Source organism: Salvia hispanica, chromosome 5 (genome assembly GCF_029641045.1).
Source record: "Salvia hispanica isolate PSC_SH4W2 chromosome 5, Shi_PSC_v1, whole genome shotgun sequence".
Taxonomy (NCBI): Eukaryota; Viridiplantae; Streptophyta; class Magnoliopsida; order Lamiales; family Lamiaceae; genus Salvia; species Salvia hispanica.
This window is the reverse complement of record NC_142696.1, coordinates 43,767,426-44,013,299: the sequence shown is the minus strand read 5'-3', so window position 1 is coordinate 44,013,299 and position 245,874 is coordinate 43,767,426. Positions and strand designations below refer to the sequence as shown.

The following is a 245,874-nucleotide window of genomic DNA, read 5'->3' as shown; positions in this document are numbered from 1 at the left end:
TACGAAAACTCAATAAAAAAATTTTCAAATTTCGACATCAGAACATATGCAAGTGAGATGTAGTTAGAATCCTTATAAAATTATCTGCATTTAAACTTTTGATATATGTTGTGTGGAAAAATAATTTAAATTGAGATAGTTATATGCATTTAAACTTTTGAGATATTTTAAAAAAGTTAGTTATATCTTCTTTATTGTTAATTGAAATAAATATGACATTTTTTTGTTGCATATCAATTTTAGAAATATTTGAATTATAATAAAATAAATTATTAATGAAAAACAACATTCACGTAGACATATAAAAAGTAATTTTATTAATATTATAATTATCCACTAATAGAGATAGAAATTACGTACAAAACTAAATGAGCTTCATTTCATTGCAATATAGTGACCCTATACACTAAAAACCAAACCCTTAAAACCTAAATCCTAAATCCTTAACTTTAAAATATACTCACCATGACCAACAAATGAGCCAAATATAAATAAAATTCTCCCTCCGTTCTAATTCTATCAGTTCAATTTTACTTTGTTGATCACTTATTCTATTTTGAGGGTTTTAGATCTGTATTCGATATCTTATACTGGATCGGCCTACTTGATAACTCTTACTAATAGTAGAAGTTTTTTTTACCTGAATATTGACTGTAAATCTGTTTATATGTTTATATCAAGAAAGTCCTTTACAATAAGGTCATGTGAACGGAAAAAAAAATCTTGTTTGCATTCATCTAAGCATTAAAATAAAAAGGTTTTTAAATCAAATAACACAAATGCTATTGAAATATCAAACATTAAATATTAGAAGTGATAGTAAATTTATTTGAAAGATTTCTTCAGTTAGATCACTTGTATAATTATTTATTTTGGAAATTATGAAAGAAAACCGTTGGAATTGAGAAGGTCATGCCGTTTAAATGTAAAAAGAAATCTGTGTGAATTAATTTTACATTTCATATGCTACTAAATTAGGGATTTTCAGCTTTTGGCTTGTCATTTTAATCAAATACTAATAATATTGTTATGTAACTGAAGAAATCTTTTAAATAAATTTCCTATCACTTCAAATATTTAACGTTTGATATTTCAATAGCATTTGATTTTAAAACCTTTTCATTTTAAAAATTTTAATCCTAAACCCTGAAACGTATATCTAAACAACTGGAAATACATTTTTGACTTTCCTCACTCACTAAGATATAGTAGTATTTTATAGCAATTATATGCACGACCTAATGTATTTCCTTCAAAATTATATTATGAAATTATTATGCGTAAAAGTCAGAATATAATTATTTTGAAGGAATTCATTCATTAAATATAACCTAAAAATATTGATTAAAATATTTTTGATATCTAATGCAAAAACTACAAACACAACAATATATAATAAAAAACACGTATACTTCAATAGTGAAACAACGTTAATAAGAAATATGGGTCTCATTTTATTTTTTTGGTACTAACTTCACATTATCGATTAATTAATTGAAATGGAAAATGATATCATTGTACAAAATCTAAAATCTAAAATTAAGAAAATGTATAAGAATTTTAAAGAAAAACATAAAACCGAATCTATTTGAGATTTAAATAACGCAAATACAATATTTTGACTATAATACTTTTGGATCTCTATTACAACTTTAAAAATTAAAATATTCAAAATATCAATACAGAATAATAAATCACAAATTATAACGTTAAATGCATAAAATATCTATGGCCATAAAAGTAATAATCATATATGAGTATGAAAACAATTTGAGTGATTAATTACTAAAATATTACTATAGATTTTAGAGGAATATTTGTATTAGCTAATACCAACATATTGGAAGACCATGATATTGATAGTAGTAGAAGCTCTTCACATAACCATCTCTAACACTAATCTCATGCTACTTCCTCCTTAACTACCGTTGCAAAAGAACTATAGTCAGCTGCCGAGTACTCGGTTCTTAAAAATCTATCTACTCTTTATTATAAATCCCCATTGCTAAAGCTCCTCTTCTTGTGGATTCCATCTTTTCAACCCTTCAAAGATTTTATTTTGGCATGCTTATCGTTATCGCAGTGGATATTCATCTGTCGACAACCACATTGTATGGGATGCTACACGTTTGAGGCAGCAACACCATCACATGATAACGCCCACCGACAACACTCGTTTTTCCTCCATGGCCATGCGTCCATGATACTTTTGGTTTATGGGTTGGTATTTATAGAAAAAATTGGTGGCGTTTGGAATTCTTCCCTTTTGGTATTCTTCTTTGGACGATCCCTTTGACATTCTTCTCTGAAATGAATCTTAGTGAGCCTAATGTAATTGACTTATTGATGGTAAACGTTGAAGGGCTGCTAATACGTTGGTGGCGTTTGGCATTCTTCCCTTTTGGAATAAAAATAAAAATCGTAACTGCTAAATTTTATTTTATTGAAATTTTTAATAAATAAGTAGGAACGTTCATCCACATATAATCCTAGTACATGTACCAATAAACCATTAATATATTTTGGGTGCCTATACAAAAAAATTAAGGACAACTAAAACCCATAATCAAAAACTAAAAAATAAAAAAGGAATGAAAAAAAATAATAGCACCCACCACTACAACAAAGGCATGAACTCAATGCTTATTCATGTATTGCATATACAATTATAGCTTGAAGCTTAAATGGTTATTCCATAAACACCCCTAAAACTCTAATGGTTATTCCATAAATACCCCCAAAACTCCCCTTTTATATATGTATAGATATAAAATATACGAAAGAGTAATGGAGTATAAAATATTAAAAAAATTAATATATAAATTTAATTACTTAACTAAAAATAAGTTACAGTAAATTTTAAGATACATATTTTATAAACTCCCATAAATTAGAAATCATAAAAACTCATGTTTAAAAAATACAATAATAAAAAAGACTAATAACAACAAAATAAAGAAATCAAAGAAGAACCAATATTGAATAACAGTATTATAGTCCATGTTTAAGCGTGTACTACTACATGGAGTAATACACACTAATACATAGATGTTGCCTAATTATTGAATAACATTATTATACTACATGTCTGAGCATGGAAAAATCCAATCTTAAATCTAAATCTAAATCGAAACCTAAATACAATAAAAGCCCAAACAAAAGGCAAACTGATAGTATTTCATTAAACCCTATACAAAATTAGGCCTCCGCTTCTCTCTATCTCTCCCAAATCCGCAGAAATCACTTCACCCGCCACAACCACCGCCCTGCCTCGCTGTGGCTGCTTCACCGCTCCCCTGCTTCACCAAAGCCGGCCCCGGCTCTTTGGAGTACCACTTTCTTCATATCCTCAAGATTCAATTTTATGATAGCTATTGTAAATGCTATAGCAGTATTTATAATTGTTAAACTTCTTTAGTAAGCTATTGTCTTTCTATTGGATTGGACAACCATTTCGTCCAATAATGATGTTTTGATTCTCAACATAATTTTTTGGGAAGATAATAAGAGTCCTCTATATACTATCCTTGATGCTTTTCCATTACTTTTCACCAACATGCCTCGGATATAGAAAACTGAGCATTTCATGTGTTCCACTTCAGTAAAATCATTTGTTTTATTAATAATTTGTAATTTAATATTTTTCGCCCAATAGATGCTTTTCCCGCTTAAATGCATCATAGTGACAGTTTGGTGAATTTTCCTGCGACGGCTACTTTAGATAGTTATAGATAATAGTTGATTATTAGTAGTACTAATACTATTCGCGGCCTTTAATTTTTTTTTAGAATATTTCAAATCTCAGTTTTAAGATGAAACGAAATTCACACTCCAACTTCAAAATAATCGTTCTTGGCAATAAGCTATCACTGACTAAAATAATTGTATATTGGATCAATAACTAAATAAATAAGACAAATATTATCACTAACATGAAGAGTGTGTATTATCTCTTTTATTGTAAAGATTCACAATTTTTTTCCCAGTGAAAACGAAATCTATCGAATGAAGGTTTTAAAAGGGAAGGTAAATTTGTTAAAATGGAAAAAAACATTTGTTAAATTTGTGAAATTTGTTAAAGATCAATTATGAATGCATTTTAAAATGGAAAAAAACACAAATATACTTAAAACGAACATCGAGATAGATATACTCGAAAGGTGGAATAATTCGATAAAGAACCTATATTGCTCTCTCCAATTCAATATAATTGTACTATTAAAAAGATCTACCAACAATAACCTATTTAGAAAAGATAAAGAAAGTATCAATTGGAAATGTTTGATGAAGTTGTTATATTATTCATCTCTTTAGCTTCCGTGCCCTTTGCAACCGATGAGTTCTCTTCCCCTTTTAAAATGAAGGTTGTAGTATGAAGATCTTATGAACCATTCCACAAAATTCCTTGCTCATGCAAGAAAATGTGAGTCATCTATTTTTATTTGCAAATTTTAAATTAAGCATTTTAATATATTTATATCCGTCATAAGTATTACCCCTATATTAAATCATTAAATAATTCAAGATTCAATGCAATTATAATCTAACATAATATTTTTATATTTTGTATAATATATTCTACTGAATACCCAATTAGCCACTGGCCCAATTGACGTTCCAAGAAAAATGAAATTGATGAAAAACAGGCAAACAGCACAATATAGAGTTTGGGGTGAGAGTTTGCAGAAGCGAAAAATGAAGAGATTCTTCAAACCAGTTGAGAAAGACGGCTCTTGCAAGAAGGCAGCTCTCTCCCCTCTCTCTTCTTCACCCGCAAAAAATTCCGAGAAACCTACAGAAAATGCTGCTGCTTCTACCGTTAACGAGGAGAATGACCAAACTTCAAAGAAAGAGCCTTCGAAATTCGTGACATGGAACGCAAACAGTCTTCTGCTAAGAATCAAGAACAACTGGACAGACTTCTCCAAATTCGTCCAAAATCTCGACCCGGACGTGATTGCTATACAAGTAATCGGAACAATGTTGCTGTGAATTTTCAAAATTGCCGTGTGGCAATGTGATTTCTGGGTCGTCTTGTGCATTACACTGGGATTCTCCATTACTGTTGTTTTTCAGTTTTTAATTTTGTTTAGTTCTGGAAGAAGGGTTTAAATATTTTACATGATCATTAAATTCCTGGTGTTCACCTTGATCAATTTATGCTTAGACCTATATAAATTGGTACTCTTGTTGAGATATAAGCAATTTTAAACATGTCTACTTGCTTGGGGTATTGAGGAATGCCACTTTCTCGTATCAAAATACCATCTTCCTGCTTTTTATTCCAGCAGAAAGGTTGCACATAACCAATTTTATACAAAAACTAGGCATGTTCTATTTGTAAGTATTGTTGATACCGTTTTTGGATCATCTGCACTCTTTCATATGCTGCTGCTTTTTTTTTCTATCCATCATAGTACTTGTCTTCTTTCATTCTGCTGATGTATCATGCTCTGCTCTTCAGTTTTCTTTTGATGTTTTGTGCCTATCTAGCTGAATCTTTAGATGTGGATTTATCTGACTTAACTATGTTTATAGGAAGTAAGGATGCCTGCAGCGGGTTCTAAAGGTGCGCCCAGAAATCCGAGAGAATTAAAAGATGATACTAGCGCCTCACGCGAGGAGAAGCTGGTAAGTTGCAAATTCCGTTTCCAACTTGTTGTCTACAGGTTCAATATGCGGGTCTTTTTGAGAAAGAAAACAAAAGGAAAAAAATTACTGACAGTAGTATTCAGTCTTAATGTAGTGTTGATTCAGTAGTTACTTCATCTCTCAAAATGCAATTAAGTACTGAAGTCAAAGCCATCAGCACACCATAAATTTGCAGACATTTGGAATTTGTGCTGATTAATAATACCGGCAATTGAGTTTATGGACTAATTCTTAATTGGTTGAGCTCTGCAGGTTGTGACGCGTGCACTGTCAAGTGCACCATTCAGAGACTATAACGTGTGGTGGTCTCTTTCGGATACAAAATATGCCGGAACTGCATTATTCATAAAAAAGTGTTTCAACCCCAAAAAAGTGTCTTTCTCACTTGATCAAGCAGGTTTGTGACTACTTGATATTTATTCTTACGCAGTTGCGGTTCTCTGTGATGTGTGTGTGTTTCACTATTATGTACTATTCCCTCCGTCCCCTAAATTAGAAACTCTTCCTTTTTGGTCCGTCCCCTAAAAATATAAACTTTCTATTTAACGAAATTTCTTTCTCTCCAGTAAGGTGGGACCCGTTCTCCACTCACACACTTTTCTTTCTATCTCTCTCATACTTTACCAATTTTGGATTAAAATCTGTGCTGTTTCATAAGTTCCTATTTTTAGGGGACGGAGGGAGTGCTAGATTTCATACCAATCCAAATATATTGAAGATGTTGTATTAGGACAACTGATAGGTGTTTCTAATTGTGAAAAGCAAATTGAATACGATGGACATAATTAACTTCAAGCACAATGACCTGAAGTAACTATCAAAAAAATAGTAACTCCTTCAGTCAACATACTTTCTTCTTATGCTTTTGTAGTTATAAAAGTAAATAGTTGATGCTAACCTTGTTGTATGACAAGAGAAGCTGAATAGCGGATCAATGTGATTCTACTTGCTTTTCATGGTTGGTTGGTAAATTTTTCATATCAGGCAATGATATGCTACTAAATATCTTCATATTTGCTAATTGTTGTGTGATGTAGTTGTTTCAGATTGAGTTCTAAGGAATCACATATCTTTTCGTTTCCATTGTCATCTTTTATTTCCTTAATTTGAAAAAGTTCTTTAGGGTTTGGAACAAAGGAATGGTCCAGGATTTTGCTTCTGGGACCTAGTTTGTTTTGTTATATAAGCAGTAGGGTTGGAGTTATTTAGAATAATCACAAGATTTATCTTTTTAGTCTGCAGATTTTCTGCTTTGGTAGGCTTCGGCCAAAGGAACTTCTCTTAGAGAGGCCATCGACTAACTTTTCTCCACAGGCGTAAGCCTGAGAACCTTGCTCCTTGCTGCTTCACTTCTCAATTACAGTTTATGTTCTAATTTTGCTCCTACTTAATATTTTCTTTTTTCACGAACATCCTTAACTCCACCACTAGCTCTTAGATTTTACTTGATTCGATAGTATACTCACATATGCATAACATATGAAGCATATTGCATTTTATCCTATAGCAGAGTATCCAGGCATATGGAAGTGAATTAATTCCAACTAATGTATCTTCCAGCTTAAAAGTTTATGTTTTCTATTAATTTTTATTTGGTAAAGGACAGGGGCCATCTCCCGTGTCTGTAGTCTGTGTCTACATTAGTTGTATTCAATAGCTGCAAAATCATGCCAAAATTTGGAACGATGAACTAAAACTTCTGAAATTTGTTGGAACAAGGTGTAATGAGTGAAAAGGTAGTTTATAAGGCCAATGTTTGACTAATGTATCATGCTATAATGTATACTTTTGTGTATATGTAAACAAGATGGATGATTCTCAAAGGAAAAAAGTACTGATTTTTTCAGTTTGTGTATAATTTTAACAATCACATGTGAAGGCTATTTAATATATGAAAGAGCAGGGGGAACAACAGTACCAAATATGAGGCGTGAATGCATAAATTGATTCTAAATTGATTGGAGGAAAGAGAAAGGTGACATGGAGACCTCCATGAAATAAGAATGACCGTATTTGGCCATTTGTTGGTAGGTGAAGGATTCTCCTGAAACAGTTTAGTTTAACATAGCTGAATAGTAATTATTTGGAAGTGGACACTTCAATTTGGATAAATTTTAGTGGGTATTTTCTGTATTAGATGGAGATATCAAGATCTGAAAAATCATATGGACATGCTTGAGATTGTCTTTTGAAATGCTGCAGCCTATATTTTGGATGAGATTTTTAGAAAGTTACAAATATTATCGTTTTAGGTTCAAAACACGAACCTGATGGCCGGGTCATTTTGGCTGAATTTGAATCTTTCCGTCTATTGAATACATATGTTCCGAACAATGGATGGAAAGAGGAGGAATCCTCATTTCAGAGGAGAAGAAAGTGGGATAAGAGGATGTTAGAGTTTGTTACCAGAACTTCTGATAAGCCCCTAATTTGGTGTGGCGATCTAAATGTCAGGTGCTTTTCCTAATTCTTAGTATTTGATTTACATAAGTAACCTCTTATTTCACAATCCTTCAACGATATATGGTTGTTTGGCTGGAATTATGGTTCCCCCCCGTTCCCCAGGTTTTCAAGATTCACAGTTTTTTTCTCACTTATTTGCAGTAATAAGATGTATTTTTTGAACTTTTAGTAAAATATTTATTTCATATTATCTTAATCAACCTGAATTATACACTGTCCTATCAAAATTAACCACCTTCCATTTAATATGGTACTCTGTCCCATGAAATAGATCACTTGGTATACTGCTCTTTTCACATAAGTTGAAGTTTAAAAGTTTGTTTTCCATTTAAATCGAAACCTTTAAATGGATTTGCATATACGACAGACGTTTAAAATGCTGTCCTCATGTAACCAACCTTTGAATTTTTTGCAATTAAAGCTTGCCCTATAATCTTCTGAGCACTGAAGTCTCAAGCTCCTGCAGTAAGCCCTTGATTCAAGAAATCAAATGCTAGGCTTTGACAGAGTCAATGAGGGGAACCTTATGACATAAGGCTTGACATCCAATATTTATTGACTGCGAATAAAGCAGTTCCCAGTAGTTTCCATCGGACTGGATGGCGAGACTCATCACTCAAAGAAAGTAAACGGGAGGAAGTCAAAGCCCGACCTATGATTTCTCGAATCAAGGGTTTGGACAACTGGAATTTTTAAGTTTAGATCTTTAAAAATTTGGGCAAGTTTTAATTACAAAAAGTGAAACGACTGTATAAATTGAATGTTCCCTTAGCTATGTATTTCAGCGTGCCTCAAATTTTAGTGATAAACATTAATGTAAAGTAATGGACTTCCATACTGGAGTATATTACGTGAAAACTGCAATTTAAGTGACATGAAGTTCAGTTGATGTTGTTCAGCTCTTACGTTCATAGATTTGATACCCTTCTTCTAATACGTTGTCACTATTCTACTGTGCAGTCATCAAGATATAGATGTAAGCCATCCTGAATTCTTTGCTGCAGCAAAGCTCAATGGTTATGTTCCACCCAACAAAGAGGTGATGCATTATAGAAGCTAAATTGGTGCCTATGGTGTCTAGTATTGGAACAAGAGTCAGTAAGTCTTGTGAAGGAAACAATAAAAGTAGCCATGTTGAGAAACTGTCTCAGCATAAATGGCTGCAATTTATATAATTAAGTTGATTATCTTGCAAACATACTATACAGCGAAAAGTTAAGGATGAAGATCTAAGTAAAACATATATTTACAATGCAGGATTGTGGCCAACCTGGATTCACATTGTCCGAGAGGATGCGTTTTGGTTCCATTCTAAAAGAGTACGTATCTTGATATGCTTATATTAGATATCTAAGCACATCAAGAAATGATACCTGTCTAAATATTAGTACTAGTATATATATTTTTTTTACCTTTTTATGTTTTCAGAGCATCTGTGCTTCTTGAATATAAGAAACCCAGTGATCCAACTTTTGTGTACACAGGGGAGCTCTGGTTGATGCATATAGACATCTACACAAGGATACAGATGCAGAACCTGGGTTCTCCTGGTCAGGGAACCCCATCGGAAAGTAAGAACTAATTGTTTATTTAATGTTGTATCCTGCCAGAAACTATAGACATGCAACTCATATGAAGATTAAGTTGGGTTGATGAGATTGATGGTTGATAAGTCCAGTCTGTATTGGAGCTCATTCGGACCAACTAAAAACTTTTGCAGATACCGTGGGAAAAGAATGAGAATCGACTACTTTGTTGTTTCAGAGAAATGGAAGGAGAGAATTGTCACTTGTGAATCACACGGGCATGGTATCGAAATGGAAGGTATATCACACTAGATATCTTGTTAGTTCACAACGAACACATCCTATTTTTCTTGAGCGATGTCTGAGTTGGTGTATTTAAATTGTTCAGGTTTCTATGGTAGCGACCATTGCCCGGTGTCCCTGGAGGTATGTGAAGTGATCCATACTTCTAACTGAGTTCATCATCATTATTCATTCATCCAATTTCAGATTCTATATTTTGTGTATTGATTGTTGAGTAGAAGCTGAGGTGACATTCTCAAACTGTTGGTAACGTATTAATGTGCACAAAACTAAATGCTTATTTGTCATCTCAAATTTGATTTAGGGGTGACTTTATTTTATGACAAACCCAATGTTAATTTGGCTTTCTCCGATGATTATTATCGATAGGGCAAAATATAACGTTTTTGTCTTCCAATTTAAATGCTATCCCCATCAAAAGATTCAAAACATATACTCCTACAATTTTCAGTTTCTTTTACGTTATAGTAAAACTTTCCAATGGGTTAGGACTTAGGAGTGAGAATACTTGAAATTGGTAGATCAGATTTCGGAATAGGCAAATTCGTCACTTAAATCTATCAGCAATCCAAAACATCAAAATACGTATGATGTGCTGGCCCATAAATTCCCAATACACAAAACCCCTGATAAGTCAATCAACTAGCCCAACAACTCTTGATGAACGAACCAGAAGCAAATCCCAACCCAACAATGTTGTCTATGTTAAAAAGGTTACTACCTTCATCCATCAAAATTTGTTGCACTTTGACTTGATACGGATTTTAATAAATATAATGGAAAGTGAGTTGAAAAAGTTAGTGGATTGTGAGTTCTACTACCAAAAATGATAAAAGTGAAATGAGACAAGTTTTTGGGAGCGGACGAAATTGAAAAAATGATAACTCATATATGAATAATAAAGAAACTAATATTATCATAGACTGAGCATATGATAATAACTCATATATGAATAATAAAGAAACTAATATTATCATAGACTGAGCATATGATAATAACTCATATATGAATAATATACTACTACTAATAAGTCATGATAACCTAGCAATACAAGATAAGTAAAATATTTGAATGTTCTCCTATTTTATTTATACTATTAAAATTTTATTTTTCGGTTATTTATTAAAATATTTGAATTTTCTCCTATTTTATTTATACTAATACTAATATTAAAATTTTATTTTTCGGTTGTATTGTATTAATTTGTTTTCGTCAAATTCGGAATATTTGGGAAACAGATCTGTTAATTTGTTTTTATCTATTTACACACCTAGAAATTAGAATAAGTTATTAATTTAAAAAACCAGAAACGCCGCCTTAATTCACCTACCATCCTTCTTCTTCTCCTTTTCTCTATTCCTCCGCCGGCTGAACCCTAGCAGTTTCTGAATTTCTGCGGCGGCGTATCTGGTACGCATGTCGCCGCCTCTTTTTAAATGCACCAGCATTCAAATTCAAATTAATCACTCTTCCGATATTTTTCCTGTTTACATAATCTGGATTTTGATGCTTCCAATTTGCATTTTTTAAGTTTAGGGTTACTGCCCCCTGTTGATCCCACTTTTATATTTTCAGTTGTAAGCAGAATCGGCAATGGCGCATTCTCTACTTCAGCCAACTAGATTGCATTCCTCTTCAACCAGCTCTAGGCAGTTTACTCGGTCTAATGAGAGTAAAAGATCGTCGGCGACTATGTTGTGTTGCTCGCGATCCGCTCCTATGAGACTGAGCAGTTTCTCAGGATTGCGGCGAGCTAATTCCGTTGACGCCATGCTGCACCAAGGCCAGCACACGTTCCTATCGAAGGTGGCAGCTGCAACCACCGTCAATAGACGAGGGAGGAGTTCGCGGATGACTCCGCGAGCCATGTTTGAGCGCTTTACGGAGAAGGCAATCAAGGTCATTATGCTGTCACAGGAGGAGGCGAGGCGTCTGGGACATAATTTCGTTGGAACGGAGCAGATATTGTTGGGGCTCATTGGTGAGGGCACTGGACTTGCTGCAAAGACTCTTAAGGCCATTGGGATACACTTGAAAGATGCCCGTATTGAGGTGGAGAAGATAATTGGCCGGGGAAGTGGATTTGTTGCTGTGGAGATACCATTTACCCCTCGCGCTAAGCGTGTGCTGGAACTCTCGCTTGAGGAAGCCCGTCAGCTTGGTAACTAGTCTTGCAAAGTTTGCTTTTTTCTTTCTCTAAGTTTTTAGATAGGAGTATTATTCAACGACTTACTGCCAAGTGTAATTTCTGGGTTTTTAGCCAGTTTGTGATAATGGTCAGTTAAGTTGTCCTGTTTTGCTTAGCTTTGACTTCTTATAGTGAAAATGGCTCAATTTGCTACCAATTGTTTGACAGTGACTAATGTGAAGACAGATTCTATTTTGTTTTCGATGTTATTTATTTATGTTTTTGGTTCAGGACACAATTATATTGCACCAGAGCACCTGCTACTGGCATTGCTTCGTGAGGGTGAAGGTGTTTCTGCACGTGTCCTAGAGGCTTTAGGTGCTGACATCAGTAATATTCGAACTCAGGCAAGTATTGGGATGTCCTTCCTAACGTCTGGTTATTTTATCATTTTATGATTACCTTGAAATTGAAGGATTTTGCATTTGGTAAAATAGGTCATTAGAATGATAGGTGAGAATCAAGATCCTGCTACTGTTGGGGGAGGAGATAGAAGCTCTGGCAGCAATATGCCCACTCTTGAGGAGTATGGTACCAATTTAACCAAGCTTGCAGAAGAGGTAAGTTTTCTTGATTTTTCATTAATGAGATTGGACCTGTATGGAGGTATAATTGAAGTTACTTTTGTCTTTCTAGGGTAAATTAGACCCAGTTTCTGGAAGGCAGGAACAAATCGAACGCGTCGTCCAGATTTTGGGAAGGCGCACAAAAAATAATCCTTGCCTTATTGGAGAACCTGGTGTTGGGAAAACAGCTATTGCTGAGGGTCTTGCTCAAAGAATAGCAAATGGAGATGTTCCCGAGACTATCGAGGGGAAAAAGGTTACACCTACACTTACTATGTCTATCATAAGAAATTGCCGCAAAGCTTTACATTATTTTAATCGTTGAATAATATTGTCTTTGACTCTTTGATGAACGATAAACCCCCAGCACATCAAGCAGCATCTGCCTTGACATCTATGTAATCAATTATATTCTCAGTTGCTTTAGTTATGAAACTGATGTCCACTTCTGGAAGAATATTTGATTATTCACGGAACTATGATCAGATTCAGAATACATTTTCCAAATTACAAATTCCCTTTCCTTTTTATTCCTCGTATTTTCTTGTTGATGTAATGATTTCTCACATATCAGGTGATAACATTGGATATGGGTCTCCTTGTTGCTGGGACAAAATATCGTGGTGAATTTGAAGAAAGATTAAAGAAGTTGATGGAGGAGATTAGGAAAAGTGATGACATTCTACTTTTCATTGATGAAGTACACACTTTGATTGGAGCAGGAGCTGCTGAAGGGGCTATTGATGCTGCAAACATCTTGAAGCCCGCATTAGCTCGAGGTGAACTACAGGTAAGCTTCAGAAGAATAGCATGTAAAAAATGATGCATGAGCATTTTAGACTTTTTGAGGTTGTTAGTTTCAATGTTCAATATACTCTTCTTTATGAGCATAGACTTCAATAATCTTTTCCCCAAACTAACTTGGCTCATTCTTGTCCGCAGATGATGCATTTCGATTTTTTGTATTAGTGGTTAGACAATTTTTGTGGTAGGCAATCTCTGTGTCATGTATATAGGATAAAGAAAAAAATTTACTGATCCGTGGCAGGTGAAAGAGCTTGTAAATCTTTAATCTTCACCTGGCTGATATAATCTATAAATCCTGGAGTGTTTGCATACTGCTGAGATTTCTACTTGTATACTGGGACAGGGTGATTTTCATTTTGACTTTAACATGAAGGTTTTCTGAATGATATACAATTCTAACAACTTTGCCTCTATTATCTGTAGATTTGGTTAGTTATAGTTATTTCATTTGTGGACATCTTGATTGTGCTTACTATATCATATCTGTGTACTTAATCATGTAATTGCAGTGCATTGGGGCTACTACACTCGATGAATACCGAAAGCACATTGAGAAGGATCCTGCACTAGAAAGAAGGTTTCAACCTGTTAGGGTTCCTGAACCTACTGTAGATGAGGCCATTGAAATTCTTAAAGGGCTCCGGGAGCGGTATGAAATACACCACAAGCTTCACTACACAGATGAAGCTTTAGTTGCTGCAGCACAATTGTCCCATCAGTATATCAGGTATAATTAGTAGTAAGACATTTCTCTATCATAATGATTAATATGTACTTGAAGGACCAATCGACCTGGGACAATTGTTTCCATTTCTTCTCAATCATCAAGAAGAAGAAACTGGTTATATCAGTTGTATGTTGTTGTATTTGTTAGTATCTTCTTTGTGGACATTATGGATGTAAAAATGAAAGGAAATTTGTGCACACACCAAATAAACTGAATATCGGCTTGCATGTTGCAGTGACCGATTTCTGCCTGATAAAGCTATTGATTTGATTGATGAAGCTGGGTCCCGGGTCCGACTCCAACATGCACAGGTAAGGAATGCCCTGGCCTCATAGCTAACTCAACTTTCTTCCTTATGGTTATGATGATACTTATACATTTTTCAGCTTCCTGAAGATGCAAAGGAACTAGAAAAGTTCATCAGGGGGGTAACAAAGGAAAAGAATGAAGCTATTCGAAGTCAAGATTTTGAGAAGGTAAGTTGTGCACATAATATTTAATTGTCCTATATAATTAAGATGTCAAATCCGGAATATGTATTCCTACTAATTTAAATGCGGGTTGGAACTGAGATACTGAGCTTTTTGTAAGCCGTTATTTATTTTATAGGCTGGAGAGCTACGTGATAGAGAAATGGATCTTAGGGCAAAAATGTCCGTTCTTGTTGAAAAGAACAAGGAGATGACCAAGGCAGAAACTGAGGCTGGGGAAGGAGGCCCTGTTGTTACTGAAGTTGACATTCAGCATATCGTTTCTGCTTGGACAGGTATCCCAGTTGAGAAGGTCTCAATCGATGAATCTGGACGTCTCCTCAAGATGGAGGAGACACTCCACACAAGGGTCATCGGGCAGGACGAGGCTGTCAAAGCCATTAGTCGTGCTATTCGCCGTGCCCGGGTTGGGTTGAAAAATCCCAACCGTCCTATTGCTAGCTTCATATTTTCTGGTCCTACTGGTGTGGGGAAATCTGAACTAGCTAAAGCCCTGGCTACCTATTATTTTGGATCTGAGGAAGCCATGATCCGACTTGATATGAGTGAGTTCATGGAGAGGCACACTGTTTCAAAGCTCATTGGTTCACCTCCTGGATATGTTGGTTACACTGAAGGTGGGCAGCTAACCGAGGCTGTTCGCCGTCGTCCTTACACAGTTGTGCTTTTTGATGAGATTGAGAAAGCCCATCCTGATGTTTTCAACATGATGCTTCAAATTCTTGAAGATGGTAGGTTGACCGACAGTAAAGGTAGAACAGTAGATTTCAAAAATACTCTTCTGATCATGACGTCAAATATTGGAAGTAATGTAATAGAGAAGGGAGGCCGTCGTATTGGTTTTGATCTGGATTACAATGAGAAGGACAGCAGTTACAACCGGATCAAGAGCCTAGTGACTGAGGAGCTTAAACAATATTTCAGGCCAGAATTTTTGAATAGATTGGATGAGATGATTGTATTCCGACAGCTCACCAAGCTTGAAGTGAAGCAGATATCTGATATTATGCTGAAGGAGGTGTTCAAGAGACTGGAAGTCAGGGATATTGAGCTTAATGTGACCGAGAGGTTTAGAGATAGGGTGGTTGATGAAGGATATGATCCAAGCTACGGAGCTAGACCACTCAGACGAGCTATAATGAGATTATTAGAGGATAGCATGGCAGAGAAAATGCTTGCACGTGAGATCAAAGAAGGTGATTCAGTTATTGTTGATGTTGATTCTGATGGCAAAGTCGTAGTTCTGAATGGTAGCAGCGGCGTTGCTCCAGAACCATCTCCTGAACCAGTGGTATTCTAGATTGCACTGCTTGTTTGATTACCTGCTGATACGTTTCTTCTGCACATTGCTTGTCATTTGGAAGATATCAACCCAGGCCATCAGTTAGAAGATGATTTATATGGAGTTTAGTGCGTGTTGTAGTTTTTTTTCTTGGGAGGTAAGTTCTACATAGAATAGATAGCAAGGGTATTTAATTGTCAATGAGAAGGATAATAAAACATGGTGCCCCTGTTTCTCTCTCTCTGGAATGTCTTGTTGGGGGCAATGGAGATGGAAATGGGATTATTTACATTGATGTGGGGATTTTGAACAAAATAAATGATCAATTTGATTTTTGTTCAGTCTTACTTATTTTGTTATTGTCATTTAAAAGTTCGGATCCAGAATTTCCCCCTACTTGGAAAAATCCTCGTATCTAAAATTTTAGTAGCATGCAGATATCGACAATATTCATAAATCCTAGTAAGTGAATATTTATAAAATCAACACATTTTAATTTGTTTTAGACAAGTCCCTATTCGGTGAACGCGACCAAGATGGAGACAGTGGCTGAAGCTGTTGATGCCGGTGGCGGCACAATTGAAGTGTTGGAGTTTCAAGGCTGAAACTCTAATTTTGAATTTTAGAAATTATTTTAATCTTCTTATAAAATAAAAAATATTAATAGTAATTAAGTACTAGTGTTTAATTGATAGTGTAAGTGCTAGGTGTTTTAAGTCGGTCATAGTTCAAAATCTCTTCGACTGTCAAAATTTAAAAACTCCCTAAATCTTTGGCAAAGAATGGACCAATTCATAGTGTATAGTGATCCAAAACTAACAAACATAAACTTGGACCAAAATTGTAAAATATTGCTTCCTTCGTCCACGAGTACGTGTAATAAGTTAACAGAAAAAAAATTAAACATCATGACATTTTTCATAAATTCAAAGTGAAGTACATTTCAGAAACAACGCCACCTGGTCTTGAGCACAATATTGTGCATAATTTGTGGCAGGGACTGATATCAACATTTGCCAACCCAACCCAACCCAACTACGAATGAAGGATCAGAGTCCTCAGAGAACAAGTCTGTATTTGATCTTACTCAGAATTCACAAGCAGAACATTCGAAGTAGAACAAATGATACATGAGCTGCTCAACTCAGAACCCTATCATTCAGAACCAGACTTGTCAAGACTGGACTTGGTCAGAAGTCATGGCTTCACGACCTGTGTTCACTCGATTAGTCTTGGGTAGCATTAGCAGGCATGTATTAGTAGTCTACATAGTGACTTTGTATTGCACACTCAATATGAAATGAAAGAAAGCACAGCACACCAAAGTTCTTTCTTGAATAAGTGCCGAGATAAATAAAAGAAACAATGTATGTAAACCTTGTTTATTCTTCGGTCATTGAGGGAGATTGTCTTTGGGTTGGGCTGACACTTCCACCTCGACTTATCTTGAGTGCATCGAGTGCCTTCTGTATCTCCATTGTCATGGCACTGTCGACACTGCCTGATGATAGTTTCTTGTGCACCTTCTGTAAATGAAGTTTCAAAGAGCTGCTACTCAGTCCAGCGTTCTTCCCACAGATCGGACACACCTTCATCATCGGTCTGCGATGTTGCCATTCCATTGAGACTTTTCCGTGCAACTTTTGGTCCAAGTCCAACAGAATCCTCGCAAACCCATCATTAGGCTGGGCTCTGCGATGAGCTCGTTTCAGCGCATTCCACGCTTGTGATAGAGTAAAGTTTCTGCAATAGACAAAACTTCAAGTTGAATTTCATAGGGAAGGACAGGATAAATATTACATTTCCAAGCAATGGAATGCCAAAGATGGCATAGTTCATTGCTGAATGAACTATCTTCTTTGTTTTCTGAATTACAGATGCTACTGTGAACTTACTTTCTGAGCATCAGATAAGCGAGAATCAGTGTTGCGCTCCTACTCTTCCCTTCAAAGCAATGAACCAACACTTTACCACCCATTTTCTCAACATGATTGATGAAATCATGAGCTTCTTGGAAAATATCACTGATGTTAGCATTTTCATGATCACATATCTGGGGACAGAGATGAGTCAGGATCAAGAAACTCTAACTGAGACAACTCGACAAAGATACGATAAAGGTTTTTTTAATAAAAAGGATAAAGTAATCAATAAACTGAGATTTAACTTGATTACTCCTTTAGTTTCTGAACACAAGCTACATGATTAAATGAAGATGTTCTTGTTCAAGAGGGTATTATTGTCCAGCATTTGATAATTTTCTTAGTGGAAGAGCAAAATCCTGGATCATATAAGAGTTATATGTATGAAAAATCAAGAAAAAATGTGTAGGCACTACTTACTGAAAAGTTTTTGTATTCAAATAAATCAGGAAACTGAGAATCTGCCTGTCCAATTTCATTCGAGCACAGACATAAAATATGTGTAATCCCCAAAAGCTGCAGAGTGTACACAGATCTAGCAGCGAGTGCCCCACCGATAAACAGACTGCCTGATATTGGTGATGGTTTTTCCGTGTTTGCTGCTTCAGATATTAATCCTATTCTCTCAAGAATGTGCTCGAGCCTGACCTGATAATTAAAAACCCTAGATTACTTCCAAGGAAAGACGAAGAGTGTTATCAATATCAATCATGCACTAGCTCTTCAAATCACACCTTTAGCTCATAAGCATCAACCATATAATTGCTATCACTGCCTTCAAAGAACCCGGTAGTGAAATTATTCTCCTGGCACAGTTTAATTGCATCATTCTTAAGCATGTCAGTCCACTGTTCTAATTCTTTGTTTAGTTCTGCATCCATCTGAAAGAGAATAGCAAAGAACCAATAATGAAATAGATGCAAAAAGTATACCCAACATGAAGTATGCAGCTCCTAAAAAGTTCTATCAAGAATTTTGGATACAGAAACTACAACTGCATTACGGCAATGAATCTTCCAACATATTGCCACTTCTAGTTGATACCAGAGAATATGTTATGGAAAGGAAATAATCAGCTTATAGATGAATGACAAACTAAAAACATTTGAGAGCATAGATGATAATTAAATGTCTTCAGCCACAAAAGACTAAAAAACAACAATAGCTCATTTAGATAATATTTTTGTACTCCATTTACTACACATGTTGCACACCTTTGCAAATTTGTGGAAGTCACGAAGCTTTGACGTCAATCGCAAGCTACGTAAGGGCTCTCCACTCCCCCTGCCTGACTTTCCATGCCAATTGTCGCGTGATATTGGAGAACAGCTATCTAAACTTTCTCTAAATCCGCTAGATGGCTGTCTCGGCCCTACTCTCTGTGATTCTGACTCATTTACATCTGAAGTGTTATCACTGGAGCCCCGATCCCTGCTAGGTGAAGGTAGAAAGTGGGCATGAGACGGTGATTCAGGAACCACCAGATCCTCTTTGTCAAGATCACCGCAAGTAGATTTATTTACAATATTGAGAAAAATTCTCAAAAGACCATCTAGTTTCTGGTGAAGAGTAAGAAGGAAAATATGAAATCCCTGCAAGTCCCTGAGTGCTGCTCGAAATCCACTTCTGAATGATTGTACAACTGAGGTCATTTCATATTCCCGTATATCAGTCGTTACATCAGCATTTTCTGGCGATGTCCCCAGTTTTCCACTGGTTATTTCATTCAACAGCTGTGATGCGTACTCCGAACTGTTTATGAGGAGCTCAACTAGCTTAGGGTAATTTGCTTGGTCATTTGTACGTTTTCCAGCTGGTGGTCTTCGAGGTACCCCAGAGTCTATTGCCAGAATATGAAGATCATTACATCCTGACTCATTCAAAGAAAGACTCTTTACACTCATATTGCTAGATTTTGGAGATTCTAGAATATCAGAAACATCAGAACTCTGCGATACCAATGCAGGTTGCGGAGGGCTTAGTCTACTACTGTCTATGGAAGTTGCTCTTCTTTCCTTTTGAAGTGCCCGAATAACTTTTGGTCTATATCTATTGATTGCTGAATCGAAAGCCAACTCTAGCGCATCCATATTTGCGCCAGCAGCTTTTTCAGCCCACAGCAAATTTGCTGTGTTTCCACGCCACCTGAGATGGCGACAAGGAAGGCGATCTTCATTTCTAATAACAAGGTCTAACATCAAAATCCTGCCAAGCGCTGATCCAGTCTTTTCTGCAACTTCTCGTGACTCAAAAGCATTTGAGGTTTCCAATAACGGAGATCCATGGACATAACTGCAACGTCATCACAAATGGTATATGCTAAGTATCATCAAAGATCCATGCTCTCTCATTTATGCATCGGCTACTATAAAGTGGTGTATTACCAGAAAACTGTGTGAGATTTATACTCACATGCAGTATCTTACAGAAAATACTTTTTAAATAAGATTTTGATTTCTAAGTCATCATTCTCCCTAGAAATCTTTTACTGCAGAAAGCATTTATATAAATAACATTTGTATCACCCAATAACAGTTGCATTAAATGCAGAAACCCTGTGCTCTGAAATAGGGTCACCAATATGCCAGTTTTAATAAGAAGCAGAGCTTATAAATAACTAGATGCACCATAGCAATTGACATTTCTAAACGTACTTCATCACCAGAAGGCAGCGACTAAGCTCAAGAGCTTCCAGAAGTTCTGAACAAGTCATTTCACCAATTTCATCCCCTTCTGCAACGGCAGAATCTTTTGCTTTTTCTGCAGCTTCCTTTATTTGCTGCCATTCAGGGCTGGCATTATGAATGACCCTAGCCTGCATTTGTACAGTGTCTGACAAGTATAAATTTTTGTTTCACATGTAGGATTAAGGAGTAATGGAAGCAAGGAGGTACTTGTGGAGTTTTGACACCTAGCCACTTAGCAAATTCATAGCCAAGTCTCTCCGATTGGGTAGCCATCCTTGATGATGCAAATTTTATGACTGCCGCAGCTTCCTTGGGAGAAGACTCATCATGTTCTGGTTGGTTAAATAGCGCGAAAAAAACAACTCCGCCAGAATTAACGGTGACCTGACCCAACGAAATAGCAGAATAATCATTAGAAAGGCAATGAAAACGTAAAATAGTTATATGAAAAGATAACACATTGAAAGTTACAAAGCTATAATTTACATAAAGTAATAGATCTTCTAGCAGTAAATCATAAGTTTTGATAGTGTTTGTTCCTATATTTAATTGACATATAGAGAGTAAAAAAAAAGAAAGTACTATTAAAATGGGATACCTATAGGTATTGGTTATCTTATGGATACTAAATCATCAAGGACAAGGAATGCTACTCCATGTTATACAACAAAAATACATACTGTGTGGATTTCCTGGCATAATTTATTTACAGAAATGGAGAACAAACTGCACACTGAGCCAACAGTAAGATGTAAAATGAAATTCCTGAGATACAACTACACCAAAAGCATTTATAGAAACATCAGATACAAATACAATAACCACCAAAAAGAGCAATCAGTTTATGTTTTTTCTTGACAAAGACAAACCTCCAGTGGTCTGGTCATTTCATCCTCAGACTGCTCTGTACTGCTGCTATGCTCCGTATGGTGAAGCGAAGAAAGTGTGTTCCAGGAGAAGGAGCTTGAATCAATGTCTAACATGTCAGATTTACCAAGTCTGTCCCACAAGCTGATTTCTGTGGCTTGCTCAGGTGGGGATGTTTTTAAATCAACGTTATATTCTTCTAAACTGAAAGAAAACCATTCACAATAATTGTTTAAAAAAAGCAATTATCATTAACCATGCATAAAATGAATTATAAGTGTAGTCTTATTATTATTTGGAAACATTCAAAGAGTGGAAAATCTTGTGAATAGTACTCCCTCCGTCCCGCAATAAACAGTCTTATTTTGCCATTTCGGTTCGTCCCACAATAAGAATCATGTTTCACTTTTACCATAAATGGTAAGTAGGCCCCATATTCCACGAACTTATTCCACTCACATTTTATTATAAAACTCATACATACAAGTCGGACTCATATTCCACTAACTTACTCAACACACTTTTCTTTACATTTCTTAAAACCCGTGCCATAACTAAATAGGACTCCTATTGCGGGACGGAGGGAGTATTTGATGTCAACAAGTATTTTGACAATAATTTATATTTTAGCATTGTTTGGGTCAAACATGTTGCTCCATCGTTCACAGAAGATGCAGATTTCCAACAGCACTCTTCTACATAGGCTAGCTTGGTTATCTCAACTCATTACCATGATAACCACTTTTTTATACTTCATCCTAGGTGAAGATATATATAATGAGATTACAGAGGATACAGAAATTGACCAACAACAGTTTCAAGATTTATATCTTATCCAAAACAACAACTATTTATACCTAAAATAAGTTGGTGCACATCCGTCGAAAATTCCAGTCACCAGGATCCATCCTTTACATTCAGTGAATCCTAGATATATCAAGAGAATAGGAAGCCAACAGATGGATATACCGTGAACAAATGAGAACAGCTACATAAAAGCACAAGGCTGACAACTTGAAGAAAGAGCCTATCATTAGAAAGATTGCATGCGCACACGCTGGATTCAAAAATCAAATTTAATTTAAACTAGCAAACAATCATACTAGTTGATAGTAGTATTCTATTTGCAAGTACACTTGCTAGCGAGTGATTGCACTTGAACAAACAATTTTCCAGCAGTCATATATCCATCAACAAAATCAAACACAGCAGCATCGTGACAAACCTTAAGGGCATGCTCTCAGTGTGATGAGGCCGGTGAGGAAACCCTGAGGCCCGATACTTACTGCTGCGCTTGCGAACAAGCTCAAGCCATTGTGCAAACCTATAAGCAGGACCTGCTGTAATATCCCCTAACATATACAGTACCTGCATATCGAAACATTTCATTTCAAGCCGAAACCATCGTACCAATTTTCACGGAATGAAATGGTATTAAAGTAACAGAGAACAAAAAGAGACAACTAAACAGAGAGCAAGCGAGCCAGAGAGAGGGAGAGAGATTTACCCTTGAAGTGACAGTAAGGGGCAAGGGGGTTTCAGGCTCGGTGCCTGCCAGATCAATCTCTCTGTCTTCCTCCTCTTTCTGCATATACATATATATATATATCAATGTGAATCGAGGTCCACATATACCGCTGAAACAAAATCCCTTTCCATACAAATTGCCCTAAAATTTATTGAATTTGAGGTACAAAGGCAGTGATTTCCAGATCCAAGCAGTGATTAATAGATAAAAAGCATATATGTAAATTATTATAATCTGTGTATGTAACAACTTGATTGTTTATACAGAATGCATATTGATAAATCAATGTAGCAAGCTTTTCGGGTAGTGTGTGTAATGATTTGAATGGTGAAAAGTGACGTGGAGAAAAAGGTGTAGGGAGAGAGAGAGGGAATACATGATAATTGAATCGTGTTTCGTCCTTTTGATCATCAGCGGCCATTCCATCTCTCTCCTTTGGTGGTGAGGAATTGGAGTGAGAAGCCATGAGAAATTTGGGTTTTCAAAATTAGTGGATCTAGCGGCTATTTTTGGCTAGTCGGCGTTGACGGTGAAGACTCGGACACTGATGGCAGCAGTTATTTTATAGTACTAGATTCCGGCAGGCGGCGATGGTGGGCGGTTACTTATACTCCACTTCACAGTTCACACTACTTTTTCTGGATTTATTATGATCGAAATAGAAAACTCAAATTCCAAAAAATATCTAAAAAGGGAGGATTGCTCTGCAGAACGCTCAAAACGATAGCAAAGCTTGAGCGACCGTTTTTGTCATCATTTTTTTAATCGGTTCTGAACAATGAAAATTTGATCATTTTGGTCCTAAACTAACTGTTCCGTTAAAAATTAACGGTCAACATCCGATTTTGATCAAATTATATTTTTTACTCCCTAATTATAAAATAATTCTAATTGAATGTACAGTTATCTGGATTTGTTTGGTGAAGGAAGGAGGAGATCAAAGAGGGGATTTCAATTGAGAAATTTGAATACTGATTCCAACAAAAATGACGAGACAATTTAGGCTGCCCCCGGCGTCGTCGCGGCAGCCGCTGCTTGACAGCGACTTCTCATCGTGCGGCGGAATGAGGCGGAGGAGGGTGGAGATGGCCGGGTGGAGCAACGACGGATTGCGCGACGGTGGACTGCTGCTGCCCATGCGGGAAACTGGAGAGATATTGGGAGGGTTTGGAGAGGCATTTTTTGATTGATAAAGATTGGTATCGATCAATTGGGTCGTTGAAGCTCCTAGCTGCACAAGTGTTGATTTTTCGATTCCGGATAACCATCTCAAATCTGCAGATCTCCAGATTGGGAGAAATTGACAAGAACAAATAATTCACCGCTGTTTACCGAGGATTCGACGATTTAAATGGGCTTAATTTAGAAGATGACGACGACGGTGACTACTTCTTCCAGCTTGGCAGCTCCGAAAGCAGCAGGAGCGTCTCCACCGCCTTCGATTCGTCGCCGTACGAGAACGCAGAGGTGATTGAGCTTGAGTAAGAGATGCTGAATAAATTCTTCGAGGCTGGTTTCTGGCGAACTTAGTCAGAAAAGGGAAACCTCCGACCTCTAATTTTGAAAGAATATTTATAAAATAATTAGAAAATTAATTAGGGAGTAAAAAATCAGAATTAAAAGTTTAATTTGGTCAAAATCGGGATTAAATCCGTTGACCGTTAGTTTTTAACGGAAATGTTGACGGAAGACCAAAATGATCAAATTTCCATATGTTCAGGACCAAAATATCCAAAAGATAATGTTTAGGACAACAAAACGTAAAATGATCATATGTTCAGGACCAATTTTGGCCTTTACTCTTTTTTTTTTCTTTTGATATTTCAGTTTTAAATAATTTCTAAATTCCTTTTATAACGTGTAATTATATACTATAGTACTTCTTTACGAAAGAATTCAGAAAAAGGGATTGAATACGCTAACCTTTCGAAATGAGAGATTAATTTCGCTGACCTTTTGTAATATGGGTCCGAGGCATGCGAATTTTTCAAAATAAGGGATTTTCGAATTTTTATGCATTTTCTCTTCTTTTTAATGATTATTTCATTCCTAACATTTATAAGTTGACCAAATTACCCACATAAAATTTAACCCCAATTCTTTAATTCTTCTACCCATCGTTAAAACTGTTCTAAAATTCTGAAAACAAAAATAAATACACTTACGGACACATGGATAATCTACTTCCATTTCTTTGTTTCTATTCAGATTAGATTTTTTTTTTCAGAAAAGTTGGAAAATTTATCCTAAATGGAATGAACTGCTGCTATTAGATTTTGATTAAAGAAATTATGTGTTAGAAAAACGTATTGCAGGAGAAGGAAAAGTAAATCCTACAAAATTAAAATATGAGAGAGAGTGTCTGTGAGCAGATGCAAACAAACAAAAGTGCTGCATCAAATATAATTGCGAACATATAAAAGTATCATATACGCGGTGGAGGAGAAGGAGGAGGAAGGTGGAGGCGCCGAAGGGAGGAGAGGAGGAGGGTGGGCAGAAGATTTTGTTTTCTAAAGTGTGAATCCTTTTTTTGTTTTCAGAATTTTTATTTTGTTTTCATATGGAGTATTCAGAAGCGTAGAGTAGTATTTTGGATTTTTGGTCGAAGAATTAATGAATTGAGATTTAAATAAGGTGGATAATTATGTCAATTCATAAATATGATGAGTGAAATAATATGAAAAATGATAAGAAAAAGAGGAAAAAATCAAAAATCCTTTATTCCGAAAAATCCGCATGCCTTGATCCCATATTTTGAAAGGTCAGCGAAATTAATCCTAAATTTCGAAAGGTAAGCGAAATTAATCATTTTTTCCGAAATTTCTCCTTCTTCACATATCATGATTCTCTAACAATATCGAGCCAAAATTCCATCTGCACAGCTATTTTTATCTAAGACAATATCATCTACCCAATTATCTCATTCTAGCGTTTTTTTCTCCAAATTGAGATTTCACAACCTTTTTTCTCAAAAATCAAATTCCACTACACATCTCATCTTGTAATTTCTCACTTCTCTTTTTCCTCTAGCATTATACTATAATTTATATTTCAGTGTTTACCGAGTTCTTATCTGTGTGTAGGTTGGGTCATAACAAATAAAACGGAGAAGTGAATCAAGTGATAGTAGATGGCGTTTCACATGTTTATATGTTGACAGTATAATTTTAGTATGTCTGAATAATTTTTTTCTATTTTATGTTGTCCCTAAGAAAAGAATCTTTTTTAATTAGAAAAAGGACAAAAAATATAGGCAATGTGCAGAAAATGTGTGTTTTATATAAAACCTGATTAGAATTTTGCTAGTATATATAGAGCGCGGTCTGAATTCTTTAATTTACTGATACTTTAAGTTATATGTTATCCAAGACATTGGTTTCATTATTAACACCATCTTCAAGTGATTATTCCAAAGGCTAATTCGTTTGAAGTACTGTATTTCCTTCACATATAGTAAGTCTGAAATCAAAGGAATGTTTCAAATGCCATGTCGTATCGTATGCATACCAAACACGTTCATCATTCTTCCCCCTTCTAATTCCTTCTTTGTCATGAGTTTAAGATGAAAAATCAGAATTCAAGACAAGGTCTTCCTACTCCAAGGAAAGTCGGTTTGTATCCCAGGGAAAAAAATGCTATTTCACTTTGATTTTCTTCATTTATATTCACAATGATTCATAAAGAATGCTAGTTCACTTTACGAGCGTAAATATTTCATTGGAATAATCAAATTTTGAAATGACAACGTAGAACTTCACAGCCATATCAACTGAGAACGAATAATAGATGTCGAAGGTGATGCTGACGATGGGGTAAACTTCCCGTATTACCTATTCCATTCTTCATTTTTTATATCCTCCGCTAAATAATAGCCATAATTTTTTATGATAATTATTTGTGCAAAGAATTCACAAAGTCTAGCTCCTTTAAGTTGGAAATCAATAACATTCAAATACAACGCTTTCGGCCTCATTCTCAATTCAACCAATGAAATTCTATATGATACAAATGGCTTTACAACTTCTCAACTTAAAAACCTTTGGTTTTAAATTCCTAAGGCCAACACAAACTACCAATATATGTATACGAAAATCTGTAGATACACAAAAAAAGTAAAAAAAAGAAAACAAATGTATTTTGGGAGAACATACACATCTAATAGCATACCGATTAGGCATCTGATTCATGAGGATGACTGCCATTGGCTAACGAAGGTTGTCCAATTTCCTTCCTAGATGCCTCCCACAGTTGCTGTTCAATTCCCAACTTCCTCAGCTCTATTAGACCTCTTTCAACTGTGGTTCCACAAATATTAAATCCGTAAACATATTACACTGATAATGTGACCTTGCACAATTAATTGCAGACTGTTTTACTTCATCAAACTTAAGGAAGAAAGGACATGGATAGCAGTCATTGAAAAAAGCTTTTCATAAAAATGAGCATTTTCCTTTTGCAATAGAGCTTCAGAGAACATGATCGATATATGTAAAAACTTGACATTATATAGGTACAATTATGAAGATGCATTGCAAGAGTTTAAGGAAAAAAGTTGAGGGCAAAATGACAATATTTTCCAAATCATAACTGGAAGGTTGTAAATTTACTAGCAAGGTTTAATGGCAGATATATGTACAAGGGGTTTTTTTCAAGATGCAGCATTAAAGGTACAAGGGTGAAGATGTGAATGAGGCCCTTCAGATAATTTTTTTTTTAATGAAATATAATATATCTACCATTTCAGTTAAAAAAAAACTACTTATATACAGAGGAAAAATCACTTTGGGTGAAAGAAATTTTTAACAGATAAACAACATAACGATAAAGACAGACATGGAAGCTGCCTGTCACGGTCCTCTATATGTAATCTAATCTTATGACATACTATGGCATAAAAGTAGATCACAAAATGGTAAACTACACTAACAAGCAAGGAAAAACATGATAGAAGATTAAACTATGATTACCGTCAACAGCATCATGTGACGTTGGGGTTTTCCCACTCCGACTTATCCATAACTGAAGTCTCTCTTCCGCAATATCTTCCTCAACATCATGCACTTTTGCCCTTCTCCAGAAATATGTAAGCCAAGCCTATAAACAGACAACAATGTTAGACAAGACACACAAACTGATACCGTGTATTATTCGATGTTTTTATTATTAGTTATCTCTTATTTCCTTTACTACTCCTATTTAGTTATGCAGGGCTAAGTAATTTAGGGTTAAAATAAAGAATAGATCAGGCTTTCGTGAGGGTTTTAAGTCTTTAAATAGTTATTAGTGAGTTAAGGTTAGGATCATTGTGGGTATTATTCCAAAACAACATCCATTCTAGGCCTCACTGCGTGGAGTTTGGGACAGCATCTTCGAGTAGGGTCTCGCAAAAGGAGGTTTTGCTCTGTTTTCCCTTTTGATTATTTATGAATCTTTATGTTCTTTGTCCTTTATTTATCTCTATCACCTTTACTCTAACGCACACACGCACACATTTAAATATAATATATATATATATATATACATAGAGAGGGAGAGAGAGAGATGTGTTAACTAATGTGATTGTGCATGTATGAATTCAAAAATGTGGTTGAACACAAAAATACATATATGGATCAGAAAGTGCATAAATGCATTACTATACATAAGCATACATCGTATTAATAAAAGATGTATGATTATGTATAATGCATTGTTTTATACAGAAAAATGCATGGGTACTTCAGTACTCTCGGAGGATTGGGATTTGGGATCTACCTGATCCTATCCCTACATATATAGGAAAGGGATCAAGTGAGGATGCTATATCTAGGTGAGTATTGAGAATCATTTTCAGCCCTTTGGTGACAAAGATCTATGGTGCATGCAAATATGCAATGCAGCACCCCTTGGTTTGAATCCTGGAGGGGTGAAAATTGAAAACATTATAATTATTTATTTTATTCATCTCAGTGTTCATTGATTTTATGTACTACTAGTTCGTTATTCTCATTTATCATGAAAAATCCAATTTTCACTAGATCCCTACCCTACACACACAGAGCAAACCATTGCCATATTACCTCTATTTATAGCATCCATAGAACTAAAAAATCCTCTATCATTGTCATTTTACATACATGTACCCATTATGCATAACCAAAATAGAACAAACCCATTCATTGTCGACTCTCCCACAACTTACCCATTAATTATATACTAATATTTACTTTGTACTTCCCAGGAGTCCCTAACATTGTGATCAATCCCCCCACCACCCACCCCAATTAGTCATCAAACGTTTTCTCCGACAGTCCTCTCTGCCCAACCAGAAACTACAAACTGACCACATAGCATAGTCCCACAAGGCCAAAGAATGTTAGATCAGTACCAGTTACTTGAGATGCTATTTTTAACAGCCAAGGAACAATGAATGAGAGTGGGGAACATGGCAAATTCTAGTAGCAAATTGCAAAACTACTTAAGAAAATACGAGGGACTGTAGAGGAAGTTAGAAAATTGTGCATTAAAGATTACAACTTTCTTATCCTATATTCAACTCTATCCTCATGAAAAAAGTTATTCCTCCACATACAGATTATTCCAGTTTCCTCAAGCAGTAACAGTAACAAATAAAATGAGAGAGAACAAAATAACAGACCTCTTTGAAAAGAACATCATCGCATTCCTCTTCACTCAACTCTGGAGAAAAATATGTAGGCATTTAGATTTTGGGTAAATAATAATTTAAATGTGAAGGAAAATAACATGTCAGATGAAATCTACAAAATATGCTGGCGAAAAGCAAAAAAAAAAAAAGAGTATAACTTAATGTCAACTTCACTTTGCATCAAGTATATCTAAACAGTAGCAGAAAGAGAATAACTCTTAAGTGCAAAAAATAATTAGCTGGAATAATTTACATGTCTAATCACTTGGAAACAAAAGGCAGACATCACATTAGATCAAGACCTTGTCCAAGAATGAAATAAGTTAACAGAAGTACGATAGTCCTATAAATCATAGCAAGGTGGATACAACAAGCAAGTTTCTTACCGAATGCTTCCATGTACTTGGGATCACCAGATGATTTAGGATCTGTAATGTGGCAGAGAAAAGACTGTGTTACAACTTACAAGCAAACTATAATAATAGCTAACCCACAAAATTGCATGAATGAGTTGCAAAAATATATGTAACTTTCTGCAGACTACATGCATGACAGTTATGGGCTAGAGGGAGACTAAAATTCTGGGCAATACCTGAGAGAGATTGGCGAACTAAGGCTGATTGTCTTTTCTGTGCCATCATCAGCACAACAGCATCCTCAACCTTCAAATAAGACGAATGAATGAGGAATGGAGCAACCCAAATAGTGAGATCCTCACCACAGACAGCATTTGAGAGACAATATATACAGAACAATAAAATGAACAGTATAAGGAAGATACTTAAACCAAATTCATGAGAATAAAAAAATAAAAAATTAGAGAACCTTTAACGAGGCTAATTCCCTTAGACCCATCTCAACAGAAAGCATGCTCTCTATATTTCCTTCCCCAGTTAGATCATTCAAATCTCGAGCAAGTTTGCTTCGATCTGAATCATCCCCACCTGCTCAAATGTCAACAAATGGAAGCTTGCTTAGTTGCAGATGACAAGACCACATGAAACTCCAGACTAACAATTATAACATGGAGTATTGAGTATTATCATGTAGAAGCCCAACCATCCCAGGAATCCTCTTTCGCCTTCTGTCCAGCTGATATAACAACCTCAAAGGGCAGTGGAGCTAGAGATGACCAGTGCTCATGCTTGGAAACAGCTATATCTGCACATATACCTGTAGTGGAAAGAAGTAAAGAAAGAAAGCTTAAGGTCAATCAGCTCTTTTATAATGACAAATATGAAACCAATACAATAATGAAATGCTTTCCAGATGCAATATTGACCTCTAAAAATACTATGTGGTTATTATAACCACATAAAAGAGAAATTTGTACACCCTCGTCCATAGAAAATAGTCATTTGTGGACGGCACGAGTTTTAATGCACAATTAGAGAAGTGGGAGAGAGATAGAGAAAAGGTGGATAAAGTAGGAGGGAGAGAGAGAGAGAAATAAAAAACGTGTTGAGAAAGTTTCCATGGACGAAAAAAAGTGGGAAAATTGCACTATTTTCTGTAATTGGAGTATCATTATGTAGTTCCTAGGCCGGATCTGGATAATGTAACATGCAACATCTAGCTTGTAGCATTATAATTTGTCATCCCCTCCCTCCCCTGCACCCATGGAACAAATGATAATTCAGTAATATTACCATAATTTGAAGCTAAACCCCAATAACGAGCAAGCCAACATCTCTTCAGAACAACTTCTTCCTGGAAACAAACACCCAAAAGCAAAATATTGTAAGTTAGGACTCATTAAGACAGTTTCTGAGATTTTCATTAATTCTAAATTAATTGAAAGGACAACCATCTCCTCATGTGTCAAAATCATCCTTTGTGTCATTGTTTTGAGAGCATTTGCTTCAGATTCAGCTTCATGGAGCTGTTCTACAACAGTGGCAGTCTCCTCTTTCACGTTCTGATCAAGTATTTATAATGAACATTATCAGAATGCAAACTTGTGAAAAGTAGAAGGCCAAAGAAACACATAACTACATAAGTACCTCAAGTTCGGCACGGAGACCTGCAAGCTCTCCATCCCTTGCGTCTTTTGTCTGTTTTGCTGCTTTCAAAGCAGCCTGCGGTGAAATCATAATGAGAAAGCCATTTGGTTTACCATATCAGTATAAATAAATTGACTTATAATATAGATTTTTGTATGTACACATACCTCTCTTTTTTGAAGAGCTGCTTCCTTCCTGAAAGTGATTAACTCATCAGGAGCAACGCTAAATAGCTTGAGATACAGCTACATAATAGAAACTTACCGGCTTAATAGTTTAGCTTCCAAGGATACACCTTCCCCCAGGGAAGCTACCTAAAAGTTTCGTTCAGAAAGTCAAAATAAATACTGAAAACATGGATTTGAGATGAAGACTAGCATAAGAACCCGGTATAATGACCAAAACTGGTGCCCCCAGAAATGGGCACATTACTCATCGAACAAAAACAGTAAATTACAAAAATGACCTGAAATAAAGAGTTGAACTAAACAGCTATGGATTACTGCATCCAAATAACAAGACTGGTTTAATAGTTTCAGTATTTAAAATCCAGACTCAATGAAATTGGAACCAGGAGGCATTCAATAAGGGCAAGGAGCAGGGTTATTTTCATCTCTATGTTCTGACATACCAAACACCAATACTGAGTTTAAAGCTATGTCTTCGGAAAAGGGATTTAGAGTGTAACACTAACCTGTTTCTCTAACTCTCTGGCTCTAGCCTCTGCTTCTTCACGCTTTTCATCCGCGTGACGAAGCTGTTGAAAGAATTAGCCATAATGCCAGACAGGAGAAATTGTTAGTAAACCTCCTTTCAATATCTCTTTCGCTATTCATGTTTTCTTTTTGCTTTTCTTTATATAATTTACTTCCATATATAGGAGAAGCTAGAAAAACTCACCTTATCTAAGATTACTTCATTCTCCTCTTGCAACATATCAAGCTGCACATCGAATTTATGTAAGTTAACCATATAGTATACCATATTACCATGGGACTTTTGCAGTTAATATACAGTACAACCACTGACCAGAAAGCTTAACGGTGTGCAGCAGATAAATTGGGTTTACTTTATAACAAATCAGCAATCTTAGTATTACAGAAGTAGGCAGATATAATGAAAGACGTACTTCATCACGAAGTGCAGAAGCCTCTAGCTGATTTTCAGAACCTTTCAGGTCACGGCCTATATCAGGTACAAATCTGCATTGTTAGCCACCAAAGAAGAATCATTCAACTATCAGCCATTCAACAAGAACATTACCCCAAAAAAATCGTGACAAGAGAAAAAAGTAATCAGCTAAAACATAATGCTGAGAAAGCATGGATAGAAAGAGAAAAAAAAGGTTTGAAATGTATAGCATCAGGGAAAAGAACTATCGGAACTATCTGTCCTGGTAACAATGAGACATTCGGGCTGCAGCTTGCTTAGCTCTCGCTCTCTAATAGAAACTTAACTTAGTTAGTTGAAAGAGCTACATACAAGAATTCAGGGTGGGTAGGCAACAGGTTAAAGGATATAAAAAAAGTATTGGGACTCTCTTAGCTATCTATGGATGAAAACATAAATACATGTAATGATGAATTGATATATCTAAGGGATCAGTACCAGCACTAACTCCAATTTAGTAGAACCAAACCAAGGATCAAATGCAACAATTGGACCTAAAGGAGTAATAAAAGAAAATATATTATGCTCTGAAACAATTAAAAAATTGTTTCACCTGCTTTGTCGTTCCACCACTTTAAAATCACACTGACAACAAAAATCAGAACTTCAAACTAAAAATAAGTAAGTCAAAAACCAGCTGACAAGATTTTTCTCCCAACTCATTTGATAAAGTTTCATTGTTTCTCATTTTAATAAAGAAATACTAAAATACAGCACCAATTATCATCTAGGTTGGTATTCTGATGCAAATTCAACATTCAAAAACTTTGGCAAAATGTTCTCATAGGCCTCAATAAGAATTAAATTATGGACATGCATGAAATTCAACAAAAAAGGGAAAACAGATATAAATGCAATAACCTTTAAACCACCAACTTTTTGTTTTTAGACGAAAAAAGGGCAGTGCACAAAAATTTAATGTGGCATAACTCAGTAATTAGATATACATAACTTCTCACGTCATTGTTCTGCATCAGCAGCATTAGTTATCAGGTTAAATTATTGCATTTAGTAACAACATAAAAAGTCTGATGATATACAGAAATCTCGTAAAAGGAATAGCTTACCTCTTTTCTCTTAACCTGCTACTAGGGGGTTCAATTGGAGGTATGGCAACTGGAGTTTTCAAAGAGGATCTACTTGGTGGTGCCACTGTATTTGTTCCTGTACGGACAGACATTGAAGATCTTCCAGCTGATGTCGAACGAACAGGAGGATTGATGTCCATAAAATTCCGACCTAACTACAGACAAGACCATCCAAATTTTAATATATCCATGAGTGAGAACAATATAGTGCCCCTTAACCACTGTCAAACCCCACCCACTTTCATTTAACTGAACATGCTGACCTAAATGTACAAATACTACAAGTGCTATTACAGGAAATTCAACCTCCAAAGATACCACAGTATTGCAGATTGTATTTGAGATATATAACAGCAATGTTAGAACAATAAATGAATAAATAACTGTTGCCCAAGTACAATTGTACAAAAAGTGCTGACTGAAGTCCACCCTCACTGTTGGATCAAAACTGCAACAAGATTCATATTGGCCCTAGGTCACAAAGTTCAACAAGTCAAAAGCTATAGCTGAGTAGTATAATTGATTAGCTGCATGTTGTCATCCAATCCAGCCCCATTATGTGCAAAAGTAGTTGTTTCATTGTCCCGCTATTTTCCATCAAGAGAGGGAAAGAAGAAAAGGAAAATGTGGGTATGCAAGAAAGTTCTGATTAAATATAGGAAAATGCATTAATAGATCCTTATACTTTCATATTTTTATAATTGGGTCCTAAAACTCTGGTTTGTCATTTCTAATATGGAGGGACTGAGCTCTCAAACATCATTTACTCAAATTGACTCCCCATACTTTGACTTCCTCAGATGACCACCCATAAATGTGACCCAATTATACCACCATTACAATATTTAAGAACCGGGTTCAAACAAACTTATTTCAAGGACCAAACTATAACACAATCAAATTTAAGAAGTAAATTGAAGCAAATGAAAGTCCAAGGGCCCAATTATAAAATGCATGAAGGTCCAAGGACCCAGTTATGTTTTGCTTCTATGATTTTTCCAAGGAAATTCTTTGAGCAACTATGCTCCAACACACTTCTGGGAAAAAAAAAAGTTAAATACAGGAAATATAGAGGTTCAATGAACATGACTGAACTCTAGCCAAGCAAAGGACTGTCTAGAACACAATCTTCTAGAACTTTTTTGCCTCCAATATATGAAAACGTTGATATTTAAATAATTTGATTGGTTTCCATCACAAATGGTATTCTGAATAGCTTGGCTGGCTTCATTAAATTTACATCCACCATTTCCAAGAGAATCAATTAACATAAATCATGGTAAAGTCTGGTCCCTGCTGGTTTCGCGATTATCCATATAATCACCCTAATCTAAATCTACTATTTCTTCTCCAAATTACAGATAATCCCGTGATCATTAGAAAAGGCAGGTCTGATTTTATCAAGCCACTTCCAGTGAACGACAACTCAACTAATCCCTATGCCATAGCGATGTGTAGCAGAAATTAAACGACTCCAAATTGCTCCAACTAGATACAGCATAACACAATTTAAGCTTAGCAGAGAAAGCGCAATGTCTCACGTTAAAACATAGGAACCAATTTCAATTTTAGATCGAGATGGACAGAGAGTATTACAATTAACAAATCAACCAAGTGCTAAAAATTAATTAAACCCAAATTAACTCAAAGGACTTAGCACTGTGAAAGAGAGATCCAATCTCACCGAAGGCGACGGAGATCTATTAGGCCTGGTAAGCGAAATTCCGGAGAAGCCGCCGCCATTACTCCCACTGTCACTCCGATTAACACCAATATTACTGGAAGCCGACATCGGCGCCGGTGGAGCAGCAAAGCGGAAGCCGAGGTCATCGTCTTCATCATCATCGTCGTCATTGGGGGTCTTGGACGCCATGACGAGCGCCAGGCGCTGCGCCGCGGCCTTTGCGGCGACGTTCTGAGTCCGCTTGATGGTGGACATCCCGGCGGCGGAAGGGGGGAGCCTGGAGCGGGGGTGAGCCGGAGAGCCGACAGGCGAGGAGGAACCGGTGCTGCTGGATCCGCCGCTCCACTGGCGGGCGTAGACCGGACTCTCGGTCCTCTTCCGATTCATTACAAATTCGGACTGTATGTATAGGTGCGTGTTTTGTGGGGGCAGCTAGATTTGAGGGGAAATGGAATTTATGCTGAAGAATGAAGATGGCAAAGGCGAGGAGAAATAGGAACGGGATTTGGAGAAATTGGGTGGAAATTTGATGTACTGTATACCGACTTCAATGATCGCCAGAAATCTAAATATATTCGCATAAAAATGATTAAATGTTCTACTATTGTCGAATTTCTTAGTTCTGGGCAACACGAGTGTTCGAATCCCGGCAACGGCGATTTCATAATTATTTGTGTTTTTTCATTTTACCAAAGACTTTATCTTTCAATTTACATTTCCTTTGTTTTTTCAAAAATCAAATTGAATGGGTGATTCATATGTAAGTGATAGCATCAATACTCAATACTCAATACTCAGTTGGGCCGAGGATGATCCCCCACCAATTTCGTAATTAGTGTAGTACTAGTATTATATACATCTACAAAATTATAATTTGAAATTGTAGTGCAGTTGACATTATTGTAGTATTAAAGGCAAATAGGTGTTTAGTTTGATCGCAGCATCATTATATATTTATATCCAAGTGTCACTATATTTTATATCTTAGTGTACACTTACATAGTCTGTTATATTCTTATTATTTCTTTTGAATTTATACCATAACTTTATGTTTATTTCTCCACTTCAGTTTATTATCTCTTATCTTATGTCTTTTTAATTTACACCATAATTTATGTCTAATTGTCCCTATTCAACAATCACTTTATTTTACTGTTAGTGCTATATTGGCTTTCGGCAATATCAACATAATCATCAACAGTATTTTGGGCCCAAATATTAAATTCATAGTTTCACCTCTATGATAGTTAGTAGTGTATAAACCTCAAAATAATAGTACCACTATAATGCATTAGTAGTAAACTAGTAGTACTAGTGATAATCCATTTAATTATAACTAGGATTGTACGAAATTTAAAGGGTTGACCTCCGTCCCCCAAATTTTAACACAGTTTACTATTTCGGTCCGTCCCTAAAAATTTGACACATTTCACTTTTTACCAAAAATTCTAATGATGCTTGAAGTTGTCAAAAAGGACTTGTAACAAAGAAATCATAGGCTCCCGAATATTCTAAAAAACATGATAGGGAGCACCCTAAAGCCAATTTCGAAGTGAAGAAGTGGTATCATTATTTATAGCGTAGGAAGTTTGTTATCCTTACTGATCATCAGAGCTTGTGATCGGATTACACACGTAGAAGGCTTGGCGATGTTTCTCGTATTTTTCGTGCCCCGAGTCGATCGATTGACCGGCTCTCGCCGTTCCACATCCGACCAGGACATATCGCCGGCCCAATATGGACTTGATAAATTTGTATTATCCATAACAATGCCCTTTGCGAATAGAAGTCTACTGAAACCTTGCCCGTGCAATATCTCGATGGGAGTCTTTGCAAAATTTTCAGCAATTGAATTCAAAAAAGCTGGAAGGGCTTTATCGTCGTCCCCAAGATCAAACTGAAATTCACTCTCATCAAATCGTATATAGCCCATATAGGGCGAGCATCAAACCATGTCAACCATATAGGGCATATAGTGGGCGTCGTATAGCCCATATAGGGCGAAAGTCATATAATATATCGTATAGTCCTTGTAGGACAATGTCACGTTTCGTATATACCCAATGTAGGTGTCCAAGCACGGGGCAATAGCACATGTATCAACAAATAGAATTTGTATTACAATCACGATGATAATTATTTACACAAATATTTTTAAATTTTTTTTTAATTATTTAAAATTTTTTGTCAACTACATATACAATTCATGTCAACTACACATCAAATGTCAACAACACCTACTGATAAGTCAAAGCAACGTATGATCGAATAACGTGTGTCCTAAATTATTACAAAGATTAGGAAATATTAAATCTCCAAGACTTCGTCTTACATTAGATAGAAATAAAGACGTGTCTATTATTAAGATCCTTTCAATGTTATACCACACTAGTGTCACTAGTCATTCTCAAGGTAAAGATGACTTTCGGACGAACACTGCAACCTTTCGCGATAGGTAGCCAAAGCCTATCTAGATTGAATTTCACAACGGGCGGCGCCGCGGCAAACAGCTTCGCCGTCCAGTACGATCCGAGATCCGTCCCCATTTTCCTCGTCGAATTCGACATCTCCACCGCGGCGCTTGTGAAGGAGATGTCGGTGGGGATGCTGAGGATCGCGTTGGAGTGCGAGAAGCCTCCGCCGACGGTAGCATCGCGGCTGCGGAGATCGGCGTCGCGGCTGTTCGGGGAGCCAGTGAAGATGTACTGCAACGGGAGGAATGAGGTTTGTGAGTCTTCGAAGTGGCAACCTCAGTGATGGGCCCAATGGTGGTTTCTTATTATCTGTAGTTGAGCTCTTCTCTGCTTGGTTTGATGTTAGATTCGCTAGTGAGGCTAAAGCTCTGTTTTCCTGTTTTATCCTTGTTTTCCTTTCCTCAGCTAATTGAGTCTCGAGATCTCGAACCTGTTTTGGGGCTAGTGAGGCCAAACCTCGTCTTGCTCAACCAGGTAGCATTCCCCATCGACGTCGGCACAGCTTGAGCCGAGCTACGGGAGCACGGCCACATACCGAACCGACAGTCGTTCGCACGAAGCGTAGAACGCTTATTTGTGAAGCTCGGAGGCCGTCGGCCTCGTACCCACATCATGCACCGTACCCGAGAGATCGAGCATAACGCTGCGGGTCATCAACCCGAACGCCAGTGATGGCGAACGCGGTGCGACATGCTGCGTGCGCGATTTGGACCCGCAGTCTTACCCGGCCATTTCTGAACAGTGGACTTCATCTTGTCAATCAGGTCCCCGCAGTCTGACATGTCGAGTCACTTTGAATTGAGAGGGATCCCGAGGTATTTGATTGGGAGGGACCCCTCTAGAAAGCCAAAAATGTCGAGTAGGGCCTCCTTGTTGACTCAGAGCGTGATGTTTTTGTTCATAGAATAATTTTCATAATAATACCTCATTATTTAGACGGCCCAACATTTTGAAAATGTTGAAGTTGGTTAAATGGTAACGGAAAAAAAATATCAATGTGGTAGTGGACCTCATATTCCACAAACTCATTCATACTCACATTTTATTATAAAACTAATACTTTAAAAGTAGGACCCACACCCCACCAACTTTTTCAACTCACTTTCCATTACATTTCTTAAACCCGTGCCAGGTCAAAATGTGTCAAAATTTTGGGGGACGGAGGTAGTAATTTTTTTGGCTGATTTTACAATTAAATTTGAAACATTACAATAATAATGAATAATTCGAATTTGGGTAGAATATGAAACAAAAGTTCGATGTAAGGAGACCTCTAATTTGGTTTCTGAAAAGATGTCACGCTAACAACAAGTATACACATATGGGCAGAATATGTAACAAAAATGCTAACGAGATTGTCGTTTTTGCATGAAATTAAAAAGATGTAACACGCCAACAATAAGTATGCACATATATATTTAATTTTTTAAAAAAATTGTCTATACATGCCATCCTTGTTGGCGTGTCTAAAGTATTATTTTTTGTAATATAAAGACGCCAACCTTGTTGACGTCTTAATAAAATTTTAAAATATTCTCATTTATTTTATTATGCCAAATAATGATTTTTAAAGACGCCAACAAGAATTGCGGTTTTCAACGGGATAAAAAAGTTAATCTTAATTTCCTACTTTATATATAGAATTAATATACTATATTCTTTGGATGATTTTAGAATTACATGAAATACTACATTAATATTTATTAAAGATAAATTAATTCAAATTTATTTTATTGCAAAGAAATTTTAAATATAACTAGAAATTATATAAAAAAAGCTAATATAAAAATTTGAATAAATATAATTAAAATTATGATAAAATTAGAAAATAAATATTGTTCATATTTGTTCATGGACTGAGCTAGGTTAGTGGTGGGTTTTTTATGGTCTCGGGTATGGATTGGCCCTAGATTTGATAAATAGCCCAATAGAAGTTCATTTCAACCTATGAGCCTAGCCAAGACTCGCTTCGTTTCACTGATGAGTCGAGGTTGGGTTGACATGACCCAGTTGACAACTCCATCGTTCTAAAGTCATTGTAATGCTTCATCGCCTAATGGAACTCAATTTTCATGTAGGGCATAGTGGAATCGGACTCCGATTGGAGGTCCCTCTGCCCCGTTCAACCTGATTATGGTCGGCGCCTTGATCTCAGCCATGCATAAAATCCAAACTCTCCAAATATTCATGTGATTGTATTATGATTTGGTGCATAATCGCACGCACTCTGCAGTGAAAGTACGTCTGAACGAATCAGAGAGATAAAGAAAACTGTGATAATTTCGGCTTTGGGTTAAATCTTTTTAGTCAGAAAAGAGCATGATATATCTAAAATAGATAGTCAATTTCGTGTTAATTGGAAACATGATCTCACCTTCCAAGATCTAAAGAAGTTATCATGTCAAAAGTTAAAGTAACCTATAATTGTTCGAACATTCCATATCAAATCAACAACATATTTAATAGCATGGATGTGCAAGCAAAAGATTCACAGGAATGACATGGTCAATTGGCTACTCTTTTTATTTTTTACTTGAACTTGCACTCTAAACGTTTACTGGACTCCGAGTGTTCACAAAAAAATACGTGTATCTAATTATACCCCTTAAAATATTGTAATATCTTTACACTTCTGTTCGACGCCATACGAATTTTGACACATATATAATATGTCATTATCTTATTGTCATACCCAACAATGGTTAGACCATAATATAGCTCAGGATACTCGAATCGAGCTCTCCAAATATCCTGACTATGCCATTATGCAAACTCGCATGGAACAAAAAGTGCACTGGTTATAGGCTGGTTATGTTGCGCATGTTCATCTTACCCATCGGTGAATAGAGGTCTACAGCCACCTATATGGATTTTTTCATTATTTGCAATTTGACGTTTAACAACTAAATATTTAGAAGAATCCAGATAACCCACCCATGGATAAATCTCTACTGGAGATAGACCATTCTCAATGACATATGAAAATGCTATCGGATAATTACATGGAAACCCAACATCTGGGACTATGTATCGACCCAACTCAAGACTTTTACGTTTGCTATAATGGTGTATAAAATCCATAAACTCCTGTGGAGAACCAAGGGATGATCATCTTATACGAGCAACTTCATCGCCATACATTGTCGCAGTAACAACATGTGTGTGTTTCCATGATCTCGCACATTGAGAATGCAATGAGGCTTTTGCAGAATGACCAGGACCAGGTCCATAATGGCCTTCGTTGTTAGCCACATAACGACCTGAATTCGGTGTTGGGCCAGAATGACCCGGAGATTTGGGTCGGACCCTATTGATTTTATTTTTCCTATTTTATCTTCCCTACTTTATTTTGTCTTTCGATTTTTCTATGATTGATAATTGATTCTATAGATTTACAGTTATAAATGACACATTAAAGAATTTGGATTTGGGTAATTGGTCGGAGAAATCATGAACTATTACCGAAATTTGATATTTTCCATAGCCTTTAAAGTTGGTCGGATAAATCACGAACTTTCACAACCGTGCAAATTTCCCACAATGATTATTTTCGGTCATGGCTATTGACGTGAATTAATTAATAATGTGTGGCAACATATGTATCAATTCTAAAATAGGTGTATAATAATAAATCTCATGTGAGCTTATTAAAATCCATGTTATTTAGCCTTTAATTTCCAAGTAATTATCGCTATGGGAAATTTGCACAGTTGTTAAAGTTAATTTATTCAACCAACTTTAAAGGTTATGGAAAATACCAAATTTCACCAAGAGTTTATAAATTTCGGACCAACTACCCTTTGGATTTTATAAATATTAATGACCTTCTAGAGCACATAACTAAATATAAGTTGGAATTTGAATGAATAACAAAGTATGGACACATTACAATCAGTTTTAATCTAAAAGTTTATATTTGTTGACATAACTTTTAAAATGTTGATTCTATCCATTCGCGAAATGAATAAGACCATTCTTTTCTCTAAAGTTTTAATGAGTTCTTTTTATCTTTCTCACAATTTTTATCACGTTGTTCTTATTACTTATACAAACCGATTATTGATTGGTTATACGACATATGCTAATAATATTGAATTGCTTAGATGGTAGATTGATAAGACCTTCACTCATTCATTGTAATAAGTTAGAACGAAGGAATACAAAAAAAATAATGGTAAAGATAATAATGAATTTATAATTCAGTTACCGTTGTTGGCTCTCACACTGTCACACAAGTGCCTAACTTTCGTTTACTCATTGACAATGGATACAAGCGGTAAAGAGTTAAGAACTATTTAAGTACACAAACATCAAACAGAAAATTTAGTTTTATTTGTACTCCTAAATAACAATTTGTGTTTTTATGTCACTCACAGAGTTTTAGAGAATTATTCAATGTTATAAATTTATATTTATTGCTATTGGATGTTAGAGACCTCCATGTTTAACATGGTTTGTTATTTTCTCGCAAACACCTTTAAAAGTGAATTGTTACTGTTTCTAAATTGTGCATTTTTACTTTTTTTTTTTTATTTGACACCTACTATTATTATCTTCTTTTAATTTACAGTCACTTGTTGTGTGCTTAACGATATTGGTTTCTGTTGGACAAAGTTTGTTTACCATGTACACTCCAAGTTCCTAGAAGATAGTATAATGTTAGGAACTAAGAGAATTATAAAAATCATAAAGTTTTATAAATCAATGTTAGTGTTTTGTGTTAATATAGATACATAGTTCATTTAGCCATTTGTGTTGATATAAATTCATAGATTCATAATCTTGTTTATATGTACTTAAAAAAAATAATTTTTTCGTATTTCACAATAATCTTAAAATTTAGGTTTGGATAAAGATGAAAACTATCATGACTTTGTCGCTACTTAAAAGACTCATAGTCAATATTCTTGTATCAAGAGTTAATTATTAAGAAAGACAGCTGAACATGCATCAAACACAAAAATAACTTTAGTTAATTTTAAAATTAATATTCATAAAATCTGAACTACAGTTGTTTGACCTTATTATACTGGAAGACTTTAAAGATTGGATTCAATCAATTGTAGAATTAGTGTCAGAAAAATCTTTGTTGCTGAACTGACAAGTTTGGAATCTCGTTCATGAATTTCTTGTAATTATCTACACATATAGCTTAATATAGAACTTTATTGGTTGTTGATATTGCTTTAAGTCGGATTATCGCAATGGACTTTTGTAGAATTACCCAAGATCAGTTCTTCAATGACCCACATTCGTTGTCTGATAGTAATGACTCGAATTAGGTGTTGGGCCAGAATGACCCGAAGATTTGGGTCGGACTTTATTGATTTTTTTATTGTTTGTTGTTCGGCCATAATGACTCGGAGATTTGGTTCGGACCGTATTGATGTTTTAATTATTTGCAATTTGACTTCCTTTTATCTCAACAATACTATTCCAGTCATATATATCTTCTCTCTAACGAGATCTTCTCTCCTCCTCCCAAATGGCGATTTGGAATTTCGATGAGGAGCTTCGTAGAATAATAGGTAGAATGATGATGGAGAAGTTGCATCTTCTCAATCGGCATCAAGAACAAGCATGTTGTGCTTTCTTTTTAATAGCGACACTGAATAAGTAGAGTCTAGATCTGGAGAATGACATTAGGACAATGAACGTCGCCTGGAAGACATTCGCTAGAGTTTGAGGTCAAGGTCTCAGTTGCATATACATGGTCCTAATCAGGTTGATTTTCTTGAACGTCTAGTATCTTCCTATACCTGTATTGTAATCAGGTCAAGGTCTCAGTTACACATGCGGGGTCCTAAGGTTCATGTACGAATATTGTTGGTGTCGAGAAATGGCATGCATTAAAATAGTGGTGCATTCACAACGTGAAACTTATGGAATGCTTTATTTTGTGTGTTAAAATAAAAGCAAGGTAAGTGGGTGCAATTTTTCCCAATAGTACTTTCCTAAAGTTGACGACTTCACAATATAAAGAAAAAAAAACGACATAGGAAATTAATAATGTAATTCGAAAACGGTGTGAAATTACATTGAAGAATGGTTTAGTATGCGTTCATAGTATGAAAAATCTCTAAAATAAAATACAAATGGATTACTAATGCAAAATAGCAATTAAATTCAAAATTGAAAATAATTAAAATTATTACTACTAATTAAAGTGATCACATTAAGTTTATCAAAATTAATATGAAAACTATCTTTAAAACTAAATAATAGATATTTGATCTACAAATAAAAGGTCAAGATCATTTAGCTCGAGTATAATACAATGGGAAAAAAATTAATTAGGATATTTATCTCAGTTAACAATAAATTAGTTATGACTATATTTTAAAAAAATATATCTCAAAACTTTAAATGCATATAACTATCTCAATTTAATTATTTTTTCACACAACATATATCAAATTAAAGTTAATTTTATAGGGATTCTAACCAAATCTCACTTGCATATGTTTCGATGTCAAAATTTTTTAAAAAAATATTGAATTTTTGTATTTTTCAAAAAAACAGTTTAATATCAACACATCTATCATAATATGCCAACATAATACGTATAAAATGTCGATGCATAATTGTGTTGGCATACTCAATGCATCTTATTGATATGTTTATTATACTATATTCACAGTTTGATCCAAAACCCAAGTTTGATAGTTCTTATCTTTTTAAATTTAAATAGTAATAAAATGAAATTATACATGGCAAATTACAGACCACTAGATATCTAAAAATCTTATGGTCTCTAATTCGTTGTAGTTAGCAATTTAGGGAGAGTTAGCAATTAATCACAACTCCATGGATGCAAATTGTATAAAATATTACATACTCCATATGGGATATAATCAATTGATAATTATTTGCTACTTGATAACTGATTGCTATGTCAATACACATGTTATAAATGTCAACACAAAGATATTCGTGTCAACAAACTGCAGTTGACATACACATGTCTTGTATTGACATCTATATTTATATGTCAACATGAAGACATTTGTATATCAACAAAATTTAGTTAACATACAAGACTCTTCATGATAACATATAAAACATGCGTATTGACATAATTATAAGTTATCAATTTAAGATAGTTAGCAACTTAACAAGATACTCCTCCATATTGTATATAGAAAGTCTAAAAATGTTACTATCATATTTTGGTATTTTAGACGCATAATATTATGAAACTTTAAATAATATTCCACGGACTTTGAATTTAATATATAATGTTACAAATTTAAATAGTTGTTTAATATTTTCCACCAACGACAAAATCCTACTACATTAAAATAAGACGGAAAACCATATCTTGCTTTTGGTACTTTGTAATTGCTTCATTATCATTTTTCAGTTGTAACCATATTTTATGCGATGTAATAACAAAATTATAACCGAAAATTGATGCTAGTAAATAAAATTAAATAACTATTTAAATTCGTTATATTATATGTCAAATTCAACGTTCGTGGTAAAAAATAAATTTTTAAAAATTTTCGTAATATTAGGTGACGATATCCGTTTTCTAAATAAAGTAAATGTTATATTAGGAGCGATTAGGTTGAGTGTTAATTGATTTCATTTATCAAATAAATATTGATTGAACATATTATTTACTGTCATAATGCCATTTTAACCATTTTAATATGCCTTCACTGATGAATTTTTTCTCTCCAATTTTTTCTCAATATAGAATAATTGTAAAATAAACACGATATTTGATGGAGTAGTAACAATTTAGGAGTGGTTCTCGATAGATTAAGTTTTAGTTAAAAATAAAAATCCCTCATTTTAAAGTTTACTAGTATCTCCCCCGTGCTATGCACGGTATAATGCAATTTTTTAAAATATACATATCATATCTATATAATAATAATAATACATAGTAAAAGATTATTTATTCAAATTTATACATAGTGTTGATTGAAATTTATTGAATATCTAATAAAAAAACTGCAAGTCTAGAAAATGTAATGAAGTAATAACCGTGCAAATAGCAAAAGGAACCAAAAATATCAAGTTTGGTGAGCAAGGTTTTGTAATGATTATAAGGGGGTATCAATCTTTCTCCCTTTGTTAAGAACAAAATATCAAATTTTAGTTTTGTTGCTATTCAAAAATACAAAAAAATGTACTCATATTACAACAAAATTTACGATGAGTCAGACGAATACCAACTCACGAAGCGTGTCAATTTTTGCTGTTTGAAAGTAACGAAAAATAAATAAAAATAAAGGTGTATCAATAATAAGTTACTAAATGTCATATTTATAGTCTAGAAAATAACTAAGCTCTTCAAAAACCTTCAACGTTCTCAATAAAAAAAAACTTAATTAGCCAATTAGTTCAGTATCCAATTAACTAAAAGAATAAATCTAATCAGTTAAAGACTTCGACTAATCATAATAATAATTCGAATATCGAAAAAGCCTAAACCTTCTTTCTTCCTTCTTCCATCATCCTTGTAAACTCCATAAAAAGATACAAATTCAAATCTTAAATTTGTAAACCCTCTACTACCATGCAAAAAATATAGATACTCGTCAACCAACTAACCGAGCAACTATAGACAGCTCGAATATGACTGCCCTAATGGTGAAATTACATAAAATAACACAAAAAAACCCTTAGATCTATGGCTCCATCGCTGCCACATATATGAAATAGTCGATTGCCATCCACATCGATGTGTCCTCTGCACCAATAAGGTCCGTGAGGCTCATGTTGATATTCTTCCTGTAATTTCCTCGAACACCAATAAAGTCCAAAAAAAATGCAAATATGAATAACAATGAAAGAACATGTATTTATAGAAAACTAAAAGTTAACATTTCATGTTCCACAATTCATAAACAAAAGACCTTTTAGTTTCCACCATCTTCAACATAATTATAGTATTTACATATGAAACGTTTACTAAAATTTAATATTTGTAGGTGAAATACTTAGAGAAGAAATGCTAATTAAAGGTTACGTAAGGTGGTTTTTGAACGTGGAAAGCAAAACGCTTAGAATATACGCCACCAATTTAAATCATGGACTATTAATAAAAAGCTAATTTAATTAATAAATAACTTTTTTATTAACCTGACATTGAAAATAAAGTTTAATGTCATTTGTTACAAATTATATCAATAATAAATGTCTATTCTTTTTATTTCAAATCATAAACTATTTATAAAAATTAATTTTAAATAATAAATAAATATATTATTCGAATGGCATTCATGTAAATATCACCGAGCTTCATTTCATTACAATATAGTGATCCTATACACTAAAAACCCAAACCTTGAAACCTAAATTCTAAACCCTTGACTTTAAAATATACTCATCATGACCAACAAATGAGCCAAATATCAATAAAATTCTCCGCCCGCCCTGGTTCAATTTTACTTTGTTGATCACTTATTTTATTTTGGGAGTTTTTAGATCTGTATTCGATACCTTACACTGCGTTGGCCTACTTGATAACCCTTACTGATAGTAGAGATTTTTTTTAACCTTAATCTTGACTGTAAATTTGTTTATATACTCATATCAAGAAAGAGTGGTTTTAATTAAAAAAACGTGATGACATTCTTTTTCTTTCCTAAACTCCAATTTTATATAACTCATAAAAATCTATATGAATATCATTGTAAATATTGAAATTTATAAAATAATTTAGGTTCATGTATTTGATTGGATTAAAAAATAATAATTATTGTTATTATTATTGTGCATTAAATTAACATTACCACATACTTAAACATTGGAATTCAGTACATAATATAATAAAACAGAAAACGCACTAACTGCGCTACAACCCATTTGTAGCATCTGTTTTTTCTTTAAAATATGCAAAATCTATAAATGATTTTTCTTTAAAATATGCAAAATCTATAAATGACTATTATTAATAACATGATAATTATTTAAATTAATTTTTAACTGAAAATTTAATATCACTATTTGATTTAATTATTTAAATAATAATATCTATTTTAAAAGAACATTTTCTCAATACCCCAAAACTTCCCTTATTTTCCTAAATGCCCTTAAAATTCTCCTTTTATATATTGTATAAATTTTTCAGCTAAAATGGCATTTGCGTAAATATCTCTAAAACTCCCCTTTTATATATGTACAAAGGAAAGGAGAGAAAGTTAAATAATCTTTCTTATGAATTTGATCCCTAACTCGTAAGTGTTGATTTTGTTTCTTTGCCGTTGCAAATTAAGTGCTGCCTCCGTTACAGAGTGATTTTAAGGTGAGTGGATTTATAACTTTGTTTATGTGCATAATGCTATTCACATATATTCTACTCCATAACATCAAATGCACTAATCGATGATGTGTGTGAGCCGAGGTCTCAACTATTGACTACACAGACTCCAAACTCGAGAAGATGAAGCGTCTAGTCTCTCTAGCGCCACCGTAAAACTGCCCTACCCCGCCGCTGTATTCCTTTGCTGATGGCTCAAACTAGTTCACATGCCGCCGCCACCATCAATAGCGGCGTGTTCCGCCGCTTATTTTGCCCCCTTTCAAATTACGCTACTCCTTGACGTCCATTGCGAATTTATTTCAGGCGAGGCGACTTTTGTTTAGAGGTATATGGTTTTTAATTAGATGCACCAACGTGTAGCCAAGCCCTAGTGAAGATTTTCCATTGTTATTGTTGCTATTTAATTCACGATTGAGAAGATTGCCGTTTATCCTGAGTGTAACCTTGTCACTGTTTTCTACAATGCAGATAATATTTCTTATTATACGTCGAGGGAGCAAACAATTGCCTTCAGCAACTATTAACGAGCAAAAGGATGTAATTGCTCGCAAAATGGCAGCTCTTCTGGACTTGATACGTCATAGTCTGACTGACAATTGATTTTAAGTAAGAATTTAACGAAATCTTGTAGTATATGAGTACACATGGAAAATGTATTTGGTCAATTAATTCCAGAGAAAGGCTTTTAGTGTCGGATGGTGTGCGAAATTCTCTAGATATGGCATGAAACTCTCAAAGCTGCGTTTTTTCTTTTCAATTTCTAGTTTAAATACATCAAAATCACGAAATGCCAGATGCTGACTCCATAGAAACAAGGAAAAGTTTTCCATCTTGGGAATTTTTTAGTTATATTTATGTATATTCACATTTCTGTCGTGCTTTGTTGTGAGGCGGCGCTGCCTTACAGTTCATAATGTTTTTAGATCAATATAGACCTTGTCTGGTTTAAGATACAATAATCTATATATTTGCTTTCTCACAGATAATCTGCAGTGATCCTATGGATCAGCTGAAGATAGTTGTCCAATGTTGTGATACTGAAAATGAACTCACAAAAAAGAATCAGAAGGGACTTGTGTCACATGCTTGAGAATACTGTTTGGTCATGCATTTTCTCATCTCCTGGCTGAAATGGTATCACTTTACAGAATTTTTATTTGTCTGACCGTGTTGTTAATATAAAACTGAATCTGTTGTCTCTATGGATTTAGGAAAGACGGAATAAGGTAGACTGCATTGTAAGATATTGGAATATTGCTAAGTAGATCTGGACTCTTGATTTTTTTTTTAAAAAGTATACAGTACGATTTGGTGCCCTCAAATTATATGCTTATCTTAATTTGATGTTCCGCCAAAATATTTGTTAAAGATGCTAGATAGGGACGGGACCATAATAGGAAATGGAAACTTAACTGGGGGTTGGATTCCTACGAAATTTCCAGTCTAAGCATAAGGTACAGCAAGCAGAAGATATACTGGACCAAGAAAATGCTTGAAAATTTAAATTTTTGCTTATAAGTATGACACTATGTTCAGTTCTACCCAAGCCAGGTTCAGAACACATACATGTAAAAAAGAGAGAGACAATAGCACTTAAGGGTAAATTGGATCAGCTTGGTATGAGTATGAAGTTGTTTAAAATAAAGGGGAAAAGTGAAATACATGAAGACACAAATTACTGGAATTGTATTAAATACACTATCTATGTTAATTGAATTAATAAGGAAAAAGTTTGAATGTATGGAGTAGTTTGGAAAGTAATCTGAGGACAATAATGATATGAAGAAAATTTTGTTTTGAAATAGGAAATGAAAAATGAGAGCAAGTAAAAACAAACAATGCTGACAAATTAGCATGGTAGAAAATTAATGCAATCACAAAGGAGTAACAACAAGTAATATCTGGTTACTGCAATCACATAAATATTTTTGAGAATACCTTATACTATCAAATTCCAGATGTATACCAATTGCTGAACACTTCGTTACAGCTAAAAATGAGTTATAGCACTCTCAGCATTGTACAATAAATATTTTTGACATTGCTCAATTGTAAAATCTTCTCACTGGATATTACTCACCAAAGTAAATATATCAATTCAAACAAATGGTTGAGTTTCTCTCTCTTATTTATGGCATTTTTCCACAAAAAAAATTTCAACAACTTTTGTTAATGATGCTGATGCATAAGATTCTTGCTGTGCTGTCGATGCATGCTTTTCATTTTGCACAATTCAACATCTTGATTCACTTCTGTCCCTTATAAAGCAATCCTTCCCCACTCTGCATTTTGGTCACTTTTCTTGAATTTTCTACTTCTAAGAGATAGCTGTTTCATTCTCTCAGCAAAAACATGAGTGGTTCTGGTGCCTCAGATGCATCAATTGTTGAGGATTTGAAGAAATCCCTCATGGAGTATGGGAGTGAGCTTGTTAAACCCTATGATTGTACAGAAGTGCTTACTGAAAGACTTGATGTAAGCTTTAATTTCCCTCTATCAGAGTTTTTTTCTGTTCATCTGTTCTTGAATTGAAGCAAATAAAAAAAGTATACATTCATCATAAGATGCTTAATTCTGCATCTAAATCTATTTGTTCATTTTGTTTTTTGAAAACGATATCATTCTTACATCTAGGCTAACAATCATTTCCTGGATCTGCTTTGTTGTAATTTTTATTTGATTTCCTGTCAGAAATTGGAGCATCTTTTATCAGGTACACCTCAAAATTATAAGAAACTGGTGGAGACTTTTCTTCAACCGGCTAAAGAAGCTCTAATTACCAGAGATCTTATAGGACATTCTGAATTGGATGTAAGAGTTTCAGTGGTCTCTTGTATTAGTCAGATCATAAGAATAACAGCACCTGACGAACCTTATGGGGAAGCCGATATGAAGGTAATTTGTTTTTGTCAAGTACTCATCTTCTTGTTTACTTTTCCCTTTCCCTAGTTTTGATGCTTAATTGATAAGCCTTTTTAATTAATTGCAGGAGTTTTTCTCTATAGCTAACAGAGCTTTTGGGATGTTTCCCTGCATGTATGGACGAGCATATTCAAAAGCCATATCCATCCTTAATACTATGTCATTTAGCGAGTCATGCCTTATGATGCTGGACCTTGAGTTGCATGACTCCATTTTTCACATGTTTCACCTATTCCTAGGTGGAATTAGGTAAGAGAGCCAGCCTGTTATGGTGATTGTCATCTGGTTGCTTGATAATCATTTTCTTGGTATTTCTCTACCATAAATGTGACTGACTATTCCAGGATATAAATTATATGCTGGTAGCAACACCATTATACCTTTTGTTTACCTTACAAATGATCTACTTCCTATAGAATACTTATTAATTATGTTTTGAAATTATAGGTTTGTATTACATTATACTAGAATAGAGAACTTTCCAGAACTTCATGGTGAAACTATCTAGACATTATTCCCTTGACAACAAAAGGAGTTTCAAAACTCAATGAAATGACCCTATAAAACAACTTCTCATTTACTTAGTTCTTCGATAAAAGTTCTTCCTCACCATGAGCTTTTGAATATAAATCTGAGATTTTACTCTATCCAAATGGTTAGATGGAACAACGGATTTCTAAATTCTGTTTTTTTGGGTATTTGACTCGGTAGCCAATACTGAATTAATATTTGTTTCTTACTTCGAGTGAACTCACTCAGCTCGACTTGAACAACCTGCTCTTACAATCTGTATCATTTATTCTATGTTCTAGTAGTTGTGACTTGTGAACAAATGCATCTTATTACCTGCAACAAATGTAGTTTATAATCCGATCTAAGTCTAGTATAGTTTTAACTTTGACAGTTGACACTTCAGGAGTATACATTGGTAAAAGTGGAAAATGTAGCACAATTAAGATGCTATAGACAATGTGTGGGCAGAGTCTAAACTCTTATCGTTTCTTGTTTTTATACTCTTTTTAATTTATATACCAAATCAGATTATCCAGTCTAAATCCTATTATTTACATGTACGGGTGGTGACTCTTAAGTATGGCTCTATTTGGTCTTTTGATTTCACCTGATAATGGTGACTCTTAAGTATGGCTCTATTTGGTGTTTTGATTTCACCTGATAATGAATTAAAAAGTTGATGCTTATCTAAAGACATCTAGTTGGAGTAATCTATAATTTATGCTTCCCTCACGGAAAATCTATATTTTATGGTGATTATTTTGTCTTGTATTTGCCTATCATTTATGTTAGTGGTAATTTTAATACCTCATCCAAACTTCATTAGTTCTTCTACTTTGCTATATGGATTTCATAATTTTCATAAATACTTCTCCATCTGACGTCGCAAAAGTTGTACATGGACATTTGATATTCTTTTGACTTAGTACATTTTTAAAAATATTTTTGGAAATTTATTAGTATGTGACAAATCCTTGAGTTGAGACTTCATTCAATGAGCAATTTCTTCAGAATCCCAGAAGATTGGTTAGAAGAGGATATAAGATGAAAGACAGAGATAGGGAAGTAGAGTTAAAAGATTCAGTATGTCGATAAAATTCTGACCCTTAATCTTATGGATCTAACTTGCTGACGTATTAACTAACTGCCACCCATTCCTTGTTGTACACCTGGCACTGCTAACTGCTGGCCTTATTTCATGCGACTATTATCTATTCATGCTTGTAAGTGTGTAACTGTGTATAATAATTATGAAGAAGCTCCTGTCCCTGCACTTTCTTAAGAAAAATGTTCTTACAATTTTCATTAGCAAATGTTCTTGAACTTTTTGGAAAATAAGATTCTTAGCAAAAATTTCAAAGTTCACCTGGCTAAGTGTAAAGATAAAAAATTAGGTGGTAAAGCAAAAAACCTCTCAAACATTGGATTTTGTATTATAATCACCCATTTCTACCACTGATATCTTTTGTTTGCTTACTTTAGAACCCAACATCCTTATGAAGTCTTCATAAATATGGAGAAAATTATGACGATGGTCATTCATAACAACGTGGACTATGACGAGTTCTCATTGGTGCTTGTTAAGACCCTTCTTAATTATTTGAGGAAGGAGAATCAGGTAATTCTATCTTATTTTGTAAGTTTCTATGATTAGCATGTCATATTACTGTTTCCCACTCTTATTCTTTTTGGTTCAGAATGTTGCACCAGTTTCTTTCAAGCTGGCGGTGAACACATTGAAGAATTGCTCTGCTGACCTCAAAACATATCTTCCAGAAGCAGTAGGAAGTTTGGATGTTCCAATTGAGGATTATGCTGAAGTAGTTGTATCACTTTTTCAGGAAGCAACCCAAAAGCAGATCACGGTTTGTCTCACCAGTTTTACCTTTTTTCCATAGTTTAACTTGAAGCAGATTAGTAGACAATGCCAAAACTTAGCCATTGCTATCATTTATGTTTGGTAAATAACATTCCATGCTTTCCCTTGCTGACTTACGCTGAAGATTTCTGTGAGCAAAGAAACCAGCTAGATTCTTTATGTAGCAACTTACCTACTTACAGCTCTAGTCTGGGGAAGATATTCTGCCTTGTTTCTTTTATATCCAGTCAATAGGTTACCAGTACGTAACTAACACTAGACACCAAAGACACATTGCTTTGTTGCGTGTAACCTGCCTCAGCGCAGTGTTTAATCTCATTATCATGTCCAGCGTCTTGCTCTATGACGATGCCTTTTAAAAGCTTGTGACTTGAAAATAGAGAAAGTTTGTTGCTCCTTTTCAATTATCAAATGCTTTCAGAAAACACAAAAGCTTTTGAAAACATAATATCTTTTGGACCAATACGCAGATACAACCTTGAGTAAAAGATTGATTTTTAAAACACAAGGCTGTAAGGAATGACGACCACAACTTGAAAAGATAAGAAATTGGGAATAAGTAGTTGTGGGATGTCGATTCTTGTTGGTAGGATATTCATTTAGTACTATCATATGCAACAGCTTTATCATGCTACTGCATTACTTCTACAACTTGACTAGAAGTGAAGACTTTTTTTTCCATGATTTCATTCCCTGACATATCATTGACCATTGATAGAGTTGCTGCCTTTTTGTCATCTTCATTATCATTCCAATGAAAGGAAAGGTTCTTTAACTCAATTTTTGTTTACAATTCCTAGTATGAGGGCCACTCCAATTATGTCATTCATGGTGCAGTATCCTGGTCTTTGGGACCTGGTATACAACATACACGTCTTAAACTAATGCTGTCCATGAAATGCATGGTTTAGTTTTAGACCTACCTATCATAGTGAGTTTAGCAATTAAATCAAACATAGAAAATGACGTTGAGGACCTTTTCTCTATATTCATCAACTGACCAAAAAACCTATACACACACAAAAGTCCTAACAGAACTAGGAAAGCACTAACTTGCTCTACAAGATATACCATACATAAAAATATAATTCTATCCATTTCTAACTCCACCTCTTGGGAGTTTTAAAGTTTGAGACTATGCACTTACCATATATGGTGGATATTAGTAGAGTTTTCTAAATATACTTTGTAACTTTTGCTATCGTAATCTTTTACGACAGCGAGGCTTGAACAAGTAACTAAATATGATAAATCTCATACTTGAACTGTTTGATTTTCTCAGAGCGAATATGATGACCTGCTTTTGCCAACATTTGTTTTCTGTTGTAATTTCTTATGCAGGACCCAAAAGATACGGTTGAAAATGTTTTGTGTCCCGGGGAAGCGGGATTAACAGTAGAAGTTGATTTATGTAATCAAATTGAGGGCAACGAAACTCAAAATTCCAAAAATGATGACAATGAAAATCAAGGGATGATATCTCATTCTCTTGATGATCTTGATAAATTAGGCAATGCAATGCACATGCCACAACAGAAACCAGAAGAGTTGTTGCCTATTGGGAGAAAGAGAATTCGTAGACCAAGTTCACTGAAAAAAGCAGATGAAGGATATGATCCTTTCTGGATGTTGATTGATTGGAGGTCAATGAAATCACCTGGTAAAAAAAATAAAAACACAAACTGTGCAGCAAAAAGCAAAATGTCAAAGAATTTGTCACCCAAGCTGGCAGGCAAAAATATCAGCGGCTCCATTTCTCCAAATCCTAGTAAAATGAAGAAAGAGACTAAAAGACGTGAAAGAGGTTCACCGAATAAAACGTTAGAGCCTACTAGCGAAGGAGTGGCTGCTGTGTCGGAGGATGAAGATCAGACTAGAGACAGCATTGTTAAGGTAATTATTGATGGACCTTGATTTCATTGCAATTAGTGACCAAGAAAATTCTATTTTTTTGGTCATTAGGCTGTAAATATTGTGTCTGTTAATTGGATTCTACGCTTGGATCCTCAAGGGTTTTCATTCAAATTATTTAGTATGTCCAACTTGTTAGCATTTGGTTTGTCAAATTATTTATTTAATTGGATCTCATACATTGTGATAAGAGAGTGCAGTCATCTTTTGGATAACTATTTAGTATGTCCAACTTGTTAGCATTTGGTTTGGCAACCCTGCTAATAATTGTCGTGTAAAGGTTATATTTAATACTGGTAAGAGACAACAGTGCTAGTATACCCAGGTAACCACAGTTCAATACGATGCAATCCTTTTTATTCATGTGGTAGTTATCTCCTCTCTAATTTCCTTTGCTTATGATCCTTTTCTTGTTGGCTCTAATTGATAACTTTTTACCACTGACTCTTAAGCTAAAACCAACCAGCTAACATGATAGCATCCTGATGGAATACAGAGCCACTTTGTTAAAGGGCAAGGGTCTTTGCTTAAGGTATCTTCTGTGAAGAAAAGGAGAGAGACTATTCTTTCTGAAGACCTAAAAGAAGACATCGTGGTAGTCACTGTGCTTTTTTTATATCCTAAGCACTTCACTCCTTGTTTATGACCAACCAGCTAACATGATAGCAGCCTGATGGAATACAGAGCCGCGCAGAGAAAGAGCAAGGGTCTTTGACAAAGGCATCTCCCATGAAGAAAAGTAGGAGAAAGGCTATTGTTTCTGATGACCTAAAAGAAGATACCATTGTAATCTCCGACTTTGTATAAATACTAAGGACTTCACTCTATGATTATGACGTCTTTCTCTGTTTTTTAGTATTCAGCCTCTAACATGATATCATTCTGATGGAATACAGAGCCACTCTGAAAAAGGGCAACGGTCTTTGATGAAGGTATCTCCTGTGAAGAAGAGTAGGAGAAAGGCTATTATTTCTAAAAACCTAAAAGAAGATATCATGGTAATCACCAATATTTTATAAATCTAAGCACCTTACACAATAATTTGGCATCTTTCTCTGTTTTTTTAGTATTTAACCGCCAACATGTTTGCATCCTGATGGAATACAGGGCCACTCTGAAAAAGGGCAAGGGTCTTTGACGAATGTAGCTCATGTGAAGAAAAGTAGGAGAAAGGCTATTGTTCCTGAAGACCCAAAAGAAGATATTGCGGTAATCACCAACCGTTTATAAATCTAAACACTTAACTCAACGATTATGGCGCCTTTTTTTGTTTTTTAGTATTTAACCGCTAAAATGATAGCATCCTGATGGAAAACAGAGCCACTCGGAAAAAGGGAAAGGGTCTTTGACAAAGGTGTCTCCTGTGAAGAAAAGTAGGAGAAAGCCTCATTTTTCTGAAGACCTAAAAGAAGATATTGTGGTAATCACCGACCCTGTATAAATACTAAGCACTTTACTCAATGATTATGGTGTCTCTCTCTGATTTTTGGTATTTGACCGGTGACGTGATAGCATCCTGATGGAATACAGAGCCTCTCTGAAAAAGGGCAAGAGTCTTTGAAGAAGGTATCTCCTGCGAAGAAACGCAGGAGAAAGACTGTTGTTTCTGTAGAGCCAAAAGAAGATATCAAGGTAATCACCAACCTCTTCTAAATACTAAGCACTTTACACGATGATTGCGACGTCTTTCTCTATGTTGAAGTGTCTAACTGCTAACCTGATAGCATTGTGATGGAATACAGAGCAGTTCTGAAAAAGGGCAATCGTCTTTGACGAAGATATCTCCTGTGAAGAAAAATAGGAGAAAGTCTAGTTTCTCAGAAGACCTAAAAGAAGATATTGTGGTAATCACCGACCTTATATAAATCCTAAGCATTTTATGCAATTATCATGGTGTTTATCTCCATTTTTAGTATTTAATCACTAACTCTATGATGCCCTATGGTCTTGGGCAGATATTGCCTTCTCAATGTAGACCAATGTCTTCACAAGCTAAAGCCCGATCTGCTGAAGTGTGTAAAGAAAACCTAAAGGGAAGCATTCCGCATCCAAGGAAGAGGTCTGGCCTGTTATCTGTTTTTTCATTTGATATTGTGGATCTCAGAAGTGATCTAGATATACTCTCTCTGTCCCAAGGAAGATGACCCCTTCCTCGGGCGGCACGGGAATATATGCAATTTTATTTTGTGTGTGAAGTAGAGAGAGTAAAGTAAGAGATGGTGAATAAAGTAGAGAGAAAGACATTTTCATTTTTAGTAATGGGTCATCTTGGTTGGGACAAACCAAAAAGGAAAGTGAGCCATCTTCTCTTTTTGTTATCAGTATGCATAAAAGTATTTTCACTAGTCCAAAAACATGATTTTGGTTATATGTTTAAGGTGATTGGTGATTGTCTGAGTGATATTCTGTTGGTTCAGTACAAACTGTACCAAACCGTAAAGATTAAAAAATTCAACCCCTCCCCTCGCTCAGCCTATATATATATAGACGAGCATATAAAATAAAATTAGTTTTTTTAATATGGTTAGGTAGGTTAATTGAGACTATAACCAAGAATGGGATTTAGCACCGAAATTTGGATAAAGACTTAAATAGTCAAGTTTGTTCTGGCTAATTAATCAACTGTGGTCACCCCTAGTTGGTTGTGGTTGGATGTATTATATGTAATGTACAGTTGTAGAGACTTTCCATTTTATACTAAATTGGAGCCATTTTTACTAAAATCATTGTACTTGTTAAAATTGTTACTCTGTACTAGCATAATCTATGTGATCCTCTTTGGAAGTAATACTAGTTCTCTCAGAGTTTTTCTATACTACTTCTCAATACCTATGTGGAAGCTATCTTAGGAATCTTGCAATTACTAATGTTTCAGATATCAATTTCTCAAAATTTTGGCTTAGTGTGTCGTGGAGCTGATTATTTCTGGTCAGCGGAAAAGGCGGAAAAGGACCGCATAGTGAATTTAGTTGTTCACACTTTGCATGACTTGGGACTTGACCTAGTTAGTGACAGTTAGCTGTTCCCACAACTTGAGCAAGGAATTCCTGACAATTAGGGTTATAGAATTATTTGAATACTTATTTGTTAGAACTAGGGTTGCTTATATTTTAAACTTGTCATTTTCTCACTAGTTGGAGTACAGCTGGTGGTAGATGGCAGGTATTATAGTATTACAAGTCTTTATTAAGTACAACTGGTGTGAGTATTTAGATTTTAATAACTATTAATACCTGCATAACATAATTTTTAGCCATTAATATAAGCATAATTTATTTTATTTGAACTGCTGTGCCTCGATATGTGGGGGTGCCCCCCGCCGCCCATGGTTTTCATCTAATCCCCTAGGTGCGCCCCATGCTCCTAACAACACCGTGACTCCATCTATTCATTCTTTATTTCGTTTAATTCCCATATCCCTGCATCATCTCAATATCTCTCTCCATCATCTCTAACCGTTTAACAACATTTAGGCTCATTAATGATGCTTTATTGCTTCTTTTAGCCATTTTACCTCTGCACTTATACTTATTTGCCCATTTAATTTCTTTTAATCTTCAGCTCCCTCATTCATACCTCTGCACATGACCCGTATATTTACCTCATCGCCTTAGTATGCCCTGTGCTCCTAACAAACTAATAAGTGCTAACAAGTTGGCAACGATCACCTACTAGTGATTCCCGTGAGAGAACACCTTTAGGAGAGTCAACGCGTCCTTCTTTCCCCGATTGAGACAGTCTTTGAAAAAAGAAGCTCGGGTCCTACCGCTACACTTAACACTTGGCGCTTCCTACATGAAGGAAAGAAACTAAGGAGCCAACATCAACGAAAAAGATGCGTCTAAGATCAATGCTCCTACAACTCCTTTATCCCTTGCAAACAAAACTAGAAAAGAAAAATAGTAAGAAAGGGTTTCTTTTCGATAGTTGTTTCATGATAAATTATAGCAAAATTTGGCGCATTACGCATTCATGTGCCCCTAACAACACTAATAAGTGCTAACAAGTTGCCAACGATTAAATTACTTCGAAGGGGGTTTTTCCCGAGGTTGAATGGATGCTAGTATTACTACGATTTTCATCCCCAAAAATCCAATAAATCCATAATCATGGATATTAAAATGTAAAACACCAAAGATGATATCCATACAATTCTCAAGAACTTATTTCACCTTATGTCTTCACCTGATATGCCAAGCATATTTTCCGCTAGGTACCCATTGAGTCAAATGACAATAACCAAAATATACTAAAAATTTAGGTCACGTTTGGAGGCCGTTAACCTAGGATCTCATGAAGTTGGAAAATTTTGAGGAAACAACGCCATTGTACCATGCAATAAATGCATTTTTGAGGCCAATGAGATGATCATTTCTTAAAAATGATTCTCACAACCATAATCATAATATTAAGTTGGAGTATGAGTATATTACTTTTTTGACTAATAACACAAGTTTTTGCGATTTCTGTTTTACATTTTATCATGCTTGGCTTGTTAGAGTAATAAAGAACTAATCCAAATACTATTAATTCTAAAGGAGTTATAGCCGAATAGGAATATAAAGCAATCAGAAGAGATTGTCTATATTGCCTAAGTGCAACGTGCGCCGCTCCAAATAAGAGAAATAGTTGCCACAAGCATTGGATAATCATATTTAAATAGACATAGTAACACCATTAATCCATGCTCACATCTTCCAAATGCATTTAGGAATATAGTCGTAACAATAAGTTTGAGTAAGAGTATATTTTTTAAACGAAAAAGATAAGTTTAGAAGAAATCCATTTAATGTTTAATCAAGTAAGCATGTTAGAGTAAAGGAGAACCAAACCGATTACTATTAATCCAAATGGGAATCTCTTCTCCATGGGTGCAACTAATGCCGCTCTAAATAATAGAAATCCTAGATGAGTAGTTCCATGTGTATCATGATGCTTATCTATGAGATTGCGGGTGTCTATTAGTTCCCATATGTGGTGCACAATATCTTGGAATGTCGGTGGTAGTTATATCAATTTCTAGAAAGTAAGGAATAGTGTGTATAACAATAACTTCACATACGTATTAAAATTGAAGAAAACTTTCCACACACTATTAATGTTCACTCGACAACATGTCTTTGACGAATATGCTCAGCTCATTTTGGCTCGACACCTGTTGATTTGAATAACATCATTCAAAATATCCTCTCAAAAGGCGAGTTGTGTTTGGAGATAATTGATCTATGATTCTAATGAAGTTGAAACATTTTGCTAGTAATGAACGCCATCGTGCCAAGCAATAGAAGGAGGTTAAAGGCCAATGAGATGACCATGTTTAAAAAGAATAGTTTCCTTGACCATTAGACAATCATAATTAAACAAGCATACATACTCATATTCCGGATGTATTTGGGAATAGAAAATTGTACTGATAAGTTGGAGTATGCATATATGTACTTTGTTAACAGATAAGACAAGTTTCCACAAACTCCATTCTGCATCTAATCATGCTAGGCATATTAGAGCACGAGGGTGTTTGGCTATGCTTATTTTTAATAAGATGTTTCAAGAGCATATACGATAGTCTCAAACAGTTTATATGTTGTCAAAGTAAGCTTATAAGTTAGAGAGAGAGTCCTGATGAGAGTAAAAAATCAAGGGGATATGAAATTGGAAGGTTATATGTTGGGAATAGCAAACCATAGTAAGGGTATTTTTGTAAATTAATTCTTAGTTTGCGCTAAAATACCATGAATAAATAAGGTTGGGTTGATGAACCTATTGTCTTTTGAAGCTCACAAGCTGTTGTAGCTTTCACAACTCAGGAGCTTATTTGGCCACACACTCATCAAGAACTTATAAGTTGTTTTAAGGAGCTTATTAACTCAGCCAAACACCCTTGAAATGATAATGGAGCTGATGTTTATTATTCCAAAAAGAAATTGTAACTGAATAGGAATGATAACATGCAATTTGAAAACTCTTTTCTGCCCAAGGGCAACAGACCCTGTTCTAAATAAGAGAACTTTAGATGAGAAAAGACTCCTTTTATTCTATTTACGCATATGAAGCCGTGAAAGGAGCCCAAAGCCCAAAGGCATGAGTCAGGCAGGCTATGCTGCACCTTTCTTCCTTCGCGAGTAAACTTGAGGCCTAACATAGGCGATAAGAAGTGTGAAGCAAGTTGATGATTAGCACGATATGTCCTAAATGACCATATAAAGGGGTGAATTGAAATTCTTCAATGAGCATGTACAAAGTGAAGTTTTGGGTCATACAGGAGAAGTACTATAGTCTAAACTGCATTTGACAAGAGTGAATGGGCTTGGTGCAGGTGCAGCCACCTTGCGAGCATGAATACTCCTTCAAAGTTCAGTGTCTAAAAATAATTGGTGTAAGCTGGCACGGATTCCTCCATGAGCTTTGTCTGTAAGTCTTAATAAGGTATTCATGGCCTTGTTCATGGAAAAAGCCTCAAATTCGAATTCCGCCAATAGTTTTCTGCTAGAGTTTTCCTAGGGACCTATGCCTTTTCTATGTGGTTTGCGAGCTACTAGACATGGGAGGGGTGTTTGAAAGCTACTAGACACGTGTGTGTGTGTGTGTGTTGGGGGGGGGGGGGGGGGGGGTTTAGGAGCCCACTTGTGCAGTGGCTTTAGTTTTTCTTGTCACCCTTGAAAATAAAAAATAAGGATTATCTCACTGTGATTTTACTGTTAATTGAGGAAATCTAAACTCATTTGTTTTCTCCAACTCAAATACACCGATACCTTATTTGCATCAAGTGAGAAAGTTAAGTGTAGTTATTTTTTGGCACCGACCACTTATGAACTGAATCTTTCACTGTTGGTAACTTTTTTTTTAAATTACGGTAATATTTCTGAATATCATGCTTTTGTTTGAGCTTACATGCATGTGTGGACAAAGTTGTTACATATGGAAGCTGACCTCCTTTCAGGACCGTCCATAATTTTTTCCATGCATTAGCTCAGAGCTACCTGGCCGTTGCTACCACCCCCCCCCCCCCCCTTTCTCTGCTTCTGTGCATGCAGTACTTACTTTCTTTTCAATTATAAGTTCCCAGAAAGGTCATGTAAAAACTTTTGTTTGAAATGTTATCGAACATTCTTGTGTCTTTTGAAGTAAGGATGGCTCAACTTTTTTTGGCGTGCAAAATGAAAGTTCCAGATAAATGAAACATAACTGGGTGGAATATTGGTCCCAAAAAATGTAATAATCTGGCTTGTTTCCATAAAAGCATCTCATAATGTAGCTGGGTTGTTGGAGCATACATCTGATTTAAGTAATCTATTTACTATACTTGATTAAGGGCATGCAAAAGTAATGTGTGCATTCAATAGATGTTCACGCACTTGCAATTTTTGTTGTATATCACATTAAATTCAAATTAAATGTTGTTTCATTTCCAAATTAAGAGCTGCAAGCGGGTCTGTTAGAGAAGAGGTGGTCGGATGCAGAATAAAAGTTTGGTGGCCTCTTGATCAGAAGTAAGTATTCGCAGTTATAGCCATTCAGCACCGGGAACTGTTTAAAAGCTAGAAGCTCTGGACTGTGTCCTTACAATATTAAGATTTTTTTCCTGTTTGTAGGTTTTACAAAGGCAAAATCATGGATTTTTATGACTTAACCAAAACCCACAAGGTAAGATTTCTTCTTGTGACATGCATGTGGTTCCCCCTTACCATACTTGCAAAAGAACTTATTTCAATTGACTAGCTTCTTGATCCATATATGCATAAAAATTTATATAGATCTTTAATTGTGATTATTCTCTCCTTGTTCATTTTCTGCCCATTTCATGGCTTTATTTAGGTCACTTATGATGATGGGGAAATCGAAATATTAGACCTAACAAGTGAACGCTGGGAGCTGCTACGAGATATCAATTTGTCTGCTGATGTTAGTTTTGTGTTCATTTTCTTGTGATTTATACATGTTATACCCATATATGATGTGTGTTTGCACATCTAACAGGAGGAGCCAAAGATTGGTGCAGAGTCTGCAGACCCTAGACCTTCTCAAGCGCAATAAGCTTCTCTTTCAATCATTTGGCCTTAATGTTTTGGTATGGTTTCTTAACACAAAACCCATTGGGTCTACATAGTATTGGAGTGGTCATGTCTGATGCATAAATAGACATTAAAATTGTTTTTTTAATCTAGTATGTTAATGCTTTATAGCAGAGACCAAAAAAATATATGTGGAACAGATCTACTCACATATATATTACGTATATCTATCTAGACACCCACATCTAATCCAATCTAACAAGGACATGTTGTATAGAAAGTAATAGAGATTATAATTCCATTATATATCTGTGCAATTAGCATAATACGGAGTATAACTTGGAGCTATGTGATTTGCTACGTAACATATTTCCTATACTTGAAAATTTATTTGGACCCAGATGTATTATAGTGTGTGAAATATAGGCAAAGGGATACTTAGATAACATATGAACCAGCACCATTTACTAGTAATTTGAATTAGTCAAATAAGCCAGGTACTGAATTTCTGTTAGGGTGAAAGTCAGGATATTTTTTAAAATGACCAAAAAGGTCGTTTGAGAATAGGATATTCGTTCAATATTTTGTAACGTCTAAGATTACAATTCGTTTAATATTTCAACTTATTGTCTTCAGTATGCTACGTATGATCCAAAATGGGAATTTGTGAGATCACCTGGTTGTGAGTTAGCCGTTGCAAAGTCTATGGATGAGTCCAAATATTGCCATCATAAATATCGATCTAACGATTCCATTATTGTTCATTGTGAAGATTTACCTCACAAAATTCGTGATATTATTTGATTCTGGCACTGATTTTATATCAACTTTTGCAGGTTTTTGCAGTGTCTTGCTATCCGGGTGTTTAATGTGAAGATTTCCCGAACAACCAAGCCGTGCTTATGTCGGGTTCAGGCATTGTATCTGAAATAATTTTGCAAAACTTGCTACAGTCTGGGATATGCAGTTTAAGTATTTTGACGTTCAATATTTCTTCAGCATCTTAAATCGGTGACTTTCATCTAAGACAAGTGGTTTGCTTTACAGTTCTTGTACCCAATGAACTATCATGGTGAAAGATGGTGTAAATGTGCTCTAATTTTAGTTAGCTTATATGATGTTGGTGCTTGCTTACTTGCTTAGACATTCAATCATTTTGAAAATCTAAATCTGTAGAGAGAATATAACTTATATATACATTTGAGATTAAGTAGTATGGGGATAAGACAAGTAACCAACGTTCGAGTAGCCCACCGATGTCATGTCTCCGAGTTCTTTAACACCATTCCATTGTCTTCTTGTTTGAGTAGTGTACCAATACCCTCCTAAAATATCTTCATTGTTTTTTTGTCTGAATTGGTCCTTATACGAGTGATCATCCACACATTTGCTTTATTAAGTGGATGTGATTTAACTTTTTTATTTTATTAGCATGATGGTACGTGCTCGCCACATAAAACTAAATAAACCTTATCAATTTTATAGAATTATTATAGATAATAGGTATGAAATAATCCTTACATAAAACCTACATTTCAAATCGGTAAATTTGTTTATAAATATAATCAATTTTCTTCGAAGACACTTTACGATGATAATAATAGTAGTAGTACTAGATTTCCTTCTTTCAAAAACAAAAAATTTGTTACTACTAGATAAATAATTAAATACTATATAACATACCTATCAAATGCATCTTTTTAAGTATAGATACAGATGATGTAATATCTCTTTTCTAAACTTAAAATCGCGACATAATATGAAATATAAACAGCGTACACGGAGTAGCAATACTAAAAATGGTCAAATCGGCTTAACTGTTTTTAAAACATGGGTTAACACACTTTGACTATATTGGGCATTATTTCTTCAAGTTATTGTTAGAACTTAGAATTGTGATTAAAAAATTGGTATTTCAGTTTTAAGTGTGTGATATCCTCATCTTGGTTGAGATGTAGGCGACTACAATTCTCCAATCCAAGTCAGCAAAATGTTGCCCCCATCCAGATATATTTTTTGATGGAAAAGTTAGTATAGCAATTATCTTTGATACCATCTCTGTATTACTATTTATATTATTAGTATTATTATTATTATTATTACACGCCCGACGTGACTATACAGTCCACTATCATCTTCATCATAAACATCCCATTCGAAAGCGACGTAGCCGCGTTACACAATAGATAAAACTAACAATGCCTAACTATGTACCGTTTATTTAACTATTACTCGTTTCTTATAATAAAATAATAATATAATATTTCCTCACACGGATCAAACTGAAAATTGCTTACCAATCATTTATTCTTTTTTGCTTTCTTCTATCTTTATATAAACGGATGGAGATGAAATAAACCTATTCATTCCATTTTCATCTCCCCCAATTTCACAAAAACAAACCAAATTTCTGGGTAAAAGCTCTTCAATTTCCTCGATTTTTTCCTGAAAAAGAGTTGTTTATTTTTATTCTTTCGATTATGACTCTCCAAATTAAGAAACTGGCGACTTCTCCTTCTCGATCAGGCAGACATCTGCAGCGTTATAATCAGGGATTTCGTCTAGTTGTTGGGTATGAATTTCTAATGAGAAATTTCCTCACACTTACCCCTGATTTCAATGTTGATTTCGTTCATCTTCTGACGCTTGCGAAATTGGTGCAGATGTATACCTTACAGAATAAAACAGAGCAACAAAATCGAAGGGAGTTTAATTGAGGATTTGGAGGTGCTTTTGATAAGCTCCCAGAAGAGTTCTAGCATGATGTTCCCTAAGGTAACATCAAATCAAATCAATAATCGCCAAATCTCAATAACTATGAATTGAATTTCACAAATTCCTAACATATTTTCAATTTACGAATGATCAGGGTGGTTGGGAACTCGACGAGGAAATCGAACTGGCAGCTTTAAGAGAGACGTTGGAGGAAGCCGGTGTGATTGGATCCCTCGAGGTAGCTAGCTATTCGCATCGATTCGATTATCATTAAATTTCACTCTAATTTTGGTTTTTGTGTTAACAATTGTGTGTTTTGGCATTGCAGCATAAATTAGGGGAATGGATTTTCAAGAGCAAACGGCAAGAGAAGTTCCACGAGGCGTCGATGTACTCGTTGCTGGTGACGGAGGAGCTAGACGTATGGCCGGAGAAAGATCTCCGGCAACGCGTTTGGGTATGCAACTGCAACTGCAACTGCAAATGTGTGTTCATGATCTTACTATAATTGAAAATTTGTTGCTGATGATGCAAATGTGTGTGTTTTTTATAGATGACGGTCGACAAAGCTAGACAAGTGTGCGCGCGGTCATGGATGAAGGAGGCGCTCGACGCCTTTGTATGCCAGAGAGGGCAAAAGGAAGACGAGCCCCAAGCTCCGTCACCGTGTAGGTTATAATGGGGAACCGTTATTGATCCTCATTTTTGAAAATAAGACGAGCTAGGATGTTGAAGATTAGTAGTTAGTTAAGTTGGAATTGAATTTTAGTTAGCAAGGTTGGGATCGATTCTTTAATTCTTTGATATGTTTAGTTAGAGAGGTCTGGTTGTTACATTGCATATAATTTCGACGTAAGTTGAAGTTGTTCTGAAGCTTCGTTGGAAGCTTGTTTGTTGCACGCCAATACTGAATGAGTAAACGCTTCTTTACCCATTTTCAACACCGCGTTGTGATTTTATGATCGATCAGGTGGAAGATGTTGCTACACAAATTTATAAATAAATATATGTATGTCTGAAACTTTGATAATACATTATTCCCCAACCCAAATAAAAAAGGAATTTTGATTCGTAAAGCTGCTATAAAAGCAATTGAGGATTGGATGAGGCTTTACTTTTGTTTTGTGATGTAAAAGCAATTGAGGATTGGATCAAAGCTTTACTTTTGTTTTTTTTTTGAGAAGATTTTTCTCTGACTACTTTTGACCTAATCTACGAATAGCGTCAAATTTATCATTTTGCCAATACTACTTGCTTTGGATACATGACCAAGATGACAAAAAATGCGATCATTCAACCCAATATTTGCGGTTTTGGTTCTTCTGGTGGGATGGAGTTTTCTCAATAGTTTGACATGTGTCCATCCGTTTTAGCATTTAAATTCAATTCATGCACGACAATGGATTGAATAATGGAATTTCCATCATCTTCAGCATGGTCTGTAATAATGAGCTCATTTTTTGTCAAATGTGAAAAGTTATAACATAAAATATATTTCTAAGCAATCGCCCCATAAATCTTATGTCTATTTATCTTTATGAAGAAGAAATTATATGACAAAGAGGATTCTTATTTGTACAAATCTACAAATGGTACTTCAAACTTGGGCATGACATGAAGAATTAATGATTGTTTTTGATTTCGCACTTTGATATTTAAGCAGAAAATTGAATTATAGGCCCATCATTTGGAGACAACGGCAGCTCAGCCTATCAACTGTTTCTGGGCCTAGGCTGAACTATCAACTGTTTCTTGGGCTAATTGAATTCATTATACTGGAATTTAAATGAATTCTTAATTGGGCCGAACACTTAAGATTGACTTTGTCTGTTAGAATTGATCTCTAATTTTGGTGGGGCTAATTTTTTTTTATGGAATAATTCTCCTAGTAATTTTGATAAGGGTAAGACAATAACGTGCAGCTTAGTTAGTAATGATTTTCCTCTATCCATTATTAGGTTGAGGGTTTGAATTAAAAAATTTGTGCTAAAAATAAATAATTTGAAATTTAGATATCAATGATATGATACTCCCTCTGTCCCATTAAAAATGAAACGCTTTCATTTTTAGGTTGTCCCAATAAAAATGAAATGTTTCCTAAAATGAAAACAACACTCTCTCTACTTTTTCTTCTGTCTTACTTTATTCTCTCTTCATTAACTAACAAAACACAACTGCATAAAATCTTGTGTCGGAAACCAAATATTGCATATTTATTGGGACGGGGGGAGTATATAATAGAGATAATAATCTATTCAGCGTAGTCGAACATTAAATTGTAAAGTATTTATGCTAAAATTGGCTTTCATAATCAAACACTCCATATTTTTTCTATTAAAGTCAACCAAAAGGGTATTATATATTGATGACGATATTGTGAGCGAGTTTATGTTATAATCTGGTGGGTGATGCTCATGATACTAAATAACAGAAGTAATGAAAAGTGGGTTCTTAGGGCCCTGATCTTTGAAAATTTTCCATATTCTATCACAGATCATAGTTTCATCATGTGTTGGAAAACATATAATCGCATCCACTACTAGTAGTAAGATAACTATACGAAATCCGGTCGTCAAGCATGTATACCAGAATCGAGCTCAGTGTTGTTCACAAACTCAGTGCTATTCCAATGACCACCATGTCATATAGTATAGTACTATACTATAACCCATCTGCACATAACAAAATAGAAAATAGTTCAAAACAAGCAAAAATTCAAAGGAGAAGCACGATCGATCATAAATGAGATGTGAGATCCCATTTACACCAAAACCTTGAAATTAATTGTGTCTTTATATAAATTGTGTCTTAAATCCTGAAATTTATCATGACAAACATAGGGATGCGTTATATTGCTAACTATTTAAGTTGCTAATTCATCAATACAGTGTATTGAAAATGTCAACACAATGACATCAAAATATCAACACATTGACATTTGAATGTCATTGTATTGACATTTTTAATACACTGCATTGATGAGTTAGCAAGTTAGCAACTTAAGAAAGTTAGCAATTGATCAGACCCCGATAAACATAATTATACTATTTCAAAAGTTATGTAAATAACAATTATAATATGTTTTGACTAAAGAATAAACTCTATCATGAAAATCATTTACCGTGTCCAACCATCTCCTCAAGAACGTACTCTCTCCGTCCCAGATAATTTGGGACACTTTGACCCGGCATGCACGGGTTTTAAGAAATCTAATGGAAAGTGAGTTGAAAAAGTTGGTGGAATGTGAGTCCTACTTTTAAAGTAGTTTTAATAAAATGTGAGTAGGAATGAGTTAGTGGAATATAGGATCCACTACCAATAATGGTAAAAGTGAAATAGGGCAAATTATATGGAACGACCTGAAATGGAATATTGAGTCAAATTATCTGGGACGGAGGGAGGAAGTACATCAAATTTTAAAAAATTTGCATATACCACAACATTCGTTCTTCAGAATATACAATGTTTGGTGTGATTTGACTGAGATGTTTTTCAACTATGTAGGTTAACCAAAGCGCTTAGTAATTAGTAGTATATGATAAACTAAAACTACTACTATCAAGTAGTAATGCTTAACATGTAGGTTGTCCATAAATAAAATATCCTACTAGTACTACTTTAGAATGATAGGAGTAGATGCATAGGCAGGGACTAATTTGTAATTTAGGAATGAGGTGAAGTGAGATACAGTATATACAGATAGATAGAGAATATGGGGAACTGACAAAAGTTAGACCCTTGACGTGTACGTATATATGCAGTTGTATTTATGCATGCAAAAAAATAAAAAAAAATTACTGTATCCATAAAATCATAATGAGTGTTGTTTTGTTGGCTTGTGGGGATGTTTTTTGATTTCTTTCTACGGTCCATCTGCTGGTTTCAACTTTGCACCCAACCCAAACAAAACCCCAACCCCAACCCCAACCCCACCACACCCTTCTCTCTCAATTTATTACTTATACTGATTGATTCCTGAGACTCAAAGCTTTTAAAAAGAAAGACAAGGGTTGCAAGAAAAAAAGCTTAAATTAAAGGTGAGAGAGAGAAGCCTGGAAATCTCACCCCCTTTTTCATCATGTTTCCCTCATATCACCCACGGTTGTAGCTGTAGCTCTCTCTCTATATTCTCAATTTGGTCGGTTTGTTTCAATTTTGATCAATTTTCAATCCTTCATCTCCGATGTTGAATAATAGCCCCTCCGAACACCCCACCAGCAGCAGACGAAAACGCCGCCCCGCCGGCACTCCAGGTATATTTACATATATATAGGGATGATAATTTGAAATAGGAATATGAAATTTGACGGAGTGGAGGAATATTTATAGATCCCGATGCGGAAGTGGTGTCTCTATCTCCGAAAACCCTCCTGGAGTCGGATCGGTACGTGTGCGAGATCTGCAACCAGGGATTCCAGCGGGACCAGAATCTGCAGATGCACCGGCGGAGGCACAAGGTGCCGTGGAAGCTGCTGAAGAGGGAGACGCCCGTGGCGAGGAAGAGGGTGTTCGTGTGCCCGGAGCCGAGCTGCCTCCACCACGACCCGTGCCACGCACTCGGCGATCTGGTGGGGATCAAGAAGCACTTCCGACGCAAGCACAGCAACCAGAAGCAGTGGGTCTGCGACAAATGCAACAAAGCCTACGCAGTCCAGTCCGACTACAAAGCCCACCTCAAGACCTGTGGGACCCGCGGCCATTCCTGCGACTGTGGCCGTGTCTTCTCTAGGTTTTTATTTTTCTTCCTCTTCTATCTTTTGATTATTAATTATGTACGTCACATAACAATAATAACAATAATACTCCTTTTCCTTTAATAATAATACTCTGAGTATGTTTGTCCGGTACTTTCATTTCATTTAAGATTCACATTGTATTCAGTGCAAGAATGTTTTATGTAGTTTTAGGCTTAGCTGTGGCATACTCATAGTAATTATTTTTTGAGATGTTTGAAGATATTGTGTGTGTGTGTGTGTGTGTCAAATCATTTTCCCAAAGCATATTATTAGACTAGGTTTGATTATTTAGTGTTGTCAGTCCTTTGTATTAATAATTTGTATATTCAAATGCAGCTAGGGCCCAAACACCAAGGATTTTATGTTAGATCTTGAATTACCATCATTCATACTTTAATTCCAAACATTCTATGCATGGAAATGTAGCTACTTGACTAATAATTAAATGTGTGTCAATTTTAATGAGGTAATAGTACTATTGTTTTAAATTACATAGATTACACTATATATAGAATTAATTTGTTTAAAATCATTTCCAAGTCATGAAATTATAATTGTTTAATGCTAAAATTGTTTCATGGTTTTGTCAGGGTAGAGAGCTTCATCGAGCATCAAGATGCTTGCAGCATGGGGCGGCTCCGATCGGATTGCCACCCACTGCAGGCAGCGGCTGCAACCGCTGCCTGCTTATCGAGAACGGCGTCAAGCCCTTCCAGCGACACCAATTTAAGCACCGCGCCATGGCCGGGCGGCCATTCTAGCCTCGTAGCGCCAACAGATTCAATATTCATGGCTAATGCCGGCGCCACGAGGCACAGATCCCGGCCGCCCAATCTTGAGCTGCAGCTGCTCACAAAAGCCAGCAGCAGCCTCGGCTTCTCCGGAAATTCAACCAAGCTCGATTCGACTCAGCTGCAGCTCTCCATCGGCTCGTCGGAGATCGGAGACAAGGCCGAGAACGTCGCCGCCGGCAGCCGCTACTCCCCGATGGGGAGCAGCAGCACCAGCGAGAAGCGCAGCAGCGTTGCGGCGGCGACAGTGAGGGAGGAGGCGGAGGAGCAGCTGCGGGCGGCCATGGCGGAGAGGGCGTACGCGGAGGAGGCGCGGCAGCAGGCGAAGCGGCAGCGGGAGCTGGCGGAGCAGGAGTTCGCCAACGCCAAGAGGATCCGGCAGCAGGCGGTGGCGGAGCTCGAGAAGGCGCAGGCGCTCAAAGAGCAGGCCGCGCAGCAGCTCAGCGCCACCATTTTGCAGATCACTTGCCACTCCTGCAAGCACAGATTCCACCCCGAGGCGGCCGCCGAAACCTCTTCCTCCGCCGCAAACTCAATTAGGCGCGGTTACATATCGGCTGCCTTGAGGGATTGGGAAGTCAAGAAAAACTGAACACAAAAAAAAAAAAAAAAAAATTTGAAAAGTTTGACTTGTATTAGGAATGTTTGTTTATTTCGAGTTTAATTAGTTTTTAATAGTATTAATTAAAATGATGGAGTCTTTTAATTTGACCTTACATTTGTGTAGGTATATTTAGTGGAAGAAATATTTGAGTGGAGTGTTGTGATATAAAAAAAGGGGAGGTGGGGGGTGTCAGATGGTTAATGAAGTTGGTATTGTATCAAATTTGGTATTTATTTCATTTATTTCGTAGCTGCTTTTTTCAGGAAGCTTTTTCTGTTAATTTGTATTTTATGAGAGCCTTTTTTATTTCTGTTATTAATGTTTTTTCTAAGAGGCTGAGTTCTGTGTTATCTGACCATTTCCGTATAGAAAAAGGTATAAGGCGCATCGATGCCATTTCATCAGAGCATGTTCCTTTTCCTAACGTGATTAATGTGCTTTGGCTTTCAAATGAAGAATACTCATTCAAATTTAAAAAAAATGAAAAAAATAAATGAAAGTAGTAGTACTATCTTTTTTCTCTTTTCTAGGTTAGTAGCTAACAGTAGAAAAAAACACAAAATTAGTAGTCAATGTTATTAACAAAAGAGAAGAGAGAGATGGTTGCAGGTAGTATTAGATTTAGTGTTTGGACTATTAGAAGATCTTTGTTGGGTGAGGTGGTCAGAGAAATAGAGGTGACCCCGTCGCTATTCCCCCGCCCAGACCAAGCATTAAAGAAGCATTACAGCCAAATAAAATAATGGTATGACAAGTGTATAATGTGTGAGGGTAAAAAAGGGATGATGGAAGCCAAGGGAAGGGTGATAGAGTGTGATGAATAATTGAAAAAGGGTCAGAAAATAGAGTCCTTTTGGGGTGCAGGGATTCTGAAACCATATAAATGTTAATGAAAGACACCATGTTTTTCAGTGCCACAGTTGTAATGGACTCGTCGCTCTCACCCCATTTCAAAATTTTACTCTCTCTCTTTACCCTCTCTCAGAATCAGTGGCTTTCCATTTATGAAGAGACCATTGCTCCGATATCACCTACCCTTTTCTCTCTCTTCCTCTCTCCTTTGTCTCTGTGTGTTATGTCTCTTTGCTGTTGCTGTAAGACAGAGAGAAAGAGAGAGATAGGAGTCTTTGTTTTGTTTTGAATCAGCTTAACTCAATTTGGGATATGGGGTCGAAATTATATAAAGTGAGACACACTTTTACTATGGGTTTTTTCATAAGTAAATAAACAGAAATTTTCATAAGTAAACAACCTTTATATATATAGGTTGTTTGATAATACTAAATTGTGAGTATTTATTTGATAAAGATGGAGTAATAAAAATAAATTTAATGGGAGATGATGGGACACAGAAATGTTGACAACCACTTGAACATAATATCTTTTTGACATAATTGATGCTCGATAAAATGTTATGTTATGAATTTGAGTTATGAAACAAAATCTTTCGATAGATACAAGCACAGAAGAAAGGTAAATGCAAATAGTAGCATGAGTATTTCATGCAGGTAGATGGATGACGCTATCAAAGAATTAATTAATTAAGACTATACTCAAATTGTGCGGGGTTGGCATGAAATATAAAGATCCATCAAAATGAGGAGTCCAAAATTTATGATTCCAAATGAATTCAAGCTTTGGGGTCGAACCATTTTTTGATTGGCCTAGGAGTAAGTAAATTAAAATATCCGAAATCGAATGTTTGAATCCAATTAATTGGAAAAATATAGTTTGAACTGGATTTATTTTATTTCAGTTTTTTAAATTGATTTGAATTGGGATATTTTAAAATAAAAAAAAATCCAATATTTCAATTATATATATATATATATATATATATATATATGTCCTTAATATGTACAAATATTTATTATATACTTTTATTCAATTGTATTTCACTACAATGCAATTATTTCATATACTCAATGCAAATGTTCTCACATTCTTACAACATAACATCTTTAGTTATATCATCCGTCTGCCATTAAGAGTCAATTTTTTATATTATTATTTCTTTAACTTTATCATTTCTCCATTTTAACTATTTGTTATCATTTTTATAAAATGAATGCAGAAAAGTCAACGAGACTCCTAATGGCTGACGAATGGAGTACTAATTACTCGTACATGTACTTCTCGGACATTTTTATAAATATGTTCCTATTTCTCTACACCTATGAGATGTGGCCTACCTATGTATTGGTAATGCCGACGACGAGATTTATGTTTTGTTGTTTTTACTTGGTCGTTGCTATTACTAATTTTACTTTGTTTCTTACTTTAGTGCTTTTAACCTTATCGAGTGTGTCCCTCTACTTGTATACGACTTTTGCTATTGGTTGTTTTCATTTTTACAATAGAGATTGCCTTGTTGAAATCCTGCTCATTCCTCATTATCTATAATAGTTTAAACTTTTCTTCTTAGTTACGTAGTATACTAATAAATAGTGATATGAACTTTCAATCTCCAAGAAAACAGCCCAATCGCTGCCCAAAAGTGTAACTGCAACGTCCTATTTTTGACTTAAAAACTTTAGGGACCACAATCTTTATTTTTTTCTATGACTATCACTTTATGAAATGTTATTATTACCAAGCGTCGCGTCTTCTATAATGACTTCAACTTGCCGACGGGTGTGATTTTAAAGCTCCATCAACTAAACAAAAACATGCCATCATAACTCATCAACAATTCACACTATTATTTCTTGAATTGTCCTCTACATATAATTTATATCTTATCAACTCAATTTATGTACATTATCAAAATATAGATATCTGTCGCCTTTAAATTCATTACATTATCGACTTTCTTATTTGGTAAATTAATTTCTATACCATTTCCTGCACTAAAAACGTCTAAAATAAATTTGTGTACTACTCCCTCCGTCCCTAAAAAATAGGCAACGTTTGAAATAATACGGGTTTAATACACAATTGGTAAAGTAAAAGAGAAATAGAATGAAAAAGTGATTAGAGTATTGTTAGTGGAGAAAATAAAATTTTCTTAAATAAAATTGGTCTATTTTAACGGAACATCCAGAAATGGCAAATATGTTATTTTTAAGGGACGGAGGGAGTAATATTTATGTGTCAGCCACTGGCAGATTAGGGGGGAGGGGGGCAGGAAGGGGCTCCGTGCAACTATTTTCTCCTTATCGGGACGTAGAATTACCATGTCCGCCCCCTCGTTTGCCTCTGGCGTCGCCCTGAACAACGAAAAAAATAGTCATGTCCGCACTAAATCAAGCTAATACTATATATTTCGCCCCCTCCGTTTCCGGATTCTAGATCCGCCCATTTTTGGAGAAATTGTGAAGATTTATGTCAAAAGCTATACTCCACATAAATTCAGATGATCTTAAATTGCACGAAGAACATATTTTACGACAAGGTATATGCAATTAATTGAGATTCGTACATCATAATTGTGATACATAAATTAATCTACAAAATTATTGTCTGAGATTTATTATTGTAGATAGAGCATTGAGTTTACTCCTGTCACTGCATACTTTTAGATATGCATCCCCTTTTATTTTCCGGGAACTAAATATATGGATCAATAATGTCATTACACTGAAAAAGTATTCATTATTCGAATTCCATCTTAACATGAATCTTGAACTATCACAAGCTCAAAAAATTTAAAGACGAACACATCCTAAAAGACAACAATACACATTTCATTGTCAATATTCGTGAATACTTATAAATGAGAAAAAGAGAGAAACGTATTGGGCTTATAATTAAATTAGTCGTTGGGCCACAAAAATTATAATATATACTCTTTCCGTCCATAAGAGTGTCCGCAATAGGTGAGCCGCGGCCACCGCCGGAATCGTGGTCGTGCCGCATTTGTGGCGTGGACAGGGCAGTGGCGGCGGAGGTGGTGGTGGAGCCGCGGCGCCTATTGCACGCGGAAGAGAGCCGTGACGGTGCTGATTTTTTATTTTTTTTCAATTTTAAAAATCTTTTTCTATAAAATATCTATTCCCAAATCATTTTCTTCATTCCATTCCATTCTATTTATTTTTGTCTAATTAATTTTGTTCCAGTCCATTTAAAATATATCAACAATTGATAAAATAATGAGATTTGTGGCTGTGGCGTGGTCCCTATTGGGTTGGAAAGTTTTTGTGGATGTGGAAGAGTTTTTGTGGCTTTGCCTTGAGCGAAATCTTGGCTTTGCCACTCTACTGCGGACATTCTAACTGATAGTAGCATGTTTCTATTATATTTTGGCCCGAATCTTAAAATATTGGTTCATTTCCATTTTTAACAAATTTCTGTCTAATAAAATCCCCCTCGTTCTCTACTGAAAAATACTTCAATAGTTTTTTCTCCCTTTAATTTTACTAATTTTATATTGAAATTCATGTCAATCTTTTTCTTTTATATGTCTCCGATTTTATTAATTTTGTGTCATTAAGACTATTAGTAATGGAAGGTAATAGTATATGTATACGCACAAGATATTTTTGCTAATTAATAGGCTAGTGGTGGATGGAGTTGTTCGATTGATTTCAATTGACTTATAGCATTATTTTGTTTAGTTTTTCATTCCAAGTTCTTTTTTATCCCAACAACTTTCGTTTTTCTTTATTTTTACGCTATTTCACTTTAGTTCGGAGTCTTTTTTGCTATTTTTATTATAGTTTAGCTCACCGAACCAACCGATCGACTCGATCAATTTGTGTTTTTAATATATTCTTATGATTTCAAGTAATTGACTTAGATAAACAAGGTTTTACTTGCAATCCAAGTGGTGACGATCTATTTTACTTTAGTACTTGTTGAAACTACAGCATATGTATTAACACCAACTTTATCGCAACAAGTTTGTGATTTAATTATGTGGAATTCGCTCTCTTGAAACCTTTTTTATTTTTTCTATTTAGTCTATACGCTCAAACATTGTCCACTCCATTATTTTTGATAACTACTCAACACACTTAATATTTAATAACAAATAAAATATTTCACAAAAATATGGATTCTTATTTTTTTAATCATCTATTCTATACATTTAGATTTATCTAACATTTAATAAAATATGTGACAGAACGAATTGAACAATAAGGGACATATCAAACGATAATACTACTCAAATAATCATTAAAAATTATTTTTAATCAGTTAATAGAAATAATGGGATGTGTACACATTCTTCATACATCCATCCATTATCTATGTGGGACAATTTTATTTTCGATCCATCCAAAAACAATTGTCACATCCATTTAAAATAATAATATGTATGTACTTCATTTTAAGTCACTTTATCCCATTATTTACAAAGTATTCCACTTTTTGACCCACCACAAATTAAATATGCTCACAAAATATTTCACCAATTAAATGAAACCCTTATTTCACTTACGACATCTCTTACCAACCAAATTACTAAAATTCGTTATGATAAAAAAAAATTGCAAATAGTTTGTGGATGGATGAAGTATACACTATCCAAATATGTGAGTTGAGAAGTTAGACTACGTGAGAAGAACCCCAGAATGAGTATAATTGCACGTTTTGGTTCCTTTTGGGAAAGAAGCTTTTTCCATATATCTTTTAGATTTGATGCTAATTTGACTTTTGGGCTTTCCCCCAAACACCTCTTTTTGGATTTAAAGGTGTCACTCCCCACCCACATGGTCTGTTTCTTTCTCCACTCCTATTTTCATTTCAATTTATAGCTTCATTTGCTCTAAAAGTTACAAGCTTTATTCAAAAAGCAAATACTATTATAAAACACTATGTCGGATTGATTCATATCGATAACTTACAACTGATGATGATCATGATGCTCTCTATATTTCAAAACTAATGATATCTCAGATGATTTAATCTCAATTAATCAAGTTTCTATTTACCCTTTTCAATTCCCCCAAATTAGGGTAATTAGGGTAATTAGGGTTTAGGGTGAAGTTTGTGATTAGAAGAGTACTGAGGCAATAATTAAAGGTAGGGAAAGAAATTGATAGATAGATAGATTTAAACTAAACCAATCTCGTTCATGGAGTGATGATTAGGGTTTGTTGGGGGGGGTATATTTTCCATCTAAATAAGATAAAAAGTGACCACATCTTCTCTTTTATTAGATCCTTCTTAGTAAAAGCAGATGTCATTCAATGAACTTTTTTGGTTACATATGCAAAATATATGAATACAGGTATCTTTTACCCACTGCATGTGTGTGACATGTTACCACCACCTCCTTTTTTATTACTTTTTGTTTGTTCTGATTCATCTTTTTAATTGGAAATTTCCATAGCCATCATTCACTTAGGCACACAAAAACCAGTCTTTAAATAAACCGAAAAAAAATAAAGGCTAAATTTCCAAAAGATAAAAGAAACCAGTTGTGTTTGAACTGTAGGTATGTTTATTCTCTGTGTGTTTTCAAGTCTTGTTTTTGTCATGGAGTTGCTTTGTCTTTCATATGAAGTGAGGCACATGGAGACGAGAAAAGGTCCCCATCCAAGAAAAATTGATTGATTGGAACCCAATGGAAACAGAGAGGAAAAATAATTAGTACTTTTTCACTTGAAAAGAAATTAATGATAATTATTTTAATAGTACAAAGGAACGATATTGGAAAGAAGAGAGAAAAAAAAAGTGGAGTAGCCCATGCTCCTTGGCCTAAATTCTATTGGATACTTTCCACGACAGTCGATAATTAATAAAGTGTTAGTAGTATAAATTGATGTAGTATAATCTAATTGATTATATACCAAAATTTTGATATTTTACTATTTTTTTAGTTGAATAAGTGCAAGTATACCGTTGTTTTGATATACATTACCACCTCAAATAGGATTAGTATATTTTTATAGGGACTAAATATTTGATAAATATTGTAGCTAGGCACGTTTAGAAACTGATGCTCCCTGTTTGTAGGGTCACGTTTAGTTTGTTTTTTGAACTCTCACTTAGTTTATGTGTGTATTCACTTGTTACAAATATGAAATCATCGTCGAGATAATAAAATTATTATAAAAATAATTAATTAAAATTCGAGCCCAATTGGTATATTATGTGAAACAAAAGGTTATGGTCAGGGCTTATAACTTAGCCGAAAGCATTTATGATCGGAATGACTTGTAATTGAGATCAACAATCCGATAAAATTGGTTCTAACATCAAGTGAATTGGTCTGAACTCAGTTCGTAGAAAATTTAAAAATAATTTGATGAACTAAAAATTTCCAACAATAAACATTTACTACCATATTGAAGGGAGCAATTGAAAAATGAAATCTTGGAGTGGAATGATGAAAATGAAACGAGTAGCTTTTGGTTGGAAGTGACAAAGTTAAACCTATACTATACCCACACCATATCATTCAATAGCATCTGACTTTTAATTCAAATAATTCCCCTACTATATCATTCAATAGCAACTTTTTCTTGCATATTCTGATTTTCTTAAATATTAGAGTACAAAGCCATTTAGAGATTGAACAATGGGTTTGATTTTGTTTCAATTTAATACTCAAATGTGTCCAATTACAATAATCAAACAACCTCAAAATTTTCAAGTGTTTTAAGGTTGCAGAACTACCTCGATTTAAAGTCGGATTACCGATTTGACGAAGGAGACCGCGGTCCACGAATCTCTTAATTTTATCAAGGACTTAAATTTTAGAATCTCATCAGTCGAGTTTGAGTACAAACAATGGTTAATTCTTTAGTGTTTAGGTCCAATTAATTTAATTAGTTACAGCCCAATTTAATTTCTTATAATAGGCCCAATTCACTCTCGCGCCACCCGATTTTCGAAATAATGAAAAATTTTTCATGTGCATTTACTTTACATCAAGAGTTTTACTTGTTTTATTTAATGAATGGGCCCAAATTTTGAACTTTATAAAGGCCCATATTATTTTAATATATTAAGGGTTTGAGTCCATAAACTTACACAAGGGTATTCGATGCAAGTCATCACTATGCAAATTAGCCCGCTTTCTTTACCCAAAAAAAAACAAGCAATTTATTTCTTCTCGTCTTTGAATTTTTGTAAACTGATTTTTTTTATTACAGTTTAATATATATACTACAAAATAATATAAGTTACCGACCCCTTATTTTAATTTGTGTATTGAATATCCATCTAGCTTGGTTATAAGTATTTGTAGGGAAAAAAAGATGAGAAAGTGACAAGGCAGTATAAATAAATAAATAATATAGAGCAATTAATTAAGGAGAAGAAGCTAGCACAATTACTCCACACTGAAGACGGCCGCAAAAGGCCACCCTCTCTTTGTTAGCCGGCTTTCCTCAAACTCTCATCACTTTCTCTAACTCTACCTTTCTTCTCCTTCTCCTTGGACGACTTGCATCTCTCTCCCTCTCTCCCTCTCTCCCTCCATATATAGTATATAGTATATACACACACCATCTCTTCTTAAATCATTAGTGAGTTTAAAAAGGTAGATTTAGTTGTGAGTCCATGGGGAGATCTTCTAAGCCAAAGAAAACTATTAGTGTTAACAAAAACGATGACAACATCCTTAAGAGTACGAGAACGAGGACGAGAAAGCGCATCACGAGGGAGTCTCCGCAGCAACGTAGCTCCCTTTACAAGGGTGTCACAAGGTATTTTTATTTTGATAAATCACTACTATATCTCATTTATTATTTTTGGTTGAATTATTTTTTATCTCAGGCACCGGTGGACGGGAAGGTATGAAGCTCATTTGTGGGACAAAAATTGCTGGAATGAATCACAAAACAAGAAAGGAAGACAAGGTCAGTAGCCTGAAAATTGTAACTTCAGTTTTTGGAGTATATATTAAATAATCTGATTTTACTCTTTGTTTTGGTTTTCCTTCCTTCAATTTTTGGTGGTTGTGGTGGGATCATGCTAAAATGCAGTATATCTTGGTAAGTACAATTACCATATCAAATTAATTTGTTATTTGGATCATCCATCTCTTTCACCGGATTGAAACATATAATTTCGTATATAACATAGAAATTAATATGACAAATTGTCAAATAAATTTTAAAAAAATAGTCAAATTTTGGCCAGTCTCACACTTTTTAATTACTCCATCCGTCCCGGTTAAGATGACACGTTTTCCTTTTTAGTTTGTCACAACTAAGATGACACATTTTCTATTTTGGAAACTTTCTCTCTCCAATTAATACACCCAACAACTTTTTAATACTTACACCCACATTTTCTCTCTCTAATTAAACACTTTAACCAATAACTCCTAAAATCTCGTGCCAGCTAAGGAATGTGTCATTTTAGCCGGGACGGAGGGAGTACAGTACTTGAAAGATAAATCATGAAAGATTGAAATTTTCTCAATTATCACTTCCTTTTTCTTTTACCGGCAAATATGCATTGATGTGACAACTGATTTAAAATATGTGGGCAAAACATCGTTTCAAACATCATTAGATGTTATCTTCTTGCCCAACGCCGTTTTAATTATCCACACGTTTTAAACCGACTGTTGCATCAACGCGTAATTCGCTAGATAAAGGAAGGATGGGAACAATGGGATAGTTGAGATTATTTCGTAATTTGTCTTTCAAATTTTGAAAAGTGTGGACGAACCAAAATTTGACTACATTTCTTGATTTATAAAAAATTTGCCCTAATTAATAATACAACGCAAGTTGGACTTGGATATGATGGATAAAGAAATAAAACAATTAAAGAACACTTTCCTTTTTGGTGATGAGTAATATGAAACGAAATGTTTTCTTTTGTTGGATTTGATCAGCATTGGCTTTGTTCAATGGATCTATCTGATTTTTTTCAGGTAAAAAAAAATACTAAATAGAATAAATTAAAATAAAACAATTTTGGCACTTTGAAATGGTTTTAGGGGCCTACGATGATGAACAGGCAGCTGCACATGCTTATGACTTGGCTGCATTGAAGTATTGGGGACAAGATACAGTGCTTAATTTTCGAGTATGATTTTATTTTTATTTTTTCATTTTTCAAAAATTGACATGATAACCGTGATTATTACTTGAAAGAACTGGGGATAAATAAATTAATGAATCATTTTCCCGTTACTTAGGTTTCGACCTATGAAAAAGAACTCAAAGAAATGGAAGGTCAATCGAAGGAAGAGTACATTGGTTCACTAAGAAGGTAGGTGAATATCAGTTTATGAATTTGTTGTAAATTGTTTAATGCATCACTTTTTTATTTTCTAGTATTATTAATTATCTTATAAGTTTAATTTTTGAATATTTCAACACACACATATATGGAAAGAAAGAAAGAAAAATAAAAACTTGAGTCTTGGTCAAGGGATTCTTCAAGTGTTTTGGCTTGTTTCTTAATAATAATAATAATAATAATAATGAATACTCATATATTGAATTATTGATACAATTATTTATTTATGGAAAACTTTATGCAAATTAACGTCATTAATTTCTTCGTTTCAATTTTCTTCAAATAAAATTGCAGGAAAAGCAGTGGGTTTTCTCGTGGCGTATCAAAATATCGAGGCGTCGCAAGGTAAGCTTTAAATCAATTGTTACATTTAAGAACATTAAATTGTTTTTATAACAAGAACGTGACTATAATTAAATCAAGAAGACAGTACAAAAAATATGGTGGACATATAACATGGTAAGAGGAGTTTACGTTTCACAATTAATATAAAGAGGATTAATATTTTTATTCTCATTAGAATTTCTCCACTTTCGAAATTTTAATGAATACAAGCTCAAAATTCCAATTCGTCTAACCAAATTAAATAAACTTTTAATTAGACTCTATTTATGTATCTTCGCTAATTCTTAAAACTAAAATACAAGCTCAACATAAAAAGGTAAAAACCCATTTTAATTAAGTTGCCGACTACAAAAGAGAGCTGCATTTAGTGGTCCCGTGAATCATGATAATTTACACTATATATTTGGCATGGACTTTGCCACTTTGGTATTTATCACAGTAGGGTTGCTACTTGTTTGAAAGAAAAAATAAAAGAAGAGAAAATTTGGTAATCAATTTGAAATTTCTTGTAAACAATAATGATATCATTCACCCCATTTTCCATCCAACTCTTGGAACCCAAAGTTGGTCCAAATTAATTGCCACTCTGTATTTTCAAAACTTGTTCTTATTCTCTTTAAATAAATTGTTCGCTCAATTTTGTCATCCAATAAATATGAAAATTTGAAATCAACACCATCTGAAATTTTTCGATGCTAATTTTGAATCATTATTGAATACATGCCGTTTATGAGCAGACATCATCACAATGGAAGATGGGAAGCTCGAATTGGAAGGGTCTTAGGCAATAAATATCTCTACCTTGGGACTTTCGGTAACTTCGTATATTCAATTTATTTTCGTGATAAATTATATTTTTCTTCATGAGTTATTTTGATTTAAAATCTTCGTGATTTTCTGGATTATATATTTGCCTTCTATATAATTAAAATAATGATCATATCGCAAAAATAGCATGACGCCATGACCAATTTTTTATTTGCTAGATTTATATAAAAAGTCCAAACACCCTAAGACAGAAAAGCATACGCCCTGATAAATGTGAATTAGTTGGGAAATTTGACTTACAATAATGAAACAAAAATGTTGCTTACCAACATAAACAACCATACATAAATAAATATAGCAGTCACATCATTAATTACAAATTAAATATATCAACCTTCTATCCATAGGCACATGTCGTTTCATGACACTCTTAATAGTGACAACTATGTAGGTTAAGTTTGTTATAGTATATTGTTTAGTAAGCATACAAAATTGAGATATTCCACGTAATCAAAATAATATCGTTCTATAATAGTACACCATATAGTAATCGAAATATAATAAAAAAGAAAGAAAATATAAATAGCAAGGTAGTGAAATTAATTTTTGTAAGAGCTAGCAAGCAAATGTAGTATAGGAGTAGTTGGCAGCTAACAAGATAGTTATTCTAATTATATCCCAACACTCAACTGTATGCTAACTACATATAGGTCTGCTATTTATACACTACATGGTTTCAATTATTAATTAACAACATAATTTCCGCCGTTTCCCACCGAATTTTCACGCTATTTCTTGTATTTTTAAATTAACCACTTGAATTTCCCACATATTTTAATGACACTCTAAATAAAATATCTTTTCCCACAGCTACACAAGAAGAAGCAGCGAGAGCCTATGACATGGCGGCAATCGAGTACCGTGGACTTAACGCCGTTACCAATTTTGACCTCAGCCGTTACATTAAGTGTCAACGGCCCCCAGAAAACCCTAACGATAACGTTAAATCTAACTCCATTCAAAACCCTAATCAAGAACTAGAAGACGGCAAATTGAGCGACCACCACCACCACGACCACCGGAGCACGAGCCCTGTCGAAACCACAACGATGCCACCGCATTGTGGTGGTGCCGGCACGACCTCATCGGCATTAGGGCTTCTTCTACAATCTTCAAAGTTTAAAGAAATGGTGAAACAAACGACTTCGTTTAATGAGCCGTGTAGCCCTAGTGGACCGGATCCGGACCCTCCGAAGAGCAGCTTCCCCGACCATATACAAACGTCGTTCGAGATCCAAGATTCGAGCACCTTTGCGAAGGAACATGGCATTGTCTTTGGAGAGTATGATTCATTCGCGTCGCCCATGTTTGAATGTGAGCTTGAAGCTTAAGGGGAGGAGAAGAAATAATTAATTAATAATCTAGCTAGAGATGGAGAAGACATTCTTTTATTTTGTTTTTCTTTTGTGAATATAAAAGGCCAAGAGCAATTCATGGCAAGATACCACATAGATTCAATGATTATCTTAAAATTTTGTAGCTCTAATCAATTGGATTTTGGTTGTGATCTCAATTTCAGAGATCCATAATCGGGTCGATTGGAGAATGACTATATTAACCAAGATCATGAAAGTTGATTCTTTTACTAATATATCGAATAGAATTTTAATTATATACTGTATTAATTTATATAGCACTCATGCGTCGGATATAATTATATGAAAAAAAAGCTTAGAATTATTTTCGAGTATGAAATTGGCATTTTCTCAACTGAACAATATTTCTATTGAATTTTTTCCTCTCTTTTATATTCTTTGAATTATTATATGCACTTGATATCCAACTTACCACCTTTTGTGTACCACTTCCAATTTTTTCCCCGTTAATTTTGTAATCGTCAACAAGAGTTTGTTTATTCCACCCAATTAATAAAATATAGATCTATCTTTTTAATTTTAATTTAACTTTTATTTATTCAATATTAGGACTGACAAATCCAAAATCAGGGTATATAAGTTTTTGGAATAAAAGATATATATAATTCATAATATTATGATATAAATACTATTGTAATAATGGAATATGATGGTGGCACAGCAACAAAAATATGTGATGTTGGATTCCATTCTGATTAGGTGGGGTCTAACTGTCTACACTTACTTGTGGTCTTGGTGAATGAAACTTAATAATGTTTCTTAAATTAACTAAACATGTATGAAACTCCCGTTAAATGTACTACCAAAGATTGCAAATCAATTAATTTGACATTGAAATGCAGTTATGATTTCACATTGATGAGATAGGAGAAAACTATTACTCCCTTTGACAGTTAGAGCCATAGCGTGATGGGGGACCTCCCAAAGTTCCAACTAGATTATATTTTACACCTACTCATTACGAAAAAAAAATAAATGCTAAAACATAGGATGTACTCAAAAGTCCAAACACTGAACTAAGTGAATCAATATGCATAATGGACAACAATTTTATATTGTAAAGTGTTAACCCTTAATAAATATATGGAGAATCAATTTACATAATGGACAATAAATATATGAATTTTCAATATTTTCAAATTTTATTTGTAATTTTATTTTTGAATTGAGAAATTTACAAATTAATATATTTTGAGAAATCTCATAGTTCATGTATTTAAATAAGAAAAGAATGTTCAGGGAAAATTTTAAAAATATCAAAAGTTTGTGTATTTGCAAGATAATAATATGCCATATTGATTTGTCACCTTTCACCACATAGATGGTAATATGCCAAAAACTTTAATTTGACTGGAATTGTTTATCGGAGGGAATCTATCCTAATCTAAAGGGACAGTTTGGTGAAAAGACATTTTTGTCCTTTTTGGCGGGAAAATGTAAAGCTATTTCTGTTACCCTTTTTTGTCATTATGAGAAATAGCAACTATTGGACAGAAAAAAGGTCACCAAAAATTGGTCCAATGAAAAGCAAGCTTCTGAAGGAAGCTTAAACAGCTATTTATACACAAACAACAGTGAATCTATATTATTGTGAGACTAATTTTCTTCGTTTCTTACTGCATGCTGCTTGGACCGGCAATGGGAGACAGCCCCGGCAAAAGCAGAAGCGGCTGGCATAGAATGGAGGCAGCAGCGGGTGCGGAGGCGAGAGAGATGCCGGAGATGAAGAGGATGTGGCGGCGACGCTGCTGTGAATAGAGGCAACGGCGGCGGGACGGTGGAAAGGCGGCGGCGGGTTTTCGAGGAAGTGACGGCGTCGCTCAGATGCTAGGCGACGTGGATGTGCAGTTGGAGTTTGAGGATGGTGGGTCAGCGAGATGGGTGACGCTGTCGTGGAGGAAGAAGGTGAATCAGGCGTTGCAATGAGGCAGGACGGAAGGAGATCCGGTTGCTCGGCGAGGGCAGTGGAACAATGAAGCATGAGGGCGGCGATGTGATGCGATGCAGGTGGACGACAACATTGGTAGAGAAAATGCAGAGAAAGAGGCGCAGATTTTGTTTGTTAGGGTTAGAGGAAATATTATTATTGGGCTTTATAGAATGGTTTGGGCTATTTGTTGGGGTGTAATACACTACATTTTAATTTGCTCTTCGAATTTGTTGGCATTTGTGTAATAGTAGTAGTAGTTTGTATTTTATTAATTTTAGAATATTGAAATTTTTTATGGTTTATTTTTTAACACAAGAGGCAATATATATAGTCCAACAATAAAAAAGTTGGTGGCTTTCTGCACCATTTTTTCACCTCCTTTTTCCTTACTTTACTTTCATTTTCTTCACAAACTTGAAAATATATGATATTTCAACTTACCTACTCTAGAAAAGAAAAGGAGTTAGCGGTTTCTTTCTTTTATATTAATCTAAAGGGAAATTATTTGTCAATCAAACACTATATTTGCATTCATTTTAGATTTATGCGATCTAAGAGCTGAAATTAGTTTTCATATTCTTACAATATGAAAAGGTTCTCATTTGTCATTTGTTGAATTTAGATTTGCTAAAGTCGAATATATTGATTGGGTAAATTTTTATCTTATTATTCTTTTAATATTTTTATTGTAATCCTATACATAACCTTTGGCTTCTTCTCTTTGTTAAGTTATTTATGAACAATGTCAAGTAGAGTGACTTCTCATGAGAATTCACAAGTATCAATGTTAATTTTAATAATCGTAAATTTTCCAATTATATTGTGAACGATGTTTTCATTTTGTGTGTTAATTTCTTAAAAGGTTACGAAACCAAAGTTTTTGTATAACATGTGATACTACTAAACAATTTTACTTATAAAAATGAATACTCCACTGAAGTACAAAATCTATGAATTTCGGTTTTATTTGTACTTTGGATGTTCGAATAGTTTTGAGTTTTTATCTTTCTTTTGCTCTCTTTTCATTATTCATTACCTTGATTGACAAACTTCTACCTAAAATAGAGATAAGTATTTTATTAAAAATAAATGAATTAATATATTTTAATACAAAATTTTGTTCGATACTCATTATGATACAAATATGGTAGTTTAGTACACGTTCGTAATCTTAGCAACCATGAGATGAAAATTACTTATTTAATTTATTTATATATTTCGCGATTAAACTTTAGTCATCTAATTATAATATTAAAAAAATGTATTCTATGTTTATGTATAAAATTATACTATAAAATAAACTTTTTTGAACACACATGCACATTTATAATTGCACATAGTTTATCTCAAAGATGAATTTTGATCGATAAAAATTATTTGGATATCTCAACTATCAAATATGCATTTGGCCTTTGGCCATGCATCCTTAGTTGTGTTAACTGTAACAAATAAATTCAATTTGATCCATAAACTTTGTATTCCCTAATCCCTACCATTAGCGTAATCTACGTGCTCACAATCTTCATCCTTATATTTCTCTTTAAACCATGAAATAGTGGCTTCTCAAATAAGATAAAACACCAATACATACAGACACTTTTAATTGAATCTGCATTTCTATTGATTGATTTACTGAGAATTTTATTGTTGATTGCAGCATAGCAGGAATCTTGAAGCCGAGCTGCAAAAATGAGAGAACAATTTGGCCCACCAGAAAGGGCCGCTGTGAGACCAACTTCGCCCTTGACATTGTCTCGATAACAGAGAGAAGAGCGGGGCAGTGGGTGACGAAGGCGGCAAGGCTGGGGGGGGGGGCAGTGGCGGCAAGGCGGCGAATGCTACGAGAAAGTGACGGATCTGGGGCGCGAGAGATAGGGGGAAGGTGTGAAGACCAAAAAGAAGAGGAAGAAGAGAGAGAAGTACAACAACGGTGAAGGCAGAGCAGCACCGCAAGGGAGGAAGGCGCGATAGCGCGGCGGGTGAGGCGGCGCGACAGGCGGGACGAGCGGCGAGGCTGTGTGGAAGGAGAGCCGGCGAGGAAGAAGGATGGTGCTCTGGCAGAGGAGATGATTTCTACCGCCGATTAAGGATGAAGAGGGGGGGAGAGAAACTTGAGGGAGATGGAGGCACCGCATGTTGCATTAGGGTTTTAGGATATTATAATTTATTGTGTATTGTTTGGAATTTTTGTTTAATATTTAGTGGGCTTTTAGTGTGTTGGATTTTGGAGTATAATTTAGATTTCAAATAGTAGTATTATAAAACTAATGTAATCAATTTATAGTAGTACATCTTTCTATTAAATACAATTTTTAATTTGAATTTTTAATTTATTGGACTTTGTATATTATATGTATATATATATATATATAGAGTCCCATTATCCACAAATCCACTCTTAAAGACCGAACCACCGAACCTTACCAAATTAGGGCTTTTAGATCTAGTTTTTTATGGATAAGATACATAAATTTATAAATTATTTTCGCCTTCATCACGAGCCTATTTTAATTCATCCAAAGGTAAATAAGTCATACTAACATGTTACGAAGATTTAACTTCGTCCAGAATATATTACTTGATTCTAGTAGGTTTTTACTTCATTCCAGTACGTAAATGTGGTTTCGCCGTCGCGTGCCGTTCTTTCTCTCTACGATATCTATCACCACCGCCATGGCGCTAATATGGTTTAATAAACACATGGAATAATATAATAAATTATTGGAATGAAGTATGTGTAGAAGCATTTGAAGTTCTGCTGGAAAGAAGTAAAAATCTTATCCAATGAAGTAATAACGTTTCTGAATGAAGTAATAAACTTACTTGAATAAATTGCATATTTAAATGTTAATCAAGCAAAAACCCACGTCAATGAATTTGAATGAAGCATATGTTGAATCATTTCAAAACCTACTGGAAACAAGTAAAAACATGTTGTAGTTTCAATGTATTACGTACAGAATGAAGTAATAAACCTATACAATGAATTAAAATGGGCTAGTAATGAAGCAGAAAAAATTTTCACAGCAGCACATCTCATCAAAAATACTAGATCTAATGGCCCAGATTTGGTCTCTAGTTCGGTCTTTAAAATTGGTTCGACATTGATCACAACTCTCTCTCTCTATATATATATATATATATATATGGATGTATTCAAATCCTTTTCACATCTTTTGTCTTTTTTCCTTCTTAATCATAGCCCCACGATTTTGTCATCTGACGGTTAGATTAATGCCACGTGTCATTTAATAATGCACATTTTCATTCTAATAATGCACAACGGCTAATAATGCAACATTATAGACTAATAATGCACATTTTCATTCTAATAATGCACAACGGCTAATAATGCAACATTATAGACTAATAATGCATTGATCACAACCATCCAATTTAAGGATCCAAGGGCTGAGATTAAGAAGGAAATAGGACACTTAGGGTGCAAAGGAGCCTAACGCACCCCTATATATATATATATATATATATATATATATATATATATATATTTAAATTATTTTTTTCTATAAGTAATTAATTCCATATATATAGTTAGAATTGAGTTGACTTTGATTTACTATGTGTTAATGTCTTAATGTTAGATCGTACACTTGGTGTTACTTCTATTTCTCTTGAATTGTTTTTTATTTACTCATATTTCTATTCTTTTTACTTCTGAGAATTTTGAAATATATTTATATTGAATTCAACTGTGGCTAAACCAAGTAATTATGAAATACCAATTATAATGATACAAAGTGAAACTAAATTAATATCATTATCAAACAAAGAACAATATTGCATAACTTTAATTGTTGTTGTGTATAGTAATATACAATTGTATATATAATATACTCCCTCCGTCCTAATAATTCGTCACCATTTGACCCGGCACGTGTTTTAAGAAATGTAATAGAAAATAGGTTGAAAAAGTTGGTGGCATATAGTTTTATAATAAAATGTGAGTATGAATGAGTTAGTGGAATGTATGGTCCACTATCAAAAATGGTAAAAGTGAAATATGACAAATTTTTGAGGATGGACGAAAAAGGAAATAGGTGACAAATTTTCAGGGACGGATGGAGTATTAGTTTAATTAAATATGTTGAAATTACTTATAAATATATATTTATATTCAATATATATAATTTATAAATATATTTATATTTAAATTACTAGAAGTACACATAGTTATAATTGAGTTGATTTTTTTAATCGAAACTGGTGAACTATTTGATCCTTCAAATAGTTTGCTTTTTTTTTTTTTAATTCTTTTGTAAATAGTAGTATTAAATTTTTCTTTATTTGTATGTCTTATTCTATTTCATTCACACATCTCCTCTTTTGTTATTTCTTTTATTTTATACTACACTCATATCAAATATTCAAATAATATACAATCATCTGCTAAAATATGAAATGTTTCATTGAGTGTGGGTTGAGAGATTTATAATTATACAAATATTTTTTTATTGTTGTTTATAATATTATAAATACTTATTTTAATTAGTTCTTATTTTTAAATATATTTTTATACTTATTTACTCTATTTTTTTTTATTTTAAGTTGATATAGGTTTGTGTTAAAATGACAACTCCTCTTAAAATGACAACGTGACAACGCTTATACAGCAATATTATAAACGCTACACAGCAATATCCAACACGTTAGAAATATCCAACACGTTAGACAGCAATCTATAGATTGCTGTCTAACGTGTTGGATATTGCTGTTCAAGAAAAATTGCTGTTTAAAGGCTACAAAATTGCTGCCCGTCATTTTTGGTTTTTTTTTTTTTTTTTTGCCACGTGACAGCTTATTATTCGTCCACGTGTACAAATGATTGGCTAGAAATGGTGGTATGGTGTTCTTTTAAGGGGTGGTGGCACCCTAACATGCCCCAGTTGATATATCTTCATTATTTAAAAATATTTAAAAAAAATTTGCCCTATGTATAGCACAAATGTTAACACTAGTATAAAAAAAAGCTAGGAAATGTAGAAAGATTGTATATTTACAGGCAAATGACCCAAGTTCACGTGCATGATGCATCTAGACTGTTGTTGATAAAATTACGAGTTCAAATTATTATTTGAATGTTGCTGATACTTCATTATCGATCAGGGAAGGAATTGAATCTTCAAATATATTCTTCTAATTACTTCAGTTCTAAATGTGTTGAATAAAATGCATTCTATATCAAATTGTGCATCATATTCATATCCGAAAGCCCAAAACTGATCATTTTCAATGTCTAAGATTGTCTTAGTTTAAACAAACAGAATTTCTAGCTAACACATTTTAAAAAGCTACACTACAAATTACATTTAATGAGATACACATTTCATCAAGAACTTACAGCCGAAACTTGCATCAATATGACCATTTCCTAGTTGAAAATGGAGCTCAATGGCCAAAATCCGGATAATCTTGTGTTCTGAGGAAGAACAGCTTTGAAGATCGGTTAGTTGCGGTTATACAGTGCAGCAGAGTTTGGAATCCATGGACGCCAAGCACATGCAGAAGGCTTGATAACCAGTCAAAGGATATCTGCATTACAAAATAGGCACCACTTTCTTACTGCTCAATCCAAGTAGGCATCATTATATGAGAGTTTGGGGGTTATGATCAATAATTCTATGAAGTAACTACCTGTAATCCATCACATATTTCGATTTCCCTAGCCTTCCAAGTTGAAGGATGGTTTGCTTTCCTTGTTTCTATACTCACAACCAAAAACACACCAACTTAGTTTAATGAGCTGAAACAAGATCAAGAAAATGGGAAAATGCTGAAATCTTGAAGTTGAATTGAACTATCACCTCCATAGTTAGTTGGAAGTTCTTAACAGAGCTCTGGATTTTGAGTCCTGCCCTTCCTCTGTCTCTGAAGTCTAACTCGTACTGTCTCGTGAACTAAGCATCATACACAAAAAGGAAACCCTTTATAAAGAGAGAAAAGCAGTAATTGATGAACTGAATAAAGTTCATATACAATACATTTCCATCAAAATGATACCTTATTGTACACAGGGACCTTTGAGAATAGGTGATGAACTCTATCCTTGCTTTCCTCCCATTCTGTGGGCAATCCATTGATATGCTGTATCTATGAGGATATGATTTCTTGATTAGATAGTTCCAACAAGTTAAAGAACACTGTGATTCTCCGATAGCATCGTGTAAGAACATGAGATGAAACAAGATGGGAAACACTAAAAATTTAAAACCAAAGAGAGCGCAGCCCCAAAAGTAAGCACTACCTGATTTGTATTCTTTAGCTGCATAGATTGATGTTTTGGTATCCATGCTTTCATGCTTCTATAATTGCCACTCCATGTCGATACAGTAGCCATAAACCTTTCAATCAATAGTGTCAGCTATATGACCTCAAATTACATTACACAAAGAAAAAACAGATTGACATGAAGAAACTCAAAATTAGAATCAATGACTTACTTGACAGCAGCCAACAATTTGGGGGTTTTGGTTGAGGAGTTGGAATAGTGCCCCTACAACACATAAATCATCAAACTATCTCAGTTTCTGACCAACATAGCAATCGTAGAAGCTCATCAATTCCACTGACCTGATCCCATATATTGTACTTGGATCCAAGGATGTTAGAAGTGACTACCCCAATCAAGCTATCTTCTGATCGCCCCACGATGCCTCTTGCATTTTGAGCAACAATGAATTCCGACCTCCCTCTTCGCCTCCGGTGATGCGCCACTGCAAGTTTGCGGTTCTGCCTCCCCTTCCCTTCCTGAGGAGAGCATTAGAAACAAAAATAGTCACTCAACCCTGTGAATTAATCTTATTTTGCCTCTAATTGTCATTCTTCATAGTGAATACAGGACAGAACAATACTAAAAATCTAATCTTTGTGATTATCTCTACAACAGAAAATTGGAAATTCTGTAATAAATGCCATCTTACATTGGTGTATAGAGTGTATAAAGTTCCACCATCAAATCCATCGGGAGAAGACTCCTTCACTATAATGCAAGTACACCTCCCAACATCAACAGGCAAAGGCCTACACAGTAAAGCTCTGCAAAAACACAAACCCCACAAGTTTGAAATTGAAATCAAACCTTCTCTAAAAAACAGAGTCTTATTAATTGATTCATTAAAGCCACAACCAACCTGTTAGGCAAAGTCGACCATGACGACACAGGCGCAGATTCTGAGTCGGAGTAGTCCCACACATTGGCCGTGTTCGATCTTCCCGAATCGACCGGTTCCCAAACCTTGAGCCCGACGTTCGATTCGGGCTCGTGCTTCTTGATGCATAGCTGAAGGGAAGAGGGCTTCAGCAAATTCTCTCTCAACTGGGATTTGGGAGTCGGGAATTCTTTCAAGACGGGAACTTTCTCTTTCTCTTTCTCATCAGCGGCGTGTTTCCGGCCATCGTTGATGTTGGGGGAAGAGTTCTCTTTGTCGTCGGAGGCGGCTGCGTTGGAGTGTTTCTGGTCGATGAGGGGATTGCGGTAGAGAGAAGTGTAGGAAGACTGGAGAGAGATGGAGGTTTTGATGCAACCGGCCATGGATTTGGGTTGAAAATGTGGAGAGATGTGGGGTTTGTGGAAGTGATGATTGGGGGTTTGTCTTGTGCTTGATGCTATTAGTAATTAAGTAATGAGGAAACAACGGCTATTCGAATTTGAAATTTTGAATTTGGAAAGTGTGTGTTTCGCGTGATGACCAGCGGCAATTTTAAGGAAAATTCGGTTGGCGTGCAATGTGGATGCTCTAGTTATTTCATTTATTGTTTTATTTTGGTGAGTTATTTTTTGTTTCTTCATAATTTTATTGTATTAATTAAGTGGTTACAATATTTTTGTAGAAAAATGAAACTCATTCACAAGATAAAGATTAATTTTATTGCAAGACTCAAAATGAAAAAACAAAACTATTTTTTCATTGCCCTCAACTATCTCCTATTCAACGTTGGACCAAAAATACTACCCTATTTCTCGAGGTTCTTTACCACCAACATTGGAGTATGATTTTTTCTTCATCAGGCTTCTTAGCACCGAGATAAGAGCAATCAAAGCTATTTCCGTATGCTCTGAGCTGTTTACCTTAACACTTACCTGCCCCATTTTCCGGCTATTCATATTGGCATTCACAGACATTCTCGTGCCGTAGCTCACTCTGAAGTCCGACTGCACGTTTCCACCCAGCACGGTCTCTTTTCCGCAAGAGAGAATCGACATGGATAGATTCACTTTCTCGTCTCTCACAGGGTAGTCCTTCCCCTTCAGAGTGGCTTCAATGGTTCCTCCATAAGCCACTTGCCCGGCACCTGTCATCCCGCCAACGTTCATTTTGAAGTTCAGCTTCTTTTTGGTGAAGATGCTGTCTTCAATTTTAGCGCCATAGTAATACTTATCTCCGAAAGACATCACAGAGACACCACATTCAGCTATATTGCAGTTGGAGCTCTTTAGATTTGCGTTGCTTCGAAGTGTATAGATCAATTCCTTGCTGGCGGACTGGACATCGAGGCCTATGGCATAGATGGGCCCTCTAGGGTCTAAGAAAGCCGCTGTTGATTCACACTGCACATTGAAGTCTTGTTTGTCCTTGCTCATCTGTCCTGCAACGCAGGTAATCACATTCTTATTCACTTCAGAAGCTATCTCGAGGTTGATTCCATCAAAGCCTACATCATGGTCCCATCCATGAGGGTCCAGAACCGGCCTTGCCAGCAACTGGTCCCTTGTGACAACACAGCGGAATCTATGCACGGGGGAATCTGAATCAAAACTCGGTGGAATAGCCATTTCTGGGAGCTCAAATGCCTCAGGAGATCCTTCTTGTTCGTCGGGATTGTCATCAGACATCACAACATCATCTTTCTGCTTTCTTCTGATGCATTCTTCTTTCAGCTGTTTCTTCATGTAAAGGGTCTCCCTGTAATCCAGCTCATCAAGATAATCCTTTTTCTGAGAAGGGGTTAACTTCTGGAACTGAACTCCGCATAGAATACGGATTGGAGGTAACTGATCATAGTCATCTTCATCCTCCATGTCGGAGAGAGAGAGTTCATCAATTCTGCAATCTGCTCCATCGGGGCACTTGAGACGATGTTTAAGTAGAGACGAGAGCAGATGAGGTAAAGAAGGCAATCGAGTATTACCCGAAGGTCCCAACTGTATGCTGTCTTCAAATCGCAAAAGAGCATTAACATCACCAAGTATTTTGGTGCATATGCACAATAACATGAACTGGGACATCCATGCCTGTCCATTAGGAAGAACCTTTTTCCCAGTGTTATCCACTTTACAGTAAGGATGATTCTCCACCAAAATTACAGGATTTTCAAGCTTCGTATCAAATGTCGCCCTATGAATGTGGTGTTGTACCACCTGTTTGCAGTAACTGACGTATGAATCATAGCTTACAGGAAACCCGTTTTGACCTTCCGGGAGTGCTGCAGAGGAATGAGTCATAACAATTTGGGTGCTGAACCAAATCGCAGGACCGAGAATTTCTGTAACAAGCTTCAGTAGTGGAAAATCGCTACCACCCATGCGAATCACATCGAGGCGTTCAAAATACAAGATTACATCTGGGCGTGATCTACGAATAAACCGCTTCACAGAGTGCAGAATTTTCCGATTTTTAGAGTCAGAATTTGTTGAAGAAGGCAACAGTCCAGGAGTGTCAATAAAAGATATCTTCATGCCATTTACATTTCCCACAATCTCACGAACTTGATCAGTTGCAGGCCGAAATGCATCCGTTGCTACCTTTGATTCACCGAGGATGGAATTTATAGTGGAACTCTTACCAACCCCAGTTTTACCCAAAACAAGTATCTTAAGAGAGAAGTCCAGTTCTGGTAGGCCTATTTCTTCTTGCTCTGCAGCTATCATTCGAGCTCTATCACTTTTAAGGTTAGCTCTTTCTAGGTCAGATTCCCCTGCACGTATCATAGTTGCCAGGTGGATCCGATATAAAACTTTCGCCACTGTTAGATTATCTACCGATGGACCAAGCCGTCGGACAAGACGTAAAAATTTTACTTTCAGATCTTCAACCTTACCAAACGGGTTTAAACTTTTCTTCTCCCCATTGCTGCTGAGATTAGATCCAGAAGAACTTTCCACTTGAGATGGCAAATTATTCTGTTCCATCGGAATATCACTAGATGACTGAGGTGATTCAGTTGAAACCTGACGTGAAATGAAATTGGTATTGGTTTGAGTATAACCTGAAGCATGAAATAGCAACCAGCTGCTGTTAGACAACATCTCTATAAGCTAGTACAAATAAAAAAAATTATACAAAATGATTATATTTTAGCATCTGATCGCCAGAGTTTCTTATTGAAGGTCAACATCAGCCTACTTGAAGCATAGAACATGAAGGTGAAAAATGCATCCTTTTGATTTGATTACAAAAGAAATATAGTATAACTAAAATTAAAAAGTTCCTAACAAAAAGGAAAAGGAAATTCACAAGTAATGTGTAGTTACCATCTATCACATGCGATACACACAACAAAGTGGAGATTATATAACGAAACAGCATGCAATACCTCGACTACCAAGATCTTCATCCTGAGAGTCCTGTGACAAAAAGCTTTCAGATGCTGACAGTGGTCTGATGGCACCTACTGACTTTGATATCACTTGAGAGAAAACCCAATCCTTAATGCTTGTCATGACGACTTCCTGTCATTACAAATGAGTTTTTTAGTAAAATACCATGAGAGATGAAACCTTGCCAGGTACAGTCAGTCAAAGACTCAAAAGTGGTGAAGACAGCCATAAATGAACAGAATCACATATTTTCAGAAAAGCTTGATCAACCAATTTCAAATAAACATTGAACTCAAAGAGCCAAAGAATGTCAAGAGTTAATGTTATTTTTTGTTGAAGGAGACAAATCCAATAAAAGTTAAATCTTTGGCCTACTCGAAGCACCAAACACCATCTGTGTTAGTAGCAATCTATTGCATACTACACTGCTAATAACATATTAACATCTGGACCTCTCCATCTGTGGTGTATATCACCCACACCTTATAGCTTCAACAACACCAATGAACCCATGGGCTTCTCAGAAATTGAACCTTTTCATGGCTTTAACTTCATCCCTGAAGGAGGTTGACATAAAAGCCAATCTAAACTGCAAGGGAGTACTACTATACTAGACTCTTTCTTCTAGAAGTAGAAAGTAGCCTCTTCAAATTTCCTAACCAGGTTTTAGATGGTACAGGCTAACCACCTGCCCAAGAGTTCATATATCACTTCAAGTGAAGACTTTAAGTTAGTTCTACAACTAAAAATCTCAAAAAAACAACTCTGCTTCACAATCACCTTAACAATCGAGGAGTCTCTGTTTAAACCTCCAACCTTTGCCTCTACTAGATGTTCAGAAAATCGAACATCAACAAAGCAAAAGGTTCTTTATGAAATTTTTCATCGAGCCAGAGTCCGAGGTCAAATATTTGTTTCTATTTAGTATTCTAGCTTATTGGTTAACTATAGAACATAGTAGTATGTTGTTCCAACTGCAATTGAGTCCCACTGTGCATGTAAATAACTACTACTACTACTTCACGTATATATCAGAGGACTGATTCCTATTTTCTTCTTGTAAAATAAACAAGTTTGTCAAAATATCGAATCAACCCCAAACAACATAACAATACTATCAGATTAAAATATTTTAAAAAACAACTGAACCAAAATCAACTAAGTAGTAAAACGAAGTAGAAAAAACCAGTGTAAAAAGATTGATGTTTCTTCAAACAAAATTCAAATTCACCTTGAGGCCTCCAATAAACGAATATTCACCGCTCCAACGAGGTCAAACGAAACACACAGATTCGAGAATCAAACACAAGTTGCCCAAATTCCACCTATCCCATTGCGAGGGAATCAAAAAACAATAATTGCAGAACACGAGAAAGATTACTCAATTTACGAGATAGTAGAGTAGAGAAAGCGAGTATCCAATCGGATAAGAGCAGAGAAGGATGATGAAGTGTTGTATTTGAGCCATTAAAAACTTCCAATTCCCAACACTTTGCGCCTCGGCACATGGATTCTAAGTCAAATACCTCAAATGTCGTCTATGCCCTTATCGATTTCGTTTTCTTCTAGTACTACTATTTTCAAAGTGGAGTATGATTTTGTTTTACTGGAGTACTCCATAAATCATCATTGAGCTCCAATTTATGAAAAGATTTAAGATACTTTCTACTTGATTTATAGAGATGATTATTTTGAGTTTTTCGATTATAAAAATTATGATAGATGATTTTTTTATATATATATATATGAGTCATGAGTGTATATTAAGGTTCTAATTCTATAAAGAGCTCAAAAATTAATTATGAATTCTTAAAAGTGAGAATTTTTACATTAATTCACTCCTTTTACACTGCATGTACATATATAAAAATAGGGTCCTGTTAGGTTGAGATTTTTGGGCCTAATTGAGAATTGAGATGCAATCTCAGCCACTCATTCATAATTTTGGCTCAATGTCAACAGTGTCTAGTTTATGTCAACAAGGGGGTATTTATGTCATTTTCGCGTGATGTCAACTACAGAGACATTATGTCAACTACAATATCAACAACAAACGTTATTTATGTCAACTACGATGTCAACAACAAACGTTATATATGTCAACTACGATGTCAACATCAAACGTTATTACGTATAAATGATGTCAACAGCAACATTTTACGTATATAGGTCCATGATCAATTGAGATTTTTTAGGGTAATTGAGAAATGAGATGCAATATCAGCCACTCATTTTTATTAAATGAGTAGTCCAGATTTTGCCGCATAAAAATTATTTTTAGATTAGTTTGTTGAGAAGGTGGGAGAGAGAAGGCAGTTGGTGAGAGAGGGAAGGAAAAAAGAAACCCAAGCTCAAGAAACCCATCGTTTCTCCAAGTTGCTGCTCTATCAGAATCGACGCCGAAGCTGTCGTCAGTCCAGATCCCCTCTCCGTTTGCGTGAATTCAAAATGCCAGAGACGAAGGCAGAGGAGATTGACTCGCCGGAGGTGAAGCGGCCGAGGGAGGATCTGCTGGACAGAATCAACGAGGATTACGATCTCTGCACTTCCATCCACGACCTCGACTTGTTCATGAAGAGCTTCGATGAGGAAATCACTGCATCTCCCACTTCCGGTCACGGATCTGGAGCAACTGAGGAAGGAATCGTCGAATCGGCGTCGGATTGCGGCGAATCCAGAGGGGTTGAGGAAGGAATTGTCGAATTGGTATCGGATTCCGGCGAATCGTGGCCGGATCTAGGCTATCTGCTTGAGGCGTCCGACGACAAGCTAGGGATTCCACCTCCGACGGCGTCTCCGGCGAGGAAGGAGCTGGTTGGACTCGTCTGAGTTAGGATGAGTTTTGTGAGGATGAGCAGCTGAATAGCACAAGCTTAAGAATCTAATTAAAATCATGAAATTACCATTCTGCCCTTTCATAATAAACTAATCTAAAAATAATTTTTATGTGGCAAAATCTGGACCACTCATTTAATAAAAATGAGTGGCTGATATTGCATCTCATTTCTCAATTACCCTAAAAAATCTCAATTGATCATGGACCTATAAAAATAATACTACTATTAAATAGTGGTTTTTATAAGAGGCCAAGCAACACTTTTTTAAAAGGGAGTGAACTACAAAATTAGTACCCAGAAAATAGAGTTTGCATATTTTTAGTATTCAAAATTTACAAAATCATATTTTCAGTCAAAAAATTTCATAAATCTCAAATTCGGTCTCAATTTTTACTATCCTTGAGTGGTATATATGTCCATTTAGTTTAATTTGAGGACCAAATTTTTTATTTTTGAATATTTATAGGAGTACTTCTTTTGTGATTTTTTAGGGACAAATCTTTGTAGTATTATTAAATTTTTTTATATTATCTCAAAATAAATTATTTAAATCTTTGTAGTGTTATCTAAAAATGAATTATTTAAATCTTTGTAGTATTATTTAAATTATTACATTATAATTGGGAAATTAATATGCATTTGTAGTACTAGTATTTAGAAAGTATTGAAGGGTTATTTTTAAGCATTCATTTTTAGTTTAATGCTTGATTGCAACAATAATTCAAATTTAAAATAATATTTTTTTTCACTTATATGTTATAATGTTATACTCATCAAACTTAACAAATTTAAGATGAAATTAATTTTGGAGTACTATTGGATCTATTTGCTAATGTTGCTTGCTTCATTTTGAATTTGAGAGTATCAACTCTAATGTATAATTTAATTTCACTTAATGAAAAATTTAATGGTCATGTGACTCCTGTCTCTAGGTAGCACCGGAGCAGCACACTCTTATTTAATCAGGCTTAACATTATTGACTTTAAGATGTTTATTTAACAAAATAATTAGGACTCTTCTTTATGATCAATTAGGGAATCTTGTCTAAGTTGTTGGAAATATAATATTAGATGCTCTAATGGGTAGGTGGACGCCCTAAACTAATCTTGAGGCAAAAGCACATCAAATTTGTACTACTAATTTTATACATTTTAGTTACCTTTAATGATAAAATTAATTTAAATAATTCCTAATCAAATCAAATTTTGAACAATTTTAACTTTTAAGTCAAACGGTTTTGATCTTTGAACTCTATCTCAAATTGGTTGCATTAATTAAACTCTGATTAGTTACGATAGTTCATACTCCCTAAATAAATAAGCTTGACACAAATTTTAATATACAATTGATTAAGTAGAAAATAAAATAGGACACAAATACATAAAGATTAAGAGAGAGGGAGACAAGAATGAAGGAAAAACAGAGTTCTTAAATGAGTTGATCTCCAACAGAAGAAAGTTTGTAATAAGAGTATTGTTTGAGCTTTTCTGTATACCCACATCTAGTTAGTCTGATACTTCCCCACAGTAGAATTATCATTATGGGAAAACAAAAGAATCGAAACAGACCATTTATTTGTTTCTTTCCATGAACAGCAAAATCTGATCGAAACTAAGAATAACACCAAGGCTTCAATGGAGACACACACAATCTCCAACCAAAATGCCCATCCCGGCGTACCTGGTAACCCGAACTAACACCATCGCAGGAGTTATTTGGATGCAGCCCTTAGCACCCTTCACTGAACTAGCAGCATCCCAGCCTTATCCCGTTGCTCGAGAAAAATTCCACGCAGAGTGCACATGCAGATATCAAGAGAGCAAGGGCACATTTGATTCTCACCAAACAGGCTCAAGCAGCGCACGTACTTTCACTCACTCTGTAGTAGAGCATTTTCTGCACATAGAACATCATGTATCCTTGCGCAGCCCTGACAACGTCGTCATTTACTCGAGTTATCCAAGCGTCATCGCACTTGTACCATTGATTACCTAGTCTCAAATAAGTCACATAGTGACCAGCATCAAGTTTACCCGAGTGTGTAATCACAGCAAATAACTCAAACTGCGAAGAAAGTTCACTGGATGCCTCTTGTTCATCCCCATCATATGGGAAGATTCTGTTTCCGTACCTACTTCTGAGAATGGATGACGAGAGGTATGGCGCCATGTCCAGAGAAAATGGAAACTGCAAATAGCGGTCAACCTTTCTAGACATTTTACGGATTGGTGAATGCTCAAACCGCTTGATATGAAAGCAAGAAACCAGAGGAAGCTTTCTTATGGACATTTGTTTAAGCGATTCCTGTCTCACTTGACACTTCTGGCAGAAGAATTTCTGGTCAGACCCCAATCTCTCAGGTCTTGTGAAATGATCAAGGCACCCGACCAATGTAGAAACACCGGAATTCAGTGAATTTGCCTCCTTGTAGAGAGAATAGTTTGATTTTACAGATGCCATTTTTGTAGAACTGGCACGATTTGGTTCCAAGTCCAACGAAATATCTACACATGGATCATATGTCGTAGATGTGAAACCACAAGATGTGCACATGACATCAGATCTAAGGATGCCAGAAAATACACGGTGGGCAATACAACAATCTCCACTGCCTAGAGAGCAGAACACGTGTCAGTAATATCATCAGAGCAATCATGCATTCTTCACAGTTAAAAATACAACCTATGAACTGCAAAGGCATGTGAAGGTCACAAGCAGTAACCAAGCATGCTAGTAGATTTCACATTCGATGTAAACAATGTAGGATAATGGAACAAAGGGTAATTTACAGGAAAAACAAAGTGCTATTTTTCAAGAATCATCTGAGGCTATTAGTTCTTGCTCTTATTAGATGACTGAAACACCATGAGGCACGGCATCTACTGCCCAAATGGTTGTTTAAAAACTAAATTAGCTCATTTTCGAACTACAAAGGATATATAAGTCCTTTCTTAATTATAGCTAAATAATGGGCCCACAATGGAACAAATATTCCTCGTGAGAGAACTAAAAAGATACTTCAAGACAACACTCAAAAGTTTCAACTGGGGTGACTCTATCTAGTCCTATAAACTTACACCAACTAAATATTTTCTAGAAGCTAGGGCAATTTAACTAAGATACAGCAAGAATCTTGGACTACACCAAAATGTCTAGGTGTTTGGGCTGAAAGGGTTTGATTGCCATGTCCTACAGAAACCTTAGCAATGTGTGGATTCTTATAACAACAGAAGCTAAAGCAGCAAATTAAGTTGTGTCAAGCAAGGACCCTATGACGAAAGGCAAGTGCACCATAGAAAAATGAGACTTACAGGAGAGAAGCAGATGGCAAGCTCGCAGTTTGGAATGGCTCTAAATCTGACAGCACTTGCATATCAATGCCTAAGGCGACTGGAAAACCTAGACAAGTACCCTGCATTTAGAAATTGATGTTACTCAATCTGAAAGTACTTTGGGTTGCCTAGAGATACTAATGTAGTATGAGAGAGTAGGATGTTGAGAGGAAGTCAAGAACTGCCTAGCATATAATTCAATAAAACTCATTCATTCATCAAGATCACAGTCATTGCATTCCAAAAACAAATATACAAACTGAAAGAAAAAAATGCACTGGAACCAATGTAAGACAAATCCAAGATTACCTAACCATTTAACACACTATAAAACCATTTTTCCATGTTCCACTCGTATTGTTTTTCATCATGACTGAAAACTCAAGACAATCATGAATCTTTTATATCAAACAGAATAAGCTAAAAAATCTAGTAGAGCATAATGCTTAGGATTTCAACAAGACCTGAAGACCACAATAAAATAGTAGTAGTAGTAGTAGTATAAAATTTTCAACTTGTCTAGCTGCAAACGAACGAATGTATATCAAAATGGAAAGAGTAACAAGAATATTACTATTATTTAAATGTAAAAGAAGACAAACTTGTCCCTTGAAAGTACAAGAAGTGAAATGGAGCTGATTCAAAAACATGTGTAAGACATCAGGATTCCAATACAAACATCTGGTAAAATGGCAGAGTTTGTGCATAGGACCAAAAAGAAAAGGTTTCATTTTGTTTTATTCAGTTCAGGCCAAATTTTACGGACATGCACCATCACCTCTTAATTGTCAAGAGTTCACATGGCTTCACCGTAGCATCTTATCTTATTCAGGTCAGGTGAAGGTCTTACCTTGACTATGGGGCTTGCGCACATCTTTCTGCATCTTTTCATGAATGGTGTCAAGCATGGAAATGAGAAATTCATGAGCATCCTGTTGTTCATAACTCGCAAGGTTTGAAGCATGCTGCCACCAACTGTATCACAAAACACAGCCAGCATGAGAATGTGAATATAATCTAGCCTATCTGCTCAAAAAATGTGAGCTAAACAAGGACAGACACTCCAATTATTTAGCAATAAAGATACTAAAGAAATTGCAGCAACCAATAAAAATCTCAACTTGTAAAAACATCACCTACAAGAATCACTTCTTTCACAACCCGAATGACCAATATGGAGTATATAATAAAAGGCATAAACTCATTATGATTTTTTAATTCCTAGTTAAAGTTTAACTATGGGAAATGGAAATGGAAGCCTACGGGAGGTAATAATATATGCACGTTAACAACACTCTTAACCCTAAAGCAGACCTATGCAAGAATTTTGCTGGGCTATACGGCATCCGATCCCCGGAGAAGGCGGCCGAGAAAATGGCGTCCAAATCACACGCTAGACACAGCTGCAAATTCTTATTGTTGCCTTTAGCAGCATCGGTCTTGCGCGTGACGATGGTTCTGTTTTCTCTCTCGCAGTAGTACCGATTGTGCTTATCACTCAGGAAATAGTTCCTCAGCGGCGGCGTATGGAGTAAGGCCTGCAAAACGGAGTTCATGAAACAAGTATTCCCCAGATTGCTGAGTCCCCTCAGCCCCCACGGCAACACAGCGCCCCCTTCGATTCGACTCGGCGGCAGAGGGCTCGACTTCTCCGCGATCAACGCCAGCTCATTAAGATCGGGCGCCCAGGGTTTGTAATCCACACGCCTGCGCTTCCGCACGCTCTCCGTCGGGGGGAGGGGCCCGCCTCCGACGGCGGCGGCGGCTACCGCGGCGTCGAAGTCGCGGTCGTAGACCTGGTCCCTGCAGGCGAAGCAGAAGAGCTCGGCCCGGCCGACGTCGACCAGCACGTGGTGCGAGGCGTCCGCCGCGTGCGGAGGGGCGTGCTCGCCGCAGCCGACGGCGGCGCACGACACGCAGGCGAAGAGGCGGGGCGGGGCGCGGCCGCAGACGTCGCACCTGACGGGGGCGGAGATGGAGGCGCGGCCGGGGAGGCGGACGCGGATGCAGCCGCGGAATTTGAGGAAGGGGTCGGGGCCGAGGCGGGATCGGAGGTCGGACAAGTGGCGGCATGAGTAGCTAGGGTTTGGGGCGGCGGCGGGGGAATCTCTGAGAGCGATGGCGGATTCGGGCGGGTGTTGTGAGTCCTCTGAAATGGCGGTGAGGCGTTGCAACGACGACATTGCGGGCGGAGGGAGAGCTGAGAGGAAGAATCGAAGGTCAAAGGAATGGCATGAAGTAGGAAATGGAGGAATGGGTGAATGAGCGAGTAGTGATTCAGATCTGTGGGAGCATTGAAGTAAGAGTGAATCACAGTAAAATTAAATTAGGGCGTTGGTGTTGTAATCAGGAGTTGCAGAGTTTGGGCGGGCGGGGGGGTGATGGGGGTAGGTAGCTCGTCCAATTAGTTAATAGGCTAAGGAATTAGGATGACGTTTCCTTTGTAAAATATGACTACGCAATTTCATGGAGAAATTACACTAGATTTTAATTTTTTAATTCAAATATTGATAAAACTTTGTGTATGTATAATATAATTTCCACCGTTTCAAACAGAGAATAGTGTGAAACTCATATTAGTATATGAAATTAATTTATAGTACTTCAAAACGACGTGTCTGAATTTACTTACTAATTATTCAATTTAAATTGTTACAATAATGTTTAGGGTGGTACAGAGTAAATCCTATCCTAATTATTCCCTCGGTCCAATTTAAGATTCTATCTTTCCACTTAAAATATTCAAATTTTAATATGTGAACACAAATTCCTCTTATTCTCTCTTTACTAAAATATTCAATCACTCTTTTAAATGCGATAAAGAAAAATACTTATTTAGGTATGTTACAACATGTACAAGAGCACTCACAATAAGGATGCAGTGCGCGGGAAGGGCAGTGGAACGGCAGTCGGCGGGCGCCGACTAGAAGGGCAGGGGTGGGGATGGGACAGCGGTCGCTCGGCGCTCGCACGACACCTATTGCACGGATCCGACCACTATCCACGTTTTTTATTTATTTTTATTTCAACTCTATATATACAACTCATTGCACTTTATTTTATTTACAGCTCTCATTCTCTCGAGTATATTTTTTTTTTGATTTATACTAGAGTTTATTATTATTATTATTGAAGTACGTTTGCATTTTTCTATGTTTTTTTTTCAATTAATTTCATTTTTATTATTTTAATATTTGATAAATACCAGTTAAAAAAAATTAAATAATAAGGCCATTACGAGGGCTATGAGGCTGGGAGGACCTTGGGAGGGCCGTGTATTTAGCTGATGATGTAGCATTTGGTAATTATGGGAGGGCTATGCTATTGTGATTTGTGAATGCTCATTAGTCTAAACTTGCTATAAATAATTGGTTATATTGATTAATAATAAATATTATTTTCTCCATCTCATTGAAAGACGTGCACTTTTGTTTTCACAAAAATATGGACATTTTTATTTACGAAAAGTTATCCAAAACATATTACTTTTATAATACATATCAATTTATTTAATCTACCGTAACAACTCATTAAATAATACTAATATGATCTCCCTATTAACTAATATTATTTTAACTACCCTTTACTCATCTCTCATACTTTATTCATTTAAAATTAATTCTAATTTCATTTTAAATACACATTTTTATAGACATAGAGGAAATAATGTTTATAATCGGAATTTGATTTTTACCATTTAAACAAAAATAAATTACCTCGTGGCTTTTCTTCTTCACCAAGCGATTTAGTAGTTTTAGGTGATCCCTTCCAATTTCTAATGCTTTTTGTTGTTGCGGTACCATTGCAGATGCTCTAATTCTTCTTCTCAATTCCGTCCGACGCCGTCTCCCTCGCCCACCGCTTCCCATCGCTTCTCGCCGCCGTCGCCGAGTATGCCCTTATCTCTTTACTACTATTACTCTATACCTTGGTACAAAAGGAATCTATCGAGACCTACAATTGCTTTTATACTTCTGAACGCTTTTCTATTTTCAGTTAAAATCTTTCATAATTATGGAATTAGATTTAGATGATTAGATCTGAGATGATGATTGATTGATCACTACACCACGCCTAAATATGGAAGAACGATTATCATGTGATCAGTAATTGAAACTAAAAGTGTGGAAGATATTTTAGCGAAGTGTGTGTGGAAAATGCGACAGATTGTCTTGCTTTTTGACATGTATAGATATAGATTGTGAAAATCAATTAAACGCCAATTTCCTTTATGAAAAACGTTTGGTTTAAAAGTGCAGGGTATCAACCATGGTGCGAACATCTTGTAGCTCATTGTAAGCTGATGATCCTTAATTTAGTGAATAATATTGATGATAATAATTGTACAACTGCAGAATATTGCTTCGGCAGACATTGGGTACAAAGAACTATACACATTGGATTAACATGGTGAGAATCATGGAGTACTTATTTTCTTTGCTGTTTGTGTTTTTGTTTGGTTTTCCATTAAAGTGTTTGCTATTTGACTCCTAATTAAACTCAGATAAAGCATTTATTCTTGTTTCTTAGTAAGTTTATTGCAGCAATTTACAGAGGACCCCTTATTTTCTGTTTCCTTGAATGCCTGGGAACTTCGTTCTCATGTTTAATTACATGTTAATGATCACTTGCATGAAATATAACGCTAATGTGCGATGACATGCCAAATGCATAACAAACTTTAAAGTGTGTGTTTATCCGCATCTAGACTACTTTAAGCTGTAACCAGCTCCCCTCATCTGTTGCCTTTTAACAACTGGTAAATATTATATTTCAAAGTTTTTTAATCCACGTACATAGATCTATATTTGTATCAGGTAAACAGAAGGAATCTCCTGGATTGAGTGACATGACACTTAACCATACAGTGATCCAGAATTATATGATTGGGAGAAAAACTTATGCTTCTTTATAGAACTCGTTCTCTGTTGTGTTCCTTAGAATTCTTTTCAAATGTGTTGATTCTATTTTGTAAGCAAGTCGATGGGAATGATCTGATTATCACCTGTTGATGATATTTATAATCATCTCTGCTGGTTATTTGGTCTGGCTAATGTTGTTTTGGAGATGATATTGCTTTCTATTTCATTATATTCATTTGTGTGGCATGGAGATTATAGGAGCCTACCTGTTTGTTCAGGCTTTCCTCTGGGCTTTTAGTGTATGAAATTATGGATAACCACTGGAGTACCAAATTACGCACGCAAATGCAATGAAAAAGAGAACTGAGGGAGTTCATAATCTAAAATGTGTTTTTATAACCATACTGTTTTCTAGAAATATAAAGTTGCTACTGAAAATGGTTTTCTTTCTTTGAAGGAAATCTTCCTTTTCTGCTTACTATCTTTCTCATCTTCTTGTTCGATACCATTGGTAAATTTTATTTTATGTGTGGCACTTTGGGGGTGGAAATGATATTGCAGGTATACCACTCCAGTTTCGTTGACGTTGAAGACATTTCTAAAGCATGTGGTTGCCCTCTACTGCCCCTAAAAAGCCACATTAAAGGACCAGCTCCAGTCTCAGAACAAGGTCAGGATCACCCTTATTGCTGAAAATTGTCAAACTGAATGTATTATAATCAACTGTATTTTGTGTTGTGCGCAGATAGCACTGATATTGTGGATGAGGCGATTACATTCTTTCGTGCCAATGTCTTTTTCAGAAACTTTGACATTAAGAGTCCAGCTGATAAGCTTCTTATCTACTTAACATTCTACATAAATCTTGCTCTGAAGAGGCTAGAAGGCTGCCGGACATTGGCTGAAGGAACTAAAGCAATTATCAATCTTGGACTGGAAAAGGTCCCTGTGCCCGGGGAGCATGGATTCCCATTTCCAGGACTATTTTCACAGCCACAGTCTGAAGATGAAGCAGGTAAAATAATGTCATGCAGCACAATGAGGCATATCATGTGAATCTTGTTTATTAGGCCAGATTTAGAGATATTATCTTACTGCCCTCTTTCCTTCCTTTTAGTATTCCTTATGCCGTCTTCAAAGAAATCTTCTAATCATATCTGATATCACTGTGTCTGAACTTCTATTATTACATAGTGGTTTGTAATGCTGCCTCTGATCTTCATCCTTGTACTCCATCTAAGATTGAAAAGGGAGGTTTTGGTCTCACAAGATGTTACTTATCTTTAAAAATACCCTATGAACAAATATTGAATACTGAGGACTTAGACCGAGATGTTAGAGTTTAATTTTGGTGAATACTGGCAGGTTGCATGCCATACATTTATTTTGCTTACTATGTGCCTGAATCATTTTTTGGAATTCTATGACATGTGAATGCAGAGCTCTTCAGAAATTACTTGAAGCAGATACGCGAAGAAACAAGTGGAAGATTATTGAGTGTGGCGTATCGATCCAATGGAACTCCAAACAAATGGTGGTTAGCATTTGCCAAAAGAAAGTTCATGAATGTCATCACACCATGAACAGAGGCAACGACAGCACAGCAGACTCAACTAGTAACAATCCATGTGTTTCTAGGTGGAGTTACATGGCCTGTTTTCCATGTGATCATGTGTTGGTTTCTTTAATGAATTATTTTGTTAGATAGTAAAAATGTAGCTTTAGCCATACACAAATAAAGGAGAGCCATGTAGAAACCTGTTGAGATATATTGCAGACTTTCTTAAAGTTCATTGTAATTGATTACCAACATAATTGATCTTCTCTCCTTGGGTCTTCTTTATGAGTTTGTTATTTGTTTGTTTATTTTTTTCATATGATGATCTTTTGGTTTGAGATATGGAAAATTGTGCTGCTTTGATGCGTCGATCACCGTTTTGCAGCTAACGCCACTGACACTGCTGCCCCAACCTCCGCAATGCAGCCGTCGAGCCTTGCCCCACACCACTTTTGCGGCCCTGTAAGTTCATGGCGTTGTTGACCCAAAAAAACTTTTAAAAAATATTTTATCCTACTGACTACTAGTCTTGCTTCAACTTTTGCAGACTATGATGGCATAATTTGGTAGAAATTTTCTCTTTATTATAATATTGCAATTGCCTTAAATCAACTTTTCCAAAATATCTATGGTCCCAATCACGAATCTTAAACATTGCCAACCTGAAATTAATTGAGGCCAAAAGAGAACACAGCTGTATTTGCTTATATTTATAATCTTTTGGGGAAGAAAATGGTTTGCTGAGTTGGGATGTAGGGTAAGGGTATTACTACTAAAAGCTACGGACAGCGCCCATCCATGCTAAAATGTGAACATTCATGTTCATTTCTGTGTAGTCATTGATTGTGTCGTTATCTAATTTTTCAATCTAGTGGAGCAAGTTAGTTATAACTTCTTTCACATGTCTCAAAAAATAAAAAACTTTTTCCCAACAAGTTGCAGTGTTTATAACCGAAGACATTCCAGGAATGGTTGAGTATAATCAAACAACTTTGGAAGCACAAACTTGGCAAATCAAAGTGGAATAAATCACTTCACATCAACTATAATTCACAATTCACATCAAGTACAATTCCTACATGTCAAGACTATCCTAAAAAGAATACAATACCAAACAAAATTTCAACCCCAACTAACATTCTTTCTTTCTTCTCTTAATTTTGGGCATATATTGTACAAAGAATCCTATAATTTCATATGCTACACCAAATTGGACTTGGTCAATTTAATCTCGTGCCAGAGATGGAAACCTGGGAACACACCTGCACACTAAATCAAGCTTGAGAACGATGACGTCAGCATGTACGGGGCGTTCGCTATAGGGCTGCGCTGGCAAGCCAGCTCGTGGATGTCTCTAACAATGTCGAACACTGCATTTGGCTGCGCGAGTCTCAGTGCGTTCTCAGACATTTTCATGAGCTCGTCTTTCTTTGTGCTGAACCATTCTGCCACAATCTTCGCTGTTTCCTTGGGCTTCCTAGTGAACATGCCCGCCCCATTGTCAACTACATACGGAACGTTTCCTTTCTCCTGTTGTTACCATGTGAAGTGAATGTAGATGAGTTAGGGGAGGTTAAAATTAAAGAGGTGAGATTTCGTTTAACCTACCTGTCCAGGAATGTAGTCGTTTAGAACGATGGGAAGGCCTCGTATCAATGCCTCTGCAATGGTGCCCGGTCCGGCCTATAAAACATGGTAAATTTCTCATTAACAATGAGGCGATGAAAGGGGTGTACTAGAGTCATGATATGAAAGTATAAAGTTACATACTTTAGTGATAATGCAGTCACAAGCACCCATCCATTTCTGCATCTGCTTCTCAAATCCTCTAACCTACATTGTAGTATAACTTCGGATAAGTTTTTGTCGAAACTTCACTAACCTTAGATTCTTGAAGAAGAGATTCAGTTACCTTGACTGGAATTTTCCATTCGGTGGACTGTAAGGTGGCGGCTAGATCTTGATTGCGGCCACAGATGATTATGAGCTGCCCTATTGGCCTCTCGTGTTCTTTATCGAATAGTGACTCTCCAAGAGCAAATGCTGTCTTCTTCACAGGGCCCATCCCCTCTCCGCCTCCCATCAACAAAACGGCTGGCAGCAGCGGATCCATCTCAAGCTCGACTCTCAAATCATCCTACATCGAAGAAGAGTTCAAGAAAAAGGAAATGAAACAAGAGTTCGTCAACATTACCCTATGACTGGAAAATTTTAGGGGAGGTCTAGTCCACTCTAAAAATGTTAGGACTTGACTGCAAGAGTTCGTAGATTGGGTCGAATGTGCAACAATGTCTGAGGTTTGTAATTTAATCAGCAGATTATCTCATGTAAAACCGCTACCTTTGATAGAATTGCTCTGCAGAAGGAAGGCCTAATGGGCAAGCCGTATACGCGAGTTTGAGATATGTCTAGGCCATCTAGCACCGCCCTCTTTGCTACAGCCTCTGAGGGGCAGTACAGTCGATCCACTAATGGATGAAACCTTAAAGAATATCCCATATCAGTAATACAATCGTTGAGTCCTCGGCTCCAACAAATGAAATGAGGTCCTTACCATGTGCGGTGGCAAGTGCTGAGGTCAGTAATAACAGTTACAAAGAAGACCTTTTTCTGCAGGCCTTGCCATTTGAGCACCCATAGCGGAATGTGCTGCATGAGCGGGTGAACGCTTATAATGATATCGGGTTTGTACTCCATTAGGCCTGCCTCTACCTCCCTTGCAAACCACAAAACATGAATTATCAAGAAACTGCAAATGAAAATGGATAGGAAACTACATAGCTAAGTGTGGTCATCAAATCAATTTCAAGAACAGTCTACCAACTTTAGGGCATGATGAGTGGACTGATCTAAATTCGAGACTGAAAGCTAAAGAGGGATTAATAGGGCAGAGGCATTCGTACTTGGCATAGAAGGCAGCAATAGCTGCAAGATAGATGGAGTGTATCCATCTCGGAGAAGTTCCATGGAATGCAAATTTCCAAAGCTGGACGTGTTTGACCATGAACTTGTACTGCCCCTCCATATCATTTAGTGGCCACCCAGTATACTCCTTCCACACATCTTTCACGTATATCTGCATATGAATCATTCAAATGAATACATTAAAAAAATATAATCCATTTTTGGCTTTTACACTACACATACAAAAGGTCTTTTTAAGACTACGAAATTCAGCATGCTCTACCCAGGAAACGAAAAAACAGAGATGATCACGACGCATCACTATATGATAAATCGACCCACATCACAATCAAGACAAGAACCATCCATGAGTTCCAAACCTCTTTTTCTTGGCATTGAATTTCAATAACCATCTATATAGTTCATCATAGAATATCAAAACGACTAAAGGTGGGATTTTTAGGAAATGAATCACATAAAGATTGTTAATCATTCTCACCTACAGACGTATATAAACAAGAAACATGACAAAGGCTATAATCTTTTAATTCCCATGGCCTCAAAACATAACTTCTACAATCAAAACCAAACATCCAACAACACATACATAAAATGGCAATTTGAAAAGAAAAAAAGGCTAACCCTGTATTCATCGCCGTATTCGAGCTGGAAGGCGTCCCTGATGGACTCGGCGGAGGCACGGTGGCCGCCGCCGGTATCGCTCATGAGAATGAGGACAGTCTTGGCCCTCTCGGCGCCAATCTGCTCGAGCTCCATGTTTCCATCTTCATCATCATCTTTTTCGGTGTGTTTGAGCCTTTTGTAATTGGTGGCGCCCCCAAATCCGTACACCCCAACTCTTTCGAAAACCTTGTTTATGGCATTCGAATCCTTGGTTGAATCCGCCTTCACCATCATATCTATATATACAAAATATATATAGATATGGAGATTTCTCTATGTATATACAATTTTTTTTTATCAGAGGTTAGAATTGAGTAGACAACAACTTTTTCCTACAAGCCAAGAAAATATCAGACATTTAATTTGTGAGCAAATTCCTGTCTTTCCAGCGGAAAATTGGTGGGAGAAGCGGAGGATGAAAGTGGCATTTTATTTGTTTAATCTATTTTTTTGAAAAGGAAGAGACTTTTGTGCAAACGGACAAGCTTGAAGCAACAAACTACATCTGGAAATCCAAAAAAATCTCAAAGATTGGATTTTTACTGCAATGAAACTCCTGCTCCTGCGATTTCCTAAATGAAAGTGAGAAACACAGAAAGAATTGATTCCAGGGAGAGACAGAGAAAAGAGATGGGCAATTGGAGGGTGGGAAGTGTGAGATGGCAAAGAGGTTTGTTTTTGTCTGACGGTTAAAAGGATCGGCAGCTATTACCGAACAATTTTTATTTGTTGGTTATTCAATCTGAGCCGTTGGATTCAGGAATTGGCATCTGTTGAGACTTGAGAGGAATGTTCGGAGTGGGAGATTCGATTCTAGTTGCTGAGGTTGGAGTGATGCGGGCCCCACCCTTTTATTACATTTCAAACAGTTGTACTTGTATTGAATTGGCGATATCATTACATATCATTATTTTATTTCATTGATTATGTGTACGCAGTTTAGCACAGATTTTCTGCCGTATCATTTCATAATTCATTTAACTTTTATATTGTCACATTACATGTACCAAAGAGAGGAAATTTTATAATTATGCCAGTTATCATAATAAATATATACTCCTAGTATGTAATTCATTATTATATTATAAAATAAAAATAGCCATTTAAATCATTTAATTTGATTAATTTCTAATCCGTTACATGAAGTTTAAAATTGAAATATTAACAATGGAGTTTCAAATTTTCGTAATATTGTCTAAACTATATACAGAATGACATCTTTAAATATAAAGGGGACAATTGGGAAAAAAAACTGAAACTTCATAAATTAATAAAATTATAGGGAATGGACAAAATTTGATCAAATTTCATAATTTGAATGTCTATTATACCGATAAAATATTAAAAAGGATAAAATAAAAAATTTCATCGTTTTACTTTTAAATTTGGACATTTGTTGAAGAAAAAAGCAAAAACAAAATAAAGAACTTAACATAAGGAAAGAAGAATAAAATTACAATCGAAACAAATATTCCTTTGAGAGTTAAAATATTTTACTATTATTTGCAATTTATATTTTTCTTAAATTACGTTGAACAAGTTATCTTAAATTAACTTCAAGACCTAGGTTCACCTCAATATATTTTCTATTTTCTCCAATGCATACGCAACTCAATGTTTCTTTCAAGTTAACTAAGGTGTGCAATTTTATTCAACTAATTCTGGGCATGATGAATTGGAAGTTACGGTTGCACTTAGCATAGGATATGTATCTCCATATGTAAAGAAATTTCCTTTTAAGTGTATTGCTTACATATTAATGGATCCTAAAAAAAGAATATACATTAATGATGACGTGTTTGGAATGTAATATGTATATTTAAGAATTAGTCAATCATTTGTCGAGAAAAATTGATAAACACAACTTAAGCTAGTTTAGCTATACATTAACTATTAGGTTGTCTCCGGCGGCGCCCCTCCCATTCGCCCCTCCCACGCGCCCTTCCCATGCCACGTCAGCACTAGCCCCTCCCATTCCACTGCCACATCACTAGCCCTTCCCACTCGCCCCTCCCACTCGCCCTTCCCACAATTAAATTAATTCACAATTAAAATTTAAATTCACGGAAGACATAATCCGACAAAAATACGAACGGGAAATACGAATATTTCATTAAAAAAAAACATACATAATTCGAAAAAAAAAATTACATAGTAGAAAAAAAAAACATACATCATGCGAAAAAAAAAAACAACCACATCAGTGTCCACCCCTCCGCGTCCAAACCTCTTCGATGATATCCTCCTGAAGTCGAATATGGGCATTTCTTTGCCGCATGTCGGTAAATGCGCGCAACCGCTCAACCTCTCCATGAGGTACACCCATGTTCACATTCGCGGTGGCCACACCGTGGCTGGGTCCGGCACCCGTGTCATCTTCGCTGTTCCACTGAGTCAATTCGTCCCCTTCACTTTCGACAATCATGTTGTGCAGAATGATACACGCGTACATGATGTCGCCGATGTTGGGGATATACCACTGCCGTGCCGGACCCCTCACCATCGCCCATCGATTCTGGAGCGCACCAAATGCGCGCTCAACATCCTTGCGCGCTGCCTCTTGCCGGGTCGCAAAGTAGCTCTTCTTTGGCCCGACCGGATGCTTGATCGACTTCACAAAGACGGGCCAGCTTGGGTATATCCCATCCGCCAAATAGTATCCCATGTTGTGTTGGTTGCCGTTGGCGATGAAACTGATGGCGGGACCAACGCCATTGCACCTATCGTTGAACAGGGGCGACGACTGGAGGACGTTGAGGTCGTTGTTCGACCCGGCTACTCCAAAATAAGCATGCCATATCCACAGCCGGTAGTCAGCTACAGCTTCAAGGATCATCGTGGGATGCTTGGCTTTGAAGCCGGAAGTGTGTATCCCCTTCCAGGCGACGGGGCAGTTCCTCCACTCCCAATGCATACAATCGATGCTGCCCAACATCCCAGGGAACCCGTGCACCGACCCGTGCATATTAATCAGCTGCTGGCAGTCTTCGGGGCCCGGACGTCGAAGATACTGATCCCCGAATATCGCTCTAACGCCCGCGCAAAACTCCAACAGACACTGGACGGCGGAAGATTCCCCAATGTGGAGGTACTCGTCGAACATGTCGGCCGGCCCTCCGTACGCCAGTTGCCTGATTGCGGCCGTACACTTCTGTATTGGCGTGTGTCCGGGTTTGCCAGCCGCATCCTCCCTGATCCTGAAAAACTCGTACCTCCTCTCTAATGCACCAACGATATGCATAAACAGAGGACGATGCATCCGAAAACGTCGGCGGAATAAGGCATCCCCAAAACGCGGCTCTGGAGCAAAGTAGTCCTCATACAACCGCTGATGTGCAGCAATGTGGTCCCGGGGTACATGCCGTCGGCGATGGATTGGCCGAGGCACGGCCGCCGCCGCCTGCTGCCGCCGCTGCTGCCTCTGCCGGATCCGTCGATCAATCGCCGCTTGCACAGCGAGATCCAATTCATCATCGCTAAAGCCATCACTATCACTAGCGCCTGCGCCACTACCACCCGCACGACTACTCGCCATTACAGATAATTGAAAAAAGAGGTTTAGAGAGAGAAACTTGTCAACACAAGTGGTGTGAATGAAATGACGTTGGAGGAGCCCTATTTATAGAGTTTAAAAAAAAAAAATATGTCGGACGTCCGAGTTGGGACGGGCGACCTTCGCCACAGTGGCGCCCGTCCCACTCGCCCGTCGACGGGAGGGGCGAGCTCATCGCAGGGGCACCCGGGACCGGCGTGGGCGCCCTTCCCGCCCACTATGGCGCCCGTCGGGTCGCCCGTCCCCGACGGACGAACGGGAAGGGCGCCGTAGGAGATAACCTTACAATAGTTTGACGTAGCAGCCACATATAGGTATTTTAGTCATAGAACTCAGTTACAAATCAACAAAATCTAACCAAGTTACTTTCCCAAATTCTTACTTCGTGGCTCGATAGATTTGAAGAAAATAAGTTGCTTGTTCCATAATTTCTTTTCTAAAATTTGTCATTATAATACGAGTTTAAAGATAGCAATTTTATCTCCACTTTTAATTTGTTGATTTACAATTCAATCAATTTTTTAAACACATTGTTTTAATCACAATCACGTATGTTTTAATCAGTACTGTTTTTAAAGTCATGTTTTAATCACACTATGATAATATTAATGACAGTGAACTCTTTTAAATAAAAGAAAGTGACACTACCAAACGAAGTACACTTACCTACTCAGTATTCACACTATTTGCTTAGGAAATCCTAAATTACTCCATAAAATTGTAGCCACACCAGTGATGGAACTCATTGAAGACTTAAAGAATCCAAACAAAAGTCACTACATTCAAGTACATGCACGTGGACGTGGCTTTTCAAGATTTTAAGTTGGGTGGTCAAAAGGAAACGATTTTTATGGCGTCTTGGTACTTGGGTCAATGGTTGATGCTCGAAAGTTGATTCAAAGAGGTAAGTCAAGTTGATTCAAAGTTTTTCTGAGGTACTTCTTACTTTGTTCTTAATCTGATCACTTGTTTAGCTTTTCGAGGTTCTATTTTCATTCATCTTGTTGTGCTAAAGGTGTTTTCGTTCGGTGAGTTGTTTTAATTTTACTTATAATTTGTTATGTGAGTGTGTTTGTTAGTCAAGTCTTGTAGTAGGATAGTAGAGATCTTAGTATTTCTTTTGGATATGTCTTGTTCTTTCGTTTGCCTAGTTTTATGGTTTGAGCCTCGAGCGTTGCCCTAAGTTTATAAAAAAAAATCCATAAAACTAAAGTACTTGTTGTTCCCTTTTTTTGGTTAAAAGTGTCAACTTACCTTCCAATTGATATTTTGCACCCCTTAGATACTCCCTCCGTCCCGTTTTAGGAGTCCTGGTTGAGTCGGCCACATGTTTTAAGAAAAAAGTGTTTGAGTGTGTAATAAATAAATATTGTAGTAGATGTTGAGACCCACTTTTAATCGAGTGTCCAACAAATAAATGTTATAGTGGATGTTGAGACCCACTTTTAACACTTTTTTATTAGTTGTAGTGGATGTTGGGATCCACTTTTAACACTTTGTAGACATTTTTTATTAATTTATCTCAACCGGGACTCCTAAAGCGGGACGCCCAAAATTGATCAACCGGAACTCTTAAAGCGGGACGGAGGGAGTATTATATTGATGATTAGTATCAATATGTATTGGTACAAAAGCAAGTGCAAATTCGATTGCATATTGGATTGTGAATTGACGATAGATGAATATTTAGGTGTGCAACTTACAAGGAAATTGTGGCTACGATAATTAAGGCTAAAGTGAATGATCAATATAGAGTTATATACCTCTAAAACAAGTTATGACGTAAGGAAGTAATCGACCGTAAGTAACGTTAAACAACACTGGCACATTACGCTCACCTAAATTAAATCAAATGTTTGCTAAAATGAGAAATGAAATTTTCCCCTTTCACAAAAATGAGAAATGAAATATACCAAGCGGTTTTGCAATGCTGATGGTGGGTCTATAAATAATTGTTAGTACTACTATTAGTTTCTTATTAAATGATTCTGACTAAGACTTATGATTGGTAGATATCTTATAGGTAGAACAAGTTCAATGATGACAAATTTTCCCCTTGCAAAAAAATGAGAAAATAAATGCTCCATATGAAAAAAATACGCAGCATTAAACTTAGAAGGTAAGGAGGATTTAATTTAATTTAATACAATAAAATGTAGGTGACGTTGGTCTTGAATTTGTTGGCGAGAAGGTTGAGGACATATTTTATCATTTTTATGGAAAACAATAGAAACATGTAATTTCTCTCATTTTCACATAGCAATTACACTTAATTTCTCCCATTCAATTCCCAAAATATTTCGCATAATTCAATCTGCATCTAAAACTATTACAAAATCATGTAGCTATACAAGTTTCAACCATACCCATAATATCATGAACTTATTTAGTATATTAAATTTAGGGTGTGAAACTAAGTCGTACAGCTGTTGTCAACGATATGGTGTATGTAAATGGAGAGGTTGGATATGCCAAATTATTGGATACGATAAGTCATATGTGTATAAAATGACATCTAAAGTATGGGCTAGGTAGTTGCCATTAATCAACCTATCCTATCTACTACTACTACTATATATCTTCCTCATTCTCACCTTCATATCATTTCCCATTCCTCCTCACAACACACATAGTAGAAAGGAAAAAGACAAAAAGAAATTTCGTGTTATGATTGTACAGTAGTGATCGTGATGGAGCATGGCGATGAAAACCAAGAAGCCCCGTGTTTCCTTCCAGTCATTGCACGATTGGATCGCCTCGATCGTTTGGTAAACTCTCCCTTTCTCTTTTTACATCTGATTTGGATGTTTTCAACAATCTATGAAAGAGATGTGAAAGACTTATGCAGATTCAGCTTTTGGCAGAGAAGCATAGCTTCTCAAAGAGTGGTGTTTGTGCAATTGAAAGCAAAAATGAGTGCAAGACTCTGTCCTCAGCTCTAGAGGAAGTCCATCACAAGGGCACGCTTATGGAGAGACTCGCTTTCCTTGAAAAACGGGTACTTGAGGTCCGTTCATGTTTTTAATCTCGAATCAATATGTGATAAGCATGCACTGATGAAACAAAACACGAGATTGAAATGGCAAGATATGGTAAGGATGTGTTGTACTTACACATGTAACTTGTCTCTGCAGTTGAGTTTGGAGATTGTCGAAGGGAACACCACGTCGAGATCCAGCTCTTCAACAGTGCAAGGTCCAGAAATGATTGGTAAAAATGGGAATGGAGACACAAACAATAAACAACAACCGGAAGAAGATCACTCCACAATCCAAGCACAAGTAAGGTTCTTTACCTGTTTATGCTGCAGCTTGAGTGATAGTTCATATGCATGCCTACCGCAGATTTACATTTCTGCACTCAACTTTCGTAGGAAAAAGCTTCTCCTGCAGATGGAGTTGTGAAAGAGATAACAGCTTCATACAGAAGCAGAAGACAGAAAACAAAATCACAGAAGAAGTGGCAATGGCTGTTCAGACACACATGTTGACCATTTACATTCTGCAATAATACATACACTTGTATACGTGTGAGTGTATGTCGAAATTCACCAACAGTGTTTGTAAGGAAAGAAACCAAATATTGACAATAAGTGCAGCTTTTATAAAGCTCTCTGTTGACTACTCCACAAAAACTACAAAATAAGAACTTAAAGAAGTAACAGCAAATTACAGCTGATCATTACGTATCTACTTCCATCAGATTCATAGACAACATAAAGCCGTACCCAAAAACTAAAGATCATGACTTTGTTAGAGACTATATTGAAAGGTTGCAAACCCATGTTGCATTAGCACTAGAGGGAGCTGATAAAAAGTGACTAATATACATATAGTCTGTTAACTATATTAGGCCCAACCGAATTCGAATCTCAGAGGCTGGTTTCCTAGCGTTAAATCATAATACCTTTAGCACAACTTCTATTCCATTTAGACAACAGATGACGTCTGACTTACACACAGCGGACATGGCGGGTCCTGGCTATCTACGTGGCTTGTCTTCTGTTCCAAGCACTCTGCGTGATAGACATGGCCACAAACTAGAACTGCCACAACAGAGAGATTCGTAGATGGAGAATTCTCAAAAATGAATGGGTGCTTCCTTAGACGCTTCTGGCATATCCTGCATTCCATTTTCCTTACATCTCCAGATATTGAATTCTCACCGAATGAATTTGACCTTATCCTCTCAGGTTTTTGAAATATCCCGCCCCCTGAAATTCAACATGTAAAAATGACGAGACATGTTTCAGGTGAGACCATAAATTGCAAGAACAACTTTGAAGGCTACTTATCTAATATTTCTATACATGACAGTTCAGACTTCAGATTAACTCCAGAAATCAGATTTGTAGATGAGTAATATGTTATACCTCTATACTGGAAGGCTGAGAGATCTTTACTTTCTGGTTTGAAGGACAGCTTAGTATCATAGACAGGTGAACCTTTCCAATTGGAAGGAGATGCATCGGAATAATTACTAGAGCTTCGTCTAGAATAATGGCGACCAAATGGATGGCGAGAATGCCTCAGCAATATTCTATGGCTGGAGCCATGATTCTGATGATGAGGTGATTCATGACCTGGTGATCTCTTAAGAGAACTACCCGGAGCATCTATTAATAGCGCCTGTGATGCACTGCTTTCAACTTGGTCAAAAGATATCTGGTACATCATTATGTTTTAAAATTTTTAATGCAAAAATGAGAGAGGGGGAGAGGGGTAAGCCAAAACTGACAATGATGGACTAACCTGTTTGGACTGAAGATCCCCTTGAGATGCATGTGGTATGATGTCTGAAATTGACAGCTGATAGTTAGTGACTCCTAAAAAAAAACTTAATGTCATTGGAAACCACAAATTCTATTTGACAGAACCAGCATAAAATAGAGGTGATTGAAAGGCAGAACAAAATAAAAATGACACAAACTTCTTGATAACCACCTACTGCATGCGGAACAATGAAAATTACAACTACCTAGCGACAAAATTTGTTCTTTTCCAGGAAGCGTGGGAAAACACATACAAATGAAGATGGCTATTGACAAAATTCTGGATCATCATCAACAAGAAAATCTGGAAATAGAACTTGAATACAGGTTTTGCTAGCAAAATCTGGATCAAAATCAACTCAAATCAACCATAGCTAAGTTCTGACATCTACCTCCATGCCTGTTATAATGCACACATGATTATACCAGGCTTAAAGATATTGGAATTACAAAAGCAAATTTGGCAGTCATCTTCATCCACATTATGTCATACCAAATGTGGTATGCCGGGCTTTCCAATTCTAGGATACAGATTAACCAAAAATGATATAGCAAGCAACGAGAAGTCTCCACTTCATATATTTTTTAAGCAGATGGAATGCTAAAGATGAAATATTATAAAATCTCTCAAGTAAAATCAAACTTAAAATCTAAAGCCATGTAGTAAATTGTAAGGTAAAAGATGGATGCATGATATTTGTGAGAAAACAAGAATATTCAAGTCATGGATGGAACTCTCAAAATTTTAAATCGCTCATCTAAGTTCAGGGTAAAAAGTAGATATTGGTGATATCATGTCCAGAATAAAAATAGACGAAAGACTTAAAATTGGATATGAAAAGCTGATAATCTAGTAATCAGCTGATGGGATAAACATAAGTTCATGGAAACTAAAGTCAAGTTTACCCTAATTCCGTAGTTCTCATTCAAATTATAACTCACACAATGGGGGTGCTCACATAAATGCCTGGTCTTTATAACAAAAACGTGCATATCAGCTAAGAGAGTAGAGACTTATAGATTACCTCTAGTATCAATTAGTAAAAAGGTTATAACTACTGATGATGACTACTTTTAAACCCAAAGCATCCACTATAAAAAATCACCCACTCTAAATTTTATCAGTCCATTCATGACGCATATAACTGACACTTATACAATGCTATACGTTCAATTTGCACCAGCACCTCGAAGTGCATTGGTATTATTTAAAGGAAGAAATCAAAAGGACAAACTTGGGAGTCATCAAAGTACACAAAACATAAGAGAAGAGATCACTTCTTCCTGTAAAACATTCGACTCTAATCCGCCCCATGAACTGCTCCTACTGAATCATATCCCCAAAAGCATCGGCTCTACATTTCACAAAAATATTCTATCATCTTTAAAAGTTATACAGCAAAGTCCTAAATTGACTCAATGACTATTAACAAAAACCTTAATGCTACAACACATATTAAAAAACGCGAAGCCTAAACTCGTAAAAAAAAGCCAATCAGCCAGCCTAATCACGCACGCGAATCAACTACATAAAGTCAAATTGGGTGAAAGCATAAAAAGGAAGCGTGGCATCATCTCATGCATCAATGGCGTCGATTAAAACCTACCGCTATCACTAAACAACTAAAATCAACAAGTCAAATCTGTTCCCGGGAAAAAAAGGAACAAGAAAAATGGCGGATTATTTCATTCCTTAATCACAAAATCAACTTCAAAGGCTAAGCGCGGAAGATGATCATCCGATGATATAAAACAAATAGAACCCAAAATATCGATCATTGATCATGCAAATTCCAACATCGAAAACGAAAAAGATGGAGTTTTGCAGTTGAAATCAGGCATGAGAAGCATTTACCTGGATGTGCCGGTGCTTTATTTTTATCAGCCCTTCTTTTTCTTTTCCCCATTATGCAATTTCCAAAAACAATAGTAGCAATATAGTAGTAGTAATAAATAAATGTGAGCAAAGATTGGGAGGCAGAAAAGGTTGAGGTTTTGGGGTGATTGATTGATGGTTTAAGGGAAAATGGGGGTGAAAGGTGCCGCGAAGATAGAGCAGCGAGAAGCGGAGATGCCAATCAACAAAATCTAGCAAAGGGTAAAACGAGAGAGAGAGGATACGGTAATTTGGGGATTTCTTTCCCTTTCTCTTCTTTATGTTGCTAACCGCTCATATTTCTATGGTCAAATTAATTAATTAACTTATCAGTTTCATTTCTATTTTTATGCTTATAAAGCATTTTAAAAAATTATTATAAAAGAATCTTGTAGTGGTATACTTTAAGGAGTCGATATATTCTACAATTATTTATACTAGTACTATATAACAACAGAATCTAGGCTATTTGAGGAATATCGAAACTAAGAGCATCCCCAAGGAAAAGGGTAAATGAAGAAGTAAAGAGAAATAAATATCATATTTACCTATTTTTTTATAAAATTTCATGCTCCAATAGAAAGGGTATTTTATGAGGTATTATATCTTCTTTCATTTTGAGAAGGTATTTTTACCTCTTCTTAATAGAGAATGTAAAAAATTAGTTATTTTTGTTTGCCTTTTTAGTATACCTTCTTTTTTTTGAGTTTTTTACTTTTTAATAAGGTATAATAACCTTTTTGAGAAGATAAATTAGAAATATACTTCTCTTCCTACATTTTCACCTTGGAGATGCTCTAAAAGAGTATAAGCTTTTACCATTTATTTTGGTGATCCAATAGTCATACTCCATAAAACTTTCAATTTTCATAGTTAAAAGTTTTTTATAATCATATAGAGTTTACTATTATTACAATTTTTATAGCAATTTATTAAATATACAGCACTATACTTCACTTATCAATTTTATAATAATATTTTCAATGTATATCAGTTTTATCATAAAATTTCACTACAATACTATAGTCCTGAAATGATTGTGTAAGGGAAAGTCGATTTTATTTCTCCAAAATTAAGTTGTGGAGTACACGATAACATTATTATTTAACTCTATTTCTTATTTTATAAACATACGTATCTAAAAATGATTAAATATCTTTCGTTCAATAAACATTTATCTCCAAAAAGAGGCTTATTTAACTCCAAGAGACTTCGACGTATTTTTAGAAATCACTACCTTCACGTATGTTCTAGAGCCTATATTTTATTTTTGGCTCTAATTTAGTTAAACCAACTCGCTTCTTATTTCACATATAATGTCTCATCAAAGAAAAATATTAGTAATTGGGTTCATGCTTACTTGTTCCTTTACACAATTCCACGTCGTTTTTAATACTAGTACTAAATTAAAGTATGTTATCGGTAGCAATTGACACCCATGATAATATTTGTCAATTAACTTATTCAATTTAATCAATTTTCACATCGTTTTTACATTCGCATTCTCTTCAACTTTCTAATCATACATATGTTAGAAGACGAATAGCTATTACTCTTTAGTAAGTGGTAATTAATTCTTGAGTTCTGTTTAAAACTGTTATTTTCGTCGAATAGCAGGATTTATTAGACTTGATAAATTATGCGAAACATTAAAAGAGTTGCAAGAATGTACTTATGTTAGAATGTAAGTAGGTAGATGGGATACTACACCATGCACACAATATATACATTTGATCTAGACTTCACATCGATTCTGATTTCTGCATATGCATGCAACATTACAATTTACAACGCCTCAAATTCATCTTGTCGAAACGGAGACGTTTTATAGAATAAAAATTTCAATTAAAACTTTATACATATTTAATCACCATTTTACAATAATAAATCATTTCCACATTTGCCCATAACCAGAGAAGGCATGTTATATAAATAGGTGCTAAACCTTAAATCACTCACAGTAAATACAGCACCTCCCAAATTTTTTGGCGCAGCTATATTGATTGTGATCACGAATTCTTCTTCAGCAATGAGCGGGCCTACGCTGCTCTCGGATCTCGGAACCGAGATTGCCATCCCAATCTGCGCCCTCATCGGCATAGCCTTCGCCGCCCTGCAGTGGCTGCTTGTCTCCAAGGTCAAGCTCTCCACCGCCGCCGCCTCCAAAAATGGAATCACCGATCCGCTCGTCGAGGAGGAGGACGGCGTCGCCGATCACTCCGTCGTCCGCAAGTGCGCCGACATCCAGGCCGCCATTTCCGAAGGTAACTAATTCATTTTCGACTCGAATTCAATTTTGCAAATTAAGAGCCGATTTTTCGATTGTAATTCAATTGCTTCGAGTGAGTTGATTTCGACGAGATTTCTCGTCTTTCAGAAAGTGAAATCGAGTAATTAATTACTTTTTTCTGTCGGTTTCCTCATATTAAACTGTTTCTTTCGTAGAGTAGGGTTCGTGTTGATGGAGAATGTGGTCGTGTTCCTTTTTGTCAAGTTATCATCTTCTCCTTTCTTTTCTTTTTTCCATATTTATTTGTTCATAATTGTTATCACTGCATATAATGCTTTCTTTATTGACACGTGTGGCATGGCCCAAGCTTGTGTCTGCTATTATTATGTAAACGTGTTAGTTGAGCTCAAACGAGGTTAATTTCTCCACCGTTCAGTTATTGCTCAACTCGGCATATTTATATGCTTCTGCAGAATTTCCATTTCACTTTCTAACTTTGTCGGGCTCGTTTTTGTCGTGTTACTCATCTTTATGGAATTACTTTTTCCTTGTTAATAATTTAAGACGAGGCTTTTCAAGAAAAACAAATCTTTGCCTAGAAAAAATATCTAATATAGCATTTCTCTCTGGGCTAAATTTGCATTCTTGTATCTCGGATCCATTTTTGCCATTATTGTTCCAACAAGAATTGGATAAAACATTAAAGTATCTGAGGAGTTGAGATTGTATAATCAAATTAAATGAGTATTAATGGACAGTGTTTCAGTTATTTGCACTTACAGTAAATATGAGAACAAAGATATTCAATCATCAGAATCGAACTAATAATAACATATCATGGATCTGACTTCAATCTTGAATCTTTTGCGTGTGTATGTATTAATGAACATTCATGTATATGAAAACTTACCTAATTAGCATTATTATTTGCTACTTACTAATACTCCACTAATATTTATAACAGTATGTTGAATAATAACTTATGCTAATTTGAACCGAGAATCGGTGGAACTTGGGACTACACTGGTTCTGATAGTGTGATTCGAAATGTTAATTGGGATAAGGCATTGGATCAATATGTAGTCGGGGCTTATTAAGCACAAGTTAGAATTTAATTTGGCTCTCAAACAAAACCTGTTTATTGATGATTATGCTGATAAGCCAATTCCAATGATACAGGTGCAACATCATTTCTTGTAACGGAGTACCAGTATGTTGGTATATTCATGATTGCTTTTGCCATATTGATCTTCCTTTTCCTTGGTTCCGTGGAAGGATTCAGCACGGAGAGCCAACCTTGTACATATGACAAGACCAAAGTGTGCAAGCCTGCACTCGCCACAGCAGTTTTTAGTACCATATCTTTCCTTCTCGGTGCTATTACATCTGTGGTTTCCGGCTTTCTTGGAATGAAGATTGCAACCTATGCAAATGCCAGAACAACTTTGGAAGCTAGGAAGGGTGTCGGAAAGGTGTTCATCATTGCCTTTAGATCTGGCGCAGTTATGGGATTTCTCCTTGCAGCAAATGGTCTTCTTGTTTTGTACATTGCCATCAACCTTTTCAAGTTATACTATGGCGATGACTGGCAAGGCCTGTTCGAGTCAATAACTGGCTACGGGCTTGGTGGATCTTCAATGGCTCTGTTCGGTAGGGTTGGTGGAGGTATCTACACGAAAGCTGCTGATGTAGGAGCTGATCTTGTGGGGAAAGTTGAACAGAACATCCCAGAGGATGACCCGAGGAACCCTGCGGTATGGCCATGGAAACACTATAATGCTTGAATAGAATTTTTAACGTCGACGACTTATTTATGGAAAGTGTTGCAGGTAATTGCTGATAATGTGGGCGATAATGTTGGGGATATTGCTGGTATGGGTTCGGATCTCTTTGGTTCGTACGCAGAGTCTTCCTGTGCAGCCCTTGTTGTTGCATCAATCTCATCTTTTGGGATCAACCATGACTTGACTGCTATTCTATATCCTCTGCTAATCAGCTCTATCGGAATACTTGTTTGTCTGCTGACCACATTGTTTGCAACTGATTTCTTTGAGGTCAAGGTTGTGAAAGAAATTGAGCCAGCACTGAAGAAGCAACTCATTATCTCAACCATATTTATGACTGTGGGAATTGCTATTGTTAGCTGGATTGCCCTACCCTCTTCCTTCACGATATTTAATTTCGGGGAGCAAAAAGTAGTTAAGAACTGGTGAGTTTCCTCATCGCTCTGGTACTGTTTCCATGTTTAGTGTAATAACAGATACCATTTCTTTCTCTTTTCTTACAAAACCTATGAGTTTGTGCTCGCAGGCAACTGTTCCTGTGTGTGGCTGTTGGTTTGTGGGCTGGCCTCATTATTGGATTTGTTACAGAGTACTATACAAGCAATGCTTACAGGTAACTTTTTGGACACATCCAGAAAAATCTTGAATTAATTTAAACATGTTCGAATTTAATTCGGTTCTTAATGTGTCCAGCCCTGTACAAGATGTTGCTGATTCATGCCGTACTGGAGCAGCAACCAATGTCATTTTTGGACTTGCTCTAGGATACAAATCAGTTATCATTCCAATCTTTGCCATCGCAATTAGCATTTTTGTTAGTTTTAGCTTTGCTGCAATGTATGGTATTGCTGTAGCTGCCCTCGGGATGTTGAGTACAATTGCGACTGGCTTGGCGATCGATGCATATGGACCCATCAGTGACAATGCTGGGGGTATTGCAGAGATGGCCGGCATGAGCCACAGTATCCGAGAGAGGACTGATGCCCTTGACACTGCAGGGAACACCACAGCAGCGATCGGAAAGGTAATCTTTCGATCTTTACTCTAGAAAAGTATGCTTAATGATCATTGGATCTTGTGTTTGAAGTCATGTTACCTGAAGAGTTTGCAGTAACTTTCAGTGTTGTAACAAAATATTGTTGCCATTCTATGCAGGGGTTTGCAATCGGCTCGGCTGCTCTTGTGTCCCTTGCACTCTTTGGTGCATTTGTGAGCCGTGCTGGCATTTCTACTGTAGATGTTTTAACTCCGAAAGTGTTCATTGGTCTACTCGTGGGTGCTATGCTCCCTTACTGGTTCTCGGCCATGACGATGAAGAGTGTCGGTAGTGCTGCTCTGAAGATGGTTGAGGAAGTGCGCCGGCAGTTCAACACCATCCCAGGGATCATGGAAGGCACAACAAAGCCCGACTATGCCACATGCGTCAAGATCTCCACAGATGCATCTCTCAAGGAGATGATTCCTCCGGGTGCACTTGTCATGCTCACACCCCTGATTGTGGGGATTCTGTTCGGCATTGAGACCCTTTCCGGTGTCCTTGCTGGAGCTCTCGTCTCCGGTGTTCAGGTAACCCCAATCAGTCACTGCACATTCTATTTGCACACGGTTATGTTGGGCGACAATATCAGAGTTTTGAATGATTAACGAGCTAAAAAATATCTATATTGGTGTACAAACTTCCATTGTTTTGCTTGATGCAGATTGCAATTTCTGCATCCAACACTGGTGGTGCTTGGGACAATGCCAAGAAATACATAGAGGTAAACGTATCAATTTACTTTCTCGGCTTGCTTGATCCCGGTCAAACTGAAGCACGCTATATACTAATGATCCTTGGTGACAACAACAGGCTGGTGCTTCGGAGCATGCCCGGACTCTTGGTCCTAAAGGGTCCGATGCACACAAGGCAGCCGTGATTGGGGACACTGTTGGTGACCCACTGAAGGACACGTCGGGGCCATCACTGAACATCTTGATCAAGCTGATGGCGGTAGAATCGCTCGTATTCGCCCCTTTCTTTGCCGTCCATGGCGGCCTGCTCTTCAAGATCTTCTGAAGTAAGGCAATATAACTCTGCTCTGCTTCTGTTTATAGCTTAGTGTTAATATATTATGGAAATTTTTTGCAGTATACTTTCAGATTTCATTTGTTTTTCCGTATCTCTTGTTTTAAGTTGTTGCTGCAGATCTAACAAGTTGAAACTAAAAATATGGATATTTTGGTGAAGTAATTGTTTGTTGGTTTACTGATTCACAACCTGTTCGCATGCTATTCATTTATGTTTGTGAATTCTTTTCCATATAAATAAACTGTGTATTCACGATGGCCTACGAAGAATAAATTTTTACCAAAAATATCTTATACAGGTCTATTTGGAAATAACACACAAATTGTAATATTTTAAATTAATTTTAAAGTTCTTGGACGTATTAGAGTTTGGCCAAAGTTGATTATTTTAGAAATCAATATTTCTTTTTAAAATAAAGGAAATACTACGTTGTAACAACTAGGCTGCATTATGTTGCTAAGTCTAAACTTTTTGACAAACTTTCTTTTTGGCATAGAGAGTGGGATTTTTATAATGAAAGCATCAGTTTTTTTTTTGCTTTGTAGTTGAGAGAGGAAGACTATCTAGGCGGCGACTTATGTAATATTCTGGTCACGTTGCCACACGTTTATTTAAACATACTATAGTATTAAAATATGATGCAACCTAATAATGTGTAGGCTCTTGTCGTTTGCTGGACTATGCTGCACGAAATTTATTTTACAAAATCGCTTTTTTACCATTCAAACTTAGTTCACTACTTTTGTAAATTTGTTTGATGTTAGATTCAATTTTATTGGTAATTTTTATATTGAGGACGAATATTGTCTAATATATATACCTCTCGCGTGGATTGTTGCGGATTTTATCGTAGGCAAAAAATATTGTATATTAATATAATTCCATAACAAAAGTAGCGATTCATATATCTTATTTTTGGGATCTATTTTCAAATTCCATTTGCACCTTTAAATAAATTTCGTTTACACATTTACTAAACGATGTATATTTCGTGTAAGAACATCTTACTTCTTATAGGTAGTCTCTAAAATAAAACACATATACTCCGTATAATATTAATCAAATAAATCAACACTAAAAATATAACTTCAATCTTCACCTAATGTATAGGCGGAATAATAATTTTATGTAATTTAATGAATATGCCCCACCAGATTTGGTGTTGGCGCCTGTAGCTAGTGACCCAGTGATTACGATGTATGTTAGACTTTTCAATTACGATGTTTGAGTATACTCGAAAAGAAAAAACGAAATTAATATTTTCTCTTATCATAAAAAAACAGTCCTATTATAGATGACATTATAGACATAGGTAAAAGAGGAGAGTGGAATTTTAAAAATAGATAAAGTAGGAGATAAAAGAAAAAATAATAAACTTCTACTTATACTAATTTTAGTGAATATTAGACCAAAATATGAAAATAGACTCTCTTTTTTTGTGAATGAATATACTCTCCTCATTTGTTGTTAACTGACTTGTTTTTCTATTTCATGTTCCAAAATAATTGAGTCATTTTGTATTTTGGCAAAAAAGTAATATATTTTCTCTTTCTTATTTTATTCATTCTCATATTTTAGTCATCGTTCACTTAACACTAAATATCTATATGTTTTTTTTAACACTGTACCTGAAAAAAAATGACTTAATTAATAAGAAAATGTAAGAGGAATTTTAAAGGATTAACACAACTTTTTGTTTACAATTTTGGGAATTTTCTTAGATTTGGCCCAGCAAAACTGTGCATAACTAATTGGCTTAAAATATACGTTCATTCATTATTTTGCACACAAATTTGAATACTATTAGTTTTAGTGTTTGAGACTTTAAGCTTGAAGTAACAAAAAATGAACTAAAACCTGATACGACGGCTACAGATATTAGTTTAGATTGATATACCAAATCACTAGATTAGCTTCATGTACTTAATTTAATTTGTATAGATTGAAATAGCAATTAATTAAATTAATAATTTTCTTATACCTTTTAAAATATTGTAACTACTTCATCCGTCCTTATAATTTGTCACTATTTGAGGTTATAAGAATTGTAATAGATAGTGGGTGAAAAAATTAGTGTAATGTGAGTCCTATTTTTATATATTAATTTTATAGTAAAATATAAGTACAAATGAATTAGTGTAATATACAGTCCACTACAAAATAATAGTAAAATTAAAAGGTGATAATTTTTTATGGATAAAAAAAAATGAAAATAAATGATAAATTATCGTACTCAGAAGTATCACTTTATGCTTAGTTATACTTACTGGAATAGTAGGGGTTTTTTGGCATTTACATGACGTCATCATTATATGATAAACGTCACACAAATTTTATTAAAATAAAATCCAGAACGTTGGAGTAAAAGAGAATGTGTCTATTTCAGAATTCCCAAAACATGTCAAAGTTATTAAATAAATGTTGTGTTATTTCTAACTCAACAAATACAGTACTTAACTCTTTAAATCTATTCTATTCACCCTTTTTCAGAGTGTACAACAAAATTAATCTGAAATAATCTCGTAGACAATTTCAAAGCAAGTAAATATTGAGGCAATAGAATCTTGATCCAACATGAAAATACGAAATCAACAAATTAATACAAAATCAATGAATCAGTAATAAATTATATTATATTCATATTTTGCATAATTTCGTATCGTTGTCGTGTGACATGAGTAGTATTTAAATTTGGTTTGAATTTTTTACCTTTTCATGTGGTGGTGTTATTATTGTGCAAACATAAAAGCATGTCACTTTAATGTTCTTCGTGTTAGTACAAATTGTATTATTAGGAGTATCACTTTGACACGAACAAAAATAGTCGGCGCCCTTGTTTTTATTGAAAATGTAGTAGAGTACTAGTATTTCTTAATACTTCATTCGTCCTACAATATTAGTGACATTTTACTATTTCTGTACATCCTATAATAAGAGTCACATTTTATTTTTACCATAAATGATAAGTAGGTCTCATATTCTATCATTCACTTCACTGTTATTTTATTAAAACTAATAATATAAAAAAATGAAACTCATATTTCACTAACTTTTTCAATCTACTATTTTTTACATTTTTTAAAACTCATGCTCACACCAAATGTGACTTATATTATGGGACAGAGTGAGTATAATTTAGTTATGGCATGGACCGCATAGAATTTTCACACTTTTCACACGTGTGCGATGATATTATTCCAGTGTAAAATGCAAATAAATGAGAAATAATTTATAAGGATTAATTATAATTTGTGATCATATATTTATTATTTTATCATTTTTAACAAAGTGAATGCAAAATTTTTTATAAGGCGTTAGGTGAAGATTAATTCCCTTGCAAAATGCATCTACAAATTTTGCGTACACGACAACTCGATTACTATTAAGTACTTAAGCAGCTTAAGAATACCAATTTTACTTAAAATATGTTCTGACAAACAACTTCAAAATACTCCCTTCGTTCCATGGTAATTGAGGCGTTTCTTTTCGGCACGAAGATTAAGAAAAATTGTGTTAGATGAGTTAAGTAAAGGGAGAATAAATTGGAAAATAAAAAAGATAGAGAGATGAAGAGAGAAAAAAGTAAGAGAAAGTAAAGTAGGTGTGGAAAAATGTGTTGACTTTTTACTAAAAAGGAAAATGACTCTTGTAGCAAAAAGGTGATGTGATCACCCTAGCCGCCCCCACACCCCGGCCCGACAGTTTGTAAGGGGGTTCAATCAGGGTATACAACGGTTCGTTAGAGAGGAGGCCTTCAACCCACTGTCCTGACAGGAGCCCATCTCTCAAGGCCTCACACTTGTGCCTGAGAGATGGAAGCTCCTCTCTCAAGGCCTCACACTTGTGCCTGAGAGATGGAAGCTCCCACACGCCAATAGTGGGATTCGAACCCAGCTCCTTGTAGCAATATCTGTTCCTCCGGAACCAACTGCGCTAAGCCCCTGCGGGCGAAAAAAAGAAAGAAAAGAAAATGACTCTATTACTATGAAACGTATCAAAATGACAAAATGACTCTATTACTATGGAACGGAGGAAATATCACACATGCTTTTAAGTTTTTATTGTTGATATTTTAGAAATCACCGATTCTCAAAAAAAAACACAAAATTTAGTTAATTTCTTTTCAAAAATTTGAAATATTTGTAGACATACTTATTTGACCAATATATATTCCAAAACATAAGAAACCGCCCAAAAATTGTATTACTGTGGAATAGTATTGTAACCTTCTTTAGTTTATACCTAACCTAGATATTAAACTATGTATGGAATATCTACAAGTTACAAAACTCTAGTCTAACCTTTTTCATTGCCAAATGATAAGTTATCAAAAATTTATTTGAAAGTAATTTTCAATTGAACCACTTCATCACATATATGGTCAACTTTGGAGTTCGGATACATAGAATGGCTGGAAAAAAACTCTACCTACCCAATTAATTCACTGTTTATCAATCATTATTTCATACCAGTAGAAAACAGAAAACGAATAAGTTAAGAAACAAATAAAGTTGGATCGACCAAATCGAATTTTGTAACTATTTTAAAATTTCCATAATATTATATCGGATACAATAAATGGGCAAAATAAGATTACAACGGATGAGTTGAAATTTTATACTACTAGCTAAACTGACAGAAAATTTAAGACGGATACGGCGAACTCGAATCCAAAACCTTTTCCCTTGAATACTAATTTTAGGGCAATTCACACAATAATTGATTGTTCTTGTTTTAGTTGTGATGGACCAACTCTGTGATTAGATCGTAAAGAAGGCCACACCATTGATTTTTGGTTGTTATCTTCGTCTACTTCTCTTTCGACCAAACAAATAGTTGTGAAATACCCCCTCGGTCCCAGATTAAGAGTCACTTTTTGCCATAAAAGTCCGTTCAGTTTAAGAGTCACTTTTAGAATTTTCCATATTTGGTCCTACAATTTTACCCCATTCTTCATCAAAATTACATAAAAATGTCATTATCTACATTAAAATAAATCAAATAAAAATCAAGAGTCTAAAGGGACTCACCTTCAACCAACTCCACCATCTCACTTCATTTATTACATACTTCAACTCTTTCTTAAAATCTGAGCCATAACAATAAGTGACTCCAAATGTGGGACGAGAGAGTAAATTTTAGTTTTCAATTTAGTTTGGCTTTACAATAGAATGTAATTATTAATTCGCGTGATTTAGCAACGAAAATTATAACCGCAAATTTGGGGTTTTTTTTTGCACGCAAGCCGATCATAGATGATTAGATGTTAACTACAAAGTGAAACCTTAGTTTACTTAGAGCACTCCCAATGGAGGTGGCGAATTCTCGGCGATAAATCGCCGATTATCGCCGAATTATCGCCGGCCATTGTGGCGAAGTCGGCGATAATTCGGCGATAATGTTACCGTTGCTTCGCCGAGTGGCGATTTATCGCCGGATTATCGCCGAGCGATCGCCGGCCACTGTGGGCGACGCTCGGCGATAATCGGCGATTTTTAAAATTTTTTTTTTTTTTTTTGGCCGAACGGCTATTTTATCCCACCCCTATAAATATTTCATCCTCTTCCTCCATTCATCACCCACAAACTTCATTCACACAAATTTTCAATCTTTTTTCTCTCCATCTTTATTAAATGAGTTCTGATTCATCGTCTCGTGCTCAGTCCGACCATCATTCTTGAAGCCGTTGCCGACCAACGGCTTTGGATTTGGCATGCTTATTTTGGTATAGCCGGGTCGAACAACGACCTAAATGTTCTCAATTCCTCGCCCCTTTTCAACGAGCGGATCAACGGATTAGGCCCCTCCATCGAATTCACGGCCAATGGCAATGTGCATAACATGGGGTACTACCTGGCTGACGGCATCTATCCGCAATGGCCCGTGTTTCTGAAGACGATCAGATGCCCACTCGGAGATAGAAGAAGGTATTTTGCCCGAGCGCAAGAGTCTGCGCGCAAGGATGTGGAGAGGGCATTTGGGGTGCTCCAATCGCGATTTGCACTGGTAAAGGGTCCGACGCGCTTTTTCTACCAGGGGGATATTGCCGATATCATGTATGCGTGCATCATCATGCATAACATGATCATCGAAGATGAACACGAAGGCGTCCTCGACGTCACCAACGACCCAAGTGTTGCATCATCGAGTCACGGTGTCTCAACCGAGTCCGCCCGCCAGGGTGTACCGCACAACGAACATGAACGGTTCCAGGCGTTCATGGACATACACCAGAAGGAGGCCCATCAAGCACTACAACACGATATCATCGAAGAATTGTGGGCAAATAGAAACCGCGCCCACCGCCCTTGAATTTTTTTTTCTTTGAATTTTTTTTTTGATTTTTTATTTCCATTCGTGTACTTTTTTTTTTTTTTAATTTTCTTCGTTGTAATGTGTACCCGTGTTTAATACAACGAACTTTATTACTATTTATTTGATTTATCTTTATAAATTAAATAAGCTAGCTTTATTATATATAAAAATAAAACAATTAAATTAGTGATGATGTAAAAATGAAATGTTGAGTTAGGGAGAAATAAGGGAGAAATAAGGGAGAAACCATTGTAGGGGTTGGCTAAAAACTGGGGATAAAATGTGATGCTGATGTGGCGCTGATGTGGCAGGAGTTAGGGAGAAATAAGGGAGAAATAAGGGAACTCCATTGGGAGTGCTCTTAGGGGTTGTTCGGTATGCAAGATTGTATATGAGATTAAATTTGTAGCGTGTTTGGTTCATGTGATTCAAATCCACAATTCAATTCTAGATGGATAATCATGGAATAATTAGTCGTAGCTAACACCATATGACTAAAATAATCTCACAACTCTATTTTAGATTATATTTTGGTAGTACTATTTTATCCTGTAAACCGAACACCACTTTTACTAATGTGACGAATAATGTGATATTTCCCCCCTACATAAACTGAATCTAGTGAGATGAAAGTAGCAAAAAGTAAAACGAAAAACAAAGGCAGGGTATATTAAAAGCAAGTGGCCAATTCAATGCATCAATAGTGAGGAGACAAGTCTAAACGATATTATACCATTCCATTTCCATGGGAAGTAATTTTTCACCTTTTTTCCTTTTATTCTCACCCTTACCAATTTTAATGTGTTTTGACCTTTAGCACATTTAGTAAGAATGTCATCGCCTTCATAATATGCTAACTTTTCAATAATAGTCTCATTTGAATTAGAAAATAAAGCATGCGAATTGACATGCTGTGATTGAGTATAAGCTTGATTTGGTTGGTGTGCGAGGAGGGATTAATCACCAACACATATGTTTTAACTTTTAAGAATCACGTTATTCGACAATGATACAAGTAAAATTTTGGAATATATGTAAACTGAATCAAAGTTTGTATATCACTTTTCTTAATTGAGGTAGGAGTATTTCTTATTGATAAATTAATCATGCGAATGTAGGCAATGATGTTAGCTAGTCGTATGTAACCTAAAATATTTGAATTTATACAGGAGTATTAAGTACGATAAATATGATGGATCCCTAGCCCTCCACATAGTTGATATTTTATGCTTAATTTTATACGCAGAACGTGGTGGATGAATAATTTAAAGTGAAAATTTGTAATTGGTCGTATATTCTATTATTTTCTCGATCTCGAAATCTTTTTAATTTCTTATAGAAAGACATTAGTGAGTCATGGAATCTGGCACTTTGCCACTTGTGATGATTAAGTAAAGCTTTTGTAACTAATAGTTTGAAAAACAATTTTAATCCTATCGGTTTGATTAATTACTTAATTAATAATAGTATAGTATTTACTTATGGCCTTGCATTGGACTACGTAATAATTTATGGCTTCATTCTTGACAAAATACAAACTGGGTCGCTAATTTTAGAGTTTTTTTCTTTTAAAACTATTATGAGAAAAAGAGTAATATGGTGTGAAAATGAGAATAAGAAAAATGAAGATTCCTTTTTATATATATATATATATATATATAAAATGAGTGGAAATGATCAATTTAAAGAAAAATAATTTTGTTATTTTTGGTTTTGTTATGAGAAATTTAGAGCAAAAAAACACAATATAATGTGGAGGAAAAATGAAAATTTGCAGCCACCTCATTTGATTCAAAGCTCAACTACCAAAGCAGGACACCAAACCCCTTCTCCTCAAACTACCACCAAAGCGCACACGCACAAACACATTTCACTGCGTGTCTGCTTATTCACATATATACACCATAATTACTCTGCTCATCCATAATCAACCGCATAAACCGTAAATTGCACCTTAATTCCGCAGCAATGGCTTCCTTCTCTTCCATTCAACCCGCCGCCGCTCAGCCGCCGTCCGCCACCGCCACCTCCACCCGCACATCTCACCTCCTCCCGCACCACCCCGACCAATTGTCGCTCCCCTCGCCGCCGCCGCCGCCTTCCCACCGCCGCCTCCGCCGCCGCCCGCACTGCATCCGCGCAATCGACGCCGCGCAGCCGTACGACTACGAGGCGTACCTGTTCAACCGGTTCAGCCAGTCGAGCAAGCTGAAAATCGCCGTGGTAGGGTTCGGCAACTTCGGGCAATTCCTGGCCAAGGCCTTCATCCGCCAAGGCCACACCGTCTTCGCCCACTCCCGCTCGAACTACCACGCCGTGGCGCAGTCTCTTGGCGCCGCCTTCTTCCCCGACCCGCACGACCTCTGCGAGCAGCACCCCGACGTCATCCTCATCTGCACCTCCGTCATCTCCACCGAATCCGTCCTCCGCTCCCTCCCGCTCCAGCGCCTCCGCCGCAACACGCTCTTCGTGGACGTCCTCTCCGTGAAGGAATTCCCCAAAAACATCTTCCTGCAGGTCCTCCCGCACCACTTCGACGTCCTGTGCACGCACCCGATGTTCGGCCCGGAGAGCGGGAAGGTGACGTGGCAGAACCTGCCGTTCGTGTTCGACAAAGTGAGGATCGGGAACGAGGAGTCGAGAGTGAACCGCGTGGAGACGTTTTTGGACATTTTCAAAAAGGAAGGGTGCACCATGGTGGAGATGAGCTGCGCGGAGCACGATCGCTACGCCGCGGGCTCGCAGTTCATCACGCACACCATGGGGAGGATCCTCGAGAAATTGCAGCTCGAGAGCACTCCCATCAACACCAAAGGCTACGAGACGCTGTTGAATTTGGTGGAGAACACCGCCAGCGACAGTTTCGATTTATACTATGGCCTTTTCATGTATAACAAGAATGCCATGGAGCAGCTTGAGAGATTGGATTTGGCGTTTGAGGCCTTGAAGACCGAGCTCTTCGGCCACTTGCACGAGGCCTTGAGGAAGCAGTTGTTTGGGAAGTCGGAGGAGGGAGGTCATCGGAGGCCCATGCTCGCCAAATTGCCCAAGAATGGGACTCCCTTGTTGCCACCTCAATCAGAGGCCGTTGCCAACAAGAACAATTAGGCTGCTTTGTGTTGTTAGGTATGCCCCTGTCTTTCGATCATCGTATATTGATGGAATGGATACGATATATCGGGCGAGAGATGATTGAAATTGTGATACAACACAAAATGAAGCATATATGCTGTTGTGAAATGATCGAATGCAATGTATAGCTTGACTAGATTCATATTGCTTCTGTGTAGCAGTAAAAGAAAAGTAAAAGTCTGATTTCCAGTGTATGAATCTTGTTTAAAGTTGGAAGTAGTTATCTTCATTCTTGATTGTTTGTCATTTATAAATAAAGCAGGAGATTAATGTACGAAACTTGAATTTAGTAACAACTTCTCTTATTGGTAGTATTTGTCTTGAATGATAATGCAATATGTTTATAATTTTGAGGTATGTATAGGAGAAAAGTGAGAGGAACGACTAGTGTCTCTATCAGAGTGCATGGTTGTTAACAAGAGGGGTATCTTTATGTGTGCACTGTACTCTTTTTGGGTTGTTTTCGTTATCATTTGGAGTACCACTTTCCGTGTGCTATGTGCTCTGTTGGAGTTGGACCCTCCTGATAAATGGTTTGTTATTGAAAAATCATGATTTTGAACCTTGATGTGCTCTACTTTGAAATGGAAGCTGTCGATCACCTTTATTATCTACCTTGTTAGTATAAAAGTTGTAGCGAGTGCCTTGTGATAATAATGAACAATGCTGTAAGATCCATCATAGTCTGTGGTCCAAAGACTGGAAATGGATAACATTCAATTCTACATTGTTTTGTTTTACAAATCATGAAAATGAGTAAATGACTTGACAAGGACTCATTTGATTTCCTTAGGTACTTGCTGGTAATATGTAGCCCATATTTACAGTTATCTTTTTCATTTTTACCTCAGGTGTCGAGCACCATTTCCTTGTTCTGTATGTTATCCTGCTGATAGAACTACAGAGAGTGGAGAAATCTAGTTGTGTACAGATGGAAGACTAACTAATCGATGAGAGACTCTATCTTTGCAATCCCCCCTGCTTGTTCTTTTGATCTGTATTCTGTTTTAGTTATACATAGGATATTGTATCGGGTGAGCTTCATCAGGATCACGCTAGCTCCCAGTACCTTCTATCGTGTAGTTCTAGATAAATAATTCTACTTTGTAATGTAATGTCTGATTATATGAGTTCCTTTCCCCGTGATTCTCTCTTCATTAATTATATCATGTTCTGGGCTTTCAAACCTGCTGCGAGGTGCTGATGATTTAGTTTTGGCGGTTCTGCTTGATTTTCATGTGTTTGTTGGATATATTTGAATTATAAGATTTTCGTAGTGAGGTATTAACAACATGAATTGATCAAAGTAACCCATACAAAAGTTGGAAGAACAACGACAAATTTTGTAAACTCTTGAGTAATTATTTATGGATCATATGATTATTAAAACCACTATATTCTAAGTTCATCGATACGCCTTTTCTCTTGGTGATAGTAGTTTAAGTAACTCCCTTTGTAGTTTGTTACTTTGTTGAACATTTTTGGTCTTTCTTCATCAACAAGTTGATCCAGTGGTCCAATCTCATCTGCATTATCAGGATAGAAGAACATAGCCACGGAGATCCTCTCGGCCTCTGAGTTTATAACTACTCTGTGCCATAGACTTTTGAATATTCCATTGCTCAGTAGCTGCAGGAAAACAATCAGCAAGAACATGTTACAAGATCGTCTTCTCAAGAATTGCTTTACTCCCTAATCCGAGGTAATCCCACTTTATTTTCCTTACATCGTAGCTTTCCTTAAGTATTACATTATATATGTATGGACATACCTCGAGCTGATCCCCTGCCAGAACGAACAGTGCTTTAGGTATTATTGGAACGGATAACCACTGATTGTCTTTAAGTATCTGAAGGCCTCGTACTTGGCTGTCCTGCAACAGAAGAGTTATTCCAGTGCCATCTGTGTGTGGACGGAGACCAATAACCTGATCATGCTTTGAACATGGCGGATAGTAGTTGAACTGTGCAACCATGGTGGGCATCTTTCTCGCAAAGCAGTCTTCATCAGTTAAGCTTAATGTTTTTGCTATTGACCTGAAAATTTGCTCTTCCGCATGTCTTATTTTAGCAGAGAAGTCTTCCAATACTTTTCTGCAGGTACATGGAAAATTGTTCTCAATTAAATCAATTGTGTAGTCAGAACTCAATTTTATGAGAGGACCTGCATTTTTTTTTACCGGAAAGGTTTTGGATTCTGAGGCCAATATTTGAGTTTTCTCCCGTCTTCTGGAGCAACTAGAAGACGCAACCTGTCGGACCATTCGAATGTTTTAGTTCTGGAAACAGGCGGAGAGCCGCTGTACCCTTCAACATCATTGCCTTGTCTCGTGTATCTTTGCTTCTCCAGCTCCAGCTGGTGGAAGAATTCTGTGGTAAGATGGCGCACTTCATCCAGGGAGGCGCACTTCATCCAGGGAGGCGCTTTCTATGCCATGGTTAACTATCTGCAGTCAAGAATCGGTTCATTTTTTCTGCCTTATTTGAGATGGTGAATAGCATACATAGAAAAGGAAGAAAAGCTACAACCTGGAAGCAACCCCATTTGGTGAGAGCAGAGTGGAGCGCTTTGAGCTCAGCATCAGTGGAGGAAACCAGCAGGCTAAAATCAATTACTGGGATGTCTGTGGCCAAAGGTGCATCAACTTCTATTTTATTTGTCCAGATATAGTTTCCCGGTGGCTCCCCGACGGTTTCAGACAGTTGATGAGCTGTTTTGCCATAGATTGCTGCTGATTTTGGAAGATCCTTTGTTTCAGCCATGTTGAGCCTAGCTATCCGTGACACTTCAAAGCTCGATGTTGTGTAGATTTTAGGCCAATATCTTCCTTTTATAGACTGAAGTGGTGCCACAAACGTGCTAAAGTGTTTTACATGTTGATAATCAATTAGGAAAAAGTAAGAGGCACTCGAGTGAAGGCTATTGAAAAACAAAATTTGTTAGAATAGCTAAACATGAAAAAGTAAGGGGTACTTGGGTGCAACTCTTAGAAAACAAAATTTGTTATAACCAAATAGGAAAAAAGTAACAGTTACTTTAGTGAAAACTATTAAAAAACAAAATTTATTAGTTATAGTCACATAGAGAAAAGTATGTGGAACTTGAGTGAATTCCTTTAAAAAAAATCAAAATTTGTTATAACCAAACACGGTAAAAGTAAGATGGACTTGGTGAAAATCATTAAAAATTAAAATTTGTTATAACCGAATAGGAAAAAAGTAAAAAGAATCTTGAGTGAAGGTCGTTTAAAAACAAAATATGTTATATAACCAAATAGAATAAAGTAAGAGACACTTGAGTGAATGTGATTAAAAAATAAAATTTGTTAGCATAACCAAATAGGTAAAAGTAAGGGAAACTTGAGTGAAACTTTTAAAAAACAAAATTTGTTATAACCAATCCGGGAAAGTAAGAGGGACTTGAGTGAAAATCATTAAAAAATAAAATTTGTTAGTTATTACTCCCTCCGTCCCGGCTAAGATTACACATTGCTTAGCCGACACGAGATTTTAGGAGTTATTGATTAAAGTGTTTAATTGGAGAGAGGGGAGGTGGGTGTAAGTATTAAAGTAGAGAGATGAAGATAGATGGATATTTTAATAGGAGTGAGAAAAAGTGATTGAATGTATTAATTGGAGAGAGAAAGTTACCAAAAAAGGAAATGTGTCATCTTAGTTGAGACAAACTAAAAAGGAAAACGTGTCATTTTAAGCAGGATGGAGGGAATAGTATGAAATAGAGAAAAGTAAGAGAAATTTGAGTGAATGCCTTTAAAAATAAAATTTGTTATAACCAATTCGGTTATAAAAAGTTTTGTTTTTTAATGGTTTCACTCAAGTCCCTCTTACTTTTACCCTGTTTGGTTATAACAAATTTTACTTAATAAAGGCATTCACTCAAATAATGAGACCCACATTATTATTTGTGTTTAATAGTGTGAGCTCTAGTGATATAAGTTGTAAATAAATTAATATACATGGGTAATGAGTTTAGAAGAACTTTCCATAAATTAAAATGAGATACTCCCCTTTTATTAAAAATGAATTTTTTTCCTTTTTGGGTTGTCCCATTAAAAATGAAACGTTTTATAAAATGGAAACAACACCATTTCTATTTTTTCATCGATCTTACTTTATTCACTCTTCATTAACTCACAAAACAACACTACATTAAATCTCGGACTGAAAAGTAAATGTTCCATTTCTAATGGGATGGAGGGAGTATTTTTTGGGGACCGACGAAAAAGGAACGTGTCCTTATTTTTATGAGACGGAGTGAATATAGTTTTATAATAAAATATGAGTATAATTAGTTAATTGAATATGAAGTCTATTTATTATTTATGATAAAAAGATGAAAGTGGATTTTTAATAGAGGACAGACAAAAATAGTATAAATAGATACTCAATGAGAACCGAAAGAGTAGTTTTGACATCAATATTTTTACAATAAAAGATTTCCAACTTTTTAAACAATAAAATATACTCCAAAAAAATGAGTCACTTTATCAATATACCATTTGTAGACCATACAAAAAGATGACCGAATAAAATGTTATCCATGTATGAATCAGTAAGTACAATAATTTGATTATTTGTACATTATTAGGGATATTTAGTGAATTAGGATTCGGTCGGAAAGCATATCTTTTTGGACCCAAAATAACTAAATTTTGGTGTAAAAAGTATCCAAGTTTGAAATTTGCAAGGATTATTGATTAAGGCATAATTCACTTCTTGCAAAAGGTTGAAATCCCAGCATCAAAGAGCCCCCACATATTCCGGCCGAAAGTATTGTGAGTGGTTCTCAATCAGGGTACACAATGGCCCACTAAGGGTGAGAAACCCACTTCCACCGCCTCACACTACACGTGATGCACTATTTATTAGCACTAAATATACCTGTAAGCATACAAGGTAGATCTAGTATAGCTAAAGATCGGATATCGAACACAGGGAATAAGATTGCAACTGACTACCATATATTAAGCATCACATACTATCTAGAGACACAAAATTTTTTTGGTTTGATTTTATAAACTAGACATAAAATAAATAAACAAATAACAAGAAGCATAAAAACATATGATACAAAGCAGGCGAATGATGTAGAATTTTAGGATCCAAAACACAATCGACCTCCTTGAATTACGGTCTCTAGAGTTATTAAGTCGGTCACTTAACTAGATTAAACCCCCTCCCGAGGTGAGAAATCCGTAGATTAGGTGTAATAATTGAAGTCCCCTTCTAATTCTTAGACCTAACTCCTAAAAGATCGTTAAGACCAATGACCTCACGTGAAACCTCAACTCTTCCGAGTTATATTGAATTAAAGTGTGAGTTATCCCTTTTCCAAGTCAACTATTTCGTCTCCCGAGTACTTTAATCAACTCTAACATGTATTCAAGAGGTAGCTAATCAATTGAACATAGAAAGCACAAGGATAAATCAAATAACTGCAAGAGCTAACGAGGAAAATCAATTGAATATCTTCACTAAAAAAATCCACAAAAGATGTTCTACTCATAGACAAGTAAATACACCAATTAGAGTACCATGAAAGAAATTGATAAAACCCAAGGTTGAATTTTCAATCTTCAGCCTTCTCTTGCCTGGATCTGCAGAGCTCCGCTCCAATGGAAGATGGATGATTATGTGTGGATTATGGAATGAAAGAATGTGTAGATGGGAGAAGGATTGGAGGCCCTGGAGGGCGATTATGAATTAGGTTAGAGGTATTTATAGGTTGGAAAAAGGTTTATTTTTTGATAATTTCGTGGCCTTCAAGAAATAGGAGAGATTGGGCTTCACAATGTAATAAATTTTTTTCTTCCATGAATTTTCGCTTAAATTCCCGCCAGCTCTGTGCAATGTTCGTAAAATAGCCATAACTTTCTCCACAGAACTCCGATTGAGACGTGTGAAATATCCGCGCGAAGCTCTTTCAAAGACAAAGAGAATGGTATGCATTAAGCACTGATTGGACTTCAAAATCGCTGGCAGAATAAGCTCGAACAGAGGCTACTGCACCTTGGCCTTTTTGCACCTTTTTCTATCATTTATCAACAAACACATCAAAAATACCAAATTTATAACATATGCAATTTAAGAACATAATTTGCATGATTGACATTTAAAACGATCAAATTTAGCCTTTAAAAACATGCAAAATCCGTGTTTGTCACACTACACTGTGCCTGAGAGGTGTTGCAACACATCGATCCTTGGCTATTCTACACCGTTTTGTTTTACAAATCATGAATATGAGTAAATGACTTGACAAGAACTCATTTGATTGCCATAGGTACTTTCTGGTATTTGTAGATCATATTATCCTGCATTCCTGCTGATAGAGCAACAGAGAGTAGAGAATCCATTTATGCAGAGATGGCAGAATATCTTATCGATGAGAGATTCTATCCTTGCAATCTCTGTAGTTGTTCCTTTTATCTTCTCTTGATCTGGATTCTGTTTCACTTACGCTGTATGCCTTAATTTCTAGTTGAATAGTTCTACGTTGGAATGTACTGTCTGATTACACCAGTTCCTTTCACAGTGATTCTCTCTTCATTATATCACGTTCCCTCTTCGTACCTACTGTTGTGGTCTTCCAAACCCTGCTTCGAGGTGTTGATGATTTAGTTTTGGCGGTTCTGCTTGATTTTCATGTGTTTGTTGGATATATTTGAATTATAAGATTTTCCTAGTGAGGTATTAATAACCTGAATTGATCAAAGTAACCCATCCAAAAGTTGGAAGAACAACATGAATTGATCAAAATAACCCATCCAAAAGCTGGAAGAACAACGACAAATTTTGTAAACTCTTGAGTAATTATTTATGGATCATATGAATATATTTTTTTGGATCATATGATTATTATATGCATACTGCATATGGATACTCAAGATGAAAAACCACTGTATTCTAAGTGCATCGATACCCCTTTTCTCTTGGTGATAGTAGTTGAAGTAACCCCCTTTGTAGTTTGTTACTTTGTTGAACATTTTTGGTCTTTCTTCATCAACAAGTTGATCCAGTGGTCCAATCTCATCTGCATTATCAGGATAGAAGAACATAGCCACGGAGATCCTCTCGGCCTCTGAGTTTATAACTACTCTGTGCCATAGACTTTTGAATATTCCATTGCTCAGTAGCTGCAGGAAAACAGTCAGCAAGAACATGTTACAAGATCATCTTCTCAAGAATTGCTTTACTCCCTAATCCGAGGTAATCCCACTTTATTTTCCTTACATCGTAGCTTTCCTTAAGTATTACATTATATACATGTATATATGTATACACATACCTCGAGCTGATCCCCTGCCAGAACGAACAGTGCTTGAGGTATTATAGGAACTGATAACCACTGATTGTCTTTAAGTATCTGAAGGCCTCGTACTTGGCTGTCTTGCAACAGAAGAGTTATTCCAGTGCCATCTGTGTGTTTACGGAGACCAATAACCTGATCATGTTTTGAACATGGCGGATAGTAGTTGAACTGTGCAAACATGGTGGGCATCTTTCTCACAAAGGAGTCTTCATCACTTAAGCTTAATGTCTTTGCTATTGACCTGAAGATTTTCTCTTCCACATGTCTTATTTTAGCAGAGTAGTCTTCCAATACTTTTCTGCAGGTACATGGAAAATATTAAATCAATTCTGTAGTCAGAACTCAATTTTATGAGAGGACCTGCATTTTTTGTTACCGGAAAGGTTCTGGTTTCTGAGGCCAAAATTTGAGTTTTATACCGTCTTCTGGAGCGACTTGAAGATGCAACCTATCAGACCATTCGAATGTTTTGGTTCTGGAAACAGGCGGACTGCTGCTGTAACCTTCAATATCATTTCCTTGCCTTGTGTATCTCTGCTTCTCCAGCTCCGGCAGGTGGAAGAATTCTGTGGTAAGATGGCGCACTTCATCCAGGGAGGCGCTTTCTATGCCATGATTAACTATCTGCAATCAAGAATCGGTTCATTTTTTATGCCTTATTTGAGATGGTGAATAGCATACGTAAAAAAGGAAGATAAGCTACAACCTGGAAGCAACCCCATTTGGTGAGAGCAGAGTGGAGCGCTTTGAGCTCAGCATCGGTGGAGGAAACCAGCAGGCTAAAATCAATTACTGGGATGTCTGTGGCCAAAGGTGCGCCAACTTCTATTTTATTTGTCCAGATATAGTTTTCCGGTGGCTCCCCGACGGTTTCAGACAATTGATGAGATGTTTTGCCATAGATTGCTGCTGATTTTGGAAGATCCTTTGTTTCAGCCATGTTGAGCTAGATATCCGTGACACTTCAAAGCTCGATGTTGTGTAGATTTTAGGCCAATATCTTCCTTTTATAGACTGAGATTGTGCCACAAATCAATTAGGAAAAAGTAAGAGGTACTTGAGTGAAGGCCATTAAAAAACAAAATTTGTTAGTATAACCAAATAGTAAAGAGTAAGGGGTACTTGAGTGCAACTCTTATAAAACAAAATATGCTAGTTATAGTCGAATAGAGAAAAGTAAGAGGTACTTGAGCGAAGGCTATTAAAAAACAAAATTTGTTAGTATAACCAAATAGGAAAAAGTAAAGAGTACTTGAGTGCCACTTTTAAAAAACAAAATTTGTTATAACCAAATAAGGAAAGTAAGAGGTACTCGAGTGAAAACTATTTAAAAACAAAATCTACCTAGTTATAGTCGAATAGAGAAAGTAAGAGGTATTTGAGCGAAGGCTATTAAAAAATAAAATTTGTTAGTATGACCAAATAGGAAAAAGTAAGGGGTACTTGAGTGCAACTCTTAAAAAACAAAATTTGTTATAACCAAATAGGGAAAGTAAGAGGTATTCAAGTGAAAACTATTAAAAAACAAAATTTGCTAGTTATAGTCAAATAGAGAAAAGTAAGAGGAACTTGAGTGAAAACCATTAAAAACAAAATTTGTTATAACCTAATAGGGAAAGTAAGAGGAATCTTGAGTAAAGGCCATTAAAAAACAAAATTTATTATAACCGAATAGAGAAAAGTAAAAGAAATCTTGAGTGAAAGCCATTAAAAAATAAAATATGGTATAGCTATATAGGATAAAGTAAGAGGGGACTTGAGTGAAGTTCATTGAAAAATAAAATTTGTTAGTATAATCAAATAGGAAAAAGTAATGGGAACTTGAGTGAAACTTTTAAAAAACAAAATTTGTTATAACCAAATAGGGAAAGTAAGAGATGCCTGAGTGAAAACCATCAAAAAATAAAATTTGTTACTCCCTCCGTCCTGGATTATTCGTTCCAGTATTCTATTTCAGTCCGTCCCACATAATTTGTCCCACTTCACTTTTACCATTTTTGGTAGTGGACCTCATATTCCACTAACTCATTCTTACTCACAATTTATTATAAAATTAATACTTTAAAAGTAGGACCCACATCCCACCAACTCACTTTCCATTAGATTTCTTAAAACCCGTGCCGGGTCAAAATGTCCCAAATTATCTGGGACTAAAAAACAAAATTTGTTATAATCAAACAAGGTAAAAAAGTAAGAGGAACTTGAGTGAAAAACAATTAAAAAAACAAAATTTGTTATAACCGAATAGGGAAAAGTGAATCTTGAGTGAAGGCCATTAAAAAATAAAATAATTGAATAGAGAAAAGTAAGAGAAATCTTGAGTGAAGGTTATTAAAAAACAAAATATGTTATAACCAAATAGAATAAAGTAAGAGGGCTTGAGTGAAGAATTTAAGTGAAACTTTTAAAAAGCAAAATTTGTTATAACTAAACAGGGAAAGTCTTGAGTGAAAACCATTAAAAAATAAAATTTGTTAGTTATTATCAAATAGAGAAAAAAATAAAATTTGTTAGTTATTATCAAATAGAGAAAAGTAAAAGGAATTTGAGTGAATGCCTTTAAAAATAATTTTTTTTATAATTAAGCTGGGTAAATTTAAGAGGAACTTGATTGAAAAACCATTAAGTAAGAAAAAAACAAAATTTGTTATAACCGAATAGAAAAATAAGAAGAATCATGAGTCAAGACCATTAAAAAACAAAATTTGTTATAATCAAGTAGGGAAAAGTAAGAGGAATCTTGAGTGAAGGCTGTTTAAAAACAAAATATATTATAACTAAATAGAATAAAGTAAGAGGGACTTGAATTAAGATCATTAAAAAATAAAATTTGTTAGTATAACCAAGTAGGAAAAAGTAAGGGGACTTGAGTGAAACTTTTGAAAAACAAAATTTGTTATAACCAAACATGGAGTAAGAGAGACTTGAGTGAAAACTATTAAAAAAATAAAATTTGTTAGTTATAGTCAGATAGAGAATAGTAAGAGGAATTTGAGTGAATGTCTTAAAAAATAAAATTTGTTATAGCCAAATGGGGTTAAAGTAAGAGTGGTTTGAGCGAAAATCTTAAAAAGCAAAATTTTTTATAACCGAATTGGGAAAAAAGAGGAATCTAAGTGAAGATTATTAATAAAATAAAATATGTTATAATTAAATAATATTAAGTAAGAGGGACTTGTGTGAAGGCTATTAAAAAACAAATTTTATTATACGAAATTAAGAGAAAGTAAGGCTATTAAAAACAAATAGGGAAAAGTAAGAGAGATTTAATGGAAGGCCATTTAATAATAATTGTTATACGAAATTAAAAATGTAAGAGAGACTTGAGGGATTACCATTATCTAAATTTCTAAAATTGTGATATTTATATATTAATTGTGAAGATTCTATATTTCTTATGTCATTATCAAAATCAACACTATAGATAAAAATATATTTAGCATAAAAAAAAATAAAAAAAATATAAATATAAGGTGAATATAAGAAAAAAATAAAGTTAATAAGAAAATAAGGAAATATAATTAATTCTAGGGCATATATTTATATAGAAAATTTGCATTTGAATATTTTTAATCCCTTTTTAAACTGGGGCAGTTATAAATTTTGGATTATCTTTTATGTAAGGCTATGTGTAATGATGAGAAGAAGAAAATGTGAATGAATGGTTCAAATGATATGTTGGGACACGTATCAAATGAAAAGCGAGTAAAAAAAAATTGATTTTGAAGCAGACCAATGGGACAACCCGCTGGGCTGACCGGGTTAATCCACTTGCCCGAAAGCGCTAACCCGATTTTGAACTGATTTATAATTTTTCAGCTCTAACCCTCTAATTTTAGTAGGCTAATCAAGCCATGCCATCGAGTTCGGATTCAATTGACATTTCTATTATTGATAAACTTTCTTACCACTTTTGTAGATCGTCTCTCTTACTTTATTCTATCTTTCATATTATACCCATTTTTTTTTTCTTCTCATATTTTGTCAACTCCACAATAAAATTCACCACATCCCTAAAGGAAGCTATTTTTCAAGGAGTATATGATAATGAAATCTTTAGTCACTTATCAAACTAGTCCGTCAGTCCCTGAAGAAAATGAACATTTGGTTCAACACAAAAGTTTTAATGCATAGGTGGTGTTGGTGGAGAGTGGGTTCCATATTATTAGTAATGTAGTGGTATAAGTTGTAAATAAAATAATTTGTATGAGTAATGTGTTGTTTAAATATTCTAAAATTAGAAAGTTCATGATACTTTTCAGGGGCAAACTAATAAGGAAATACTGGTTTATACTTTTCAGAGACAGAGGGAGTAATATTTTTCATGGATTATATGATTCTAAAATCTTCGAACTTCTCGTGTTTAATTGAATTTTATGGTTCATTAAAACTTCATTAATTTTAAAAAAACTGCTTAAGATTTATTTTAGACTAAATTTAAAATTTGGATTCTTACATTTGCGCAAAAAAATATTTTAGTTTTATATATTAAATGTGTTACCTTTTGGTCTTAAACAATAGGTTTTGGACCAGAATTAACATTTTCGTTATATTACCGGTCAAATATGGTTTGACCAAATTAGTGACTTAATTATAAATCTAATTAACCATATTAACCTAACTAATTCAATATTAAAATTTATAACATACATTATTACCTATAATAAAAAAAAAGTTTTAATATGAAATTAATTATATTCATAATTATTTCTTTGTAATTGAATAGAAATGGATTCTTGTAAAAAAAAAGAAGAAGAATACGAATCACTTATTTGATTGTGGTATGTCGCTTGGTTTTGTTAGGTGCGAGTTTGCCGTTTTACTTTTTTTTTTTTTTATGTTATGGCAAGAGTTACTTTGAATGTCTTGTTGTTTTATTTAAAAAAAAAAACACTCTCCATCCTTCAATTTCACGTTCGTGCCAATCGCCTTTAACATCACCTCTCATCAACTTTTTTCCAGCTTTCTCGTCAAATCGAATAACACTTGCCTACTTGTCGGTTCATGGTCCGACCGGGCCGGCTCGATCTTTAAAATGTTGGTATTGATAAATCTACTTCAAATTTTAAAAACTAATCACTATACTAATAGAAAAAAAAAACCATTTTGAATGATAAAGAATATATATACACATAAAATGTGACAAGGACTCAACAATAGACCACGCCCTGCCGTCACCACCACGAGCAAAGTCATTGCCTCTGGCTTATTTAGCCGGTGGCGAGAGAAGCCCGATCGCAAAGGAAGTGCGGCACACCCCAAAAATATGGAGATTTTGCTTAGTTAATTTTATTTAGTATTTATAGTACTATTTTACGTATTTTAATTTCCTTTGAGTCGACCCACACCAAATGGTTGTTTGACCATTATGTTCACCAGCGTCCTCTAGATTTCGTCTGAGCTCGGTCTGTTTGGATAAGATGGTTCAGAGTTCCATGGAGGATAACAACGAGACGTCCTCCGCCGCTGTGAAATGCGCCCGCAACCGCTGCATTGCTTTGACGACAATAGCAATGATAGCTTCGACGGTGAGCTCGATTTCTTCTCCGATTCAATTTTCACTAATTCCTCCTTAAGCAACCCATCAGATACTCTCTGCATATAGATTCTCCCATAACAATTTCAGCTAATTCCTCCTTCAAAGCCATTTTAATTGTTTAGATTGAAATATTTAATATTTTTTCGAAAATAAATATTTTGATCAAAATGATTGATACTTGATAGTCACCTTTGCACAGCACCGTCCAAAAGGAGTATATTTGGCCCATTTCCAATTATGCTACACAAAATAATTTTAAAGATATATACGGCGATTTTTGGGCCCATGAACTGATTTTTACACTGAATAGGTAAATTTGAGTATTGCTATAATTCCAATGTTGCATCAATTCGGTTGGAAGCAGTCGCTTTCTTCTGGGGCTATGCTCTTAGTTAGTTGCCTGGTGGTTGGCTTTCGAAAATATTTGGTGGGAGGTTAGTTTCTTAGGCCAAACTCCACATTGATACTATCAATCATGGCCTGGCTGGTTTTAGAAGTCATGTGGTGATTACAATAATATTGTTATATAGAGAGCCTGTAACTGACTTTAATTCTTTTAAACACAATCAGATATTTATAATTAGAGCTTTTGCAATACAATAGTTTTTAACTAAAGTCTGATCACGCCCTTCGTCGACGTCCTCTCGGTGAAGGAATTCCCTTAAAACATTATCCTGCAGGTCCTCCCCCACCATTTCGATGTCCTCTGCATGGACCCGATGTTCAGCGGGAAGGTGACATGGAAGAATTGGCCGTTTGTGTTCGACAAAGTGAGCATTTGAAACGAGGATTCCAGAATCAACTCCGTCGATTACTTCTTAGACATTTTCAAAATGGAAGGGTGCACGATGGTGGAAATGAGCTGTGCGGAGCAAGATAGGTACGCCTCAGGGTCTCAGTTCTTCAGGTACACCATGGGGAGGACGCTGGAGAATTTGCAGCTCGATAGCACTTCGATCAACACCAAAGGGTACTAGATGCTGTTGAATTCGGTGGAGAACGCCGCCAGTGACAGTTTCAACCTATACTATGGGCTCTTTATGTATAACAAGAGTGCGATGGAGCAGCTGGAGAGATTGGATTTGGCGCTTGAGGCGTTGAGGTTTGGGAAGTCCAAGGAGGGAGGTCATCGGAGGCCGATGCTGGCCAATTTGCCGAAGAATGGGATCCCATTTGTTTCCAACAAGAACAATTAGGTTGCTTTGTGTTGTATTAGGTATGCTCCTGTCTTTTGATCATCGTATATTGATGGGATGGATTCAATACATTGGGTAAGAGATGATTGAAATAGTGTTGGTAACATGATATAACACAAAATGAAGCATATATGGTGTGTTCAGTACATTTGATGTTATAGCTTGGCAAGATTCATGTTGCTTCTGCGTAACAGTGAAAGAAAAGTAAAAGTCTGATTTCCAGTGTAAGACTCTTGTTTAAAGATGAAAGTAGATATCTCCAAGCTGTCATTTCTAAATAATGCAGCAGATTAATGGGAAAAAACTGGAAGTTAGTAAGAACTTCTCAAATTCTGTATTAGTATCTGCCTTGAATGATAATGCAATATGTTTAATTGAGGTATATGTAGGAGCAGATTAATGTGAACGACTAGTGTCTTTATCAGAGTGTATGGTGGTTAAGAAGAGGGGTATCTTTATGTGTGCTCTGTACTATTTTTGGGTTGCTTCCGTTATCATTTACCAAGTTTTGCGTAATACCTTATCTGTTGGAGTTGGACCCTCCTGATAAATGAAGCTAATAGCAATTTGTTATTGAAATAGTACATGGTTTTGGACCTACACTGTATTTTGAAATGGATGCGGTAACTGTCGATCACCTCTATGCTTAGTGAGATTTATAATCTAAGTTGTAACGTATAAAACTTGTATGTGAGTGCCTTGTGATAATAATGAACATTACTGAAAGATCCATCATCGACTGTGGTGTCGTCCAAAGACTGAAAATGGATATCATTTAACTATTCATTTGTCTCATTATTAGTTCTTTCTACAAATAATGACTTAACAAGAACTCATTTAATTGCCGTAGGTACCTGCTGGTAGTATGTAGCTCATATTTACAGTATATATATATTTTTTCATTTTTTACCTCAGGTGTCACTATTTCCTTAATCTGTATGTTATCCTGCTGATAGAGCAACAGATGGCAGACTAACTTATCGATGAGAGATTCTATCCTTGCAATCTTCGTGGTTGTTCTTTTTTCTTCTTTTTATATGTATTTTTTTTCACTTACATAAGATATTGTATCGGATGAGCTTCATCAGGATCATGCTAGCTCCCAGTGCCTATTATCATGTAGTTCTAGATGAATAATTCTACATTGGAATGAACTGTCTGATTATATCATAATCAGTTCCTTTCCCAGTGATTCTCTTCATTAGTTATATCATGTTCTGGGCTTTCGCCATTTACTTTTACTCGTCTCGTTGTCTGTTCTTCTTCCAAATATTCTTCGAGGTGCTGATGATATAGTTTTGGCGGTTCTGCTTGATTTTCATGTGTTTGTCGCGTATATTTGAATTATAAATTTTTTCTTAGTGAGGTTTTGACATTATGAATTGATCAAAATAACCCAGTCAAAAGCTGGAAGAACAATGACAAATTTTGTAGACTAGACTCTTGAGTAGTTATTTATGGATCATATGATTACATTATTTATTGATTATATGATTACATTATTTATGGATCATATGATTATTTTTATGCAAATTGCATCACACAGTATACTCAAGATGATCCATAAAAATCAGTTCATTTTTCCTGCCTTATTTGAGATGGTGAATAGCATACAATAAGCTACAACCTGGAAGCAACCCCATTTGGTGAGAGCATAGTGGAGCGCATTGAGCTCAGCATCAGTGGAGGAAACCAGCAGGCTAACATCAATGACTGGGATGTCTGTGGCCAAAGGTGCGTCAATTTCTGTTATATTTGTCCAGATATAGCTTTCCGGTGGCTCCTCGCCGGTTTGAGACAGATGTTGAGCCATTTTGCCAAAGATTGCTGCTGCTTCTGGAAGATCCTTTGTTTCAGCCATGTGGAACTATCAATCACAACTTCAGAACTCGATGTTGTGTAAATATTAGGCCATATCCTCTACTTTTATGGACTGAGGTTGTGCCTCAAACGTGTGAAAGTGTATCACATGTTGATAAAAATGATATTATATGGAATCAAATATTTGCTGTTCGGTTTTAGCAAATATGGAAAATTACAGAGACTTGAGGAAAGACCATCGAAAAAGAAAATGATGGATTTCAACTTATCTGCTTTCATTTATGAGTCAGATGCTAGTGTTTGGGATTGGGGTTATTCTCTCCGTTCCATTACAAGTGAAACGTATTCTTTTTTAGGCCGTCTCATGATAAGTGAGACATTTCCTTTTATGCAAAAAGTAGCCATCTATCTTTATTTTATTCTATCATCTCTTTTACTTTTTTTCTCTCCATTTTATTTTACTCTATCTGTGTCCAAAAAAATTTTCTCACGTGTAATGGACGGAGGAAGTACTAATTATATGCGATCATGTTAGATTTGAATTTCCTTTTTCAATAAGATTCGTTTTCAAACATATAAGAAAGATGCTTGGGAAATTCTAGTTTACTTAATCATATGTGATTATGTTAGATTTGAATTTCCTTTTCAATAAGATTCGTTTTCAAACATATAAGAAAGATGCTTGTGAAATTCTAATTTACTTAATTACGGTGTTTATCTACAATATTTTATAATAGGTGTGTAATTTGTCACTATGGGTTTAAATAATAAATACATAATAATTAATGTGTGAATTATTATGTGTATTAGTGTCACTATGGGTAAGAACTAAGAATATTCATAAAGTTAATTTATCAATTTTTTATTTTATATACAGGCATGCCATTTTAATTGTACGTTGTTGGAAGAATAGTAAAATTACGATGAATAGAAATGATAATAGGCTATCTCAATTTAAATAATGAGAAAATGTTGGAGTATCCGATGTGCAACTTAATTATTCTTAATCAAGGGGTCCATATTTGATTCGGTCCTAATTTTAAGAAATATACAGAAAGTAGGTTGAAAGAGCTCTGGAATATGAGTTTCATTTTTAAATACTCTTCTATTCCAAACAAAATAAGGAATTTTGAGACAGTACGAGTATTAATGCATAATTGGTAAAGTAAAGATGAAGAGAATGAGGCCATCCGCATCACTGTCTCTTATCCGTCTCATCTCTTCACTATTTATGGGTCCCACTGTACTTTTCACCTCATCTCTTAACTAAGAGACATCACCTGCATCCCTCCATCTCTTAACCATCTCATCCCTTAACTATTCATTCAATTTCATTTTTTATTTTTAATTCCAACAAATTCAATTAATAAAAACACACTTCATTAAATAAAATAAAAATTACAATTTAAAGGCATAAAAAAAATACATAATTAAAATCCTAAAAAAAAAAATTAAAAATACATAATTAAAATACTCTAAATTAAATTATAAAAACTACTCCGTCGACGAATCATCCCCCGAAGTCGGCGGTGCATCCAAGTTAGATCGATCCCGAATACCAAGTTGAGCTTTCAAATGCTCAATTCCGTCCATATGGGCTTCAAACTGGCGAGGATTCATTTTTGAAGTGTCAGCCATCGTGGCGACCAGGTACATGGACATTAGGGTGTTCGAGCCCGAGCCCGAGCCCGAGACCGCCTGGCTTGATTCGCCGCAGCCCCTCCCTCTCCCTCTAGCCGCCTTTGTCGCCTTGGTCCCTTGGGGCCGACTTCGTGAACCGGAAGACCCCCTGCATCATCGGTTGGCGTGCCCTCTTGTGAGGTGTTGTCTTCGCCGCCATCACTAGACGAGTAGTGGCCACACGCAGTGTGCTTCGTGCGTTTCGAGCCCGACTCGACACCGCCAGCCCACCTTTCAAGGTGGTGGACTTGCGACCAAACATTGACATGCTTGAAATCTTTACCGAAGTCGTATTTGAAGACCCGCAATGTCGCTCTTAGAATATCGGCTCCACTGGCTCCGTTTTGGTAATTCACCTCTTCTGCCCTGTATATCTCGCAAAAATTTTTGATATCTTTGTCGCATCGGTCCCAATGACTGCGGAGCATCTTCACGTTGCGGGCAAAGGTCTTCTTCGGCCTTCGTGCGTTGTAAACTTCAGTGACTTTTTTCCAGAAACACATGTGGGTTTGTTGATTCCCGACGACATGATCGTACGAGACGCTGATCCAAGCGTCATATAGAGCCAACGTCTCCTTTTGGCTGTATGGATGACGGGTGCCGTCCCCCACAACCTCGTGGTCGCCCTCTTCCTCCTCTTCCTCTTCGGCATTGACGCCGAGCCTGACGGAGCCTCCACCTATCGGCCGGTATTCTAAAGTGCGTTCAGCCGGAAAATTCTCCGGAATTTGGGATAATCCCGGCGATTGCCCGTACCTCTGGGGGGGAGGGACGATAGTATGCATCCACATCAAAATGTGGTGTTTGGTACGCCGACGGAGTCGTCGAGCCTTGGGTGCCCGGCGACGAACCGGGAGTACCTAAAAAGTTGTACATGCTAGCCCAATCGTCAAACGAGTTCATGTCGAACCCGCCGGACCGCCGCGAGCCGCCGGAGCCGCCGCCGCTGGAGTTTCCATCGCCGGACATTTTTTCAACAATTGGAGAGAAAAGAATAGATGAGTGTAGTGTTTGTGTGTAAAATTGAGAATGGAAGAGGAATGAAATATTAATAGAATAATAAAAGAAAAATAAAAATTGAAAAATTCGACCGTTGCTGCAACGGTCATTTGACCGTTTTAATTTTTTTTTTTTTCAAAAATTCGATTTTTTTAGAAAAAAATGAATTATGACGTCATTATTACGATGCCCACTCGCGGGCCGGCGAGTGGGCGTCACGCCGCGCGCCAGCTCAAGGCCGGCCTCTTCCGCGCGCGACGCGCGAGGAGATGGCTCGTCTCGTCGAGACGAGACGCATGCGGCATCGCCGTCTCGATGCCAGCTCGTCTCGTCGAGACGAGACCGAGCCAGCATCGAGCCGCGATGCGGATGCTCTGATAGTAAAATAATGAGACCCACATTAATAGTGGACTCTGGTGATATAACTTGTAAATAAATTAAGTGTAAGGGTAATGAGTTTAGAAGAACTTTTAATAAATGAAAATGAGATACTCCCCCTTTATTAAAAATGAATTTTTTATCCTTTTTGGGTTGTGCCATTAAAACTGAAACGTTTTCTAAAATGAAAATATCATTTCTATTTTTTCATCGATCTTACTTTATTCACTCTTCATATTCACAAAACAACACTACATTAAATCTCGTATCGAAAAGCAAATGTTTCATTTTTAATAGATTAAAGGAATATATTTTTGGGACCGACGAAAAAAGAACATGTCCTTATTTTTATGAGATGAAGTAAATATAGTTATACAATAAAATATGAGTATAATTAGTTAATCGAATATGAAGTTTACTTATTATTTATGATAAAAAAGTGAAAGTAGATTTTTAATAGAGGACCAACGAAAATAACACAAGTATAAACTTAATGAGAACTGAATATATCAATATTTTTACAATAAAAGATTTTCAACTTTTAAAATAATAAAATATACTCCAAAAAGTGCATCACTTTATCAATAACCATTTGAAGACCATACAAAATGATGATTGAGTAAAATGTTGTCCATGTATGAATTAGTAAGTACAGTAATTTAATTATTTGTACATTATTTAATAGGGATATTTAGTGAATTAGGATTCGGTCATAAAGCATATCTTTTTGGACCCAAAATAACTAAGTTTTGGTGTAAAAAGTATCCAAGTTTGAAATTTTCAAAGATTATTGATTAAGGCATAATTCACTTCTTGCAAAAGGTTGAACTCTCAGCATCCAAGAGCCCAACATATTCCGGGCCAACAATATTGTGAGTGGTTCTCAATCAGGTTACACAGTAACCCACTAAGAGTAAGGGCGTAATCCACTGTCCTGCCAGAAGCCTATTTTTAAGGCCTCGCACTTGTACCTGAGAGGTGTTGCAACACATCGATCCCCGGCTATTCTACACTGTTGTTTTACAAATCATTAATATGAGTAAATGACTTGACTAGAACTCATTTGATTGCTATAGGTACTTTCTGGTATTCAGTGGCGGATCTGGGGGCATCCCCTCCCGGCCGTTCGGAGAGCCTAAATTTTTCCTTGAATCAAGCTGAAAATAGCATATCCGCCCCCTCCGTGGAGTGTAGAAATATACTTTGTTTTCAATATATGTCATATAAAATGGAGTTGTCTATTGGTTTGAGTGGTTGTTTTTTTCTAAGAGGTCTAGGGATCAACCCTCAACAAGAGCATAATTTTATAAAATCTAAACTTTTTGCATATAGTATGTTGTTATATTTATTCTTTAGTTATAATTATTTTTAATCTTGTGTTAACGTTTTTTTTGTCCTAAAATACTTATAATTTGTGATCCATCCATCATAATTATTCTCTATGTAACAAAATGAACATTTAAATATTTTTGAAATCTTAATATTTACTGCTCTACTTATATCACGTTTGTATATAATATTTACGATGATTTTAAATGTATATAATTTTATAATAATTTTATATTTTTAAATGAATAATATATATTTGCAAGCTAATGCATGTTTATATTTTATTAACGAAGCTAGTGCTACTTAAATATTTTTGCATCAATTAATCTTCCCAGTATCTCTCGGGCCTCGCTCACCTTCCTCTTGGTGAAATTTCCTCCACTAGCGGTGTTCATCAGATCTTTGGACTCAGGTTTCGCCCCTTCATAGAATAGATAGTAGGTTTCGGCTTCTATCATCCGGTGGTTTGGGCAAGCGTCGAGCAACCCCTTGAACCTGGACCAATACTGACTCAACGATTCATCATATTCTTGCTTACATTCTTGGATCTCCTTCTTGAGAGCATTCGTTTTGTTAGAAGGGAAGAAGTGATCCAAGAACTCCAACGTCTTTCCACGTATTGATTGAGTCGGGTGGCAGCCTTAACAACCACGTGTTAGCCTCCCCCTTTAGCGCGAACGGGATCGCGCGTAATCGATAATCCTCCTCTGTTGCATCGTTGGGTCTCTTCTGAATGCTGCAAAGCTTACTGAATTCATTGAGGAACTCATAGGGGCACTCATTCCTCCGGCCCGAGAAAGTGGGGAGAATGCCCAGCACATTAGTTTTGATTGTCTATCGCCCTCTGGCGCTGGGTAGAGACGATGGCCTGGGCAGGCTCGCCATCTAAATGGGCAGTGAGCCAGCCGATCTCTGGGTCGTCGTCGCCTGCGTTGGCCATGCTCTCAACGCTTTCCTCCTCTGTTTCTGAGGTTGACTTTGGTTCCTTCTTAACTGACGAAGTTGACTCCTCGTCGCTCTCCGAACTCAGGTGAACTGGATCCCCTGTTGTAAGCCCCGATCTGGTGGTAACTGGGAATATAGTTTCCTTGACCCGCCAACTAGTCTGGGCGCTTCTCCAACCAGGTGAGTTGTTCCAGTGTCCGAACCGGTAGCTCCTGTTCATAAACTGAAAAAAGAAACAAAAGAAAACATGTTAAATAAATTATTTACACCAAAACATTCGCAAGCACACTAATAACACCATGCATCCCCGGCAACGGCGCCATTTTGACAGGTCCCAGAAGTGCAGTGCAGGATATTTGTCACTCGATCTAACAGGTCCAGAGGATTCGACTAGACTTCGAAGACTAGAAGATCGTGGAACTATCAGAAAGGGGTCGTTGGGTGCACTCTGTCCCTTCAAAAACCTCAACCCACTATACTATAACTTAGCACAGGGAAGTAAAGGATCGATCCCACGAGGAAGCAGGTGTTACAGAACTGCATTTGAGGATGTTTTGGAAAATAAAGGGTTGGCTGCTGCCACGCAATTTTTGTGGGTCGAGAATTTAAAACTACTGGGTCTGAGAGATAAGCGAAACTTTACTCTACCTATTGGGTCTAATAGATCATGAGAACTTTACTCTACCTACTCGGTCTGAGAAACGAAAGCGTACGGAACATACATGACTCAGAGAAAGTGAGATATTTTAAAGTTCTAAGACAACTGGAGTAAACTTAACTAGACAGACTTTCCTAATTTGGACAGACAAGCATAAAGCGAAAAGCAAGACAAATTTCCGTAAACTACCAGGGTCTGGAAAAGCATGCAGAAAAGTAAAAGAGACAAAGTAGATCGTACTGACAGGTCTAGCAGATATGCAGAAAAAGTAAAGTACATGCAGAAAAGTACTGACATAAAGCAGATCTGGTTCAACTACCAACAACTTCATCTTCTTCGGGAATCAAACGAGAATAGCAGATAAAACAGGGTATTAAACACCATGAAAACAGAGCAACCTTAAATCTAAACTTAAAACGAGACTTAAAACGAGAAATTAAAGCCTAAACTAACAGATCTACGCTACTGGACCTAAAGGATGCAGAAACAGAAAGTAAATAGCCATAATCATGCATAACGTAAACATCAAGCACCAAATATGCGAAACTCCAACTCCGAAACACCAAGATTCAACAAATCCAAACATCTTCATATGCAAATTCCCAACCTCCAACAACAAACACAAACGAGAGCTAAAAACTAGAGATGAACATAAACTCAGAGATATTCAACCAAAAGCAAACATAAACTTCCATAATAACTTGAAATAGGTCTGAATCCAGTAGATCAAAGCAAGAAACTAGAGTTGTGAAACTTGGAAATCAACAAGGTACTAAACGAAAGCAAATAAAATTGTTTCTTCGCCTCCACAAGGCGGTGTTACACAGCAAAATAACAACGATGACGATGAGAACCACGGTGGCCAGAATCCTCCATGTCCAAGTGCGCAGCAGTCCAAGATGAAAATTTTTAAGTAGAGAACTAGAACTAGAGCTAGGAGAGCGTAGAAGTGGCTGTTCACAGATTCTCTTCTTCTTCAAGGTTGAGCTCTTTATATATGTGAGGCTCTGATCCCTAGGGTATCCCCTCTGGTGATTTTATGCTCCTACCCTTGAGTAAGACTCTTTAAAATAATTTGCTCTCGCTCCATTCTGCTCCTGTCGCCAACTTTTGATTCTCCCAGGTCTGAACGACGACTTCTGCTTTTTGCTTCAATTTCATCTCTTTTGCATCTGCCAGGTCAGGTAACAACAACTCCTGGGTCTGACAGATTTACTACGCACCTGAACTCAATAACGCACATTAGCGCCCCAAATGCACAGAATTTTAACCCTAAACCGATGCATGAAACGAGCCTTATCACATTTTTTCAACAATTGGAGAGAAAAGAATAGATGAGTGTAGTGTTTGTGTGTAAAATGGAGAATGGAAGAGGAATGAAATATTTATAGAATAATAAAAGAAAAATAAAAAAAAAAATTGAAAAATTCGACCGTTGCTGCAACGGTCATTTGACCGTTTTAATTTTTTTTTTTTTTCAAAAATTCAATTTTTTTAGAAAAAAATGAATTATGACGTCATTATTACGACGCCCACTCGCGGGCCGGCGAGTGGGCGTCACGCCGCGCACCAGCATGCGCCACGTGGCGAGCCAGCTCGAGGCCGGCCTCTTCCGCGCGCGACGCGCGAGGAGATGGCTCGTCTCGTCGAGACGAGACGCATGCGGCATCGCTGTCTCGATGCCAGCTCGTGTCGTCGAGACGAGACCGAGCCAGCATCGAGCCGCGATGCGGATGCTCTGATACTAAAATAATGAGACCCACATTAATAGTGGACTTTGGTGATATAAGTTGTAAATAAATTAAGCGTAAGGGTAATGAGTTTAGAAGAACATTCCATAAATGAAAATGAGATACTCCCCCTTTATTAAAATTGAATTTTTTATCCTTTTTGGGTTGTGCCATTAAAAATGAAATGTTTTCTAAAATGAATATATCATTTCTATTTTTTCATCGATATTACTTTATTCACTCTTCATATTCACAAAACAACACTACATTAAATCTCGTATCGAAAAGCAAATGTTTCATTTTTAATGGATTAAAGGAGTATATTTTTGGGACCGCCGAAAAAAGAACATGTCCTTATTTTTATGAGACGGAGTAAGTATAGTTATATAATAAAATATGAGTATAATTAGTTAATTGAATATAAAGTTTACTTATTATTTATAATAAAAAAGTAAAAATAGATTTATAATAGAGGACCAACAAAAATAACAAAAGTAGATACTTAATGAGAACTGAATATATCAATATTTTTACAATAGAAGATTTCCAAGTTTTAAAATAATAAAATATACTCCAAAAAGTGCATCACTTTATCAATAACCATTTGAAGACCAAACAAAATGATGATTGAGTAAAATGTTGTCCATGTATGAATTAGTAAGTACAGTAATTTAATTATTTGTACATTATTTAATAGGGATATTTAGTGAATTAGGATTTGGTCATAAAGCATATCTTTTTGGACCCAAAATAACTAAGTTTTGGTGTAAAAGGTATCCAGGTTTGAAATTTTCAAAGATTATTGATTAAGGTATAATTCACTTCTTCCATAAGGTTGAACTCTCAGCATCCAAGAGCCCCACATATTCCGGGCCAACATTATTGTGAGTGGTTCTCAATCAGGTTACACAGTAACCCACTAAGAGTAAGGGCGTAATCCACTGTCCTGCCAGAAGCCTATTTTTAAGGCCTCGCACTTGTACCTGAGAGGTGTTGCAACACATCGATCCCCGACTATTCTACATTGTTTTGTTTTACAAATCATTAATATGAGTAAATGACTTGACAAGAACTCATTTGATTGCTATAGGTACTTTCTAGTATTCAGTGGCGGATCTGGGGGCGTCCCCTCCCGGCCGTTTGGAGAGCCTAAACTTTTCCTTGAATCGAGCTGAAAATAGCATATCCGTCCCCTCCGTGGAGTGTAGAAATATACTTTGTTTTCTATATATGTCATATAAAATGGAGTTGTCTATGGTTTGAGTGGTTGTTTTTTTCTAAGAGGTCTAGGGATCAACCCTCAACAAGAGCATAACTTTATAAAATCTAAACTTTTTGCATATAGTATGTTGTTATATTTATTCTTTAGTTATAATTATTTTTAATCTTGTGTTAACGTTTTTTTTGTCCTAAAATACTTATAATTTGTGATCCATCCATCATAATTATTCTCTATGTAACAAAATGAACATTTAAATATTTTTGATATCTTAATATTTACGGCTCTACTTATATCACATTTGTATATAATATTTACGATGATTTTAAATGTATATAATTTTATAATAATTTTATATTTTTAAATGAATAATATATATTTGCAAGCTAATGCATGTTTATATTTTATTAACGAAGCTAGTGCTACTTAAATATTAGTAATATAATATTATTTATTTTATTATTAAAAATAATATTGAATTATATAATTAATATTTAAATATTAAATTTTCGCCCTCACTATTTTCGGGGTCTGGATCCGCCATTGACTGATTCTAACTGCATCTATAGCCCTTTTCCCTTGGTGATAGTAGTTGTAAAAACTCCCAGCATAGTTTGTTACTCTCTTATACATTTTTGGTCTGTCTTCATCAACAAGTTGATCCACTGGTTCAATCTCTTCTACAACATCTGGTAAGCAAAACATAGCCACGGAGTTCCTCTCGGCCTCTAAGTTTATAACTACTCTGTGCATAGGACTTTTGAATATTCCATTACTCATTATCTGCAGCAAGAACATGTTACAAGATCGTCTTCTCAAGAATTGCTTATATCCATGTATATATGTACGCACGTACGTACCTCGAGCTGATCCCCTACCAGAACGAGCAGTGCTTCAGGCATTGTGGGAACTGATAACCACTGATTGTCATGAAGTAGCTGAAGGCCTCGTACGTGCCTGTCCTGCAAGAGAAGAGTTACTCCACTGCCATCTGTGTGTGGACGGAGACCAATAACCCGATCAGATTTTGAACATGGTGGATAGTAGTTGAACTGTGCAGACATGATGGTGATTTTTCTGAGAAAGTAGTCTTCATCAGTTAAGCTTAATGTCTTTGCTATTGATCTGAGGATTTGTTCTTCCACTTGTCTTATCTTAGCAGAGTAGTCTTCCAATACTTTTCTGCAGGTACATAGAAAATATTACTTGATAAATCATTTCTGTAGTCGGAACTCAATTTTATTAGATGGCCTGCAATTCTTTTTTACCGGAAAGGTTTTGGATTTTGAGGCCAAAATTTGAGTTTTCTCCCGTTTTCTGGAGCGACTTGAAGATACAACCTATCAGACCATTCAACTTGTTGGATGCTGGCAACAGATGGACAGCTGCTGTAACCTTCAATATTATTTCTTTGCCTCGTGTATCTCTGCTTCTCCAGCATTGGCAGGTGGAAGAATTCTTGGGCGAGACGGCGCACTTCATCCAGGGAGGCGCTTTCTATGCCATGATTAATTGCCTGCAGTCAAGAATCCAGTCAAGAATCAGTTAATTTTTTCAGCGTTATTTGAGATGGTGAATAGCATACATAGAAAAGGAAGATAAGCTACAACCTGGAAGCAACCCCATTTGGTGAGAGCAGAGTGAAGCGCGGTGAGCTCAGCATCAGTGGAGGAAACCAGTCGGCTAACATCAACGATTGGGATTTCTATGGCCAAAGGTGCATCAACTTCTATGTTACTCGTCGAGATATAGCGTTGTGGTGGATCCTCGCCGGTTTCGGACAGTTGTTGAGCTGTTATGAGGCAGATTGGTGCTGGTTCCGGAAGAGCTATTGCTTCAGCCATGTTGAGCTATCAATGTATTTTCTTATCGATGTTGTATAAATTTTGGGCCAATATCCTACTTTTATGGACTGAGGTGTCAACCAGATAATTAAATGGACCGCCCACCATTTATGGAATTGGAGTTCCTAAGTTGCGTAGAGTTCCCAAGTAGTATAGAGTCCCAATTATCATTTAATTGATGTACTTAATCAACCTCAAATATCCCTATAAATATAAAATATTAGGGTGATGAGCATCACAAATATCACATTCCTAATTTGAAACATGCATCATTTTACATATTATCATATTCATATTATCTTTACGTATTTATATTATTAGTTGTATGATAAATATTAAATATATATGATATTTTTATATATGCATACAGGTCCTATAATAAATACGTCCCTATACATATTTTACATAAATATTATTTCCTCCGTCCCATAGAAATTGGCTCTTTAGAATTGACACGAGTTTTAATGCGTAATTTGATAAAGTAAGAGAGAAAGAGAAAAAGTAGTTGAAATTGTGTAGTGGATGGTGGACCCATAAATGAAAAAGTAAAAAAAAAAAGAGAAAAAAAGATTACCATAAATAGATATGTGACTATTTCTATGAGATGGACGAAAAAGGAAATATAGTCAATTTCTATGGGTAGGAGGGAGTAAAAAAGTATAAGTGTGGGGGCATGTATAGTAATGTGAATATGGGTATGGAAATACATTATTACACGTGAATATGTCAACGTGTGTATATATGCATTATAATGTTAGATAAATATATTTAGTATCTATATGTATTTGTATACAAATGAAAATGAGTTAAAGTGTGCAACTATTTTTTTTATACAGTTTATATGTTTTCAAGTGACAATATTTATCAACAATTATGGATTCCTATTATTATGCCACGTCCTATATAGGTAAGGATATATGTGTATGCGTTACATATATAAAAGGCGAGTTTTGGCCTTAATTTGAATATTTATGAATTTTGGGCGTAAATTTGAATATTTACAAGTTTTGAGTTATATTTTGAATATTTAAAAGTTTTGGAAAGGATTTTAAATATTAATGAGTTTTGGATAGTAGCTATAAAACATTACAAAATCTTCCCACTATTTTGCTTTTGTACCTGCTTATTAATTTATAGATTTGTATCAATTCATTTCGGTTTCCAATTAATTTGTAGATTTATAGAAATATTCGTCCTCCAAATTCAATCAATAATGTAAGAAGTTTAGTCACCCAATTCATTTTGGTGGAATGGTGTGAAAGTTGCAACTAAATTTTTTTGATTCAGAAGTTGAAAAATAAATAAACCTCATTGGAATTGTGAGTTGTTAAATATCTTAAATTTATAATTAGATATAAGAAAATAAAATCAGAATGAAAACCATTAGCAGAAATATAAAATTGGTTGAGACGTATATAGTTTTGGTAAACTGGATTATAGTAGTAATTAACAAGTTTTTATATTGACAGTTATTTGTACTTTTTATTATACTTATTTGTTAAAGCTCATGCTTATAATAATTTAATAGACCATTATTTGCTGGAATCTACACAATAAATTTAAATATAATTCATCACTGAATTGATTAGAATTTAGAAACATTATGCATATGCATAACGGTTTTCAATAATTGACATTTACCAACAATAAATTGCTACGCATAATCGGTTTCTTAGTCAAAAGTTTTTTCCTTAATCATTAAAACGGTTTTATTATGCACTTTTAAAATTTGCGGTTATGTGAGTATCATAATTTGAGAGGTTAAAAAAATAATGAATCATTGATTTAATTTAGGATAAATGATATTGACCCAAGAAAAATGAAGAAAGCCAAAAGTTACATAATTTTCTATAAATACCAATACCATTAATAAAAAATGTGTTATCCTATTTGTGTTTGGTATGTGTGTGATGGCTACAGGGAGAGAGTATATCGGCAGGGGGTACGAGAGAATATGGTGGCGATTGGCAACGATGAATAAGTTTCCGGCGGTTTAAAAAAGGCGTGACAAGAGATTATTTCGAACAACTAACAGCATATCGAAGGGAAGCCGAAAATGCTTTTTCCACTAAGATTAAGCCTTCATCTGTATATTTTTAAAAAATTGCAATATTGATCTACAGTTGAATATTTTTTTTTTGAAATTCTTTCATGTTAATGAAGGCAAATTACGAAAAGTCATGATAAGTATTTATTTCCAATGGCTAAGAGCATCTCGAATGGCGACCAAAAACACGTATCCAATGAGAGATATTTTTCCAGTGATGTTAGTTCATATTTAAGTTTTTTCTTAATGTTAGTTTCTTTTATTTTTTGTTAGTTTTGTTTTAATTTTTCTGTCCAGTTTATAATTCTTTTTTTACGAATATAGAAATTACGTAAGCTTCTAACTAACCATCTATAATATTTTGAAGCTACAACTTTAGTTTTCATGCCAAAAAAACACCTAAAGCAACAAAATGACGAAAGGAAGCAAAGAAAATGAAGATCATAAACTATCACATTTGTTTTCGCGCATATGCATAAATCTTTAATTTGGAGAGTAATCAAGGATGAAAATAAGGGGGAGGAAGAGTCAGCGGGATATTAGAGTTTGTATTTTATTATTTATATTTTCTTTATTTTATTATTCTTATTATTGTACAATTAAGGTCGTTCACATATAGTAAGTTTTTTCATGTCTTACGAACTACTACCTTCGTCACATAAAAATAGAAACTATTTCCATTTAGGCTCATCCCTTTAAAATAGAAACTTTCGAATGTTTATATGTATGAGTGTTTTTATTTGTTTTGTACATTATGTTTTATCTTTTATGATGACATTATTGTTCTTATCATACTTTTTAGTTGTATATTAAATATATTATACCATTAATTTTATATTGATAACATTTTAGTTTTGAAGTATGTATGTTTTAACGATGATATTTTTATTCGCTCTAGAGACCTATAAGTGTCATAATTAATAAATATTTTCATGTTAGTTTAATTTAAAATTTATTTAATTTTATCTCTTTTTAACATATTGTTACTATATAGTAGTACTATATATTTTTTTTATTTAGTTTATTCACAATGTCTAATTAATAGAATAAAAATACTATGTGTCGCGCATAGCGCGTGGGCTAACACTAGTGAAATTAGTAGCCCACATTTCAACTTCAGTTTTGTAGTAAAGAATTAAGGCGGCTAAGATAAATAAGTGTCCATTTTTATAATATAAAGTACTCCCTCCGAGAAGTTGGCATACTTTGAAAATGACATGAGATTTTAGGAGGTTTTGTTTTGTGTGTTAAATGGAGAGAGAAAATATAATTTTTATATTCACGTGAGAGAGTACTTTTCCTAAAAAGGGAAATGTGACATCTTTTGTGGGACAAACTAAAAAGGAAAGTGTGCCAACTTCTCTTGGACGGAGGGAGTATAAACTTAAGTACGGTAAACAAAAGAAGAAAGTTTATAAAGAGAAAGCAAAAGAGTTGTTGAACCAATAACCTGATCATGTTTTGAACATGGCGGATAGTAGTTGAACTGTGCAAACATGGTGGGCATCTTTCTCACAAAGGAGTCTTCATCACTTAAGCTTAATGTCTTTGCTATTGACCTGAAGATTTTCTCTTCCACATGTCTTATTTTAGCAGAGTAGTCTTCCAATACTTTTCTGCAGGTACATGGAAAATATTAAATCAATTGTGTAGTCAGAACTTAACTTTATGAGAGGACCTACATTTTTTTTTTACCGGAAAGGTTCTGTATTCTGAGGCTAAAATTTGAGTTTTATACCGTCTTCTGGAGCGACTTGAAGATGCAACCTATCAGACCATTCGAATTTTTTGGTTCTGGAAGCAGGTGGACAACTGCTGTAACCTTCAATATCATTTCCTTGCTTGTGTATCTATCTCTGCTTCTCCAGATCCGGCAGGTGGAAGAATTATGTGGTAAGATGGCGCACTTCATCCAGGGAGGCGCTTTCTATGCCATGGTTAACTATCTGCAGTCAAGAATCGGTTTATTTTTTCTGCCTTATTTGAGATTGTTGGTAATTGAAAACTAAAAAAAAGTATTAGAACTATCCCACATCGGTGTATAAAGAGCAATGAAATCAGTATATAAGTCTCATGGGCCCTCCTCCTATCACCAATTGGTTTTAGGATGGAACCCATGGATTTCTATTATAGTATCAGAGCGGGTCGTCGACTGTGTGTCAAATTGGGCCGAAACTGAAAAATATGACTGACCTAACAGTATATCTGGACTTAAAATTTGGGCCAGTGGTCCAATCGATCAGAAGTCCAACCCTTCCAAGATTCACCTTGAAGAGTTTGAGGGTCCCAGCAGTATATCTGGGCCGAAACTGAAAATATGACTGACCTAACAGTATATCTGGACTTAAAATTTGGGCCAGTGGTCCAACCCTTCCAAGATTCACCTTGAAGAGTTTGAGGGAGGATGTTGATAAGTGAAAACTAAAAAATAATATTAGAACTACCCTACATAGAAAATATACTCCAAAAAATGAATCACTTTATCAATATACCACCTGTAGACCATACAAAAAGATGATCGAGTAAAATGTTGTCCATGTATGAATTAGTAAGTACAGTAATTTGATTATTTGTACAATATTTAATAGGGATATTTAGTGAATTAGGATTCGGTCAGAAAGCATATCTTTTTGGACCCAAAATAACTAAGTTTTAATGTAAAAAGTATCCAAGTTTGAAATTTGCAAAGATTATTGATTAAGGCATAATTCACTTATTTCAAAAGGTTGAAATCCCAGCATCAACGTGTGTTCTTATCGACAGATGTTGTGCCACAAGTGTGTTAAAGTGTTTCACATTGTGATCAAAATGATATTGCTTGGAATCAAATATTTGCTTTTCGGTTTAAGCAAATAGGGAAAAATAATAGAGACCTGAGGAAAGGCCATTTGAAAATGAAAATCTGACATTTATCTGCTTTTCATTTCTTTGTTTTTTTTTAAATACTCCCCCTGTCCTCCATTAGGAGTCACACTTCCATTTCTGCACTCGGTTTTATAAAAATGATAATAAATAGTTAAAGTGGAGAAATGGTAAAGTAAGAGAGAGAATAATTCAATGAAAAGTTTTCTCTGCATTATTCTCTCTTACTTTACCATTTCTCCACTTTAACTATTTATTATCATTTTTATAAAACGAGTGCAGAAATGGAAGTGTGACTCCTAATGGTGGACGGAGGGAGTATATATTTGAGATTGATGTGTTTTCGATTGAGATTACCAACTATGTGAGGTTGTTTTAACTTCTAAGTGAGAATAACCTCTTCTTTTAAATATTGTTTTAGATGTGAACTCACTCTTATTGGGATTGTTGAGATCAGTGTTTTAAAAATCGGACTGGCCAATCGAAGCGGTTGGACTGGCCAATTCAACCGATCTGACCGTGAATCGACATGTAGTTTAGTCTGGATCATCTTATAAAATCGTTATCAGGCCATTGTGAACTGCCGAAATCGGTTAGGTTTTAGTTTAAAAATATTTTTCAAAATTTGAGGCCGGAGCGGCGGAGCGGGTAAAACTCAAGACCTCTCTCCCACTCCTCCACAATTATTGCTTGAACTATGAACATTTTTGAAATTAAAATGATTCAGAATGACTCAGACCTATGAACATTTTTGAAATTAGGGTGTAATCAGATTCAAATCTTATATTTTGTCATAACGTCAAAACATGGACCGTGTATACACTCGTAGTGAACATTTAATGCATATACAATGGACTACCCCATATAATGAAAATTATTTTGTTCATTATCTTAATCTTGTACCTAAAAGTTTACTTAACTTAATTAGGATGGATGGAGTAATATAATACTCTCCATGTTCCAAAAAAAGAAAATAGACTAGTTTTTCTATTTTGGACTGTCCCCTAAATCTGGACAAAGTCTAAATAAGGCAAGTTTTGAACTACTAATCACGTGGATCCCATAATCCACTAATACTATTTCCATTACTTTTTCCCCTCTCTCTTCTACTTTTTTCCATTTATTTCTCTTACTTTACCCACTGCATATTAAAACAATAAAACCTGTGTCATATACTCCCTCCGTCTCACCGAAGATGACCGACTTTTCTTTTTTCCAATCCAAGATGGTCCATTACTAAAAATAGAAACTCATTTATCTTTATTTTATTTTCTCCATCTAATACACAAAATAAACTGTATAAAATTATGTGCCACTCAAGGAAGGGGTCATCTTCCTTAGAGTAGAGGAGGGAGTACAACAACTTTGTTAATTTTTCAAGGACATGGAGTAGTAATTTGATTCTTCATCAATTTATGATGCCACCGTCCTGCCAGAAGCCTATTTCCAAGGCCTCACACTTGTACATGAGAGGTGTTGCAACTACATGTTTTACTTAGTATCAAGTATAAACACCCTTCGTGTTAATTAAGAAAGAAATAATGATTAATATTTGATTAATATAAAAAAAAACTTATTGCTAAAGGTAATTAAAATAAAAAAAAGTTATATATATGCTTTTGGATATTTAATAAAAAAGGAACAAGCTTAGGAAAATACAGTATTAAAGACAAATACCACAAAAATAAAAGAAAACACAAGAAATATTAAATCATTATGACTATTAAGTATTTTCTCATGTAGTTGACATTTCAGTTATAAAATTGTTTTATTATTTTAATTTATTTTTTTCATATATTGAATTATTTCATTGTAACTATATTGATGATTTATATCGCATGACAATTTGGAATGAAATATTAACAAAAAAAACCCAAACAAGTTATGAAAAAATAATAGTATGAATGACAAAAAAAAACTAGATACTAAACTAAAAAATGATCAAATATAAATTTCTTTTAAAAATAAATAGTACAGTACGTTAATAAATTATATAGTAGTATTTATTTTATAATTAAATATAGTAATTTAATTATGTAGTGTGTTAATCAATATTACCCTAAATAGTTTAAAATCTAAATCAATGATATTTTCCTAAACTAATACAGTTAGAAATATCCAATATTAATTACTAAGGGTAAATTAGTCATAAAATTATATCCCCAAAATAGAATTAAATTAAAGGGTATTTTGTATATACAATTGTTATTAATTTATCTTTTCTCAAGTTGTAAATAAATTAATATGTATGAGTAATGAGTTTAGAAGAACTTTCCATAAATGAAAATGAGATACACCCCTTTATTAAAAACTAGTATTAACCTACGCGCTATGCGCGACTTAAAATATTTTTTACTCTTATTTTGATAGTAGTATGAATAAAGTTGGCGACAAACGAACAATTTCAGCTTCCAAATGTTATAAATAGTCAGCTTCTGTTATTTCTTTATTTGAGAAAAAATAACTATCATCGCTAAGATAGAAAATATTCAAGCAAAATAAACAAAAAATAAAAAATAATAACATTAAGAAAAAATTTAATTATAAACTAAAACACTTAAATAGAAAATGATCTTAAAATAAGATTTAAAAGTGTTATTTTCTTTTCACCTCTCTTACACGACCCTCTCTCCACAGACTCGCGTCTTCAGCTCTTTGCCTTTTATAGGAAAATATCTCCATCGCCTCCGACTCCGTTAACCGTTGCAAAAGAGCTCCCGTCGTCAACTGCTGAAGTTGAATCCCTTGAGGAAGCAATTTTAAAATTTATTTAATGTTTGTACTGAAAAGATAATTTTACAATGAAAGAACATGTATTTATAGACAAAAACTAAATGCTACCAATAATTTCTAAAACCTTTGAAATTCCACTATACATTATAGTAACAAAAATGCATTTTCTAGGTAATCAATAATAATTAAAATGAATATTAACTTATGATTTAATCAATGGATACCTTTAGTCGTAGATTTGAAAAGTCATTAATTTTAATATTTTCCCTGCAAATCGGCAGTTGTATCACACCATCATCGGTCGTTACATGTGGGGTTACATATATTACTAATGTATTAACATTAATTTGGCCATAGATTTCAAAAGTCACTAATTTTAATATTTTCCCCACACCATCGGCAGTTGTATATGCCTATATTATTTTATAAATGACATTTACTCTATGGAGTTATTATGTGATTTTATTAAAACGTACTAACATTTTACTACCATCACCCAAAATTCCTAAATTTTCAAGATGTTACCCAAAACTTATAAACTAATACATTAATTTGGCCATAGATTTCAAAAGTCACTAATTTTAATATTTTCCCCACACCATCGGCAGTTGTATATGCCTACATTATTTTATAAATGACATTTACTCTAGGGAGTTATTATGTGATTTTATTAAAACGTACTAACATTTTACTACCATCACCCAAAATTCCTAAATTTTCAAGATGTTACCCAAAACTTATAAACATTCAAAATAATGGCCAAAACTCGCTTTTTATATATGTATAGATGAATTTGTTTTTCTTTTTTGGGTTGTGCCATAAAAAATGAAACGTTTTCTAAAATGGAAACAACACCATTTCTATTTTTTTCATTAATCTTATTTTATTCACTCTTTATTAACTCACAAAACAACACTACATAAAATCTCGTACTGAAAAGTAAATGTTTCATTTCTAATAGGATGGAGGAAGTATTTTTTTGGGACCGATGAAAAAGGAACGTGTCCTTATTTTTATGAGATGAAGTGAGTATAGTTTTATAATAAAATATAAATATTATTAGTTAATTGAATATGAAGTCTACTTATTATTTATGATATAAAATGAAAGTAGATTTTTAATAGAGGACAAACAAAGATAGCAAAAGTAGATACTTGATGAGAACTGAAAGAGTAGTTTTGATATCAATATTTTTACAATAAAAGATTTCTAACTTTTTAAACAATAAAATATACTCCAAAAAGTGCATCACTTTATCAATATACCATTTGAAGACCATACAAAAAAGATGGTTGAGTAAAATGTTGTCCATGTATGAATTAGTAAGTACACTAATTTGATTATTTGTACATTATTTAATAGGGATATTTAGTGAATTAGGATTCGGTCATAGAGCATATCTTTTTGGACCCAAAATAACTAAGTTTTGATGTAAAAAGTATCCAAGTTTGAAATTTGCAAAGATTATTGATTAAGGCATAATTCACTTCTTGCAAAAGGTTGAAATCTCAGCATCCAAGAGCTCCACATATTTCGGGCCAACAGTATTGTGAGTAGTTCTCAATCAGGGTACATAGTCGCCTCCTCTCGACCGTTTGGAGAGCCTAAATTTTTCCTTAAATTGAACCGAAAATAGCATATCCGTCCCCTCCGTGCAGTGTTGGAATATACTTTATTTTCAATATATGTTATATAAAATGGAGTTGTCTAATGGTTTGAGTGTTGTTTTTTTTCTAAGAGTTCTAGGGATCAACCCTCAACAAGAGCATATTTTTTTCATTTTTTACTCTTTTAGTTTATCAATTCATTATTCTTTAGTTTTAAATATTTTTGAAATCTAAATATTTACTGCTCTACTTATATCACTTTTGTATATAATATTTACGATGATTTTAAATGTATATAATTTTACAATAATTTTATATTTTTAAATGAATAATACATATTTGCAAGCTAATGCATGTTTATATTTTATTAACGAAGCTAGTGCTACTTAAATATTACAGTAGTAATAAAATATTATTTATTTTATTATTAACAATAATATTAAATTATATATTTAATATTTAAATATTAAATTTTCGCGCCATCATTTTCGGGGTCTGGATCCGCCCCTGCTGGTATTTGTAGATCATATTATACTGCTGATAGAGCGAGCAACAGAGAGTAGATAATCCATTTATGTACAGATGGCAGAATATCATATCGATGAGAGATTCTATCCTTGCAATCTCCGTAGTTGTTCCTTTTTTCTTCTCTTGATCTGTATTCTGTTTCACTTACACTGTATGCCTTCATTCTTAGATGAATAGTTCGAGGTGCTGATGATTTAGTTTTGGCTGTTCTGCTTGATTTTCGTGTATCGCTAGTATTGCAATGCACTTACATCTACATTTTTATACATAAAATCATGTGTCTGTTGCATATATTTGAAATGTAAGTTTTTCTTAGTGAGATTGTGATATGAATTGATCAAAATAACCAACCCAAAAATCGGAAGAAAATTGAGAAATTTGTAGAATCTTGAGTGGAGTAATTATTTATGGATCATATGATTACATAACATTATTTAGGATCATTTTATTATTATATGCATACTGCATATGTATACTCAAGATAAAAAACCCATCATATTCTAACTGCATCTATAGCCCTTTTCCCTTGGTGATAGTAGTTGTACAAACTCCCAACATAGTTTGTTACTTTCTTATACATTTTTGGTCTGTCTTCATCAACAAGTTGATCCAGTGGTTCAATCTCTTCTGCAACATCAGGTAAGCAAAACATAGCCACGGAGTTCCTCTCGGCCTCTGAGTTTATAACTACTCTGTGCATAGGACTTTTGAATATTCCATTGCTCATTATCTGCAGCAAGAACATGTTACAACATTGTCTTCTCAAGAATTGCTTATATCCATGTATACATGTACGCACATACCTCGAGCTGATCCCCTACCAGAACGAGCAGTGCTTCAGGCATTATGGGAACGGATAACCACTGATTGTCATGAAGTAGCTGAAGGCCTCGTACTTGCCTGTCCTGCAAGAGAAGAGTTACTCCACTGCCATCTGTGTGTGGACGGAGACCAATAACCCGATCAGATTTTGAACATGGCGGATAGTAGTTGAACTGTGCAGACATGGTGGCGATTTTTCTGAGAAAGTAGTCTTCATCAGTTAAGCTTAATGTCTTTGCTATTGATCTGAGGATTTGTTCTTCCACTTGTCTTATCTTAGCAGAGTAGTCTTCCAATACTTTTCTGCAGATACATGAAAAATTGTTCTCGATTCAATCAGTTATGTAGTCGGAACTCAATTTTAGTATATGACCTGCAATTCTTTTTTACCGAAAATGTTCTGGATTCTGAGGCCAAAATTTGAGTTTTCTCCTGTGTTCTGGAGTGACTTGAAGATGCAACCTATCAGACCATTCGACTTGTTGGATGCTGGCAACAGAAGGACAACTGCTGTAACCTTCAATATTATTTCCTTGCCTCGTGTATCTCTGCTTCTCCAGCATTGGCAGGTGGAAGAATTCTTTGGCGAGACGACGCACTTCATCCAGGGAGGCGCTTTCTATGCCATGATTAACTATCTGCAATCAAGAATCGGTTCATTTTTTATGCCTTATTTGAGATGGTGAATAGCATACATATAAAAGGAAGATAAGCTACAACCTGGAAGCAACCCCATTTGGTGAGAGCAGAGTGGAGCGCTTTGAGCTCAGCATCAGTGGAGGAAACCAGCAGGCTAAACTCAATTACTGGGATGTCTGTGGCCAAAGGTGCGTCAATTTCTGTTATATTTGTCCAGATATAGCGTTGTGGTGGATCCTCGCCGGTTTCGGATAGTTGTTGAGCTGTTATGAGGCAGATTGGTGCTGGTTCCGGAAGAGCTGTTGCTTCAGCCATGTTGAGCTATCAGTATGTTTTCTTATCGATGTTGTATAAATTTTGTGCCAATATCCTACTTTTATGGTGATCAAAATGATATTGCATTGAATCAAATATTTGCTTTTTGGTTTAAGCAAATAGGGAAAAATAACAAAGACCAGACCTGAAGAAAGGCCATTGAAAATGAAAATCTGACATGGATTCATTTTAATTTATCTACCTGAGTTTGATGTGTTTGGGCTTGAGATTGAGATTACCAATTATGTGAGGTTGTTTTAACTTCTAAGTAAGAATAAACTCTTCTTTTATATAAGTATTGTTTTAGATTTGAATTTCCACTTGCAATAAAATTCGTTTTCAAACATCAAAAATATTGTGAAATTCTAAATTATTTATTATAGTGTTTATGTACAGTAATTTAAGATGTGTATAATTTGTCACTATGGGCTTAAATAATAAATACAGTGTAATTTATATGTGCATTATTATGTGTAACTATTATCACCCACTGTAATGCACGACCTATTTTCTTTTATTTATACTTATTTTATACTGTAAAATGATTTTATAAATTCATAAAAATATCATTGTATGAAATCTGAAATCATAAATATATAAAATAAAAAACAATTATTAAAAAATATAAAATCAAACAAAAAAAAACAACATATGTATCGAATGAGAAACAATATTATTATTTCAAGTTCTAAACTCATACTAATATCACACCTGTGCTATGCACGGTCCATTTTTATTTAAATCAAATTATGAAGTATTTATATGAAATACTACTTCCGTCCCCCAAATTTTGACATACTTTGACCCGACACGGGTTTTAAGAAATGTAATGGAAAATGAGTTGAAAAAGTTAGTGGGATGTGGGTCCTACTTTTAAAGTATTAGTTTTATAATAAAATGTGAGTAGGAATGGGTTAGTGGAATATGGGGTCCACTACCAAAAATGGTAAAAGTGAAGTGTGCCAAATTTTCATGGACAGATCGAAATGGTAAACTGTGTCAAAATATGGGGGACGGAGGTAGTACAAAACAATATCATTATAAAGTCTAAAATTAAAAATATATTTAACATAAATATATAACATAATACATTTAATAAAAAAAATTAATTTATTGAAACAAAGTTGTGATATATAAAATTGTGAATTAAGTGTAGTTTGTGTAAAAATTTTAATATAAGAATAATTTTATCATATGATGATAATGATAGTACTGATAAATATGCTTTAGATATAGAACAAATTTGCATTTAAATGCAGTTAATTTGAAAAATAATTTCAATGTATATTATTGAGACGTGAAACAAAAACATAGTAGTTTTAATAAATTGTCAACCAATCAAAGAATCACTAATTAACAACCACCAAATAATTTCAATGTACATTATTGAGACGTGAAACAAAAACATAGTAGTTTTAATAAATTGTCAATCAATCAAAGAATCACTAATTAACAAGGGTTTTTGGCTTTTTAAACCAAAACCTTTGCCCGAATTCCGGTTTTTCCCATGAACTATAAGATTTATTTTTAAAACCACGAACTTTCATTTCGTTAGGATTTTCCCAACCCGACCCGAATAGCACATTTCTGACCCGAATAGCATAATTCAAAATGTTAAAGTTGTGTTTTGTTTATTCAAAAGTTGTCATTTGTTATGTAATAATTGTGATTGTATGTATTATTTTGTCAAATAAGATCCAAGTAATCAATTTAGTGACAAATGGGATTAAAATTGACATGTAAACAACCCGGGTTTCGTCGTTGACCTGCCGGGGGAAAATCCTAACGAAATGAAAATTCGTAGTTTTAAAAACAAATCTCATAGTTCATGGGAAAAACCGAAATTCGGGGAAAGATTTTGGTTTAAAAAGCCAAAAACCCAATTAACAACCACCAAATATGAATAATTTAATTTCATATTCAATTGCTAGAAATATAGTACATAGAGATATATGTAGACGAAAATGATAGAACTTTAATAAATAATGATTGTGTTTTAAATAAATACATAAAATGTATATATAAAAAAAGAAGAAAAATTATGGTAAAAACGTGTACCCTAACCAAATAAACAAAGTATTAGTAGTACTAATTTTGACTCTGATGCACTGATTTTTTTTCTTCTCGCGTATTCATGTTCCCTTCACTGCCCTATTCACATTCTTCGTAACTAATTCATGGAAGATGACCGTTGCTTCTCCCATACAATTGCGTGCTTCTTTTTTTTTTGATTTTCAGTGTTTGGCTAGTAGTTGGTTATTTGGATGTTGTTGCAGGAGCCTCCATCCTCTTCTTCACGCTTCATCTTCTGAAATTTCTAGTAAGCCCTCCATTTTCTCCGGATTTGCGTCCATATACATTGTTCTCTTGCAACGCTTTATAGAAAAATCATTGTCAAATCTTCGAGAATTTTGTCTTGGCTTGCTTCCTGTCAGCTTTTGGATGAGAGTCTTGCAGAGTCGAAGCACGCACCGTTGAAGTCCCATAAGCAGCAATATCATCTTCAATGTCAACATTGAGGTCGATTCCAGTGAAACCCTGGAGTTCGGCCCGTGATTTGTGGAACAAAAAGCACTTGTTTGGGCAGTACCCTTCCAGCCTAGGCCCCCTTCGAATTTTAATGGCGTCATAGGCCATCTACCGCTTGGTATACCAGGTTTTGCTACGACGTGTATTACACTGTGAGACGACACAAAAGGTAAAACCGGCTGAACACAGTCCTTTAACTCACTCTTGTTCAAGTCTTCGTTGAGATCAAATCCAGCAATAGCTTTGTCATCCTCGCCCGTCATATTTTTCTTACCCTGTGTCACCATCGATGAATCTGCAGATTCGTTCACCCGAATCTCATCATTGTACTTGTCCATCACCTCAGAGCCCGTCTTCCCTTCCGTTACCACTACGCTCCCACCTTTCCCTGACATTCCATGCTTCGTCGTTGTTTCTCTAGAGCCGCATTTCACATCATCGTTCCCTTTCGGAACTTCTGCCTAAAGATCCCAGCTATGACAAGTCTCGCTCTCTCGTTTATTAATCATCGATGAAGAATGATTCCCACCCAACGCAAAAGCTTCGTACTACTCCTAGCATTCACATTTCTTCTAGCTTTGCTCGCGATTTGAGCAGATATTCTTGACTCAGAACTGGCAGTCACTGGCTCTTCGGAGCTGCGATCAAAGGCTTACACAAGTTAACATTCGGTCTAATAATACAATACTATAAAACAAACAGCCTAAAACATACTTAAGCTACATGAAGAAGAGGCTGACCTTCTCATCAATCCACATCAATGAACTCAGTTGATTGTTTAATATGCGGACAACAACATCTAGGGGATTCATTCCGTCTGTTGCCTCAAGCTCTCCACCATAATGCAGAATCATTGTTTTAAATATTCAAAAGATATAAATGTAACTAAAATTAATTAAGGCACCTACTTGATTTGTTCTGTCATTTTTCCAATCCCCGCTCTATGAGTTCAGCCTGCTCATACCTGACATCATAAACAGAAAAAATATGATTGAAAACAGGAAAAGAAAAAAAAGAAAAAAAATTGTACTTGTCTATCACCTCAGAGCCCATTATATTGAGATATATGTAAGCTTATTCTTAACTCAGAACTGGCAGTCACTGTCCATCGAGCTGCGATCAAGGGCTTTAGAGTTCGAACTATCCATCGAGCTCCCACAGTTCCTTAACATGTAAACGTCCTTCGATGTCTCCTGATAGCTTTGGTAGGAAAAGGAAACCGGAACCACAACAGGTAAAGAGTTCGAACATGAAAACTCAACTGTATTCATATGCACTTAAAAAACCTCCCACTCACTCCATTCTCCGATTGAATTCAGTTAACAACAAAAAGTTTTATTTAAATAATAATTCTAGTTTGGATCTTGAATTTATATTTTTATAATTTAAGCTACTCCATAATTAACTAATCGAGTCTTGTTTTTTCAAATTTTAAATTCCCTAAATACCCTCAAAACTACACTTATTTCCCTAAATGCCCCCAAAACTCCCCTTTTATATATTGTATAGATAACCAAACAAGTTTATAAACTAAAAATTGCCCACAAATCACATATCATTTAAATCACTTTTAGATCTATACTACAAAAGATCAATCACGAACACATGTCAATAAAAATAATGTATAAATATATATTAGAAGATAGCCAAATCGATTAAAATCATCAACAAAAATACAGCAAAATAGCATGGAATATACAACCACATAGAAAAAAACAACTCAAACTTATCATCCATCACACAACAAAGATTTCACAAACACGCAAAAATCTCAAAGAAAAAGAAACCAAAGTTTGTTATGTACCTTAATCTTGTTCTATCGTCGTCAGGAAACTGATTAAACGCCTCCGCCACCGCAAATTTAAGCTCGGCCACTGTAGCATTTCTCGCCACATGAAGACCTGCAAGAATATGATTTTATGTTGTTGAAATAGACCCCACGAAAAAATAGAATCAAGAAAAGGGTCAATTTTTTTCATAATTACTGAATTAATATTCATATAGAGCATAAATCACTTCCATCATAAAGACCTGCAAAGAGAACAGCATAAACAACACGAAGAAGAACTTGAAAGGTCGTGCTCATGCGGCGCCCTTGGGGCTTTCTATTTGATTGTATCGAAAGGCCCAATGAATTGGGATTTCCCTATTGGTCCAGGTCATTTCGGGGCAAGCGGATCATTTATGATGAAGAGGATGAGCTTCAAGAGAATGGTTCGGAGTTCTTGCAGAGTGGAACCATGCAGTACCAGACACGAGATAGATCTTCCAAAGAACAAGGCCTTTTTCGAATAAGCCAATTCATTTGGGAGCCTGCAGATCCGCTCTTTTTCCTATTCAAAGATCAGCCCCCTGGCTCTGTGTTTTCACATCGAGAATTATTTGCAGATGAAGAGATGTCAAAGGGGCTTCTTACTTCCCAAATGGATCCTTCTACATCTATATATAAACGCTGGTTTATCAAGAATACACAAGAAAAGCACTTCGAATTTTGATTAATCGTCAGAGATGGCTTAGAACCAATAGTTCATTATCTAATGGATCTTTCTGTTCTAATACTCTATTCGAGAGTTATCAGTATTTATCAACTCTATTCCTATCTAACGGAACGCTATTGGATCAAATGACAAAGACATTGTTAAGAAAAAGATGGCTTTTCCCGGATGAAATGAAAATTGGATTCATGTAACAGGAAAAAGATTTCCCATTCCTTAGCCGGAAAGATATGCGGCTATGAAAGAGGGATTAAGTGGAACAGAATTGACTGGGTGGTAGAGTGGTGGAAACGCTTCTTTCTTCCATATTTTGGACCTTACCTCCATGGAACAATATGTTACTGCTGAAACACGGAAGAATTGAAATCTTAGATCAATACACTATGTATGGATGGTATGAACTGCCCAAACAAGAATTCTTGAACAGCGAACAACCAGTTCAGATATTCACGACCAAGAAGTACTGGATTCTCTTTCGGATAGGCCTTGAAAGGAGAAGGAAGGGTGGAATGCCAACAGGCGTCTATTATTGAATTGACCCGACCCGATAGTACCCGTTTTGGGAACGTCCAGTGCCAAAGTCACTGAATGGGTAAGTCGCCAATCCCTGGACTATGTAATGTACTTTATCCGCTGGGTGACGGGCGGGCATTTTACCAGAGGTTTCTAATCTACCCTTGTGTGATTCCTGTTGAAGCATATACTCTGGGGTGGGTGCAGGTCGGTATATCAATACCGATTCGATCCGAGCTCTCTTATTGAATTGCTTATTCAATGAGCATTCTCAATATTATGCCTTGAAGAGGACTCGAACCTCCACACTCTTTAGCACGAGATTTTGAGTCTCGCGTGTCTACCATTTCACCACCAAGGCATCTTGAAAGTGCATCCTATTCTATGAATATGATGTCTATCTAGTGTGATGTATGGAATATATGCCAAAGGTGGAGTATTTCTATTGATCGGTCATATAGGCCCGAGTTGGACATCCAATTGCTTCGATTTGAATTATCCGGAGAATGCCTTATGTATATATCAAAAAGATGGCCAATCAAACCTATTTTATTTCTCGATTCAATAGAAGCTCAAAGAGGTGAATAGGGCCCCCCCAAAAATATAACGAGAGATATGGAAAAAGCAGGTTCGATTACGCCTATTCCTAATCCTAAATGGAATGGAACGGCGTAGGGATCCATATGTAAACATAGTATCTATTTAGATACGCTCGAATGACTCCTTGAGAATGCATATAACCCTATTCCGGCCTGGTCCGGTATGGAATGAACTTATAATCATGGAATCGACTCGATCATCAGATTATAAGTTCATAACCCTAGTCCATTCCCGTTTTGGTCGGAACAGATCTACTCATTTTTTTGAATTTTATTCCAGTTAGTAAAAGGGGTCTTGAACTAAGAAATAGACCCTAGAAGCTAAAAAAGGGTATCCTGAGCAATTGCAATAATCGGGTTCATTGATATTCCTGGTATAGTAGATGCTATCACACATACAATCATACTCAATTCGATGGAATTGTTTGATCTTAAAGGGGATCTTCTATAATTTCGCACGTGAGGGGTGATTTCTTGGTTTCGTCGCCGCAGCAAAGAGGGCCATCCCGTCTGCTACGAAGTACAAAATTATTTGCTCTTTCTCTAGCATCTCCAGTACTCAAAACTGTATTTGGGAGCATGGCTTAGTTGGCTTTTGATTTGCAGCTCTCCCATCACGATGCCTACCACGTTCACCCTGTCAAGATGAACAGCACAAAAGACTGCCTTAGTAAACCAAAAGCATAACATATTATATCAAGGCTACAAACAACGCAAACATACCTTGGCCATTCAACTGACAACCTGCGCCTGTTATGCCCAAATGTAATATTATCAAGATTGCGAATGGCGTCTTCAGCATCACGTTCATCCTCAAAGTAAACAAAAGCAAATCCTGAAGGTGAAACAACTTATATGAGAAGCATAGACAACAGATATTGTTCAGGAGTACAACTATTGCACAGAGCTGCATCACTAAGCCAGGATATTATTTCTCCAGAGGAGATTTGAAATAAGTAAAACACCTGCCAACATGCGAAGGTTCTGATGAAAGCAAAGATGAATAGTGGAGGCAAACTAAGATCATGGAGATAGTAAGAGTTAGAACTATACTACTAATCCACTAACTATCAATTATGGAAATTAAATAACCAACTAACACTTAATAACACGTTTCATATATTTTTAATTCATTTAATTTAATATCTATTTTAAATGACCTTTTCCTTAAATACCCCTAAAATTCTTCTTATTTTCCTAAACATCCTCAAAACTTCTGTTTTACATATTGTATAGATAATGTCACAATGGATAAGAATATTCATTACGGTCATGTATCAATCTTTAATTCATCTATTTTTTTAACTTTACAAGCAGGCAATTTATTGTACATTTTGGAAGAATAGTACTCATAATTTTATGATGAATAGATATGATAATAGACTACCTCAATTTAAATCATTAGAAACTCTTCGAGTGTCTCGGGTGCACAACTTACTTATGCTTAATCAATGTAGTTAATTACTCTAATTAAAACTTAATCATGTGCTATGCACATATTAATACTCCCTCCATCCCAGGTTATTCGTACTTTTCACTTTGAAAGCGTAAATATAAACATGAGTAATTAGTGTAATAAATTTGAAACAAATCACATAATATAATGTTTAAACATTAAATCATGGAGTAGGAAGATAATTTGTCATCTTTAAAGCCACCCGCCTCACCTAAAACTACAATAAAATAAGGAACAAAATAGATTTGCAATGCACAAAATCAATAATCAATATGTATTAAAACGATCATCCATATAGCAAAGCATAAGATGAGACCCATGAAAGTACATTCGGGTACTTTTTTTTTATGTATTGTGCTGATTATTTTTACTTTTATTTAGCTAAAATCATGAATTTAATAATTTGAATGATTTAAATATCTAGAAAACATACTCCATATATAAAGCCACAATTACAAAAGAGAGAAAAGAAAGTGATTGCTAAATAAAAAGATGTAGGTAACATATAAGATGCATGATTCAAAACAAACTTAGAGCTGATAGTTTCATTACCATGTATGGAAAGTTTAGATGATAGAAGACTGCATTAAGGTGTTTGAGCTGATTGATATGCCATGGATTCTTGAAGAAACTCGGATTAGATAGTGATCCAGTTGTCTCTGATGCACTTCTTGACATGTATGTAAAACGGGGGAGCATTTTTGAATCCGAGAAAATATTTCTGAGTTGACATAGAAAAACCAAGTTGCTAATTGGACAGCTATAATCTCTGCCTACTCAAGGCACGGGGACTATGAAAAAGTGATGAAGTATTTTAAGGAAATGGAGATGGAAGGCATAAAGCCTGACTCCATTACATTTCTTTCTATTTTAAAGTGGCAAGCAGCCAATGTTAAGGAATAACCTCCCACCACTCCACTTTCTGATTTAATATTTACTACTACGTCAACAAAAAAAATAGTTATATTTAAATAATAGTAATATCTATTTTAAAAGGTCATTTTCCTAAATATCCTCAAAACTCTCCTTATTTCCCTAAATACCCCCAAAACTCTCCTTTTATATATTGTATAGAAGAAACTCAGATTGGATAGTGATCCAATTGTCTCTGGTGCACTTCTTGACATGTATGTAAAACGGGGGAGCATTTTTGAATCCGATAAGATATTTTCTGAGTTGACAAAGAAAAACCAAGTTGCTAATTGGACAGCTATAATCTCTGCCTACTCAAGGTACGGGGACTATGAAAAAGTGATGAAGTATTTTAAGGAAATGGAGATGGAAGGCGTAAAGCCTTTAGGGTTTAGGGTTTAGGGTTTAGGCGTAAACCCTAAAGCCTGACTCCATTACATTTCTTTCTATTTTGAAGTTGCAAGCAGCCAATGTTAAGGAATAACCTCCCACCACTCCACTTTCTGATTTAATATTTACTACTACGTCAACAAAAAAAAAATAGTTATATTTAAATAATAGTAATATCTATTTTAAAAGGTCATTTTCCTAAATACCCTCAAAATTCTCCTTATTTCCCTAAATACCCCCAAAACTCTCCTTTTATATATTGTATAGAAGAAACTCGGATTGGATAGTGATCCAATTGTCTCTGGTGCACTTCTTGACATGTATGTAAAACGGGGGAGCATTTTTGAATCCGAGAAGATATTTTCTGAGTTGACAGAGAAAAACCAAGTTGGTAATTGGACAGCTATAATCTCTGCCTACTCAAGGCACAGGGACTATGAAAAAGTGATGAAGTATTTTAAGGAAATGGAGATGGAAGGCGTAAAGCCTGACTCCATTACATTTCTTTCAATTTTGAAGTGGCAAGCAGCCAATGTTAAGGAATAACCTCCCACCACTCCACTTTCTAATTTAATATTTACTACTACGTCAAAAAAAGTAGTTATATTTAAATAATAGTAATATCTATTTTTAAAGGTCATTTTCCTAAATACCCTCAAAACTCTCCTTATTTCCCTAAATACCCCCAAAACTCTCCTTTTATATATTGTATAGAAGAAACTCGGATTGGATAGTGATCCAATTGTCTCTGGTGCACTTCTTGACATGTATGTAAAACGCGGGAGCATTTTTGAATCCGAGAAGATATTTTCTGAGTTGACAGAGAAAAACCAAGTTGGTAATTGGACAACTATAATCTCTGCCTACTCAAGGCACGGGGACTATGAAAAAGTGATGAAGTATTTTAAGGAAATGGAGATGGAAGGCGTAAAGCCTGACTCCATTACATTTCTTTCTATTTTGAAGTGGCAAGCAGCCAATGTTAAGGAATAACCTCCCACCTCTCCACTTTCTGATTTAATATTTACTACTACGTCAACAAAAAAAAATAGTTCTATTTAAATAATAGTAATATCTATTTTAAAAGGTCATTTTCCTAAATACCCTCAAAACTCTCCTTATTTCCCTAAATACCCCCAAAACTCTCCTTTTATATATTGTATAGAAGAAACTCGGATTGGATAGTGATCCAATTGTCTCTGGTGCACTTCTTGACATGTATGTAAAACGGGGGAGCATTTTTGAATCCGAGAAGATATTTTCTGAGTTGACAGAGAAAAACCAAGTTGCTAATTGGACAGCTATAATCTCTGCCTACTCAAGGCACGGGGACTATGAAAAAGTAATGAAGTATTTTAAGGAAATGGAGATGGAAGGCGTAAAGTCTGACACCATTACATTTCTTTCTAATTTGAAGTGGCAAGCAGCCAATGTTAAGGAATAACCTCCAACCACTCCACTTTCTGATTTAATATTTACTACTACGTCAAGAAAAAAAAATAGTTATATTTAAATAATATTAATATCTATTTTAAAAGGTTATTTTCCTAAATATCCTTAAAACACTACTTATTTCCCTAAATATCCCCAAAACTCTCCTTTTATATATTGTATAGAAGAAACTCAGATTGGATAGTGATTCAATTGTCTCTGGTGCACTTCTTGACATGTATGTAAAACGGGGGAGCATTTTTGAATCCGAGAAGATATTTTCTGAGTTGACAGAGAAAAACCAAGTTGGTAATTGGACAGCTATAATCTCTGCCTACTCAAGGCACGGGGACTATGAAAAAGTGATGAAGTATTTTAAGGAAATGGAGATGGAAGGCGTAAAGCCTGACTCCATTACATTTCTTTTTATTTTGAAGTGGCAAGCAGCCAATGTTAAGGAATAAACTCCCACCACTCCACTTTCTGATTTAATATTTACTACTACGTCAACAAAAAAAAATATTTATATTTAAATAATATTAATATCTATTTTAAAAGGTCATTTTCCTAAATACCCTCAAAACTCTCCTTATTTCCCTAAATACCCCCAAAACTCTCCTTTTATATATTGTATAGAAGAATTCGGATTGGATAGTGATCCAATTGTCTCTAGTGCACTACTTGACATGTATGTAAAACGGGGGAGCATTTTTGAATCCGAGAAGATATTTTCTGAGTTGACAGAGAAAAACCAAGTTGCTAATTGGACAGCTATAATCTCTGCCTACTCAAGGCACGGGGACTATGAAAAAGTAATGAAGTATTTTAAGGAAATGGAGATGGAAGGCGTAAAGTCTGACACCATTACATTTCTTTCTAATTTGAAATGGCAAGCAGCCAATGTTAAGGAATAACCTCCAACCACTCCACTTTCTGATTTAATATTTACTACTACGTCAACAAAAAAAAATAGTTATATTTAAATAATATTAATATCTATTTTAAAAGGTTATTTTCCTAAATATCCTTAAAACACTCCTTATTTCCCTAAATATCCCCAAAACTCTCCTTTTATATATTGTATAGAAGAAACTCAGATTGGATAGTGATTCAATTGTCTCTGGTGCACTTCTTGACATGTATGTAAAACGGGGGAGCATTTTTGAATCCGAGAAGATATTTTCTGAGTTGACAGAGAAAAACCAAGTTGGTAATTGGACAGCTATAATCTCTGCCTACTCAAGGCACGGGGACTATGAAAAAGTGATGAAGTATTTTAAGGAAATGGAGATGGAAGGCGTAAAGCCTGACTCCATTACATTTCTTTCTATTTTGAAGTGGCAAGCAGCCAATGTTAAGGAATAACCTCCCACCTCTCCACTTTCTGATTTAATATTTACTACTACGTCAACAAAAAAAAATAGTTATATTTAAATAATAGTAATATCTATTTTAAAAGGTCATTTTCCTAAATACCCTCAAAACTCTCCTTATTTCCCTAAATACCCCCAAAACTCTCCTTTTATATATTGTATAGAAGAAGCTCGGATTGGATAGTGATCCAATTGTCTCTGGTGCACCTCTTGACATGTATGTAAAACGGGGGAGCATTTTTGAATCCGAGAAGATATTTTCTGAGTTGACAGAGAAAAACCAAGTTGGTAATTGGACAGCTATAATCTCTGCCTACTCAAGGCACGGGGACTATGAAAAAGTGATGAAGTATTTTAAGGAAATGGAGATGGAAGGCGTAAAGCCTGACTCCCTTACATTTCTTTCTATTTTGAAGTGGCAAGCAGCCAATGTTAAGGAATAAACTCCCACCACTCCACTTTCTGATTTAATATTTACTACTACGTCAACAAAAAAAAATATTTATATTTAAATAATAGTAATATCTATTTTAAAAGGTCATTTTCCTAAAGACCCTCAAAACTCTCTTTATTTCCCTAAATACCCCCAAAACTCTCCTTTTAAATATTGTATAGAAGAAACTCGGATTGGATAGTGATCCAATTGTCTCTGGTGCACTTCTTGACATGTATGTAAAACGGGGGAGCATTTTTTAATCCGAGAAGATATTTTCTGAGTTGACAGAGAAAAACCAAGTTGCTAATTGGACAGCTATAATCTCTGCCTACTCAAGGCACGGGGACTATGAAAAAGTAATGAAGTATTTTAAGGAAATGGAGATGGAAGGCGTAAAGTCTGACACCATTACATTTCTTTCTAATTTGAAGTGGCAAGCAGCCAATGTTAAGGAATAACCTCCAACCACTCCACTTTCTGATTTAATATTTACTACTACGTCAACAAAAAAAAATAGTTATATTTAAATAATATTAATATCTATTTTAAAAGGTTATTTTCCTAAATATCCTTAAAACACTCCTTATTTCCCTAAATATCCCCAAAACTCTCCTTTTATATATTGTATAGAAGAAGCTCAGATTGGATAGTGATTCAATTGTCTCTGGTGCACTTATTGACATGTATGTAAAACGGGGGAGCATTTTTGAATCCGAGAAGATATTTTCTCAGTTGACAGAGAAAAACCAAGTTGGTAATTGGACAGCTATAATCTCTGCCTACTCAAGGCACGGGGACTATGAAAAAGTGATGAAGTATTTTAAGGAAATGGAGATGGAAGGCGTAAAGCCTGACACCATTACATTTCTTTCTATTTTGAAGTGGCAAGCAGCCAATGTTAAGGAATAACCTCCCACCTCTCCACTTTCTGATTTAATATTTACTACTACGTCAACAAAAAAAAATAGTTATATTTAAATAATAGTAATATCTATTTTAAAAGGTCATTTTCCTAAATACCCTCAAAACTCTCCTTATTTCCCTAAATACCCCCAAAACTCTACTTTTATATATTGTATAGAAGAAGCTCGGATTGGATAGTGATCCAATTGTCTCTGGTGCACCTCTTGACATGTATGTAAAACGGGGGAGCATTTTTGAATCCGAGAAGATATTTTCTGAGTTGACAGAGAAAAACCAAGTTGGTAATTGGACAGCTATAATCTCTGCCTACTCAAGGCACGGGGACTATGAAAAAGTGATGAAGTATTTTAAGGAAATGGAGATGGAAGGCGTAAAGCCTGACTCCCTTACATTTCTTTCTATTTTGAAGTGGCAAGCAGCCAATGTTAAGGAATAAACTCCCACCACTCCACTTTCTGATTTAATATTTACTACTACGTCAACAAAAAAAAATATTTATATTTAAATAATAGTAATATCTATTTTAAAAGGTCATTTTCCTAAAGACCCTCAAAACTCTCTTTATTTCCCTAAATACCCCCAAAACTCTCCTTTTAAATATTGTATAGAAGAAACTCGGATTGGATAGTGATCCAATTGTCTCTGGTGCACTTCTTGACATGTATGTAAAACGGGGGAGCATTTTTGAATCCGAGAAGATATTTTCTGAGTTGACAGAGAAAAACCAAGTTGGTAATTGGACAGCTATAATCTCTGCCTACTCAAGGCACGGGGACTATGAAAAAGTGATGAAGTATTTTAAGGAAATGGAGATGGAAGGCGTAAAGCCTGACTCCATTACATTTCTTTCTATTTTGAAGTGGCAAGCAGCCAATGTTAAGGAATAACCTCCCACCTCTCCACTTTCTGATTTAATATTTACTACTACGTCAACAAAAAAAAATAGTTATATTTAAATAATAGTAATATCTATTTTAAAAGGTCATTTTCCTAAATACCCTCAAAACTCTCCTTATTTCCCTAAATACCCCCAAAACTCTCCTTTTATATATTGTATAGAAGAAGCTCGGATTGGATAGTGATCCAATTGTCTCTGGTGCACCTCTTGACATGTATGTAAAACGGGGGAGCATTTTTGAATCCGAGAAGATATTTTCTGAGTTGACAGAGAAAAACCAAGTTGGTAATTGGACAGCTATAATCTCTGCCTACTCAAGGCACGGGGACTATGAAAAAGTGATGAAGTATTTTAAGGAAATGGAGATGGAAGGCGTAAAGCCTGACTCCCTTACATTTCTTTCTATTTTGAAGTGGCAAGCAGCCAATGTTAAGGAATAAACTCCCACCACTCCACTTTCTGATTTAATATTTACTACTACGTCAACAAAAAAAAATATTTATATTTAAATAATAGTAATATCTATTTTAAAAGGTCATTTTCCTAAAGACCCTCAAAACTCTCTTTATTTCCCTAAATACCCCCAAAACTCTCCTTTTAAATATTGTATAGAAGAAACTCGGATTGGATAGTGATCCAATTGTCTCTGGTGCACTTCTTGACATGTATGTCAAACGGGGGAGCATTTTTTAATCCGAGAAGATATTTTCTGAGTTGACAGAGAAAAACCAAGTTGCTAATTGGACAGCTATAATCTCTGCCTACTCAAGGCACGGGGACTATGAAAAAGTAATGAAGTATTTTAAGGAAATGGAGATGGAAGGCGTAAAGTCTGACACCATTACATTTCTTTCTAATTTGAAGTGGCAAGCAGCCAATGTTAAGGAATAACCTCCAACCACTCCACTTTCTGATTTAATATTTACTACTACGTCAACAAAAAAAAATAGTTATATTTAAATAATATTAATATCTATTTTAAAAGGTTATTTTCCTAAATATCCTTAAAACACTCCTTATTTCCCTAAATATCCCCAAAACTCTCCTTTTATATATTGTATAGAAGAAGCTCAGATTGGATAGTGATTCAATTGTCTCTGGTGCACTTCTTGACATGTATGTAAAACGGGGGAGCATTTTTGAATCCGAGAAGATATTTTCTCAGTTGACAGAGAAAAACCAAGTTGGTAATTGGACAGCTATAATCTCTGCCTACTCAAGGCACGGGGACTATGAAAAAGTGATGAAGTATTTTAAGGAAATGGAGATGGAAGGCGTAAAGCCTGACACCATTACATTTCTTTCTATTTTGAAGTGGCAAGCAGCCAATGTTAAGGAATAACCTCCCACCTCTCCACTTTCTGATTTAATATTTACTACTACGTCAACAAAAAAAAATAGTTATATTTAAATAATAGTAATATCTATTTTAAAAGGTCATTTTCCTAAATACCCTCAAAACTCTCCTTATTTCCCTAAATACCCCCAAAACTCTACTTTTATATATTGTATAGAAGAAGCTCGGATTGGATAGTGATCCAATTGTCTCTGGTGCACCTCTTGACATGTATGTAAAACGGGGGAGCATTTTTGAATCCGAGAAGATATTTTCTGAGTTGACAGAGAAAAACCAAGTTGGTAATTGGACAGCTATAATCTCTCCCTACTCAAGGCACGGGGACTATGAAAAAGTGATGAAGTATTTTAAGAAAATGGAAATGGAAGGCGTAAAGCCTGACTCCCTTACATTTCTTTCTATTTTGAAGTGGCAAGCAGCCAATGTTAAGGAATAAACTCCCACCACTCCACTTTCTGATTTAATATTTACTACTACATCAACAAAAAAAAATATTTATATTTAAATAATAGTAATATCTATTTTAAAAGGTCATTTTCCTAAATACCCTCAAAACTCTCTTTATTTCCCTAAATACCCCCAAAACTCTCCTTTTAAATATTGTATAGAAGAAACTCGGATTGGATAGTGATCCAATTGTCTCTGGTGCACTTCTTGACATGTATGTAAAACGGGGGAGCATTTTTGAATCCGAGAAGATATTTTCTGAGTTGACAGAGAAAAACCAAGTTGCTAATTGGACAGCAATAATCTCTGCCTACTCAAGGCACGGGGACTATGAAAAAGTAATGAAGTATTTTAAGGAAATGGAGATGGAAGGCGTAAAGTCTGACACCATTACATTTCTTTCTAATTTGAAGTGGCAAGCAGCCAATGTTAAGGAATAACCTCCAACCACTCCACTTTCTGATTTAATATTTACTACTACGTCAACAAAAAAAAATAGTTATATTTAAATAATATTAATATCTATTTTAAAAGGTCATTTTCCTAAATATCCTCAAAACTCTCCTTATTTTCCTAAATATCCACAAAACTCTCCTTTTATATATTGTATAGAAGAAACTCAGATTGGATAGTGATTCAATTGTCTCTGGTGCACTTCTTGACATGTATGTAAAACGGGGGAGCATTTTTGAATCTAAGAAGATATTTTCTGAGTTGACAGAGAAAAACCAAGTTGCTAAGTGGACAGGTATAATCTCTGCCTACTCAAGGCACGGGGACTATGAAAAAGTGATGAAGTATTTTAAGGAAATGGAGATGGAAGGCGTAAAGCCTGACTCCATTACATTTCTTTCTATTTTGAAGTGGCAAGCAGCCAATGTTAAGGAATAAACTCCCACCACTCCACTTTCTGATTTAATATTTACTACTACGTCAACAAAAAAAAATATTTATATTTAAATAATATTAATATCTATTTTAAAAGGTCATTTTCCTAAATACCCTCAAAACTCTCCTTATTTCCCTAAATACCCCCAAAACTCTCCTTTTATATATTGTATAGAAGAAACTCGGATTGGATAGTGATCCAATTGTCTCTAGTGCACTTCTTGACATGTATGTAAAACGGGGGAGCATTTTTGAATCCGAGAAGATATTTTCTGAGTTGACAGAGAAAAACCAAGTTGCTAATTGGACAGCTATAATCTCTGCCTACTCAAGGCACGGGGACTATGAAAAAGTGATGAAGTATTTTAAGGAAATGGAGATGGAAGGTGTAAAGCCTGACTCCTTTACATTTCTTTCTATTTTAAAGTGGCAAGCAGCCAATGTTAAGGAATAAACTCCCACCACTCCACTTTCTGATTTAATATTTACTACTACGTCAACAAAAAAAAATAGTTATATTTAAATAATATTAATATCTATTTTAAAAGGTTATTTTCCTAAATATCCTTAAAACACTCCTTATTTCCCTAAATATCCCCAAAACTCTCCTTTTATATATTGTATAGAAGAAGCTCAGATTGGATAGTGATTCAATTGTCTCTGGTGCACTTATTGACATGTATGTAAAACGGGGGAGCATTTTTGAATCCGAGAAGATATTTTCTCAGTTGACAGAGAAAAACCAAGTTGGTAATTGGACAGCTATAATCTCTGCCTACTCAAGGCACGGGGACTATGAAAAAGTGATGAAGTATTTTAAGGAAATGGAGATGGAAGGCGTAAAGCCTGACTCCCTTACATTTCTTTCTATTTTGAAGTGGCAAGCAGCCAATGTTAAGGAATAAACTCCCACCACTCCACTTTCTGATTTAATATTTACTACTACGTCAACAAAAAAAAATATTTATATTTAAATAATAGTAATATCTATTTTAAAAGGTCATTTTCCTAAAGACCCTCAAAACTCTCTTTATTTCCCTAAATACCCCCAAAACTCTCCTTTTAAATATTGTATAGAAGAAACTCGGATTGGATAGTGATCCAATTGTCTCTGGTGCACTTCTTGACATGTATGTCAAACGGGGGAGCATTTTTTAATCCGAGAAGATATTTTCTGAGTTGACAGAGAAAAACCAAGTTGCTAATTGGACAGCTATAATCTCTGCCTACTCAAGGCACGGGGACTATGAAAAAGTAATGAAGTATTTTAAGGAAATGGAGATGGAAGGCGTAAAGTCTGACACCATTACATTTCTTTCTAATTTGAAGTGGCAAGCAGCCAATGTTAAGGAATAACCTCCAACCACTCCACTTTCTGATTTAATATTTACTACTACGTCAACAAAAAAAAATAGTTATATTTAAATAATATTAATATCTATTTTAAAAGGTTATTTTCCTAAATATCCTTAAAACACTCCTTATTTCCCTAAATATCCCCAAAACTCTCCTTTTATATATTGTATAGAAGAAGCTCAGATTGGATAGTGATTCAATTGTCTCTGGTGCACTTCTTGACATGTATGTAAAACGGGGGAGCATTTTTGAATCCGAGAAGATATTTTCTCAGTTGACAGAGAAAAACCAAGTTGGTAATTGGACAGCTATAATCTCTGCCTACTCAAGGCACGGGGACTATGAAAAAGTGATGAAGTATTTTAAGGAAATGGAGATGGAAGGCGTAAAGCCTGACACCATTACATTTCTTTCTATTTTGAAGTGGCAAGCAGCCAATGTTAAGGAATAACCTCCCACCTCTCCACTTTCTGATTTAATATTTACTACTACGTCAACAAAAAAAAATAGTTATATTTAAATAATAGTAATATCTATTTTAAAAGGTCATTTTCCTAAATACCCTCAAAACTCTCCTTATTTCCCTAAATACCCCCAAAACTCTACTTTTATATATTGTATAGAAGAAGCTCGGATTGGATAGTGATCCAATTGTCTCTGGTGCACCTCTTGACATGTATGTAAAACGGGGGAGCATTTTTGAATCCGAGAAGATATTTTCTGAGTTGACAGAGAAAAACCAAGTTGGTAATTGGACAGCTATAATCTCTCCCTACTCAAGGCACGGGGACTATGAAAAAGTGATGAAGTATTTTAAGAAAATGGAAATGGAAGGCGTAAAGCCTGACTCCCTTACATTTCTTTCTATTTTGAAGTGGCAAGCAGCCAATGTTAAGGAATAAACTCCCACCACTCCACTTTCTGATTTAATATTTACTACTACATCAACAAAAAAAAATATTTATATTTAAATAATAGTAATATCTATTTTAAAAGGTCATTTTCCTAAATACCCTCAAAACTCTCTTTATTTCCCTAAATACCCCCAAAACTCTCCTTTTAAATATTGTATAGAAGAAACTCGGATTGGATAGTGATCCAATTGTCTCTGGTGCACTTCTTGACATGTATGTAAAACGGGGGAGCATTTTTGAATCCGAGAAGATATTTTCTGAGTTGACAGAGAAAAACCAAGTTGCTAATTGGACAGCAATAATCTCTGCCTACTCAAGGCACGGGGACTATGAAAAAGTAATGAAGTATTTTAAGGAAATGGAGATGGAAGGCGTAAAGTCTGACACCATTACATTTCTTTCTAATTTGAAGTGGCAAGCAGCCAATGTTAAGGAATAACCTCCAACCACTCCACTTTCTGATTTAATATTTACTACTACGTCAACAAAAAAAAATAGTTATATTTAAATAATATTAATATCTATTTTAAAAGGTCATTTTCCTAAATATCCTCAAAACTCTCCTTATTTTCCTAAATATCCACAAAACTCTCCTTTTATATATTGTATAGAAGAAACTCAGATTGGATAGTGATTCAATTGTCTCTGGTGCACTTCTTGACATGTATGTAAAACGGGGGAGCATTTTTGAATCTAAGAAGATATTTTCTGAGTTGACAGAGAAAAACCAAGTTGCTAAGTGGACAGGTATAATCTCTGCCTACTCAAGGCACGGGGACTATGAAAAAGTGATGAAGTATTTTAAGGAAATGGAGATGGAAGGCGTAAAGCCTGACTCCATTACATTTCTTTCTATTTTGAAGTGGCAAGCAGCCAATGTTAAGGAATAAACTCCCACCACTCCACTTTCTGATTTAATATTTACTACTACGTCAACAAAAAAAAATATTTATATTTAAATAATATTAATATCTATTTTAAAAGGTCATTTTCCTAAATACCCTCAAAACTCTCCTTATTTCCCTAAATACCCCCAAAACTCTCCTTTTATATATTGTATAGAAGAAACTCGGATTGGATAGTGATCCAATTGTCTCTAGTGCACTTCTTGACATGTATGTAAAACGGGGGAGCATTTTTGAATCCGAGAAGATATTTTCTGAGTTGACAGAGAAAAACCAAGTTGCTAATTGGACAGCTATAATCTCTGCCTACTCAAGGCACGGGGACTATGAAAAAGTGATGAAGTATTTTAAGGAAATGGAGATGGAAGGTGTAAAGCCTGACTCCTTTACATTTCTTTCTATTTTAAAGTGGCAAGCAGCCAATGTTAAGGAATAAACTCCCACCACTCCACTTTCTGATTTAATATTTACTACTACGTCAACAAAAAAAAATAGTTATATTTAAATAATAGTAATATCTATTTTAAAAGGTCATTTTCCTAAATACCCTCAGAACTCTCCTTATTTCCCTAAATACCCCCAAAACTCTCCTTTTAAATATTGTATAGAAGAAGCTCGGATTGGATAGTGATCCAATTGTCTCTGGTGCACTTCTTGACATGTATGTAAAACGGGGGAGCATTTTTGAATCTAAGAAGATATTTTCTGAGTTGACAGAGAAAAACCAAGTTGCTAAGTGGACAGCTATAATCTCTGCCTACTCAAGGAATGAGGACTATCAAAAAGTGATGAAGTATTTTAAGGAAATGGAGATGGAAGGCGTAAAGCCTGACTCCATTACATTTCTTTCTATTTTGAAGTGGCAAGCAGCCAATGTTAAGGAATAACCTCCAACCACTCCACTTTCTGATTTAATATTTACTACTACGTCAACAAAAAAAAATAGTTATATTTAAATAATATTAATATCTATTTTAAAAGTTCATTTTCCTAAATATCCTCAAAACTCTCCTTATTTCCCTAAATATTCACAAAACTCTCCTTTTATATATTGTATAGAAGAAACTCAGATTGGATAGTGATTCAATTGTCTCTGGTGCACTTCTTGACATGTATGTAAAACGAGGGAGCATTTTTGAATCTAAGAAGATATTTTCTGAGTTGACAGAGAAAAACCAAGTTGCTAAGTGGACAGCTATAATCTCTGCCTACTCAAGGCATGAGGACTATGAAAAAGTGATGAAGTATTTTAAGGAAATGGAGATGAAAGGCGTAAAGCCTGACTCCATTACATTTCTTTCTATTTTGAAGTGGCAAGCAGCCAATGTTAAGGAATAAACTCCCACCACTCCACTTTCTGATTTAATATTTACTACTACGTCAACAAAAAAAAATAGTTATATTTAAATAATAGTAATATCTATTTTAAAAGGTCATTTTCCTAAATACCCTCAAAACTCTCCTTATTTCCCTAAATACCCCCAAAACTCTCCTTTTATATATTGTATAGAAGAAACTCGGATTGGATAGTGATCCAATTGTGTCTGGTGCACCTCTTGACATGTATGTAAAACGGGGGAGCATTTTTGAATCCGAGAAGATATTTTCTGAGTTGACAGAGAAAAACCAAGTTGGTAATTGGACAGCTATAATCTCTGCCTACTCAAGGCACGGGGACTATGAAAAAGTGATGAAGTATTTTAAGGAAATGGAGATGGAAGGCGTAAAGCCTGACTCCGTTACATTTCTTTCTATTTTGAAGTGGCAAGCAGCCAATGTTAAGGAATAACCTCCCACCACTCCACTTTCTGATTTAATATTTACTACTACGTCAAAAAAAAAAAAAGTTATATTTAAATAATAGTAATATCTATTTTAAAAGGTCATTTTCCTAAATACCCTCAAAACTCTCCTTATTTCCCTAAATACCCCCAAAACTCTCCTTTTATATATTGTATAGAAGAAACTTGGATTGGATAGTGATCCAATTGTCTCTGGTGCACTTCTTGACATGTATGTAAAACGGGGGAGCATTTTTGAATCCGAGAAGATATTTTCTGAGTTGACAGAGAAAAACCAAGTTGCTAATTGGACAGCTATAATCTCTGCCTACTCAAGGCACGGGGACTATGAAAAAGTGATGAAGTATTTTAAGGAAATGGAGATGGAAGGCGTAAAGTCTGACACCATTACATTTCTTTCTATTTTGAAGTGGCAAGCAGCCAATGTTAAGGAATAACCTCCAACCACTCCACTTTCTGATTTAATATTTACTACTATGTCAAAAAAAAAAAATTATATTTAAATAATAGTAATATCTATTTTAAAAGTTCATTTTCTTAAATACATTCAAAACTCTCCTTATTTTTCTAAATACCCCCAAAACTCTTCAAAATTAGTTACGCTTACCAAAGTCTTTTCCTTAAATCATATACTTAACTATGCGAAATGAACTTTGATATCAATTACTTTGCATTAAAAGATTTCCAACTTTCAAAATATTACTAATAAAATTCAATTTCAGCAAAACTATGTCAAGACTCAAGAGTATTATAATTAAAAAACAAAATGCATCACTTTATCAGTATACCATTTGTAACCATACAAAGAGATGATTGAGTAAAATGTTGTCATGTACTATGAATCAGTAAGTAATTTGAATTTCGTATATTATTTAATAGGGAGATTGAGACCTTGTCAAGTTTTGGTGAAAAAATATCCAGGTTTGAATTTGCAAAGATCGTTAATTACCACCTAATTCACTTGTTCTTAAAAACATAGCTTCGGACGTTGAAAGTTGAAACGATTAATCATACCAACAATCCATCATATTATATACTAATATAAAAATGTTGACGAATAGTCGGAGATCAACAGTGTTTTAAAAATTGGACTGGCTGAACCAGCCAATCGAAGCGATTGGACTGGCCATTTTTATCGATCTGACCGTGAATCGGCATGTAGTTCGGTCCAAATCACCTTATAATACCGATATCATATTAGGCTGGTGTGGACGTCGATACCCGTCATGATCCAGAAATTGTTTTTCAAATTTGAGGCTGGTCGGGTAAAACTCAAGACCTCTCTACAACTCAACCACAAGGATTGCTTGGAAATATTATGAATATTTATTATTCTCATTTGCTAAATATATATAACCCCCCTCCCCCCAAGTCCCTTAAAAATAGATCAAATTTGTCATTTTGAGATGTCCATTAAAAATTGACCAATTCTAATTTAAGGAGACTTTTTTCTATCTAATCAGGCGGGCCTAATTCTCCACTAACAATACTCCAATCATTTTTCCTTTCTATCTCTCTTACTTTACCAATTGTGCATTAAAACTCGTGTTGTTCCTAATGTTGTCTGTTTTTTAGGGACGGAGAGAGTATTTTCCAGTAAACTTTTTTGAATTAAAATGATTCAAAATGAATCAGACCTAAGGAGCATATGTATATTACTTCATCCATCTCACAAGAATATACATTCTTTCATTTTTAGTCTGTGTCATGAGAATATACACTTTTTAATTTTGAAATCCTTTTCTCTCTTTAATAAGTTAGAACTTATTCTCCACTAACAATATTTTAATTAGTATTTTTTCTTTCAAAATCTCTCTTACTTTACCAATTGTATTATTAAAACTCGTGGGCAACTAAAACTGCATATTTTTATAGGACGGAGAGAGTATATAACAGATTCAAATCTTATCGTTTGTCATAACATCAAAACATGGACATTGTATACACCCGTAATGAACATTTTATGTTTATATAATGGACTACCCCACCGGGGAGATTAGTGTGCCACCATAGTTAGAGTGACAACGTACCACCAACCCCGTGCTGCCACATGGCACGCTATCCAACAATATTAGTGGCGTATTCAGCAATATTATAGTAAGTGTTTTAGATGAATTTCTACAGATTGCATGATAGTACTACGTGGATTGTTGTGTGGAGTGCTGAGTATTGTTGTATTAGCTATACAACAAAATAATGGTATAAAAAAGCAATCTGTCTATATATATACTGCAACTGAAACATTCTATGCCTATACAGTAATACTCAACAATCTACACAGCAACCCACCTATTACAATCAAGCAATCTGTAAACGCATACTAAATGAATATTGATGGATATGCCTCTAATATTGCTGGATAACGTGCCACGTAGCAGCACGAGATTGGTGATACATTGTCACTTTAAAAAGGGTTGTCATCTTAACATAATCCCTACCACATATAAGTACTTATGTTTTGGGGTGAGCAAAAAAAAAAAAAAATCGAATATCAGATTTGAACCAAACCGAAATTTTTGAAATTCGGTTCGATTATTCTGGTTCTTTGGTTTGATTCGGTTTGAAGTAGTATGTTTTTTTTCGGTTTTTCGATTTTATAAAATTTCATAGTAGGAGTATAATTTTAGATTTTTCATTTTAGTTTAGTTTTTGAAGTTTGATTTTCCAATTTTTTTATTTCCCAACTATCTTATCAAAACATCGTTAGTGCTCCTACTGAAAGTCTGAAACATAACATAATAATTTGATTCTATTTCTCCATCAATTTATGATGCCTTACTCCTAAAATTTATTTCAAATTTTCTGTATTTTATATATTGGGGAAATTTGTATACGTATTTCCTAATTCCAATTAAATTGGGCGCCACACATAAACAACGAATATTCGTGGCACAGTTTCGTCCGTTTCTCAAATGTCGTGTTTACTTCATCAGCTGCTCTTCCCTTGATCACACACACCAACACACACTCATTCACGTATCCCACGTCTCAGCTCTTCACTTCTCCTTCAATCCATGCCCAGATTCTCCAGATTTTCCTCATCTTCCCTTTAGTCGCCCCCGAATCAAGAAATGGCGGCTCGAATTATCTCTAACGTGGATAGCAATTTCCTCAGCTTTTCATATGGAACAAGCATTAAAACTCCAATTCCAAGAACTCAGCCGTTGATCGGGTTTCCCTTCAAGAAAAGATTGAATTTTGAGGCTCTTTGCAGCATTAAAGAGAGAGAGAGGGAGCGCGAAATTGCCGCAGAGAAGCAAGGCTTAGCAAGTGGGGTCGTAGTGGATGACGAGCTCAAGCGGAAGGAAGGTGTTGGGGGAGAGGGGTTTGATTTGAATTGGCCGCCTTGGAAGAATCTGCCTCAGAGATACAAGCTCATTGGGACTACATCCCTAGCCTTCGTTATTTGCAACATGGATAAGGTAAATCTGCTCGAGTTTGAGTCGTAGCTTTTATTTATACAAGTAATGTACGAATTGATTAGCATCAATTATTGTAAATCTGGATATGATTAGAAAATAATTCGTCTGATATTTGATTCCTCATGCAAGGTGGAATAGGGGAAATTAGTTTCAGAATGGAATTGGGGAAAATAGTTTCACAATGTGAGCTAATGTAAATTATCTTGTTCCTATACGGCCTTAACTAAACATGTAGGTGCCTGCGTTTTAGATGTATATTGCTACATTTCTGCGTTTCGTAGTTATGGTTAGCTTGCCAAGAGTCTGAAAATTTGCAATATCATTAGTAGGATGTGTGATTTTAGGTTATCATGAACTGATTTTTCATACACTGAATAGGTAAATTTGAGTATTGCTATAATTCCAATGTCGCATCAATTCGGTTGGAATGCTTCTGTGGCTGGATTGGTGCAGTCGTCTTTCTTCTGGGGCTATGCTCTTAGTCAGTTGCCTGGTGGTTGGCTTTCAAAAATATTTGGTGGGAGGTTAGTTTCTTAGGCCAAACTCCACATTGTTAGTAGTATCTATTAACTACATTATTTTTGAGGTTATTTTAATCACGGCCTGGCTGGTTTAAGAAGCCGTGTGGTGATTATAGTGCATATCCGTAATATTGTTAAATTCTGAAATATGTTATATGTCCGTGACGTGTTATATAGAAAGCCTGTTGCTGAAATTAATCTTTTTACCACAATCAGATATCTAGTCAGATTTTTATGATTAGAGCTTCAGCAATACAATAGTGTTTAACTAAAGCCTCATGGTTGGAAAACGTTGATAGCTTAATTATTTATAGTGCTTGGAGAATTGATGTGTGATCAAATTTTTTTGTCGATTGTTATTTTTTCTTTCCGTGAACCATATTGAAAATGGAAAATTTTCTACTATGCAGTCATTCGGATGCAGAGTTGTATCCTTTTGCTTTAGTCATTTTTTTTTCTTTACTGAGATGATTGCTTCTCTGGCATTGCCAGAAAGGTTGTATAGGTTCTAATCCTCCTCAATGCGTGTTTTATTACTACTGATAAAGGTCATCTGATTCTTGCTCCATAAAGGTGGTGATAACACTCATTTTTTAGATCAGGAGGGGAAAATGTGAAGTCACTCATTTACCATGAGCCTCTTTCTTCTAGTTGATCACCTTATCTATGTGCAGAAGAGTTCTCGAAGTGGGCGTCCTGGTGTGGTCATTGGCCACAGCAATGGTTCCTCTACTTGCTGGCTTTATGCCAGGACTTGTTTTGTCCAGGGTTTTGGTATTTCCTTAGCTACCTACTCTTCTTTATATTTGTCTTATATAAGATAAATACTGGTTTTTCATTTCTTTATCAGCTGTGAGAAAAATAAGATTCTTTTGGCTGGCTATGACTTCATTAACTGGATTTGTTCAAATAATTGTGCTTCCAATGTTTTTATCTGCTCTTTCTGATTACTTTATTAAATGATCCAGGTTGGGATAGGAGAAGGTGTCTCACCATCTGCTGCAACTGATATGATTGCTAGGTACTTTTTTATGGGTTTCTTGAAATTGAACCAAAAGCAGAAATGGGATGAAAATGTATAAAATAAGAGAGAAGTTGGAATAAAAGAAAATAACAGTTAGATAATCTATCTGAAACAATATAAATATTATGTCTCTTCATAGTATATCTCTTTCCCTAATTTATAATGTCTCTGATAAACACCATTATAATTCACGTTAAGTTTTGGGCTTCTGTTCAATTTGGTAGCTTATTAATGTGGTTTCTGCTAATAACATTCCATAAAATATTGTTAAGATCTTTCCTTCAATGCAAACTCTCAGCTATAAAGGCTTTCACCTAGATGGCTATTTCATTGTATTTTCCGGCTGTATAATATCCCAATGCTGACATATAAATGCTTCTACTTCCTTGCCTTAATCAGTGTTTGACTGTGGAGTGGGTAAGGATGCAATTGTGTTATTTAGTAAAAAGATAGGTATCTCTGATTATTGTATATGCTTTCATCCGATAATTTTTGTACTGTAACCAACATCATCATGTTGTAGCTTTTGATGTATCTTTTTTTTTAGATATATATATTTTTGTGTTGTATGCTACATTGATATGTACTATTATTTTCAGGACTGTACCAATAGAAGAACGGTCGCGTGCAGTTTCATTTGTTTTTGGTGGTTTAAGCTTTGGAAGTGTCTTGGGGTAATAATCGATTTTTTATACAATTGATTTTTCATTTTCTCTTATTATGCCTCACATTTTTAAAATTTTGGACAGTCATATATCGTAGAAGAAAGAATGCGAATAAAATATATTCTTCCTATGGTGGAACTTAATTTATTAACAAGAGGCAGCATGGATTTTATTGGCAGCGTACAAAACTGCATAATGTCTCTTCTTAAAATGCTACTATGCTTGAACTCTTTACGCTCATTCCTAGATTATGGTTTGTAGAGTGTTGTCGTTAAGTCTCTTTCTCTTCACATTTGGAAGTTCAAACTGCAGGCTTGTTTTGGCTCCTCCACTAATCGAGAATTATGGCTGGGGATCTGTATTTTACATTTTTGGCTCTCTGGGTATAGCATGGTAAGTATCTAGAAATCAAACAAGTTGCTTTTCACTCTCTTGAAATCTGAAAAGAGTCACATAAAAAGTGAAAAAAAATATACTCCTACTATCCTTTATCTGGTGCTTTAATTCTCTAATTTTTTTCTTTTTGTCTTTCTTTATTAGTGTAATTGTTCTTTAATTGCTATGACTACCTATCTCAAGTTACAGAGGTGGAGGAGTGCTCAAATACTCCCCCCCCCCCTAACATGTTTTCACTATGTTTCAGGTATTTGATATTTCAGGTTATTAAAGAAGATAATCTCCCTTTTGCAGCTTCTCACCAATCATGTATGTCTCTTTTTCTCTTTCGTGCCCCATTGTAGACTTATATTAACTGAGATTATCATTTTATTTGCATTTAGTTGTCTCAGTGTTATCTCATTTCTTGCACAATTCCGACTATCAATCTTCTGCAGGGCCTCAGACTGTCCCTATGACCAAGTCATGGACTTCCACTTTGCAAGATTTGGGCGGCTCACTGACGGTAGGTCTATTTGTTCCATGTATATGGCATCCTATTATGAAATCAACAGCATATCACAATTTTGTATCTCATACATTAAATCTCAGAATCTTAATGTTCTATCCCAGAGTCCAATCAAATGAAGAGAATTTATCACAATAGTAAAGATTCACCATTTGTTTTTGGTTGACACCTGCCCTTGTACTAATATCGCATTGCGCGAGGAATGGGTGGAAATCTAGAATCAGTTAGCCCACCTGAATAGCTGATGAGCAAAATATAATGTTGTGACCTGTGAGTAATTGACTGTGTTCCATTTTTGGATGATACACAGGATGTACCTTGGAAGGAATTTTTCAAATCTAAAGCTGTATGGGCGATGATATATACTCATTTTTGTGGAAGTTGGGGGCATTATTGCTGCTTATCCTGGCTTCCAACTTACTTCAGGTGCTTTGCACTGATTGTGTTTATGGAAAATATTGCTAATTGTATTAAACAGCGACTAAATTATCAGAGTTAAGATTCCAGTAGAACTAGGAAATGTAATTACACCCTAATTATGAAATTTGAAATTTAAGGCCTCATATTTGTTGAAGAAGGTATTGAATTTCATATTATTGTTGTTGACAATCTTTACTACTAGTACCATATAATAGGATCGGAACATCAGATAGTTAAATGAAGTACTGTTCTGTATCCTGTATTCTTTATCAGTTCGATATATCTGTTTGTTTTGGTGTCTTGTACTGTTTAAACATCCTGCAATATCCCTTGCAGTGAGGAGCTGGACCTTGACCTGACAGAAGCTGCATGGGTATGTCTAAGAATCTTTGTTTAACAAATTTCAAATGACAATCTTTTCATTAGTATTAGAATATGATATATTTCTTCAGTTCACCCTGAGGAATTTTTTTACAACAATCCAATAGCCATTTCATGTTCAGGAATGTCAAATAGATTATCTGAACATTAATAGTTTAAGTGATTCATGAACTTAGTTGTTCACTGATCTGTATAGAATTTAGTTCTTCACTAATGACTAATGATTTTTAGGCCTAAGTAATGCCAAAACTAAAAGTAGAATTACGTTTATATCTCCCGATGTGTTGGAAAAAGTTTTCTTCTATGGTAACGACACAATTATAAAATAATTTCATGCTTCTTTAACTGGGAATAGGATCTTTCTTATCTTTTCGTGAAATTACAGGTCTCAGTTCTTCCTCCACTAGCATCAATCTTTGTGACCAGCATTGCATCCCAATTGGCTGATTACTGGATATCGAACGGGGTTGAAACGACAGTGGTGAGTTGAAGACTTGACCCTTGTTTACGCATACATATACAAATATCAAATTCTTCAGTGAGTTCAATGAATACATTAAGTGTATGGACGTTGGTCCTCTGTTTTGGGTGACCCTTTAATGAGAAACATCAGTCTTCTACGTTTGGGTATGAAAAAAACAAATACTTGTGTGCTTTGTGTGGAAACAGGTTCGAAAGGTTTGCCAAACGATTGCTTTCCTGTCTCCTGCAACTTGCATGATTCTTTCTTCTTTGGACTTAGGGCTGAGTCCATGGCAAGTTGTAGCTATTCTTACGAGTGGTTTAGCACTGTCAAGCTTTGCTTTATCAGGTTCGAATGAAGGCTGTTTACTTATATAGTGAAGTATATATATACCCTTAATATTTACTTCATCGTATCTAAACAGGACTATACTGTACCCACCAAGACATTTCGCCAGAATATGCAAGTGTCCTTTTGGTACGTACACGAACAAAATTATTCCAAAATACCTCTAGGTAGTGGTTTATGGTAGCCCATTCGCTGATTCGCCTGAAAAGTTTGCCTAATATTATATTCAAAACAATGTTGCAGGGAATTACCAACACCGTTGGAGCTGTACCTGGAATTGTTGGTGTTGCTCTTACTGGCTATCTTCTCGACACAACTCACTCATGGGGAGTAAGTTTGTTTTTTTCTTGAAACTCTTTGACCTCTTCTACACAATTTTTTCCTCTAGTGCAAGCATTTCATGCCGTTTCTCCATGTAGATGTCGCTGTTTGCTCCATCAATCTTCTTTTACCTTACTGGCACAGTTGTATGGTTGGCATTAGCTAGCAGTAAACCACAGAGCTTCTCGAAGAGTGATTAACTCCATCGTTGCGAAGTCTCCCATCATCCTGTTCAGAAGTATTTTTTATCTGAACAGCAATTTTGTGCTGTAGGTTTGATAACCTAGGTTACATATTTCCACATTTTTCACTCTACATCAAGATCGTCCATATTAGGCTTTTCCACATTTCATTAGCCATTATTGGTTGCAGAATTAATGTCAATGTATAATTTGTATAGCTCTTTATGATCATTGCTTGTAAGACTACATTTCTATATGGTAGGATAATATCAAATCCAGATTAATGCTGCATTATCAAGAATGTAACTCAATTGTCATAAACATGAAATCAACTGTGGTCAAACTAAGCAGGAATATTTTTCCAATATTTGAGTTGAACAAATGGAAAAAGAATTAAACACCTTAATTATTCAATCAATCAACAATGGGAATTGAATGATTCCTACTTCCATTGCATCTACATGCATGCTGAGATAGAAACATTTGGCATGCTAACAAACACAATGGAGTAAGGAGCCACTGTTATCAACTCCGATGAATTCACCCTAACAGGTTGAAGGGAAGGTATAATCCCCGATGAGTCGACAGTCAGCGCCTTCCCGTTCAGCAGAACTGTACGGCTCCGTATGTTGCCATCCATTGGAGTCAGATGGTACTCTTCTCTCACAGCTTCAGACACCTGTTTCCGGTGACGCAGCAGATTCCCTCTTGATCTATGATGCCTATGCTTGTGGTGGTTGTGCTTCAACGTCCCATTGAAGTCGACTTTCGCCCTCAAGGTCGTGTTTCCATCGATATTAATGAGTAACAGTGTGACCCCTTTCTACCAAGAGTAGGTTTCAAATATGGATTATAGCATGAAGGGTGTAAATTATAAGATTAAAAACAGAACAAAATATGTGTGTTGGGGGTGCTTGAGCCCGCGCCAGCTCCCCATGGTTCTAGTACTCACAGAATGCTTTGTACAATGTGCGTATGCTCGGATTGTCTTGTTCCCGTTGAAGGAGGTTGACAGGACGTTCCTCCCCATCAACCGGTGCCAGAGAAGAGCGCTGCAGCACGGCCAAATGACAAACAATAAGGGGGAGACGACACGATAGGAAATAGTAACAATTCTAAGAAAAAATATTATGTAGTTGACCTATAGTAGTCTGGATTTGGTATGAATGTGGTGGTGTTGAGCAAGCCATAGTTACCCCCAATCAACGTCTGCCTGCAGTATGTTTTCGTGTCGTGAGTCGAAGCTTGACCTAGTTGATCCAAGTACCTATCATCCATCAACAATGAAACTATTCTTTGTTAAGTTCACTACAAACAGCCAAGCCCAAAGATAGTAGTTTTCTGCATATGCTGCAATGAGCCAATTACCAGAAACTAAACACGAAAGCATTTGTGACTCCATCGCGGCCACTGTTATAAGCCCCTCCAGCCTCACCAACCCAGGCTGCAGCTGAGTTTGGCGATGTCCTGATGACATTATGGAGGTTCCTGAACACGTCACCTCCACTCTCCAGAACAGATGGATTTAAAATCCTATCTATAACATGCTCATCACTTCCTACCAAAGGAAAAAGGGATAGATGTGAAATCTGTTCAAATATGGATTATATCTTTCTTGAATTACTCAGCTTTGTAAAGTACCAGGGCCAAGGTTATAGATGTGGTGTGTGATCACATCCAATGATCCAACTGTTTTAGCCAGAAACTGCTGGAACCAGCCAGCATCGAAGAACCCCCCAGGCGCGATGATCTGTGGTCTTACATCGGCCTCCTTGTACACCTCCTTGACTAAGTCATGTAGAGCAATTGTGTCGGATGCATACTGATCCGCAGCAATTCCAACCCCGATCCCACTTCCACTCAGTTCATTCCCTGATGGAATAGAAGCAGCATGATATGAACTATTCTATTGAATACAAGTTTTCAATCAAATTCAGTTCACATGATCTGAACCCATTCTTACCAAGTTCCCAACCATAAATCTTGTAACCCTTTTTCACAGTATAACGAATGAGAGATGCAGCATTCGTGGAATCCCACGGGCCTACAGCAGTACCAGATTGTATAGACTTTCCGCGAAGAGCATTCAGTCCAAAAACAACAAGAGCCCTAGCATAAAAAAAAAAAACTCATGAAATGTGTTGGGAAGTTTGAAATTTAGTTCAAAAATTTATACCCTGATTCATTGAAGAAGGAGTTCAGCTCATCCCATCTAGACAATGGCAGGCAGCCTTGCGTGAAACTGAACATAATGGAGGAATTCTTGGCAAACGGAATGCAGGGATGTGAATCATCTTCTGTCTCGTAGACAACTTTGTCTTGCAAGGTGCCACCCAATCTGATCTTCAATGGTGAAAATGCTACATGAATATGGGGCAAAAAAGAGCAGGTTTTGATGTATCATTTTCATCTAACATTAAAAAGTTAAGAGCTTTCTTGATAGAGAACACATTTTGAAGGATATAATACCTTTAACAGCATTTAGGAAGACTGTGTTCTTGAGATCCTGCACATAACCAAACATCAAACAGAATTTCACAATCCATGCTTTCTTCATAGTTCATGAACACAGCATAAACATTTCAAATTGGTGCCAGAAAATTCCTTCCAATAAATATCACAACACAACAAAAACAAAATGTATTTAGTCAAACAAACCATGAGCCAGAACCATTTTCTTGATTCTACTATATTATTCACATAAAGCCCTTCAATATCAACATTTCTGAATTTCTAGAGCTGAAATAGATTTGTTCCAAACACCAAATCTCAACTCACACAGATACACATTCACACACAAAGCAGTTAACAAACATGAGATAGAGAGAGGGAGAGACCAAGTTGAGCAAAGAAGCATGTCCCCAGCTACAAGTCCCATAATCACACTTCTCAGGTGGCCACCAATCCAATGTTGCACAAATGAAATCATCATCTGTCTTTGCAATGGGCACACTCCCATCAATAAAAACACTACCTTCAATGCTCCCAGTAGCCTGCACAAAGCTCAAGCACACCACAGACACCACCAGCACCCAACACCCCATTTGCATATCCAAAAATCGCATCTTTCACAAGCCCAGAAAGATTTAAGAAAGATATCTTAACACCTTTTTATAAGAACAGCATTACTGGAACTAGTAAGTAAATTCAAGGATTTCGTGATGCTTTCCTTTATGGCGTGGGAAACAACTCTGAGAATTGCGTGTGTTATCTCAAAGTTGGTTGAAGTGGGGCCAGTTCAAAAATGTGCTTTGCTTCACAAAAGTGACAAAGATTTGCAGAAGACAGGGGGAAACCAAAAAGCTATGTTTATAGAGGAATAAGAATTAGAGAAATTCGTAAAAATAGCCAAATTCAGAAACAAAGATAAGAGCTTTATTAGTGATACTTTATTTTTTTTCACTGGGGAAATGTAGAGGTGGGATTTGAGCAAGCTTAATGCTGTATAAACAATTAAATTTGCGTTAATTAAAAAATACAGTAAAATATTCTCAGCAAGTGTTTCAATTTCAAACCAACAAAAGGTATACATTAATATTACCAAAATGCCCCTTGTGACATTAAAAGTGATTACTCGGCTCCCTTAATTAGATAGAGAAAGCTATTTATGTTACTTTATCTACTAAGCAAAGGTTCTCACAAAAACTTTAATAACTTAGTGTAAAAATATTCGCTGTTCAGCATAATTTATTTCACAACTAAATTATGTAATCGAACAAAAGATCCTTTTCTATTCTGTTCGTGGAATAAAATGACGTGGAAATTAAATAATGCTTTATAGTTACTCTCACAAAAGTAGTTTTCATTATAATTTTAATTTTCATCTCACATAAGTTTGGGCATTTTCAAATGTGTGTTGGTGAGCAAGATTGGAGACAGCGAAGTTTATTGATTAATATCGAAATTTCTAAATTTCGGAATTAGAGATTTTGAGAAGGCTATTTTAAGCAATTCAATTTGGTGATAATGGCTTTTGAACAATAATTCATATAAAAAATACTGAGAATTTGACAATTTTATAAATATAAAAAAATTAATTAGTTTGTGCGTGTGGACGTGTCCACGATTTAGTATGGGAGGTATATAATATGATAGCATAATTGAGCTGAAAGATTGTTTTTTGATCAAATAATTGTGATATGATTGAATTATTTGAAGCTAAAACAAACATAGATTAGTTTTCAACAGACCTAACACATTTATAGACATGAACATACTTGAGATCTTATCATGTGAAATGTTAGATCATTAGCCTTTGTAGCCCAATTAATTATGACAGTTGAATACCTTTTACTTTTTGGTTACATTAATAATGTAGATACAACCTTTGATCCAAACAAAAATAATCAAACCCAATTCAATACACAAAGACACTTAAAATACATCGAATTAACACTCGCATAGAAAAGTTAGCAATTATACATTATTAAGTTCTTAAAGAGAAATAATGTTTACTAAAAGAATATTAATTAGGGATATTGTGATATAGTATTAATTAGTATCCTCTCAAGTCACACATATTAGCATTTTCCAATAATTTGAGGGAAAGTTGTTGTGTAACTTGTGTTTACATTGTTTGGAAGATGAAAGTAATAGAAAATTGTAATGTTGACATCATTTGCAAATCGTAAAGTTGTTATCAGCTAACAATAATATATTTACGTGAACAATCAATATCTACTATACATAAATTTGGATAACTAAAACTCAAACTAACTATCGTTATTTTACCACATGGTTTTCGTCATTTAAACGTCATGTTTAATTTATCATTCCATCTCTTCTATTAGGTTCACATCGGATTTCTACACAATACCAAACACATGACAAAGATTATTTTTTAGTTGAGCTAAAAAAACATACCTATTCCCAATAATAGCAATCCAAGCCAAATCACCAAACCCATGTTACATTTCACGTCCTGGTTTTAGGTGGATCTACAACAATCAAGAAATGTCACCACACCTAATCTAAATATGTTTTGACCCAATTTTATAAGCTTTAATAAAATTAACAGACACCAAATTATATTGGAGTGCATGCATGTTTAGTAATGTGATTATTGTGAATTCAGATTTATTGTTTTTCAATAAAGAAAAAAGGAAATTATTCTTGAAATACTAGTTGTAATTATAGCTTGAATATTGGTGAATAGTGTAGGCTTTGTGTTTTATAAATTGTAAAGAAAATTAATCAACTTAATGCTATGGCAAAATGCGTACTTTAATTCAATCATGATAGACACATAATTGTATAAACTAATGGAGTATAAACTTCAATTATCTGCAATATCCGATGAGAGTACTTGCCTTAGTGGAGTATTAGTTTTAGTGGACCCAATTCATGGATATTGAAGAGAATAATAGTACTACGTGATTGATGCCGAAAGCTCATAATTTGGGTAGTGAAAATAAGGCAAATTAAATGAACAGTTTCAACAACCAAGGAAAGTGCATCTATGAATACACCTTTATTTGATTTAGAGATATTTTTTTCTAGAAAATTAGGTTACTTACTTCAACTGTAACACATTCTAAGGGCCTGTTCATTTTACTGAATTTGTGAGAATAAAATCTAATCCAGATTTGGCACTGTTCAATTATGATAATTAATGAAGGTTTAGGGTGTTCATTTTTTTCAAAATGGATCAAGAAATGGTCTGCATGAATTTATTAATATATTCCCACATGGGTAGTGTAACCATAATACCACCGCTTTTTCTATGTTTTCAGAGAATTCAAAGGGTACATTAGTCAATTTAACTCTATTTCTTGGCTCAAGCTTCAATGCAGATTTGTAAACCACGGTGTGGAACAGATTTGATTTAAGGGTATTACACAGCCCAACAGTGCGGGCCTTCCAATTCTGATCGGGCTCTCCAGATATATTCAATGAAACATGAACATCATTTAACAGTTAGAAATCACCCTATTTCTCATTATTTCTAGGAACTTGAACACGCCCTAAACATAGGCTATAGTACCTTTTGACTAATTTTGATAGACGTATCGAAATGAAAAAATATGATTGACTTTTTGCTGTTATAATTTTACGGCATTACTCTATATTGTCTATTTGTCTTGTTTTATAGGCTCTAATGAATAGGTGATCTATTTTGTATTTCCTGTCATGTAGAGATCAGTGGCATACATACATTTTTAGGGACTTCAGTGAAAATGTTTATTTCAGATTAAGCAAATTTATATAGTTGGTGCACCCAATCCGAACTCAACTAATTTGGTGACGAATTGTCAAACTTAGATTTTATTCTTTCTTCTAATGGGATATGGTTAGTTAGCTCTTAGCAGTCAATGGTCTATGGGTTTTCGTTATTCCATATAATTAACTCTTAAATCGAGTAATAATTTTCGGTTATTTTTGCAAAACGAAATCACTAAATTTTAATTTTGTGAACGCTTTATATATATAGCAAAATAGACGCACCATAAATTTTTCGGCAGCCGGAAAAATCTTGTGATACAATTTCTACAAGATCTGATAATAGTTTTCTCTGAAATAATTCCAATGCAATGAAAGAAAAATCATATCAAAGTATTTGTGAAATTTTTTTGGGGATATCTAATTTTCAAGGAAATGGAAAAATTTAGGATATTAAGAGCACTCCCAATGGAGTTCCCTAAAAACTCCCTTATTTCTCCCTAACTCCTGCCACATCAGCGCCACATCAGCACCAAAATTTATCCCCAGTTTTTAGCCAAGTGCTACATTGGTTTCTCCCTTATTTCTCCCTTATTTCTCCCTAACTCAACATTTCATTTTTACATCATTATTTTTTATATTATTTAATTTTCCCTACAAATGTATTTAATAAATAGACTAATAATGAACAATTCATCGTTGTATTAATCATTGGAAAATATAATACAACGAGAAAAAAAAAACTACAAATAAAAAACGCAAATAAACAAAGATTTAAAAAAAAAAAATCTAAGACGGAGGGGCCGGAGGGGCGTCGGGATCGAGCCCCAGCGTACTCTGCAGGTGTTGGATGCATTTCCAGAGGGCCGCCTTTTCTTCAGGGGTCCCGCCGCCGGTGAAGTACAGCGTGTACATCTGGGTCAGATTGGCGACATTGCTCGAATAAGTGGCTTTTTCTAAGTCGATGACGGATTCCGACGCGACTTCCGACGTTGCGCCCTTCCCCTTCCGCCTCCCCTTCGCCTTCTTCACTCCCTCCGGGCGCTCGTGCGGACCATCCCCACTCAAGTCGATGTGGGCCGCGCTCCCCTCGCTCTCCGAAACGCTAAGTCGCGAGCGCACCGATTTCCCGTGCAGCGCGTCGTGCATTCCCGTCCGGAATTTGGGGAGATCCTTCAGCTTATCGTAGATGTTCCAATACTTGAAGCCCTTCGTCGACAAGTACTGGCTACTATACATCCGGATGGCCTCATCTCGGACCATGTGCTCGTTCTGGCCACTCGTCATGTGAGTCATCAAGTTAGAATAAATACCGTTGAAGTGCCCGCAGTCCCTCATGAGGCGCTCCCAATGCCGACGGATCGCCTCGCTGCCATGGTCCTTCATTGAGGCAGTCTTGTGGCTCCTGTACTTCGCGGCAATCCGCTCCCAGAATATGATCTCAGTCTGGTAGTTGCTGCGCTCCGCGTCCTGTGACGTGTCCGCCCAGCAGTCGGCTATCAGCTCGGACTCTTGCAGAGTGTAAGTAGTCCTTACCCGCTTCGGCCTCTCATCGGAACCCGTATCAGTCGCAGCCGACGACGCCGGCGCCTTCCCCCTCCCGCTCCTAGAAGGCGGCTCGGTGGGCGTTTCTTCCACCTCGAAGTCCTCCGCGCTCAGTGTCGCGGCCTGAGATTCTTGGTCGCCTGGGGTTGATCCGGGGGTGTCGAACTGGGGCCGATACACATCGTCGGCTGGAAAGGGCATTCTGCCGGCAGAGTTGAAGTACGGAGAAAGTCTCCGCGCCGGAGGAGTCTGCAAAGGAGACGGACCCCCGTATGGAAGTTGGCCGGGAGGAGAACCCATCGCCAACAACGACTGCATCCACTGCTCGTTTGCTTCATCCGTGTTGGGAATTTGTGAACTCGACTCTTTCCCCTTACCCTTATCCTTACCCGATCGGGAACTTTTCTTCCAAAAGCTCATAATTTTGATGAAAATTGAAGATTGGGAGAAGAGATTGAAAATGGAGAGAATGAAGATTGTGGGTGATGAATGGAGGAAGTGGAGGAAATATTTATAGGGGTGGAATGTAAAATAGCCGTTGGGTTCAAAAAAAAAAAAAAAAAATTTTAATTATCGCCGATTATCGCCGAGCGTCGCCACAGTGGCCGGCGATCGCTCGGCGATAATCCGGCGTTAGAACGCCACTCGGCGAAGCAACGGCAACATTATCGCCGAATTATCGCCGACTTCGCCACAATGGCCGGCGATAATTCGGCGATAACCGGCGATTTATCGCCGAGAATTCGCCACCTCCATTGGGAATGCTCTAATGCAAGTAATTATTAAAATGTGAAAATATAAATCTGATTAGAGCTGGTGACTTTTTTTTTTCAACTAACCTATATAATGTTTTTGAATTGATCGTTAGAATTTCCTTGGATTAAAGATCAAGCAAAAAAAGAATATATCGAGTCATTGACTACGGGTATGCAAATGATCATAATCTTCTACGCAATTTCAGTTATCTAATTTTATCTTGAAATTAAGGGGTGTTTGGTTTAAATATAGTATAGGTTAAATTGATCAAAATGAGAGATAATTAACACTAAAATTATTAATTTATATCAGTCAAATTTTGAACGGAATGAAAAGATATCATGGGGCACCTATGCACCCGGCATGTGAATCTGCGCATTGGCTCGTACACCCGACTTGCATTCGGACTTGGCTACAAGACCTAACACTTGAATCTCTACATCTGGCGCACCTACACACATGAACCTGACAGTGACACCCAGATCTGCGTGTCTAACCCACACATCTGTGAATCCAAAATATTAAACTATATTTTTTTAACACGTTGACAACTCTTTCACATTAGTTATCCACAATATCATATTAACACTTATGTCGTAAGAGCCACACTAGATTTGATTGAGACGGAAATCTCTTTGCAAATCTGAAAAATCAAAACTTAGTGAACTGAAATTTAAAATTTAAAAGATATGAGACAGATTTTTATTGCAATTATCGCTGAGATAATCAAGATGAATTCCTCATTTATTTTAATGTAGTATTTGATAATTTTTAAGCTTATGTAACTATTTTATTCTTCAATTGATCGATCTTATAATGCATCAACCCATTCTATGATAGTAGTATAAATTAAACGCCACCTAAATACATAGATTGGATATTAGTTTATTGCATCCAAAATACACAAATCTAATTTGACAAGGCATCATAGAAAATGTGTTACTACAAAACACAACATTAGCGGTTGAGGTATCTGAAAGTTATTACTCCTATATCATTGCATGTGAAGTGTCAGAAGAAAATCAGTGCAGAGACTGCATGATATCTCTCATGCTCAATTTAATTATCATAAATTTCATAATGCCTTATGGGACCATTAATGCGATAAAAAAGTTTGGAAACTTGGCATTTCTTGATGTTTGATGCAAATGGTACTGTCTCCGTTCCCAGTTAAATATTCCATATTTTCTTATTTAAATAATCCTTAATAAATATATATTTTATTTTTATCATTTTTAGTAATTAATCATACATTCCACTGACTTATTATCACTCATATTTTATTATAAAACTAATGTATAAAAATATGACTCACACTTCATTACCTTTTTGCTATCCACTTTTACTAATAAAATTAAAAAATTTCTTAAAACTCACGCAGATCAAATATGAAACATTTAATGGGAAATGCGGGAGTATAATTTTGTAGTAATAAATTTCATGTAGCACGTGAATTGCTAGACAAGTACAATGTGGTGGGGATGCTTGCCAAAAAGTTATCTTAAAAACATATATATATATATACACCTCTATATATATATATAGAGTATATATATAGAGGTTCATGATCAATTGAGATTTTTTAGGTTAATTGAGAAATGAGATGCAATATTAGCCACTCATTTTTATTAAATGAGTGGTCCAGATTTTGCCACATGAAAAATACTTTAGAGTAATTAATTATGAAAGGGCAGAATGATAATTTAAGTTAAAAACAAATGAAACACGGGTGGTTTCCAGCACTCCAATTCCATTCCCAATTTTCCTCCATTAAAGCAACGCCTTCACCAAATCTTCGACCAATTAGCTAATGGAAGGCGTTTCGCCACCGTCTACCGAGGAATCAGAGGCTACTGGCGCCGCAAGGGCAGAAGATGCGAGTTGTCTAGCTAGGCGATTCCGGCGGGGCGACGCGGCGGAGGTCGTGGCGCATCAAGTGACGCTGCGGCTGAAGCTTGCCGTGAATCTCCTTCGATTTCTCTTTCGCCAGATCGATCACGCCGCAGGCGATGTCTCTGTCAACGTCGGAATCGAAGCGGCGCACCTCCGATCTGAGGATGTTCCAGCACATGTCCGATCTATCGGTTTCGGAGCAGGGATCTCTCATGTATTTTTCAGTGTTGTCACCGGAATCGGATCCGTGTGATTTTCTCGATCTTTTCCGGTTGTCTCATCGCCTCCGGTGATCTTTGAGATCTCTTCTCAAAGATTTTGACTATTTCTACTTCTCCTAGGTCGGTTGCTTCGTTCCTCTCTCGCTCTGATTCACTTTTTTTTTGTCGAATTTCAGATGATAATATCATTAGAAGAGCTAATCAAGTTGCTTCATCTAATTTTATGTTTTCGTTAGCTAATTTGACTAGAAGCGTGAATTAGGATTTTTTTAATTTGAAATTTCAACTGTTTGATTTGTTTTCACTGAATTTTGAAAAAACAGAAATTAGTCATTTGGTTATATTAATTCACAATTCAAAACTAATTTGATTAGAAGAGCAAATTAAGTATGCTGCTTCATCTAATTTTGTGTTTTCGCATAGCGTTGGGAGATTGAAATGCTAATTTGATTAGAAGCGCGAATTGTGATTTTTTCAATTTGTGAATTATAAGTGTTATTTTTAAGTAGTTGACATTCGATATTCTCGGTATTGATATGTGAATTATAAGTGTTATTTGTTAGTTGTTGACATTTTAATACGAGTTGTTGACATTCGATATTCTCGATATTGATATGTGAATTGTAAGTGTTATTTGTTAGTTGTTGACATTTTAATACGAGTTGTTGACATTTGATATTCTCGGTATTGATATGTGAATTGTAAGTGTTAGTATTTTTTAGTTGTTGACATTTTAATAAGTGTTATTTTATTGAATGTTGAAGATTTGAAGAGATTTGAAGATTCGAAGATTTGAACATTTGAATGTTGAAGATTTGAAGATATGAATGTTGAAGATTTGAAGACTTTGCAGCTAGAGTTTTAGAGAGGATTTTAGAAAATGATTTCAAACACAATTTAATGAAAAGACAATTATACCCCCTTATTGACATAATGTGGTATTTGTTGACATTTTGTTAATCTTGTGGATTAGTGGCCCACATTGCATCTCATTTCTCAATTTAGCTAAATGATCAGCCCATATTGCATCTCATTTCTCAATTTAGCTAAAAATCAGGTTATTTTCACTTTGTAGATAATTTTTAATTTAAATTAGATCATATTTATTTATACTGATATTATAATATTTAATATTTAAATTTTCTTAAAGTTTGGACTAGATCACCTTTTTTATAGTTTAATGCATTAATTAGTATATCATCTTAATATCTGTTGATTCACATAATAACATCCTAAGAAACTCAACGAACTTTTTTCACAGGAACATGCATATTTTCTTCAATTAAACCTTGTTATGCGATCCCTCAATTAATACAATTGATAACTATTAACGCAATGATCCCTCAAATAATAAAATTCTCCTAATCCTATAGAACAGTAATAAAAAACCCAAGAACCTAAGATGTACTGATGTCTTTTAGATTCATCTGAAAATCAAGAGTTAACATTCCTTAGTAGGATAGCTGGTAAAGTTTCAAACATCAATTTGAAGATAGATTAGGTTAATAACAGACATCAATATCTCCTCACGGCTTAGATTTGGTTCAATCACATGTTTTGTTCCTGCTTCGATTCAAAAAACAGACCCCAAATATCTTTACAGATGAACAGTTGTTTCAGTCGCCTCCAACTTGCCTTTTCCAGGAGTCCTCAACGATTAATTCATCAACCCCCCAATCTTCATAGCTGCAGTTATCCCATTAAGATTAGACAATTAATAACTAAAACCGAAGAAAGGTAAGGAGGATGAACTTCTGCTAAAATAAAAAGAATCTTGCCTTCCATCAGGGAGATAACGACGGATTGTGAAAGGTATTTTTCGCTCTCGCAACTCTTTCATTGCAATCTGAATGTAGAATGGACAACATACATCAAAACCAAATTAGCAATGTTCATCACTTTAAAAAGGAGAAACACATTCAGACCATCATAACACTTACTAGTAAAAAATAGCAGTGAACTATATTTATCACAGTTATGATTTGCTTTTAACAATCATGTGTCATTAATTTGATATGCACCCTATCATAACAACTCATATAAATCCTGGTGAGCAATTAAGAGATAAAACTGTGAATTAAATATGATATACATACTGTAAAGCTTCAGGAATCTATGTGTAGCACAAAGTCAGGTAAATATCTAAGTAAAAAGAACTTCAGAACAATTTTATTATAGAACATTGTGATGCTCTCCAGAAAGACGGCCAGGGAAAAGATTGAAAAAACTGCTACCACATTGCCACCAGACAAACAGCATCACAATTCAAGCTTTTGAATTCTTCTTACATGTTAAATCAACCTCAAACAGAGACTAACAGAAAACAAGGACCAGAGACTGAAACTGGTTTGCGAGTGTCTAATAACAGTAAAAAAAGCAACAGAAACTTGCCTTGCGAAACAACCATATTACAACAGAAATCTGTAGCAATATGATAATCTTCTCATGAGACACTCTTACAACAGTCTAATAACTCTATCCTAACTTTTTATCAGTCAGGATTAATTATCTTACAAACTCAAAACCAGAATATCAACTAACAGCAAAAAGAAAAAACAACAACAGGGGCTTGCTTTAAAAAATGACAATATTACAACACTACAATCTAGGGATATGTAAAGTTTGAGTAGAACAAAAGAAGATGCAGTCCTTCTCTTGTTGAAAATGGTAAAAATCCCCAACCTATTAATTGGACTTCAACTGTCTCACATAAGCTGGATGTCAACAGAATTTCACTTTGCCACAATTTATTTTCATCTTCAAAATCACTACTTATGCTATATCTTCCCTAACCTTAATCTTAAACTATTTGTGAATATTCCAACTCACTTCTTCAATTATGGGTACTTTAACTTAACCTATATCATAATTCAGTTTTGAATACTTATCCAAATTTAATTCAAATTCAAATCATAATAAATCAAACCAAAAGAATAATTAACTACATATCATATGCATAACCTTACCTCTAGAGGATCAGTTTCACCCTCCAATTCTACCATCACAGGAGCATTCATGCTGCCAATGAACACACACAAATGTCACTTAATTATCGCAAAAAAAATAAATTTGCACACGCTAAGAACTCAAAAAACCCTAGAAAGGCGAACCTAATCTGCAGCGCCCGCGTGCCCAAAATCCTCGCCCGCTCATACTTGGTCATATACTTGGACGTTTTCCGCGGGCGTTCCACCCCCTCCTGTTCCTGTTTCTCCTCTCCCTCGCCTTCAAGGGCGTCCGGTATGTCCTCAGCTGCGTCATCCTCCTCAACCTCTGCTCCTTCCTGCAAAAAACATGGTAAAACCAACATAATCGGTTATTACAATTATTTATGTAATCAGAGAAAAGTGATTAACAAAAATACAGAGTTAGAACTCACATCGAGCTCGGGCTCCGGTGGCTCATCCTCGTACCTATTGAATATCAAAACGTTTGGGTTATTTAATTTAGTTTATTTTTCGTAAGCTTAATAAAACCCTAATTTTGATTGATAAATGTTTTTGGTTCATTTAGGATGAGTAGAAAATTGAAAAAAATCGAAACGTTTACGAACCCTCCATCCATATCATAATCTTCATCAGCCATGGCGCCTAGGGTTTTCCTCTGTTCTCTCTTCTCTCTCTGCTCACTGCGATGTTTGTAGACTGTAGTTGCAACACAAATCGCGTGAACAATTTCTATATATATAGTCTTTAAAGTTGCAAGTTTGGGCTAAACAAACAATACCGTGGTTTGGACTTTATGTAACTTATTGGGCCTATGAATCATACAATCAAATCAGATATAGTGTGTGCTTCTTGTTTAGTCTTCGGTTAAAGATATTTAAGTTTTTTTTTTTTTTAAATCTCTACACTTTATTTTTGTCGAGTTATATACTAGTATTTTGTTTGTTTAGTTTATTACCTCAAACTCAAAATTATACTTAGAATTGTCAATAAAGAAATTAGGGTTAACCCCATTTTATGTCCTTGATTAAAAAAAAACATCTCAAATCCGTATTCGCTTAAAATTCCCACCTTCCAAAATTGTGTCATGCGCCTCTACAACATTTCCTTTGGTTAATGTTTCTCTATCACCGCATATTAAATAAACTAGACTCATTCAATGTCTATAAGGAGTAATATTCTCTACTTGAACTTGGACTAATTGGAATGGAGGTCCAAGCCAATATTGAGACAAGAAATGAAAAATAAGATGCATATTTTAAATATACAGAAAAAATGTCATGATTCGGAATGACCTCTATACATGAAACAGACATCAAGTCTGATAGAGAAGCACAGTCTATGATAATTCCCCACTGGAAATGCAGAGAAACGTATATAACACCGAAAGCATTAAAAAAATCAATTTTAATTAATGCAATGCTCTTAGCAAAAAAAGCATCACTTGATCTCTGCAACACTTTTAGGCTTCACTCTGTCGTCGCATCTTGCTCTCATTACCCAAAACGAGCACGATCAACGTTCTGTTCCTGGACAATGAACAAAGACCTTTGCAAATGAACATCAATAAACATGTAAATGTATAGATGCAAATATAACCACACCATAAAACAGTTAGCTAAATATGTAATGTTGCCATTAAAATACAAATTTACTTTTGTTGAATGGTTGAGTAAGATTTAATCTATAATTAAGACCTAATCATGCAAGTTTTTATTCACTGAAATCCCTTAAGTATGATCAACATTTGATAGTAGCATGTTTCTAAGCTCTGCATATTTCAGTAAATAGCACAAAAAAGGGCCAAGATGGATGAAAGCTCTTACTCTCGATGTATGAGATATAAGCCGCCCAATGAAGCTGTTCAGTTGAGTAATATGTTATACTTTCTGTGGACACATTCTTTTATGCACTTTCGAGGGCAGTATAAAGTTTTGAAACACGTCTTCGGAGAAGTGGCTCCAATCGGAAGGAAGAGATGTTTCTCTGCCATTTTTTCGCTTCATACATTTCGTTCCATGCTTGTACTATCTCATCGATGTTGAAACCACAACCTGGAACGGAGTAAAAATAGGTAAACTATTAAGAATCCACGAAAGGAAGAATTTTTCTCACTGTAAGATGATAATAGTTGTACATTACATTCCAATCCTGTGTCATTAGAGCAATGGTTCTTGATCATGACAGCAATGTCAGCCGAAGAAGCTCCAGCTTGTTCAAATTTCTCAACAGAGACCTCCAAACATTCTTGCCAAACAGGAAGTCCTAGTTTGTATTCCATGACCGATCTTTCGTACAACATGGTACCCCACAATACGAATATCTGGGATCTAATGTTGTTAGCCTGTTCCTCCAGTTCGTCTGCGGATACCAGTTTGAACAAGTTATCGAGATTCATTCTCTGCAATAAACTTTCAATGTTATTCTCCTTGTGGAGCTCAGCCATACGCTGCTCTTGCAGGTCTTCCCACATCTGCATTCCCTTCTCCATGTTTTCCTCTGCATTGTTGTAAAGCATAAGAACTTCTCCCGAAGGCCACGACTCTATATTTGCCTCTGTCGCGACAGCATAATACCAAGAAAGCTTTGCTTGCTCAAACTGCCCCTGCCCGTTGGCTAGAACAGCCTCATAGAAATTTGGTTTGATTTTCAAAGCCTCTTCATATCTCTTTCCTGCTATGCTGAACTCCTTCTGCGCGTAATCAAAAGCAGTCTTGATTTGTTCGAGCACAGATTGCCTGGACGAATCATCCGTGAAGTACACTTTCTTCCTCGCCCTGGACATGTGGACATTGCCCCAATTGAACATGGCTAAAGCAGCCAGCTCTTGGAACTTATCTGCAGCAACAGTGAAAAGGCCTTGAGCCTCGTCACTAGTGACCGTCTCTTCCATTGCTTCCGAGTAAAGCTTCACTCCCAGCTCATGGAGATCTATGTAAGCATCAATGTCAAAACCAACATGGTTCTTGAAGAACTGAGCAAACTGAATTATCCAATCACTGATACAACTTGATTCACTACGCGTCATCTCCTTTGATTTCGCCTCCTTTCCACTTGTGCTCGCCTGCTTCTTCTCCATCTTTTCCTGCCTCAACTTCCTAAACAACGGATCTTGATCTGGGCTGACTTCAATAACATGAAGCTTTATCGAGGCATCATCTGCAGACGATTCAACCAGCCTCATCTCCTCAGTAGTGCTGATTGTCACCATATCTCCTTCTTGATCCTTATACTTGATCATGACGGCCTTTGAGGAAGGAAATCGCTCAGCAATGATCTGCCTCAGCTTCAAAATATCGCACTTGACAGGAATCTGAGTCCATCTAATGTCTTCCTTAAACACTAACTTCACTGTTCTCTTCAGCTCCTCCTCTTCACTACTCCTAAGTTTCTCTACCTCAACAACCACCTTGTCTTCCGAATTCTTCTCAGCTCGACTACTAGCAGGCGCCCTAATAAAGATCGAACTAGCAGTTCGTTCCTCAAATTTTCCCTTCAACTCTCTCTCATTATAACCTCCCCTGCTCTCACTCGAACTTGAAGAAGGCGAATCAGTGTAATCAGGCGTTGGAACCAAATCAACGGGGATATCGCAAAGCCTCGACCCCTGCCTCTCAAACACTCTCCTCAACCTCTCCTCAATCTCACAAGCCATGAGATTGTTCGGCTCCGACCTCAACACTAATCTAATATCCCTAAGTGCCAAATCAGGCCTCTGCAAAGCCTCATGACACCTAGCTCTCTTCAAGAGGGCCTTGCAGTAGTTGGGGATGACCATAAGAGCCAAGTGACACTCGTGTATCGCCCTCGGATAGTCAGGAACGCCCAACTGCATATAGCATTCGGCCATGTTGCTCCTGAGATACGCCATATCCGCGTGGAAGTCCGGGAGCAACTTGATCGATTTCTCATATTTTAAGATGGCACCCCCATAATCCCTCTTTTGGAAAAGCCTATTGCCATCCTCTTTCAGTTTCTGAGCCATGGACATGAATGCAACTGTATCTATATCATAAGGTCTATGGCTATTATAAGGTCTCTGGATATTATGCCTCGCAATTAGCTCTCGCCATTTATCGCCATGAACGCCCTTGTCTCTTTCACTTTGGTTCTCCATCGTGAAACCAAAATTTAAACACTAACCTCTAGCAATTCCCAAATTCGATATTTCCCCTAACCCTAATAATTTGATTGAGACAAGATTCTTGAAATGCATCAATCCAAATTAGGGCAAAAACCTAATACCCAAATTAAATAAAGTAAATGTACAATGTTAAGAACTCAATCCTTACCCCAGAAAGCTGAGATTAAGGCTCCGGAATCCCACAAAATAACCAAGTGTTGGGTTTGATGTAACATACACGAAGATAACAAAGATACAATCTTTTCTCTGTGTTTTTTTTTGGTCACCTTTTTTTCCCTTGAGAGGGAATAATTATCTGCAAAAACGCGCGCACTCTTATTCAAACCTTTCAAAAGTTTCTTGTGATTTTCATGGAAAATCAAGAAATTTGTTGGTTTGTGGAACGAGATCATGCGGTTGCAGAGATACGAGAAAAGGTAAATTTTTTACTTAGATTTTTTTGAAGCAAATGAAAATGGTGAAGCAGCAACAGAGCGAAAATTTTGTGAAGAAGGTTATGAAGGGACAAAAAGGAAAATGAGGGACCGCATTTCTCTGTGCTCCAAGATTGCAGGAGGACCGTTTGACATCGTTCATTCAAATTTCTTACCAGATTACTTTTTTTCTTTTATTTTAGAATTTTGTAATATTATCTTAATATATGATTTAACTAATCTTAACTACTGCTGAGGTTACATATATTCAATGAACGACATCCAAAAATATACTGCTAGTAGAAAATATGAGTTGCGGTGATTAACTTCAACAAGCAAGATTTTGATCTTTGACAGAATACTTTACAAAATAATAATAAAAAAAAATCATTTCAAAGTGCAGCTTTGAAAGAGTATTTTTAATCTGCTACTACAAATCTTTAAAATAACTTTATGTTGCAATATTAATGAACCTGAAATATAAGTATTTGTCTTCTAGTAGTAATACATTAAGGAAAAATTTGTGTACAAATGCATGTATTTTAAAATTGAATTCAACTATACTCCTCATCAAAATTTATTAACTCTATTTTTCAATATATTATTATTAATTATAATCTATTAGTTATTACTCCGTATTAAAACAGATACACTATATCCAAGTGTTCTCACGTCCCAATTTCGGATCAAGTGCATAAAACCTAATGTTAGCTGATAAGTTAAGACTTAAGACTTAGTTGGGGGGAACTAAACGTACGCACAAAGTGAGTAATATTATACTAATATATCGAGATCTAAATTGGGATACATAATTTATGTCATTTTATTCATATTTTGTATCATTGAATATATTTAATATGAATATTAGTTTGATTCATTAGGAGACAATCTTTATTCGCACTCATAAAATTTAGTGTCAATATTTAATGTTATCAAATAAAAATTAGTAAGTTTTAATACTCATAATAAAATATTCTCCCAATTAAACAAAGAGTTAAAAAAACCGCTAGAAGGAGGGCTTGAACCTCCGACCTTGTGGTTAACAGCCACACGCTCTAACCAACTGAGCTATTCCAGCTTGTTGAACGTAAAAGGAATTAGTTATTATTACTATATATTGTAGTACTATTTCTGAAAATTAGTTTTTCCAGCATACTATCTTTTCTTTTGCTTAAAATGGAACCTCTTAAACTCCCCGGATAAATTTCTTAGCAATTTTTTGTATTGCAATCTAAAGTTATGTACTGCTCCCTCCGTCCCACTTTAGATGTTCCGGTTTACCATTTTTAGGTATCACACTTTAGGAGTCTCAGTTAGAATATTCCATAAATAGTATTATGCCCCATATTCCACTAACCTTTTCTTACTCACATTTTATTATAAAACTAATATAAAAAAATAGTACCCACATTCCACTATCTTTTTTCACCAACTTTTCTTCACATTTCTTAATACCCGTGCTAAATTCAACCGGGACTCCTAAAATGGAACGGAGGGAGTAATTTTTAAAGTAACCGAACTTTTATTCATGCATCCTAATTAGCACGGAGGACTGTGTCTGGATCACCCTTAATCCATCCAAACATTCTAAATCCTTGGGATTCATATAAATAAGAAAGCAAAAACTCACCAGTTAATTAAATTAGATGTAAGATGAACTCCGTCGAAGTACCATAGTGGTATTATTCATTAAATAAAGTAAATGCTAAAGTAGAGCACGCAAGCATGATGCATGCATCTAATAATAGTATTGAATTTGTAAGCATTAGGCGCTGCTAAAAGATAGTAGTAAAAGATATGTGCATAAAATTAGATATCATATGTTTGATTTGGAAAGGAACAAAATCGCAATCAAAAGCTGTTTCAAGTTGTCAGGTTTATCTAATACTAATACATCATCACATGGATTGCCGTAGATGTTATATATCAACTCATCAACCAAATTTGTGAATTATGTTGCTGGATTTTCATATTTTATTAGACATAGATTCGTCGATCGTGGGTTTCGATCATATAATAATGTAATTTGAGATTTTATAAAGATGTTATTTAATATACTCCTACAATATTAGCATGGTAGTTAAATGAACTTAATTGTATAGGACTTTAAAATTAGTCCTTGAGAAATTGATGGTCATAACCATAAAAATCGAAATGGAACCCACATCACCACAACTTGATCATCATCTCTTCAATTATCAATACAATAGTGGCTGACAATACCGTGAGGCACCCACCTCACCTAATCACAACTTCCTTTTTTAAGTTATTGTCCGTGTCGACAACGGATTATGTTGGAATAAATTGGATTAGATTGAGTCTCTTATTAATCCCTTTGGAGCAGTTACTAGTATTAAGGACCGGCCTTGCTAAATACTACTCTTTTCGCATGCCATTAATAAATATCTCAATTTGAATAGGAATGAGTTTTACAAAATGTTAAAAAAAAAGTGAATAAAATAGACACTTAAGGGCGGTTCTAGTTTGTGTCATGTATCTAAAGAATAAAATCACACAAATAATAGAGTAAGTAATATACAAAAGAATCCACCGTTGTGCCTCAAGAGAAGATTCACCTAGCATTGAACAAATTACTATGTACTGGTGTATAGTGAATTTTGAACATGCAACATTTCCTTTTTATGGAGATATATCATATCGCTACTTTGGGTACTTGGAATATGTCGTTGAAATTCAGATTCATACTGATACACTTCACTGGACCATACAGTTCATTGGACCATATAAACCCTACAATGAACTATGCTCTAATTAATTAAAAAACTAAATAATGTGCCACGTGGATACATGATGCGTGTGCTTTACTTATATGGACGGACTCGATTCACTGATTTATGCCTATGAACTTCAGCATATCATATATACATTGAATTTAAAATACCTAATGATAATAAAGATGCAACGTTGAATTTTTCGTCTCTTACTTGACCAACTCTAGTGGCCTTTCGCTTTCGCAACCTTATCTTATCAACAGTTCATTAAGCATATAGATATAGATATGCACTAATGTCACATCACCTCTACAAAAAGCAATAGCAGTCAGAAAAGATAAAATGCTATTTGCAAATAATGTTATCATTAATCGACAGCCCATAAACAATGCTAGCTAGCAAACTCGCTACTGTAATTTCAATATTTTATCCAATTTCTCCCAAGACAATTTAGGGAATGATCTAATTAACTACTACCGTCTCTTGAAAATTGAAATTATTAGGAACGAATAATTGGGCAACGGAATCCATGGTTCAAATTTTCAATATGGATCTCCATATTTTAGAATCAAGTAAGATCAAGGCAGGTTCAACACATCTTTACTCCAAAATATAAATGTGTTTATGTTCCACCGCCGTTTAAATTTAAAATATAAAATAGTTGTGGTTGTAATTAATTAATTACCGGTCATTATATTAATTAATTTAAAATTAAAAATATGTTCTTTTCTCCTGAAATGAAAAACAATAATATTGATCCCATTGATATAACAGAACAATAGGATAGTTGATTAGAAACTAGAATTTAATTCTGGTATAATTTAACTAATTCAATAACGAAATAGAATATCGGGATCACCGGCCACCGGACTACCAAAAAAAGGTCCGACGCCGTCATAGCCGCCGCTCAGCAGCCTCAGAATACAACATCGGGCTAGGACCCGACGGAGAGGCGGGTCGGGCGGCGCCTGAACTCGGCGCGGCGGCGCTGCTGATGGGACGACGGCCGAATCAAAGCGGCGAGCGCTCTCCGAACCCATTCCCCTTCGACGGCGCCAATCCGGACCAGAGAATTCTTCATGGCGGAGCGCCTCATGTTGAGCCTGCCGGACGGCGGCGTTTGGGGCTTGGTCGCGACTGATTTGTGCAGGCTGCACCGGAACGAACCGGGGTGGTTCGTGGGCGAGCACATGCACGCGCGCTTCGGGCCGGCAGCCGGTTTTTTATCGACTCGGGTGGTGATGGAGATGGACCGGTTTTGCGAGCGGTTGTAAATGTCTATGGGGGAAGGCGGGTTGATTCTGGCGGAATAGGAGGTGGATCCCAGGATTGGTCCGTTGGATCTGCGAGATGCGTACGCAGCCATTGTTGGGGATTCTAGGGAGTCTTTGGAATTTTGGTAGTCTTATTGAAACTGGCAAACTCAACAATAATTTGGGGTATGTATTTATAGGTGTGAGATGCGAATGCCGGCGGGTTGGGACTTTGATTCGATCTCACCCAAATATCAAATGATTACAAACCAGATTTTTTAATTAATTACTAATTACATAAAATATTCATTTCACTGAATCCAATTATAAATTATTGGTCAAAAGAAATTTAGATGCAAAAACATTTTTACCATCGAACAATATTACGTTCTACTCCTACTACTATAATTTTCTCTGTAAAACAATACTATTATCTTAACAAAATTCATCACACAAGTCCATTAACATTATTTATAATTATTTTTTTTCCTTATATCATTCCCATAACATACTACTAATTTTTAAGGAATAGAGTAAACATAAATAATACTGTAGTGCACATAAAGTGTGACATTGATTTTCATATAATTAAAGTAATTGGTTTTATGAATGTAACCTGCCCTACATTTTTGTTGCTTTGTTATGTAGTTAATTGTGAATAATGTTTATTTATTTGTAAATTAGTAATGTTATATATGTTCAGATAATCTCATGACAGTTGAGTAATTTTTTGTAAATAATGAAAAATTAATCTCTCTTTTTAACTCAACTTATTTCCTTTACCTATAACTCCTACAAATTTCTTAAATTTTGTGCTTAACTGCCGTATCAGATGATTGCGCAAGGTAAGCTAAACAAACACGGTTGAATCGGACTATTTGGACTGATGCACTAGGGAGTTGGAGTAAAAGTGAAACCACAAAGCAGTAGAGTGGGGTCCGCGAAGAGCGGGGATTATTCCACGTACGAATTGAAATGAGCTGATGCACTCGGGAATTGGCAACACGTAGCTAACTTGAATAAATTTGTTACGCCTATTTCTGGCACAAAAGATAGGGTTCCCTCTTCGCACCATCAAGAGTTGCCTTTTGCATGTGCTCTGCCTTTAATTTATGCCACTATTGTTGTCGCAATAATCAATGTGATTGCATCCTCTGTTAGATGTACTAATTTAGAACGGAAGGAGTAAGAGCGAAAACTAGTCCTATGTCTATACGATTTTGGTTCTATATTTTATCTTTTAATTTTTTTTATCCTGAATCTTTTAACTTGGATTATAATTGGTCCTATATTAACATTTCTGTCAATTTTTAAACGGTTTTAACCCGATTTTTATCGATTTTGGCGGTTTTAACAGTCTCATTCGGGTTAAAACTGTTTAAAAATCGGTCAAAATCAGATTAAAAACGTTTAAAAATTGACGGAAATGTTAGTGTAGAACCAATTGTGATCCGAGTTGAAATGTTCAACAGTTCAAGATGCCAAAATTCAAAAGATAAAGTATATGACCAAAATCATAAATTGGGCATATGTTTAAGACCATTTTTAACCTTTCCTCTGACGAAATATATAGGGATTGATTTACTAATATATTGCATTGAACAATTGACTCAACTTTATTTTTACCCAAATAATACCTGCAAGTGTACATGGTTATTGTAGCAAATAGCAAGCAAGAGTATATCGTATCCCACAGAGAAAATTAAGTGTAAACCTAAGTACCACGAACCAATTTCGACTACTATCCAGACGATCAATTTTGGTTTTGAAACTATCAACTACTGAAAGCATATAAATTCAGAGATTGAAATAAAATACTTAAACACGAGAACAAAGAAGCAAGTTGCAGACAGAGATGAAGAAATATGCAGAATTCAAGGATCCGATGCACAACTCATAGCCTAACCCAATTGAAAATAAATTACCATTTAAAGTCTCTAGAATTGCTGAATCAATCACAGATATAAATTTAACCCTTTCCCAAGGTGAGAAATCCGCAGATTAAGTGTAACAATTGAAGTCCCCTTCTAATTCTTAGACTTAACTCCCAATAGATCAATTAGATTAAAGACCCACTCAGAATCTCAACTCTCCCGAGTTTTATTGAATTAAGGTGTGAATTATTCCTCTTTCAAGATTAATTATTTCACCTCCCGATTACTCTAAGAAACCCTAACACTACCAATTGGTGATCAAACAATTGACAGGAAAAAGCACAGGAATAAACCAAACAATCACAAGAGCTAGATAAAACAAAATCAATTGGATTAAAACTATGAATCAATGCATCTTCACCAAGAATTCTACATAAAAGAAATTTAGCTATTTATATTCATGGAAGAAAACAAATCTAAACTAAAGAATACAATGGAAAACATGATACGGAGTACAATTGGCGGAGGAATTGAAGCTTGAATATTCAATCTTCTTCCAAGAGTGCTTGAGAGAGATGGTTTGTGTGTTTTACGGCGGTAGAGAATGAGTAGAGTTGCCCTAGCTTTTCTTTCTTATCTCCCTTTTTCCAAAAAATCGCGTTTCCAAATAGAAAATCGCCAGAAATACGTACCCGGCCGGGTGGAATTATTGTACTGTAAAATCACCCGGCCGGGTGGGAATATTTCGGTACTCTCTAGAGTCGCACAGGCCAAATTGCTCCACCCGGCCGGGTACAATTGTTGTATTGTAAAATCACCCGACCGGGTGGGACTTCTTCCGAGCTCTCTGGACTCTCCAAGGCTTTTAAATTCCACCCGGTCGGGTGGCTTTTCTGCACAAAACCTCACCCGGTCGGGTGAGACCCTGTTTCACCCCATTTTTTTTTGCCTATTTTGCCTAAAACACTCAACAAACACGTGAACTCCAAAACATATAGTATTTGGCTGGAAATAACCATTTTGAGCACAAAAACTCAACAATTAAGCATATCAACACACCAATCATGACACTAAAATACGAGTTTGTTAACTCCCCCAAACTTAGACTCTTATGTGTCCTCAAATAAGAATAAGAAATCATGAAGAACAAACTCATGCATAGAGGTGGGATTGATGTTTTGCTTCATAAAATTTTTCAAACAAGTTCGAACGTAGGATACTGAATCTACGGGAATGGTACAAGTGTAGTGTGTGCAGTGCGTGTTGCAATATTCAAACAAGGAAATAGCAGGTTCCCTAGATCCAGCAAGTCCACTAGATCACTTGGTCTAGGAACTCGTGGTCATGCGGAATCCCGGTCGTCGGGCACACAAGTACTTCCCCTTCTTCAAAAAAAACCCTCAACCACTTTACTAAACCTAGTATAGGGAAGTAGGGATCGATCCCACAGAGAAGGATGTGTAAGACTCGAAATCAAGGATTTGGGAGTGTTTTTGGTGTTGGCTGCTGCCACGCATTTTCTTGGGTTGAGGAAAATTAAAATTAACTTGACTTGGGAATCTTAGAAATAACAACTAGACCTAGGAGATAATTCTACGGTGGGACCACATCTAAAAAGCAGAGTACGACTAGAAAGTGGCAGAATAACTAACTCTCGTACTAACTGAGAGTGACATCGTCTTCTACAACCAAATTCGCATAAAACTTCTTGAGAAAACACATAAGCAAATAAAAAACAGGGCTACTAACTTGAAATCAAATCTATGCATAAATAACGAAGAACTTAACAGATCTGCATACCTAGACGAAGTGAAATAGAAAACAAGAGGAAATAAAACAAGTCTATCAACTACTGTTTCTTTCACACGCCAAAACCAACTTCAGACGCTAAATCCACTCCGGATCCAAGCGTCTGACACGAACTCCGAACAGAAGAAATTCTCCATCACGTCAGATTTTACAAATTTAAGCTCCGAACACTCAATCAACCACAGATCTGTCACCAAATTCCACATCAAACACCTCAATAACGAAATAAACAGAGATCGACATAGCAATTTAAGAATTACGCTAACAGCAGAGAGATCTAAGCAAAATAACTTGAAATTAAACAGCTAAACTCAGATCCATGAACGTAAAAGTAGTTAAACATCATCAACATCAAAGTCGACTCCCAAAAGTGAAGTTCGACGGTGGAAACTAGCAAAAACAACTGAAATTAAAAGCAATTGTATCTTCGCCCTCACTAGGACGGTGTTACCAAACACGAAATCTTTAGAAAGTACCCCCCCTATCACGATTACCCCAGAACCATTCCCAAGTGTGTGTAAAAATTGTATGAGCTAAGAAGAGTGAAAAACTATCTGCTCTGCGTTGCATGCTCTTCTCTATATATAGGCGTTTTAGGTGGGCCCAGCGAGGTATTGATAATGACTTTGTTGCCCTCAGCTGTAGACTCCTCTGTCACGCCACTTTTCTTTGTAAATTCTGCTCATTTTCACTCTTTTCTCTCGCTAGACCATCTCCTTCCTTACTTCCTTGATCTAGCGCTTTTCTTCACACACCTGGCTTAGGAAACGTGTTAGACCCAGCAAATTATAACATTTTTTTGCGCATACCGATGCATGAAATTAGCCTTATCAAACTGCTCACACTTAAACCATACTTGTCCTCAAGTATAAAGACAAGAAAAGAAAAAGAGTAAGGCAAATTTCAAGCGAGGTTATCTCTTGACCGACTCCTAGACCTAGACACAAGAAAAACTAAGAAATATAAGAAAATCACACAAACACGCAAAACACATATATACATGAGCTAGTTTTAATTTTTAGGCATCTGTCCCCACAAGATTAAGGTCATTCCAATAGTTTGCACTCCTCCAAATAGGCCCTTTCCCTTCCTTTACCTAGTCAATCTGTCAGCTTGTCAAGATAGCTTTCTACTTACCCAATTGTTAGGTTCACTCGGTCACTCATTCCTCACCAGGGATGTTAGAATCGATTCTCTCTTAAGTTAATGCTACACCACTGAAGCGTTGGGTTATGAGAGTTTCTCATTCCTGGGTCAGGCTATTATTATTCCTGTTTTAGATCATTCCCCCCTCTGGACTTCGTCCAGCTTATACCTCCATCTTTTTTTTTCTTTTTTTCTCTTTTTTTTTCAACATTTGGACTTTGTCCAGCTTATACCTCCATAACCCAATCCCCCCCCCCCTTTTTTTTTCTCCTTCATAGCTCTTCTTCCCTAAGCATTCAGTGGTGGCCCTTAAACATTTGTTAGCTCAAAGTTATCTGAGGTTTATAACTCACTATATAGTAGGGCTTCACAACTAAGTAAGTAGAGGCATTCTCCGTCATTCTTGCTTCATTCAAATTAACTAGGCTCATTTAAGGAAAAAGCTTCTAAGTTGAAATGCCTCCTATCTTCAATTACTTTCACTAAGGGAATCATGCCGTATTAAATCCACTGGCTCATGTGACAACACTTAAAACTAACAGACTCTTAACATGCAATACGGGTAATGCATTGACTCCTCTCCCCCTCCCACTTCACTCAAGCTTGTCCCTAAGCCATCGTCGTGAAGGGGGGAACAGAGAGATCAATGCAAAACCAAAATCATAAAACTTCTCACACTTAGACCAAGCAATGGGCTAAGTGGGATAAAGACACAGAAAAAACATAGGAAAACAAATAAAACAACAGAAAACACAAACTTCTCACACTTAGACCACGCAGTGGGCTAAGTTGGAGAAGATATAAAAAATGTTAAACACATATATAACAGGTAGACAATAAAAAAAACGAAAAGAACGAAAAATAAAAGTTACTTGGTCAAGAGATGTTTGATCATTTCTGGGGCTGGCTCCCTCGGGAGCCAGACTGGGGTGGGAGTCCGGGGCGGGTCGCTTTCACCTTCTTCCTAGCTGGCTGCTCCAACTCTTCTTCCTTCTGCTCTGGGATTTCCGGTACTGACTTTCTCACGATCAATTTTGATTTTGGTGGGGCTAGAACTTGCACGGGAATGGTCGGGGAGATCATCTGAAGCGACTGCTGTGGTCGCTTGACGAAGGGACTGCTATGGGTGGGCTGTCTGACTTCACTGCTGGACCCAGGAGTTGTCCTCAACTGGGTCAAGGGGAGCGTCTGCTGCATCCACTTCAACATTTTCATTGGAAGCTCCACCGCTTCCGTCATCCTATCATTCCGTTTGGCACATTTTACTGCCAAATCAGCAATATTTCCCCTCAGGGTCTGCACTGCCTCCCGATTTCCCATCAATTCGTTCCTTATCCCACCGAGTTCCTTCATCATATCCTTCCGCATTATCTGCATCTCCTTTTTCATGTCCTGGACTTCCTTCCGCAGCTCCTCGATCTCTTCACTTGGCATGGCCTCTTCGGCTTCCTCTGGCTCTGCCTTCACCTTGTCTCCCAATGAATAGAAGAGAGTTTTGGTGCCTTGAGTCTGTAGCAACCCCTTGTTGAAGAAGTAATCAACACTAAACACCTCTGGGGGGTCGCACATGACTACTAACGGGGCGGCCTTGGCAATTCTCATTTCTAGATTCCTCTGGAGGTAAGCGCCGATGAGGTGGCAGGTGTACATATGACGCCCCGGGTTGCTCGTCATCTGGTGGCACGCCTGCGCCATCCAATATCTGAGGTGCACCTTAACACCCTCCGCCATGCACCAAGTGAAGTAGAGATCGGTAGTAGTGAGGGCTGAATTCGCACTGCCCATCAAATTGTAACTGATAAATGTTTGAGCAAAGCGGAGGATCCGATCTTCGATGTGGGAGGCTTTGGAGTAGCTGGATTTAAACGCCCCTGATTTAGAGTGCGTGACCAGTTCCCATGCTGTCTGGACTTTGAACCCAGGTGTGTTCTTTGGCATCCCCACCATCCTGTCGTTCCAAGCCCCCTCTTCATCTTCTTCCTTAGTGAACAACCTCATCCGTAGGGACCACTCCCTAATGCTCAACTCGTGCTCTTGATTGAAAAGCCTGAATGTGATAGAATCCGCGTCCAGGTCTGTGGTATTCTTCAAACGAAAAGTGGAGAAAAACTCCCTTGCTAGGTCCACCGGTACCCTCTCTTGGCTGTACTGCAACAGCCACTCAAACCCTATTGCTTGGATATAGGCGCAGAATTCTTTATCACATGCAATCATCTTGAGTTCCCTCTTGCTATACTGTTTCCCCGACTTGGCCATCTTCCCTGCGCTGCATCGTTCCTTGTACACCGCGATCCTTTTCTGGTCGTCAAACTGTCTCATCTCCTCCAACAAGCTCTTAGTCAGCCAAATCACGGGGCGTCCGGGAATTGGCTCTTCCTCAACCTCCTCAGAGTTATAGCTTGGCTCAGGGATGGGCTCGTCGTGCTCCTCGACAAAGGGTTCCTCGGTCACAGGGGAAAGGGTCTCCTCGACCTCCTGGACGGAGGGAGCTTTCCTTGACCGGGTAGATGCAGTCACCGGCGCCTTTCCTTTTCTTGCTTTCTCCTTGGCCAAGCGCGCCTCTGTCTCTGTCGCTCCAGGTATAAAGTCATCAACTTCGTCAAGGAGGCTTCTCCTTGTGCGCCTCCTTTCAGCCCTTTCATCAATCTTGGGCTCACTCTCTACCTGGTCATCGACCAGGTCCACGATCAATTTCAGCCCTTCCTCGGGCTCCGGTACCTCCGTCGAATGTAGATCCGACTCCGCCAACAGCTTTTCTGGGGTTTCCCCCTCTCCAATCAACATTGGGGTTGCCCCCTCGATATAGATGGGGTTCTCCCCCCTGACATCTCCTGGAATAGGGGTTTCCCCCTCAGCGATTCTCTCCAAAGTAGGGGTTTTCCCCTCAGTAGTTGTTTCAAACATAGGGGTCTCCCCCTCAACAGCCTTCTCAAACACAGGGGTCTCCCCCTCAGCAATTTCAACAGAAACCGGGGTTTCCCCCTCACGAACTTCAAATACAACAGGGGTTTCCCCCTCACATATTTCAACAGCAATAGGGGTTCCCCCCTCAAGAATTTCATCAGCAATAGGGGTTTCCCCCTCATACATTTCCCTACCCTCAAGATTAGGGTTCTCCGGTACATTACCTTCTGTCTCCTTCAAGGTCTCGTCATCTGTTCACCGTCCTCCGATTGTCTGTGTAAAACCTCCTCTTTCTCCTCTACTTGCGAAATGGCCTTTGCATGCGGTGGTTCAGCGACTTGCGATCTTGTTGCAGAGAGATTTGCCGGTGTCGCGGCCGAATCCGCCGGAATTGGCAGTGACGGTACACTCAGCGCAGACGACATCAGACTGGCGGCGAATAGGGCGTACACCTCCTTCGCTTTCTCTATGCTTCCCACCTTCTGTGTCAATTCAGCCAACAAAGTGGGGTCATACTCAGTTCCCTTGGTAGAATCCATCGGTATAGATCTGAAAAAAAACGAAAAGAACTGGGCGATTTTGTTGTTAGGGTTTCGTCCGTCTTTTAGAGAGAGAAGATGAATTAAGAGAGAAGGAAGAGCAAACACGATTTTTGTCTAATTTGGAGTGAGTGGAGAGAGAAGGACTACGGTTGCCTTTTCTGGTGAAAAGATGGTGCGGTTGCAGGCGTGATGTAAGCAACCGTACGTCTCCCATAATTATCGGCCAGAATTTGAAATTCAAAATATCTTTTCCCTCCTTGACTCCTTCCTTCAGGCTCTCCTCCTGGCGAATCCCCTCGACCATGCCCTACAAAATAAAAATTGAAGATTCCAGACCCCTGGGTCGAGGTTAGGGCATAAAATACGGGTTCCCCTAGGAGTCTGGTGCTTCGAAATTATATACACATAAGTACATTTTTTTATCATCATTTTTTTCTTTTTTTCTTTTTTATTTTTTTAGAGAAAAATTAAACTATTTACATGTTGTATTTCCGAGATTCCCTGGTTCAGTTGTGAATTTTCAAAATTATCAGCTTACCCCTTGACCCAGGAATTCATCGGAAATTACTCCTGTCTTTTTAGGCAATAATAGGGAGTGTGTGTAGTGGAATCTCGTCCACTACACACAACTCAGAATTATCCCTAAAAACTTTCACTCTATGACCGTTTACAAGGAAAGGAACAGAGTTTTGAGCACTTCCCTGGATTTCCACTGCTCCATTTGCTCGGATGCCAACGATGGTGCATGGGCCAATCCATTTAGACTTCAATTTCCCTGGCATGAGCTTAAGCCGAGACTGAAAAAGGAGCACCTTCTGTCCCACATGAAGTTCCTTGACCCGGAGGTTTTTATCGTGCCATAACTTCGTTCTTTCTTTGTACCACATGGCAGACTCAAACGACTCCAGCCGAAGTTCCTCCAACTCTTGCAATTGCAACTTCCTCTCTTCTTCGCATGCTATCGGCTTCATGTTCATTTCCTTCACTGCCCAGTATGCCTTGTGTTCAATTCCTACAGGCAAGTGACACATCTTACCAAACACAAGTCTGTAGGGTGACATTCCAATAGGTGTTTTAAAAGCAGTTCTGTAGGCCCACAATGCGTCCCCGAGTCTTTTGTTCCAGTCTTTCCTTGACGGATTAACTGTTTTCTCCAATATCGCCTTGATCTCGCGATTAGAAATCTCTGCCTAGCCATTAGACTGAGGATGGTAAGGAGTTGACACTCGATGGTGTACATCATATTTCTTCATCAAAGCCTCGATGGTGCGATTACAGAAATGTGTTCCTTGGTCTGAGATGATGGCTTTGGGAATTCCGTATCTATTGAAAATATTATCCTTGAGAAATTTTGCCACCTCCTTCGATTCGCAAGTTGTGGCGGCCTTTGCTTCTATCCACTTAGATACACAATCTACTGCCACCAATATGTAAGTATTCCCACATGATGACAGGAATGGTCCCATAAAGTCCATTCCCCACACATCAAAAATTTCGCACACGATCACTGGGATCAGTGGCATCTCATCTCTCCTTGAAATTCCCCCTGTCTGTTGGCATCTCTCACAACACTGGCAGAATTCGAAAGCATCCTTATTCAATGTTGGCCAATAAAATCCGCTGTCGAGAACCTTCCTCGTTGTTTTCCTTGGCCCAAAGTGGCCTCCACATGCTAACGCGTGGCAATGATTTAACACATCTCTTTGTTCCCATTCAGGAATGCAGCGCCTAATCACTTGATCTGAGCACATTTTCCACAGGTAAGGATTATCCCAAAAATAAAATTTGGATTCGCTTCTAATCTTCATCCTCTGGGCCCGGGAAACTTCTTCTGAAATCGGCATTTCTCCCGTGACCAAGTAGTTGGCTAGATCAGCAAACCACGGTTCTGCATTCAGCGTGCGCTTCCCTTTATCCGATTCCCCTAGACCGGTCAAGGCCAAAATTGCTTCCCAGTCAGGTGGTCTAGGAAATTTCTCCAAAAGGTACAAATGTTCCTCGGGAAAGGCATCGAGTATGGCCTCTTCTGTTTCTCCTTGGAAGATTCTGCTCAAATGATCTGCTACCCTATTCTCCGTTCCTCTTTTATCTCGTACTTCCCAATCAAACTCTTGTAAAAGTAACACCCAACGGATTAACCTTGGCTTCGGCTCCTTCTTAGCCAGTAAGTACTTTATTGCTGCGTGATCCGTGAAGACTATAACCTTTGACCCAAGAAGGTAGGGTCGGAATTTTTCAAAGGCATACACGATGGCTAACATTTCCTTCTCCGTGGTGTCATAATTCTTCTGAGCTTGATTTAGTGTTTTGGAAGCATAGAAGATCACATAGCTTTTTCCATCAATTTTTTGTCCTAAGACAGCTCCCAAGGCGAAATCGCTTGCATCACACATTATCTCGAAAGGATGGTTCCAGTCTGGTGCCCTGATAACTGGTGCTGACACTAACCTGTCCTTAAGCAACTGGAACGCCCTTTCGCATCCTTCGTCAAAGACGAATTCAAAATCATTTTGTAACAACCGAGTGAGTGGTTGAGCGATTTTTGCAAAATCCTTTATGAACCTCCTATAGAACCCTGCATGGCCTAGGAAACCTCTCACCTCTTTTTGATTTGTAGGGTATGGTAATTTTGATATCACATCCACCTTTGCCTTGTCTACCTGGATACCCCTCTCAGAAACCACGTGACCTAGGACAATGCCTTCAGTCACCATGAAGTGGCACTTCTCGAAGTTCAACACTAAATGCTTTTCCTGACATCTCTGCAACACTAGATCAAGGCTGGCTAAACAAGCATCAAATGAGTTCCCATAGACGGTGAAATCGTCCATGAATATCTCAATGCACACTTCCAACAGATCCGAAAAAATGCTCATCATTCATCGTTGAAAAGTCCCCAGTGCATTACACAATCCAAATGGCATTCTTCGGTATGCATATGTACCAAAAGGGCACGTGAAAGTGGTCTTCTCTTGATCCTCTGGATTAACGTAGATTTGGAAATATCCGCTGTATCCGTCAAGGAAACAAAAATACTGTTTGCCTGCCAATCTCTCCAGCATCTGATCAATGAAAGGTAAAGGAAAATGATCCTTCTTTGTGGCTTCATTCAACTTCCTGTAGTCGATGCACATCCTCCACCCTGTCACTAATCTGGTGGGTACCAATTCATTCTTCTCATTTTTGATGACTTGTATCCCAGACTTCTTTGGCACCATATGGACATGACTGACCCACTCACTGTCAGGAATGGAGTAAATGATTCCTAGAGCAAGCAACTTCAATACCTCCTTCAAGACTTCCTCTCGCATGTTTGGGTTCAGCTTCCGTTTTGCATCTCGATGAGCCTTTGCACTTTCTTCTAGACGGATGTGGTGCATGCAAAGATCCGGACTTATTCCCACTAAATCTGAGAGCGTCCATCCTATTGCCTTCTTGTTCCTTTTGATGACCTCCAACAACTCCTTCTCTTGTCCCTTGGTCAAGTTGCTGTTGACTATTACTGGAAATGTCTCGTCCTCCTCCAAGTAAGCGTACTTAAGACCTGGTGGGAGTGTTTTCAGCTCTTTTTTCGTTCCATTCGTCTCCTGGGGCAAGGGATTTTTTCCTGAAATTTCTGGTGAAGTCTCTTTCCTTGACCCAGGAGATTTTTCCAAGCTGGCTACATAAGCTCATCCCTTGGACCTAGCTGATTCCGGGCTTCTGCAGAATTCCATAATGGCCTCTGTGAGCTCTTCATCTGTCAATTCCTCTGTGTTCACTGCTGCACACCACCCTACAACCTCTTTGTCAATTGAATGGCTCAACTCCGAGTTGTCGATTTGTTCCTGTATCAATTCTGTCTCAAGATATTCTTGGACTAAAGGGTTAATAACATCAATAGCATAGAGATTCTCAACATCTAAAGGTCTTTTCATCCCCTCATCTATGCTAAAGGTATATTTTTCCCCATTATAGTCCAAACAAATTGTTCCATCAAACACATCGATAATGGTCTTAGCCGTACGCAAAAATGGCCTCCCCAAAAGTACCCCACTAGACTCAGCAGACTTATTATCATTCATCTTGATCACGTAAAAATCAGCAGGATATAGAAGCTCATGCACTTTGACTATAATATTATCCAACACTCCTTCAGGGCAAATGCAAGTTCTATCTGCTAGCTGGATCACTACCTTGGTATCAACCATTCTTACCCCAGTTAACCTTTTATAGATTGAAAGTGGCAAAACATTTATTGACGCCCCTAGATCACACATGGCATGCTCAACCTTGATATCCCCTAAAGAAATGGGTAATGTAAACATACCTGGGTCCGTGCATTTTGAGGGCATCCTTCTTTTTTGAATCACAGCAGACACAGTTTCTCCAATCACAATCTTCCCATCTAGCTTGGTTTTCCCTGCAATAAACTCCTTAATGAACTTACTGAAGGTGGGCATTTTTAAGGCTTGCAAGAATGGCAAGTTGATTTCCAACTTGCTGAAAATCTCCATGAGATCCTCTGTGTCATCCTTTTTTTTCTTCGCCTCCCCTCGATATGGAAATGGTTTTGCTCGCTTTACTGCATTTGTGGAAGTACCAGCCTGGGTTTCATCAACTGCTTTGTTTCCTTCCCTACTTGCTTCCTCAGGTTCGGGGTCTAGGAAGAACGGGTCCCTTGGTCGAGGTAGAGATCCCCCTAAATCTTCCTTCTGGAGGTCTCTCTGAACACTGATCTCCCTCGGTTCAGCGCCTCCCTCTTGCTGTTTCTGACTCTGTTTCCCTTCTTTAGCTTGCATAGGCGCTTCCTCATCAGTTCCCAACGTCGGCCCTTCGTAACCCCGCCCGGATCTGAAAGTGATTTGACTACTATTTGCTCGGTCTGGCGGTTTGACGGTAGCAGGAAGTTTGCCTTCATTCCCTCGCATCTCGTTCAAAGAAACTGCGATCTGGGAAAGTTGTTTTTCCATCATGTCCACGGCGGCTTTTTGCTCTGACTGAGCATCTTGTAACTTGTGCACCATGTCATTGTTGGAATGTAGGTTACCTTGCATGAACTACTGTGAATTTACCAAATCATGGACCATGTCATCCAAGCTCCGTTGTGGTCTGAAGTTGAATTGACCAAAATTTTGTCCTTGACCTTGGTTCTGTCGAAAATTTCCTTGATGATTGTTGTATTGGTTGTGGAAAATTTCCCTTGATTGTGGTACTGGCCACCAGACCCTTGATTCCCGTGGTTTTTCTGTTGGGGATTCTGAAAATTTCCTTGGTTATTCCTTTGGTGAGGTGGCACATAGGAGTTTCCTGGGTTGTTTTGATTTTTGTTCCCCCAATTATCTTGATCATGATTCCTGTATCCCAGCTGCAATTGTCCTTCTTGTCCCTTCCCTGACCAATTGGACTGCCTTTCCGGAGGGTGTGCAAAATTCGTGAGCTGCAAGGGAGGTGGCTGGCTTTGATCATGGTCAGTCCATCAGAAGTTTGGGTGAGTCCTCCATGGAGCGTCCCTCTGTCTTCCTTGATTCCAACTTCCATCGGGATTCCAACTTCCCATCGAATTTGCTTGAGCTTGGCACTCCCCTTCGCAGGGCTGACTGTAGTATGGTTGCAGTTGCCTTTCCTCTTGACCAGGTGATTTCTCATTTTCCACTGGAGCATGCGGATTGCATTTCTCGATCGCACTTAGCAAGGCCTTTTCCAGTTTATCGATCCTATCTTCCACCTTCTTGTCTTCTTGATCCATCACTGCATTAGTTGATCCTCTCCTCAATATGCTTCGCGGGTTATCATAGGCCTTCTTTGCCTCAATCAATCTCCCCAGCGTTTCCCTGGCTTCACTTGCTTTGTTCTTAGTAAAATTTCCCCCGCTCGAGGAGTTCATCAAGTCCTTTGACTCAGGGTTTGCACCTTCATAGAACAAATAGTAAGTCTCCGCTTCTATCATCCTGTGGTTTGGACAAGCATCCAGCAGCCCCTTGAAGCGGGACCAATAAGAACTTAGAGACTCATCGTATTCTTGTTTGCACTCCTGAATCTCCTTCTTCAAGGCATTCGTCTTGTTAGATGGAAAAAAGTAATCCAAAAATTCCAGTTTAAAATCCTTCCACGTGTTGATCGAGTCCGGTGGAATCCTCAGCAGCCAAGTGTTCGCCTCCCCTTTGAGAGCAAACGGAATTGCTCGAAGACGGTAGTCCTCTTCTGTTGCCTCGTTGGGTCGCTTCTGAATGCTGCATAGTTTACTGAACTCGTTCAGAAATTCATAAGGGCATTCGTTCCTACGCCCAGAGAAGATAGGCAGAACTCCAAGCACATTCGTCTTGATGTCGATCGACCTCCGTCGTGGGTTCGAGACTATAGCATGAGCGGGTTCACCATCAAGATGTGCGGTGAGCGACCCTATTTCCGGATCGGGGTCTAATAAGTGAGCCATATCTGGGTCCTTCTCCTCCTCGGTCTCGGAATGCTCTCATTCGGTTAACCTAACAACTAGACCTAGGAGATAATTCTACGGTGGGACTACATCTAAAAAGCAGAGTACAACTGGAAAGTGGCAGAATAACTAACTCTCGTACTAACTGACAGTGACATCGTCTTCTACAACCAAATTGGCATAAAACTTCTTGAGAAAACACATAAGCAAATCAAAAACAGGGCTACTAACTTGAAATCAAATCTATGCATAAATAACGAAGAACTTAACAGATCTGCATACCTAGACGAAGTGAAATAGAAAACAAGAGGAAATAAAACAAGTCTATCAACTACTGTTTCTTTCACACGCCAAAACCAACTTCAGACGCTAAATCCACTCCAGATCCAAGCGTCCGACACGAACTCCAAACAGAAGAAATTCTCCATCACGTCAGATTTTACAAATTTAAGCTCCGAACACTCAATCAACCACAGATCTGTCACCAAATTCCACATCAAACACCTCAATAACGAAATAAATAGAGATCGACATAGCAATTTAAGAATTACGCTAACAGCAGAGAGATCTAAGCAAAATAACTTGAAATTAAACAGCTAAACTCAGATCCATGAACGTAAAAGAAGTTAAACATCATCAACATCAAAGTCGACTCCCAAAAGTGAAGTTCGACGGTGGAAACTAGCAAAAACAACTGAAATTAAAAGCAATTGTATCTTCGCCCTCACTAGGACGGTGTTACCAAACACGAAATCTTTAGAAAGTACCCCCTATCACGATTACCCCAGAACCATTCCCAAGTGTGTGTAAAAATTGTATGAGCTAAGAAGAGTGAAAAACTATCTGCTCTGCGTTGCATGCTCTTCTCTATATATAGGCGTTTTAGGTGGGCCCAGCGAGGTATTGATAATGACTTTGTTGCCCTCAGCTGTAGACTCCTCTGTCATGCCACTTTTCTTTGTAAATTCTGCTCATTTTCACTCCTTTCTCTCGCTAGACCATCTCCTTCCTTACTTCCTTGATCTAGCGCTTTTCTTCACACACCTGGCTTAGGAAACGTGTTAGACCCAGCAAATTATAACATTTTTTTGCGCA

General features: G+C 36.0%; 24 protein-coding genes, 1 long non-coding RNA gene, 1 other non-coding gene and 2 pseudogenes across 71 annotated transcripts; 12 read left to right on the top strand and 16 right to left on the bottom strand.

The window, feature by feature from the left end:
• Window positions 1-4,614: 4,614 nt before the first annotated feature.
• On the top strand, window positions 4,615-10,291 carry LOC125187357 (DNAse I-like superfamily protein). The gene is made up of 9 exons (XM_048083940.2): window positions 4,615-4,968; window positions 5,539-5,631; window positions 5,905-6,049; window positions 7,905-8,106; window positions 9,076-9,154; window positions 9,373-9,434; window positions 9,600-9,686; window positions 9,836-9,939; window positions 10,030-10,291. The coding sequence occupies exons 1-9, from the start codon at window positions 4,627-4,629 to the stop codon at window positions 10,095-10,097; spliced, it is 1,182 nt and encodes a 393-aa protein (XP_047939897.1). The 5' UTR covers window positions 4,615-4,626; the 3' UTR covers window positions 10,098-10,291.
• Window positions 10,292-11,227: 936 nt separating this feature from the next.
• LOC125188412 (ATP-dependent Clp protease ATP-binding subunit ClpA homolog CD4B, chloroplastic-like) lies at window positions 11,228-16,352 on the top strand. Its single transcript, XM_048085237.2, has 10 exons — window positions 11,228-11,354; window positions 11,520-12,105; window positions 12,364-12,479; window positions 12,570-12,692; window positions 12,769-12,954; window positions 13,273-13,488; window positions 14,015-14,232; window positions 14,468-14,543; window positions 14,619-14,708; window positions 14,842-16,352. Exons 2-10 carry the CDS (start codon window positions 11,538-11,540, stop codon window positions 16,021-16,023), a joined length of 2,775 nt encoding a protein of 924 aa, XP_047941194.1. The 5' UTR covers window positions 11,228-11,354; window positions 11,520-11,537; the 3' UTR covers window positions 16,024-16,352.
• Window positions 16,353-16,889: 537 nt separating this feature from the next.
• Window positions 16,890-24,544, bottom strand: LOC125189108 (dual specificity protein phosphatase family protein). 2 transcript variants are annotated; one of them, XM_048086315.2, is made up of 12 exons: window positions 23,386-24,544; window positions 22,989-23,066; window positions 22,707-22,849; window positions 21,484-21,685; window positions 20,822-20,998; window positions 20,582-20,742; window positions 19,142-20,219; window positions 18,662-18,808; window positions 18,348-18,575; window positions 17,901-18,058; window positions 17,383-17,748; window positions 16,890-17,217 (listed from the first exon to the last, which is right to left on the bottom strand). In XM_048086315.2, exons 1-11 carry the CDS (start codon window positions 23,473-23,475, stop codon window positions 17,388-17,390), a joined length of 2,823 nt encoding a protein of 940 aa, XP_047942272.1. In that variant the 5' UTR covers window positions 23,476-24,544; the 3' UTR covers window positions 16,890-17,217; window positions 17,383-17,387. The 2 variants fall into 2 exon arrangements, with proteins under 2 accessions (XP_047942272.1, XP_047942271.1); XM_048086314.2 differs by having other exon boundaries at window positions 16,890-17,748.
• Window positions 24,545-26,916: 2,372 nt separating this feature from the next.
• LOC125189110 (coiled-coil domain-containing protein SCD2-like) lies at window positions 26,917-36,180 on the bottom strand. 2 transcript variants are annotated; one of them, XM_048086321.2, is made up of 17 exons: window positions 35,601-36,180; window positions 33,896-34,071; window positions 32,788-32,860; window positions 32,559-32,600; window positions 32,353-32,415; window positions 31,923-31,972; window positions 31,826-31,853; window positions 31,659-31,733; window positions 31,463-31,573; window positions 31,305-31,365; window positions 30,715-30,828; window positions 30,481-30,599; window positions 30,248-30,317; window positions 30,042-30,083; window positions 29,647-29,687; window positions 27,977-28,103; window positions 26,917-27,304 (listed from the first exon to the last, which is right to left on the bottom strand). In XM_048086321.2, exons 1-17 carry the CDS (start codon window positions 35,985-35,987, stop codon window positions 27,180-27,182), a joined length of 1,704 nt encoding a protein of 567 aa, XP_047942278.1. In that variant the 5' UTR covers window positions 35,988-36,180; the 3' UTR covers window positions 26,917-27,179. The 2 variants fall into 2 exon arrangements, with proteins under 2 accessions (XP_047942278.1, XP_047942279.1); XM_048086322.2 differs by having other exon boundaries at window positions 33,896-34,067; window positions 35,601-35,732.
• Window positions 36,181-48,251: 12,071 nt separating this feature from the next.
• Window positions 48,252-64,724, top strand: LOC125186580 (uncharacterized). 22 transcript variants are annotated; one of them, XM_089058757.1, is made up of 23 exons: window positions 48,252-48,335; window positions 48,435-48,678; window positions 48,822-48,959; window positions 49,336-49,487; window positions 50,699-50,828; window positions 51,045-51,248; window positions 51,343-51,524; window positions 53,271-53,406; window positions 53,486-53,653; window positions 55,009-55,560; window positions 56,075-56,173; window positions 56,248-56,379; window positions 56,475-56,576; window positions 56,686-56,787; window positions 56,879-56,998; window positions 57,091-57,210; window positions 57,303-57,422; window positions 57,534-57,637; window positions 62,997-63,068; window positions 63,171-63,222; window positions 63,394-63,480; window positions 63,556-63,646; window positions 64,427-64,724. In XM_089058757.1, the coding sequence occupies exons 4-22, from the start codon at window positions 49,459-49,461 to the stop codon at window positions 63,610-63,612; spliced, it is 2,568 nt and encodes an 855-aa protein (XP_088914883.1). In that variant the 5' UTR covers window positions 48,252-48,335; window positions 48,435-48,678; window positions 48,822-48,959; window positions 49,336-49,458; the 3' UTR covers window positions 63,613-63,646; window positions 64,427-64,724. The 22 variants fall into 22 exon arrangements, 20 of the variants coding, with proteins under 20 accessions (XP_088914883.1, XP_088914901.1, XP_088914884.1 ...); XM_089058775.1 differs by lacking the exon at window positions 48,252-48,335 and having other exon boundaries at window positions 48,350-48,678; window positions 51,045-51,066; window positions 51,148-51,248; XM_089058758.1 differs by lacking the exon at window positions 48,252-48,335 and having other exon boundaries at window positions 48,350-48,678; window positions 56,075-56,170.
• A 1,210-nt stretch (window positions 64,725-65,934) lies between these two features.
• Window positions 65,935-67,246, top strand: LOC125188774 (nudix hydrolase 17, mitochondrial-like). Its single transcript, XM_048085825.2, has 5 exons — window positions 65,935-66,162; window positions 66,254-66,365; window positions 66,460-66,543; window positions 66,634-66,762; window positions 66,859-67,246. The coding sequence occupies exons 1-5, from the start codon at window positions 66,071-66,073 to the stop codon at window positions 66,982-66,984; spliced, it is 543 nt and encodes a 180-aa protein (XP_047941782.1). The 5' UTR covers window positions 65,935-66,070; the 3' UTR covers window positions 66,985-67,246.
• A 3,003-nt stretch (window positions 67,247-70,249) lies between these two features.
• On the top strand, window positions 70,250-72,767 carry LOC125188773 (protein indeterminate-domain 14-like). The gene is made up of 3 exons (XM_048085824.2): window positions 70,250-70,558; window positions 70,635-71,034; window positions 71,632-72,767. The coding sequence occupies exons 1-3, from the start codon at window positions 70,489-70,491 to the stop codon at window positions 72,422-72,424; spliced, it is 1,263 nt and encodes a 420-aa protein (XP_047941781.1). The 5' UTR covers window positions 70,250-70,488; the 3' UTR covers window positions 72,425-72,767.
• A 7,868-nt stretch (window positions 72,768-80,635) lies between these two features.
• Window positions 80,636-85,247, top strand: LOC125187145 (AP2-like ethylene-responsive transcription factor At1g79700). Its single transcript, XM_048083674.2, has 8 exons — window positions 80,636-81,036; window positions 81,107-81,189; window positions 81,316-81,324; window positions 82,284-82,372; window positions 82,485-82,558; window positions 82,883-82,933; window positions 83,671-83,747; window positions 84,572-85,247. The coding sequence occupies exons 1-8, from the start codon at window positions 80,891-80,893 to the stop codon at window positions 85,090-85,092; spliced, it is 1,050 nt and encodes a 349-aa protein (XP_047939631.1). The 5' UTR covers window positions 80,636-80,890; the 3' UTR covers window positions 85,093-85,247.
• Window positions 85,248-92,283: 7,036 nt separating this feature from the next.
• TLP8 (tubby like protein 8) lies at window positions 92,284-94,787 on the bottom strand. Its single transcript, XM_048086563.2, has 9 exons — window positions 94,216-94,787; window positions 94,006-94,120; window positions 93,656-93,832; window positions 93,526-93,578; window positions 93,330-93,426; window positions 93,086-93,175; window positions 92,890-92,982; window positions 92,720-92,787; window positions 92,284-92,617 (listed from the first exon to the last, which is right to left on the bottom strand). Exons 1-9 carry the CDS (start codon window positions 94,614-94,616, stop codon window positions 92,542-92,544), a joined length of 1,170 nt encoding a protein of 389 aa, XP_047942520.2. The 5' UTR covers window positions 94,617-94,787; the 3' UTR covers window positions 92,284-92,541.
• Window positions 94,788-94,929: 142 nt separating this feature from the next.
• LOC148926899 (translocase of chloroplast 90, chloroplastic-like) lies at window positions 94,930-99,184 on the bottom strand. 2 transcript variants are annotated; one of them, XM_089058986.1, is made up of 3 exons: window positions 98,854-99,184; window positions 97,619-97,754; window positions 94,930-97,298 (listed from the first exon to the last, which is right to left on the bottom strand). In XM_089058986.1, the coding sequence occupies exons 2-3, from the start codon at window positions 97,637-97,639 to the stop codon at window positions 95,034-95,036; spliced, it is 2,286 nt and encodes a 761-aa protein (XP_088915112.1). In that variant the 5' UTR covers window positions 97,640-97,754; window positions 98,854-99,184; the 3' UTR covers window positions 94,930-95,033. The 2 variants fall into 2 exon arrangements, with proteins under 2 accessions (XP_088915112.1, XP_088915111.1); XM_089058985.1 differs by having other exon boundaries at window positions 94,930-97,291; window positions 98,854-99,182.
• Window positions 99,185-101,869: 2,685 nt separating this feature from the next.
• Window positions 101,870-106,154, bottom strand: LOC125187478 (ubiquitin C-terminal hydrolase 22-like). Its single transcript, XM_048084076.2, has 3 exons — window positions 105,107-106,154; window positions 104,643-104,767; window positions 101,870-103,072 (listed from the first exon to the last, which is right to left on the bottom strand). Exons 1-3 carry the CDS (start codon window positions 105,973-105,975, stop codon window positions 102,312-102,314), a joined length of 1,755 nt encoding a protein of 584 aa, XP_047940033.1. The 5' UTR covers window positions 105,976-106,154; the 3' UTR covers window positions 101,870-102,311.
• Window positions 106,155-107,491: 1,337 nt separating this feature from the next.
• Window positions 107,492-110,750, top strand: ARPC3 (actin-related protein C3). 2 transcript variants are annotated; one of them, XR_007170615.2, is made up of 6 exons: window positions 107,492-107,683; window positions 108,148-108,202; window positions 109,216-109,324; window positions 109,400-109,669; window positions 110,095-110,292; window positions 110,598-110,750. XR_007170615.2 is itself a non-coding variant. In XM_048084078.2 (5 exons), the coding sequence occupies exons 2-5, from the start codon at window positions 108,200-108,202 to the stop codon at window positions 110,235-110,237; spliced, it is 525 nt and encodes a 174-aa protein (XP_047940035.1). In that variant the 5' UTR covers window positions 107,493-107,683; window positions 108,148-108,199; the 3' UTR covers window positions 110,238-110,497. The 2 variants fall into 2 exon arrangements, 1 of the variants encoding a protein (XP_047940035.1); XM_048084078.2 differs by lacking the exon at window positions 110,598-110,750 and having other exon boundaries at window positions 107,493-107,683; window positions 110,095-110,497.
• Window positions 110,751-111,218: 468 nt separating this feature from the next.
• LOC125187479 (monogalactosyldiacylglycerol synthase 2, chloroplastic-like) lies at window positions 111,219-114,496 on the bottom strand. Its single transcript, XM_048084077.2, has 8 exons — window positions 113,759-114,496; window positions 113,116-113,288; window positions 112,767-112,928; window positions 112,553-112,694; window positions 112,125-112,349; window positions 111,983-112,045; window positions 111,821-111,895; window positions 111,219-111,742 (listed from the first exon to the last, which is right to left on the bottom strand). Exons 1-8 carry the CDS (start codon window positions 114,032-114,034, stop codon window positions 111,482-111,484), a joined length of 1,377 nt encoding a protein of 458 aa, XP_047940034.1. The 5' UTR covers window positions 114,035-114,496; the 3' UTR covers window positions 111,219-111,481.
• Window positions 114,497-119,799: 5,303 nt separating this feature from the next.
• LOC125191310 (uncharacterized) lies at window positions 119,800-124,262 on the bottom strand. Of its 8 annotated transcripts, XR_016130886.1 has the most exons (7): window positions 123,980-124,262; window positions 122,105-122,178; window positions 121,726-122,017; window positions 121,310-121,566; window positions 120,649-120,739; window positions 120,467-120,533; window positions 119,800-120,171 (listed from the first exon to the last, which is right to left on the bottom strand). XR_016130886.1 is itself a non-coding variant. In XM_089059645.1 (6 exons), exons 1-5 carry the CDS (start codon window positions 124,029-124,031, stop codon window positions 120,689-120,691), a joined length of 726 nt encoding a protein of 241 aa, XP_088915771.1. In that variant the 5' UTR covers window positions 124,032-124,262; the 3' UTR covers window positions 119,800-120,533; window positions 120,649-120,688. The 8 variants fall into 8 exon arrangements, 7 of the variants coding, with proteins under 7 accessions (XP_088915771.1, XP_088915777.1, XP_088915773.1 ...); XM_089059645.1 differs by having other exon boundaries at window positions 119,800-120,533; XM_089059651.1 differs by having other exon boundaries at window positions 119,800-120,533; window positions 121,726-121,991.
• On the top strand, window positions 119,982-120,976 carry LOC125191312 (uncharacterized). 3 transcript variants are annotated; one of them, XM_048088835.1, is made up of 4 exons: window positions 119,982-120,121; window positions 120,208-120,360; window positions 120,488-120,634; window positions 120,727-120,976. In XM_048088835.1, the coding sequence occupies exons 1-4, from the start codon at window positions 120,044-120,046 to the stop codon at window positions 120,841-120,843; spliced, it is 495 nt and encodes a 164-aa protein (XP_047944792.1). In that variant the 5' UTR covers window positions 119,982-120,043; the 3' UTR covers window positions 120,844-120,976. The 3 variants fall into 3 exon arrangements, with proteins under 3 accessions (XP_047944792.1, XP_047944791.1, XP_088915778.1); XM_048088834.2 differs by having other exon boundaries at window positions 120,202-120,360; XM_089059652.1 differs by having other exon boundaries at window positions 120,202-120,360; window positions 120,488-120,639; window positions 120,727-120,852.
• Window positions 124,263-125,932: 1,670 nt separating the features above from the next.
• LOC125190665 (pyrophosphate-energized vacuolar membrane proton pump) lies at window positions 125,933-130,240 on the top strand. Of its 2 annotated transcripts, none has more exons than XM_089059015.1 (8): window positions 125,933-126,264; window positions 127,506-127,984; window positions 128,060-128,439; window positions 128,541-128,627; window positions 128,708-129,038; window positions 129,170-129,580; window positions 129,715-129,774; window positions 129,864-130,240. In XM_089059015.1, exons 1-8 carry the CDS (start codon window positions 126,030-126,032, stop codon window positions 130,068-130,070), a joined length of 2,190 nt encoding a protein of 729 aa, XP_088915141.1. In that variant the 5' UTR covers window positions 125,933-126,029; the 3' UTR covers window positions 130,071-130,240. The 2 variants fall into 2 exon arrangements, with proteins under 2 accessions (XP_088915141.1, XP_047943972.2); XM_048088015.2 differs by having other exon boundaries at window positions 125,934-126,264; window positions 127,410-127,984.
• Window positions 130,241-138,183: 7,943 nt separating this feature from the next.
• LOC125190668 (arogenate dehydrogenase 2, chloroplastic pseudogene) lies at window positions 138,184-141,707 on the top strand (annotated as a pseudogene). Of its 7 annotated transcripts, none has more exons than XR_016130313.1 (4): window positions 138,184-139,523; window positions 141,068-141,231; window positions 141,322-141,505; window positions 141,629-141,707. The product of XR_016130313.1 is annotated as an arogenate dehydrogenase 2, chloroplastic pseudogene, transcript variant X5 (transcript). The 7 variants fall into 7 exon arrangements; XR_016130311.1 differs by having other exon boundaries at window positions 141,322-141,538; XR_007170948.2 differs by having other exon boundaries at window positions 141,412-141,707.
• On the bottom strand, window positions 140,852-147,801 carry LOC125190669 (uncharacterized). Its single transcript, XM_048088021.2, has 8 exons — window positions 147,568-147,801; window positions 147,238-147,485; window positions 146,838-147,159; window positions 146,420-146,685; window positions 141,971-142,448; window positions 141,709-141,938; window positions 141,301-141,622; window positions 140,852-141,158 (listed from the first exon to the last, which is right to left on the bottom strand). Exons 1-8 carry the CDS (start codon window positions 147,799-147,801, stop codon window positions 140,922-140,924), a joined length of 2,337 nt encoding a protein of 778 aa, XP_047943978.2. The 3' UTR covers window positions 140,852-140,921.
• A 5,074-nt stretch (window positions 147,802-152,875) lies between these two features.
• LOC148926898 (arogenate dehydrogenase 2, chloroplastic pseudogene) lies at window positions 152,876-154,784 on the top strand (annotated as a pseudogene).
• Window positions 154,785-164,778: 9,994 nt separating this feature from the next.
• Window positions 164,779-166,238, bottom strand: LOC125190670 (protein SRG1-like). The gene is made up of 4 exons (XM_048088022.2): window positions 165,966-166,238; window positions 165,624-165,871; window positions 165,216-165,537; window positions 164,779-165,138 (listed from the first exon to the last, which is right to left on the bottom strand). The coding sequence occupies exons 1-4, from the start codon at window positions 166,197-166,199 to the stop codon at window positions 164,857-164,859; spliced, it is 1,086 nt and encodes a 361-aa protein (XP_047943979.1). The 5' UTR covers window positions 166,200-166,238; the 3' UTR covers window positions 164,779-164,856.
• A 10,107-nt stretch (window positions 166,239-176,345) lies between these two features.
• On the bottom strand, window positions 176,346-177,791 carry LOC125190672 (protein SRG1-like). Its single transcript, XM_048088023.2, has 4 exons — window positions 177,519-177,791; window positions 177,189-177,436; window positions 176,780-177,101; window positions 176,346-176,706 (listed from the first exon to the last, which is right to left on the bottom strand). The coding sequence occupies exons 1-4, from the start codon at window positions 177,750-177,752 to the stop codon at window positions 176,470-176,472; spliced, it is 1,041 nt and encodes a 346-aa protein (XP_047943980.1). The 5' UTR covers window positions 177,753-177,791; the 3' UTR covers window positions 176,346-176,469.
• A 6,216-nt stretch (window positions 177,792-184,007) lies between these two features.
• LOC148926897 (uncharacterized) lies at window positions 184,008-184,936 on the bottom strand. Its single transcript, XR_016130254.1, has 3 exons — window positions 184,854-184,936; window positions 184,612-184,723; window positions 184,008-184,525 (listed from the first exon to the last, which is right to left on the bottom strand). It is a non-coding gene; the product is annotated as an uncharacterized LOC148926897 (long non-coding RNA).
• Window positions 184,937-202,282: 17,346 nt separating this feature from the next.
• Window positions 202,283-208,319, top strand: PHT4;5 (phosphate transporter 4;5). Of its 2 annotated transcripts, none has more exons than XM_048088018.2 (15): window positions 202,283-202,799; window positions 203,178-203,323; window positions 203,995-204,094; window positions 204,289-204,341; window positions 204,944-205,018; window positions 205,310-205,402; window positions 205,653-205,714; window positions 205,843-205,910; window positions 206,224-206,339; window positions 206,670-206,706; window positions 207,100-207,195; window positions 207,384-207,525; window positions 207,602-207,654; window positions 207,769-207,855; window positions 207,945-208,319. In XM_048088018.2, the coding sequence occupies exons 1-15, from the start codon at window positions 202,449-202,451 to the stop codon at window positions 208,044-208,046; spliced, it is 1,581 nt and encodes a 526-aa protein (XP_047943975.1). In that variant the 5' UTR covers window positions 202,283-202,448; the 3' UTR covers window positions 208,047-208,319. The 2 variants fall into 2 exon arrangements, with proteins under 2 accessions (XP_047943975.1, XP_047943976.1); XM_048088019.2 differs by having other exon boundaries at window positions 202,284-202,799; window positions 205,322-205,402.
• Window positions 208,320-211,393, bottom strand: LOC125190666 (heparanase-like protein 3). Of its 2 annotated transcripts, none has more exons than XM_048088016.2 (9): window positions 210,866-211,393; window positions 210,498-210,534; window positions 210,205-210,388; window positions 209,992-210,137; window positions 209,670-209,900; window positions 209,397-209,586; window positions 209,170-209,295; window positions 208,981-209,080; window positions 208,320-208,851 (listed from the first exon to the last, which is right to left on the bottom strand). In XM_048088016.2, the coding sequence occupies exons 1-9, from the start codon at window positions 211,091-211,093 to the stop codon at window positions 208,486-208,488; spliced, it is 1,608 nt and encodes a 535-aa protein (XP_047943973.1). In that variant the 5' UTR covers window positions 211,094-211,393; the 3' UTR covers window positions 208,320-208,485. The 2 variants fall into 2 exon arrangements, with proteins under 2 accessions (XP_047943973.1, XP_047943974.1); XM_048088017.2 differs by having other exon boundaries at window positions 210,205-210,371; window positions 210,866-211,004.
• Window positions 211,394-220,000: 8,607 nt separating this feature from the next.
• Window positions 220,001-222,283, bottom strand: LOC125186257 (DNA-directed RNA polymerases II, IV and V subunit 6A-like). Its single transcript, XM_048082609.2, has 6 exons — window positions 222,156-222,283; window positions 221,982-222,015; window positions 221,713-221,885; window positions 221,569-221,620; window positions 220,381-220,448; window positions 220,001-220,288 (listed from the first exon to the last, which is right to left on the bottom strand). The coding sequence occupies exons 1-6, from the start codon at window positions 222,185-222,187 to the stop codon at window positions 220,219-220,221; spliced, it is 429 nt and encodes a 142-aa protein (XP_047938566.1). The 5' UTR covers window positions 222,188-222,283; the 3' UTR covers window positions 220,001-220,218.
• A 502-nt stretch (window positions 222,284-222,785) lies between these two features.
• Window positions 222,786-226,196, bottom strand: LOC125187797 (protein PHOX1-like). Of its 2 annotated transcripts, none has more exons than XM_048084437.2 (3): window positions 223,690-226,196; window positions 223,374-223,601; window positions 222,786-223,095 (listed from the first exon to the last, which is right to left on the bottom strand). In XM_048084437.2, exons 1-2 carry the CDS (start codon window positions 225,662-225,664, stop codon window positions 223,453-223,455), a joined length of 2,124 nt encoding a protein of 707 aa, XP_047940394.1. In that variant the 5' UTR covers window positions 225,665-226,196; the 3' UTR covers window positions 222,786-223,095; window positions 223,374-223,452. The 2 variants fall into 2 exon arrangements, with proteins under 2 accessions (XP_047940394.1, XP_047940392.1); XM_048084435.2 differs by having other exon boundaries at window positions 222,786-223,076.
• Window positions 226,197-227,108: 912 nt separating this feature from the next.
• Window positions 227,109-227,182, bottom strand: TRNAN-GUU (transfer RNA asparagine (anticodon GUU)). Its single transcript has one exon. It is a non-coding gene; the product is annotated as a tRNA-Asn (tRNA).
• A 2,588-nt stretch (window positions 227,183-229,770) lies between these two features.
• On the bottom strand, window positions 229,771-230,202 carry LOC125189271 (uncharacterized). Its single transcript, XM_048086564.1, has one exon. The coding sequence runs from the start codon at window positions 230,200-230,202 to the stop codon at window positions 229,771-229,773; it is 432 nt and encodes a 143-aa protein (XP_047942521.1).
• Between the last annotated feature and the right edge of the window lie 15,672 nt (window positions 230,203-245,874).

Excerpts from the sequence above, each read along its gene's own strand:
- LOC125187357 (XM_048083940.2), top strand. The coding sequence starts at position 4,627 with ATGAAATTGATGAAAAACAGGCAAACAGCACAATATAGAGTTTGGGGT. Across the intron at positions 4,969-5,538 it reads CGGACGTGATTGCTATACAA|GAAGTAAGGATGCCTGCAGC; the intron begins GTAATCGGAACA and ends CTATGTTTATAG. Across the intron at positions 9,155-9,372 it reads ATGTTCCACCCAACAAAGAG|GATTGTGGCCAACCTGGATT; the intron begins GTGATGCATTAT and ends TTTACAATGCAG.
- LOC125188412 (XM_048085237.2), top strand. The coding sequence starts at position 11,538 with ATGGCGCATTCTCTACTTCAGCCAACTAGATTGCATTCCTCTTCAACC. Across the intron at positions 14,233-14,467 it reads TTGTCCCATCAGTATATCAG|TGACCGATTTCTGCCTGATA; the intron begins GTATAATTAGTA and ends TGCATGTTGCAG. Across the intron at positions 14,709-14,841 it reads GAAGTCAAGATTTTGAGAAG|GCTGGAGAGCTACGTGATAG; the intron begins GTAAGTTGTGCA and ends TTTATTTTATAG.
- LOC125189108 (XM_048086314.2), bottom strand. The coding sequence starts at position 23,475 with ATGGCTTCTCACTCCAATTCCTCACCACCAAAGGAGAGAGATGGAATG. Across the intron at positions 23,067-23,385 it reads AAACACGATTCAATTATCAT|AAAGAGGAGGAAGACAGAGA; the intron begins GTATTCCCTCTC and ends ATGTATATGCAG. Across the intron at positions 22,850-22,988 it reads CCCTTACTGTCACTTCAAGG|GTACTGTATATGTTAGGGGA; the intron begins GTAAATCTCTCT and ends TTCGATATGCAG.
- LOC125189110 (XM_048086321.2), bottom strand. The coding sequence starts at position 35,987 with ATGAATCGGAAGAGGACCGAGAGTCCGGTCTACGCCCGCCAGTGGAGC. Across the intron at positions 31,854-31,922 it reads GAAGCTAAACTATTAAGCCG|GAAGGAAGCAGCTCTTCAAA; the intron begins GTAAGTTTCTAT and ends AATCACTTTCAG. Across the intron at positions 30,318-30,480 it reads GGGAATTAGCCTCGTTAAAG|GTTGAGGATGCTGTTGTGCT; the intron begins GTTCTCTAATTT and ends TCTTATTTGAAG.
- LOC125186580 (XM_089058757.1), top strand. The coding sequence starts at position 49,459 with ATGCATTTTCTCATCTCCTGGCTGAAATG. Across the intron at positions 53,407-53,485 it reads ATTTGAGGAAGGAGAATCAG|AATGTTGCACCAGTTTCTTT; the intron begins GTAATTCTATCT and ends TTTTTGGTTCAG. Across the intron at positions 57,423-57,533 it reads ACCTAAAAGAAGATATTGTG|ATATTGCCTTCTCAATGTAG; the intron begins GTAATCACCGAC and ends GGTCTTGGGCAG.
- LOC125188774 (XM_048085825.2), top strand. The coding sequence starts at position 66,071 with ATGACTCTCCAAATTAAGAAACTGGCGACTTCTCCTTCTCGATCAGGC. Across the intron at positions 66,366-66,459 it reads CTAGCATGATGTTCCCTAAG|GGTGGTTGGGAACTCGACGA; the intron begins GTAACATCAAAT and ends ACGAATGATCAG. Across the intron at positions 66,544-66,633 it reads GTGTGATTGGATCCCTCGAG|CATAAATTAGGGGAATGGAT; the intron begins GTAGCTAGCTAT and ends TTGGCATTGCAG.
- LOC125188773 (XM_048085824.2), top strand. The coding sequence starts at position 70,489 with ATGTTGAATAATAGCCCCTCCGAACACCCCACCAGCAGCAGACGAAAA. Across the intron at positions 70,559-70,634 it reads CCGCCCCGCCGGCACTCCAG|ATCCCGATGCGGAAGTGGTG; the intron begins GTATATTTACAT and ends GAATATTTATAG. Across the intron at positions 71,035-71,631 it reads TGTGGCCGTGTCTTCTCTAG|GGTAGAGAGCTTCATCGAGC; the intron begins GTTTTTATTTTT and ends TGGTTTTGTCAG.
- LOC125187145 (XM_048083674.2), top strand. The coding sequence starts at position 80,891 with ATGGGGAGATCTTCTAAGCCAAAGAAAACTATTAGTGTTAACAAAAAC. Across the intron at positions 82,373-82,484 it reads ATACAGTGCTTAATTTTCGA|GTTTCGACCTATGAAAAAGA; the intron begins GTATGATTTTAT and ends CCCGTTACTTAG. Across the intron at positions 82,559-82,882 it reads TACATTGGTTCACTAAGAAG|GAAAAGCAGTGGGTTTTCTC; the intron begins GTAGGTGAATAT and ends ATAAAATTGCAG.
- TLP8 (XM_048086563.2), bottom strand. The coding sequence starts at position 94,616 with ATGGCCGGTTGCATCAAAACCTCCATCTCTCTCCAGTCTTCCTACACT. Across the intron at positions 93,833-94,005 it reads TATACACTCTATACACCAAT|GAAGGGAAGGGGAGGCAGAA; the intron begins GTAAGATGGCAT and ends TGCTCTCCTCAG. Across the intron at positions 92,983-93,085 it reads AGGTCCCTGTGTACAATAAG|TTCACGAGACAGTACGAGTT; the intron begins GTATCATTTTGA and ends TATGATGCTTAG.
- LOC148926899 (XM_089058985.1), bottom strand. The coding sequence starts at position 97,745 with ATGACAAGCATTAAGGATTGGGTTTTCTCTCAAGTGATATCAAAGTCA. Across the intron at positions 97,292-97,618 it reads TGAAGATCTTGGTAGTCGAG|GTTATACTCAAACCAATACC; the intron begins GTATTGCATGCT and ends TTCATGCTTCAG.
- LOC125187478 (XM_048084076.2), bottom strand. The coding sequence starts at position 105,975 with ATGTCGTCGTTGCAACGCCTCACCGCCATTTCAGAGGACTCACAACAC. Across the intron at positions 104,768-105,106 it reads CCAGCAAAATTCTTGCATAG|TTGGTGGCAGCATGCTTCAA; the intron begins GTCTGCTTTAGG and ends TTTGTGATACAG. Across the intron at positions 103,073-104,642 it reads GCGCAAGCCCCATAGTCAAG|GCAGTGGAGATTGTTGTATT; the intron begins GTAAGACCTTCA and ends TCTGCTCTCTAG.
- ARPC3 (XM_048084078.2), top strand. Across the intron at positions 109,325-109,399 it reads AGCTCCAGTCTCAGAACAAG|ATAGCACTGATATTGTGGAT; the intron begins GTCAGGATCACC and ends TGTTGTGCGCAG. Across the intron at positions 109,670-110,094 it reads ACAGTCTGAAGATGAAGCAG|AGCTCTTCAGAAATTACTTG; the intron begins GTAAAATAATGT and ends ATGTGAATGCAG.
- LOC125187479 (XM_048084077.2), bottom strand. The coding sequence starts at position 114,034 with ATGATGGTGAAGGCGGATTCAACCAAGGATTCGAATGCCATAAACAAG. Across the intron at positions 112,350-112,552 it reads GCAGAGCAATTCTATCAAAG|GATGATTTGAGAGTCGAGCT; the intron begins GTAGCGGTTTTA and ends TCTTCGATGTAG. Across the intron at positions 111,743-111,820 it reads ACGACTACATTCCTGGACAG|GAGAAAGGAAACGTTCCGTA; the intron begins GTAGGTTAAACG and ends TGGTAACAACAG.
- LOC125191312 (XM_048088834.2), top strand. The coding sequence starts at position 120,044 with ATGGAGCATGGCGATGAAAACCAAGAAGCCCCGTGTTTCCTTCCAGTC. Across the intron at positions 120,122-120,201 it reads TGGATCGCCTCGATCGTTTG|ATTCAGCTTTTGGCAGAGAA; the intron begins GTAAACTCTCCC and ends AGACTTATGCAG. Across the intron at positions 120,361-120,487 it reads TTGAAAAACGGGTACTTGAG|TTGAGTTTGGAGATTGTCGA; the intron begins GTCCGTTCATGT and ends TTGTCTCTGCAG.
- LOC125191310 (XM_089059645.1), bottom strand. The coding sequence starts at position 124,031 with ATGGGGAAAAGAAAAAGAAGGGCTGATAAAAATAAAGCACCGGCACAT. Across the intron at positions 121,567-121,725 it reads CTCAGCCTTCCAGTATAGAG|GGGGCGGGATATTTCAAAAA; the intron begins GTATAACATATT and ends GTTGAATTTCAG. Across the intron at positions 120,740-121,309 it reads ACCCGCCATGTCCGCTGTGT|GAGAAGCTTTTTCCTACGAA; the intron begins GTAAGTCAGACG and ends CTCCATCTGCAG.
- LOC125190665 (XM_048088015.2), top strand. The coding sequence starts at position 126,030 with ATGAGCGGGCCTACGCTGCTCTCGGATCTCGGAACCGAGATTGCCATC. Across the intron at positions 128,628-128,707 it reads TATACAAGCAATGCTTACAG|CCCTGTACAAGATGTTGCTG; the intron begins GTAACTTTTTGG and ends TAATGTGTCCAG. Across the intron at positions 129,775-129,863 it reads ATGCCAAGAAATACATAGAG|GCTGGTGCTTCGGAGCATGC; the intron begins GTAAACGTATCA and ends TGACAACAACAG.
- LOC125190669 (XM_048088021.2), bottom strand. The coding sequence starts at position 147,801 with ATGGCTGAAACAAAGGATCTTCCAAAATCAGCAGCAATCTATGGCAAA. Across the intron at positions 146,686-146,837 it reads TGGCAGGGGATCAGCTCGAG|CTACTGAGCAATGGAATATT; the intron begins GTATGTGTATAC and ends GTTTTCCTGCAG. Across the intron at positions 141,159-141,300 it reads TGGCAGGGGATCAGCTCGAG|CTACTGAGCAATGGAATATT; the intron begins GTATGTCCATAC and ends GTTTTCCTGCAG.
- LOC125190670 (XM_048088022.2), bottom strand. The coding sequence starts at position 166,199 with ATGGCTGAAGCAATAGCTCTTCCGGAACCAGCACCAATCTGCCTCATA. Across the intron at positions 165,872-165,965 it reads CCAAATGGGGTTGCTTCCAG|GCAATTAATCATGGCATAGA; the intron begins GTTGTAGCTTAT and ends TCTTGACTGCAG. Across the intron at positions 165,139-165,215 it reads TGGTAGGGGATCAGCTCGAG|ATAATGAGTAATGGAATATT; the intron begins GTACGTACGTGC and ends TTCTTGCTGCAG.
- LOC125190672 (XM_048088023.2), bottom strand. The coding sequence starts at position 177,752 with ATGGCTGAAGCAACAGCTCTTCCGGAACCAGCACCAATCTGCCTCATA. Across the intron at positions 177,437-177,518 it reads CCAAATGGGGTTGCTTCCAG|ATAGTTAATCATGGCATAGA; the intron begins GTTGTAGCTTAT and ends TCTTGATTGCAG. Across the intron at positions 176,707-176,779 it reads TGGTAGGGGATCAGCTCGAG|ATAATGAGCAATGGAATATT; the intron begins GTATGTGCGTAC and ends TTCTTGCTGCAG.
- LOC125190666 (XM_048088016.2), bottom strand. The coding sequence starts at position 211,093 with ATGCGATTTTTGGATATGCAAATGGGGTGTTGGGTGCTGGTGGTGTCT. Across the intron at positions 210,138-210,204 it reads TCCTTCTTCAATGAATCAGG|GGCTCTTGTTGTTTTTGGAC; the intron begins GTATAAATTTTT and ends TTTTTATGCTAG. Across the intron at positions 208,852-208,980 it reads CACATTGTACAAAGCATTCT|AAAGGGGTCACACTGTTACT; the intron begins GTGAGTACTAGA and ends TACTCTTGGTAG.
- LOC125186257 (XM_048082609.2), bottom strand. The coding sequence starts at position 222,187 with ATGGCTGATGAAGATTATGATATGGATGGAGG. Across the intron at positions 221,886-221,981 it reads CACCGGAGCCCGAGCTCGAT|GAAGGAGCAGAGGTTGAGGA; the intron begins GTGAGTTCTAAC and ends TGTTTTTTGCAG. Across the intron at positions 220,449-221,568 it reads GTGAAACTGATCCTCTAGAG|ATTGCAATGAAAGAGTTGCG; the intron begins GTAAGGTTATGC and ends TTCTACATTCAG.
- LOC125187797 (XM_048084437.2), bottom strand. The coding sequence starts at position 225,664 with ATGGAGAACCAAAGTGAAAGAGACAAGGGCGTTCATGGCGATAAATGG. Across the intron at positions 223,602-223,689 it reads TAATGACACAGGATTGGAAT|GTTGTGGTTTCAACATCGAT; the intron begins GTAATGTACAAC and ends ACTCCGTTCCAG.
- LOC125189271 (XM_048086564.1), bottom strand. The coding sequence starts at position 230,202 with ATGGCTGCGTACGCATCTCGCAGATCCAACGGACCAATCCTGGGATCC.